The following is a 270774-nucleotide window of genomic DNA, read 5'->3' on the forward strand; positions in this document are numbered from 1 at the left end:
GCCTGGAACCCAGATTAAACAACTATACCAGATGCCACTTTGCTAAATGATGTTTTTCTCCTTACAGTGGGACAGCGCCCCTGGTTTCCCAACACAAAGGGGTAAACTAGGATGGGGCTTTGTCGTCCAGCCTCAGCAACATATTCTCTACTGGTACAAATCTCTGAACGGATACCTGGATACAGAAACTTCCTGTTCATTCCAGAAGGGCTTTGTACACACTAATTAAAAAAAAAAGAAAAAAAAAAAAAAGAAGGTTCAACTTTGACTCGGATCTATTTAGCTGCATACAATGTAAAAGGGTTAGAGGATGTCATCATGCCATATACTGTAATATACAAGATTTTTAAGGAATAGTTTGTTAGGGAGAAATGAGTGAATTTGCTTTGTCACAAGGAGTTATATGGATCACTAATACTACTTCTTATACCCGTGCAGTAAATATGCAACCAAAGAAAATAAGCATCTTTACAAAAAACCCTGAGCTATTCTTTGAAAAGCTACAAGACGACAGTACGTTTGGCTCCAACACGTGTTGTTCACCCGTCACAAAAACTGACTGATGGGTCATGGTGAAAAAGCACGGTGACATTAAATTAGTTCAAATGAGCCTGGGGTCTGGTTTGGCACGCTGAGCGCTGAGACGCACCTCCCTCCCCTTTGAAACTGGCCAATGCAGGAGCAGAGGGGGTTCACACCATCAGCACATTGGGGGATGGGATGGACACCCAAGCTGTCCCATTTCCAAGAACTGCAGTTGTTGGCTTGGGAAAGCAAAAAAAAAAAAACTGTCCTCATTCACATTTTTCCCTCCCCCTCCTCTCACTTGTGACGCAAGTAGGTATTAATCTGCAGCAAAGGAAGCACGCTCCAATTTGACTAAGTGTTAACACATTTTTAAAGTTATTTGGGCAAAATTGTATATTTTGATTTTCAGCAATAAAAACAAAGTAAAGGAACAAGTGTTGTACCAATTGTTAATTCAGTTTTGGCTTACTAATATTCAATAAAAAGAAAAGGATAATTTTACATATTCGCACGCACACAGACACACACATACACCTTTTCTCCAATCAATTAAATGAAACAGATGACTGGGCACTGAGAAGCAGCAGTTAGAAAATAGATGCCTGAGACAAGGCAGGTCGTGTCAAGTCCTTTCAGCTCTTCAAATCTTTAATTCCTCCTGGATCCACCCCTGCTCAGAAAAGTATGCTGTCAGGGTACTTTAAGATAATGGCATCAGAATTATATGCACAAAAGACAGTAACACAGCAAATCTTTTTAAATATGCTGTGAATTCAGAGAGGGCAGCTACACCCATGGCTCAGACCACCCAGGGGCCGGACAGGCTCCCCCGTTCATCATCGTCAGTCTCTGCCTCGTGTACTTTGTCTCCAGAGTGTCTCCAGAGCTTAAAACAGTATTCTTCAGCTCTTGAACACATCTGTAACACAGAAACTACTACACTTTGATTTTTACATGAGGGCTTTTGCAAGGAATGTCTCTGTTGTCCATCCAGGATGAAGGCTTTGAGAGTGGACTAGGCTGCCCTCCTCAGTACCGGCCTCTACCCCGTCCTCTTCCTCCACCTCCTCCTCTTCCTCTGCCGCCGCCCCAGCCTCTTCCACGGCCGCTGCTCAGGTGTCCCGCGGAGCGCCTCAGCTTCTTCCTCTCCTCGTGGTGCTCCCGCTCCGCCTGCTGCTGCTTCCTCTGCTGCTCCGACTGCAGAGGAGGACAGAATAAGTTTTACACTCAATGACGTTCTGCTGTAGACTGACGGCTTCCAGACAGAATCAGAGTAAGAGGCACATTCAGGTGGTTAAGCAATATCCACATTTCATATAGGGTTTTTAAAAGTCAACTTCCTCCTACACTTAAAAGCATAAATTATTTTTTAACAACTATTGTTTAAGGTTGTTGTGCTTAATTATAATTTAAGAATATCATTTCCTTTCGGAATATTTAATGTTCACTGCCATAAGATTTGTGAAGGTATTTATGCTTGTCTTTTACATTCCTCCAGCATACTGTAGTGAGAACTAATTCCATTACTGACATGACTCACATAGATGGAAATACATTTGATTATGTTATTGGTGGTATGTTATCCTGGCTTGTTGTCCTTTGTTGTATGAAATGCGTGATTAAAGCGCAACTATTCATTAAATCTACCACGGGTGTCCACGGTGAGCAGGAGCTGATGTTTGGAACTTGGATGAACTTTCTAAATATAATGTTCTCAAAGCTCCAAATAGAAACTGTCACCTCGGACAATTGCGGCCCCAGATGGTTTACAGCAGATAGTGTTGTGTTTTTTTTAAATAATAAAGTGCTGGAGAGGATCTACAGAGGACGGCGCATTACGTGAGTAGTTTACCTTTTTGAGAGTGAACGTTAGCTGTTTGCTTCCCACTGCCGTGTCGGCCACATTGCTAGTTCCAGAATTTTCCTCCAACTTCAGACGGTCCTCCAGAGAAGCCCTGGAAAAACACACGCATGTTTGTAAGATGCCACATACCACACGTGCATACATTATCACAGTCAGAAAGCATTGGCACAGAGATAAACAGTGTTTGTCATTATTTTTGGCCCTGTAATGTGTTGTTATACATATATAAACTTTCTTTAAGTTTTTAAATGCATTCATTTAGAAAAAGGCCTACACCACAAAGCTTCTCAACAGCTGCAAACTCTAAAGTAAACTGAATAATAATCTGAGTTTAATGGTGTGCCACACAATAAACCAGCACTTGTGTAAGAGTTCCATTTAAAACATTTCCAAAGACATACTTCTGTAGTTTCTGCTTGCGGGCCATGTCATTAAAACTTCTGAACTCCTCCCCGGCTTTGATTTGATAAAACTGGGGCTGACTTGACTTCTTGCTCTCGGCCATCTTAGCGGTTTTGTCTCCTCCGTTCTGTTCCCTCTCCAGCAGGACAGTGTTGCGGTCGGCTTCCTTCCTATCCTGCCGCCGGCGGTCTCGTCCCTCCTGCCACAGCATCTTCCGCTGCTCCCTCACCTCCTCCACCCAACTCTTGTCGTCGTCTGAGCTCTCCTCCTCGGAGCTGGCTCGCCCCTCGGGCTCCTCCTCCTCTTCGGCCGTCTGCACACAGACATTGCAAAGTTTAGAAAAATGTATTGCCGTGATATTGTTTCTGGCCTCTGGGCACAGGCCTGACCGTTCTTCCTAAATCGTGACTAGAAAACACAGTATGACTAAACTTAGCACAGTCCCAGAGGCCTGTGAACAAGTCAGAAACAGATGACCGTGTCTGGAAGGATTATGGAGCACCGCAAGCTGATATATACTCTACAAAAAGTGGATGTGGAAAGCCACGATTTAGTTGCTATTATGCCACTTGCCTCTGGCTAAAACAAATTAAAACTCCTCATAAGAAAAGCTTCCTTTGTTACATGGAAACAGTTTAAAAAAGCAGTAGTTCATCTCTAGTGTTCTTGACTTATGCTTCTCATTTCTAAAAGCCTTGAGCCTTGAGAACTTAGCTGAAAAGGTCTCAGCATTACCTGCTCAGAAGCTGCAGTCTGCTGCGCCAGGAGACGCAGCTTCTTCTTCCTCTTCAGTCCGACCTTGGAGACGATGGGGTTGAGCAGGCGGAACTCTTCGCTGTGCTCGTCTACCTGGTACTCTGGGTTTTCAAACATCACCTTGAAGCGGTCATCGCCCAGGAGACTAGGAAGAGCCTGCCGTTTTCAGAAGTTGAGATGGGGGAAACGGTTCGGGTTGATGCATAGGTAGAGTGTACACATTCTGATGATAAAGTGCTTTTTTCCGCCTGTTTTTAATAGATGCTGTGGTGGGAAAAGCATCAAGCCCAACAGGTACAGAAAGAAACATTTAAAACTTTTACTTTCAAATTGTTTTGATTAAAGTGTCAAAACACAAAGTTTATGGTGGATACGTTTTTAAGACATGTTGCTACGATGAAGACTGTAATCAATGTTTTCCTACCTTGCCCTTCTTTTTCCTAGAAGCCAGCTCTGCTTCGTCATCACCCTCCTCCATCAGCTTGAGAGCCAGGTCTTTGTTCACCTTTGGCAGCTTCTGTCTCGGGCACAGCCAGTCGAATATTGATTAAACACACACCCACAGAGTAACCAGAAACAGGATTACACTGGCTCCATTTGTTAAGAAACAGACAAGTTTGTACTGGCATCAACAAAAGTCAACCAGTTGCTAGAGGTCATTTGTTTATCGCACTTTTGAAATGAGTGTAACAGAATTCGAAGACGGCGGCACTCACCTTAACCTGCACTCTCTGGGTCCTGGACTCCTCGATCTTCTGGCGAATCTTATCCTTGCGATACTCCTCATACGCAAAAGGATTTGCCATGCTTTTGACCTGCAGCCAAACCAAAGAGCAAAACTGAAAAAAATCTAAACATTCCTCTTGCACGACAGCAACATCAACCCCCCTTTCCAGTAGGTTTTGTCTGTCAAACCACAATCAGCCTAAATTCAACAACACAGCGAAAATATTCAAGAGGTGTAAATTAAACGTAGATGCAGCTCCACGATACCTTGTGATAAAGCCGTATGTCCATGAAATAGCCGTGCATGTAGGCTCTCAGTAGAGATGACCCCACCAGGTGAGACAAACCTGACACAAAAAAGCAAAGCAAACAAATTTATCAATAAAAGTAATACCTCAAGTCAGAAATTGATGTGGGAAAAAAAAGTCTGAAATTCTAAGCAGAAATATATATTTTTTTAATCAGTGGGGTTCCATGGGGGCAATTATTGGTTCGGAGGTCTGCAGGTACATCACACAGGTCCAGACTGAACTTTTGAAATATTTTCTACAGACATTCATGGTCCCAAGAGGATAAATCATACAGGCTTTTCTCATTCCAGAGCTGAAATATATTTTCTGGTGTTGAACCCTCTTTGTAAACATTTGGGTTGGAATCTACTGATTGTGGTTGTAAACTTCCTTAAGAGTGTTCTTGACCTACCCAGCTCAAGTGATTATATTTACCAAGAATTCTGCGATCGTTCACTTTAGCTGTCTGATGTGTTTCTGAGCTTGTTAGTGCTTTTTGTCTTTTTAAGAACGGACCAAATTGTTGTACTCTAAAGTCTCTGCAATCCTTCCGTATTTTGTTTTTTCAGCCTAACATTGACATCCTTCACTTGCACCTCTTTGAGACACATATTAATCGTGCTCACGGCCAGTTACCGAATGCAAATTCAACACTTGGAGTCAACTCCAGAACCGTTATCTGCTTTGTTTATCACGAGGGTACGGGCCACGCCTGGCCATGAAACTGCTCGTCCAGTTCAATGTGAGGCTTCGAAAATGGAGGGACTCTACATAAAAATGACTGGAATTTGGAGCTGCAACAGTTAATCGATTAGTTATCAACTACTAAATGAATCGCCAACTACTTTGATAGTCGATTAAGTAGTTTTAGTAGTTTAAGTAGTTTTTATGAAAAAACTGGTCAAAATTGTCTGATTTCAGCTACTTAAATGTGAATATTTTCTGGTTTCTTTGCTCCTCTATGACAGCAAAATAAACATCTTTGGTGTGTGGACAAAAACAAAACATCATCTTGTGGTTTAGGAAAAATGATCAACATGTTCCAACACTTTATGACATTTCATGGACCAAACAACAATCTGTCAAAGAATTTCCTTGAATTAAGGCAGAAAGTCTTAACTTCAAATATGTTTCAAATCCCCTGTGGTGGTGTAGTGAGGCAGAATTATGGAAGTTGTGTCAAAGTCCAAATACAGGGAACCAGTCATTGCTGGTTCCCTGTAAGTCGAACCAGCAATGACTATTAACCATACCATGTCAGACTAACCCGCATATTGTCTGCAGATGAAAACAGGAGGGAAAAAGGAGTTCCAAGTAGTGCTGAGAAAAACTGCCGATCACTCTGACAACATCGTCCTGCTGTTTCTGTGATTTTTGCAACACCTGCTAGCATGTAAGTGCATGAAGGGGAATGGGGCACAGAGAATACGGAGTGCGTTACTCTTCCCAGGAACTTTCACCAGACAGCCCGGGCTGACTCTGGGTTACATAACAGGGCCGCACTACGCAGCTCCTGTAAATCAACACCGCTGTTCCCTGCATGCCCCCTCCTCTCCATTTATTCCACATTAGCCAACCACCTCACTGCTTCTTGTCATTTGATCTCTTCACTGCTGAGCTTGCATTCCAATGTTCATTCAACCCTTCAAGTGTTCACTCCCCGACCCTTCTCTCTCCCTCCCCAAAGGCTACTGTTCTTACCGAGAGCCTCTCAATCATTCCCTAGGGTCCATGTGTGTCCCGAGACACATGGAGGAAACATTTGAGATCTGTTCACTCAGGCCACATCGGGAGTGGGTTCTGGGACACACGTGGCCACATTCCCTAGGCTGGGTGAACGTTAATGTTTCCTGGGCCACATTGAAGGAACCGCCTACTCAGCCGACGTCGCTCACCACGATTACATAATGAACACATACCGATGTTTCCAACTGATTTATTTAATATCAAAACTCCCCAACACACATCAATTTTTCTTTTAAGCACTATTTCAAATGAGTAAAATCTTATTCAAACACAGCTGTGTTAAGCACATTGATCCAGTCAGCCCATCCTTATCCTGCTCTCGCACGCAGGCGCACACGCGGACTCTTTACTACCTTTATTCAAGAGCGTGGTCTTTCATTTTCATTCTGAGGGCAGTATTTCTTCACTGCCATAAAAAAATGGATGGCCACAGATTTATTTTGCAGATAAGACTGAAGTTCCCAAGTTGCTTAAACTATTGGTTCACTTTCTTCTTCCGTACAGTCTTATCTTAGAAATCTTAGTTATATATGATCAGTCCATGATCATCAACCATCACATCAAAATATTAAGCCCTATTTGTTTTTTTTCGAGTAAAAACATACTGCCAAACTCAGGCTGTTGCACCAGAAGCAGAGCTATAGATTTTTTGATTTTTTGTGCCTTTGTTTCATCCCTTTTACACTACTACCATTCCCTCTTCACCTGCCTCTATTATTCGTCTCAGGACTTTCCACACCAGCGCACTGCTGTTAGACAGTTATCCAGGTCCCTTAGCCCAGTGTTTCTCAACTATTTTTTGTGCCACGGCACAGTATCACGGTGCGTAATAGGCTTTTATAAGGAAAAATATTGTAGCTTTGGAAGTGGAAATTTATGCTGATTCTATGTCTGTGACAGACGTAATGGTGTGTGCTGATCAGACACGAGTCCCAGACAGGAACGAAGTTTACTGATTTAATGAACAATGACAAGCTGAACACGCTGAAATGATTATGCAACATAGTTGTTTACGTGGCTATCTACAATGAAAGAAAAATAAACCCATCGTCAATCACTGCTCCGTGAACGGCTATTCTCTGGGTTAGGTCGGGAGGGATTTTCATTGAGGGTCTGTATATTTATTCTTTAAATATTTGTCCATTTTTGTTAGCATTGTCACTTGTTGTAATGGTCAATAGGTCAACCTGCATCTCCAATTCTATTGTTTGATATCAAAAAGGTAATTTTAATTACTCTATTAATCACACTACCTTCACCCACAGGCATTAAGGAGTAATTCATTAGACGTTGACTACATACCAGCAATAGCGCGGCCATCGAAGCTCAACGAGAGCTGCATGAAATCGATTCTTTGGCGCAATTTGATATTTATTTTTCTGGAATAATTAAGTGGAATTGGATAACTTCCCATGCCATTACCCTCTGTGCATTTAAAAAACAGACTAAATCCATTAACTTGCATGTACTGACTGTAAAGGGAAAACTGATGCAGACGAATTGTCTGTTTTGCACATGCAGTGAGGCTTGTGATGAGAAATTGAGGCAGTGAGGTCTCACCCAGATTTTCCAGGTCCTTCCGGGTAACAAACTTGTAGTCATCGTACACTGTGCTCTCTGGGCTCTCCTCCAGCTCCTCTGTCAGGTTGTCAAGGAAGGAGCACCACCGAGGCGCAGGGCCCAGAGCCTAAACATGAACACAAACACACATAGTTTCTGAGTATGTAGGAGAGTCATGTCCTGTGCTGTTCAAGGTTATCTTTTGATTCCAGGTAGAAACAATTGAGCTGCTCCTTTTTCAATGGAACTGTGCCGACACGTAAACCAACACTGGTGACAACAGCAAACGCATCAGCAAAAGTACTATGATCGCTTCTTTGGATGAGCATATTCACAGTATGCACCTGAACAGTTTCATTCGACTCTCCTACACTGTCACCGTTTACTGTGTTTTTCTCACATCATTCAAACTTTCTCACTTTAGAAACACTGTCATGTTAAGTTACCATGCCAGGAATTTCTGTAAAATCCCTGTCACCGTCTCATTTGGAGCAAAAACCATTACTACAACTACATTTTGAGGATTAATCATTAAATCCATAAAATGTTTGTCACGGCCTTTAAACCCATTCTCTGTTGTCAGATAGGAAAAAAATATTTGTTCAACACAACTCAGTGTCACTTTGGGCTTTTAATCTTTGCTTTCTCTGTGTGAATTACTGGATAATTCTTTATATTTATTACTTATAATTAATTCAAAATAAAAAATAAATGTAGGTCTATTTTTGAACTGGTTTCAACCCATAGACAAATGCAAGCTGTGACAAGCAGCAGTCTGAACCACTATGAAGCTTAAAGTGTGCATACACATTTGTTCTTTTCTTGAGCTATAATGTCTCAAAGTCTGATTTCAGTTTGAACCTTTTTCTATAAAATGCTGTGGTAATAGTTGCTGTGTGTTGAACTGATGATCAGTATTCATACTGATATACATCATAGTATATCAACTGCCCTTTAGACGCCTCCGATTTGGCATTTTGCCCAGCGCCATCTTGGTTTTTAGGATCCAGAAGTTACCATATTTGGAGGAGCAGGGGGTATGGCCTGACTGAGACAGTACTAGCTGTCAATCATGCTGTATCTATGTCCCAATAAATACTGTGATTTAATGTAAATTTTAGTCAAAATGAGACCATCATTTACAAAATGAACATCATGCTGTATTGAAGAAGAAAAATGGAAAATGTTTACAGATGTTATAAGGTCATTTTATCATAGCCTTCTATAGAAACTGATTTTTTTTTTGCAATCGTGTGAGTCGCCCTCTGCTGGTGATTCCAGAGAAATCACATTGGCTTCACTTTGTGGACCTGGAATCTATGGTGTTGACATGAAAATGTAAGCACTGTTAATGAAAATGTGTGTTTGAAAATACTTTGAGTTAGAGAATGTTTTCGCAAAGAGGACAGTTTTGTGCTGAACTTTAAACCACAGGGTTTCATATCAGTTTCTGAGAAATAAAGCCCTTGTGTAGCGCCGAGGTGAGAACATCCTGCCCTGGGAGCTGCTTTTTGTGTTTATAGATGATATATGATCTCAGGAAACAAACTGGGCGTGCATTCGCACTTGTTAAAGGAACCTGCCATTTCTGTTTACGCAATGTTCCGGTGTCAAAAACCTGCTCTCGGCCGTCTGCTCCAGACGTAGCACAGATTGTGACTCTGACAGCTCAGAGGTATCAGCTATTAGCTCAGCTCAGCTTATTGATGAAGTTTACACAATGACATGGTGCTGCCGGAGGCTTGGCTGGTGGACTTTGGCCTCAGTGTGTGACACCATGTGACGTCATCATTTATGTGGACCGAACGGATTCCACATTACCGGCAGAAATGCTGAGTTCCAAGTCAGAGAGAAAATTGCTAATGACAACAGGGTTTACTCATAGTGCAGCATTTAGCCCACGCGTCATCACCTGAGTCGCAGAGGCTTGTTAACACAGCTGTTCTCTAACAAGTTTTTGTCTCAGATATGTTCCCCTGAGCCAAAAACCTGATGAACTCGCAGCAAAAGAATATAAATGTGCGTGTACTTACTGGGATGTAAAATGTGTTCATCTTGGGATCTTCATTAGCAGTGAAGAGCATACCTGTCAATGACACAAAGGATGCAGGCAAAACAATGTGGACAGAAAAAAGGGGCAGATATTAATAGAGCTCATCAGTGGTGTAAACACTGACTTTAGTTCCAGTCACGATATTTGAAGGCCATGTTACTTGCACTGGTATATGAATCAGTGAAAGCTGCTAGTTGATATTTTTGAGTTTTGATCGCCTGAGGCAGAATTATTTTTCTTAAAAAGAATGTAAGGCAATACACAAAACAGGATGTGAGCCATGTCATGTCGGGAAGTGTCTTTAATTTGTTACTCTATAAAAGATTTAAGGATGAAACCTCATTAAAAAAACACACATTTAAACAAAACATGTATTTCATTGGTGACTTCGATGTGAATGTCACCTTCAGTGTTTTGTATCTTGTGTAAACTGACTGGAATGAAAACACAGAATAGGTCAAAGTGCAATGAGTGAACGCCAGTGTGAGGTGGCGACACCTGGAGGTGGAAAGGAGCTGCAGGAAAGCTAGAGATTATGTCAAGGATGCACCTTTGGGTTCTAAATGTGACAAGTTTTGAGCATTTTGTGGCTTTATTAAAACATCAATAAATGATTTTCAGTTAGCTTTAACTTTAGCAATGCATACAAGCTTTTAAACTTCTAACTGAAAAAACAACAACTGTACCCTCCACCTAATTTTTGTCTATTTTATTTTTAAATACACTTACAGTAGCTGCAGTTATTGTTGCTTTAAGCTTTTAGTACTGTTATTTATGTATTTATTTAATTGAATTGTCATTTCAAAGTCGCTTTTCTATGTAACTCTTCTCTGCCGCTGAGAGACTGGTGCTTCTCTACATCAGGACCAAGGTACTTTATCGGAGCTTGTGATCATGCTGGAGGAGTTATTCTCACCTGAATGAGGGTAGATGCACACATCATTAATGTTGGTCTGGGGCTGTATGGAGGAGAACACCTTGCCCTGTGGTGAACAGACAGAATACATGAGAGATGAACTGTATCAGAGATACAATTTGAAGATGTGAAGCTAGCAGTCTGCAGACTGAAGGCTTTCCTTTTAGCATGTTTGTAACAATTCATGGTGCGGTGGTTTTGTAAAACAAATGGCGGTGGAAGGGAGCATAATGTGCATATTTTTACTTTCATTTGTATATATTTAAAGTTATTGTAACGTTTTTCACTTATTGCTCTTATATTTTCAGTTCCTGTTTTTATCTTTGTCCTTGTACTCACAATACTTTTTTTTTATTGCCCTTATTTTTTTGACTTACTGTTTGTTATTAACCAAAACACCAAAGCAAATTCCTTGTATGCAACAAACACAATCCTGACTCTAGTGTTAGGATGCGTGAAACTGCTTCTATATGAATTTGAAAACAACACTTCGCTCATTGTCATTCTCGTGCAGCGCGGGTCAGGTCCCTCAGGTCTTACGTTGTCTTTGTTCCAGATTTTTATAATCTTGGCGTCAGAGGACACAACCAGGTCCAGCTGATCTTGGAAGCTGAGCGACTTGATTGGCAGGTTGTAGAAATGGTCCTTAACCAGCAGTGGCCGACTGGAGCGCAGGTCATACAGCAGCACCTTCAAAACACAGCAGTTGGTGGACAACACCACTGGAGTTTAGACATCTATTTAATTTTGTAGGAGAGAAAAGCGTTCCACCTACCACTAAATCAATACTGAACGACTAAGGATGTGTTCAAGACTGCTATATAGCTCCCAACTGCAACTGTTCCTTAAACATTAAACGGACAGTGACGACCTCACAGGCTCCTGGCTGCACCTTTTTAGTTACATCAGCCAATTCATTGTGAGTAGGGTGTTCGGTCACTGATATTTTGTTCGACCAAAAATACCCAGAAAAGCATTTTCGGTATTCCGCCAAATAAGTGCAAAGATCATTTTTAACGAAGAATATTTTTAATTACGCGATCAAAACACAACAATTTTAATTTAGTTGCATCCCTAATTGTGAGTTGACCAATCACAGGAAGAGGGGGTGGGATTTCAAGCTGAGAGTTTACAACCACAACAACAACAAACAGAGAGCAAGAAGATTTTGTAGCCATAGACCAGTGATACAGAGTTTCTATCTGCAGTTTGACAGTTAAAGAGCCTGATGCAAACAAGACTGATGTCAGCCACCATGCAAATATTGTGTGACACACTTTGTGTTTCACTCACCTGTCCTGTGCTGGTGCCCACTGCCATGGTGAGGGAGCCATTAAACTTAAGCGCACTGACTGAAGGCAAAGCTTGGACTCTGTTCCAAAAAAAACACACATTCAGAACATCCACAGAATAATTAAAGGCAGAGTGAGACACAACAGTAAAAAAAAAAGGTAATGACAGACGCACAGTTGCTCTGCTGTGACAGGGTAATAAACTAACTGGGATCAGAGAAGAGGTGGATATATCTACACTGTACCCTAATGTTGCACAGTCTGCACTTTGTTTTTCTGTGCAGCATAGATGCAGGCAGAGGGAAATGGGGGCCATGTGGCTTCATTTGCAACGTCAGGCTGAGATCGTTTGAAATCATGTGACGTCTCAGTTTGACAGCTTGGCACTTACTCTGTTCCCTCAGTGAGGCTGCTCAGGGCACAGTCCAGCATGCCCACTCTGTTCCGCACGCGAGGGTCCCAGCATTCAACCTTTCCCTGGGGACCGAACAGAAGAACTCTCAGTCAGTCAGTCAGTTAAATACAGGGAGGTTAGTAGGTAGGTTATTAGCAAGGTGACAACTCAAAGCTTTACCAAAACTACCTGGGACTGAATTTAAGACTGGTTAAAAGCTGCAGTGGGTAACTTCCCATATTGGCAGCTAAAGAGAGTGAGAGGTAACGGGTTGGAAAAACTTGAACTTTAATGTTGAGAAATCAAGTAACGCACTAATTTTATTCAGCCCAGCTGATGTGTGATGCTTTATACCAAACAATATCAAAGAGGCGGAGCAGAAGGAGGCGGATTAACAATCAGTGAATCCAAAAACAAAAAATTGCTAATGTACAAGACTGTGAAATTCCTGTTTTACCTCAAATTCATTTAACACAAGGAGGCCTGATACTGAACAGTGAAAAAATAAAAATGTCATCCTTATCGGAGAAGTTTATTTTGAATAAAAAAACATAGATATGTACCTTTTGAAGGCTCAGTATATTCTTAAGTGCAATTAGCAATAAGCCAAACACAGTCACTGCTGTCTACTAATAACTGGAGCCTCATTTCCCACACAGTCTGCAATGGCGCTTACCTCAGAGGTTCCTGTGGCAAACAGATGATGGACGGGGTTGATGTCACACACATTGTTCTCCCTGGTTAGGATTCAAGAAAAAAAGGCACAATGAACATCAGCTGGGAGCAATGAAAGCAAAGAGCTTATCAGTAAATAATTTCAATAGTTTCACTGAGCAGAATTAAGAGTGGACCAGTCTGCTATCATTAAAATCATTAAAGTACTATCGCACATGTTGACAGTCATGGCAACCCTTGGGAATACCTACACGGCATCAGTCTGGAGTGAGTTGAGAAAACGCCCTTGTTCCAGATTCAGCCTGAAAACCTCTGAACTGAAAAAAAAAATGAAATAAATAAAAATCACAGTGACACCCATGTTTAAAGGACATGCACAGGAATAAATCTTAAAATCATGCCAGAATGGCTTCTCACCTTGTCCCCACAAAGAAGAGGTCACATGAGGGGTAGTGGTACGAAAAGTCCCGTCCAAACTTTGGAATACGTGTCTTGTAGTAGTGTCCGTGCTGGGAGTGGAACTCAACGTAGCGGTCACAGTGCAGGAACACCAACTGCACAGACACAAAGAAAGACAGCGTTGTCAAAAGTGCTAAATAACAGCAAGCATTTCAGGGAGTTCGGTGTATTAGTGAATTAAAGCTAATGTCAGCTGTTATATTAATGATGACAGAACTCAAAATATATATATTTTTTAAATACTCCATAAAGAGAACAAACTTATTTTCAATATATATGTGGGTTAAACTAGTAGACATGTGCTGTGGTATATTATTATTAAATTATTACTATTTAACCAAACAGTGACCACTTTCTCTGTGAGAGTGAATATGATTGGTGCTGAGTAATTGTACATATTAATATCCTCTTTACGAGGTACAACTGTAGATCCTGTTAAGAAATGAATTCTATGCTTAAGATGCCTATGATGTTGACTTTATATCATGTGTTTTAGCATTGAGGTCATCATTAGTGATGGTGTGTTGTTGGACTACATTATATTCAGAGGTGATCCCTAATATACAAGTATGTAAAAGGGAATGAAAAAAAATTAGATATACATCCAAATGTATTATAGTCTAGTACAACACTACTTTTACCTACAACCTTGAATATATATTTATATTACTGAATTTGCAGATTTTCGAACATGTGACAAAAAGCTGCATATTAAGTTCTTTGAAGACATGACAAGGCTGTTGATTCCATAAGGTTGGCCACTGAGCATATATAAAGTGAATTCATATGTTGCTCACAAACAGGTGTGTCTGTCTTTAGACTAATGTTATTTCTAAGGATCCCCTGGAAAACTTGGATGGTTCTGATGGTCTCATCATGTTACGGGTAGGTCGACTCAAACGTCATTGGCAGTTTCTGAGAACCTCACAGTTCCTCTGTGTTGGCACAACAATACTATTTATTAACGAACCAAACACACACACACACACACACACACACACACACACACACACACACACACACACACACACACACACACACACACACACACACACACACACACACATAGATCACATATAAAAGCCAATGAGTCCCACAGCACTGGTTAAGTTTGGGGCAACAGGCCCTCAATGTCTTACCTTAGAGTAGTCATCAGACAGGATGTCAAAGGCCACAACTTTTGGGGAGAGAAAGAAAAAGAGACTCTTCAACATTAGTCATCAGTGACATGGAGGCCGAGGAACTAGTGGGTGTCTCTACTGACTTACCATCTGAATCCAGACAGCGCTCAAACTTCAGGGACAGCTGATAGGTGTCATAACAGCGAATCCTGGGCTTGTAAGTGCCTGTCATTGTTTGATAAAAAAGTAAAAAGTTTAAGATGTGGAATAACCACCGGAACATTATTGGAGGCCTGTTCTGACAGCGACAGACAGCCCCACCAATATCCACAGCTCATCTTACCCGCTGCCAGGATGAACTGCCCATCTCTCGACACTTTGATGGAGTGGCACACTGTGGGCATCTCAAAGTCCTGGATGAGCTCAATCCTACGCTGGATGTCTGGAAAAAAAAGAGATTACGAACACACAAATATCAGTCAAAAATAATGACAAACATACATGGTACAAAATGAATTGGGATATCATGTTGAACTCACCAGCATCTTTCTTTTGTAGCTGTCTTTTCTTCCGATCTGACAGCCACTGCATTAAAGAAAATTCAATATTAGTCCCACAACGGAGAAACTTGACGTTTTATTAGCAACAAATGAGAGCTATCAGTACATTTATGTAATACATAAGTAAACGTGCAATATAAGCATACGGAATTATAAAAACAGGACAAATATAAACATAGCAAATAAAGACAGCGATAAATTATACATGTACAATGCAAAGACCACAACTCTGGTGCATGTGAAGAGTACAGGTGATCGGAATTTATAGTTTATAGGTTAGGTTAATAAATAAACATAAAATAATGCTTACATGACTTATAGGCGTGTGCTTACTTTTAGTCTGGGTCAATCAAATCTTACTGAGCATTTACTGAGATGAGTGCTGCATGTGAGGGATGAAGGCAGAACCGAGGAGTCTGAAATTATGTTTACTGTATAAATGTGTTCCTTTCTTTACATTGACGGTGACATTAATGAGGTGCGTTATCCAATATTTTTTTTTTCCTCAATACACATTGATAGGACTGCTCTTGTCGCGTTAGCCGGCTTGTTGGTGGTGTGAGCTTGCTAGCTAGCTTCGAGCTAAGCAGTAACTTCATGTAACTTAGCGTCAGGGGCGAGTCATGTTTTCTTACCTCCGGGAGAGACTTTCCGTGGCTCAAATTGTAAATCTTCACATCGTTCACACTTGACATCTGCATTGTGGCGAGTGAGCGGGACTCTGGTCACACATAACACTGTTACTACAACACAGCGGTGGACTGCACTGAATCCACGTTGTTGCCTCGGTGCAACAACAGGAAGTGAGGGTGAGTTTTCCCGAAATAGGTCCGAGTGGAAACCACGCTAAGTGAAAACAGCCCCCCCTTACTCTTCTTCTTCTTCTGGCTTTCCGGCAGACTAGATGCCTTGCGGCACATTGCTGCCTCTCACAGGTCAGTTTAGGTACTATTTCCAGGTATCATCATTATCAGAGGGGTTATCCTGTGGCAGAGATAAAACCCATGACCGCTTCCACTATCTCCATTTGATGCTCAGGGGGGTTTAGTAGGTCCCTCAAAGTCACATTCTGTATTCCAATGCATCACAATGCAGTATATAACTGTTCTCTTTGATATTTATATTGCTAACAATCCAAAAGTACATGTTGAACAGTTTTGTTGCTGTTTGCAGGTTCCACAAAGTCCATCCTCATGCTTGCCCATATGTGCTAGATCCCAAGCAAGTCCACAATGTCAGAGTCTCAGCCTTGTCATTATTACGGAGTGTCTTCTTTCTTTGCCCAGGTAGCACTGTTCTGCCTGTACCCTGTCCTGAATTGAAAAAAATGACGACCCCTCTTTTCATTTTCCCACTGCCTTTGCCACACTGCTGTTAGATTGTCCCTTATGACAGACCGGCACTCAAATATGCCAACACATACTGTTAGATCAATATCTCTTCCAGTGTCATTTTAGCTGCCTTGTCTGCTATCTCATTCCCATCCCCCCGACATGGGCAGGCACCCAAAGAAAACCCACCAATCCACCAGCCTGTTCGATTTTATAGAACAGAACCATCAGTTCCATAACAAGGTCTGGCCGGGCTCCCCGATTACTTCCTTTCAGAGTTTTTAGAACTGAGGCCGAATCTGAACATATGACCGCCCTCCTTGGCCGGATGTTTTTTGTTTTATGCTCTCATGATGTTTTATGTTATGTTTTATGTTTATGTTTTTATGTATGAGTAACCTTAACTGTATTAATTTATAACTAGCAAGAGCTAATTTCTGTTGCTGTTTTCCACTTCAAACTAAATATTAAATTATTGCCATGGAACAAGTTGTTGTGATTAACACTAAGACATTTATCGTGACCACACCTCCATACAAACTACAAAATAATTTAGGATAAATGGATTGAAACGACCCAGAGTGATGCAGGCAAATTACTTCAAACATGTTTCCTAACTTTACAAAGTTGCAGTACGAAAGGTATCTAAAGTGTTCACGCGTATACTGTCAATGCACACGTGTTCAAAACTACTGAAACTTAGAGCGGGAAGTAAAATTATATTCCATCATTTTCGGTGACCTGTACTTGCTCGAATCACTTGAAGTGCTATAACAGCTTGTTGTGGTCCCTGGAGACAGTGGAGTGTCAGTCAGTCAGCCTCAGGTGGAGCTGCTGCTCACACTCTTACAGAGGGATTAACAGAGGATGATCATGAGGATGACCTGACGGTAAGAATACCTTAGTAAGTGGTTTATATTCCTTTTTGACGTTCTCTATTATTTAAAATTTGATTATAATCCCTTTTAGTGAGAAACTAAACAAAGAATGGGATATAAACCGTTATAAAATCATGCATGTAATCTTTTACTAAGTTTATTATGAAAGACTATGTGCTTTTGATGTTACAGTATGTTTGTTTGCTCTGGGTCACAGTCCATTTGGTGCCAAAGGCCCGTTCTTGAGGGGAGCATTTTTGACCCAAGGCCTCTATGTGAAACGTCGCGAGTCATGACCGACTTGTGGTTGATTTCTATCCCACTGGACAAGAAGAGTTTAACCAGCGTAGAGCAACTCAAGCACACCATTGCCAAAACCAGCCGGGCCTCCTGCTGCAAGTTCTCCATTCCAGATCTCAAGGTGAGGCTGTTTTGTCATCTGCTCCGGTGAGCAGCCTGATGGAGCCGAATGAATTACACAGAGTAAATAAACACACTATGAAAACAGCATTGTCAAAAACAAAGAGCGGTGAAGAATTGTACGTGTGAATGTCAGTTCTGTGTTTATACCAGTACAGTAGAGTGTCGTTGAGGAGGATGAGGGTGTTTGGTGTCCTTCTCAGGTGAAGGACTAAAGGCTCAGGTTGCTCTCTACAGTTTGAGGCAAAAATTCCATCTGACCCATTTCACTCGGCGCGATCAGTGTTCACCTTGGTTGCCGGGACTCAATTCGAAACAGTAGCCTTTCCAATTCAAACATGAAAACCCCTTATGATGAATGTGATTTGTGGACACCCCCGGACTGAATCTTTACGAGTGATCGTACACGCAGAGCGGTTGTTTGTGTTGTGAGTGATTTGAGCCCTCACTGATGTCAGATGGATGAAGCACCAGTGGCACTAACTGTAACGTCTATGGCATGACCTCAGGTGGGAATACTGGACAGCCTGCTCAGTATCTCAGACGATCTCTCCAAACTCGACACGCTGACTGAGAGGTAAAAAAAAAAAAAAAAAAAGCTGCAGGAAGGAAGAACCAAACTGAACATGTGGCCGCATGCTCCGTTGGTGCACATGGATCCTGTTGGTCTCAGTAGTCATTGCACATTTGTAGCTTAATGTGCACCTTTGTCCTTAATTGATAGCAGTAACTCTAAGCTTGTGTGCCGTCTACGCCGTGATTAATTGATGGTCAGGGGCAGCTGACGGTTAGTTTTCCCTCCTGATTTTTAAATTCACTGTTGGTGTATCTGAGCTGACACAGTGCAAGTAGGGAGGCTTATTTACGACATCAAAACATTGGCCTGGCAAGATCAAACCAGGCAGCTTCATTTTAAAGTTTAGTCCAAATATCTTGAGTTAAGTTTGATTCATTGTTTTCTGTGTGTGTCTTCAGTTATGAGGACTTCACACGGATGAATAAAAGCCCTGCTCCACATTCTTGCTTCATTGCGTAGATTTCCAGGAATGAAGGCACTTTAAATTGTTGAGATTCTATAAATAACATATACATATTCTGTAAAAGTGGATTTTTTTTTTCTTGTTTGCCTACTCAGTGTGATCAAAAAAACATGTCAGTGTATGAGGGGTGTGATGGAGCATTCTACCGACAAATTGATGGAAAACGCTCTGGCAAATGGAGGTGAGTCTCTCCCTCTCTCGGAGGGTGTTAATTACCTTGTATGCAAACTCATCAAGTGAGTGCACAGGAACCCCAGGCTGCATGCATATTGCAAATGAAACTAAGAGCTACCTAACATTATACTCTCTGTAACATTCACACAAACATCCACAGAGACAGACGGACAAAAAAACAGCCGTCCGACACGAACCATTGTCTTTTTCATTGTTTCTCATCACTTTCCTCCATCAGACCATGGCGTGAATCAGAGAGCCGTCCTGTCACCACTGGAAAGTTACCTCACGTCACTGAGGGGTATTTTATCCGCTCTTTGAGCTGGCGTGCAACTATGTGTGACTCTTTATACAAAGAGTGTGTTTTTACAGTGCTTTCGCCCTCTCGCTTCCTGTGTAACTATTCCTATTCCACTGTGTGGTGGAGTGTTTTTATACAAATGTGCAATTTTTTGGTTTCTAGTTAGGTCTCGACTTATGACTGTGTGTTTGTTTCTCAGTGGACTTGATGAGCTATGTGACACAGTTTCAGTGGGACAAAGCCAAGTATCCCACAGCTCTGCCTCTCCCTTGCCTGGCAGATATCATCAACAAGGTACAGGCTAATGAACATGAGGATTTAATAATGATGTGTAGATATCGTTATTAGAGTCAGAACCCCCTGAATGGGGTTCTTTAGCAAATAGCTATTGAACTTTTACAAAGTTGCGAGACACAGAAGAAATATCGGAAGCCATAGTGAAATGGAAATGACAGCGGCTTTAGCTTCAGTAATGTGACATTTGCTTTAGTTACTAGAGGGATTTGAATGAAGTCCTTCAAATGTGATTGAACCTCTGAAAAGTGGGTATAAAGGTACCACCTGATCCTGAGCTGTTGAGAGAAACAAGTCGAGACACTTGCGGGACTGTTTACATCCGCCCGCACCTCCTCACCTCCTACCTGCGTGTGTGCCAGGAAGTGTCCCAGGTGGAGACGGAATTGAAATGTCGAGCTGCGGCGTATAACAGTGTGAAAACAAGCTTGCAAACCCTTGAGCACAAACTAAGGTGAGTAACATCGGTTTAAGAGGAAGAAAAAAAAACACCCCATCATATTCAAATTTCCCTGAACTGGAATGTCTGTCTGTCTTTCCAGTGGGAATTTGCAAACGCGCAGTCTAAATGACATTGTGAGAAAAGAAGACCTGGTGGTCTCAGAGTACCTCACCACTCTACTTGTAGTGGTTACCAGGTCAGTGATAGCACATGGGTCTTTGTATCTATTAAGTTCTTGATGTGTAAAATGTGTTCCGTGTCTCTGGTCACAGAGGGAGCTTCCTGCAGTGGGAGAGGACCTATGAATCCCTTTCAGAGTTTGTGGTTCCACGGTCGAGCAGGTGAGCCGTCTTTGTAAACCGCGGGCCGTGAGACGAGCCACTCCACTTGATGGAGGCGCAGGCGCACTGGCTAAGCTCCGAGTACCTGTTCTCAGCCTCTAAAGGGCTCAGGCTAAGTAACCACAGGTGTTCCATTACCAGCAGAAAAGTAAGAGTCGGAGTGGCGGGTCTTGTTACTTACGCCCGTGCTTTTCCCACTGCGACATGTCAAAATGTCTTTCCATTAGGAGTAAATGACCTAAATTATGCAATTCCGTCATAACTGCGCTCATCTCCCCCCTGACTAAAAGACAGCCCAGGGTAAGTGAGAGCACCAGGACCTTTAAGGTTCAGTGTGTAAGATTTGATGGCATCTAGTGGTGAAGTTGCATATTGCAACCAACCTCATCACATTTTTTTGCTGCGTGAAGGAACACAAGGCGTAGCATAATGGTAGACAAAAGAGCCTAATACGAAATGAAAGGTGTTTTTTACATCGCCACACATTATGTATCACCATATTGCACAGCCCTGGTCCAGGTTATACCCAGCCTCTCTGCCAGTGTCAGCTGGGACTACTACATCCCTCAAAGTATATGCAATTTAGCTGATGGATGGATTGATGGATTGAAGGAGCACAAGAGAATAAATGCATTGCATGTCAGTGTTATCCAGCAGAGAACCGCCTAGCCCACAGGAAACTATACTGAGAAAGGCCATTGTGTCAGTGATGATAAACCCCGCCCATGGCTCTGCCCCTGGGTCGTGATGGACAGTTGATTGTCGTTCAGTTTGGTAATGATGATGTGTCTCCATCTTTAAAAAAAGGACAAAAGATGCCTCGCACCTACTCATGAAAACTATATACCTAAAGAAAACAAAGCTTTACGTTTGATATAAACAGGCCTCCGTGGCCCTCTGCTGGGCAACTTGGAAATGCAAAAAAAGCCTCTCCTCTGTTTCCTGTGTTGCAATTTGAGCAATGAGAGCAAACGTAAGGAAATGAAAGTGTCATTAGTTTTTCAGATATTTGGTCATAAACCACAGTATTGTACAAATATTGGCGATATAGAGTAAAAAAAAATCAGCAGACTAGAATCCATCCTGAGGGGGACAGTCAACATTTACAGTAAGTTCATCAATATCACACAGCTTTCATTTTTCGTTCACCTTATCTTTTCCTCTTCCAGTTTGTCTTGCTGTTTGCATGTCGCCATGTGTTGTTTGTGAGTGCAATTGTCTGTCATTTTTTGGGGGGTGTGACACATCAGGAAGCTGCATGAGGACGGAGAGGGCGGAGTCTTCTCGGTTACACTCTTCAAAAGAGCCGTGTGTGAATTCAAAGCCAAAGCCCAGGAGAGCAAGTAAGCAGGATGGATTTGCCAGAAATTCCATCTTCAAGTCAAAGACGTGTTGCCTGTGTCAGTTACCATAGCGCAGCCTCTGATCCACACAGGTTCACTGTGCGTGAGTACAGCTTTGATCTGGAGGAGAAGACGCAGCAGGAGAGGCAGCGGCTTGGTGTTCACAAGAAGGAACAATATGTGCGTCACACATCATGTATTCTCTCTACAGAGTTTTTTTGTGTGTGTGTTGGTGTGTGTTGCATTGTATTATAAATGTGTACGCCTCCTCCATAGGGAATCTTTGTGCGTTGGCTGAAGGTCAATTTCAACGAGGTGTTTGTCGCCTGGATTCACGTGAAAGCTCTGAGGGTGTTCGTGGAATCAGTCCTCAGGTCAGTGCTGCGTATCATTCGTGCTGCTCGCTCATTAACTCTCAACGTGAAGTTGAAAATGGCAGGTGGTTCATGTGTGAGTGGACTCAAGATGATATCCCCTGCCAGGTACGGGCTGCCTGTGAACTATCAGGCTCTCCTGCTGCAGACCGACAGGAAGTGCTCAAAGAAACACAGAGAAGAACTGGCCTCGCTCTTCACGCACCTGGACCCAACCGCCACTGCCAGCAAGACAGACGTAAGAGGCCAAACTCCCATTCACTGCTTCGAATGTTGCTCATAACCGTGCCAATGTTACATTCATGGTTTATCTACAGCACGGAAAGCTAGAATTACTGCGGCGGAACGATTCCAGCAAATGGTCACGCTGCAACAAATATGGTCACAACCTCCCCTTCTGTTCCTATGGTTATGGTTGTGTAAATGATGGTCAGAAAAATGTTTTTGGGGAACATTACGATGCAATAGTGAATTTGACCTTTGACTGTTTGGATACAAAATGTCAGCACTACACCATTTCATCCTATTAGACTTTTGTGCAAATATTTTCAGAATTGGCATAAGAATTCTTGAGTTGTTGTGGCTAAAAAGAGAGACATTCCACTAGCCACAGGTGTCGCCCTATCTAAAAAGGCATGAAGACAGAATAAAAGAAGTCGTTGAGCGTGGCTGTGACTTGACTCGGGGATCAGTATGTGGGTCCACTTTGTAGCTTTCCAGTGGCTTTCAATCACGTATCGCAATCCATAACAATCTGTGTACAATAACCAATGATGACAAAATGGAAGATGTACTTTTAGAGATGTTTACGCCAATCTATTAGAAATCAAAAAGAATATTTAATTTACAAAAGTAGTCAGACCCTGAGATCAGTACTTCCTTTGGCAGCAGCAGTTACAGCTCTCTGAAAGCCTTGTGCAAGTAGATTTGTACACTTTATCCAACTCTTCCTGGCACATTCTCTAAAAACTCCTGGACTTCGTTGGAGCCACTCACAGACAGCCAGTCTGTGACCCCGCCATCCCAGTCTCAGGTAAAATGCACTCTGGAGAAAGTTTTCTTCGAGGACCTCTCTGTATTTGTCTGCATTCAGCCTGTTGAAAGCTTTGCTGTCAAGATTGGATGCTCGGGCAACACACAAGTGAAATCCAATTTATTCAGAAACTGTTTTATGGTGAATCATTTATGGGGAATTTGACAATGCTTTGCCATTTTTCATAAAACCCAAAGACAGTCCGGGCGAGTAAAGTGTTCATCCAGATTTCATGTTAATGTCGGCGTGGAGAGGAGCACTGTCGGCCATCTGCTATCCGGCCCACTTGAATTGACATCTGTCACACGCAAATTTATCCATGTTTTTGCCAGAATGCGCGGAGGAAAATGAATTTGTGTGGGCTGCTATACTACACACACACACACACACACACACACACACACTGAAGGCAAATAAGGACGCAAGAGCGCATAACATACAAAACAGAACTGCATGTGAAATGAACAGAATTTGCATTGTGCACGGACGCTCCAGCACAACACAACAGTGGGTTTTAATTGGTCGAAGATGTGTGTAATGTTGCAGGTTTTTTGTTTTCTCCCTCTGCCGAGCAGGTAAGCTGTGACATCCCAGGACTCTGTCAGCAGGAGTACTTCTCCTACATCTGCTTCGACATCAACACCAATGTGCTGGAGACCAGCTAGCGGTCAGCAAAGAGAGGACCCACACAGTGACCAAGCAATGAGGGCCCTGCGTTGTAGCTCGATATCAACACCGACATGCTGGGGATCAGCAGGCTTGCAACGAGGGGCCCTGTGGCTCATGCAGCACTTGTTCCAGACCAGTCACCCAGAGCTAAGAGCGTGAAGGCCCTCAGCACTAAAATACAATGAATCGAGCAAAGATTATAACTTCAAATGTCTTTTTAATATTTCTCTTGAGACAGGAGGAATTGGCTGCGTCAGACGACGGTGTAAATAAATCACGTCAGGTTAACAGTGGATGGATTTGGGTTCTCTTCACCACAGTGTTGTCTACACACACAGAGTAAACTTTGTGCTGCTTGTGGAATTATGGAACCATATACATGTAATACCTTAAAAACGTAGTCCAGTGTTTTCTGTATGTACTGTAAATGTTTCTGTCAGCGCACAGCTTCAAGAATTGCATGTGAATGCTGGAAATTTTGAAGCCATCACAGTCATTACGTGGGATTTCTTTATGCACGGTTGCACATTAATCAACAAAACAGTATAGAGCTGCAACTGTTTGTATTTGTTTAGTAATCGACCCAAGAAAATGAATCGCAGACAGATTAATCGATTATGACAATAATCGTTAAATGCAGCCCTAAAACAGCACACTCCGTCTCCTCCATGTTTACTACTATTATACAGGAGAAGCCTATCACATCTCTGTAGGCCTATACCACACTTCTCTCAAAACAGATTTTTCTTTGTGATGGTATCAATCGTGGAAGAAGAATCTTTTACTTCGATAAAGATAACAACACTGCAAACACAATCTCATAATCCTGAAGATTTTCTTTAAATCCAGTTTTAAAAAAAAAGATATCTTTGGCCAGGAGGTCAACAGCCGCATTTACACATTCAGTGCATACCTTATTTCATTGTTTAGGTCCACACACTTGCTGTTACCAATAGTCTTATCTGCAATATAATACTTATCAGTCATCATGCTGAATAATGCCCGAATAAGTCATATTGTTATGGTCAGCAGCCTGTCAAGGTTTCAGAGTGCCCCTTAAAAAAAGTGTTTGGAAACATTGTTCGCCCCGACTGCAGAGTAGTCAGTATGCTTCCTGTTCACACAGGCACGCCCAGTGTACGTGGATGGTCACGGGATTAAGGGGGGATTCGGAGAGTCCTTCCTCTCGCCTTTTCTTAACCACTTTTCCTCAACCTCAATGGAAATCGTCATGAAAGGTCAAGGAAAGGTGTAAAGGAAGGATTCATAGGACTTAGGAAGAGCCAAGAGCACCGCTAAGAGAATGCGACCCGACTTCCACTGTGCTACGTTATCAAGCGACGTTATCGTTGTGCGTCTGCTGTGGTGAAACTACACATTTCAGAAGATGGAGCACAAGAGGCGCATCTTATAGGCTACTCCGCCACGTGCGTTCTTAGCGGGTGGATTCATGCTAAACACGGACAACACGGTGAAAATTATTCATTCATTACCGAGGTTGGAATTGAAATAAAAACAGGAATATAGGCTACGAACCTGAAAGGAAAAGTTTGTCACATTGGGAATGTTTGCTCTGCTCTATTTAATCATTTAAGTTAAGTATTTAACTTCCTTCCGCAATGAATTGTAGGGCGACCATTTCTCCTTTCCTTTCGCATAGGAAGGTCCAGTGTAACTTCGTGAGAAATTCGAACAGCTCTTATCACGGCTGCCGATGAAATACTTCCGGGTCCTCTCACTATAGGTACCTTCCCAAACAAAATTGACAATTTGACGCCAGCCTAAGACTGATGTGGCGCTAAAACAGAATCGGACCTCTGTAGCCCGCCCCTTGTGTTTGCCAGAGCGTGGCAGCTCACAGCTACATTAGCAGCTCATACCGTGCTACTATAGGCGTCTTTCACAGCTGACATTTTGACAAGTCATAGTGAGAGAAGCACAAACATTTAAGATGGCAGAAAAAACTGATAATGTTGGCTCTGTTCAGTTCAATTGTCCGAGTGAGACACGTCTATGAACACAAAAAATGACCAAGGCCCTGAAAGTGAAGCAGCTTAATGGGATTCAGCCATCATCCATTACACACATGTCAAAATGTATGTAATGAAAAAAACCTATGCAACTCAAACTGAGCCGTCGGCAGTGGAGTTGCATTGTGGGCAATTGCACTTAGCTGCCAGGTTTTGACAAGGAAGAAAAAAACAACTATTTTTGGGTACGCTGCATTAATGTTCCCTTTTACTGGAGTGCGATGCTAAACTCAGTGCAGCACCTAGGCTTAACTAGTTTAGTCCAGCTGTTCCCGAACCCCAAATTTCCCCAAAGTACCAACTATGTTTTTCTCTTAAATGTGGAGGAGAATAAAATAGGCACAATGCAAGTATCTCAAAATTACACTTGATCCTCTTGTGGTGAAAGATCACTATCTCTGTTTCTCAACATGTCACTGCTGTTACAGATTATTTAAGTTTGATCTTAGAGGGTTTTATTTACATATTAGTAAACCCTGCAAATTCCTGTAAGTAGTGTATGCCCCCCCCTACACACACACGTACACACATACATATACACACACCCACCCACACACACAGACAGAGAGAGAGAGAGAGAGAGAGAGAGAGGGAGTGTTCAGAAAAACTGGCTGCTCAAGCTGTGGCACTCAATCCATTGAACAGTCAAGAGAAACCATTTTACGCGCCGAAATAATGGATTCTGGTTGGTAGCCCACGCTTTAGTTTTACACCAAAGGACTGATATTGATGCAGGAAAACACTTATCAAAATGTGGACGGTTCCGAAGCCAAAATACAGGCGGGGTTACTGCGCCGAGGGGGAGATTGCTGTAAACATCGGCGGGGTCCGAGTGGTGCTGTTCGGGGACGTTTTGAACCGCTACCCGGAGAGCAGACTGGCGGAGTTGCTGAACTGCTCCACTCGGGATTACGAAGAGGTCTCGTCGCTGTGTGATGACTTTGATCCGCGCAGAAAAGAGTTCTACTTTGACCGAGATCCTGATGCCTTCAAGTGCATCATCGACGTTTACTACTTTGACGAAATCCACATCAAGAACGGCATTTGCCCCATCTGTTTCATCAAGGAGATGGAATTCTGGAAAATAGACCAAAGCGTTCTAGATGAGTGTTGCAAAAGTTACCTGAGTGAGAAGGAGGACGAGCTGAAAGAGATTTCGAACAAGGTGCAAGTCATTATGGAGGATCTGGACGTTGACCAGTGCATTACGCGCGCCCAGCGGTGCCAGACGTTCCTGTGGCAGCTGATGGAGAAGCCGGGCTCCTCCTTGGCGGCGCGCATCATCGCCATCGCATCCTTCCTCTTCGTCCTGGTCTCGGCGGTGGTGATGTGCGTGGGAACCATCCCGGAGCTCCAGGTGACAGACTCCGAGGGGAAACTCGTGGAGCACCCTACCATGGAGGGGATCGAGACCGCGTGCATGTTATGGTTCACGGCGGAGTACCTGCTGCGCCTCGCCTCCTCTCCTAACAGGCTGCACTTTGCGCTCTCCATCATGAACGTCATCGACTTCTTGGCCATCATGCCGTTCTACGTGGTGGTGTCCCTCACCTACCTCGGCACAGCATCCATGATGGAGCTGGCTAACGTCCAGCAGGCTGTCCAGGCGCTCCGCATCATGCGTATCGCGCGCATTTTCAAGCTGGCGCGCCACTCCTCCGGACTGCAGACTCTGACCTATGCGCTGAAGCGCAGCCTCAAAGAGCTGGGGCTGCTCCTCATGTACATGAGCGTGGGGATCTTCGTGTTCTCGGCGCTGGCCTACACCATGGAGCAAAGCCACCCAGAGACCCTGTTCAGGAGCATCCCGCAGTCCTTTTGGTGGGCCATTATCACCATGACCACCGTGGGCTATGGAGACATCTACCCCAAAACCACACTCGGCAAGTGCAATGCAGCCGTGAGCTTTCTGTGCGGGGTGATAGCCATTGCCTTGCCCATCCACCCCATCATCAATAACTTTGTGATCTTCTACAACAAGCAGAAGGTGCTGGAGACCGCTGCGAAGCATGAAGTGGAGCTGATGGAACTAAAGTCAGGCAGGGACTCGCGCAAGAAAAGTCGGAATTCGGAGGAGACTGTGGACGCACCAACAGTTGGGACAAGTTCAGACTTTCTGTAACTTGTTATTGTCAAGTTATTGTTATTGACTTGTTAAGTTCATAGCCAATATAAATGAAATGACAAAACAAAAAAATTTTAAAAAATCAGTTGTCCATTGTTGAATTCACAAAATTTGAAACATCTTAAAAGTAAAAGTTCAGTTGTAAATTTGTTGCGACTTCATACAAGACTGGGGCCTGCAGACACCTTGGGAGAGCTCCATTCAGTGACACCTGTATATAATAAAACTGCTGTCTTTACTCTGCTCTTGCTTTCACTGGTAACATGTGATGTGGTGCTTCTGACCGTGTTCCATGTCTAACTCTCGCCTAACTGTGAAGGCTGTTGTCATTTTGGATTCGAAACTTTTGCATGAAAAAAAGAAACTGTACATGTGCACAGAGTCGTTACGTCAGTATCTATGGGAGTAAAGGTACAAATCAAAATGTATTTCCAGTATAAGTTCAGTTTCAGGTGTATGAGAAGTTCCACAATTTTTCAGAGCTCCTCCAAAGTTTGTTCAGTACAAAATATATCTCTGCTGCAGTTCACTCAGATCTCAAAAGTCTCATATTAGTTCCAGGGAGCGAAAGCTGTGGATTGTGTCCCTCATCACTTACATCAGAGGCCCGTTATGAAAGGATCATATCATATGTCGGCACAAGAGGAGTGATTACAGCAAGCAAAACCCATTTCTGTGTTCATATTGCCACCTGACTCCTGACTGCAAACTTTGGAAAAAAAAATAACTGCGCTGTGCTTACATTTTCTAAAAATTTGGGGGGAAATTGGAAAATGAGATAATCTAAGATTATGACTAAAGGTGAGCCATACAATGCAGCACTCAGAAAACATGTGTAACTAATAGATTCATCTCTTCAACCAGATTAGATGAATGATGTGTGTGAGGACAGATGCTGAAAAGGCCATATCCTCATGTTAAATCCCCTCCTCCAGTGATGTGAACAAATATTTGGTATTTATGGTTATCAATTTGAAGCGTTCTATCAGATGTATGGCTAAGAACCAAAACCAAATGTGTGTGCATGTGTGTACTTCTGTCTTTGTGAGCTTGAGTTACAGAGCGCACAGAGTGAGGACATTTACTTCACTCTCTGACACAACGTCAAACAGCTGTCTGTCAGTTAAGACTTGGTTTCAAGGTCGAAGTTACAAATAAATGTACGTTAGGGTTGTTGTGTACGAGTGTCCTTACAAAGACAGATGTTTGTGTTTGTGTAATGTTGGGTTTTGGTTCCTGGAGACCCTGGTCCATTGTTAACATTTTTTTTATTATCAAATTGTTTGAGTTTGTTCTTATTTTTAATGACTATTAAAACATGTTTCAAAAGTCTGTCACAGAAAATGATGCATTCCTTCTGTTTCTGTCTCAGAGGCTCCATCTGTTAAACGTGGGTAAATAAAGGGAATTTTCATTATGCTCCATATGGATCGGTGATTGCAAACATGCATAGCTCATATAACTCTTTCATTATTTAGGCTTTAGCAATGGTCATTTCTACATTCTGTAATCTCAATCAAAAGTCCACATTGTTGCCCAGTTCGGGTTTGACAAGGAAAAAAAGAAAACATGTATTCAAAGAAAGATATGTGGTTGGATTTACATTTATTATTTTGCACATGCCATAGTCACGTCTTTGGTTTAGTCCAAATGACGAGCAAAGCCCATTTCAAGATAATTCAAGGGTTAAACAAAAGTTCTGTCTTTTTATATTCATATGAATACTATAGACCTTTCTCAAAATTAGTTTTAAAATTCTCAATTTGAGAATTTGATCAGTTAAAGCTCAATACACGAGAGGCTGTGTGCCTTTTGTTAATGTGGCATTGATTTGCAGAGAGGTTCATAGTAAAACTGTAGCTATTTGAAAAAAGTAATTCAGTGGGGTTTTTTTTTGTCCCTCTGCCCATTTTTATTTGACATAAATGTCCCAGGAAAAAAAGAAAAATGTTTGATCAGAATGAAAAACTAGATTTAATTTGATCAAGAACCTTGTATTGTAGGCAAGGCATGTACACGCTTGGGTCTGTGTTGTGCATGTGTGAGGCTGCACATTTCTAAGTATGTCTGTACCTTCATCTGCATGTTGCCTTATGAGTTTCTGTTTTACTGTATGTGTCAGCATGTGACACGATCCAAGGCGGTGGTGTGTGAGAAGCGTTTGCCCCCCTGCGGAAGAACTCTTCAAAGTGAGGCTACTCATACACCCACACACACTCAACACTCAAAAACACTTGCTCCCCACCCCTCTCTGTCCCCCCACCTCCGCCCCACCTGCAGTTTCTCTCTGCCTCCTTCTCACTCCGTCGTCCTGCCTCCACCTCCTCACTCTCCGTCTCAGATGATGATCTGTCAGCAAGATATGCAAAGCGCTTGTCGCTGTCATATTTTCAGGGTGTGTCGCGATGCAAAGCTTCACACATAAAAATTCAAATGGGAAAACTGTGTATCGCAACCTAAATGTTTCAAAAAGGAAACGGTGGATGATTGTTCATTGACAATCAAGCATGTGAGGATGAGGGTGAATTGACAGAGATTAGCTGACATGGACGTCAACCAAATATAGCACTTCATATGTTATTTATCAGCAGCCATCACAGATGACTCAGTCTCCCTCTTGTGGCACAGAAACACAAAGTTTGAAAAAATATGTTGCTGACCACAAGCTGTGATGCCCTTCAAAGGTGAAACAGACAAACCGACCCCGGCTCAACGTGTGCAGCCGCTGTACGAACGCGTTGATGCTCTAAAGCACAATTCACGTGTGTGTCTGTGGCTCTCCTGCAATGTCTGATCAATGACAACCTGTAAACCAATGCATCAAAGACGTAAAGAGCCTCCTTGTCAATACATGGCTCCCCCCGTGTGCTTTGATGCTTCTCAGGGTTCTCCCAGAGTTCACATCAGCGTCGGGAAGAGGATTTGACTGTAAACAGCTTTTGATTGAAGGAAGATTTAATGCTAATGATTAGTCATTTTTAATTAGTTCCCGAAGGTAATAGTGAAACAGTGGCGTAGGCGTGTGAATAGGTCGGTTAGGTTTTAGGTTAAAGTATCACACACTTTTTGTTGACTTTTTGCAGATATACATTTTTTCACTGATGCCGCAGCACTGCAGCAAACATAGTGAAACTCCTGAAGTAAAAAATACTGGGTTTGAGATGAGCTGAGATATAAAAAAAACCAACCATAGCAGTTCCAACTTATTTTTTTTCTTATTTTACAAGGTGTTCTTTTATCTTGTTTTATACAAACTCAGTCTGACTGTTGGGTTTGTACAAACCCGGAGACACAGGCCTTGACTCGATTTGTTCATGATCGATAAATCTATTAAACATCAGAAAACAGTTGAATCCCTTGTTTTGTTCAACCAACCAAAATTAATTAAATTTACTATAATGTTATGACAGTTAAAAAAAGGAAAATTCTAACATTTGAGAGGCTGTAACCATTAAATGTTTGGTGTTTCTGTTTGAAAAATGTACGTGGTAATAGATGATTAGAATGGATGCTGAGTGACTAATGGATTAATTGACTTTCTATTAAACCTCTGTGCTCTTGACCGACGAGGCATTCCGCTGCATGATGGCTCAGACCACAGAACGAAAGATCAAAAATAATGAAGCACAAAAACCACACATGCTGAATCTAAAACAACAACAAGGATCAAATGGAAAAATACCATGCATATGAAATAAATCCAGTTCAGACTGGCTGTAAAATTATATCCAGTATAAAAAATGCATATCATAATATACCAACCAGCCACTCACATGGGATTGAATTATTTCACTTTCCTTTTACTAAATTAGCTGTACAGAAGATACTGTAGAAATTGACTAATTAACTACAGTGAGTAAAAAGAGTAAAAGTTATCCATAACAACGATATACAGTAATAATGTAACGGTATAACCGGGGCCCAGAACGACTTCTGCTATTAGCGGCCTTTGGCTCATTTGACCTTGAAAGGTCAGCCAGGCCAGGCTAGATGGCAAACTGAGTAAACTTACTGCATAGTTTTCCATCTCTGGGGAAAATAAAACTATATTATTATGTGATTTGAACATCTTACCATCTGCATTTTGAGTTAGCAGATGAAACTGTGTGGTAATCGACAATGGTAACAGTCTGATGTCTGTAGCAAAAAGCCGTTCAGGGGGCAAAAAGCCCTGAGTAAAACATCTGTCAGTCAAACAATTTGGAGTCATTATGGCAACACATACCCCACTGCTTTTTATTCTGTCTCAGAAAAATGCAGCTCTTTCCCTCACCAGCAGTGGTCTGCTGTTGTCATGGCTCCAGTCTTTAAATAACAGTCTCTCTCATTATTCTGCCTCAACAAGGCCCCTCGCTTTTAGACTGGACTCCCACATTGAATGCACTCTGCAGTTCATTGTGATATATTTAATAGAGCAACGCAGTTTTTTCCCCCTTTTAATCCAGTGCACGTCAGAAGAATGAATCATTGCATTCAAATTGCCATGTGTGATTTTCCTTTCTGATTCGATGCAGTGCTTGCACGGTTAATGGGTGACCTCAGAATCTGGCATGGTGGGCGGTGGTGAGTGATTCCTCCCCTGATTTGCATCTAATGATATTCAATACATTTCATTAACCTCTTTCAGACTTGGAAAACATCATTTTACTGGCTTCATCAATCTGTTAAAATGCTGCTCCTCTTAGATTTATTAGGGCTTTGTTGGATATAGTCTGTGCAGATGACATGAATGAAAGATTAAAGTACAGGAGCTGTGGGTCTGTGTTGTGGTTGGACTCTTTTGCTTTGGTCACACTGTGAAGCTGAAATCATTTTTCAGAAAAACCTGCTCTTGGCAGTAAGGAGTTACTTTGTAACACATTACATTAATGTGATTACTTTTTCAGTAAATAGTAGTGTAAGTGTAAGAATTGATGAGTAATTGTTTACAGTTTTCAAGTAACTTGCCAAACGCTGGTGGGAACTGATCTTCCATTAGAAGAATTGCCGCAACAATCTGAAGACATTCAGTTTAGACCTGAGCTTTGATGGTGTGACAGAAATCTGGCTAAATCCAACATAAGATAAGATGAAATAAGATAATCCTGTATATGTCCCACAACTGGGAAATTTGGATAATATAGCAGCAAAGTGGACAGAAGAATATAAAAACACAAGCAACCAATACATACAAAATATAAAAAATACTATACTATATATAATACTTTATACAGAGTAGTAACAATAATTGCACATGGATAGTAAGTTTGGCAGATATTAATTGCGCTCATTTGAAATTAAATGAATATTGCACTTTTAAGTGTCCAGTGTTTTATTACAGTGGTTGAATGTGTGTGTGTGTGCGCGTGTGAGTATGTGTGTGTGTGTCTCTGAACATGAAGTCATGTGTTGTTGCCATCAGGGCAGTCGTGAGTACTGTTGCCTCATAGCAAGAAGGTCCCGAGTTCAAAGCTGAGGGCCTTTCTGAGTCGACTTCGTCCCACAGTCTAAAGACATGCATGTCCACTTGAGACAGTCGTCTTGAAAGTTTTCAAGACAAAGTGACGATTTCTCGAATTAAAGATAGTAAGGTTCCAGTTTGATTGCATTTTCTTCACAGTAAAAAAACTTTCAAAGCTGTTTTTTTTTTTTTCTTTTGAAACCTATGTAGTTTACATCCATGTTTGCTCAACTTAAGCCTCCTTGTTCCATGAGTTTTGCTGGAGCATTGATGGTTTTCTTGCCACATGACCACAACTTGTTGATCAGTGAAATTGGGAAGAAACCTTTGAAGGGATTATCCAGATCTATAAAATCTAGTTGGTAGAATTTTGAGGAAATGGCTGTTGATGTGATTCTTTTTTTTAACATGGTGTATGGGTTAAAGGTGTATTTGCTATTGCTAATTTTTTTTACTCCTGGTTTAGTTGTGTCGGTCAAAGTTAAGGTCCCTTATGTATCTGATGCCAAAAACAGCTTTCATGTTAGATGTGATTCAAAGCATCAGATGGGGACTCACTAATCAAGGATTATTCGAAGAGTGACATTAATACATTTCTGGCAGCGTCTTTCAGGCAAACACAGACAGTCCAAGAGAGTTATTTTTATGATTTTCATTTGGATTTTTGCCGCTCGCAATGGAGAAAGCACAATTTCACAGAAATGTCTTATTTCTTTAGCGGTAAGGCGAAGCTTGTGATCTACTGGTTGATCTATGTTCCGACCCTTACCTATGGTCATGAGCTCTGAGTAGTGACGGAAAGAACAAGATCCTGAATACAAGCGGCCTAAATGAGCTTCCCTCACAGAGTTGCCGGACTCAGCCTTAAAGATAAGGTAAGGATCTTGGACATTCGGAGGGAAGCTCATTTCGGCCGCTTATATGCGTTGAAAGGGGTCGGTTGAGGTGGTTCAGCATCTGGTCAGGATGTCTCCTGGGCGCCTTCCTGCGGAGGTTTACCAGGCACGTCCAACTGGGAGGAGACCTGGCGGTCGACACAGAACCTCGCTGGAGGGACTACATATCCCATCTGGCCTGGGAACGCCTCAGGATCCCCCAGGCTGAGCTGGAAATCGTGGCTGGGGACAGGGATGTCTGGAACACCCTGCTCAGCCGGCTGCCTCCGCGACCCCATCCTGGATAAGTGGAAGAAGATGGATGACACTGACACTGTTGCGGTGGAGGTCTTCTCCTTACATCCAAGCAAATCCCACGGCACCGTTTTGTTCAGTGTGACCCCTCTCCGCTTCGTCAGTTAAAAAAACCCCCAAAAACCCAAAAACTTCACTTCCGTGTTGTCAAGAAATGCTTCAGATTTGGACTCAATCTGACTGAAAAGTGGTGGACAGAAACACTTCACGAACAGAGTGAAAAACACCTCTGTCTCCTCACTTCCGAATCAACAGTCCCTCTGACTGCTAAATTATTGATCTTGAGAAATAATCTGTGAAAGCAGCCCGATGGTTTCCTTTCAGACATCTGTTGTGTCAGTCTGGCCGTCTTCTGCAGAGGGAGCACTCAGCCTTGCCTGCCCGATGATTGCTTTGTACTCCTCCCGGGCCCCCACCTGCTCGCAGCTGGTCACTCCATCTAGTTTTTAGGGCAGCTCGCCTCTTTCGGAGACTGTGTTTTCAAATGGCAATGCTTTGTGTCTCACTGTTTTAGTTCCGCAAAGCACTTTTTGGTCAATAATGCATAGTCCCCCTGCAAAGGCCACTACTGGCAGGGGGTGAAGAGGTTGGTCTGTGCATGTTGGAGTGTCGCAAACATGTAGGTACTGACCTTTGTGTACGTCCTAATTTAGCATTTCGTTTTCAGACGTGAACTCCATAAAATGGCTGGAAAATTGGGTCGGGACATTTTCTGACGAGTTTTGCCGTTCACATGTAAAGAACACAGCAAGAGATTGTCAGCTCACAGCAGCAGGAACATTTTCGGAACATTCGGCTGAGGGGTGACGCCTGGGTAGATTGCTCGCCCCATGTAAATGTCGTGGAGATTTGCCAGCGGCTCACTCAGTTTGCGTTCTCACATACAGCCCTTCCGTAAAAGTTCAGGAAAAGAGCCCACTCTGACTAGACCTCAATGATATTTGATTGATTGGCGGATCAATGTCTGTGACATGTGTGTGTTTTGGACCTTTTTGCATTAACAGATCACATCAAATTAAATTAAGTTTACATGTGGTCTTATAACTTATGCAATGTAGAGAGATTATACTTTTTTATCAAACAAAACAACTAGAATGTACGACTGAGGATAATGTGTTCAGAACTCTGCTGTTTAGGGCTGTGCGCCTTTGTAAATATCATTGAAGACAAGAGGGAAACTCAATCATATGGTTGAGCTAGCTTCTTATTCAAATTCATTTCTTCCAAATTCTTTTTAAAATGTCACCGGCTGCAGAGCTGCTGCGAGCAAGCAAAAGTAATTCCTTGAAGGAAGGATGGGAATAGGATATTCCACGGCATGCTTTAGGCCATATTTACATAACTGCATTTCCAGCACTCTGAACGCCCGGGGGCAAACAACTCAAAGTAATCCTTTTTTGGTTCTTTATTTGAAAGCAGGTTTTTATGACTGAGATACATTAGCTATATGTTCACAGTTAACACATTCTGAATCCGACATTGTAATGTAGCTTATAATAGAAGGACGGAGAGAGTGCACTGCTTTTCCAATACCAGCCGTGTGTTTGTATGTGTCTGCGCACACACACACACACACACACATCGCAATCTAATTTCTGATTCAAATTAATTATGCTTACATATATATATATTTAGTAAATCCTTATTATATTTTCATTATTTGATAATTTTTTTATGATTTTTAAAAAATGGTATTAAATTAATCAAATTCTACCCTAATGTGCCTTCTACCTCAGAGCCCGGGCCTGCAGTTGTTCCGGTTTGTTCCTCCCAGAGCCGTCTAATGAGAGTCGCGACAACTCCATACACACCAATGGACCTTTTTTTTTTCCCAGCAATGGCGGATCATGGAGCCTCTCAATAGTTTAAATAATCAGATTGTATATTATCAGCACATCTGCATCAAATCAACATGCGCATTAAAGCATTTTAGAAAATATCGTGTTTCTGTCACTCTGAATAATGGATTCTAATTGTGCGCCAAGAACTTCCGGAACTATCTGAATTCTACATGAGTCACTTGACAGCTCTGGTCCCTCCTAAGTCTGTCTCCGTGGCCTGTATACAACATACTCGGTTACAGGGCCTTCTGTTAATGAAAGCAGCTCAGTTCAATGGCCTAAGTTTAGACCGTGCAACCGGTGCCGCATATATATATATATATATATATATATATATATATATATATATATAATGCAGATGTGTCTAAGTTTGCCTCCACTCTGGAGTTGACATTTATGCCACTGCTGCCAACACTGTGGTCTCTCATTCACTGTTGCCTCTCTGTGCGCAGGTATGAGATTTTTGCATGATATGTGACTTGGTCAGTGACTGTGTGAATACTGAAAGGACTCTCACCACCTCTGTTTGTATGCTTTTTCTTTTAACATTTAAAATTCAAATAAAGATCTGTCTCTCATTCACTGCTGCTTCTCTGTGTGCAGGCCACGGTCCGCACACTGCTGTCTTAAGAAAAAGTTGGGCTCCACGAAGGCTGATGGTATTGTCCTCAGCATGGTCTAAAAAATGACCGCCAAGTGGTTATTTCCCTTCTCATTCCCCCACAAGAAGACTGCCCCAAGATCAGAGACTTTCCCTCCATTTTATTAGCGACTGTTCAAAATTTTAATAGTATTATAATTAATAAAACAAAGCTTTTAAACATATTTTGTCGCATTGTCTGTTGCCCTTACTGAGACTGCCTCATAACCAAAGTCAAACTCTGAATATTGCTGCTCCTGTGCTCAGTTGTTTGTCTGCTGTCCATCCGCTAAAAAGCAGAGCATGATTCTTGTTCCTTTTCATTTGTGACTACAGCACAGATATCACAGTCATCACTTACTGAGACCCCAAAAGTTCTCAGCAAGAAATTAAGTTCAGCAGCAGAAAGAACTTGTAATTTATCATTAGTCTCTTCTGCTTTTCACCCGTGAAACACTTTTGATGACGATGCAGAGGTTAGCACAAAAAATTAACATAATCATAACTAAGGATAACTCAGATTTCACAGTAACGGTGACACTTGAAAATTCAATACGTGTCAGCAGTTTTAAGCCTTGATCAGCCAACATTAAAACCAATTAACAGTTAATGTAATAGCAGATTGCTGCATATCTACTGATTAAGAGAAATGCAGTCCCAGCAACATTTATTGCATCTCCTGAGATACTTGAACAGAACATGCCTTTTAAACCATAATTCTATTTTATACATTTTATATTTATGACTTTAATGCGATAGCCGACGGTGGAGTGACAGCAGGGGAAAACAGTGGGGTGGATGTGTCAGGATGATACAGTCATTCCATATGTATATACCATAAAACAAATGCATCTACCACAATTGCAATGCCTTAAATATGCTATAACCACATGCATAAAGATTATGTGATTCATGGTGAAACACACCAACATGTCCAGTATCGTAAGGTTAATCCTGACTAATATACCTCTGAATCTCAGCAGTTCTGACTCTCCCCGCTCTTTTGCTTCTTTAAAGGAGCTATTATTAACTCCAGCAGAAGTGAAGCACTCTCTGGTTCTCAGAGACTAATGAAAAAGGTAGTCAGCAAATGAATAATTCAGACATGTCATCTTCATTCATAGCTGAACTTGGACAAATGCCCTCTCCACCCCACAGTTTCTTCTCCATTTAGTTGAGATCTAGTCAGGATTTTGATTGTGGTGGTGAAATTGTCATTACATGACTGTGTGGCTCTACTGAAACAGAGTGCTCGTTGGTGAATTATGAACATTTGATTTTGTTTTGAACAGAAACAGAAATCTATGGTCAATATGAGAAGTGGAATTTCAAATTGCCAATCTTCGGCAGTGCAAGTTGCTGTTGAAGGAAACATCATTTGACATTTTCCAGCCACTATCATTCATTATAGATGAGCTTATTTATAAGGAATTTCAGCTGTTTCTAACCAGCAAGGGAAATTCATTTGAATGCTGCAGTTCATCAAAAGTTAATTTGAGGTTGTCCGAAAGTTTATAGAAGAGGCATCAGTTCCGAGAGGGTTTTACCTCTTCGACCTGTTGCAGTAAGTCTGCATGCATCCTCACAGAAGGCACCGATACAACAGCAACTCAAGTTATTTTCCAATAAATATGTTGATAAGACAAACAACCTGAGTAGATCTGTGTCTTTACAGCATTTTTTTAGCTATGGCCTTTCAGTCTCCACATCAAACATAACATTATAACTGTTGCTACCAATACAGCAGGTTGTCAAAGTCAAGGTTAAGAAGGGAAAGGGGGGAAGAGTCTTTATTTTAACAATGGTTACATACACATATTAAAACATATTACCTGTTTTAATGTTGCAGCCAATCACCAAAGTGTCCAGACTTTTAAAGTGTGCTGAAAGCTAAAGGAAAATATATGCCTCGACAAGGAGGACAATCCAAAAGTGTACTGACTGCGGCGTTTCATTGGCATAGTCACATTAACCTCTCCACTGCCTGGGAAACGGCAGACTGTGATTACATAGGGTCAATGGATATAATCAATGTGCATTTGCAGCACTGCATCATTAGTAAAATCCTTTGTCCCAAACCACCGAGGTTCCCCTTATCATCTGATGTTCAAAGTTATTTTGAGGCCGTCCTTTTCTCGTTCCGGTACATCTGACTCTGACCCAGCATTCTCTGAGCGGTCTCTCGTGGCTAACATTCACTCTGGCAGAGACTTGATAACAGCTTGAGGATTACTTATGCTGTCTCTCAGCTAAAGCATGAAGTCAACAGAGGACAGTGGCTTGTCCCCCAAGCAACACTGGGTGTCAGAGAACCAGCTCTGGAGGGTATTGATTATGGTTGGTGTACATCCCCGGTGGATTCTGTCTATCTGAGCTATAGAAATCCAGTCAGAGGTCATGAAGCTATTCATCCCAAGGAGAGATTCATCTTGCCACTGGACAATGCTCAGTATGAAGATCAGCAGCATCAGCTGCAGAGACGGACTCTCTGTTGAAAGAATGGCAAGAATCATCTGGTTACTTAGTTTTTTTTTTAATCTTTCCTGAGACATTACCGAGATGCATAAACATGAAAGTCACCTTCTATCTGCAGCAGTGCATCTCTAAACAGGCATATCATGTAACTGCACACAATGGTTTCACTCGTAATATCAAGTGACCTTGGCATGTGCAGATCATGAAGGTTGCTCTTTTGAACTTTGCCAAACTCTTGTCCTCCGTACATGGGTAAGACAAGCAGGTGGAATGTGGGTCTCTTCAAAATGAGAATACATAACCTACCTGGTGTTGCTGGCAAACGATAAACATCCACTGTTACTGCCCCCAGTTCTATAGAAAACATCACACCCAGTAATTTAGGACATCGCCAATAGTCAGCCACAATGATGTAATTTCAATAACATGTTCTATCCATCGAACATCCATTATGATGATCTCAGTTACTGCCGTCAAAGCATCTTTCTTCCCATTTCAAGTCTTTTTTTCTGTACTTAAGACAGAGAGACAGATCATAAAAAAGAGAAATAAGGAAACAGTGTCCCCCTGCAGATTTCAGACAACACAATCCTTGTTGTTTTTTCAGATTCCAGAGATTTGCATAACAATTAAGCCAAGCTGTATTTTGCACAACTAAATCATTTATAACTCTACTTCCTATAATCTTACAAACAATAATTTTCTCATAAAAATGAATGTTTCGGTAAGTTAATTGGCCACGTGTCTGATGTCTCTCCTGCCATATGCAAGCACTTGAACCGAAGTAAAATTTGAGCTTCATTTAGAGTCTGAAAGCAAATGTCTGTGCTGCTCTAATCCCCAATTGGATTAAATTGGTTCAACCTCACTGACTGAGTGAAAGAGCTTGTCTTTTTAACTGCAAGAAACAAAAGCATTATCTTCAATATTGTTATATGCTGTTTGCTCCGTTATATAACTCATTCACCACAGCTTATGTGATTTGTACATTGAAACTACAAAGCTGTGGGGTTACAGTCAGCAGGGGGGCAGGAGGATGCCCAACTTCCACCTCCGCCAATCAGGTCGCTGGAAATATGGTCAGAACCTTCCCTTCTGTTCCAGAGTTGTGGTGTTAAATCATGGATTTTGCAGAACATTATGATGTTCATGTATCTGTGAAGATGACCTTTGACATTATTTCATTATTTCATTTCATTAGTCATTTGTGTGAAATTGTGTCATTATCAATGCTTGAGTTTATATATATGGGAAAGTGAAGCCAACGTGGAAGTGCCTAAAACCTGTATACTCTCAAATGACCAGCAGAGGACGACTCCACTGGTTGCAAAAAGAAGTCAGTTTCTAAAGAAGTGTATGAGGAAATGACTCTTCTTCTGACTTGATTTATAACATCAGGGAAACATTTTCCTGAGGAGTTTTAGGTCTTAATCTCTAGCTTCAAGTCTTCTTCAATACAGCATGATGTTCATTTAGTAAATGATGGTCCCATTTAGAGTGAGATAGACGACAAAGTGCTGTATGCATCGGAGCGTGGATACAGCTTGATTGACAGCTGCAGTGGACGAACTGTCAGTCAGGTCCGCCCACTGCTCCTCCATGTATTGTAACTCCTGGTTTCAAAATACCAAGAGGGCGCTGAAGACATAATGCCTCAGTCCACGGCTGTCCTAGGCACAGGTATAAAAAACCTCGAGTCTCCATGCATCCCCAATGGCGTGACAAATGCTGGTGACTAATGACTCAGTAGCCTCATAGACCTGCACCACCTGCTTACTGAGAGAGGCTCATTGATGCCAACACCACAATTAGTTCCTACTTGAGGGTAGAAAGGATTTTAACTGGCACCCAGTCAAAAACAACCCCATCTGTAGGAGATTAATGTCATGGATAATTTTACCGTGCAATACTGCCAAAGAACAAATCCATGTTTTATCTGTAACAAGAAAAAAAGACTCAATTATATTAGCTTTTTAGCTTTAGTTGATGGTAATTTTCCTCAGCTAGAAGGAGAGTGGAATCTCTCCTGTCTTCCTTTCTAACGTTTTCACGTCTATATGATAACTCGAATGACATAAATAACAGAAGACATGTGTAAATGACACAGGGTACATTTCAAGATCAAATGAAAGTCAAAGTTTGTGAATGATGATGAGATTAACGTGTTTAGTCTCTTCCATTACGCGGCGCTCAGAAAAACAACTCCAGGGATTATCTGTCACAGTGTGATGTGGTTTCAATTTCTCATATAATCATGTAGTAACATACACTCTGTTTAAATTGTGTTTCTGGTATGTGGGAAAGACTGTTTACGAGAGGTAATTATTGGCTGAGCCTTGGGTAGAACTGCAGATGAGGGAAGTGTGGTTTAGAAGGGGTAAATGAACAGCTGGTTTACTAAGGGTAGTAAGACATTTGGGCCAGGAAGAAGGATTCAGATAGATGATAAGGCCAACATTTTTGTTGACCTGTCCGCCTTCGCCTGGCTATCTAAGATGTCTTTTCTGTATGATCTGGGTCAGACCTCCGAACCATTCCATGGTGAAGACAAACTTGTTATGTTTGAATGAATATTTGTTCATTTCTCGAGGCAATTAAGATTTCCACCACATGTGACACTAGGTGTTCATCGTGTGCTAATTCACGTCCGACCTATTTCGATAATAAACCTCTTCCCACACAGAAAACGATGCTGGATGAGCGTGGGAAGTGAGCCCACTGTATCGTTTGAGGAATCTCTATCACAATCGGCGCTGACTTTAAATACCTCTGTTTAATTGCTGTGTCATGACAGGATAACTACCACTGTCGCTCCAACCGTTCAGCGGGAACTAACACGCCTGCGGACTGCAGCGAACACTCTTCTCCTGTTGGCAGGGCTGTGCGGGGGAAATTTCGGGTGCTGGCTGGCAGCAAAATAATGGCAGAGGAAAGTGAACTTCAGAGTACAGGTGGCGTTTCAAGATTAGTGGGTATTCACAGCAAAAGAGGGAGAAATGCATTACCTCAAAGCTCTTCAGCCCCAGCATTGATTGACGCTTCTCCATTTATGCTAATGTTGATCCTATAGTTAGTCTAGTGTGTGTGTGTGTGTGTGTGTGTGTGTGTGTGTTTGTGAAAGGAAGCAGGTAGCTTGTTTGCTGGCCAAAGATACACTTAAACACAGATGTACCAGTGATGATTGTACAACAGCCTCAAACATTCAACTGAAGTCTTCCACGTTATTTTGCCTGCAATAAACACACTTCTGCGGTTGTCATGGGACTCTGCAGAAACACTATGCCCACATCATAGATGCGGCGTGTGAAACCTGCATTTTAAATGTGACTGCCGAGGCAGGGTGACACTCACAGCAACATGGGCTGTCGTGAGCACTGCTCTCGCACGGTTGACAACTCCTTAGAAATACAGAGACAAGAAGACGTTAGTTAACGCAGGCAGGGTTTCATGGAGAAGATATGATAAAACGTGCAGAATAAATAGATAAATAAATAAGCGAAAGCAAGGAAAATTTAAAGTGAATTTCACAGGATTCTTGGCTGAGGCTGCCCGTGGAGCTGGACGCGTCTCAGCTGCTAGAGGAGAGTGATAAAAGGAAATAGAAACTTGCATTAGCCATCATTGATAAGAGAGGGCTTTGTGAATTTGCTGTGCAGTGCAGGATGGAAACAAAACCTGTTCGACAACTATGGAGTCGATAACCTTAATGATCAATGCCGTTCGCACCTACACAAAGGAAATAAACTGTTACACAACTATGCTTTTTTTCCCTTTATTAAAAAGCCACAGTGAGGATTTAAAAAAAGGCAAGTTTACTCACCTTGAGACAAAAAGGCAATGATTTCCTCTGCTCATGAAAGAACATATTTTAGCTTTCTAATATATGTAGCCGGAGGGCTTTGGTAATGTGCAATGAAGATTCTAGGGGAATCTATCTATCCCTTTGGAGTTTTTCCTCAATTTATTCTGACAGTGACAAATTTAAAAAGTTGAGTCTCCATGTAAACAGGAGAACTAAAGGATCGATGAAGGGAAAAAAATATTTATGAATGCACTGTATTTGTGGGACAGTTTTTTTTATGTGGCAGATTATCCTGTCATGCTACACCTTTGTTTACCCCTTAAGTCGTGAAAGCTGATCTTTTTTTCTTCTTCTTCTGTGCAGAAATTATTATCTTGTGCACATATGATAAAAAAACTTGTTCACACTAGCCTTTCAGGACTCTAGGGCTCTGTAGTTTTCAGGCACACAATTCTCTTTTTAAAGTTTAAGGACATCGGTGTTAAACACGTAGTTTTCTTCACAGTGGTTCAGATGTAAATTAGGTTGGTTCATAAAAAGTAGCTGCAGCTGCCCTGCCCTCAGTTGGGCTACTGCAACAATATTTATGACAGATAAACAGCTTTTGTGTTGAATACCCTTCATCAGGAAACAGGCCCTCTGCAGATCCAATACTCTTGTCTCCTATTTATAGCTTTGGGAGTAAAGTATTAATTATGGACTGTGTTTAGGTAGATAGGAGCATAGAATTGTGAAAAATGAAATGACTGCAGTAGCGTTTCTCCCAAATCTATTTTGTCATATTGACATTTTGTAACCAGTATGCTCACCTTGACACCCCACCTCTACTTAATGTTGATCCTACACAGCAACAGTCTGTCATTTAATGTTATTTTATGCATGATCTAAGTCGCTTATGCAGAGAGTTCTTCCGAATTATGACTCCAATGGCAAAAGCTCCCCTTTTCACTTTATTTAAACTAAAAAAAATTTAATATTAAAATTTAAAAAAAAAGATTATACTGCCATCTAGTGGATACATCACATATATCAAATATGTCCCTTGGAGCATCTCGACTGTGGTCAGTGTTGTAACGAGTATAGCAATGTACAGAGGTAGGCCTACCTGCTATAAAACCAATAGCTGAAGAAGTTTTTTATCTGTTATATTTTTGTTTGTTTTAACTGGTTTTAATTTAAAAACTAAAATATTACACTGGGAGATGTCATATTTGCTTAAACAAATGCCTGATCAGAAATACAAGATGACTAAAGATTATTTTGACAATATGTGTGAACACCTCCTTACTGCTTTGTGGCATGCGCTGACAGGACTCGGTCTTTAATACAAAAGTAAATGTGATTCCAAATCTGAATTTATATGTATATTTATTTTATCATTCCTTTATAAATTCCCCCCTCATATAGCTGCACATTGTATACTTAGGATACAGTGTGATGACATTTAATTGAAAATGTTTGATAGAGAAAGGCCTGAAGACAATACAACCTATATTGCAGGTTACCTATACAATATTATTATAATATTATATAATATGCTAAACTATAGTATTTAGGAAGATGCCTGTGAAAAGCATCACTGGTAAGGGTCTCAGGAAGGTTAGGGGAAGATGAAGAGACAGTGTTTCTTGCTATCTCACTTTGTATTTGTGATGGATCTCTTCAGTACAATAAAATAGCTTCCTTACTCTGCTTCACAAACACGTCTTTCATTTTTTGTGCCAGCCACAGCGTTTCAAAAACATTCGAATCAAACATGTAAATATACGTTTGCCCTAGTGGATTCTGACTCGGGGAGACGGAAACCGTGGATGTCTAAAGCAGAGGTATTTATTATAAGAGCTCAATATATATCAAGGAGATTTCTGGTTCGTTTACACAGATCAACAAGGTGGTCAGTGTATGGCGCCCCAAGACAATCTGCATGTTCCCGGTCTCGGTAGTGTATTTAGTTCAGGGTAAATTCGTCATCTCCCCGCGACTACGACACCTCGAGAGAGACTTCAGCTGCTCAATGATTGTTTGCGGCTTGCCACAGACAGGTTGACCTTGCTTGGTGCCTGAGAAGACTCGTCTTAACAGTTTCTCAGGGGAGGATAGACAAAATTCCACGAGACAAATGAGGTAATTTCAAACCATGCCATCACATTTAGCTGGGGTGTTCATTATTGAACTTCGGAAAAATGCGAACCACAATAATTTATACCCACAGGTGCAATTAAAAACTTTTAGGGGGATTTCATCAGTTTTTTTTTAATAATCCTCTCTCAGTGAATGTAGCTGCCTCCGGTGTGAAGCCATGACCCCATGTAACTTCTGTCACATAATAACAGGTACTTGTATTCAGGGTGATTCGGTGGGTCAGTTGGTCAAGAGATGATGACGTAAGTGCCAACCCTATGGTGCCTCAGACCTTATGGTGAACTGATGGTAGACTGAAATGGAAAGGTCTTGCGATGGGTCATATTTCCCACCGGCTATTGCTCCAAACGTGTTAATGAAATACTTTACTTTCACTGGTGATGTGGTCCTCTTCCGAATCGTCAAAAGTCAACGGCTTTACCTCTACCGTTGCTTCCATTGTTCTTCGATAATGGAGAGCACATTCCTAATGTTTTTCAAAGGAAAACAATAAAGCCACACTACACATCGCCCGCTGACATGTGGAGGAGTGCAGCCGTGCCAGTGGTGATCGGTCACACTATTATTATTATGGAATTGATAACAAGTAAGCACAACAGAAATGCACCAAAGGGAGGGTCACACATTAATAGTGTCACAGTCTCTTAGTTTCAACGTTATTAACTTACAAAAAATGTTTTTTAAAAGAATGTGGCTACTCTACTTCAGACTACACTACCCAGCATGCATTGTCGCGGTTGACTGACGTAACCACGCCCCCGACGCCCGCCCGCCCGCCTGTCAGCGCGCAATCCAGCAGCGCACGGGCTAACTTGTAGTCGTAGTCGTACCCGCCTCAGAGCAGCCTCCGCGCCCCACAGCGCCGCGGAGCAGCTCCCCGGGGACAGAAGTGCGCCATGACGTCCCGCGGCGGCGCGTTCCGCCGCTTGTTCGACCGACGCGACAGCCTCGTCAGTTCTCTCGGAAAACTCCGCGCGCACAGTGTCGGCGGCGGCGTCCGGCGGCCGGACCGCGGAGCGGAGCGCGAGGAGGCGACGCCGGCTGCCCCCGACGTCGCCCCGTCTCGGCCAAACAGGAAGAGTCAGGTAACACCCGAGTCCTGCGACTTGAACTTGTCCCCCCCTTTTTTTTGTTTTGCCAGGGTCTGATGACACGCTTGGTACTGGGAGTCAGCAGCTGCGGGCTTCCAGCCGGTTTACGGCGCAGGGGTGAAAGTACATCATTGCGACATCGGTGCAAGGGGCACCACAGCAAAGCGATTTCCCCTTTCTTTGACCTCGAATACATACAGGGAATTCATTCAGAGGAGACACTATCCACTGCATGACTCACTTTAACCTCAACGTTATTAACTTACATTATTGTGGATAATCGTATGATCTTCGACAATGTGTCTTATTATCTCGTACTGTGTCCTTTATTGCCTGTATGAATGTGGTCTCGGGACGTTGCTGTGTAAGGCTGCCTTTCCAGGTGGTGGTGTGGGGGGGGGCTGTCTTCCTTGTATTGTTGTATGGCGATGATTAACTTGACTCACCGCAGAGTCACATGCCAGCTCCCTTGTGCATACCAGCAGCCCCTCTGGTGACAGTCAAAGGTCTGGGGCCATTCACAAAAGCATGTGCAGCTCATCCAGTGTGATCCCGACGCGTGTTGAGTTTTGTTCCAAGTGTAACAGAATCATCCCTGTTGTGTTCATCTCCAGGGGCGGACGAGCGAGGACACCCTCCCCTTCTCGGCGTTCTTGACCGACAACTTTGGCCGGAGGCACAGCTACCTACGCGTCTCCCTGACAGAGAAATGCAACCTGCGCTGTGAGTACATGTCCCGGCTGTGACACATTAAAGTCGCCATTGGCTGGAGGTCAGGGTCTGCGGGAGAAAAGATATAGGATCCACGGGTGCTTCAGCAGCTGGATACTTGTTGACAAGGCTGTAGGAAGTGAACTTTTGTCATCGGATTCCAAACGTCACGACGCTCAGTTAGACAGAAAGAGTTAAAATGATCTTTGGGAATTGGCTCAGATCAATTTTAAAGCCATAGGTATGAATAGGCGGGTGAATTATTGTTTCAACTTTACAGTTTCCCTCTGAAATGAGAAAAAAAGTTAAAATTCAACCCAAAAAATCTGTTGAGTAGCTTCATGTAGCCACTGGTGCTGGGTCAGACAAACCAGTTCATCAGTAGTGACAGTATAAGAAACATACTGATGCAGCCTCATATCATGTGAAGTGGAAGCAGAGATGAGCTGATTTTATTTAGAACCCAAACCTTTAACATGTTGGATAAAGTTAAGTAACTATGCTATTCATAATCATGGTGCGTCAGGTGTTGTGCAGACACGGGGCAACACCACCAACCTGTATCAGTGCTTCACACAGCGCCACAGCCACGTCCACCGCCGTGGTTGTTGGCCGTACACCGCGGCAATCAATGACAGTAGTGACGAACACAGAACCACACGAGAGTTGTTTGAGACTGTTACTCCGTATGAAAATGTCTCACGTGGCACTGTGGCACCACGACTATTCCCTTGTTAAAGAGACAGGCTGCTTACAGAGAGAGAGAGCTCTCTCCCCTTCTCCTCTTCAAAACATATCGCCCTCTGTCAGTGTGTGTGTGTGTGTGTGTGTGTGTGTGTGTGTGTGTGTGTGTGTGTGTGTGTGTGTGTGTGTGTGTGTGTGTGTGTGTGTGTGTGTGTGTGTGTGTGTGTGTGTGTGTGTGTGTGTGTGTGTGTGTGTGTGTGTGTGTGTGCGCTAATTATAATCGCAAATCGAATGGGAATCGCAATATCTGTTAAAAAAATTGCGATTCGATATTTTCCACAAATCGTTCAGCCCTAATCAAAATTATGATTTTGTTCTATTACTTGTTCTCAAATAGCAATGCAAATGGCTATTACAAAAAAAACACTGAAAAACAAATTTACAGTTTTCCTCTTTTCAACCAGCAAATCATGGTGATGCACTGCTGCAGGCTTTCACCTCAAAGAATTATACTCCCATCAGAACCTGACCCACTGAAAAACACAGACGAGTGACTAATTAATGGAAAACCCTGAAAAATGAGTGTGGAAACAGGATTATGTCAATGCCCCCCCTTCCCTTCACAGGGAATGAGAGGTCACTAAATTGCATGAAAATTGATAATTTGCCATAGCCTCAGCAGTCACCAGATTTTGATTAACCCAGTTGAAAACCCTTGGGGGATTTTAGTCTGATGTGTTAGTCAGTTCTCTCAAACAGTCATCCAAACAACAAATGAGGGGAATATTTTTTTTTTAAGAATGCTATTTCATCCATCAGGTGGAACTTTGATTCTTTTAAAATCAATGCCAAGACAAATTGAAGCTTCTGGTAGCTCACAGTGGCCCAATTCCTTACTTAAAAACGTACTGTCAATGTTTCCTTGAATCTTTAACCCGTCTATACTTGTGTGTGTGCACTCTCTAGATTGCAGCATAAAGGCTTCTGTTGGGTGGCAAATCACATCTCTGGTAAATGTTTAGCATTTTACTCCTCTTCCCATTTTCAGGTCAGTACTGTATGCCAGAGGAGGGAGTGAAGCTCACACCAAGGGGCCAGCTGCTGTCCACCTCGGAGCTACTGACCCTGGCTCGCCTCTTCGTCCAGGAGGGCGTGGACAAAATTCGACTGACTGGGGGAGAGCCCCTCATCAGACCTGACGTGGTGGATATCATTGGTAAAAAAAAATATAAATAAAAAACATATTAAAATAAGTTGATGGGGGCTGGTTAATTTAGTTTAGGGTTAAGGTGGGATTCCCTTTGTTATTCTAGTTTTCTGCTAGCCTGGGGCCTGTACTATGAAGCAAGTTGAACATATCCAGGATATGTTTGTATTAACCAAACATGACCATCCTGGATAACCTCTGCCACGAAGCTGGATATCAACTGTCTCAGTCAACCATGGCTTATCCTGTCTGCTTACAAGCGTGTTCATGTGGAAGAGGCGGAGTCGGTAATTACGTGTGACATCGTCAGAACCATCAATAAAGTTTTTAATATCATACGAAAAAGAAACGCTGATACATGCGGGTCGATTTGGTTAAGCGAAAGTAAAAGTGTCATTCCACAAAGTGAATGAAATAATAAGATAATTAAACAACTACAATAAAAAAAGACTTACACCTGGAAAAAGATCTGACCCGAAATCCTTGACGTTAAGCACATCAAGCCTTTTCCATCTTCTATTGGGGAAAATGCTTAATGTAAGATACGTCCGTAATCAGACTGTTTCTGCTGCGGAAGCGGAGCAGAGAAGATGTTAATGTGTGATGTCATCAATCCATCCGAACTGTTCATTCATGATCATGAGGAATATTGATCAGTGTGTGGATCATTGTTCTAATAAAAGAGATAGTATTTAGTTTTAGTTACTATTTATCGCCACAGTCTCCTTGTGTTGTTCCGAGCCGCAGTGATAGAAAAAGTAACTAAAATTAATCTGTCGGGAATCATCTTTATTGAATTCAAATTAAGCTCTAATATTAATGTGTCTATGTATTTATTTAGTGTGATAATCTTTACCTCTGTTTATTAGAAGTTCAAAGTGGACACATGAAAAGTCTGGAACAGCAACATGATTCTACTCATTCATAAATATCTGCTGCGCTTTATTATTTGTCACGTTACTGTAAACTCTGTTGGCCCTGACATAATCCTGTAGAAGGATGACAATTGTTTCCAGTGATCCGATTGGTTAGTAGTTGGGCTGTTGACAGGTTTTCGATCTCGTATCTGGAAATTTGAAAGTATCGGGTACTTTTAGTCAAATGCTCGTTCGTTAGCAGCAGCCATCTTGGTTGTTTACAAAAGTAGCTTCTCTCCTCTTCACGGTATAAACCCGGCCCATTATCAGATAATCGGTTGTGATTGGACCGACAAGATTTCTCCAGGTGGGAGATCACCTCCCAATGGAGGGGATCCTGTATTCTGGCAAAGTAAATGAAATGAGCTCCCAGAGTTCATCTGGGTCCCAGGCTAGTTTGCTGCCAGTCTTTCTTAGTTCACCATCACTTATGTATATACATGTGTACAGTATGTCCACTACTCCTTAAGATTGCTGTTTCCTGTTTTTTTGTTGTTGTTTTAAAAAAATGTATTATTCATAAAGCAAGGACATGAAAAGCAGTTTTTCCAGCTGTTTCAAACTTTCTCTTTATACAGTATTGGATGTATTGAATGTAAGTCTTTCAGCATTTGGTATCCAAGTCTTTCAAGATGCAATATACTTATTATTATCCAAAACAGCGATTCAGTGATTCATGTGCTAGTCCTCTTCACCACATTATAGCTTTCGAAGTGACACGAGGAGAGCAGAAGAATGGAGGAGGAGAGACAGTTATCCACGCATGCCTTCGTGTTAAGACCTGTTTGACTCGGGGGGGGGGAATAATTATTTACACCTCCGTTGACCGTTATGTGACTAGTCCAATGACCTATCATCACACCCTTTTACTGTTACAGACTGATTTCTAGAACAAGTGATGCAGCCTTGGCCAGAACAATGCCGTGTGACCAGGGGCTCATGACTGCCAATAGCCCAATAAAGATCAGCAACTATTAACATCATGTGTCTGGCCAACGCTGTGACCTCACATGACCCCCACATTTAAATTAACCCGAGTGGCTAATTTGAATTAAGTGGAAATGGAATCTTTACTTTTTAATCTAGTGCAGTTTTTGTTGTTGTTTTCTGACACTAAGGAAACAGGGACAGTTTTAAAATCCTTCATGACATTTTTTAAATGTTCAGGTTTGGTTTCTCAAGTTTTTTGGCAGATCAACTAACATACATATAATATTGGTGAAAACCTAACCCTATGTAAAGACCATCTTCATGTTAAGTCATGAACAACCAATCTCTGTATGAGCTAGCTTGTATGGTTCAATCATTTAAATTTAGTAATGCATAAATCTCCACTTATGACTGGTGCAACCATGCTTCACCAGTTTGCTCTCCCTGTTTCTCCCGATCTCTCTCTCCTTCCTCCATGTTTCCCTCTACAGCAGAACTGAAGAAGCTGGAGGGCCTGAAAACAGTAGCAGTAACAACCAATGGCATGAACTTGGCCAGGCTGCTGCCCAAGCTGAAGGATGCTGGCCTTGACCTCATCAACATCAGCCTGGATTCACTGGTCCCTGCCAAATTTGAGTTCATTGTCAGGCGGAAAGGTAGGGGAAACCGTCTGATCCATGGCAAAAGCTGAAAGACATAAAGGAGATTGTGTGAAGTTTAGAGAGATTAATAAAATGATACTAGTGTCAGATAAAGTACAGACAATCTGTGTCATTTACCTCCAGGAAATAGTGTGATATTGTGATATCTTTCCCCTAGCACCCGATTTAAACATTCCCTAACAAATGCACAGCCACAATAAGGCTAATTGATAAAAGCTAGTTACATCCGTTCCTCACGAGAAGGTGACGCAAGTATTGGTGCAGGCTCTTGTTATCTCAGGCATTGACTGCTGCAACTCCTAGTTGGTATGCCGACATGTGCCATCCGATCTCTGCAGCTCGGCAACTCTGAGGTTTCTTCAACCTACCAAAATTCTCCCACACTACACCGCTCCTCCGCACCCTGCACTGGCTTCCACTGGTGGCGCGGATCAGATTTCAAGAAACTGGTACTCGCCTACCGTGCTGCGAATGGCTCAGGCCCCTCCTACATCCAGAACATGGTCAAAATTTACACCCCAAACAGTCCACTCTGCGCTACTGCCCAGTCCCTCACTGCGAGGGGCGGGCATCCACCCCTCAACTAAATCCCGTCTGTTTTCTGTCTTGGTTCCTCATTGGTGGAATGAACTCCCAATTGGCATCAGGACAGCAGAATCCCTTCAGTGCTTCTGTTGCTGACTAAAAAATATTTTTCAGACTGCACCTTATTCTCTAAATAAAAACAAAAGTAAGCTGAAGCACTTGAATCTGTTTTTGCCTATTTGATACAATTTGATGTACTTGCATGATTCTGGGACTTTTTGGGTAATATCGTCACGGTTGAATACACTCAAAAGGCGCCAGCTAAATGAATGTAATGTAATGTAATTACTCGCTTTTAAATACTGCTCTGCTGATTTAGAAATTCCACTCAATAACCAAAAAGTGAGCCACCATTTGGAAATGTTTTTATTTTTTAATAATACTCTTTAAGAACCGTACTAAATGATTTGACATGCATCAAACAAACTTGGTGTAGGGGTGATGATCATGCTGCTGTCAGCTGCTTTCCAGGACTGGCTCAGCCAGTCTTTAAAGTCTGTGCAAGACTCTGTTTTGAATAGAACTGATAACAGTACTAGAGGTTGATATATTGAGTTTTAATCTGGCCGTTACTTTGCAGTTATAGCCACGTGCCCCGAAGGAGTTCTGCAAACTGACATGCATATTCAGATGTATATTCAGATGTATATTCGTAGAAGGCTTTAGCTCTTGCAGAGTAGAAAAATGTACAGTCACCAGTTTGTTGTTGTCAATTGGGTTTGAACCAAGAACCTTGTTGCTGTGATGCAAACAGTGTTTACCAGTGCACCGTCATGCTGCCCTGACTATAATACATATATAAACTAATCACACACCATGTCCACCTTACATTTAAATTGCTAGCTCCAAATGTGAAGATACCAACGTATGCCAATGTGTTTGATGCAGCTTGTTGGTGTCTTGTCTGAGCTACTGTATTTTCTGTCTTTTTTCCCCCAGGTTTCCACAAGGTCATGGAGGGCATTGACAAGGCCATTGAAATGGGCTTCAACCCTGTCAAGGTAACTCATTAACTGAAAATCTTTGCTTTTGACTAGAACTGTTTCCCTCCCCCACAGTATCCACTAAGGTAGCTAAAAGTAGCCAGTTGCAGTCTTGATCTGAATTATAGTGAAGACATTTTTAAATGTTGTATCTGCCTTTTTTCCAGGGTGAGGAAAACATTGGCTGTTACATCCTCTTTATTGTGAACTGCTGTGGCAGCACAGTGTGGTCAGAAAACTGCTGACTATAATATTTAATTTATGTCTTTATACACCCAAAACGTTAGAGATCCACTGGGCTACTTCCTGATTTTTCTGTATGTTTCACAACCGTACTGTGCATGGAAAAAAATGTTAAGAGAAATAAACTTACAAACAAACTTAACATGCTCATGCGGCTATGGTATCAACCTTTGAAAAACCCATATTCAGTGTAAAGCAGTGTTGAAAGCATTCAGCTAGCAGCTTCATTTTTAGCTTTCGCCTGTTGAAATGACAAACTCCTCTGACGTTACATTAAATCAGCTATCTGTCACTAATACACGTTCCCTCAGTACGATGATGACTGGCCTAAATAATATGGCCGCTGTCAGTTCTTGTCAACGTGGTTTGTGAGGGAAGAATATCTGCTCTGTAACACCGCGAGTGAACCGATTGTCTCTTGTTGTCCAACTAATCCAACAGAGTGATACATCCTCTTTCGTGTTGTCATCGTGTCACTTCTGTCAGGGGTGACATTCTCCCAGTTAATCCTTTATTCATATCATATCAATGATTTGATTTCAGTGTATACACTTAATATGTAACTCTGATCTTCATAAAATATATTTGGCATAAGTATCAGATGAAACATTGGTGTGGGCAGATACCAGATGCTAAAATATGTCATCTCACTACTGTGTACATTGGAGATGGCGACATAGCTTTAGTAGTATGTGGCTTATTGTTGTGAGCCGCCCTCTGCAGGTCAACTGTGTGGTCATGCGAGGCCTGAACGAGGACGAGTTGCTGGACTTTGTGGCGCTGACAGAAAAGAAGCCTCTGGAGGTGCGTTTCATCGAATACATGCCCTTCGATGGTGAGTGCTCACTTCCCACTGCTTTATTACACAGGGCCATATGTAAAGAGTGAGATGTTATTACTGGGCCATACATGATATAACATATACACTGTTTAGACATTCAAATGGATTTAAATATGGAAATATGCTCATATGCTCAATGAGAATACATTTTTTTAAAGAAAAATTCTGCTAATAATGCCCATTGCTGCTGCAACTGATTAAGAATTTAAAAAATGAATTTGAATATGTGAAATACAGTTTTCTCAGTGTTCACATTGTTCAAAGTTATATAAAATAAAACACACAGCTGATAAAGCACAGTTCGAAAATTTACTGCAGAGTGGGGTGATGTGTAACATTCATTAGGACATTGCCAATAATTGTGCAGTTATGTAAGTAATGTTCAGTTATGTTAGCGTGTCTCTTTGCTTCGGGGGTCTTTGACTGTGGACAGGTGCTCTTAATCACGCAGCATGATATCGCTCCAGCATCTGTCAATAAGATGGAACAGATGATTCACATTTTAGTCCCGTCACAGACCTGATTTCTCAACAGTTTTTGAGCAGTTGTGCTTCGCAAGCAGTGTTTGGTGTAGATCAGTCTTAACAGTCTCAGAGCACACAACATACATTCATTTAGCAGACACTTTTGTCAAAAATGACTTACAATAATTGCAAAAGTTATCAAAGTGCATAAACATTCATGAAATAGGCAAAGAAAGCTTCAAGTGCTATTAGTCAAAAATTAATAGAAAAATTAAGTGGTTTTTTTATCTGTGTGTGCAGTATATTTAGAATAGTGTATTCTGGGAGTATGGTGCAGTCTGAACAGGTGAGTTTTCAGTCTGCGACGAAAGCATTGGAGGGATTCCGCTGTCCTGACATCAATAGGGAGCTCGTTCCAACATTGAGGGGCCAGGATGGAAAACGGGCGGGATTTAGAAGAGCGGTGGCTGCCTGCCTTTCGCAGTGTGGCGGTGTGGTGTGGGAGAATTTGGGTAGGTTGAAGACCAACCGAGCCGCTGCGTTCTGGATGAGCTGCAGAGGTCGGATGGCACATGCCGGCAGACCAGCTACGAGTGAGTTGCAGTAGTCCAGGCGTGAGATGACAAGAGCCTGCACCAGCACCTGCGTCGCCTTCTCTGTGAGAAACGGACGTATCCTCCTGATGTTGTGGAGGATGAATCTGCAGGAGCGGGTCGTCACTGCGATGTTGGCAGTGAAGGACAGCTGGTCATCCAGTGTCACACCCAAGTTCCTTGCGGTTTGAGTGGGGGTCACCACCGAGTTCTCTATGGTGATGGAGAGGTCGTTTTTGGGGGAGGCTTTCCCTGGGAGGAAGAGCATCTCGATCTTGTCCAGGTTGAGCTTCAGGTGGTGTGTCGACATCCACTGAGAAATGTCGGCCAGTCATACAGTGATTCGTGCTGCCACCTGCGTTTCCAATTGTGGAAAGGACCACATGAGTTGGGTGTCATCTGCGTAGCTATGATAAGAAAAGCCATGCGAGTGAATGACAGAGCCTAGTGACCTGGTGTACAAAGAGAAGAGGATGGGACCCAGAACCGAGCTCTGCGGGACCCCAGTAGTGAGTGTGCGGGGTTCTGACATCGATCCTCTCCATGTTACCCTGTAAGTGCGGTCCTTCAGGTAGGTTGCAAACAGGAAGAGTGCCATGCCTGAGACTCCCAGTTGTTGGAGGGTGGAGAGGAGGTTGGTTCACAGTGTCAAAAGCTGCTGAGAGGTCGAGCAGGGTGACAACAGAGGAGAGGGAGCCTGCCCTAGCTGTGTGGAGTTCCTCTGTGACAGCTAGGAGGGCAGTCTCTGTTGCGTGTCCTGCCTTGAATCCTGACTGGTGGGGGTCAAGAAGGTTGCTCTGGTGGAGATATGTAGAAAGTTGAAACAAGACAGCACGTTCCAGAGTTTTGGAAAGAAATGGAAGAAGAGACAGGTCTGTAGTTTCTCACGTCAGAAGGGTTGAGTGTAGGTTTCTTTAAGAGAGGGTTCACTCTTGCTGCTTTGAGAGTGCTTGGGAAGTGATCTGTTGACAGAGAGGCATTGATGAGATGGGTGAGGAAGGGAAGGAGATCAGGAGCGATAGACTGAAGAAGGTGGGAGGGAATAGGGTCAAGGGGGGCATGTGGTGGGGCGGTGGGAAGTGAGCAAGGATAGAACCTCACTGGGAGGTAGTGGTGAAAAAGCAACTAGAGAAGGAGATGAGGAGGGTGAAGGAGAGGCAGTGTCAGTAAGGGAGTCGGGAAATGAGGAGCGAATGGTGTCTATCTTTTCTGCAAAGTAGTTTACAAAGTCACTTGGGCAAAGGGGGGAGGGAGGTGGGGGAGCGGGAATGTCGAGGAGGGAAGAGAAGATGGAAAAAAGTTTTTGGGGGTTGGAGAAGGAGGACTGAATATTAGATTCAAAGAAATATTTTTTAGCAGCTGAAAAGGAAGTAGAGAAGGAGGAAAGAAGAGATTTGTAGGCAAGAAGATCCTCGGGGCATTTGGATTTTTCCCATTGTCACTAAGCTGCTCGCAGGGAGGTTCTGTGAGACCGTACTGACTCAGATAACCATGGAGCTGGAGGGGTGAGGCGAGCCCGCCGAGAGTTTAATGTACAGAGGGAGTCCAGGGAAGAGGACAAGGTGGAGAGAAGAGTGTCTGCGGCAGTCAGGGGAAAGGAGTGAGAAGGAGTCGGCTGAGGGGAGAGCAGATAGGACAGATGAGGCGAGAGAGGATGGAGACAGGGAACGAAGGTTGCTGCGGACAGGTACAGTATGAGTGAAGGAGGGAGGGTTAGGAGTTAGAGAGAGGGGAAGAGAGTAAGTTATGAAGAAATTGGTCAGAGACATGGAGGGGAGTTACAGAGAGCTCAGTGGTAGAGCAGTTTCGGGTGAGGATGAGATCGAGTTGGTTCCCAGCTTTGTGAGTGGGGGGGGGGGGGAGTGAAAGTGCAAAGGAGGAAAGAAAGATTAACAGCTGAGATGTTAAATTCTCACTCGGGATGTTGAAGTCACCAAGAAGTACCCGGGGGGGGGGGGGGCCATCTTCTGGGATGTTAGACAGGGGTGGAGGTGTTGTCGGGAGATATCCAGGTCTTGGTGAGAGCAAGAAAGTCTAGGGACAGAGAGAATGCGTAACCAGAAATGAACTCGGCCTTGCGGGTAGCAGACTGGCAGTTCCACAGGCCCCCTGTGACAAGGTGCTGGGTCTGTGTAGGCCGGGAGGGGTAGATGAGATTGACAAGATTTCTGTGCTGTAGTGGGTGGGTTTGTGGCATAAAGTGTTGACGAGAAGAGTAGTGAACAGGAATGGAAAATAAACACATGATACTTGGAAGGGAAGAAGAGTAAAAATTCAAAAGATACTCGCTCCCACTCGGCCCCTCCACCAAAGACTCCTGTCTTTGTCTGATTCGTCTTCATATGATGAGTCTTCGACTGCTGATGAAGCTGCCGCTTCAAACAAAAGGTTTCAACACAAGTGTTGATTGCCAAAGTGGCTACAGGGGTGCTGGCCCCGCCCCCACAATCAGTGAAGTACTCCAATCACCTGGTGAAGTACCACAGCAATCGAAACTACCTCTGCTGAGGGTAGATATCTAAAATGTTTTTAAGCCATTTTAAACTTTACTTAGAGCATGGAAATGCCAGTTTTTTGAGACTAAATAAGCCCAGTCACAGAAGAGCACAACAGCTGAGAGTCAGCGAAGACAACTGAATAAAAAACAAGACTATTTAGATAACTACAAAATGACTGAATCAGGGACTCAGGGTAACTGATACTGATTACAGTAGAACAGTTTAGAATGAGTTAGTAAAAGACAGTGTATTAAAACAGGCTTTTAAGATAGGTTAATTTAGCTCAAAGATACTGATCACACAAGAACTTAGCTTAGAGATGGTCTACAAGAACACTGAAAACCAGAAACAACAGATAGAGCACAGTTAAGCAGACAATGGCAATATCATAAAAGTAAATATACTCAGTTAATCCAGCAGGCTATGAGTAGAATCCCAGAAGTCTAAATAACAATATTCTCTCACACTCTTCATGCAATAATCTGTGAGTTTTCTGGGCTGCCTCTCCAGTGTTGTATTAATGGCGTATCTCCTGTCAGGAATGGAGCAGTGTGTGCGTGCGCGTGCATGTGTGCAATGTATGCGTGAGTGCGCGCATTCTGATGTTCTGCTGATGCAGAAGTCAGTTTGTAGCTGGGAGCTGTTGGAAGATGCTGCAGCTTGTGTTATGCTTCACCCTGCAGGCAACAAGTGGAACTTTAAGAAGATGGTGAGTTACCAGGAGATGCTGGATCGCATCAGGCAGCAGTGGCCAGAGCTGGAAATGCTTCAATCTGGACACACAGACACGGCCAAGGTCAGTGTTTCCAGCTGCACTGCACTTTTTTTGGGAACACCTTTATATTACTGGATAGAGCCTCCCTTTGCTCTCAAAAAAAGCCTCAGTTCTTGGCATGGATTCCACAAGCTGTTGGAAACATAACAAACATTCCTGCAAATGCATCAGCTGCACATTCACGCTGCCAATATCCCATTCAAGCACATTCCATAGGTATTTTACTGCAGCGCTGGGAAATATCTGGCCTCTGGGCCTCATACGAGACATGATGTGGAATATTGTACTTTCCAACAGAAAAGGACAAAATATTATTATTCTTTTTTTGTGCCTAGTTTGCTAGGATGCACATGCAGTGATGAAAAAGGCCAAGGCCTCCGCTCATCTGAAAACTTTTATTTTACAGAATGAACGATGCAAAAAAGCCATTTAACCATTGTTACATTTTATGAAAAAATAGGTTTATTTGTTGTTTATATTTTGTTTTATTTGTGTTTTTCTTTTTTATTTATAGGTATTTATGCTTTCACTTTTGTATTTCAAGTTTATGGTAAAATATCAAGCTTCAATTACATGTCTTTGTTAAAAGGGGTTGCTAACGACATCTTAGGCAATTTTATTGAGAGAAAAAGTAAGTCATTTCAGACTTGCAGTTTTCAAAATATACTGGTTTCTTAGCAACAGACACGAGGATCATTGTTTTCTGCCCCTCTTTGTCTCGGAACAGACATTCAAAGTGCAGGGCTTCAAAGGTCAGGTTGGCTTCATCACCTCCATGTCCGACCACTTCTGTGGCTCCTGCAACCGCTTGCGCATCACTGCCGATGGCAACCTCAAGGTAAAGCTACAGTGCAAAGGGAATGTCAGCAGTCTGTTAATGAAGTCTGTTTTTCTCACCATCCATAATTCTATTTTTATTCTACCACTTACTGTGGCTGCACTCCTGCGTTTGTCCTCTCAGGTGTGTTTGTTCGGCAACTCTGAGGTGTCTCTCAGAGACATCTTGCGCTCCGGAGCATCCGACAAAGAGCTACTGCAAATAATCGGATCAGCTGTGGGCAGGAAGAAGAAACAACACGCAGGTAGATTTGTGTAGTTAATTCACACGCAGCACAACATTTAGTGGGCTACAATCACAGATTAATGAGGACCGTTTTCGTCTCTTCTTTTTTCAGGCATGATCAGTATCTCCCAGATGAAGAACAGGCCTATGATCCTCATTGGTGGGTGACGCTGCTGTACGTACAAATCCCCAACATTCACGCAGTTCATGTCATGTTATGATCATCATGAGCAGCCTGTTCATAGTTAATTATGCAGCCTAAAGGTGTATTTACATTTACAAGTGATAAAAGTTACAAACTAGTTTTTCTGAACTGTGAATAATGCTTGTTTATCTTAGTATGAAGGTCTTCTGTTTTAACAGTGTCCTCGACTGATGATCTCCTTCCAACAGCATCATTGACAGACATTCTGCCAGAATCACAGGACAGCCGGAACGCCTCCACCATCGTTTCCCAGCTCACAAACGACACGTCCCTCTGTCCAACAGCAGCTCCTCATGTGGCCCTCTCAGGCAGCAGGAGGGTCCTGAATGGAGATTGCTTTTTGTGTCTTCCAGATCACGATGCTTCAACACCAGCAGCCCACGCCTGCTGCTCTAGAACCTCAAAGAGCGGGGGAACACGTGTCATGTCTCACATCAGCAAAGACAAACCTAATGCGACAGGCGACCTCCACAGTGTAGCAACACTTGGTGCTGGTCTCCCTTTCACCAACTGTCACACCAAGACTTCAACTTTTACTACACGCACAAATGTTATGAGCAACATTTCTGAAGACCGTATCAGGCATGCACAACCCAGGGGTCCATTAAAGAGCCTCTCACTCAGAACCTCAGGACCTTTTTTTTGCACACTATCGAATCCCAAAGTAATTCTTAAATACCACAGTGTTAGACTGTGCCACGGTCAGAACTCCAGCAAAGACCCCAGCGTCAAACTCAGACCATCTGTGAGCGATCAGGCCATGTCCGGCACAGATGTGTCCAGCGCGCATCCGGATGAAACCACAGAAGCCCGACTGATGCATACAGACACCAAGGGCCAAGCCACCATGGTGGACGTTGGGGGGAAAGTTCCCACGCGGCGAACAGCCACAGCCCGCGCCACCGTCATCTTGGGCCCCACCGCTTTCCAGCTGCTTCGGGTCAACCAGCTGGCGAAGGGCGACGCCTTAGCCGTGGCGCAGCTGGCTGGCATCATGGCTTCCAAGCAGACCTCAGCCCTCATCCCGCTCTGCCACCCTCTCCCCTTAGATCATACGTCTGTCACCTTCGACCTGGAAGAGCGGCAGAATGCCGCGGTCGTCACCGCAACGTGCAGCACGACCAGCAGGACGGGAGTCGAGATGGAGGCCTTGACGGCTGTTTCCGTGGCGGCACTGACCGTCTACGACATGTGCAAGGCTGTGAGCCATGACATCATCATCACAGACGTGAAACTGGTCAGTAAGACGGGCGGGAAGAGGGACTTCCATCGTTACCCTCGACCACTCACCCACCAGGAAAACTGAGAGTTGCGGACATTGAACCCTTGTCCCAACTTTCACAAGCAGTGTCATTTTGTTCTTTAAAATAGAATGAAGGCCATCAGATTAATATGAAAAGATGCTGTAATCTTTCTTTTTTTTTAACTGCCTGAAACTTAGCCAGTGACGTTTTGATTTCTTGATCACTCACTTAACTCACAAAGTGAATAATGCTCTCTAAACAGTATTCATTTCCACACATAATTTAAGTGTGTGATAAATAATGGAATGGGAAAGTGGTGGAGGGTTTACAATAGATGTAGGGCAGCAGTTTTTATTTTTGCCTCTAGGTGGCACTCAAGTATTTCTTCAGAAGGTTGTCAGTGAAGATCAACCTGAGGACGACCTCAACATGACCTTTGAAGATGTTTCAATCCAACATGGACATGGAGCAACAACAGAGTAATGGGAGCAGAGAAGTGTGTGTGTATGTGGCTTTTCTCAGGTCTGCTTTCAAATATCGCATATTCACACGTCTTCCTCTATTAACCTGCTGCGCAGCACAAATGTTTTTTGCAATTGAATTGTAATCATCTGTATGAAATGAAACGCTATGTTCTGAATTTTTGTCTGTGAAATCTTTCTCAAGTCTACAGAGGTACATTTTAGTTTTCCTTTTCATTCTACGTCTGTAGTTATTGTTTTAATGACTAACAACAAAAATTACCCTGCACAAGGAAGAATGTGAATCGTGTCTGCTGAGTTGACGTTGGTGTACATTATATATGTATAAAAATTTGTTATATAAGAAAAAATCCTTGTATGATTGACCTGCTTGGTGAACGGATGCAGCATGTGTCATATTTATTTGTCACATTACTGTAGACCGTTCAAACATGTCCTCTTTGCAGACCTCAATATTGCCTTTTTTTGTATAGCAAGTACTTGCTATGTTTTGCATCCAGCTGACTTCATTGCTCTCCTTACTTTTTTTTGAAAAAAATTAATAAATGCAAACTGAGTAATTGAAGGCTTGTTTAACATTTATTTACCCCCTTATGACTTAAAATATTACACTGATTGTTCTGTGATCTCTTACCTTTGTACACTGCATCTTAAAGGTGATTCCACAAGGTGGTTTCACTCAGTTCCTAGATACAGTATTTTACATGGTGTGTTTTAAACACAAAGGACTTCCATGATGTGAATTAAGCTCATCTACCTTTTATCACAGTTTGAAGTCATTGCTTTTGTTTCCAAAGGCATTTTTATTCTCAGTGTGAAATAAGAATCATGTGAGAATTTATTGTGGCCAGAAGGCACAGTGATGCTCAGGATGAGCAGAGCAGGGAGACTCTGTGTTTAAACCGAGCGACACATCATGACTCCTCGTGATACAGGAAGGACCAGGGCATGCTGCTTCATCCCCCACAACTGTTCTTTAGTATCTGCTCTTTATGAACAAGATCTGGGCATCCCTAAAGGGACTGCTTCATTCACAGTGGCAGACTCACAAGAGACAGGTTGTAAAAGAGAAATCATTGCAGCGGAGTATCCTGACCGTGAGCAGGACGAATGCAGCTATTGGTTTGGGCAGAGCCGGCCCACAGACCCCCTCACATCATTACCTGAACTCTTTCTTTTGCTTCTTCTGGGTTATGCATTCTGTATCAGGTCAGTTTTCCTCCTGGAAAGTGATCTGAAGCACTACCTGGTTTATTTGCAGTGTTGACGGTGGGCGTGTTACTTCCGTCCCTCGCTTTCCTATGGGAATAACCTGGAGGTGAACCCCTCTGACTCCCAGCAGCCACTGGGACTGATGACGGAGCAGAGCTTGTCCCTGGAGCAGAGCTTGTCCCTGGAGCGGAGGTCCGGCAGGGTGAAGGAGATACTGAAGGAGCTGTGCCAGACGACTGTCCTAAATGAAACATAATCTATTCCTTATCTAATGTAAGGTCATTTTACATTGGCATATATAATAAATCCAAACAATAACTAATATGCCCAGGTCTGCGGTGAGCAAAATCTGACTATTTGCAACAAAGCAGTCTGATTGTGTTATATATATTCTGTCAGTTGTGGTTATTTAGATTAAGCAATGAGGTGTTTGGCCTGTGAAAGGTCTGGAATTAATATTACCAATAAGGATAATTATTGGTATTTTTTAGGATAAATGACTTAACCCAATACGCTATGATCAAAATTGTGGCAGAAGCATTTGTGTTGATGAACTAACCATTTAATCGACTACTAGTCTCAGCACCATTTTAGTTCACAGAGCACAGAATGCAGCTTTAGGAAGTGAGATGCACACGTGTACTAAAGAGTGTGAGCATGTAGAAATACTTCTCTCTTCGTGTGTGCACACATGCAGTGTCACAGTATCACCAAACCTCCTTCATCTCAACCAGTGACAGAGAAGAAAAGAATCACGTGTAAGGGACAAAACTTTATTGTAACCCTACAAAAGACACAGGGTGAGAAAAAAAAAAGGAAATACAAAACAAAAATAAATTTATAGAAATGAAAAAAAGTCTCAAAACTATCCATCATACACGGACCACAGTTTAATTATTCATATTTTTAATGTAACATTTTGTTGTAATGCGGTGTGTACATACAAAATATAGCAAACTAAATAAGGCAAATAAATAGAGGTACAATATACAGGACAATGGAACATTCCTCAACGTTTCAATAGTTTTTTTTTTCAATTGTATCTCAAACATCGCGAATGGTGTACAAAATGCATTTTTTTCCAACTGTACATCTTTCTGTGGAGGATACTTTTTTTTCCAACCATAAAAAATACTGACTCCTCACAATTATACAACCTCTGAAACCAGGTGCAACTTTTTTTTCCTCAGGCAGTACAGATTGTGTAGCAGGCGTGTTCCATGTCGCGGGCAATCTTCTATTAAGAGTCCACACATCACGAGCACACGTTCTCAGACATGCAGGACGATGCCAAGTGTCTGATTTGAGAGAAATGTGATGGTGACAGAGCCCAAGGTTGCCCCTCCCTCATTTTTATTTTCTTTTTCTACAAAGTAGGTGACAGGCAGGCGAGGAGTTTTAAAACTCAATACACTCTCCTCCCACGTAGAAGTGTCACCTCTTTGTGCACAATTCCATCTCCGCCATCCGACAGACTCCGGACGTGTCTCCTGCGGCCCAGCCGGGGTCCCCTAACTCACTTGCCCTTTTTCCCGTCTGTCCTCTTCACACCATGTTTTTTCCTTGCCTTCTTTTACCCCCCCGCCCCTTTTGTTGCACCCTTCATCATTTCGGAGGCGTCTCGGCCGTCAACCTGGCGCTGCAAATGGAAATGTCCCATAATAAAAGTGCATTGAACAAGCTACTAATTTCATTCCTTGGTTTCCATCTTTACGCTACCTCCAACCCCCCCCCCCTTTAAAAAAAAAAAAAATCAGCCAGTCAATGGCCAAATAAACTTCCAAACATGTAACAACACAAAACATGTAATAATACTGACAATGTTGCAACACCCCCCAGTAAATAATCTGCGCTACACTACGGGTTAAAGCTCTGGATTAGGAGTTTAAAGGGGTCTGCCAAAGTCGGATATACTAACTCGGATTAACTCACAAAAAGGAGCAGGGGTTGGAAAATACAACAGTTCAGATATACATGAGATGCTGGTTAAAGAATAAGCGCTCATATGACATATTTCCCCCTCAGGACCTTAGGGGCTTTTTCTGATTTTGTTTAAAAGTGTCCGAGAGTTCCATCTTTTTGGTTTACCGGTTAATCTCATAAGTGTGGGACATGGGAACTCCAAGATCCTCTCTGCAATATCTCAGGTCATCTTTACACGCCCACATCAGCGTCGCTCTGCTTCCGTTTTGGCTAAAAATGTGAAAGAATGAACTCCTGTTCTTAAAGCTAAGTGCAGCGGGGTTTGCTCTGGACAGGTAATGGGTGAACGCTCTCTGGTGACGTGCCAGAAGAACACCAGATGGGGTTAGGGTTATTTGGGAGACATGTGAGTAAATGTTTCCTAGTGCTAGAGGTCAAAGTGTCACACTCTGTGTCGGGAAAACCACAAGAGGGCACCAGTTAGTCAGAGTCCAACCTAAACCTCGAGACCATGGAAACACTGTGTGTTTTTGACAAAGCGACTAGCACTAAAACAGAATGTGTGAAAACAGGGTCAGAGGCACTTAGAGGTGAAAATTACATTGTGTTTCAGGAAACAGGAAAGCTGGCAGAACCAATGGACAAGGACCAACTGGGATAGTCATTACTAAAGATACATTTAAGTACATACTGTAAGGAAGTGAGTGTGACATATTGTGTCTCAGTTCATTCAGACATACGGGAAATAAAAAATTAAATCAAACTCCCAACCAAATTCCTTCTTGTGCTTTGTCACATCTCTGAAATATGGATCATGTGATTTTGAGATGGAGGTGGGTGGGTTTGACTCTTTTTTTTTTACTGTCATTCTGCAAAGCTTATGAGGAAAGACTAAACTGGCTGATGTTCAAGTCCAAGCCTTTCTTAATTAATCTAAATGCAAACACATGAAAATGTAATGTTTCCCTCCTCTCTTGATAGATTATTAGTACGCAGGCATGGATGGGCCAACAGAGGAGATCGATACCAGTCCTCCTCCTGCACTTATGGACACCTCATGTAAAAGCCCTATTAACATGCACGTGGATGGAACAACTTTAACTGATCATCTGGGAAGAAAAATGATCATATTCACGATATTTTTATTTGAACTCAATGTGTAGTTTGCTCTCGGTGCATATGTGGTGTGTGTTTCCAGTTTAAAAACTGATCCTCCCTGTCACTTGATGTCCCATAATGGAGTCCGAGCCTATCAGCCTCCTTGACTTCCTAAGCACCGTGGAGCAGGAAGACGCCTGACCCACAGACGTTCCAGGTTCAGACGCTTCCAGCCCTCCTCTGTGTCCCGACAGCTGCTCTATATCCATCTCCGCGAAGATTTAAAATGTTTAACAGCACACCTCCCAGCCTTCTTCGTGCCTACTGTAAGTAAACCTATTTGAATACGCAAAAGGAAGAGGACACAAGTTGGTAGTAGCATGTCAGGCTTTTCATTGATCATGGAGACGGTTTCTAACCAGACGTAAACAAACATGAGAGAAGCGGGGAAGGAAAAAAAAACAGGTAGTTTCCCTATTTTGTTCTCTGAGGCCGACGACTTCCAGTTAGTGTCCCGTTAGTGTCTACAGACTTTAAGTGCTTTCGTTTTTGCCTGACGTTGCAGTTAAAGACGGGGTGGCGTGATATTATGACGCCCGACCGAAATACTAACACAGTTACTGTGTGATGAGCCACGGTGACCGAGCACTCGAGGGTGCCCTGATGGATCTGTCCGGGACACCACATGATTTAGCACACAGTGCACACACATTCAGATGTGAATCAGACCGCTGAGCGGGGAGACAGCGTGGTCCTCATGCCGTTCCTTCCTTGTCTTCGTTATAGATAAAAGTAGTTTGGGTACAGAGGGGACGCGGTGGGTCGGCGTGTGGAAACCTCAGAGTGTCAAAGTTTGTGAATAAAGCTACAGTGCAAACGAGACATACAGGTGTGAAAAGGACAAGCAATTATCTTTTCTTCTTTTTCTTTTTTTTTTTTTACATAAAGCGCAAAATGTATAGAAATTCACTTCAACAGCAATGTGAACTTGCAACACCGACAAACAATGCATTGTGTGTACAAAACCCCCAAAATGCCATGAAAAACATAAAAAAACCTCTACATCTTTGCAATTAGCTTCTGCTGCATCTAAATATAAATATATATATCAAGGTCTAATTGCAGTATGTTTTTGTATTAATACATTTACATTTGTTTCCTCTCTGCTTTGGCACTGCGTTAGGGCCAGAACAATGTCGAGGTCACTGAAGAGCGCGGGTGAGACTTGACCCCTTGTGGCACAGTCATCGTTTTTTTTTTCTTCGTTTTTTTTTTTTTTTTTTTGTGTTCGGGTGGATCACGCCGAGAAGAGTCGTCTCCTCTGAATTCGCAGGCCGGGACGCATGTACATCCGGCCTGGGAATGCCGTGTGCTGGAGGAGCCCACTGGGATGGATCCTCCCACCGTGTCTCCGTCCTCCACTCTTTCAGAAGCCTACAAAGCACTCGGGCATTTGGCGAGCTCCCGTGTCCGTCTTTGTAGGGTGGGAAGTCCGTGAAAATATCCATTCTGTGACTAAGAACTCGCTTTTCTGGGAAATACTTGAGCAAACCATGACTGTGGAGGTTATGGCTTAGCCCGCCCCCCTTTTCCCACAATTTTTTCTCTCTTTATCTCTGCCTGGAGTAGCCTCATAGTCCCTTTTGCCCCAACCTTTCCCTTGGTCTTGCATCTATGTACAGTGTGACTGGCTGATCCCCATGTCATGTGTGTTTAAGAGCCGGGAAGCAAAAAAGATGGGGCTGCTCTAGCTCCAAAAGACTTGCTGAGGAACACTGACGGGTTTGGAAAGAAAAAAAGAAAAAACTGTGAGAAACGGAGTGAAAGACACAGTGTTAAAAGGAGACGGCCATAAGACATGGGAAAATGTGTCACAGTGGTCTGTCCGTCCATTCCATCGACCTCCGTCCAGCTCAGGAGATCACACAACGTCCAGGGCTAACGGGTTGGGAAGAGCTTAACGAGACCAATCAGACGAGAGTGTTGCGTCCTTCAAAATGGCGCGGCCGTCCGCGCGCGTCGAGCCCAGCCATTGTTTGAATCCTCCCCAGTGTCACTGGCCACTGTCCCAGGACCCTGGACTAAAGGTGCTAACAGATCTACACCACGGCAGAATTTAGGTGTCTAGTGTTTGTGTCCCCCTTCCTTTACCCGGCCCCCTAGTAGTTGACCTTGGAGACGGCCCGTTCGCGGCCGCCACCCTCCACCAGCTGGTTCACTGAGCGCTTGCGGTTACGCTTGAACTTGTTCAGGTCCTTGTCGAAGACCTCGCCGGAACGCAGCGCTGAGACCAGGTCGTCAAACTCGCCGCCGACCTCGTCCGAGGTTCCGGTCTTCTTGGACCGCCGCTCCCGCTCCCTCTGCTCTTTGAGCTGGAAAGGGTTTAACGCGTGTCAGGTTCACACTTACAGAGCAGAGGGTATGAATGAAAGTTTTGCAAATACCCTTACAGACAATAATGAGTTCTTGCTGCGACAACGTGATAAGACAAAGTAAAAAAAAAAAAGTCTCAGGCTTGGCCTGTGTATGCGCGTCTCACCATGGCCTCCATGCGTGCCCTCCGCTCCTCCTCGTCCTTGCGCCGCTGCATGTTCTCCAGGTCCTGCCGCGCTTCGCAGAACGACTGCAAGAAGGTGTCGAAGATCCCGAAGAACTCGTCCGGCTGCATCCTTCCTTCGTCCTCCCCAAAGTGCTTCAGAGATTTGGAAAACTACGCAGGCGAAAAAACCCCAACAACATGTATGTCATTTTTTTTATATTTTGATAGGAAGTGACCAAAGAAGCTGGACTGTACACGCCTGTCGTTACAGGCATCTAAACGTTCACTGGATGTGTTTGACTCGGTGCATCACCAGATCTGTCTGTGTGAGTAGCCCACGTGAGGCTGCACATGCATGATGACTGCATGACTCGACCGGCGTATGTCCACCCTGTTCTCCTCAAGCTGTGCAGCGCTCTATGCCAGGACGATGCCCGCAGCCAAAACCTCTCCTACACGGCCACATGCCAAGCTTTGTACTGCAGTACACACAGACAGGCCCGAGCAATATCCTCAAACATAATGTGATAAATAAAGCACAATATCTTCGCCACATAAAGGTCAGAGTTAGTTCTGCCTAAGAGCTGTAGAGACTTGCTGGACATACAGGCAGTTCTGTAAAGAGTACAGGTCCTTTTCCCTTTTTTTTTTTTTTTTAAAGTGCAGGGCTATTATGATAATTATACTAGTTTGGGGAAATAAATATGTCAGAGCAGTCGTTCATGTTGACATAACTTGACTAAATACAATATCTATATCAGAGGCAGCACCTCTTTCAGTCGTGTCTTTACCACAGCTCGTATTTTCTTAATTGACAAATGAAAACACCGTCACGAAAGTAAACAAATACCACAGTGTACAAATACTCAGTGATAATAACAGTAGTAGTAATAATGAAAAGTTTGTTAAAAGCGCATACTTATTAGTATTCAATTTGTCCACTGGGGTGCAACATTTGAGAAAAAACCCCTGAGACAGTATCACCAATGAAGCCGATATGCTGGTGGCAAACAGAGGTATGTCTTTGACCGAGAACACGATCAGAATGAGCCTGTTCATTGGTTTACTGCTTGCGCGCATGCGTGTTGTCACGTCTCCTGGAATTCCAAAGATGGCGGGCAACGATGTAACATCCCACACATTTTCTTTGATTTTAAACTTTTAAAGCATCTTAATGCTGCGTTTAATTTGGTTAGGGTTGTGGTTAGGGTTCGTTGTACACTAATATAAAACTTTTTGACCCTGTCAAAGGAAACATTATATAAAAATTCACTAGATCGATCTCTCCTCTTTCGCTTTTCAGCCACATTATAACGTCTGCAACTGTCAGAGGAAAGCAGAAGGTGCCGATAATGCGAAGGAAATATTGCTACGAAAACCAACCACAACAGCTGAATAAGCTGATGTTGTGGAGGAAAAGTACAAATTGCTCCCGAAATGTAGTGGAGTAGAAGAGTAAAATTGTATAAAATGGAAATATTAAAGAATTGTTAGTCAAATTTCTCCTTTTTTTAGTGAGTACGCGTAACATAAAGACACACAGGAACTCTCAGGAGCTGGCATATTACCGCGTCGCCCTTTTAAAAAAAAATCGGTGTCAGTCTCACAACAAGTTAGAGAGCAGCAGTGTCTGTCTCGGCTCTATTCTCATCCTCCCTGGGAGCAAAGTGACGGAAAACATCATATCAATCCAGCTTATATGAGGAGAGTAAAGTGTATGTGGTCCGCGTGTTGTGATATGAAGGAGTCAGGGCTCGCTCTTCGCAGAGGATTGAAAACCATCCTGTCATTATGGGCTGGTCACCACGCCACGGCAACCCCCGCCATCATCCCTCTCTCTCTCTCTCCCTCTCCTGTAATTATGTGTCTGGTCATATCTGTTTCCTCCCGTTACCCCTCGGGTCTGTGCTAAATGAGTACACACACACACACACACACACACACACACACACACACACACACACACACACACACACACACACACACACACACACACACACACACACACACACACACACACACACACACACACACACACACACACAGTTAAATATTTCTTCTTTTTTCTTCTTGTTACATATCATAATGCAGAGGTATAGTGTCTGCTCCGAGTGTGAAACCTTGTGTTCTAAATGCACTCAAAGGAAACCTAACTAACTAAACTGCATCTAACCAACAATATGAAGCACTTTTTTTTTCATCCAGCACAAAGAAGAGACGGGGAGAAGACGGGGACGTCCTCAGACAATCAATGTGTGTGGGTTTTTTTTCATTTGAAGTGATCTCTCATCATCCATGGTCAATAATTCAGTACAGACCTGAGGAAATGGGCCAAGTTGGTCTATCAGTGGTCCCACCCACACCCTGGGTCAGTGAAAGTGAGCAAGTGGGAAAAAACTTCCGGAAGTTGCTGCTGAGCAACAATTAGAAACATGAATGAAATATTGCACATTTGGAGACAAAGGTGCAGTGGAGTCAGCTACTGCACGGCTATGCTCAGATGCTGCTGTTTTTAAACGGATCAAAGTGTTTTGGCTTTGGTCCTCTCACTGCACACCACACGGAAACTCTGTTTGTTGCTTGAAGATTGAAAACCAGACACTCGATTGATGTGAACTTTTCATTTTACTGGCATTTCTGCACAGTTTAGCCCTGTTACAAAAAATTTGACAACTACCCACAAACAACGGATTGCCCGAAGCAAACCACAGCAATGTGGATATCTCCCCTCACCGATAGAGCTACAGCTACGCTGTAGGGATGTGTGTGTGTGTGTGTGTGTGTGTGTGTGTGTGTGTGTGAATGAGTGATTGTGTATAAAGCAGCTTGATTGGTCATAACAATAGAAACGCTCAATATGAATGAAGTCTAATTGCTTTTAATCTAGTCCAAATTAGCAAATGTTAGCAAGTGAAAGTATCATGGAGAATTATTACATGAACAACATGTTCAAATTAACAATGCTTTCCAAAAAAAAAAAAGTATCAGTCGGTCTTTTGGTTTATTTTTCTAGCTCTTCATAATGTTACACTGTATTTTTGTCAAGATTACATCACTGCTGTGGAATCAGCCACGCTCAAATCAATGCAATAACATAACTTGTACCATAGTTAAACGCTGTGGTGGCAAGCAATGTGTCATCTCTACAGGTCGATACTCATATTGCACTTAAAATATAATATACACTTAAAATAATTTATATAATATTTTAATTATAATGTCTGCCTGTGAGGTGGTAAAACACAAACGACACCTCGGTGTGCTTTGAAGAACCGTCTGCAGCGATGTGACATGTGCAGACACTGGAGGTATGAAAGTGCACTGGTGCTATTTTTGTTATGTTCCAACCCATCTGCTGAGGGTGTTTTATACAGAAATGAATGACTGGATCTAGATTTATTTTTGATCACTGGTGCTCATAATTCTCTCTTTCATCTTTGCATTTCTCTTTGAACAGCACATGTGGGAAAATGAAGCTCTCCCTGCTCTGTGCTCTGTTTGGAACTCAGCTGTGTTGCTCTTGGATGAAGAAGGAAAAAAAAAAAAAAAGGCTCATTGTCTGCGAACGCGTTGATGTGAGGATAGTGCGGATGTGTTGCTGAGTATAAATCAAACCAATCTCCCTGGATTACAGGGAGTAAAAATCCCCCCTCGCCCTCGGAAAACCTCCGTCCCAATAACCCACATGACCGTGGACAACTTTAATCCTTTGTAATGTATGTAGTAGTGTCTGGTGAGGGCCTATGTGTGTCTTTCTCACGCACGCACGCACGCACAGAGACTTGTTGCCATGGAGCTTCATGTGCCTCAGTGGACTGCGGGCTCTGTTCAGTCATCCTCCTCCCTCCTCTCCCTCCTGAAGACCCGAGCGCCGAGAGCACACCCACACTTCCATATTTGTATTCCACTGGAAACCTAACAGAGCGTCAAAGAGCCTCGACAAGCACCGAGTTAATGCGTCAGACTCCCCATTTACCAACCGCACTCACGCCACACACTCATGCGTTCACACACACACACACACACACACACACACACACACACACACACACACACACACACACACACACACACACACACACACACACACACACACACACACACACACACACACACACACACACACACACACACACACACACACACACACAGTTGTGTTAAAGAGAAGCGTGTGTTCGGAGTCTGGGCCGGCGAACACAGGTTCTTTTGTTTTACAGCAGTAACCGGTTCTCTGCTCCTCCAACTATTTTTTCCCGTGACGTCCCGGCTGACCTGTTTTCCCTCCAATTTTTTACCGACCTCCTCCTTGAACAAATAATTAAGCAGAGGGGAGGGGAGGGGAGGCACGGAACCCAATGGGCCTTCCTCCTGTCTTTCTTTCTCTCTCTAAAAAATCTCTTGATCCTTTTGGAGAACTGTAGCAGTTTGGGCGTGTGGCGTCATTATGTCAATGCCGCATAATAAAACAGCGATCACTGTGATAATTAAACTATTGAGCGAAGATCCAAAAGCTTCCACTGTGTCAGCATCGGGATGCCAAATGTGCTACCGAGCTCCGGAGGCCTGCAAATGGAACAACACGTTCAACATAAATCTTCTCAACACTGTCTCTCTTTGGGATTCCCACAGTCCCACGGATGTCTTCAGCGTACATACTTCCTACCATACATCAGTACGAGAGCCAGCAGCAGAGAGTGCAGATTTAAAACACACTGCCTTTTAAAAGAGACAAACACAAAGCGAATACGTGGGAGTGGGGGGGGGGGGGGGGGGTCAAGGGTCATCTTTCAGTACAGTGTATCCCCAGCACTGCTGAACTCATCACACTGGACCAAGAGGGAAAAACCGAGGTTTCACAGCTTTTCCCTCCTGTACTTTGTCACTGCTCTCTGTCATTCTGACACGACGGCTTGGCAGGGAGGATGTACCGCATTGCAGCCACCCACATGGACACACGATCGGCTCTCACGGCCACATTCGAGGGGTTACGTCGGTAACTACCTTGTCCCTGGCTTCACTCAGCTGGTCCTCTAGTTCGGAGAAGCTGAAGCCCGCCACGGTGATGAAGTCACCGATCACAGCCACGAACTTATCCCCACGTTCCCTCGTCCTGCTCTGCTGGTAGTGCAGCTCCTGGTGTTGGGAAAGCAGACAAGCAAGAAAAAAAACACGTTAGCTTTTGTGGTCCACATATTCATATTTTTTCAATATTCGCTTCAGTTTCTTTGAAGTGCAATAGCCGTTTTTTCTGTCTGTGGGCGGCAATGCCAATGTGACCAAATTGGCGTTCGATGTGGCCACAGTGCGCGGAACGCTACTGGCATTTAAAACACCTCACCCTGCCGTCCATCCCTGCCCAGCTCAAAAAACATAATTACAGACGAGGGAAGAACCAGAGGGAGTGATCATGACACAACTGCACAACAGCTCACTCACCGCCTCCAGAGCCTTAAGTCCGCTTCTGATATTGTGCACCTCTTTTTCCAACTCAGCCAAACTACGGGAAAGAGAAAAGAGAAATATTTGGAGACAATCTTTTATACCCATCATTACATTTGAATGGACATATTCATGTCCAGATTTACATTGAATGAATTTCACAAAAATTTGAAGACTTACAACTCTGAAACAACCTCATTTGTAATCAAGTATTTTTTTGAATTCACCTAAAATCTTTCGGCAAAAATGCAAAAAGTTGAAATCACAAGAACCTGAGAGTTTTAATAAAGATGTGCATATGTACAGTACAGTATGGGGGAAAGTTTATTTCCCCCTCAACCCAACCGTGAATTGCTGTGCACTCACTTGACTTTGGCAGCCTCTGGCACGCTGCCGAGGTCGCCCTGGATGTGCAGCGTGTCCGGGTAGTTCTTTTCAAAGATCATGATCAGGTAGTGCAGCATGGTGATGTTCCTGTTCAATCACGAGCGAAGGCGTCAGCGCGGCACCGAGACAACTTTACCAAAACAGTAATTCTATAGGTAACATCACTTTAGGAAGACCTGCTCAGCAAACAATCATTTTTAAACACTTTGTTTACGGACACTGTGAATTCCACTTCACTTTTTCAAATGCATGAACATTAGACACACTGAGCAATTGGAGTATCTGGTTTGACGTTTGACTGAGTTATGACACTGAGAATATATCAACGAGTTGCTTGGGGTTAGAAAGTGCTCATTCCCCCCCCGTGACCCACCTGTCTATGCTGGACTTGGTGTCGGCGATCTTGTTGAGGCTGGAGACCTTGAAGCCGTAGGCATTGCCTCTCTGGCCCTTGTTCATGAAGTTGCCGAAGGCCAGCACCACTTCCAGGATCTGAGTCAGCCGCTTGCTGCGAACCACCTCCCTGGACGCGTTCAGGATGGCTGGAGAGAAACGGAGAGAGGGAAGCAGATGGAAAGATCATACGAGTTGGTGAGGGATATGTAGGCACTTTGTGGAGTGCGTCACTTGAACTTTCATCTTGCGTAACAAACGGGCTCTTTTCCATTAGCTGCCGCGGTCTCGGCCCCCACGGACACACATGCAACTAATCTCTCAACAGTCTGTGGCCCAGAGTTTCTCATCCTGTCCTTCATTTTAAAACATCCCAATAATGATTGATCAATATTCCCCCACATCGACGGGGCAGCTCGGTGGGGAAACCCATCAAGCTCCTTTAACCATCCATAAAACAGCAGGGGGAGGGCAATATTCCAAACACAATCCCATGCTGCCCCCCTCCCCTCCCGAGAACTCACTTGTCTGGCAGAGTGCAGGTGCTTCCCGCTCTCCACGGAGGAAACCTCAGTGTGAATGTGAAAATCATTAACAGAATCCATATTGTTATTGTTGCAGTCCTTTCTGCTGTAATAAAACATGGGAACTATTCCTCTGGCTCTGCCGACAGTATTCTGCTGGCAGACAGACCTGACTGCTCGCTGCACTGTCTTCTGAAAACGCGTTTTTTGAACATGCCGGGTGGTCCAGAGAAACGTACCCTCGTCCAGAAAATATGACAAAGTAAGATGGATAATAAAAAGAAACGCGAACTCTACTGTATTATGGGCATTGATGAACAGTGTGGTCTGGGAACACTTAAATATTCTGGAATCAATACTCAGACTCACTGGATTACGCGGGCACACTGCTGCCACAAAAAAAGAAAAGAAAGAAAAAAGACGTGTTGTGCTCATCGGTGCCCAGAAAGGCATAAAGCCCACCAGAGACATGACTTTCAAGTAGCTGTGGCTCAAACAGACAATATGACAGCTCAGGGCACGCAAGTGCATGCACACATGGCTCACTGGAAGCATTTTCCCCCCGGACTTTGAAGTGAGCTACAGTGTTTACGAGGGAGGCTCTCCCCTCTCAACGTGGGCCAGCTTTCCAAAACAAGCCTCCCTGGTAACCTGGAAGCTGGCTCGCAGGGGAAAAACTGCAGAGCGCCAATATACTGTTGGCCAAACACACACACACACACACACACACACACACACACACACACACACACACACACACACACACACACACACACACACACACACACACACACACACACACACACACACACACACACACACACACACACACACACACACACACACACACACACACACACACAGACAGACAGACAGACAGACAGACAGACAGACAGAAGGGACTTCACCAGGCATTGTGAAAAGCACTGGTCAAAGTGTTCAAAGGTGATGATGTTTTTAGTGTTTGCAAAATTCTTTTGTATTGTTTGTTTGTGATCTTGGCTCTAGAGAGTTCTGTTTTAGGACGGTTCTGATGTGACAATCCAAGCTAATGTTAATTAACATTTCTGCCTTTTTAAGGAAAAACTGTTACTGTACAGTTTTTAGTTTATTTTATTACTGTCAACAAATTCCACAAACAGACTAAAAACCAACAAGTCTGTTTCTCCATGCTGTTCTGACATCTCCACCCTGTCTGCAGCACACAGCCCCAGGCCCATTACTTCCTACTGATGTGTCATCTTTCAGAATTGGTCACGAATGCACAGCTTCATCTTAGGAAAGGGCGAAAATAGGGAATTTTTGTTGCGGACCCTGCATGTGGAGTCAAATTAAACAACGGTGTGCGCGTTCATGGTAATGAAGCAACATGTCATCCAGTGCAACAGTGTGGCTCACTGATGTGTATTCAGCAGTTCTTGGACAACAACGGAACCCCATGGCGCAGGGGAGTTTGATATATCAAGCTTTGGCTGACAATGCTTGTTATTATGATAAAAAAGAAATTCTTAAAATTGTGGACACTAAGAGACAAAAGATAATGTAAATCAACATGTATAATATAGATATCAAAAAGCCCTTCCTCTAAATATGTAATCACTAGACATTTTACTTCTGGCTCCTCGACCTTTTAGTGGCATCCAAGGTGTCTGTCCTTACCTTCAACTTTCGGCTTGGTTTCACCGAGACGCTCCGCAAACTTCTTCTTAAAGAACAGCGCCTGCAGTCTCTGCTGGTAGTGGTCAATTCTGATGGAGAGAAGAAAGGAACCGTAAAGTGGGGGGAGAGTGATATTTGTCTCCAGGGGAGTGTAGGTTCAAAGCTTGAAGTCACCCAATCGTGCCAAACTCCCTCACAGGCCATTTAACATCCAATAAGCTCCCATCAAGCTGGAGAGTTGACAAATTGGCATGTTGAACTTGTCCAAAAGTTCACCAATGGGAATTTCAAAGGAAGGACCAAATAAATAATTAAAACCCAAATATATTCCTCAGACCAAAGGGGATGTGGTCAAAAGGAAAGAAAAGGGACAGGGTAATATTTCAGATGAGCAAATGAAAAGCTTTATTGTCTTGAACAAACTATGGACTACAGAAAAAAATGAATGTCTTTGCTCTCTGATTTGACTGGAGTCCTCAAAGGGCATCCATGATTCTCTCGGGCTTTTTTACAAATATTTTAGGATCTATTTGTCCTTGACTGCTCGATGTCTTGATTTGACAAGACAATTTCCAAACCCGACATATGATAAATATCCTCATCATCATCATCATCATCATCACAAGAGTCAGCGTCTGCATCTTGTGATGATGATGATGATGAGGATATTTATCATTTGTATCACCATTTTTCTCTTCCACACACATCCACATTGCAGATCAGCAGATCAGTGCAGTTTCACAGATCATCACGCAGCAATGGAGTCCCGTGTACCTGCTCATTTCAAAGAGGAAGCGATCGGCCCGGGCCATGCGCTCCAGCTCGTGTTTGTGCTCCTCCAACAGGTCGATGTCACTTTTCTCTGGGATAAACTTCAGCAGCTGCAAAGACGCCAAAAAGACACGTTTAATCCAAACGCTCACGTTATGCACGTGTCTGTGGACACAATATAAATGTCTATAAACAAACTCTTTTCCCCAAGACATTCTGAATTAGTTTTTAATGAATATCAAAAGCTCTCTAAATATTATAATGTTACACAAAAATTAATTAATAGGATCTGAGCCTTCTGAAAAATGCCTCTGCTTCCTTGTCAGGATAACTTGCACCAAAAATATAACTTTCAGGGTTCCTACACATTTTCCTTTTCAAAAATTCCATACTTTTACCAGAATCCAATTTCCTTCTTCTCTGTAGATTTTTCAGACCATATTTGACATCCGATTACAAATAGCTAGATGTTTATGAAGCAAATATTATACAAATGAATCATTTTAAAATCCAACAGTTAACATATTCCATTCTGACTGTGTATGCTATTATGTTGCACTTCGTACACAGAAAGTCACGGTTTCTCCAGAAAGTTGATTGTGACGTGCATGTGCAGATGTCCAAATACGACGTTACCTGTTCAAGGACTAATGCTCATATTAAAAGATTGATATTTAAACTTAGTAATTTGGGGTAAGTGTGTATATTATCATAGACAGGTGAAACAACAGTACTAGCTATCACCAGGTTAATCTAAATAACGGCTGTCATAGTCATAATTATGTGAACTACGGCTCTGTAGATACAGTAGTGGCAGGTACAGAGAGTATGTTGCTATGGCGACGTTTATCACTGACCGTGGGAAAATGATTCACTAGACTAGAGAGATTGAGAACGGAACGTTAGTTATTCTCAAATCTTTATGATTCATGTCTGTTTAAACTTCAGTCTGGAAACACAAATACTTTTCCATACTCTCTTTTCTTTCTTCCAGACATATCCAGACCTGAAAATCACTAAAATCAAATTCCATACTGCGTAGGAACCCTGAACTGTGATCGGGCCAAGTGCTGATGAAGTAGATTCTACAGTCTTTTTTGAACAGTAACAATTCTAGTTTCTTATGGTTTCTGTCCTACATCGATCAAATCCATTTTCACCTCCCCGACCAGTCAGAACAGACCTGATGTGCCCTGCTGCTACATTGCTACTTTACAAGTGCGCATGATCGTTCATCAAACACTGAACCGTACTGTACCTGCTCCAGCATATCTTTGGCCAGCTCTTCTCTCTCATCCATCTCCAGGATTGCCCTCTTAATCTCTTCATTGCTCATTTTTAACCTGCAAAGAACACCGAGAAGTTTGTTGAAAGTTCTTTTAGATTACGATCATTCAATAAATTAAATGAATGACCACATGACAACAAATTCAAAATGTAGTAAAAGGTGAGCGGGCTGATTCTGGTAGTCTAGAACAGCAGTCTGGTCCATTTTAAACCCCAGGAGCACAGGCCGGCTGTTATCAATGCATCCGATCAGTGTTTAGTGCGCTGGGCCGTGATCAATAACAACATTGTTAGTCTGTGCATCAAAGCCTTATTGACCCAACCGCTGACCCCATTAGGGTTCAGTTTGTACCCTCGGGTCATTTCCTATTGATTGGAAAGTGAGTTCAGGGACCACGCTCGAGTTTTGCCGGACACAGAGAGGGTCTCAGGAAGCCTGTTCATTGATCTGTAAGGAGGGGAGCTTCGGGTCATCAGCAGCTGGGAGAGGCACAAAAGGGTTTTTTGTCGAGTGGGTCTTAAATGATGACAATTGATTCCAGTTCAGACGTAGTGGGACTCTAAGTGCCCTCGGACGGGGGTCAATTTGATGTGTCTTAACTGATTTCATGTGGCTTCATGTGTAAAAATGTACTCCTGCTAAAATCGACTGAAAACCTTGTTGTAATCTGAACTCTACATCATGAGATGCATCATCTCCTGGGCAATGTTTTCTGTCTTTCATAAGAAAGAGACTTCCTTTAAAAAAAAAAAAACTGGATGGTAATTTAATTACACTGACAGATGTCCTCGTGCGTCTCTTAAACACACATTTCCTGTAACCAGACGCACGGAGCACCTGCCCCGGGCGGCTCCACATCGAGTTACAACGCAACCTCCTGACGCAGACACTGCGCTGCCACTCGTTCCCCAACAGCCTGTGCTCAGGAGTTACACTCTAACGAACAGGAACACATCCGGCCGTCTGACTGTGGACACGATGCAGCACAATCAATCCCCCGGACTCACTTTGAAAGCAGGATGACACAATTCTGTGCACGTCTGCCGTCGATGACCGACAGCTCTTTGACCTTCCGCGTGCTGACGTATATGTCATCCATTGAGCCCGTCTCTTTCTGCAGAAAGATAAGTGAAGAAACAAAAAAAAACAGAAACACGTCAACTTTGCAACATTGTTCCACTTATTTGCTCATGTAAAATGCAACGCCAGCACGGCGAGACCTCTCCTCCTCACATCTGTTTGACATCTTTGCCTCATTGAGGGCTGACATGACCTCCTTCTACGCGTCTAACATTGTGTTGATTTGAAGCAGCTTAAAAAAAGAACAACTCAAAAAGAACCCGGGCCAGTAGTTAGGGTTTGATCACTGCCTCACAGTCAATATAATGTGCAGACTAAAAGGTGGCAATCCAGCCAAATACTTCGGTTGGCCTGAGGTCAATTTCCCTGACCTGTTTTTTTGCACTGAATGTGACCGTCAAGTGTTGTGCATCAATTCTCAGAGGCCACAATGCACGTCCCATTACAAATTATAAACCCCTGGACTTGGTTTATAGCGAACACATTTTAGTGAGAAAAAAAAAAAAGCCGGTGCTAACAGAAGATCTAAAGCAGGTCTCTGGAGAGGAGTTTTTCTTTTTAGGTGAGTCACCACTGCGAACACAATGCAGGCAGGCCTATAAACATCTCAGGAAACACTGTTCACAACTGGGCTCAGCTCAGCTCAGTCGGATATTTCCGTAAGCTGCACACAGATGTAGTAAATCACGAATCCACAAGGGGAAAGAATACATGTCTGAGAAAAAACATGGCTGGAGTTGCACATGAAAACATTCTATTTATGGTGCAAGCTGGGCTGCCGCTCGCCAGAAAATGTCAGTTTTGAGGTTGCCGGCGATGACGGATGTAAAAACAGATGCGGCTTGTAAAGAAAGTGTCGTTTTTTTCCAATGCCCGCGATGACCCACAGTGCTTAGCGGCAGACTGAGGCTGGCACTGGGTCCAGGGGGACAACTCCCAGTCGCTGCGCTCGCCAAAGCTTGACTCAGTGTTACCGAAGACCGGCCCTTTCATCTCCCCTGAGTTCTTAAGCGATCGACGCGTGGTCAGGTGTTTGAGCTGTTCCTATTTTTTCTCTCTCCCGTGCAACGGCGACGTCATTTCGAGCACGCGCGTTCAACCTCGGGCCTTCTCCAGCTCAGTTCACGATGATTAATTATGACAATCAAGGCAATGAAGGACGATGGCGGTAATGGCGGTAATTGACACGATAACTAAGATGGAAATGGAGATGGTAAAGAAAAATAAGGCAATGATGATGATGAAGCTTAATGCTCCATTTACATTTGGGTTGTCTGAACCTCCAACGAGGGAAACGGTCCAAGTCCTGCAAGTCTGTCAACCAGCTTCCTGCACCTCCGTTCACTTGCTGTATACTCTACACTGTTAGTTTATACGGTGGTGCAAATAATTGTCTTGAAACCTACAACAATTGATTTTTATGATGGTACAATACAAACACAGAGCAACATTAGTTTTCATGTTTTTAGCTATCTGACGAATGTAAACCCATGAGGGATGTTCTCTTTTCTCTAACACCAGCTTGTCACTGACTTCGTCGGCTGTTTGAAGCGGAGCAGGTTGTGCGGAGAAAACAGCTGCCTGCTGCTGGAAGCGGTGAGACCGAGCTAGAGCAGTAAAGTTGCTGCAAGATGCTGAGAGGCTCAGCAGCGCCGAGGGGATCTGCTGATGGATTTCAAAAAAAGATAACCGGGGCCGCTGGCTGACATCGCGGAGTCAAAGAGGACAGAGCGACCAAGGTGTAGAAAACCACAAGAAAAGAGAGAAAAAAAAGTGTCGGAGGACCTTTAACTCACCTGTTTGAAGGATTGGTTAGTGAGCAGGTCCTGCCCAGGCAGTCGGAGAGAGCGCAGAGGGACACACAACAACAAAAAATTGAAAACACATGCAAAGATTAGCACTTCAAGCAGAAAAAAAAAAAGTGGTGGCTGGAGCGAAGAACAATAACTACGCACACTACAAGCTGAAGCTGGGAAGCCCTCTGTGAGAAAAAACAATGAATTGTCCACTGTCCAAGTCATCAGGAGCTCATGAAATCCACACGGAAAGTCTGAAATATGGCTGTGTTGTATAGGTGAAAAAGCTTTTAGCCCTAAAGACGTCGTGATTGTTATCATTTATTCTTCTGATTGCATCTACATCTGTCTTGACGTGCGAAAACAAGAGCATGAAGAATGAGCATGGTAACCTATTCTACAGAGGGAAAATGTCAACAAACCCCCCCCCCCCCCCCCCCCCCCCTTTTTTTCTTCTTTTTGAAAGCAACCGTGCCATGGATAAACACTGCAATATTGTCTGGTTGAATTGAAACTTGCTCTTTGCCAAATGGACCCGAGATGTCAAAGCCCGGGAGATCTCGAGTTTTTTTATGTGGCTATATCCATAGAGATTTGCATTTAACCGTTGGCCTGTGCCAATGAAAACCTGCTCCGTATAAATAAATACCCGCAATCAATCACTGTCAGCAACAGCCCTCAAATGACCCATTACTCTTAAATAAAGAATAGCTGTGCTTTTTTGCTGTCAGGGGGGTTTTAGGCATGGCAGTACATGCTTTATGCAGGAATTCAACAGTTATAATGCTTTTACAGAGATCATGTATTGCTCTTCTTCTTGGTTTCAAATTGTGATCAATAGAAATTAATTGGGGCGCAGTAAGATTCCACTTAACCTCACTTGAGGTAGTAAAACATATCAATTTGTGCAGTCGCACCCAATATCATCATATGACGAGTGGAGTGTAATTAGTTTGTGGCGCAGAGAGACATAATTGCTATGCGCTCCATGGTGTTGCCCCGAAGGCGCGCACGCCGCAATTATCCTATTAATACACACTCGCTTCTGGAAACAGTTTCCTGTATCGCCACTGCTCATGACTTCTAGTGGTGATGACTGCCTTCCTCTGTGTTGCCCCGATTCATGAGCCCCGTGATGACCCGGTCAGTTCACCCGTTCTCACACTAATGCTCTGCGGATACAAGGGCAAAGCTCGAGCTCTGTGGCATCTCAACAGCGAGGCATTCAGCAGTGAACAGCTGCTCGTATTAGCCTGGAGCTGGACCCTTGGCACTCTCGAGAGACATCTTACAACATCACACACACACAAAGCACTCACACACACTCACGCGCTCATAAAAAAAAAATCAAGGCAAAATTCAAACATGAAATTCAGCCTTTAGAGTAATTCGAACAAAATGCAAGACAGTGGATGACCCTTTAAGTTTTCGCTCGCCAAATCAAATATACACAAACTGAAGTCATGAAATCATATTCCAGAAAAGTGTTTTCCACCCGCTGACAAATCCAAACCTGCTGTCTCTGGTAGGCTGAAAACATCTTCTCTATGTCCTTGAGGTCAAGAATCTTGAAAGCTCTCAGGTCATCAATGTCATTCCAGATGGTGCCATTGATCACGTTCTGGAGAGGGGGAGGAGAAACACGAGGGGTTAACACTCAAACACTGAGAGACATTGAAGATGTTACTTCCAAGTTTCCTGCTGTTTCCATATTCATTCAAATCAGGGACGAACAGATGCTTTGACTTTGTTTTACAATTACACCATCTGAAATTACATAATATATCTATAAGTTGCTGAATAACCCTGTTTATACTATCATAAGATCAGTAGAGTCCTAATGCTCTGATGTAAAACATGTATAAATATGCAACATGTATGATGAAATGTACAGGTATGTGTGTAAATATATGTACATGCACAATCATACTAACTTTTTCCATCCTTTATCCTTTTCAATCCTTTATTTTTTCAATAACTTTTTATTTAAGCTATTTTTAGTCATTATTATAATATATTTTGTCAACACAATATTTTCTTATGCCCCATAAAATACATATATTGTATGATTAACATTATGCAAGCAAACGCATAATGCTGGCACTGCTACAATAAAGTATATATAAAAATAAAACTCAAAGAACCCCTAATGTTAAGTTATTTACTTTTTTTTGTAAAATAAAACGGTCTTACATTTTGGACAATTGTGGCTTTTATGTAGTTATGTATTGGCAATAGGAACTGTTTTTTTCTTCAGTTAAGTGAAGTGAGGTCTTTCAAAAAATATTTTCATACAGCACCAAAAGTGGTAATGCAGATGTTCCCAGTGTTCGCTCACCTCTCCCAGTTTGGACCAGTTGAAGGACTTCAGCGGATGCGAAGGCTGAGGGATGGACTTAGAGTGCTGGGTGGTCGCCGAGTTGAAGGAAGAGGGAATGGGAGGGGGCGGGGCTCCAAACATGGGAGGGGCTCCTGGCGGAGGAGGCGGGGCGCCGGGAGGCGGCGGGGGCGGTGGAGGTGGCGGGCAGCTGAACGGTAGCGGAGGTGGCGGCGGAGGGAAGCCACCAATCACAGGCAGCGGAGGGGGAGGCACGGGACCGCCAGGAGGGGGAGGAGGAGGGAAAGACACGCTGCCACCCTAATGCAGGGGAAATGGATAGTAAAAGAGTTATGTTTTAAATCACATTACATGACATTAATTTGTGGAGGCTTTAGTCCAGTGCCACTTACAATGAGTGCATTTAGAAATAAAGCAAAATGTCATGAAAAATAAATACCCCTCCTAAATAGTGTGTGTGTGCTTTGTCACACATGCAAACATACAAATAATAATATTAATAATGTAATGCCTAAAACAAGCATATACCACAAATTACTAGGTGTTTAGTAAGAACACAGATTTATAAAGCCCTTTGGCTATAGTTGAAAAGTGAAAAATTAAATCCAATATCAGTAGTTATTAATAAGTTAAACAAAGAATATTTAAACATACATCAATGTACTAAAACAGCAGTTTATAACTGGCTCGTTCAGTGTTTTGTGTGCCATATCTTAAAGGCAGCAGAAAAAGCAGCACTTCTCACAGCTATGTCATTGATGCGCGACGATAGATCCAGGACTTGCTCCCTGGCTGAGCGCAGCTCCACGCCCTCACGCTGTAGCTTGTCCTTCATCTTGTTCAAAGTCTTCATCATCTCATCCTTCTCGTGGGTCTTGGTTTCGCACTCCCGTTCCTTCCTCTCTAGTTTAGCTAGCAGCTCTACGTGATCTAAGAGGACAACACGGGACAGAAATGTACGGTACACAAAGGGAGGCAGGCAGTTTTGGGCAAAAAATGTATTTAAGAATAAACATATTCTCCCATAACCTGCAGAGAGCAGTGGGCCAAACGAGTATTACCTTTCCTGAACTTCTCTGCCTGGTCTCGCCACTGTTTCACCTCATTCTCATTGACCAACCTGTGGTGCAGGCAGACAGAAATAATAAGCAACACAGCAACAGACATAAACGGAGCTCAGCTTTGCAAAAAAATGCTTGCAGAAAAGGCGTTAACTGCAGTCCAACCAGGTCAAGCCTCAACATTTTTGAGAAAATCCAATCACTGGATCGGAAAATGAATTGATCACTGACACTGATTCTTGACATCCTTTATAAGAGAGAGAGTCAGATTCATAACCAGCATAGACCGGGTTGTTGCAGATTGCTTTTTTTGTAGGCTGCAAAATATAACATTAGTTCTCAATTAAAACCTTTGTGGCTGAAATCAATTCAGAGTTATGAAAATCCGGCACTTAGTTCTTGGAGACTTGAAGTTAAACGGGGTTACGCTGTAAGTTGCGATATAACTGAAATATAGTAGTGAGAAATGAAGTCTTGATAAAGAAGCAATCAGAAGGATAGGAGAAAAAACATGAAGAGTAAAAAAGGAATAAAAGAGACGTGAAAACAAAAGATGGTTGAATGGGATTTTTGGAGAAATTAATTTTGATAGAATAAAGATCGTGAAGTGAAAACCTTGAGCATCGGTCGTAGCCATAGCTAGAGTAGAGAGAATAGACATGTTTCATTCAGTGTCACAAAGTACAGAGTATGAAGAAACAATAAAAGAAGGGAAGGACAGGAGAGGAGGAACTACTGAGAAGGAATAGTACTGAGGTAAGCCTGCCAATGAGGATAAAGTTACACGAGAAAATCCACAAGGCCGTTTAAAGGCAAATTGGTCATTAATCAGTTTTAGGTCTTGAGTGCTTGCCTTAGTGAGCAGGTCTGTCTGAACTTTGATTACAAAGTCAGAGCTGCTTTAATTAAAGAGAGCGATGGATCCGGCACATTGAAGAAAAAAAAAGACACAAAGACTTTATTGTTGACCAAGTCAAATAACTGCCGTTACATTGCTGTGGAAAAACAGCATTTCTTCAAGACTGTTAATTTTGGGTCAGGCACACGTGTGAATGGTCAAGATCATCGCCATGGTAACCGCACATGATGAATGACTAGTCTCCCAGTTGTTTTAACAGTTGTTTTAACACCCCCCACAACCCTCTCATTCACCTCCATTCCCTCTGCCTCTGAGCCGCGGCGGCACGAGACTGTACGTTTTCACCCCGTTAACCGTCAGGGCCTCCGGCACAGAGCCAAGGCAATGAGGAAATCTCAGTCTATGCACTATTTTTCCAGGCATAACTTACTCAAGAACACTTTATGGAAACAGAAATTCTTTGGCAGCAATGTAAAGCGAGGGTGTATGTTTTGACCACTGTGATGAATCTGTGATGGACACTAATGGACGTCCGTGCATAGACACGGCGTCCAGGTTCACTTTCTCCGCGCTGTGGAAAGAATTACGCCCAAGTGTGCTGATTGCACAAACAATGGAGGCTGAATTAGTGAACAAAGTAGGAGCCGGCAGGGGCCAAGTTTTACCACGCTACATATTTTATGGATATTTCACCACCGAGACTAAACACAGTCATCATTGATCTGGTGCAGAAACAACAAAAAATGAGCAGAGAAAAACGACTGTGAAAGAGAAGAATGACAACATGTCAAAAAAAGAGAAACTGAGGTCCACTTGATGGAGAAACACATTAAATGTTTTGTATGGACAAAGCCCTGATTGCCATCTTTTAACACTCTCCAGGCTACACTCAGCACAAACCCGGTCCTTGGCTCCTGAACACAAGTGCAGATACGTTTTCTGAATTCCGTGCAAGCCAGACAACAAGGGCCCCAAATCTCTATGAGTGACAATGTCAAGTTTGCCGACGATGACGTAAGCAAAACATCAACCTGGAAGTCAATTTTCTTTTCCCCTGTTGCTTCCTACATGAAGCCGAGTGACTGCTTCGGCGCACCTGAACATGGCTGACCGGGCTGGCCTGTCCACTCGATGGGATTAGAGCAATTTCCTTTTGATCTCCAGCTTCCGCTTTCTTGCCGCTTCACACTCGGAGCTTGGCATCCTCCCACTCTGCCCACAACTTCACCTCAACCTTCTTTTGCAACTGAATTCTTCACTGCCACAACGAGCACAATAGATCAAAATATAAAAATTTAGATCTATTGTGTGAAACAAGTCTTATTATACACGATTACTTGTTTACACTCAATGTTTCCTACACCAATCCTCTGATGCATGACTCATTTTATTCCACCGCCTCTTTGCCCTCTGGCGACGCCTCAATCCCTCTGACATAAAAGTGCATAATGCTGATATCAGACTCGTCTTTGATCTTGGTTAGAAGTGATGCTGATTGGACGCATTAACCACAAGATTTTTCCAGAAATGAGAGTGTGTTTACAGCTTCAGAGGATTAGGGGAGACTTTTAAAAAGGCATGGAGGGAGAAATACAGTGCGCTTACAGTAACTTTCTCTGACACAGATATGATCTACTGTGCGACATTTGACCTGGATCACACCTTACAGCACAGTAATGTCTCAATATAGTCAATAAACATGCAATAATGATTCAGATAAAGCTAAACACACATAGATAAATACATTTGTGTAAATGCGTCAGAAAAGGAAATACACTGTGTGACCCCTTCGAAGTCAATGAACAACCAAGTTATGAGGTTAAGTTGTTCACTGCTGTCTACTGCACATGTGCTTTGCTTTGAGTAGAGTTAGATTCCACTCACAGGCGAATGATGTTCTTGACACTGAAGTTGTCCAGAGGGGAGATGTCGGGGTCCTCGCCCTTGTCGTCCTGTAGGACTATCTGCTGGAGGATCCTGTCTAAGAGCTGCCAATGCTGCAGGCTGCCGCCACCACGCTTATCTGGATGTGAGAAACAGTAAGGTAATCCCAATATAGTGGTTATCAGTTCATTATCAATTATTGGTCTGTTGCTTTTTCCTCCAAACCTCAGAAACACGAAAACCTGTATGCAGCTACTCACAGGGCATCTGCAGGCAGTGTTGGAGGATGGAGATGAGGTGGGGGTAGGAATCTGTGTGGCTCAGCTTCTTCTTGACCAGCTCAAACATGGCACCGGCACTCTTGGTATCTACATGGGTCTGTTGAGGACGAGAGAACCACTCTTGAATGGATTTTAAGTCTGACATTTACGCTGCTTGACAAATTGAGCCACACAGGGAACACAGTGCAGTCTCTGACATCATAATATCACAACACAACAGAGTGCTGTCCAAGGGTAATGGTAGATTACTCACCATGTCAAATCTTTTGGCCAGCTCTGAGTCATCCTCATTCCGCACCATCTCAAAGAAATCCAAATGCCTGGATCGAAGAGAAGTAACAGTTGGAAATTGAAGAATTTACTAAGACTTGATTTAACCCTTTTGTTGTGTTTGGAGTCCGAGAGAACTGAAGCATACCTGCCCTTAACTTTATTTCATCATCTTAATACTAGCTTTTCTTATTTTCTTATTACTTATGCCGGGAGTCCGAGAAACTCCAGTTTAAACATGATCAAACACAATGGGATTGCGAGAACTACCCTCCACAAAGCTCAAAGGAGTCTACTTGGATGTATGTCATTGGAGTTCTACATCGGTTTGTTCATTTGAGATCTAACTGGGAGTTTGACCTCTCAAAAATAAGACATCACAACAACAGAAAATATGCATTTCTTTATTTATGAAAGAGTTTTGTCAAGCAAAAGTAAAAAATATCTATATATATCTTTATATAGATATATACATATATATACATCTATATATATGTATATATTAGTCCAGGCAAAGCCCAGAAAACGTATAGAACATGAATTATTTCCCAAATTGGTGCAATAACAATGATTACTTATCTTGTCACCTTCATCAAAAGTGAAAGTCCCCTTTTTTTGAGGCGAAGGTACAAAATACTGGTTGTTAGTAATATTATTACTATTATTATCCATAAATCAATCCATTAGCTACACTGTCTTTCCTTTGGGGGTTGTGGGACCTGGAGCCAATCTAAAGAGGTGGAGAACACCCTGGACATGTTGTCAGTCCGTCAGTCCGGACGTGACAGACAAAAAATAAAATCAAAAATAAATTGGTAAGGGCAAAACGAATGTATTGATTGACTGCTGAGCTCATTAGGTGTAATTCTCACCTGTCCAGAGTGGCGTTTTCATGTTCTCGGAGCTTGTCGATGACTGGCTGGATACCCAACATCAGGAACTCGTACCTTAGGTGGAGGCGAAACTCCAGGTTGTCCTGGAGAGAGTTAACAACAGGACAGGATGATACGATTGCTATGGAACTACACACTTTCAGCAACAAAACTACCGAGAAAATGTGTTAAAGATACACCATTTCACAGAAAAACTAGCCACATGAGAGAGCTTCCCGCTCTGAAAAAAAATACAGTGTGTGGGAGAAATACAAGTCAAGGGAGGACCAACGATGGCACTGGAAAACACCGTACATGATTAAAATCAGTGTTTTTACAATCACACAAAAACCCCTTGAGATAAGGATCTAGTTGAACATTTTGGGACATAGACTCAGCCTCTCTCTGGTGGAGACAAATGGATATCACCTTCATGTCTCCAAAAAGGTTGAACTTTTGAGTTTAAAGACAACTAAATACTAGACACTATACATTCTTTATATATATATATATATATATATATATATATATATATATATATATATATATATATATATATATACTTATATAGTTTTGAAGTTCTTATGTTTTCATTTGTATTTCTTATATATATATATATTTTTTGGGGGGGGTTCATATTTTTTAAGGTGTGTTAAGTGTGACTGTTTGAGGTCAATAAAGGACCTATCTAGATTTATGTATCTATCTAAACGCTAGCCGGTTACTTTTTCAAATTTTGACATGTGACAGGAATGGATTCTTTTGGGGTTTTTTTTTCATTTAAACTAAAGCAAGTATGTTTGCTTGGTTGTAACCTGCATACACACACACACAGGCTGAACAAAAAAACAATCACCATGACTTAATGTCCTGCTAAATTCAACACTGTTGACAGTGTGTGTCTAAAAAAGGCACTTGGGTGTTCACACAGACCTCCCCAGCTCCAGCGTTCAGCACAGCATTGATGAAGGACATGATGGCTGTCTTCAAGTTGACCTCGTCTCTGTAGCGGCCTGTACTCCTGTCCAGCTCATTCAGCAGTGTCTACATGGGAAGGATTGATGGGACAGTTAGTCAGTCTGATAGATTCTGTGTCCGCACTAAAAAGGAACATGTCACGAAGACATTTTGATCTATGAAAACAGATTGGCGATAACACAACATTGCAGAGAACAAGGCAGGATCACTGCTCTCACTTCTCACACTCTCTCTCTTACACTGACCCCCAACATACTTCAGCAGCTTAATCATAACTCAAACCAAAATTAAAAGGCCTCTTAAGTTCTGAATCACTCAGCTCCCGTGGTGCTTAGCCCGAGGTGGCATGATTTACCACAACCCCCCCCCCCCCCCGGGGACGTGTTAGATGTGGCTTGTTGACTCAGTCCTGCTAGTCACTGAAGTATTACACGTTCCCTGACCTCCATAACTCTGGATGTCCTCACCTGCCTTTAATATAGCCTTTCTGTTGACTTAACCTGAGGCCAACGGTCTGAGGTGCTACATCACGAGTCTACAACTAATCAAAATGACCACAGCTTGATTTATTCTCAAATATTTTGTCTTCCCTTTCCCTTAGTCCTCGTCTCCCCCATGTCTCTGGCAAAGGCCAATATTAGAGGTCTTAGTCATGACACACAAGTCAAAGAACATTACAGCTGCCTTCACACTTTTTCATAAAGATCACTATTGCTCCTCTCACCTGGAAGCGAGTCCTTTCAGCAGCATATTTCTGGTAGTGTGCCATGGCCTGCAGCACCTTCTTGTGTCCATCGGGCACCAGGCACACCGCCCCGAGGATCTCCAGCACCGCCACTTTTGTCTTGACGTTCTCCGTCCGCAGGCTCTGCGAGATGGTGTTGATGCTCTGCGGGTGGGCCAGGACGTGTGCCCGGCCCTGTGAGTTGTTCATCAGGGCCTTGATGCAGCCAATGACCGAGGTGTGGACGCGGCTCTCTGACGTCTCGTAGTCCATGCTGCGCAGGAAGTTGAGCAGGCACGTGAGGCCATCCAGCTCAATGAAGCGCGTGACAAACCTGATGGAGGCAAGGAGGAAAAAAAAAGAGCACAGATTTACAAAAGCTTCATGGTTGAAGGGTAGAGTGTGAAAGTCGCAATTAAAGGGATTGAATTGCTGCACTGATTGACGAGTGTATATATACAGTCGATGCCGGTCACAATATCAAAGAGTCCACTCAAACTTTTTCCCGATCAACAGTCCAAAACCAAAGAACAATATTACAACAATATAATCATAATATTTGATAAAGGCAGTAAGGTTTTAAGGAATCTGTAAATGTTTGGTTGAATAAATAACTCAACAATTAGTCGTCAGAATTCTTTGTCAATATTCTGTCGATTGAGCATTTGATCAAAGTGATTTATTATAACAATTCCAACAAGTGGGAGACTCACAAGAGACACAACACTGAATCCTACATACTGTACTGTAAACCCCAACCATCTCTTAAACCCTCACTGGCTTCTCAGTTTCCACATTTGTCAAACTCCTAATCCACAACTAACCATTACTAATGACATGTATTTTTTCTCAGCTCTATATAGATATACATGCAACTTTAAGAGATCACCCTTGAAGGTTTTCCAGGTTCCTGCTGACAACCCTCATTAGCTGAGCTAATCAGAAAGCAGCGGGTCATGAGCCTCTCTGGCAGGGAAGCAGATCTGCTGAATGACAGCAAGGGCATGTAAACATTGAGGGATGTCACATCTACTGAGCACACTGTGGGCTGTGTTGTAAATTACCTTCCCACTCACTAAGATTCCGGATGGGCCTCATAAATGATTTCAAACAAATGAGGGCTTGTAGGAAAAAGAGAAAGAGGCAGACGGAGAGGAGAGAGGAGACAAGGACAAACAGAGGAGGAGAAAAGAGAGATGGAGACATAAAGTGAAAGTGGCAGTGAGGAAAGAGGAAGGCAGTCTGAGAGTCGAGATTTATTGCTACTCATGCTTACAAATACATTGCTTTAATGTCAGATGTTGCGCGCGCGCGCGCGCGCACACACACACACACACACACACACACACACACACACACACACACACACACACACACACACACACACACACACACACACACACACACACACACACACACACACACACACACACACACACACACACACACACACACACACACACACACACACACACACACACACACACACACACACACACTTTACCTGCCAGTAAATCTCTCAAAGCTAATCCACTCATTCACAGTGGCGCATGGATGAGATTAAGAAGATCGTACTACATGCATGCATGCATACAGACAACTTGATAGTGCCCTGAAATCATGGAGAACACACACAATCTCCCAGCAGACAGCGTGCTTCTTGTTTTAGCACAGACACTAAAGTCTGGGCCTCCACTCGACACCGAGGTGCCGAGAAATAAATACAATACATTAGATCTGACTTATTTATTCAGATGTAAAACAGACATTGGAACTAGAGCGAGGTGGGAACTCTTCCAACTGTGAGAGATACTCGTCTCGTAACAGTGACAAGTCTTTGGCTGCGAGACGAGTCCGGCGATGGTCGTATGCCTGTCCGTGAATTACGGGGCCACCGCAGAGGGCGAAAAGGCTTCTGGGTGGAAGAGAAATAATGCTGAGGATCCTGGTGATTAACGTATGGAAAGCAGAGGGTTAGAGATGTTGTTGTTGGAGCCTGAATTCAAAAGGGTGGTCGGGATTCAAGGCTTCAGTCGCTGGCTTCTTCGCTCTGCTGGTTTGCCGAGAGCTCGCTAGAAAAACACGCGCGCGTGCAGGAACGCACCCTATGCACTATAACCCGAAGGATGTGCATGTGTATGTGCATACACAGGGGAAGTGGAAGGATGGATGTAGGCACGCATGCACGCACAGGAGTTTACGCACACACATACATGCATGGCTCCTGAATGATATTCAACAGTGACTAATCCTCTGCACTGTCAACTAAACCCAGGCAGCTGACATCCAACTACTCTCCCTCCTCCTCCCCCGTCTATCATTTTCTCTCCAGTGAGCATTAGAATCAATGGATCTCATCTCCACTGACTTCTTAGTCTCGTCTTGTCTTCTCCTCTCCGCTGACATTCACGCTCAGCCAAGTGGCGTGCAGGCCTCCTCTTTTCCTTTTCTAATTTTTTGGATTCGTTTTTGGAACGACCGCTGCATTCTTGAAAACCCGCTGGGGTTGTGTTCAAGACAGCGAGTGCTCAACAACTGCTGCATACGATATGAGCTTAGGCAGAGCTGAACAATACAGAGGCTGAGCCAACCCCCCCCCACACACACACACACACGCACACGCACACGCACTAAGTTCTTCAGACAGACAAAAGAGAGAAGTGAGGAATAAAACTTGGAATGAGACAAGACTAAACAAATGTGAGCAAAAAAATGACTGCAATGTGTGTTGAGCCGCGGCCAAAGATGGTCATAGGTAATGTTAGGTTAGCTGCAGACTGAAATCTCAATCGAATCCAGTGATATTTCTTCTTTTTTTTTTTTTTTTTACCTGTTGCATGTGATTCACCTTTAAAGAAACCATTAATCTCCGTTGATATGAAGCGCGTAAAACCCTTCAACCAGAGGCACACAACATTCAAAATGAGCCGGACAGTGTTGAAAACTGATCCAGACGCTCAACTAAATTCAGAAATTCATTCCGACCAAAGGGGGTAGTTTGAGGTTTGAGCAACACAGACAAAACATTCTGCCTTTTTGAACTGTGGGTGACCCCTGCGTGGCAGACATGTCGGTCAAGAGTTCAGTCTGGCCACAAAGCCTAACCGCACGCATACACACGCAGGCACGCACGCACAGTCCCCCCCCGACACACACACACACACACACACACACACACACTCAACATCTCCTTTAAACACTAACTCACCTTACCCAAGGCACAGGGACACACATGCATTCACACACTTCTTGTTCTATTATGAAGGGCCAGAATGTGGACAAGAGCCCAGGAAATTCTTCAGAGGTGCCGGTTAAAACTAGTTGACCGAGTCATACAATATTACCACGGCTCTCACTCAAATAAATGTTACTTGATGCGAAGCCCAGCGTATAACTGCGGTAGAAATAAGGGCTGAACAAAGGGTATCAAGCATGAAACTGACACACACAGGCGCCTTTGTGGAGGTGACAATAAAACCCCTGGAAACATTGCACATTTGTGAGGTGTAGTTCAGTATAGCATGGAAAAGGGGGGATTCATGGACTGGGTTTATTAATAAATCCACAAGGAGCAGTGTATATACTGTATGTATGTGTACTACAAAGTCTCAAGTGTACCATGTGTCCATAATTGCTCCTGTGACTTGTTAATAATTCCAACACACACACAAAGAGACATCAGTCAAACGCCTAAAGATTCCTTCATCGATTTAGCATTGCACTCTTACACTGTGGGACGCATGACGGACAGTTAAAAAAAAACAAAGGGATCAAAATTGATGCAGCCGAACCAGAAATGTCTTTTTTGTTTTTAATGAAAATCGTGTTTCTACAATACCCACAATGCAACTCAAATGTACAGCTGGCAGTTCAGTTGCGGATGCGGGTGTGTTATGCGTGAGTGGCTAGACTTCAGAGGTCTGGTAAGCTCCCATTGTCCTACCTCCTTCAAGTGACATCACTTGAGTCTCTTAACCAGACTTCATACAGCCATTACACAGCCTTTTAGCATTTGCAGTGGTACTCCCCAACACCTGTAAACAGACTTCTGCGGAGTTTACATATCATGTACTTAAGATGAGAAATCAGTTGGGCTGACACACAACCAAACCAGACAAACATTTTTACCTCCATGTAACTTTGTGCTGTGTGTATGTGGCTCTAAGCAGGATCACAGAGGATGTGGCCCCATGTAATAACATGAAAAGCCAAATGTATTGGGATTTAACTTTTTCTGCACTATCCATCTGCACATTGCAATTCCAACACAAACTTCCCTCAATGTCTGGATCATTCTCTCCCGTGCCCGTGTCTACCCACCCGGTCCTCTTTTCACTTCATTTCTCCCCAAACTGCAAAGTATCAAAGGGTGAGAAATCTGCTCCCCGAGAAGTGAAAACATGGTTCCATCCAAGACTCTATAAGGTGTGTTACTCAATTATCCCACCAATGTATCTAGTAATATTTAAAAAACAGATATAAAGTTCTCCCTCTTTTAAGCGGAAACCTTTGAAAGATCCGGCGGCAAAATGTTTTGAGGGATAATATTTGCATGTGGTGGTAGCGAATCGTCCAAAAGGTTATTGACACGGGTGCAAGGGTCTGCAGTCGACTCAAGTCAATATTCTTGCTGGAAGAGATTTGCAGAAATAATGTCCATGAGAGCTGTCCTGGGAAGAATTGCAATGCTCTGCTTACGTGAGCTTAGGACTGCAGTGCATTCTGGGCCAGCACAGCCTCTGTGACCTCCACGAAAGACCTAATTCCCAGTCCTCCTGATGTTATTTCATCATGGAAGTGATTGAGGGGCGTGATGCCCACACAGCATGCTCATCGACAATGACACAGTGCAGACGTGCAAATGACTCAGCAGTTCAACAGTGCTAATGTAAGTACACTAAACGGTGGAATTCCTACAAGAGAATGTACATATTTCAATATCTGGAAGCTAAACTGAAATGTACACCAGACCGTGTAGATTTGCTGGCGGGGGCAGTTTGTCTTTGCATATTGGACCTCACATGGCCCATTGGAGTTGAGACTCATAAGTCTTCTGCGAGTAAACACACATTCTCCATGTGAGGGTTCAAGCTCCATTTGACAGCTGGTAAACAAAGTAATAACTGCTGGCAGAAAGAATGAGATAAGCTGTAAATTCAAGTGGATGAATAATTGAGCCAATTTTCAAAATGGCTCCTTTTTTTATGGCTGTTTGTCCCAGAAGACATCTGGGCCATTAATTTAGGTTAACAGTTTTAACTATTAAAAACAAATTGCTGGTGAATAGCAAAGCACAGTCTTGCTCACAGCGAGAACGAAATCTGCCTGCTGCAGCCGCTCAGTGTCAGAGGTAATATTTGATTCAATCCAGTTGCTCTGAAATAGTGTTGCCATTTAATTTGTGCTGTAGTTGTCATCCTGCCCCACTGCAGCTCACAGTTCCTACATTAGCTGCAATGCTTTAGACATTTTGAAAGACAATAGGACTGACACACCGTTCAGACACAAACACAACAATGCTTAGGTGGGTGGTTTGTGTCACACCCAGGTAACACCCAGATGAATGCTGGGATTAAAACGAGATAATCAATGTTATCCACCTCACCTATTCGTGGTTTCAAAGTTGTGGCTGATAACTGCATAAAGCTAACACAGAATTTCCATGGGAGAAATCAGCAACTCAAAGGAAAAGTCGCAGTAGATCAGTCGATCTATGGTACTTTGTTTTTTCTATGCAAGATTGAAGCAGCACTGGCGATGTGATAAAAAAGAATTTAATTTGACATGTGTATGTAGTGTGTGTTCATTTCAGATACACAGTTACATGCAAGAGACCCCATGAACAAAAATGTGTCACCTTGTCTTTACAATGGCTTATAATCAGCATGTAAGTGAAAGTGACATCAGTGGGTGGCTTGTTGACAATGTGCTGCTTTTGTGCTCTCCGCCTGGCACCCCACACGGCCACGATGTGTTCCCGTCCTGCGGCCCAGCCGAGCGGCTCTGAGGGCACAAGGGCACCTCTTCACAGCCAGACCCAGCTGCCCTTGTGAAATGCCAGAGGGAAGGAGGGTGGGAGGCCATCTCAGGCAGTCATCCAGAGGCATGAATCAAGGCTCAATACGGGCCGACACCGCCATGTCTCACAAAATGCCGCCATAAAGACAAGATGCGTACACACAAAGGGCCACAGAAGTGTTCCTTTGTGTGTGACACATAAAGTGGCTGCTTAGCTGAGGTGATCAGATGTCCGGGCGACAGCTCACAGCCATCTTTTTCGCCCATTTGTCACAAAGCTGGACATGAACACACTGCACAGGCTTTCCCTGAACACCCATATTGTGTGGGACACACCTGCTACCCACATCATTGCTACAGTACTTAAAAGCATCTGTGTGATAATGAGTGATAACTCACTCTGTGAACAGAGAGGATGCAAGTGCATCACTAAATGGTATAATAGACTGAGTCCTTACAGCCTCCTTTGATGAAGAAACTTAAATACAATTGAATATAATAGAAATGAATGAGTGAGGGAGAAAGAGAGATACGGTTCAAACTGCACATAAGCATTTACAGCTCCGCCTCTTAATGTAACAACTGATTTCAGAATATTTTTGGTTTGTTTGTTTAAATATTATAGGAATGTCTTGAAAATTCCTCAAACTAAAGAGGTAATGTGTCCTCTTGAGGTTAATTATAATATATAAACACTGTGGACAGTATTCCACCAATTGGCTTATATGGGCATTATCTATAATTGTCTTGGTTTAGTTTTTAATATCACCTTTTTTGTGACGGATGCTGTTGTGATGTAGATTTGTGCATGTTGTTACAATTTCTAAAATATTAAATATAGCTACAGCCAATTAATGTGAACCTAAACTGTTGTAACTTTTTTAGTAATGAGTTGGACCTTTATAAATAATGCGTACATTCATAAAGTACTACAACATTAATAAGAGTCTATGGCTACCTTCTACAATATGAAATATGTTCGAAGATCTTCTTTTTGTACAATTTCACAAAAAAAAAAGCTATATTGTGAAGGGCCAGAAGCAGCAACCTTTCTAATGACTTCCATGTATCTAACCCCTCGAAGCAGCTTTTTAACCAACCTTGCTCCCAGTTACAGTGGTTTGAATACCCTACGGATCCAAACACAAATGGATACATCTAAAAAACATCTAAAACACACACAACCCAGACATGACAAGTTTTTTGTCACTCTGCACATTAGGTCTGTCGCTTGATGGCTTCTCTTGAGAAAACTCAACACCCCCAATTTGGTCCAGACCTCTGAATTACAAAACTGGCACAGGCATGATTGACAGCTCCAAAGGAGCTGCTGATGGAGAGAGGGAGGCAGTATATATTAGTGGCCAGTCCAATGTCGTTGAATGTTTCTTTGTGGTGGTGAGTGAAGCTCAACAGCTGCTGATGACCATGTCAGAGGAAGAGAAACTTGGAGTCTATTTCTAAAAATATATTTAATTGCTGTTATTTCAGTTGGAAGTAAGTAGGCCCCTTTGCCTTGACAACAGACAGTGAATCTTTTGTGTAGCATGTTACATTATTAACTGGATTTAATATGTGTGGCATTACCTCAACAAGTAAAAATAGTAGGAATGCATGACTGCTAAGGATCACACCGTGCGGATCTCTGCACATTGTGCAGGAGAGGAAAGGTTTCGGAGTGTAGGTTAACAGGGAGAGTCACTCACCTCATCGGCTGAGTCCGAAGTGCTGTCTTCAGATCTTCTACCACCTTGTTCCTCATTTCCATTTCCTCCTCATCGAAGGCAAACAAGGTCTGCATCTGCACAAATAAAAACGGATTAATACTTCTGAATTCTGACTTCCATAGGCATCACTAGTAGCACTACTTATTGTCACGCGTTCTGTATTTTTCACTATTAGTCAAAAGCTTTTCATTGTTCCTGCCAAGTCAACTGAGTCAATCTTAATCATAATTTGGGCAGCAATACGACAGCAGCAGTGCATATAACCCTTTTATACAGTAGGTACATGTGCTTGTAACAATTACTCCAAGCAGCACATACAATCAGAGCCTCATTAGTAGTCTAATGTTTTCAGGTACCACAAATCAAACGGATCATATGTAATTTTCACCTACAGTTGAGTTTTTCCTTTAATGAACTGTTTGAAGCCTTACAACATGCCAAAACTAGTCTTGCAGACAATTAGCTCTAATGAGGCTTTCAACAAATAGGTAATTAATAAAAAACACACTTGGACCAGCTGTAGTGTAAATGCATTTCTACATCCTTCAGAGGCTCCCCGCAACAACATTAAAGAGCTACTGTGCTCCCACTAGTCAGGGCCACAGGGCTTCTGTTTAGCCTCTCCAGGCTTTTTTTCCATGGCAGTTCACTGCCAAGTGCTAAGGTTCAAACTATGAGTGGTTCAGCAGTGGAGAAGGCTGGTCACAGTGGCTCCCAAATAATTTGCGTGCGCTACCCCGTTTTCCAGCCTTTAAACCCTTCAAAAAAAATTGGGTGATAATAATTTCAACATGAACAGTCTGTTTTGGACAAACAGCGGCCACATGGCCAACTGAACACCATGTTTGACTACCTAACAACAGCTCAGGGTCTGTCCGGTGAGCGAGATGTGTTTAATCTAGAAACAGCACCGCCAAAACATCCATCGTGTCGACTTAGCCTCAAGTCCAGATGGTTCAGGGACCCCCGTGCCAAGAAGTAAAAGCTCTGGCTCCAGTTTCTCTCAACGAATATGTTCATAGTCAATGGGAAGTTGGACACAACAAGTGCTGGGGAGAGTGAATGATTTGGTCGTGCTGCGAGCCAGTTCACCATGTCAATGAGTCGGGCCAAAAGGCTCCTTCCTACATCTGTTATTTGTAAGCTCAGTCTAACCTGTGGCCAGCATGCACATACGGATATTATTATAGCCAGTTGGTAAACCAGCAGAAGGCACTTTCCTCAATCCTTATTATGGGATGTGCCCCCTAGAGCCAGAGCTGTGCCTTCAAACTAGTCGTCAATGCGTCGTTAACTGAGTGAGTGATGAGTGCAGCTCATCAAAACCTTAATTTGAACCACGTGCGTCACTAATGTGTCCAGGAAAAAAGAAAAAAAAAGAGGATTTGTTCAAAATAAGTAAAGGCAAACAACACTGTTTTCACTCTAGCAGTCGCAAAACCCTAATGAACTTATTAGCTAATAACCTGTAGTTTCGATGTGCCTCTATGTGTAATCCAATGTTGTAATAACAAGTGAATTTAACAGTCTTGTTGGAACACATTCAATTGTAAAATGGTCATGCCATTTGTGTAATTGACCGCAATCTTTGAACATGTGATAGCTTTTGTCCAGCTCTACAGGAACACTAGTATTTTCGAAATTGGCAAGTGGAGGACAAGTTACGGTACAACTCAGTTTGTTTGCTATCATGTCTCGCTAATTTCAAGATAGAAAAGCTTTGTTACTTTTTGTTTTACTAAAGGACCGATAAATTAATAAAAATTGAATAAAAAACGAGTTGTTATAATCCTGAACACCAAATGTAAAGGCAGAATGGACATAGTTTGAGTTTTTTTTTGAGTTTTTTTTATAAAACCTGTGTAGATACATAACAGTAAGGCAGGTTTATCTTCACTAAACAACACACTGTTCAAAGGCCCCACATTTGTTTTTCCAATTTCCAGTGTTGCTTGAAATCCTTTTTTGAAAAATCCAACAGCTAATTTCTGTGCATTTCTTGGTAAATAACAGGCCTTTCATTGTATCTCCCCTTCTGTCCACCTACAGAAAAACCTATCCAGGTTGGAGTTCTGAAGCTCAGCACACAAGCTTGGACTCAGCAGGGCAACAGAATCTCTTATCAGAGACACAACGATGTTTGAGTTGTCACTCTGTGGCCAAGCAACCTCAGGGCTCTGACATGGTTTTATGAATGAACATCAAGCTGCTGGTTGTTCTGTAATCTCTATGGGCGGCAAAGTGAAAATGAGCTCATCCCGTGACCCAGCTACTGGGGAAGGCAATGTCCTTGGCCAGCTCGCCTGTGAGCCAAGCTATGATGTCATGGACAAGCAGAGCACCTCCAAATGTCAAAATGCTCCCTTGTCAAGATTCTGTCTCGAGCACTGTGGTACAGCAAAAGAAAAAGACTGTTAGTCGGGGTGAAATAATGGCTCAGGAAGGGGAGGAAATTGGTTGGAGTTATGGTGTATAAGGGGAACTCTGCTAAAGTGGGGCTTGAACAAGAGACCACTTGTGCAAAAAAAGGGAATGGAAACTGCAAAAAAATATCTTTCTCAACAAGTAATTTCATCTATTGTATGGTCATAAAATCTGAATCGTCTTTGTGCAAGAAAAAAAACTTCCAAGTATGTAATTTCAGTTGCTTCCAATGTGAATCAATTGGCTTTACTATTTTTCTTCAAACGAGAATCCGCCACCCACCCTAAAATATGAATGCAATTATTCATACTGACACTTTCTAGACCAGTGGAAGAAAGTGGAAATATCTTCTACCGGCACAATTTTACACTCCTTTTAAGAACATGTCAACAAATTCTATATACTATACAGTAGACTATAAACAAGTGATTTGCAGAGTGCAGAAAGACCTGTTTTACAGTAGTATGGTAAAAAAAAAGAAAAAGAAAGGCTGAAACATAACTCTGACAGCGTGTCTGACATCTAATAGCACAGAGGCACCGCTACAGCCCGGGCGGAATTAAAATTCTTGGCAACTCAAAAATCCGCGCTTGCTCTTTACTTCACTTAAAATACAGTGTATGTCTATGTGAGTCTGGGTGTGTGTGTGTGTGTGTGTGTGTGTGTTTGTGTGTGTGTGTGTGTGTGCGCGCGCGCCCTGTCTGGCTTCAGGAAAACGACAGAGAAATTGTATTTCCAGAGCTCAGGTGCCGGTGCTCCGTTCAGAGGTAGCTCAGTAGTTCCTGAGTGCAGCCCGTAAACAAAAAACAGCTGTCAAAAATTCTGTTTGTTGCCAGCATAGCAAACAAAATGGCAATAAACAGATATTATATGTCATCACATTTTGGCCCCATGTTAAAGGTGGCCCGTGTACGTTATTGTTAAAAAGTTCATCTGATCCATCGCCTGAAAAGACTAGTGCATATATTAAGTGGTAAGAAGAAGAAAAATAGCAACAAAAATAATAGCAAAAAAAACAACCACCAATCAATCTACTGAAACTCTTAAAAAATGTATTACTGATTCAAGAGGGCTCCTGACCGGCAAGACTGTCTCCAACAAAAAGTTGTTAGTCTCTAAATTTCGCGCTTACATGTCATCCTTTAGGAGCCACTCTAAAAAATGTCATGTTTTACGATTTCTAAACATTTGGGGGCCAACTCGTCGTCAACAGAAGAACTCAGGGGTCAGAGGCCACTGGCACAAACCAGTCAGAGGCCAAATGTACGACCTAATAACAGAATTTGGATTACAGCAGTAATCGTAAAAAACAAGTCTTGCAATGGTATCGCGTTGTTTATTTTGGCAGCCACATAGGCTAGGAATAATGAACATGGCCATGCTGGCTTTGCTCCACGCCTTTGACAGTCATTCCCACTAACTTAACTGCTGAGTGTCTAAATAGCCTGTTTGTCATCACGGTGTGTGTGAATGCTGGGGTCACAGCAAAGGAATGTGGCCGTGCACAACAAGCAGTCAGCAGGGAGATGATAAAAAAGCAAGCCCAGAGAGAAATCTGAGAAAGAATGGCTGAGTGAACAGTGACCTCTCAGGAGTGAAGATAAGTTAAATACACTTACTATAAATAGAAGGGGACACATATTCACACAGTTGGACTTACAGCAGCCATGGAGTTGATGCGGTCAATGTAGTAGTCGGGCCAGCTGGTGGCCAGCTTGTTGGGGTCCTCTTGCTCCTGTGCATGGACACAAAGACAGACCAAATCAAACACGGTAGCATTATTAATTCCCTGAGTTGCATGTATGCACACACAGTACGGTGGACCTGTCCACACTCATCAACATCTCTAGATATGTGACGAGACAATGTCCCAATTCTGCCAGGTAAACTTTAATTGGCAAATTGTGTTCCGAACTGGGAGAAGCAGTCGTCCGTGAGCACAACACCACACCTACAGTATCTGAATGCCTGAATACATTTGACATGGACGGCCTTTCGGAGGTGTGGAACGAGTGTCTTGCCCAGAAGATGATTATGAAGCTACCCTGACCTTTTTCCGTACCACCTAATTGGGATTTTAAGCCATGACAAGATATCCAAAATGTTTCTCGTAACCCTGTCACATTTTAACTACAATTTCTTGTGCAAAAGGCAAAATGGGCCAAGTTCCTGACTTCTGACATGTGTTTTGTTCAGGTGGCCAAGCCTTTCCATTTTGAACCGTCTGTTTTTCATATTCATTATATCCAATGCGCTCGTCAACTTAGATGAATACTGCAGCCTCTATGGGTTAGTGTGGCTGTTCTGCACAGGAGATACTTTGTTTTCATACCTTTTCACTTTCCTATAGCTTCATCCCTCTGCTTTCTGTCTTAGCTCCACAGCTCAATATTCACACGACGACCAAATGGATTAGCCAGTGCAGCCAGTAATACCTGGATCACGACATCTCAGACTGTTCACCTTTCTTAGCTTTTATTGTTATTATTAAAATATAGAAGAAAGACTGCCTTGAGGAACAAAGCGCACTCCACAATCCTTTTCAAATAGCTCTGTCTGAGATCAGTTGGTCCTGAACAATCCGAGGAAGCGTGACGCCACGAGCAACCAAGGCACAAGGGAATACAGAGACCATGTCCCTCGTTCACATCTGGTCTTGTTTAGCTTAGAGCGCTGGTGGAGCGTTCTTGTTGCTCTTGTTACTTAGTGCATGTCAGCCAGAGTTTGAAAGTCACAGTATGTCAAATTCATGCAAATCTGGTTTTGTAAGGTAGAAGAGAAATGTATTGCCAATGCTTTAAGTGTATTTCAAATCTCAACATGCAGTGAGTCAAACATGTCACTTCTAATCCAGAAATTAGGAGTATTTTTTAAAACCTTTTCTTCTATAAATTTTGGGGAACGCAGGGCCCCGGCTGACTTCAGGGTCCAGAAGACTTTGTTTTCTTCTTGGTATGTCATTTATTGAGTGTGAAAGCCACATCACAGACACTCGAGACATTCGAGATGCTCAGATCCTCTTCCTACATGAAGCTAGTAAAACCGACGTAAAGCTGTAAAAGTAGATGGCTTGACTGAGCTGGATCCGTCCACTGAAGTGACTTTATATAAAGCCATAATAAAAAAGAAACAAGCATTCACTGGCAGCGCATCTGATTAGAATAATAAGTGTATTATAAAAGTTATACTTATGCGGTTCCATTGACAGATTTTTCTTGGGTATGTCATTAAATTACAGTGCACTGCAGCCATCAGGGGGAAATTAAGCTCTTCAAGGAGCTAGAGCTCATCAATTCCTCTTCAATATTTCATGCCACCCAATCCCATTCTTTTCTAAAACGTCTTTTCTAAAACACAGCCAAAAGCGAATGACCTTTTCTGTTGATTAAACCCAATAAACTCTGTGATTGTGCCCAGACACAAAATCCTTGTATTATCGGCAGTAACCAAATGAACGTCACATTCAAAAGTGCACTGTGGAAACAGCACTATTCACTCAAGAAGCTTCACTAATTGTTGGGTTGGTCAATGTGGATTTCAGTCCTCCTAATGACCATTGTTTCTGATCTGCAGCACCCTGTGCCAGAATTTGAGCTCAAGCTATATGGCTAAACTGAAACAAAAACAATAGAACTCACTGTACTACTCAGCCTTTGTTTTCCACCTTGCTGCTGAGACACACAGGACACAATGCCAGACAGATCCTGACGCTGAGATTAACAATTTAACTGCCTCTCTCTGGCCCTTCAGCCAAATTACAGCCGCCCTCAAAAAACATGTCAAGTCCAATGCAACATTTACACTGGCAGTTTTTCACGAGTCGAAAGTAAAGTACTGTAATTATCTTCTCGTTTAGGGGCAAATGAAAAACAACATGAGGTTTGTTTTTGGGGTCCGACTGCAGTCACATCAGTCTGCACACTTCCTGAATATTTGCCCTTCAAATGGAATTTCCAGGAGCTGAAGTGATGCCGAGTTTGTTCTCGTGCGCCGTTTGCTTGATCAAACCTTTCTGGGAGTTAATCACATTTGATGACTGGTATTAAAAATCTCCTGATAAGAAGCCAGACTCCACAGAGTGGAGCCTGTATTGGATGAAAAGTGTAATACAGCAGACTTTGAATGTGGATGGAGAGTTTGTGCTGTACGAGCAGCACACGCATTTGAACGAAAGGGCCGAGAGCTCCACCGCTTTTTTCTGGGTGAAAACATTCCCGTCGCGTGCTCCACTGCGACAGTTTAGGGTCAAGCCCATCATTCTATTACAGCAATTACACACTTACACTACCCTGTAAATTCCTCATGCCTGGTGACATTAAATATGATTTACACGAGGACAGGAATCCTCAACAGTGTATCAGCTATATTTCTTTAAGGTGCTTCTCTCGTTACAAGCATCTGTTGAGGCATATATCGTTTCTGTTCAGGCCCAAATACCTGACTAAATCCAGAGTTCAAGAATATTTCCCCGTGTCTTTGGCAGAGAGTCACATTTGCAAGGGCACCTGTTCGAATAGCAGATGAAATTACATATTTCGGCGCCCCCGCTGTCATGTAACAAGCCGTCTCAAAGATTTCCGACTTCCTCAAATGTTTTCACTGACAACAATAAGAGAGCTCACGGACTTAAAGAATCCTATACACGTACCGAGTACATTTCAAGTCACGGTTTCAGGAGCAACCGGGGGTAGAAAGCCTAAATCATCCATCCATTTGCAGATACACTTAACATTTTCGAAAAGGCCATGGGAGGGTTTTACTTATTTTCCTATAAAACTTTCTCTCAATTACACATTTAAACATAAGTAAGAGTATAAGAGAAAAGTTCTCCATGTCCCTTCTAACATCAACATATGCTTTTTCATGACCCCGATAGCGCACACTTACAGCCATATTAGCATGTTCTGCACGTCAGCACATTTCACTTTCACGTTTTCCAGTCTCTCTAGACTTTGGCAGCCGACTTGGCCCCAGCCCTCCTCCAAGTGCAGTTCAACTCTTCTGCGTCTCAGACAGGCCCATAATCTATACATTGGCTATCAGCGAAATGTTTCCACAGGGTTTCCAGTTTCTCTGGCAATTGGGGTTTCTCATCGGGCTTCAAACACTCGGTTCCCATGTGCTCAGAGAGGCCCGGGGGGACCCTGGCTGCGATGTGGGGACTTTCATGAGCCGTCCAAAATCATGACAGCAAAGGCAGGCAGCACAATGCGGAATGATTCAAAGACTACTTCATGAACAAAGGAGAAGACTGCAAAAGCCTGTATTTAAAGGGAAAAAAGGCCATTTCGAAGAATTTGTCTTTGGCAAGAAATGAAAAAGGTCTGCTGAAAAAGACCTGAATGTGCTGTAGTCACTTCTTCAATAGAACATAGAGGTTAATTTGCAGATCGACAAGGAAGATTTCTCTGGGCTTCTTCTTATTCCAAACTGTAGAATTGAAATTGATAATCAATTAACTGATTAGTCTATTGACATAAACATAATCTGGAACTATTCTGATAAGTTATTAAATGTTAATTTTGCCTTGGACTCTTTGGTTGTATAAGATTTTGGAAGACATCAAACTGGATTAGGTAAAGTTGTGATTTTATATTTATCAGTTAGCTTCATGCAAGGCGTACTTGGCGGGTGTTCTGGGTATCTCGGAGAACTTAGAGTACTGGAGATAACTAAATATTCTAACACAGAGACTCAGATTTATACAAGATGAAACCTAGACGATCTCTTAGACAAGATGTACTCAAATCAAATCTTCACGCAGAAATGAGCTCATCTGACTCTAAGGTGAAACACTTGAACACGTATAATTTGTCCAGAAACAATGAGTATAAATGCTGCGAAATATTCCATGTACACATTTATAATTCTTCACATTGTAGCTGTTGTGTACAGTTGAGAAAGAAGCACATGGGCAACTACAGCAGGATTTTGCAGCAAGCCATTGGGGTGCATTAGCTGTCATTTAAGTCAGTATTTTCGCCATATTCTGCGCTCCAGCTGTCACCACAATATTCCCGTCTGTGCAACAAGGGGGATTGTCCAACATTCCAAAAAGCCAATCCCTCTGCAGGGAATATTTATCTATGGAAGCCGGGATATAAAGTCTCACCTAGCGAGGCAGGAAATGGACAGGATATTGAATTCTGGAAGATTATGTAATGCTTGCCATCTCTTACAGGTAGCTAACATTACACAAGTTTGAGCACACGCTCAGGCAGAAATCTTTGCCTGGGGTCACATCAGTTTAGGTGATGGGGATAAAGCGCGTGGCTAATAATTGAAGAAATATGCTTTTGCCACTTAGGGAGGGGGAGATGTGTGGGTGCACATATACCATCAGCCAGCTCGTGTTAAGCGACGACATTCCACTTGCAGCTTATGACGTTAACGTGTGGTCAGATGATTTGGGGGAGCAAACTGTACACAGACAGTAAAATCCTTAAAATCCTCATTGCAAACATTAGATAACGGATCTGCGCTTTTTTTATCAATGTTTTGACACTGATAAAGGACCATATTTTGTGATCATGGGCTAAAAACACTCTCACACTGTGTGTGTGTGTCTGTGTGTGTGTGTCTGTGTGTGTGTGTGTGTGTGTGTGTGTGTGTGTGTGTGTGTGAGTGTGTGTGTGTGGTCAGTGGAGTGCTACAAATGTGAGTCACGAGACCCTGTTCGGCTCCCGGCACTGAGCGATTATCAGGTTATTAGATGTTACATCGTGTTCTCTACCTGGGGGTTGCTGGAGAAGGGTCACGCTCACAAAAACAAGTAGACACACACACACACACAAAACCACCATCACTCACAGCAGGGAGGTGAGAACACAGATTTACTCATGCCTATCTCTATTTAACTTGTACACTGCACATGTACTGAATACAACCTTCACTACATTCTCACGCTTACTAAGAATAAAGTCCACTAAAGTCACACACACACACACACACACACACACTCACACACACACACTCACACTCACACTCACACTCAGACACACAGCCAACACAGCTGGCTGTGGCTGACTGGGTGGGTGGCTGAGATCAGAGGTGCAGATACGATTGGTTTATGTACTGTATAGTCAGAAGGCCTCCACAAGATGTTCTCGTTAGTCAAGGTACACAGAGACCATACTCATGCTAATTCCCCTACATTACAGCTGACTGATATGGACAACACACCATGAGAAGACCAGTTTCTAATAAACAAACTATATTTAGTTACAGTTATGCGCTATAGTTGAAGCAGATGTTTGATGTTAGTTATTCATATGTTCTGTTCTAAATCAAGCTTAAATCACTGACTGATTAAATAAACAATTGTGGGATTTGATCATTAGCATAATCAATACCCCAAAAATTGCCATGCGAGGCTGCCTATTCCACTTTGTCAGAACTAAATAAAAAAACTCATGTTAAAAATAATATCACACTGCAGACTGTCAAGTCGCTACGTTCAAAAATCAGCAAACAAAGATGACACATTTAGCAGAGTCAGATTCATATTAGACAAACAGCAAGAAAATGTGAACAGCACATTTGTCAATGATGTGTAATTGGAGCAGACCTGTGCTGAGATTAATTCAAAGAGGCAATGGTTTTGGCAACATGACGTTAGATGCTAAAGAAATCCATCTTTTCAAAGTAAAGCTGTCAATAAAACAGCAGTGAGATATTACACTAGAGTAGAGGGTATTACAGCCGACACTGTCGGGTGTTATAACAGAGGATTAAACTGGACGGCGGCCTGTGGAAAAGGCCCTGAGGCAGCTGTGTGAGAGACAGAATTTTCCAATGACTACTGAAATATAGAAGGTGCTGGGGGAAAATAAAGAGATAATCTGTCTGTAAATTGGCAAGCAATGCTGGTGATGATGATGATCTGCTGAACATAATGTTAATTTTGCATTATGTTTGTTACGGTAATTCATTTTGGTATAAGGCACTATTCAAGCAAGTGGGACGAAGGGTAGTCTATCTATAATCTAGAAAATTCCAGCCCCATTGAATCAAATTTTGTCATAGTCTATTGAGATTATGAATGTATTATTAAATCGGCAGTTAGCGGCCCCGCAGGACTTGAATCAGCCTGTCGTATCTTGTCGTTTCGGCTTGATAGACACATTTAATGTGCGATTCTGTCCGACCTGTCGTCAACCTTGTTTCAAGCAGCAGCGGGAAGGCTTTTTCAGCAACCAAGCTCCGATAAAAACACTGTGCCCTACTTGTCCAGAAAAGAACAGCAGAGCGACAAAATTAGCAAGGAGCTTGAGATTAAAGTCGACAACTTGCAAACTAAAGACCCAGAAATCTTTCTCAGAACTTCGAAGAGATACAAAATAGAGCAGACTATGTTATATTTATCAGGTGGCCCTAAACTCAACTCTGGGTTTTGTGTCCGTCAGCTTGTTTTGGAGATATTTTGCCCCTTAATAGTTTAAAACATGATTCTGCTTTCACAGTTTCTAAGCTTATATCAAAAAGCTCAGAAGCCATTTCGGGTATTACAGTTCTAGAGAGAAGTGTGTTTGAAAAGCCAAATTGTGAATGGGGGCATTTTAAGGTCCACTACATTACACTTTTGTCCAAAGTGACTTACAACAAGTGCACTCAACCATGAAGATATTACCCAAAAGGTGCAAGAATCATACAAGTACATCAAATTTGATTAAATATAGGCAAAATTACTTTAATAAAGTCAACAAGTTATCCAAAAAAAAGGTCAAACAGCTCAAAAAGTGTTCAGTCCTTCACTTTGGGTCAAAAATCACTGGACAGCGGCTAAAGTGACTTGGCAATGGTTTAGTGGTTTGAGGTAAACGCGTTGGCCAGTTTGTTTTGCAGGTGAACAAAAAGTTAGTTTGTCCCTTTGTCGTGCCTTCAGTGGCACCCTCCAAGTGTTATCTAACCATAACAGCAGTCGCTCGGCTGGAGGAAACAAGGGAACCAGTGTTTGTCGCCGACAGGAACGGCCGAGGGAAATTCGGCTGTCCTCTGCTCTCCATTCAAATCACTGTCATGCTGTAATTCTCAGGAACACGAGCGAGTACTGTGTGTGTGTGTGTCTGTCTGTCTGAGTAACCAGTGCACACTTTCATTAAGTATATGGTTGCTCATGTCTGTGTGGGTATTTGCATTTGCGGGCAGTAGTCATGCCATCCTATCTGCACATTCACACACAGACATGCAGATTATTATTGGATATTGCAGTAGTATTGCAGTTGTTTTTTTCCTCAGCCTCTATTATATTTATCCATGAATGAGGGGTTTGTTTAGTTTTTCCTCAGGCTTTCCTCTGTGCACTATTACCCCTGTTTTGCTCTCCATTTCCTGGCCTAGGAACATTCTTTTTTTTTCTTCACCTCAGTCTTAGAGGAAATGATTTTTGACTAAGAGTTGGGGGAGGAACAACAAATATATCCTACCCCTGAACCCAGCTTAGGTGCACACTACACCCATTTCGGTTCCCCATATGCCCAGGCTGTTGCCAAAATTTTGTTTCCGCTACCTTCGACTACAGCACAAAGAGTCCTCATTATAATGTCTGTGGTTGGTTTAGTGAGATATTCAATAAGTGACATTGGAGTATGGCTGAACTCGGGTCTTTTATGTGGGTTCACATGTGCAAATGCACGTTCTGCCAACAATTCAATTCCCTTTGACACTAAGCATTGTATTCACGGGGCATAGCACATTGCAAGCCCAATGGTTATCATAGTGTATTAAAAGAAAGACTATATCTCCCTCCTGTATTATTTTTGACCCGTATTAAATTTCAATGTAAACTGCTGTGGTGCTCCAGCTTCCATCCTCGCCTTGACATCCATCTAAACACACCACAACTCCACAGCTCTTCTTTTTCCTAGTAACTCAATACTGGCTTGAATGCAAGTACAACCTATTACACATGCAGGTGTGTGCACACACGCGCACGCGCAAGAAACTGTGTGGGCTAACTCCTTTGTCAGAGCATATCCCATCAGCTAATCTGAGCCCGCATGCCTTGGATAGTGGAAGGTGGGTTAGGGTTAGATACTCGTCCCACTTCCAAAACAAAACCCTCAGCCAATAAACAAATTATCAAAGAGACACAAGGGAGGGTTTATGACTATTTGTTAAATTTGCTATGCAGCGGGAGGGGGAGAGAGAGAGGGGGGGGCGCAATTCCCCTTCTTCTCCAAGCACAATATCATTTCCTGGTGGATATTTGACCACAAAGACCAGAGACCAGAGTTGTTGTGGAGCGACACGCCAAAGGGCACAAAGAGCAAGAGAGACGTTTTGGCGAGGGGAGAGGGGTGAAAGAGAGGGCTAACCAGAATGTTCTAGTCCTCCCATGGTATGTTGACAATCCTTAAGCAGCGCAAGGAAATTGCATTCTCCAATGTGGGGAGGGAGATCTTGTAATTGGGGGCTTGGAAACAAGAAACAGGAGTATATTTGTGCGCTCCGTGTTGTTTGCGTGTATCTATTGTATTAAAGACTTGCAAAATGGGTTCTGGTGGGAGGCTGCCCTTCAATAACATTCACCGCCGACAGTTTAGCTCAGAACTTGTGGGTTCAGGCAGCCAATCAACAGAGGGCCAGCCAGAGATTGGGGCTGACGCGCGGTAAATTACAGCCGAGGCCGACTCACCTTCTTCTTGCTGCAGTAGATTTGCCATTTCTTCTCATCGGCCAGAGCGAACATGGCCTCCCTGTTCTTATCCGTCAGGTCCAGTTCATCCTGCAACGACAGGGGAGGTTGTTTTATCCACACAGCATAAATCATCATTTTTAAACCATTCATTCAATTTGATGGGAAAAAAACAAAAATAGCCAAGCACCATGAAGTAATGATTATGAGAGAAAATAATATAATCAAACCATTAAAAGGGCACATGATCCATGTTGTGTTTTCTTAACACCACAGCAATACAGAGAAGAAATGACTACAGGTGACTGGGGGATTGAAGTTTACACAGTGCCATTAGATTGTCCAACCTTCCCGCTGCCTAACTAAGAACTGGTCGCCACAGACGACAGAGGAGTGTTTTGATATTCACCCTGCTGCTCCTCTCAATTCTTCAGCTTGGTACAAGGAGCCTCCAGCACCTTTTCAAATGCATATGAACCCAGGAAACAAGTCTCTGTGTGCCAGAGAGTAAAAGTAAAGTCTTGGAAAAGAGAGGTGCATTGGTAGAAAAAGAGGAAGGTGTTGAATAAAAGCAGAGAATATAAGCTATGGGGTTCTGGAAATGGATATGCACACACAAAAAAAAAATAGAGGAGGGGGTGCGATGCTATAGCACCCGGGCTTTGTTTACACACTCACACTAATCTCATCATAATGGTTTTGCTACCATTACGTCAGCCAGAAGTGCTGGGGCCCCCGGGGGCCCCCCAGAGTGAAGATGGCTACCGGTGCCAGAGCTGGGGCCCCTTGAAGCCAGCCAGTAGATTCACAGGATTTGTTTTCAGGCATTCAGCTGGACAGGGTGGGCTGAGGTGGCCCACATTCCAAGTATCTGACACTAAACTATGAAGAATGACATCATCTCTCACTCAGTCCTTTCAATGGGACAATAAGCAGCAGCTTTACAGTGGTTTGGGGGGGGGGATGGGGAAAGGTCCCAAGGGTGTGAACTTCAAGGGAGCTAATGCAGACAGAAACCACAATAAAGCTCTGGACTCTTTGATTAAACAGCTGTTCATCTCAAGAGCATTTTTTTCCCCGATTATTTGTGACTCTTGCTGAGAGCTGATTATCCGGGATTTATTTACATTATCTGCTACAATAAATGCATGCTGCTGTTGTATGTGACATGTACGGTACTGACTGTCGAGCAGGAAACCAGCCGTCACGTGCCACCCGAACGTCGCCCCTCTGACTCTCTGCACTTCCATCTTTCGCTTGGACCTCAATCTCCACATCCATGAGCTTGGGAAACGGAGGCCCAGAAGCTGGCTCGTCTCTGGCCTGTCGCCTGCTCGCTGGGTCAAAGCCCTCCCGTATAAGCTGCCGCTGTTTGGAGGAGCTGATACTGAGAGCTGGTGGGGGATATCAGTGAGATAGAGCCCCTTTGGATCTGAACCAGATGGGAGCTGAGCCCAGAAGCTGATCTCTTTGCATCATGTATTTTCCCCCCCAACTACTCCTCAAGCCTCTCAATTTGAGGTCTTATATGGTGGGGGAGTTATGCGAGAAGGCAATATACATCAGCAATGAAATGAGGATTTGGGACGTCTTTCTTCTTCCTTTTCTTAAGAATTCCAGTTTAGAAATGGATAAATGATGACACTGTAAGCTGTATGAATAGGATAATGTCACAATCAAGTACAAGAGCAAGAAAGGGAAAACAGGAAAGGAGTGGCAGGGTGGACTGCAGGCTAATGCATGTTGAGATTTTAAAATGAGAGCTGCATGTTTCATTGAGTTATGTTGAGGTGGAAGAGGCACCAGTTTGCCTTCGAATCAGAGAGAAAGGGGAAAAAGAGAGAAAAGTCGAGGACGAGGACATCGGGTGGGTGGAGGAATTTTCCCTCTCATGCCAGCCAGAGCACTTTTCACTTTCCAGTTATGCAACATCCCAGCATTTTCTTCCACCTTCAGTTCTCTCGCCCCCACGACATCAAAATGTGCTCCAATACCACATCCGCATCACATGGCCTGTCCTCATGACCGTAGTAACACCCCAAAAAACAGCAGCTCCCTCTCTCGGTTTTCCAAAACAAAACAAAACCACTTTGCTGTGTTAAACCTTCGTCTTGATGTGTACCCGTCCTCCTCCACCCGCACGCTCCAGCTGGGAATTCACATAAACCAAAGCTAATATTGTTACACCTGCTGCCCCAGAAGGGAAACTCACCTACAGTAAGGCCCCTGAACCCGTCCTTTCATATTTCGCCCGTTCCTGCCTATCGAGTATTGTAACAAATTTAAAAAGGTTGTTGCGGATGTGCGTCTGTGTGACTATTACTAAAAAATATATGATGGACTGAATTACCCGTCAGGGATTATGGTGATTAAGATATCTCAGCACATTTGCAAAGATCATCATGGCTGATATAAATGCATATATACTTGCATGACATAACAGGATGACACAACATGTCTGTAGGGGATTTTAAATATTCATCTACACCATATGGAAAGACTGTATAGGAAGGGTTGAGTGTTGAGTAGCAATGAAACATTGGAGTGAAGTGGAGAGAAATGATGGAAAACCTAAAATACATGTTACTGCTTTTTACTACTGTTTAGACAACACATCTCCTCCAGGAGCTGATTAAGTGCATGGTGAGACCCCACCTGAACGACCATACAGCTGGTTTGTCTTTACACTCGCATGCAACCCATAGGAACGGTCTAGTGACAGCCTACCAGACCTCCATCACCATGGTAACAATAAAAAACTCACGGTTTGGTTACGTTTAGGCACAAAAACAAGACAAATCAAGGTTTGGGTTGAAATAGATGGTGAGGTTAGAGGACCATTGTTGTCCTGATTACAAGGCAAGGCTAGGCAAGTTTATTTGTATAGCACAGAAACAGATCAAATTCAAATATAAGAATTAAAAATTAAAAAGAGAAAATAAAAACATCTTAAAGTAGAATAAGACAGGTGCTAAAAGTTACAGTGCAGTACAAGAAATGCACAGACAGTATTTAATGAAAGGCAGCGGCAATAAAAAAGTCTTCAGACTCGATATATGTATGACATATGTGGAGCATAAAAACTGAATGCTGCCTCTCCATGTTTAGTTCTGACTCTGGGGACAGAGAGCAGACCAGTCCCAGACGATCTGGGACGTCTGGATGGCTTGTAGCAGAGCAGAAGATCAGAAATTTAGTTTGGCCCCTAAACCATTCACTGCTTTGTAAACCAACAGTAGTATTTTGAAGTCAATTCTATGATCAACAGGAAGCCAGTGTAAAGATCTGATGAAGACAAGAATAACATGCAGCTAAGATTGTAGATCAGAATTGATCATCATGGAACACTGCGACTCGCGTGTTGAAGTTGTGGTTTTTCAGTTTGACACATTTATCCACCTCGGCCCCACCTCAACGCAGACTTTGTTGCTCTTCATACAACGTCACCTGACCTGACACACCTATGGGTCGTAAAAAAATGTTTGCACCTACAATCCTAAGGGGGAAATTATTTCAAAGAGGACAGTAAGGATTTCGAGAAGGCGTGTGAGGCCATTCACTGAACGCAGAGAACGAGAATGTTGTGGGAACGTGGGAGACGTGTGTGGTCCGTGAATCACACACGCTGCATCTATGAAGAGGCATTTCCACACAGGATATGAATGTCTTCAACTCATGTGAAGTATTACAGTACCGTCTGAGAGGGTCAGTCTGGCGTAGCACTGACACGAACACGCAGACATACACTGAACATATACAAATATCCTGCAGCAGTCTCTGGTGGAGACGGGAAGGCGGAGGAAAGACAGGCAAGATGGCAGGAAGTCATATGAGGCCTCCAGGGGACCCACAGGAAGCTGTAGCTGCCATTATTGACCCAAACGACATTCAGTGAGTTTCTCTCTCTGTGAGTGTGTGTGTGTGTGTGTGTCAGCGTACTACACCAGGCCTAGTTCTGAAGTTTTTCCCATTTGGGAAAGAAGAACCACAATCGAAACAGGACCAAGACCAACTTCTTATTCTGAGGATATGGTGAGAATGGATTTAGCCGCTTTACATCATCTTAGAAACACACACACACACACACACACACACACACGCACACGGTGGCTGGTCTCACACCACTGTGCTGTGTTCAGATGAGTCACAGTATCCTCTCTTTGATTAGTCAGTCAGCAGCCGTTGCTAACCTACTGCCTCTCCCTTGGTCCAAATAAGGTTTGACTAGACACAAGGTAAATTTCACTAAGGACAGTAAGGACAGTGAGAGCTGATCCAGTGGGCCAAGGGAAGGAGGGAGGTGGTAAAAGAAAGAGGGTGCATCCCAGGGTGAACACTGAGGAAACTCGCTCCCAATGGCGCAGAGGTTTGAGAACATTTCCATTCCCTCCTGTTACGCAACACATTGATTTGCGTCCGGCCGGAGAGTCACACTGGAGGGAACATTAGTACAGGATTTATGTTTAGAAGAGTCCAGTTTTCCGGGAAACACAAGTTTGATGTTTCAAATGAGAAAGGATCATTTTACCATCGCTGCTTTGAGAACATCATTTACATGCTACTAAAAACAGTGACTGAGAGGTACACGAAGTGGAGGCTATGCAAGGTTGTGATGCACAGATGCAGTGCCTGACACTGGACAGCTGGACCATTGACCATGGAGTGGTAGGATTAAAACTGTCCCAAATAATGAGACAGAGAATGAACGAACGAGGCTCCCACACAGATAGAAAAAAGAGGGCAGCGAGAACACACATTAATCTGATGTCTGCCAGTACAGTGCTTGCCAGATGTTGGCCCACTGGATCAGATTCAGTTGTGCCAAGTTGGCTAAATATGCTTTTCTTTATAGCCTCTCTCCTCTTAACTTGCTGCAGATAGGTAGAAGACCAGGACTTCCCTGTTAGTAAAAAGAGAAACACTGGGGAGAGGATTAATTTGCTACATGTGCTGTATGCAAACAAATGATGCCATACAGATGCTGAGTCAGGCTTGGCACTTTTCCTTCTTCCCAACTACAAACTAAACTGAGCAACTGCACCTAAATTCTATGTATTACGCAGCACACCCTCCACTCAGTTCCTCGAAATATGTTGCTTTTTGTCTTCTTATGCGTTTACATTTCTCTGTTAAAAAGATACAGTGGTTAAGTGGTAAGACCCTTGTGTCAAATGTGACAACACATTCATGTATGCAGCAATATGCAAATCTTTCCATGGTCAAAGCAATGTGTTCATTGCTATCAGTTAAAAAATGCCTAACTTCCTCGTCTAGTTGTCCCAGAAAGACCACACACTTTGGTTTCTGAAAACAAACAAAAAATTATATTTGGATTTAACTGCCACCACTGACAAATGTGCCCAAGTGCCTGAGCGGAATCCATTTTCAATTGCATATTTACCGTATGAGAGCAACTCCACATTAGATGATGAAATGTTATAAGCACAGAATTTTGCTTTGAGTAACAAAATAAAGCTGTCAATGTTCTTGAAGCGCCGCCAAACTTCACACATGGCCTCTATAGATATATAAATACACATCAACTGTGCGTGCAAGCCTTGAAACGCTGGTGGAAAGACACTGCTGCACCCAGATCCAAAAACACAGAACCCAGAACTGCAGCGCGTTTTACTATCAGGGAATTTCTGCAGCCAGATGCAAATGTGTAGTTTAATTGATACAATCAATTAGCTCTTCTGATGTGTTGTTTGTTCATTGAGGCCAAACCTGTGGCGATTGCTACCAGGTTCGTTTTCATGGGTTCGCAGAGTTCACTACGAGCCACAGGAGGCTTTCAAATGGTTTATGACACGCTTGGAACCATGTTTATTCTTCAGACTTCATTTTAGGATGAGCATTTGGCAGTGTTTATTCACTAAATATTTGTTTTGTAAGTTACACACCAAGAACAAAAATCCATTTCTTTTGCATTGCTACATTGATGATTCAGTTGCAAAATTAAGTTTTGGTTGCCTAAAGGCTATACATTTGAGAAATCTGCCAATAAGTTGACAGCAGGTGTGGAAACACACCAAAAGTTGCAGTCTTGTCTTTGGGAGGAGTCAAGGCCAAATGATATGCATATAATGGTACCAAGTTTATCGAGTAATATGCCTGTTTTTTTAAACTCCACTTGTATCATCCGAAGTAGGTGATCCAACAAACAAGAGAAAGGGATGGACACATCTGATCACATGTTCTATTTAATATTCCAAGCAACGGCAGAGAGCATGGGAGACAAGTTACAGCTAAGGATTTTCTGGCTAAGACATTTTTCATGTTATATTCCTGAGACAAGGCGGCTCCAAGTCTGTCCCTCCGCAAATAGTGTAAGCTGAGTGTGCACTGTGGAGTCTCTAGACACAGTGGAAGACCCAATTATGGACGCGAGGACACGTGGAGGTGGTTTACTCCTCCGTCTGGCCCAGATCTGTCGCTGCCGCAACAGAGGCTCCATTCAGTCTCATTCTCCTCCACAGGAAAGGCTTTCATAACAATAATCCCATCTCCCGTTTCCATGGAAACGCACTATGTTATGTTATTTCCTATTTTTCTTGATTTCCTCCCCTGTGGCTCAGGTCCTTGCCTCCCTGCATCGACTCTGCTTGCTTTACAAGCAGTGTGTCCAGACCAAGTGACTGCGCAGGGTCTGGTTGTACAGATACTTGGATGGCTGGTCAAATGTGTCAGCATGTCGGCTGCAGGATCAATAAAACAGATGTGGAGGACCAATGGCTTGGCCAGATGACCACCGTTAGGTAGAGGCAGTTAGGTAGAAGCAGTCCAATCATAGCAGACATGAATCAAACTGTCATGGGATGAGTAATCATCTCACTGGAACATTTTTTTTTTCCTTTTCAGACTCTCTAGCATGAGATTTTAAATAGAGCTTAAAGATTTTAGGGAGCAATAAAAGTCAGATATTTATTTATATTGTGTGTGTGTGTGGGGGGGGGGGGGGTGTAGGTTGGTAGGATGTTTGTCCATTTGCAGGGAAGATCTGAGGTATTTACCATTACGCCAAGCACCTTTTTCTGCTTTCTGCGTTCAATTAAAAAATAGACAAATTTCTGCCAATAAAATCAGCCAACCGATAGATCGGTCTGGCTCTAATTTGAACCTCTACTTATTCTATTCAATGCTGAGATTCTGCAGTGGAGCAAACATAAGATGAACCAGAGCCCAACACAAACATTACTCCAAAGACAAAATATCTGAGCTTGTGAACGACACCGTCAGATGTAGCCGTCCAAAAACTGTCTTCAGAATAATCTATTCACAACATGTGGAAGGGCCCTGATCCAATGGGGAAAGTGCCAAATCCTCTTTCTCTCCAGGGTTCGAAAAAAGCTGCAAGTCAAGAGTTTCTGAAGTGAAGGGCGAATCCGTCTGCTCTGCCTCTTCCTCAGCTCGTGCATCTGTGTAAGCTCCATCGCATGCTCAGATATTTACCTCAAAATAAGCTTTTGGTCATTCAGTCCTCTCAACCGTGAGCACTGCCGTAATTTGTCTAAGCGCTCCCATATGAAAAGCATGTTTCTGTTTATTCCACCAATAGACGCTTTCTGAAAGTTTCTCAGAGTCCAAACCTGATTCTTGTCAGCTTGTCTCAAGGCACATGAAGCATTAAGTGTGTCAAATAGCAACCTGCTGGTCCTTCAGAGCTAAGCTATAGTTAATAAACAGCTGAAAGGGAATAATGTCATTCCAGTCTAGGAATACTGATTGAGGCAATCAGTGTTTGATTGCTACAATCCTACCTTTTAATTTTCTCTAATCAAGCCAATAAATATACTGCAACTACTTAAGTCTAATGGTGTGTGTATTACCAGTTAATAAAAACAGCAAATTTAGGGTCAAATCAGGTCAATTAGCTGGAAAAAAGGGGAAATGCTCATTGGGAAAACATCTGCCTTGATAAGAGTGAATAGTTTCCTATCACAAATGGAATTTAACTTAATCTCCTGAATTGATTTTGACAGTTGGACGAGTGATATATCCTGCAGTCAGTGAAGTTTAGCGTTCCCCAAGACTAAAACTCAACAGCACCAAAGGCTGTTGAGAGACACACGCTCAAGAGGGAGACGGAGAGAAGCAGGGAATCTGAGGTTGTGGGAGAACGACAGAAACACTGAGATGGAGACAAACAGACCAAGAGGCAGGCGCTGAGCAAAGAGACGGAAACAGCGAAGCCCTGTTCTCACAGCAAAGACAGAAGCAGCTTGCATGGCAGCTGAAACCCACAGAAGACTTCTCCATTCTGACAGCTGTGCCCTGATCTCTCTCCACACCATGGATACATGCCAACACAGCCGAGCCAGTTTGGCTCTGGTACAGACCAACAACCTTTGCTAACAAGTGTGATCTGTGCACGAGATGGGAACTCTAGGAAAAGGGTGGGCTGCGTGTGGTGAGAAAGATGAGCTCCTGAATTTGTTTAATGGAGTGTTAGTGGTGGAGTTGGGGGGTGGCCTCACCCAACCATCAAGACGCCTTCTGCACAATCCAATCCCTTCCAATTCCTGTCGCAAATCCTCTTTGGTCAGGACAATGAGCAACACGCAAAGGAAAAGAGTTGGGCTGTTCGACATTAGAATAAAAGAAAATGCCACTTCAATATAATATACCAAAGCACTGTTTAGAGCCAACTTCAAATAGTTTTCACAATCAAATTAGTCACGAATATTAGCTTGGTGACTAACAGGCTCATAAAAATTTTAGTGAGTAGTTGATGTTGATTTTTATTTGTGTTCAACACCTCGTTAAACGCTGCTCAAGGTCCTTCCTAATAGAAATCACTAAGTATTGTGTTAACAGGCAGTTGATGCATTGTTGATCTAGTACTGTGTTTCTGCTCCACCACGGAAACAACTGACAGGTTTTTGAGTCCAAAGCTTAAACTAAATAAGACGCCCGCACGACAAATTCCTTAATGTTTTTTTGTTAACACGTCCAAGTCCATACGTAGCTTGCTCTGACTTGTCTTTAGATTGCATCATGTTTACTCACCACCAGTTCGGAGAAACGCGCATGCAGCTCCTCGGCGGGCGGCATGGGGGCGCTGAACTCCAGCAGCTGCAGGGGCACACTGTCCTTCAGGTTGATCTCGGGGGGCTCACTGCTGCCAAAGCAGCACAGGAAGCCCAGGCCCGCCCGCGTCCTCTTCCTGGGCGGCATGATGGCTGTGGTGACACAGGTGGCAGTGGTGGCGCTGGACCAGGAAGGTAAAGGAAGGGGCCAAGGGCAGGGAGGGGGAGTGGAGAGGAGGATGAGGCTGCTATCTAGGGGGCATGATCTGGAACAGAGGAGAAAACAGAAAAGGTTACACAGAGACAATGCAAAGCTGGCCTATGTTTGGTTTCCAGAGCATGACACTTCCATGAACAGTACATTTAATTTCTCCATCACAATGTAGCACAGCGGAGACTCAGCCCGTCTACACACTCAGTGTCCGGTTGAAGATTTCTTGGACAGACTTATTTGTAGTGTACAGGAAGCAAAGCAATTTATTTTTGCAGCTGCGCCATTTCGCTTGGAAGAAATACAGGAACATACATGAGCAGCAACAGCCCAAAAAAAAGCGCTGCCTTAAGAACGTAAGAGAAAAAAACTCAGTACTGGAAAGACAGTGATTACGGAGCAGTACCTGGAAAGACGGCTGCAAAAATGTTTTGCGGGCCTACCAATACGGATGTTGCAAATATCAACAAGAAAGAAGTAGAAAGTGCAAAGCTGTTAACAACTATTCATTTCAGATTCCTTATCCCCTTCACTGTGCCAGGGACGAGACCTCCTTCCTGTGAGACAAGAGAGCACAGAGGCAGCAGGCGCTACCATCATATCCTTGTCTTGACATCGGGCGCTCTTGTGCCTCAACAAAGAAACCTCTTGTCAGCGAGGTACAATGGTGCCTGTGCAGTGTGTGTTGTTTGCGCAGACGTGCTCTGTGCGCTGCCCCAGCAGTGTCCTCGCTCCTTCAATGGGGTAGAAACCGTGTAAATGTGTTTGCGTATGGACAGTAATGAATGACACCCACTGCAGCAGGAGCCGAGGACTGAATGGGCCAAGACACCCTGGAGGATTTCCTCAGGGCTACGAAAAGGATATGGGTGGCCTTCACTGTGTGAACAATACACTCTTTCCACTATATTATGTCCTATCAGGCATACACACATTTACAGAATGTGAGCATACACCCACAATGACTGGCACAGTTGCCAGAGCCCTTCTTTATGCAACAGTTTACCGCATTTGTGAATGAATGGACTTTGAACCCGTTATGCGAATACCATGGATGTGCACGTCCAGCAGAAATATTTCACCAAGAAATCAATTTGGGAGCCATTTGCATGAAAAATACGTGTTATGTGTTTGCAACAAGAACACCAAAGCAAGACAACACTCAAAGACACAAAATGTTACGGCCTGTTCTGATATTTCGACACAAACAAGCGTTAAGTAATGCCTTGAGATTTGCAGCCGTCAGTTTAATATGACTGTGGAAGTTTATGACTTCACTTTCCACATGAAGCCACAATCTACTTCATCTCGACTGAGCACAGCTCTCCGCCATCACCCTGTCACACATTTGTTCAGCGTAGGAGTTCTCACTACGCCATCTAAAAATAGCCGGATGCTAAATTCTTTATGAATGCACTGGGGCCTCAACAGGAGCTTGAAGGGGGAAAAAAATGAAAAGAGAAAAAAAAAAAACACTTTTCTATTCCGCCCTTTCGTCTTTTGCTCATTTGCCTTTTCCGCTTCCTTGAATCTGCCATCCTTCTTACGGCAGAAGACGCAGATCGGTGCACATCTCCACACCAACTGGAGGCCATGTTAAATGACTTTTTCTTTGGTGTTTTTGAATCATGGAAATTCTTGTGCAACCATCCAGTGAAGTATTATATCTTGAATTATTCTCTATAATTACCTTCAAATATGGGAACAGTTTCATAAGCATTGCATCACTGTGCTGAATGTCAATTATAGCCTGTGTGGCATCTTGTATGTGTGTGCCTGTGTGTGCAGTGGTTATTTGATACTGCAGCAGTGGGTGTCTTAATAGCCGAGGTGGCAATCCCTGAATACCCCCCACAAAAACCCCCACATCGTGGCGGGATGAACCAGGGGCAAAAAAAGAGCCGTGCGCCCTTAATTCTTTGCTGTGCCTAGTCTGTCTCCAACTGGCGGCCTCAGACCTCATGTTAGTTTTGGATGGACAGAGGAATGCGTTTTAGTTCAGAATGAGGACTGTAAATCTAGTCCACCATCTCTTGCATGAGAAGTTTATTTAGAAAACCAGTATGTACATATGTTAGCCTCGTAATTTCAGCACAGAACTAGCACAGTCTCAAACCAGTCTTCTCGAGTTGTATTATACGCTATTCATGCACTCCATATGAATAACAGATGATACAGGTTTTACTTCACATAGTTTGGCGACAGCAGAGTTATTCTGCTTTTGTTAACAACATTAGCTTTTGCATTTTCTGACAGCTGGCTTTTTCACCTCAGTTGGCATTTTAACACAATTCCCAAACTTACAACTATTAACAAGGGCATGTTGCATTTGTATGATTTGTGATTGATAATGTGCATGACATTAACCGAACAGAGTACATGCCAGAACGCAGATTTGAGAAGTTGCATTTTCCGATACATTATGTTGTGTTAAGATAGGTTGGCAGTTTGTATTTCAGATCCTCCACACCAGTAAGTGGATGAGGTGGTGCACTGGCCTTCAGCAGGCTTGAGGATGTTCAGCAAATATTTTGTGTTTCAGTAAATGGCTCATTAAAGGGGCTGCATAACTGGCAGGTTGAGATAAATAACGACCCCTTTGAACTGCGAATGGGGGGGGAGTATAGCACTTTAAAACAATGAGATGACCATATAAATAAAACTTACTTCAGGGAGGTAAATTATGGAGATTTTGTTCCCATACATTTGCACTTTTGAAAACGCCGTTAACAGTGACAGTGTTTCATCATTTTTATTGCTATAAGATAAAGTATGAGCCGGTGCCAAATCTTTACGGTTGTGACTTTGCGGTGGACAGCTGGTGGAGCCTAATGGAACAGAGGCCGCTCTGCAGGGGTTTTAAAGCTATTCAGCAGAAAATGCAACCTAAACCTGTCCAGTGTCTGTGTCTTTATTCTATCTTCACTCTCCGACTGAGGCCCACGTGCGGCCAGTCCTCACTCAACACCAGCTCTGCTGGCCTGCTTCCAGTCAATGCCCATGGAAAGTAGGCCAAAGAATTGTAGTGATTGTAGTATGAACACACAACAGGGAAATATGAGGTGCATATTTACTATGTGCAATATGTTACCTTTATCACTGTCTGTATGTTGAAGTCACTACGCAAACACAACCCCAACTGGCTCTGTCCCCTGACATATGTGCCCCTCTTATCTCCCCCTCTCCCTGACTCACTGTCATCTCCCATTATTCCTCTCTTCTCTTCTCCATCAACCCCCCCCCTGACAGTAACATCTGTAATTTGCCTTGCCACTTAAGCCTTCCCCCCATTCGTCACTCCCCATTTTCTAATTCTTTTCCTTCTCCCCTCTCTACGCTCATGGTTTCCCTGGTCAAGAAATTGCACTGCTTCTCTGAAGTACATTTTGTGAAAGGGATAAATAAAAAAAGCTAAACTAAGCTGTAAAATAAACACAAATATAATGGTTGGAGTCATGTCTTAGCTGACAGGAGCATGGCCTGGTGCAATGAAGTCTAGTCATCACTGCGGGTCCCAGGTGAAGTGCAATGATACAAGTAAAGAGAACAAATGCAAAACCTGTGCTCAAAAGCTATATCTGGTCACTACTAGGGGTCGACCGATGTGGCTTTTTTGGGGTCAATACCGATAATTACTAATCTAAGAGGCCGATGACCGATGTTTGTCTGGACTAAAAAAGTGTCAAAAGGCGTCAAAATTAAGAATAATACCAACTCTTGATAAAAAAAGGTTGTTTTTTTCTCTTCAACATGACATTAACCAAAGAAGTGCAAGGAGCTATCAGCAGCATTATTATGAAGTTGAAGAAACAAACAAACATGGACAGGACATTGCTAAAGTTTAGAGAGTAGCAGCTGCATCAGAGCCAAAGTAGCACATTTTATAATGAATTATTATCTTATCGGCAAATAGGCTTTAAAAAATGGCCGATACCGATAACCATAAAAATGGTGAATAGCTGCATCCAATAATCAGCCAGGCAGATAATCGGTCAACGCCTAGTCACTACAGTGGCACAGAGCTGAAATTCCTATACAGAAGAAGTGGTCAGATGAGCAAGTAATTGTTGTTTGTCAATAAATGTCTCCCACATGCATATACCTCCCCCTACAGTACAATCACGAGTTATGTTTTTACATCTTCATTAATGTACAAAATTAAGGTGCAATGTGAAAATTAGGCCACTTGAAAAGGTGGTTGCATCTTTTTTTTCACACATCCAACACTCCTGATTTGGTAAGCTGAACAGTCCCAGACACACAGACTTTCTTGTTTCCCTTGCTTTTCACTGGATATGTATATGATTGTGTTATTGTCCAAAAGTAAAAGGGGCTATCACTGAAAGAGTGAAAGTCAGCAGGCCTCTAACTCTTATTAAAACTATCCCTGTGTGTCAAAATGAGGGGATGCATGAAGAGGCGGGAAGACATTTGTCACCGCTTATCGTGACAGACACACATTTCAGCAAAGAAGCACATTTCGATTATTCCCCGCTTACATGCAGGCCACATGTTTGCGCCATTCGAAATTCAGACACACCCACACTCGGGGTGTAAGCACATGCACACATGCAGTGTTTTCCTACTTGCACACCGAGAGCTCTGGAGCAGAGAGGGGAGCCTGCAGGCTGCTCTGTGTTTGAAGGGTGTGGAGAGCAGCCGAGCACAGAGAGAGAGACAGAGAGATGAGACGGAGGCAAGGGAGGGAGGCAAGGGATAAAAGGAGATACTGCTGCCACTTCTCATTCAGCCCACTACCTCATCGCCTCATCCCCAGCGCCGGGAAGTAGGTCAGTGGTGGAGTGTTGGAGGAGGAGGAGGTGGAGGGGGCGGCAGTGAGGAGGGAAAGGCTGCTGCTGTTGATGTGTGTGTGCGTGTGTGTGTGGGCAAGAGACAGCTAAATAGAAAAGAGGAAGAGCATAGCAATATACAGACCAGTCTCTCAAAATGCTCTCCCCATCATCTGCCGCACAACACAATGCTTTGAGTACCAAATACAGAATCGGATAGAAATTGAGCTCCTGAACACACGCACACACACACACTCACACACACACACACACACACACACACACACACACACACACACACACACACACACACACACACACACACACACACACACACACACACACACACACACACACACACACACACACACACACACACACACACACACACACACCTGCATCATTCATCAACTGTATCTCTTTTGCTTTTTTTTATCCTGCACAATCCCCTTCTTCTTTCTCCTCAAACTACAGATTCTGCATCAACAGGCATCTTGCTAAACTTTTTCTGCTCTATCCTGCCTGTCATCCCCTCCTCCCCCCCTTACTTCCACCTTTCACACTTCTTGCCATCGTCTTTGTAATACATGGCTGGTTGAATGGATCCAAGCTCCTTTGCCCAAATAATGCCAGCTGTCTACAGAGACGGAAAGAAAGGGAGTCGAGAAAAACAAGGATTAACAATAGAAACGGAAGAAACAAATAAGAAGAACAGGCAAAAGAGGCACCGGATAAAAGATTAGAGGCAATCCTTCGGGACACATTCTTGTGTGTTTCTGTGTCGCACAAATGGGGACTATTCATGGTGCTGGGTCATAGGGCACAGACAGGCTTATATAAGCACCCGGCACCAGAGATCAGGGAGCAGTGCAACACTGGCACAGGAAGGGACTAGATGCCAGAGTGCACACTTGGCGATTGGCATTGTTTTGGCCAACTCTTGGCATGCAGCTTGTGAGAGTGGAACAAGTAAGTCAACTCCATTGTCAGATGTCAACGAAATACTGAACAACAATAATCCTTTTAGATTTTGGTCCTTGAGTTGATTTGACAAAACACCTATGTATACGGTGGAACCGCAAGGGCATTTTATATATTATATAATTCCACCTAAAGCGCCAATTGAAATGGCGTTTAATTTCAAACATGGCTTTAGCAGATTCTCTGTCAGAAAGAAGCTGCTTATAGCGTGTTTCTTCAAACAAACTTGATTCACCTTGCTAAAATAAAGAAGACAGCAATCCAACATGGAAACACAGAGCCGGTGATCAAACGTTGCTTTGTTGGTCCGTAAATAAAACTTTGATTTTTTGATACAGTAATTTCACCAAATAGCTGTAGTTTAGGGCCACAAGTAGGATTAAAAATTGGATATGAAAGAAACTTGGAAACTCAATTAAATATTCACACCTTGGAAAACCCCATTATTTATTTTGTTTCTTGTAGATTTACTTTCCTCGAATTTACACAGGCATCAAGTAGATGAAAAATAACGTAAATTAAAAGTGAAATCCTAACTGTCTTTTGGACCAAAACTCTCCTCCACTGGCAAACATGAGTGCTGGTACAGAATTTCTGGGAATTGGAGCTCAAAGATTTGATAAGTCTTCTGGAGATGCCAACTTTAGGAATGGACTCACTGTAAAAAAGAGGTCTTAATTGTGTTGTTTTGGCACACCTCCCCATATTTGTGGGTAGCCATGGTTGTGTACTGGTATGTAAAGATCGCATGTCTCCTTTGACTTGGAGGTGAACTACCCACACTCATTAATTTGACATGAAGTTGCTATTCAAACCCTGCCATTGGACACACTGGAGCCGTGCCACCATTTGGATATTGTTGCCCCAGACATGCCCTCTCCAACATGCCCTACCCTCCCTTTACACTGTCTGCCTGTCTGTCTGTCCAATGACTAATGGACCCACCCTTCAATCCTTTCCCTCCCTCCGCAGCAACTGGCTCCAGGCCAGATCACCTGGGACACTGAAAACCCATTCTCTCATGGATCCCATTGGATACTTGGCACACCCACAGTCATACGTCTTCCTTAGGGAGGCCGTGTACACATCATACATCTTACACTGTTAGGGTCAAAGGCCACACTGTGGTGCTAATCAGTTACATTAGTGAAAAACACACAGACACATACACGGTCATACAAACAAACACAAACAAACACACACACACACACACAAATGTTTGTTTTTCTCACACTAATTAAAGTGATTTTATTTGTGCATTACTTCCCTCAGTTACTGGAGGTTTGGCACCAAGGGGAGTCAGTTAACAAGATGTATGTAAAGATATTACAATATGTGATTGTTCTGAAACAACTGACATAATAGACTAGTGACACCCACGATCAAATTATCATAAAGATGATCAATGCACTGTGTAATAGAAACACACCGACCTGCATTCCTAAGATGTGACATCACCCATCTATTCCAGTGCAGGTCTCCGTGGTTAGCTGTGAGTTACAGCCTAAACTGACAAATGACCGGAGCCGACAGCGGAGGAGCGGCCATCATTTCACGCTACATTTGCATGCGATGCATTCCTGCGCTCGTTCTCAAAGCACACATTCTGCTCGGGATTTCATGAGAAATCGCCTGCCTCCCAACGCGGCCAAGTGGCTTTCTTGTGCAGACCTGGACAATGGGGCCGGAGGATTTGGTTTGGACAATTCTGCTGGCAGGCTGGGACAGTCCTTTCCCCCCCGAGACCATGTGCATCTGATCTTCAAGGGGGACAGTTATTTTTAGCAATGACAGCATGGTCACTCCAAGATATTCATGGTCTCTTGGATTGGCTAACAATTTCAATGAGCAGGAAAAAGTTAGGCTCCTTTCAATGTTTGCCATGTTATGGGTAATAAAGACAGTTGCCCAATTCACAGGAGCATGCTTTCAGTTAGTGTTGCAAGGATATAGTCAGGAGCAAGACTCACACGGGAGACAGCAGTTCGTTTCCTGTTTGAAACAAATAGTCCTTATTGTTTCTTTGACTGCTTCATAACCTTACTGTGTGTGTATAACTGTAACCATGACGACAAAGTTCCTCTAACCATTATTTTAATGTCTGCGAGGATTCTCAGTCATCCTGTTCAAGATATAGTGAAGGCAACTGTACATGGTTGTAGATATTTGAAGATGTTTCATCTCTCATCCATGAAACTTCTGAATTTTGTCATTTTGTAAACCCAAAGCCCAAATGTTTTTCTAAGCCTGACTGCTCCATAACCCAAACTGGGTGTTTACTATTGTAACCAAAACGACAATGGTCTGCCACCAGTTAACTTGTGTGCTGCATAGGGGGCACTATTTTAGCAGACACTGCTATGGGCAGTATCGAAGGGTGGGAAAAACAATCTATATATATTTATCCAGGTTTGGTGACTTGCTGAGTCAGTGGTTAAACATGCACCAGGAAACATCATGGTGAAATTATACTTAAAAACAAGAGAATGAACTTCATGCACATAGAGTTTCAAAAGCGCAGCACGTTTCTAGTCGTTGAATGTAACAAACTTTTTTTAAAAAGCAACAGGACAAGGTTTAGGACATGTGGTATGGTTGGTTCTATCAAGCTGTCACATACAGTATAGATCCAGCAATGTGCATAACATAAGGAAGAAATGAGCAAGTCAAAGTACCACCATTTAAATTGACCACAAGGACAATTATTATTAATTACTTTAATAGCTCATAGTTAATACTGTTGCTTAAATATTTCCAGACTGTCTCCAAGGCAAATGCAATCACATTTGGACAAAGAGGCATTTTTCATTTTCTTTTGTTTACAAACAGCTCTCTTCAGACTGATTACATGACGTTGCCCTAGGTTTTGCATTGTAGTTACTGATCTTGCACATGAAGAATAAAGATAATAAAAAACGGTTTAGAAAAAGGTTGTTGAAAACTTTTAATATCTATCTGCAGTCTGCTGTTATTCCATCACTGGGGACTCAGTTGGTATTCATTGGTAATTCTAGACAATCTGGTCAAACTATCCAACATGTCCAAAGTGTGGACCAATCACATTTTTGTTTAAATAACATTCAGCAGCCAGATCCCTATACCAACTATAAATGGCAGTCTCTCAATATCACACCAAAAAAACCTTTAAACTGTCAACTCTTTCACTGCCAACCTTTGAGAGTTCTCAGAAATCGTATAGGCTTATGGCTTCATTCAAAACAAACATATAAGCCCTATTGGTTTTAATGGGGTCAGGAGACACAGAAACGCACCTCACCCATAAAGGGGAAATGCCTTGACTAAACCACTGGAAAAAGAGGAGGGGGGAGGGGGTGTTTCCAATCCTCCGGGGATGTCATTAATAGCCATTTCATTTAGTTTGATTCATTACAAAAAGCCACTTCCTGATGTGAGGAACATTCATAATGGCACAGACCATATGAAGTACCAGGGGGTTGTTACAACTGTGCTTTTAGACTGAGTTTCTTTGCTTTGATCAAACACATGCAGCAGCTCCATACAGCAGTGAAAGCCCCTCCCCAAGTACCCATCCATGCACAGCTGTAGTTTGAAGCAAATTATTATAAACATGTTAAACCCCTTCATACAAGCCACGAACCACAGACACGAGTTGCATGAAAAAAGGTTGAAACAAGAACCCGTGCAGAAGCAGACGACTCGGGTGAAGGGATTATAGCACAAGTTTGCAGAGAAACATTTTGGAGGCCTGACAGGGTGAAAAGCTCTGTTTGTGAGGCACTCTCCAAATGTTTTGTTTTTCTTTTTAAGTGAATTTCTGCTCCACTTCACTTTGTTTTTTCTCCCAAGGCTTCAGCATGAGCCCTAGTACTCAGTAGGTCATCCACATGTTGCACGAGGAAAAGTCCAACAGTTGCTGCATGGGACCTCAACAGTGAAGATGCTAATGTTGGCTCAGGGTGGAGGCTGTATGAATTAGAGAGACTAACATCAGAAGCATAGACCCACTGCTGACCCACTTTTCCACAGGCCAACAGGCGCATCTCCGCGAGTCACATCCCCGCTCATCAAATAGACCGGATCCCTGGGATAACTATGCTATTAATACTGGGAATGAGAAGAAAGTCGGCCATGCCACATTCCACCGGCCCCAAAATTCCCACATATTAACAGGGCTCGGAATGAAATCCAATACTTGGCATCCCTTTCCCCTCGAACGCCAAAGCGCTGCCCCGCCGTGTCAAATCTTTTTCTTATTTCACGTGAGAGGGTCTCGCCAGAGTCGCAAGCTCCCAGACTGACTGAAGACGTGTTATTATATGTGTGGAGAGAAAAAAACTTTTGGCACAAGTACAACCTCAGAGTTGGTCACAATGACTCTCAAGAGGGAAGGGATGCTGGACTTCCCGGAGACTCCACCTTTCTTCAAACACCTGCGGAACCTGTCTTTTGGAGTGGATGAACCGTTTCCGTTAGTTCAGTGCACTAAATATAACTTGATAAGATCTACTGGGTGGTGAAAGGGGCAACTGGTGCACTTTCAAATGACACAGAAACCCGGAATCACCGCCGTTCACCACACCACTGAGCTTGCATGCCCGCTTATGCTAACAACAACACTCACTGGTTAACTCAGCAGTTCGGCAGCAGACCTGTTTTTCAACTCGTTGTTTGGCTTCTCATGCTCCGCATCAAGGTCTGAATATGTCTATCAATGTCAGCAAGCGAACTGGGGCGCTCCATATTGTGCATTGTTAAGCTATTAATCTTGCCTGGGTGAGAGGTCAACAGCTGCAGCATAGAGGACAGAGGGCTTCTGGGTAATGTCTGGAATGCTTCTCTGGGACAGTTATAGCAACTTGGATAGGGAGAGCCCTGTGACGTCAGCAGATTATTATTTTTTTTAATAGCCTGCAGTAATACTGTACTGAACAGAGGCACTGTAAAAAAATTTTTTTTTTTTACAAAAGAACAGATATGCTTACACATCATAAGCACAGAATGTGTGTCACTGGCACAACTACAATAGTGCCATTTGACACAGGCTCAGAGTGGGGACTTCCAGTAGAAGAGCGAGAGCAACAGCAGCCTCCCTCCTACAGTCTCCCTGAGTTTTGTCCCTCAGACACTGTAACTACTCTACTGCAAATACTACATGATGATAATCCCATCAAAAAGATCAGAGAGTTGAATTTAAGCAGTTTAAACAGACCTCCCCCACCCTTCTGTGCTCTATTCTAATGTGGAGGCGTTTGAGCTGCCTGTCAGCAGCAGGGCTGAAGCGATAAAAGGCCGACCGTCGCTCACTAACTCTGCCCTGCACTCCCTCTAATCCTGGGAGAGCAGTTCATGCATCCGTAATGGTCGATAAAATATGAAAAGCCCTGAGAGCGCTGACGACAGCAGAGGGTGTGCATGTACGCTGTGTGTGAGTCCACAACGTTCGTTAATGCCCTCGCAGCGCACTGAATCTTTTAGCAATGTCACTCTGCTTGACCCCTGGTCGCACGTGAATGTTTGAGGATTTCCAGCAGACTTTTATGTGGCGGAAATGGATACTATCTTGTTCACAATTTCAAAGAAAGCCATCAAAGAAAACACAGCCCTATAACTGCAGAAACATTTTCACAAATACTGAACCCTTTTGGAACCTTTTCCATCCATGAACCATCAGACTCTCCAAGGCAAACCCTAAGGAGGCAACCATAACCAATTTCACAGGTGGACATTTGGAGGGGTGTTGCTTGAACTCTTACCACTGTGCAGGCAAATGATTTACACTTCAGATGACAGTCTCTCAACCAGGCAATGCAATGCTTCCACACAGGAAAAGAGGGCTTCATGATCTCTGCAAATGAGGAAGCTTAGAAGATAAGAACAGGGTGTTTATGTTGGTGTGAGCTGCCACTGAGTATTGGCTTCCCTTGATGAAAAATGTGGAAGGTCTATTTAAAAAAAGGAAAAAAATAGAAAAAGAAAAAGTGATACCAACATCCCGAGCCAAAGCAGGCTGCATTTAGGGGTAAGTGTTACTCTGCTTCCCCAGATCCATATAGGGTTGAGTTGTTGCTGGGAGGAGATGTACAGCATATATGGAATGTCTGGCTGCCAAGCCACTACTCACACCAGAGGGCCCAGTGTGTGATTGATGAACATGTGTGATCAGCCCATGACGGGGAAACAAAATACGCCTGTGCCCATTAAATATGACGCTGTCCCATCATCATTCATTTCTTGAAATGCCACACATTTCGTCAATGTTTAGTCCTCAACATTACAATTTTTTTTTGTATTTTGTGTAAACCAAATGTGGATGCCGTTCTCCTCCAACTAACTCCTCCAGTGCTCTCTGTTGCCAAACCCTGATCCATCCTTGAAAATCATGGATGGATCAGGAAATCACAATGTTTTCCAAAGAAAACGATACTCCAAACAACCTCAGGAAAACTGAATCCAAGACTACCACCAATATGCAAAAAAAAAGAAAAGAAAAAAAGAAGCCCTGCTCATATAATGCACCAACACACCCGGAGGTAAAGCACGCCGTGCTGTCAAAGCCACGGGAGAAACAACCCAAATATAAAGACTGCACATAGTTCACAAACCCAGTCTTTGCTGCAGTTTATGACCTATAAAGCAACTGTTGTAAAAAAAATTTTTAAAAATTGTACAGTAAAGTACTGCCCTTCACACCAATTACAACAGCACAAACGTGTGAAAACTTTATCATCTTAGTGGGATTAGTATTCCTTGTTGCCCACCAGCTCCTTTCTACCGAGCCCACTGAGTAGTGTTTATGTTATTGGCTGCAGCAGTCTATGTTTTCCTGGCTGGATTGAGCAGGAGGACGCGGCGCATGGACAAACCGGGTTGTGGACTTGCAAATAAACATCTGTAGCCCATCGAGTGGGCCAATCTCCTGATGGGTGAACAGCTTTCTGCGGCGTATCGCTATCAAGATCACATATCTCCTACTTACCCGCTTCAGACAGGCTGCCCCGAGAGATGGATTGTCCCTGTGTAACGTCACTCGCGATGGAAAAATAGCAAACCAAAAAGACTCAATAAAGCGAGGTTAGAAGAAGATTTTAAAGCACTCCTCCGTCCTCCAGATTTAAAGCTCTCATTTGGCCATTCGAAATATGTGTTTCATGGATGGATTCCATGACACACAGGTCTGACGATGTTTTCCCGGCTGAAGCTGCTGCGTTTTTGGTCCGCTTCCCCTCTCTGAGGTTCTGAGCTGCGCTCTGGATTTCAGCTGACTGTGCTGGGAGCTGAGCTGTTGACACTGTCCCCGCTCTCTCTCTCTCTCTCTCTCTCTCGCTCTCTCTCGCTCTCTCTCGCTCTCTCTCGCTCACCCCCTCCCTCTCCTGCTCTCACTCCCTCTCCCGTGTTCTCTCTTTAGATCACTCGCCTCCCCCCCTGCCTCTTCTGGACTCCAGCTCCAGCGTTTGACCGCATCCATGTGGATGCCAACGAGAAGGTGACAGATTTTTCATTGAATATACATGTGTGCGTGTACAGCATATCTATGTGTGTCGGCCTGCTGCGTTAGTCCACCGAAGAGGGCGAGGTGAAAGGAAATGACCCTCAGCAGCCTGTGCCTCCCGCCCCTGTCTGCAATCCCAACTCTACCCAATGCATTCCCCGACTGGGCAGACACAAAAAAAAATGGCTGTGGATAGGGGGATATCAGACACAACGCCCAAAGGAAACCCCTTTTCCTGTCGTGCCTTTTCATCGCCAACACGCATAAAAGCCCACACGCCTATACAAGCTCGCGCACACACACACACACACACACACACACACACACACACACACACACACACACACACACACACACACACACACACACACACACACACACACACACACACACACACACACACACACACACACACACACACACACACACACACACACACACACACACACACCAAATATTGGATACTACATTAGGACTTCTGTGACACACAGGAAAAAGGAAGTCCAATCAGTTTTCATTGAGACAGGATTCTTAATTCAAGTTTAGCTGGCCTTATCAACTTCTGTGTGTGTGTGTGTGTGTGTGTGTGTGTGTGTGTGTGTGTGTGTGTGTGTGTGTGTGTGTGTGTGTGTGTGTGTGTGTGTGTGTGTGTGTTTGTGTGTGTGTGTGTGTGTGGGGATCTGTAGAGTTCAAGGTTGTAACAGTGATATAATGAATGGTCCGCAAGTGCAAACATTAGCATTAGAAATATCAAGACTCCCACTGCACTGGGGAGACACCACCTCTGACCCAACACGGCTCCAAACAGAGAATCAGCAAAGTGGGAGGAAAAAAAGACCTCTGGAAGAAATTTGAGTGCGATGTGTCTAAGCACCGCAGTGTCCAAAGTTATTGATCAAATAAACTCTACTTGAATTGATTCACCCTTATCTATATCTATTTCCCTCAAGTCAGCATGTATGGAAGCATGTCAGTGACCAAGACTGACGACCCCATGACTCAAAAGTGACTGATCATCGGAAATTCTCTGACATTTCTTCTTTTTTTAATTTTTTTTTACCGTCACTGCCCAACACTTTGAAGCCAAGGGTCAAATGTGAATTGATTTCATTCCGATCGATCTTATCCGTCTCGAGACTGCTTGTCTGCTCCACAGGTTGACTGAGGTGACAGCTTGTCTGGTGGTGATTTCTGATCAATGCTAGACTATTGATTATCGCCTTGCTTGATTCATGTGCAAATGCTGTAAATAAGGAGCTGCTCACCAGCTTTTGGCATCGGATTGAAACCTGAGGGATAATGTCACGGTATCACAATACAGAATTTCCTGTCCTTTAGTTTACAGGGTTGCCCTTACCATTATCGGGGGTTCTCTTATATTTCATGACCTAACAATTACGCATTCATTCATTTATACAGATATTGTTTTTGGATGGGGAGAGTTTCCCCTTGACAGTTGCATTATGTTTAAAGCCTCATTTTGTTGGTCAATGTTTTCCTGCAGGAGTTTCTGAGGGCAGCTGTGAAAATGTCCTGATTCCACAGAGGAAATTAATAAATGAAGAGCAAGAACAAGTTCTTAGCGCCGACCGACGTCTCCACTGCAAAAATCACAGCGCTAATCTGTCAAGACAGCCAAGAATGACGTCTGTCACAGACGATGAGCCCAAACATACTGAAGTGTGAAAAATGTTGACTGAAGGAGAAATTAATAAGGAATGAGAGTGAGAGATTGGTCGACCAACTACAGTAACTCACTCAGCTGACTAGTGGCCACTAGGACAGTGAGCTGCCGAAAAGATGTCCAACTGCACAAAGATTTTGGAAAGCAGAGGAACGTTGTTACATTGTGAAATGATCAAGTTCAATTCTTCCACTTCGAGTCTTTTTATTAAAAGAAATGTGAAGGATAACATCGGGACATAGCGCTCGATTTCTCAATGAGCTTATTTCTTTGCCTTCCCACTAGACAATTTGTGAAAGGGAAAAATATGTAATAAATATGTAATGATGATGGTCCAAAATGATGCGATGATGCATATCATCGACAATGCCCGAATGCTCCGACCAAACCGAGGCTCCAGGTTAACTTTTCCTCTGGTAGAACTGGAGCTACCCGGTTGCACCAGCACACGATTTGTTCGCAACCATTTTAAGATAGGTGCTGTAAAACCGAAAAAAATATATATTTGTATTTAAGTTCGCCACTAAGATTAAAATGCAAAAATTATCATCATTATTATTATTACACTGTGCGGGGGAAGTTGTCGGCATAGGTTGGATTCCCACGATCTGGGATTGGAGGAGTAGTTCCTTCTTCCTTGTCTTATATGCAGTGTTGAACCCGATGACATTACATTCTCCTCTGTTGAGCGATTACTCTTATCTGAGGTACTAAAAAGAGGAGGAGTTTGCAGCCTAACGTTTACCTCATAGTGCAACCACAGGCACTGCGTTAGCCAATGTGGTCGAAAGCAGTCGGTTACTTTTTCCTTCTTAGTAGTCAGCGGTGATCACTTGTTTGCTTACGCTCTCCACCAGCCTCCCACGCTCCAATCACTCTCTAACTCGATTGTTCGCACGCATCCTCAGTCCTCAGTCCATTTCAACCACAGTGGCCAACTCAGTACCCAAGCCGGAGGGTCACCAAAACAGCCTAATTATCATCATGTACCCGCACAAATGCGACCATGTGAACATTTTTACTTGCACACTCTCAAAAACTGGCTGTGTGCACTACTTTATGGGGCTTTAAGTCCATAAAAATACCACATTCATTAAAAAAAAGAAAAATCTGTGTCACACAGCCTGGAAAGGAGGATGCAAACCACCATCCATTCTTGGTGAAACTGGCATTTAAACTCTTACACAAACAAACTGAGGCTATTGATATGCAACAGAATGGAGAATGGGGGAGCCATAATACCATTTGTCATCCTTCTCTGGGGACAGAAGACGGATGACACAGAGTCGCTGGTGGTAATGCAAGGGTGCATTCCTGAGCGAGCCCTGGGGACGCATGCATTAGCCTGGCTCTTGGACGGGACCACCTTATCTCTTTACCGCCTCCTTCGCTCTCCTTCTGTGCAGCATCACATTAGGGTTTGCATCACTTCTCCTCTTGCTGTCCTTCTCAAGGGTAATATCTTCATCCCTAAAAACAAGGGACGAATCCCTGAGGAATAAGCCATGCTCATGCCCCAGTGTAGCAAAGTGCTCTTCAGCTTCCCTGTATCTTCCATCACAGCCTGGTAATTACGGCCAGCTGACGCAAATTGAGTGGGCTAAGGATGCTTGCGATAAACATCATGCATCCTTAAAAAAATTATAATAATAGGCCCATCTGTTCTCCTTTTTTCAGAGGGTATGTTTGTTTTCACTTGTCCTCGACAACATGCTGTTTTGCAGAAAGAAACCAAGTACACATTTGAAACTCCACATTATCACTCTGTATGCCAAGGAGATGACCGCAGATCGTGGCCTTCACGGACTTGTTTCAGTGAACTTGCACTGCCCCCGGGTAATTCCTGTAAAACATAAGAGCGAGGCTGGTATTTACCCACAGTGAATCACGCTGGATTGGAAAATGTTATGTCCGATGATGCAGCTGCAGAGCACGTTAAGCGAGGCTGACACTTGATGTAGAGTGCTTTCCCTTTTTTAGCCGATCTGGGCAAGGTGAAATGACACGAAGCTCCAGGATACCTCCAAGTCACTTGTCAGTCAGCCAGGCGAAGCTTGCTAAGCTGCTCTCCAAACCTTCCTTTATCCAACGAGGAAGCGGATTAAAGAGTTCATTGATAATTCCAGGCAGCAATCTTTCATAAACCCCCCCCAAAAAAAAATCACCTCCACAGAAACAAGTGCAGGAACAACCGTAACTAACAAGTGCTGAATTTAGTCAAAAGGAGCAGCAAAAAGGAACTTGGCACTTGTCGTGGAGTTGGACAAAAGGTGAATGGAATACTGTACCAGAAGAAGTGGGTCACCACTGGTGGTGGTCTCCTTCAGGCTCATAAACCACACTCTTCTCCTGCAGACCAACTTGACAACAGAGGACGAACCTGGAGGAGGGGCCGTAAAGACTCGCCGAAAACTGCAGATATTGGCACCTGAAGCACTCTTTCCAGTGTTGTGACTGAAGAGGAGAGGCCAGTCCTCCTCCGAAGTGCCAGCTGCCGGAGCCAACATAGCAAACAGTCATGTTTTACGACATGTTGTTCCATACTGTACTATTTAGGGTTTCTTTTGGAATGGGCAGCTACCGTTTAAGTTTGTTTTGTTTAAGCGAGGAATTCCTTGCAACAGCACTTTGCACACAACCATTTCTTTCACACCCGCACAGAGATAAATTGCCACTGAGAAAAACACACGCCATTGTACAAAGCCTGAACTCTTCACGGCATAAACACGGGGGCACATTTTTATACATGGTCTAATTGCATGTTAGCCATAAATCACGATAGAGGGGAACACTCTACTATGCATTTTTCGGGTGCATGCAGCAGAAAAACCGAATGACAGTAAAGCCATAAACCATGAATCTAGTTTTTGTCGTTCTTGTCTTGTTATTTACACACTTTCTTTACAATTTTTTACTTTAAGGATGCAGTATTAACTATCACTACTACTCTTCTTCTCTTTTACAAATATGTGTCAATCAATTTTAAGGGTAAACACGTGTTTTAACTGGATTACTAGTCATTTATGCTAAGTGCTGAGTGCTTTTGGGTTGCAAAAGTACTGGGCATCTGAATGGCGCTTTTGTCCTCGAGGCAGACTGGGCAGGGTCAGAGGTCACCCGACCGCCTGCTCCCACAGTACCTCTGCTGTCTGCCTGGATATGTGCCAGCTAAATGCTGTCATGTTGGGACAATGGTGCAGCTTTCTGCTGACTGACTCATGACAGCTTCACCATGTTGACCAATGATGTAATAGCCATGGTCTTTTGGGGTAGGGTGGCTGTCTCCATTACACTTTGAATAATGTCAGAATAACTTGAAATGCAGTTATGCACAGCTTTGCCGCCGAGAGCAGACACCTTCAGATTTTAGAAATGTGAAGAAAAAAAATATTTCAAAGTACCAAAAAAAGGGCCCAGATGAAAACCCCTGCTGTCATTATAACACATCAATCCCCCAAGTCTTTTTTGGGGAATAGTGGTAAAAAAAAAGAAGGGCCTTGCTCCTTTCCGAAAAACACTCATTCAAAATCAAGTCCTATATATTCCAGTTGTTATTATACTGACGACATGGGGTCTTCTTTCCACAGATTGCACCTTCAGCTGTCCGTCCGACAGAACAATTTATCACCACTTCCCGCCATTCAAAAGAAAAAGCTACTCAAAAACCACCTGGACTGTCTTTTCAGAGGCCAAACACAGACTGACCCTGAGACCGAGTTCTCCAGCTGAGCTTTCTCCAGGCGTAAGAATGCACCTTCTTAAAATCCATTCACAACTATGTAAATCAAACTTTTACGTCCCTAGAAAGCATTGCACACGTCCATGTATGGTAAAGGATGTCTGGGAAAAGCAATTGAAAGGTTAAGTCCAATTCTAAACAGTGCAGTTGCAGTACCCCCTTACTCATATTGTCACGCCGCACAGACATGGTCATGGCTGTCTTAGTGTCTCCATGAAAACATCTGGGAGTCATCTGTTGTGCTAAAGGAGGCCCCCTGTGAACAGGTGTGTGTCTGCATCCATGGCCTTTTGGCCTTTACCTTAACCCTTGACCTTTTGCTATGGTTGGGGAACTCTTTGAACCCAGTGGCACGGTCAGATACAGACAGTGCTGTCTGAACAGCCAAGGTCATGTTACCTGAGAGTGAGGGTGGCGGTGATCGGGGCGTATTTGCAGTAATTGTGGGCTAGAGCTTGAAACCAAACATGCGCCGCAGATTTGAAATCTGATAGGCCGAGGCCAAGGAGCTATGAGGATTAGCCGTTGTCACAATCTGCAGAAATAAAGCAAAGTAAACTGAACACAGTTGTAATTATGCATTTGTATAATGCTGTGACAGCAAAGGCAAGTAAACCTTTGAAGCCACTGTGACAAGTAAAACTGTTCTGTCCTTGCTCAAAAGATTTTATCGCGAACCAGAGGAAGTGGACTGCCTAAAAATAGCCCACCAATTTTGCTCTCAAACCCTTTAGTCTGGCTTGACCATAATGGGTCCAACCACCCCTGCTAAAGCCACACTTTACTCTGAGTCTCACTGCTGAAAATATACCCCAAACTGACTTTTTTTTTTTCCTTTTTCTTTTCCCTAATCCCTCTATTTCTCTTTCTTGGTAGATGTAATGCTTGGAATGATGACCTAGCTGGGTTTTGCACTGTACTGCACCGAAACCGTCTCATGAGCTCTCCAGAGATGAGAGAATAATAACAAACACTTCCTGTTTATCTCAACAGTGGGTCGGAACAGTCTGTCCCTAGCCGCTGTTCATTCCAACTCAAAATCCTGTGGTCGTCACGTCTTAGTGTTGTAAGAAGCACGAACCGCTTCTAATGGTGAATGGCGAAAACAGCTAATTTAACATCCAAGTAACAGTCGACCTTTGACCCAACAGCATCACTCAAGCACACGTGCCTCGTGTCCCATGTAACCACACTGGGAGTTTGTTTGTCTGTCCAGCTGCCTCTTATTCGGTGGGAAGAGTCAGACATGCAATTACCCTGATTTACTATCCTCCTAAGTTAAGTAGCCCTTTGCCACATCCTGTTCCCCAGCAGAGAGGGGGGGCTCCCTAAAAGTAATCCTGTGGTGGACTGCCACATGGATTATGCTGCCATCCGCTGGGTGAACACTTTCCCTCAGTGTCTGGAGAGGGACATAGTGACACAAAGGTTCCCCAAGACGCAGCGCTTCAGGGCCCCGTCAGGATTGATCCAGTGCTTTGGCTGATAAGCAACACTGTCTGCAGGAAGCTGTGAGCACATATGTACACAAACTAAGTGAGGGGAGATTACACCAGAGCCAAACTGATAGGAGCCCGATCTTAATTTGTCGCTACATTCTTTCCCATCTGATCACATCTCTCACAAAGAGATGTCACAGCTGCAGAAGAATCTGCCCTTCACATCTGCTACTGTGGTGCACTGTTTAACAGTGTATACTGTATGTAGATAGAGCATTCGAAGAAAACTAACAGGATACTTCTAGTTTAGTTCAACTTGGATATTGTAGAAGTTTTGGTAATTTTTACCGTTCGGTAAGAACAACTTAAAGGGGCAGTTAGTGATTTTCTACCAAAACAAACACTATTTTGTAAAAAGTGAATATTTCCTCACGGTCCGCTAGTTGTCAGTTCTGTGTGCGTGCCGGGAAAAAAAAGGTTTTCCGGCGCAGTCCTGGCTCTGTAAATTGAAAACAGAAAAAGATTTTGCAGACTGCACCTCACAACACTATCTGCAGTTTCACTCCCAGACTCCCTGAGATGTGCTCACTGATAATGCTACGACTCTGGCGTTTTGGCCCGGTGGTTAGTGGGTAGGTCTCACATACGCAAGGCTGTGGGTTCGCAGCCCGGTCAGTGCAGTACAATCATCAACTACAAGAATGAGAGAGACAAGCTTTCTCCAAAATGGCTTACTGTCCCTTTAAGATATTTCTGTACAAATTCGGAAGGGGAATGAACTATCAACCTTAACATCGGCAACCAGACAGTTTTTAAACAAACCTGCAGGTTATGGGAAAATGCATTTGTCTGTCCAAAAAACCCTTATTTTTTTTACCTCCAAATAAATAATGATATATGTTGCCAAGTATAATGTTAATATGATCATATAATAAATGGCCAACCTATGAAAATAAACCTAAGTTGTAATAAACTTTTATTAACGTTTAATTTCAACATGCTGTGAGACTTTAATGGTCTGTTTATGTGTGAGAGAGTGAATGACTGGTGTGACATGTGTGGGAGCACACACGTATCTTCTCACCAGTGTGTGCGTGAGAGTGACAGTGTGAATACATATAGCACCACGCTGTGTGGAGGGGTGTCGGGGGGCAGCGGCGGTGGAGAGTGGCTCTGCTGAGGGCTCGGCCATTGTGCGCAGATTACCCACAAGAGGGGTAAAAAAGACGGTGTTGATTAAAGCCATCTGAGCCCGGGGCAGGCTCCTGGAGCGGCAGGCACGCGTGCCTCTGAAATCCATCTGGCCTCTCGATGACGCACACCGACAGGCCCGTCCTGCAAACTTCATTCATAATTTTTACGCTGATAGACATGTACACAGACACGCACCTAAAAAGCTTGTGAAACAAAGCTCGCAAACACGTCTCTCCTCGTAAGAATGGAGGCTCGGGTAAACGGTGATGCTCATTATCTGAAAACTTATTATATCATTTTGAAAACTTTAAACAAATGAATCTGGCACTGAACTTCCTGGATCGTATGTAAAAGTTTGACTCACCGGTACCTTGAACAACACAACCCCGCCAACACAGCAGTCTGCGCTGATTTAGCACAGCGGCGTTTTCATTCTGAAGAATGAGTTTTAAAACTGAATCTTTCTCTGTCCGGACGAGTGTTTTAACTCTGTATCAGTATTGACCCCCGTCCATCCCAACCTGAAAACGTGCATCACGTGACTATTCACATCCACTGAGCATGTGCTATCCGGTGTTAACAGGAAGCAGACTGACTACTCTGCAGTTGGTCCCTAAGTTAAAAAAAACATACTATGAATGAGAAACCACAATGGTGAAAAGAAGGTCCAGTCGTGAATGCTGCGAACCAATCAGGAAGCGAATGCGAGCCACTGTGTCCTCCTTTCCAAATGTCTCCGTTTTGTCTCGTCCATGCTACAACGCAGCCACAGAGTTTTCAAACAAAAACAGGGTGTAAACATGTGATATGCTTTTTCAACTGTATAAGTATCATCGACGATGATCATCATAGTTCACATCCACTGTCCCGTTTGTGTTTGGGTTTAGGCAACAAAAACTTGATATTGTACTGCAAGATTAGATATTTTTGGCAAAATAAATACGCCGCCTGTGAACATTTAACTGATGCATTGGGTATGAACATATTTGCGACTTTCCAAATACATAAATACGTGCTGTTGCGAATTACTTCGACATGTAAATTAAAGGAGACTGGGTTGCCTCCCAACACTTTTGACTCAGATGTGGTCAGACCGCAGTTTGTGCAAACTACCTCTTACATACCCCAGCATTAAAGGCCCCGTAAGGAGTACAAACATGTTTTCAGTTTTAGCTGTGCATTAATCCACTCTTTGGAACTGTAAAACACACACACACACACACACACACACACACACACACACACACACACACACACACACACACACACACACACACACACACACACACACACACACACACACACACACACACACACACACACACACACACACACACACACACACACACACACACACACACACAGACACACATTTGTAATGGCTGCCACTTAGGGGTACTCAAAGTACGACCTCTGCTGAACTCAAAGCACTGTATCCTCCAGGACATTCTAACCGCAATCATGTGTAGCATCCAGCATCGTCAAAGCCAAAACTATAGACATCATGTCCACACGAAAAACTGTGTCTATTTAAATGTTGTGCAGATGTTTCCTTACCCATGCTTCAAAAACTTGCACGGCGTTGCAGAAATATGAGTGCAGGTTATAGGCGACAAAACGCTGTCACACTATGAGCAGCTGTCCAGTTTGTAAATCCTTAACAGGATGAAAACCTGCACGCAAAAAAAACCCAACCTTGACCCCTGTTGTACAAATCTGGGTTAATCACATCTGCTCTGGCAGCACACAATCATTGTTCCGATTACATGCTATTTAAGTCAAATGGTCATGTTGGGCCTCGAAATTGTTGTCCCATTGCACGCTGCAACAAAAATGTGGGTCAGCAATTTTTTTTTCCTCGGCAGCTTTTCCTCTCCCTGCATCTTAGTTTTCTTCGTAGAACAATGCCACTGACATGTTTTTTTGGTTTTTTTTTTACCTCTAGTGACTGTAGAACTGTGCCGAAAACTGGCATTATTATGATCACAATGGGCACTGTGGTGCACACAGACACTTAACACGCCTGCCCTCCAAGATGTACCGTGTGATATGAAGTAGAACTCGCTGACCTCTCTTCACTTCAATATTTTGGTAATCACCGCTCAAAGCAGCCATTTCAATAGATGCGACCATTGATCGAGGCCAGGCTGGAAGAGGGCAGGGAGCACATCGATGCCGGAACAGGAAAAAGAGGGTCAACAACAACTGCATGCTCTTCCACTGTCAACAGCCCCATTTTGTGAGTGGCACTGTTCCTTGGAGGAGCCAAACCCGGCTTACTCAGCTTTGGCCTAGTGTTCTGGTTTCACCAGAGACAACTGTGAAAAAAGGAAGCCAAGCCAAGCTGGAGAGCTGTCAGCGACTGTTCAACCAAACTCGAATACCAAAGCTAAAAATACACTACAGTAAAAGCTGACAATCGATACACCATTACTTTTGAAGTTTTGAAGCAAAAGTGAAATCAAATGAGAAAAGGAGCCGAAGATAAGTCTGGGAAATGTACTGCACACAACTGACCACTGGCCAAAAGCACGAGGCAGATTTATGGCCAGCATCTGTTTTAAGACTTTGTCAACTGCGTTCTAAGTGAGATTGCGTTGTACGTGTGTTTTCAAATGTATGCGAGGCACAAATGAATCACAGCAGGGTTTCTTTCCTTCCTCTATTCTGTTTCATGGGTCAGGCCAGCGGGCCTCTGATCTGCAGAGCCCTTTCCTCTTCCTCAGGCTCCTGGTTGGAATGTCAGGAAGGCAAGGTAACGAGGGCAAGTCTGTCTTATGACGATGTGAGATTTCTACAGATGATGAATGGAAAACTCGATTGTTGAGAAAATTCCCTGATATTCATTCAATATTGATGTTTCGGCAGCATTACTGCTCCGTATTTCAGCCTCAGTTCTCCCTTGATTCCTTTCATTTTCGATCCAGTACTTGTGTGGCTTGCTCAGACCTCAATGAATTTTTGTTTATCTCTGGCTGAAAAGGTGGAAAATGGACCGGATAGAAGAATGAGGCTTCAATTTGCCTGTGTGGCTCCTGCACCCTAGGAATGCAGGAGCACCATCCAAAGGGTGAAAGATAAAGAATGCACTAGATTTCCTGCTTCGCGCGCAGCGCTCCCCAAACATCACCTAGTTTATGTACTGCGGCCGGTCGCCAAGGCAACCTGGCAGCAAATCAGGGCTCTGCACAAGAGTGGTGGTGATCCAAAAAAGGGAAAGATTGAGCGAGAGAGAAAGAAAGAGAGACAGAAGGAGCGGAGGCAGTTTCAGAAGCAGGGCTGGAGCAATTTCAGTAAAAGTGACCTTTCTTAATAAGCTAATTAATTCATACAAGATACTGTGAAATATTTAAAATATCGTCACACTTTCATCTTTGAATTTGGAGCTGCATCATGCTTTCACTGCATTGCAGACTTCTCTCAATCGCGGCGATAACTTATTGGTGCTTAGGTCCATGCTTTGCTTTTTAATTGACTTAACAGGAGCACCCATATGCCTACTGTACTTACTTTTTTGAAAAATCTCATTTAATTCTCATTGCCTAATTGGATTTAAGTCATTATTCCAGCAATATTTCGTCAAGGCCTTTAAGTTGATGCAAACAGCTCAACTTCTGTCACTCCCTCCTGCCCCCTGGTATCCCACAATCACTATAAATCACATCCATACCCCTTCCATATTAAAGCGAATAAATATAGGAGTTAATTTTAGGTATGTTGTTTGTGAGTGCAGCAGGGTGGGGGTGGCTGACGGGTGGACAGGGAAGTGTGCATCGCTTGATATAGCAGCAAGTTTGTCTGCACCAAGGGTCCAGTCTGTCTGCCTAATACCTCTAATCCACCCCCCACTGCTAGCATCTATCCCAGTAAATGTGGTCAAGTGCATGGTTTACAATCTGGGAGTATCACTGCCACTGAGTTGCACCCCCCCCCCCCGATGATCACAATATCTTTCAGTCTCACACAACATGGCACAGCTAATTCCCCTGGCTGCTGGACAATGTGACAGTAGGGGGTGAAGAAAGGGGGCTGAACTGTGATGATGGAGGAAGACTGGCCATCAAGAAGCCATTATGGCTCAGTGCCTGGAGAAATATTACGGCCTTTGATTCCGCATGAAAACGGGCAGTGCAGCCAAGCTGAAGAGAGCGAGACTGCCAATTCCTGCCTTCAGCGTGTGCCTGGGAGAGGGCCCCCCTCTCCATCACCCAATCGGTGGCATGGTGGACCCATCAACACACGTGCATTGGAGATATTTTGCAGAGATTCTGATTCTATCGCTTCTTTGGAATTGTCTTTTTAAATTCACAACAATCACAGAAACCACTGCAAACAGCACATCAGTGGAGAGGAGCATAACACGACAAAACTGTACCAGCGAAGAACATCAAGCATGGCTATTAATACACTCCTAATGACTTATTAGTCAGTGGCACGATTGGAAAGAACTTGCATCATGGGCCATCTGGAAGAGTCAGTGATTATATGGTACTTAAAATTAAAGGACGCTGAGCCCTGCTTGATTTTTCCAACCGATGCAATATCACAATTGCACAAACAAGTTTGCCGTAGCCCATGAATATATAAAAACCCCTTATAAACACAATGCAGGCATTTGCAGACACTACCCTAAAATAACCTGCTCTCAGTGGTTGCTAGGGAATAGTTGGGTCATCTAAGTTTTCCCAGTTGGCTCCTGTGACTTGTTTACCCCCACTCTTCCTGAATGCTGATGGCAGATAGTCTGCTGGTTTATACAAGATGAAGGAGAGGAAAAACAGCAGTGCTCAGAAAGGCTACTGTAGGATGTGAAGGAGGAAAAGGAGGAGGATGTGGTGTTTTAGTAACCAAGGGAACGGCACTTAGGGAGTCACCTGATGTCCACATGTGATATATACCACGAGGGAGTGATGGAGCATATGTCAGAGGAGGACTGTTTCAACAGGCGACCTCTCCAAAGCGTGAATCTACATGAGTGCCTGTGTTTTACATCAGTATTGATCAGGGAGGAGTGCGACTTTTTGAGGATCATGGCACACACAGCAAAGAGCAGGTCAAGAGGATCAGCTGGGGTTACTGTTAAAGTTGAATGTAAGAATAACAGAAGTAGAGAGGGGAAGAAGGAGGGGGGCTGGTAGTGCTCACAGATGATGGAGAGCACCCACAGATGTTAATCTGGAAAAAAGGACACAGTTTATAACGCAGCACAAATAAACGCCTTGCCTTTCAACAGTCCATTTGAAGTTCACTGCCAGTGCAAACCTGAGCGAGATCAATCTGCCTCTCCGGATGGATAAAAGCAAAAGGCCCCATTTCAACAAGCCTCTCCAGGGACAGACCCCTATTCATACAGCCTCTGAATGCTTAAGTTGTTGCCAACCACGCAGTCTGTCACTTGGTCAAAAGAAGTTTTTGAAAAGAAGTGGCCTAGGATGAGGGATCTATGGCTCGGGTCCACTGTTCAGACGGTGTTTGTCTGTTTAGTTACTTAACGGCAAAAAAGGCAAAACCATTTGTCATCATTCCTGGATCCTTAACTGTAATCACTCATCCACCTTTGAACTCAAACGAAATGAGATGGCAGTTAGGTCAAATGATGCATTAGAGCCTGCAGAGGACAGTAAAAGTGCCCGTCACAGCTTTCTACTCCACTCGAACGTCATTAAGTCATGACATGATTGCAAAGAAATGCAAGAGTAATCTACCCACATAATCTAAAAGTCATGGCAAGAATTATGATGGTGTTTAGCTTACACAATGTTTTACTGTTTAGTAACAGCCTTCGGTATTAAATAAAGCAAGATCACTAGGGAGGTTTTGTCTCAATCCTTTTGAGACGTTTGACCCATTTTTTGCTCCTCGGGTCAAACAATTTATTGCCGAATGTTTCCCAAATCCTGCGAGTGAGGACAGAATAAGAATTTGATCTATCACGGGGGGGAACTAGATGAATGATAAGCATCTAGTGTATGGGGACTATACAAAGAATTCAGACTCCTTTACTTTTTGCACAGTGCAATTATTTTAATTGTAAACAGATAAAATTAACATTTTTGCCTTTGTTTATACACTTAATAATCATGATGACATGTAAAAATGTATTTTTGGAAATGTTGGCAAACACCAAAAATCCGAGTATTCAGACCCTTAAATCAAAACTTTGTAGAAGCTCCTTTGGCAGCAGATACAGCCGAGAGTACTGTTGGGTAAAAACTCTTTGCACAACTGGATTCAGGCAGTTGATCCAATTCTTCCTGGCATATCCTACTAATGCCATGCAATAGGTTGGGCAGAATTTGTGAGCTGCCATCCAGTGTCGTCTTGGGTCTCAGGTGACATGCACACTGGAGCAGGTTTTATTCAAGGACCTCACTTTATTCTGGTGCTTCCCTCAATTCCAATCAGTCCCCATGTCCCTGCCAATGAGAAGCTAATTCATAGTGTTCTGCCCAGAAGAGTTCAGTTTTTGTCAGCCCAGAAAAAAACCCTTCTCCTCGTGATCTCAGATTCCTTTAAATGCCATTTGGCAAACTCCAAGCAGCCTGTCATGTCCCCTTAACTCAAAGTGGCTTCCATCTAGCCAATCTACCATAAAGGCCTGATTGACGCCGTGCTGCCAAGATGGTCGCCCTTTTGGCAAGTTTTCCCATTTCTGCAGAGAACTGCTGAAACAGACCTGGTTGTTCCAAACGTCTTCCATTTCACATTTACTGAGGCCACTGTGCTCCTGAGAACACCCAAAGCTTTGGAAATGGTTTTATACCCCTTACCCTCATCTTTGCCTCGCAATTTTTTTTAATCGCAGGTCTGTGCCTTTCTAACACATTGATCCAAATTTCTCTGATGGATAATTAAATCTCTGATTTGCTGTGGCAATCCAAGATATGATCATATGCATCCATCTTTGCTTTAAAGTTTCTAAAAACATGTTTTCAGGTTTAAATTATGGATTTGTATTTTTTTTTTGTTAAATGTACAGCACAATAATGTGTGCAAAAAACCTCAAGGAGTCAAACAACTCGTCACAGCACTTGTCACACCACTAAAGTGAATTACAGTGGCTTAAATCAAATTGACGGTAGAGGTGGGAGGCTAATTTATCTGACAGCCCGTCTTATCAGAATTACAGTACAGACAGTACAGTCACCAGCAAAGTGGTATCACACACTGTACTGTTGTTGACTGTATCGTGGGAATGACACAAAACCTGTACACCAGGGAAATTCCTCGGAACGAATGTGGAACTAAAACAGTCCTATTAATCCGAATGTGGAAATGATAACAAATCAATGCAATGGCAACTAAACTGGAATCCACACCCTAATGTACAAAGCCACAAGCTTAGTATAATGACGTCATTTCCTCAGCCACATGCCATACACTCTACTTGAGCCTGAACAGGCATCATTGACAAAACAACAAGCGTTTAACATTACCTATCTCAGGTTCAATATCCAGCTTTGGAGCCAGGACATATTCAGCTGGGGCAGCCGAAGTCAATCTGCTCTCAAAACTCTGTCACATCAAGATCCACGTCTCAGTCTCACCCTGTTGGAAGTGACTTACAGGTGGGGGCTGCTTTTTGCCCGGCTTCTTCATCAGTATACTGTCACTACCACTAGAGGTTTGCTGGCAGAAGAGAGGGACAGCGGTGCAGTGGTGGGGCTCAGCCTCTGTGAGCCTGCAGGACCCCAAGGGAAAAGCCAGTCCAGAGAGCGGACTCTCACGGACTGTTGAGAAACTTTCCCACAATCAAACACACAAACAGAGCCGCACAGGGCAGCGAAAAGGACCCTTGTCCACCACGGAGACAGAAGGAGGGAGGGGAGAGGAGGAAGATCTGATAGTTACAATAACACAGCCAAAGAAGTAAATGCTATGCCATATCTCTTGTGAAGAGGCCCCTTGTTGTGAATGCACTCCATTGACAAACACTGCTCTGTAAAGTAATTTAAGCAAGGGCTCCACATTCTTCCATGTTTAAACTGCAAGTAACCTAGAGTACATTTTTTAGGAACCCAGGACTCTGTTGTAGGCCTCCACCAAATCATTCGGGCAGACCAACATAATTCACTGGTAAATTACCTCATTAAGGTAATCTGTTCTCAGCACAATCCACCACTACAAATACCATCTGCCAAGCATTAAACAGGGTGTCAGGCCTCAGAGGACATCTGGACTGTTGGTCTTGAGGAGGATTATTTCCCTTATTTACAGAGGATCTGATCATGGCAAATCAAAAACGCAAGGTGAAAACTTCAGAGCCGACCATCCGAGCCAAGTCATGTGTCATCATTTTCGCAACGGGGGACCAATTCTACTCAGTTTGCATGCAAAGAACATTTTCAGGTTAAAGAGGGTGTGGGTGAACTTTGTCAACACAAAGCGACAGGACACCAGTCATATTGAAAGCCATCAGCAAGTCAACCCAACATGTCAAGATAATTAAATCTAAAGCACATAATGACAAGCTCTTTGTAAACAAAATCTACTTCTTCGAGGGCCAGTCAGGTAGTTGGAAAAGGTCACAGGTCAAAGTTCACCTTTCACCACAGTTAACAATATGTGAAGTCCATTCCCAACGAAAACGTAGGTCTCATGCAGACCTGCATCTATTACAGTCACACAGCTTCTTCTCACAATTCCTTATTGCAGCTTTGACGATTTAGAGCGGAGAAAAAACTAAAAACGTCATACGCCCAGGATCCTCAAATCATTGAGGATACACCGGGTTGATCCAACAGCAGAACCCCACAGAGGGAGCTGATGGCTTTGTGTTTGGATTCTGCAGTGTCTGCAGTCAACTGTTCAATCACATAGTTCACTGTCTTTTACCCGAGCCAAACTCACAGTCTGTGTGATTGATGTCCCTCTACTGGAAATCTAAAGGTTACATCTTGAGAAAATGTGGCATGCAAACCTCCTTTCGAGTGGGTCGGCGAAATTCTTCAAACTTCCTTTTATTGAAGTAACCCCCCGAGCTGGATATCATAGCCATTATAAATAAGGAGCTGGAATGCAGAAAGGGAAAAAAATAAACATCCAAGTTGCTCCTTTATCTACACCCAGCTGTGCAGTTCAGAGGCCAATCCTTGGAGATGATGTCACGCTGGCATTGTTTTGCTGTTTAAATAGTTTTCCTAAAATTTCTGTGGACACTAATTCATTCGAAGAAAGTCAGGTAAACTTAGCCCAAAATTTAGCCCTTAAATAAAGGTCTTGTAACCTACACTGAAACAAAGCAGCAAATGAATTGAATACCAACAGTTCCATTGTGAGAGTCAGGGAATGTATCGTTAACTCAACTGACCCAATGTGAACACAAGCATCACTAGGAAATGTAGGACCTGCACGGATGTGTCAGGGTGGTAGTTTGAGGTTCAAAAAGTCACAGTGGTCATTCATGTTCACTGGCATGGTGTAAACAGGCCACAAGGGCCAACCAGAACATCCAAGAAATTGTGAGAGAGTTTCAATGGTACTTAAATGAGTAGACCTCAAGGTTTGTTTATGGTTTGAGGACTGGCTTGGAGCTAGGACCGATGGAGGAACATCTCCAGGTTCAGCTTTTCAACAGCAGGCCAGAAGCAAAGTGAATCTGACTGAGATGCGGAGGTGAGCGGAAACCTGCACTCGAGAGAATACAGGGGACTGACGCACTGGAGATGTGATAAACGATTCCACATGCGCTCTACATCCCAAGTGAAAGAGCTGCTTTGTGCTCAGCGAGGTATGACGCTCACAAGTCCAGAGTCCCCCTCCCCACATCCCACTTTTCCCTACAATCTATTAACAAAACCTACCTGGGCTTTTCACAGTAGCTCGGGGTAATACTGGCCAAGTGTAGGGGGCAGGAGTAAGGGGTTTGGATGCCCTGAGTCCCAACCCTTCATCCTGCAGCATATTTTGACGGGAGCTAATTGCCTGTGACGACATGGAGAAGCGGGACCGAAACAACCATTGCATTGAGTTCGAAGTCTGGGGGTTGGAGCAGGGAAGAGGGTAAAGGGGACAAGATTGGGAACAAGCAGGGATAGGTAGGGGGAGCGAGCTGTCAGGAGGTATAGACTTATTAGGGATACTCTCAACTGCCATTACCGGCAGCCCCCGTGCAACAATCACTCCCAGTGATGGGGAAATAATTCCTCAAAAAATGAAAGAGGTAATCTTATGTGATCATCTCCTCCCGGTGTGTTTTGCCCTGATATGACCGAAGCGCCAATTGACCAGCCGTCATCAAAACACCACCTCCACTGTGGCCACAGCCTCCCCTCCACGGAATCAGAACAATGCATGGTGAGAGTGAGCCTTAAATTACCTCTTAAATGATACCAGTGATGGGAACACGCAAGTCTCACCAGGTAGTCAAGGCACTAAGCTGCTGTTTCCAACAACACCACAATGGCATGAGTTCACAAAGGCCGGCAAACAATGATATATTGTACAGAACTGAGTGAGTAGAACTTTAGGTGTCTATTATATGATAGCGTATCTGAGGTATAAGACTGCATGTTCTTTTTTTGTTTTGTTTTTACATTTGGTGCGAGTGTGTGTGTGTGGTGAGAGGAAATTCGACAATCGGGACAGATTGAAGAGGAGGAAAAAGAAGGAGGGGTGGTGGAGGAATGCAGAGTGTCTTGCACTGTACAATCACCAGACTAACTGAGTTCAGCAGAGACCGACTGATATATCAGTTGTCCAATAATATAAGGCGACATGAGCCTTCCACAGATATATCGGTATCGCCATTTATTTTTGACAAAATGGACACTAATTTACAGAATTAAAAAAATGTAGAGAAGATGTTCTACGTAAAAGAAAATGTTATTATTCAAGTAATTAGATATCATAGATTTAGGGGGGGTTTGCGTAAAGTTTATGGTTAAACTGTAAAATATCAAATTAGATTTGTTGTCACAATGGTTTGATTCAAAGGCCAAGTAACTATTCACATTTTACTCACACACTATACACTTCTAATTGGTTCCAAAGCAGGTGACCTACAACCCCTAGACACACATGGTGCACCAAAGCTGCTGCTACTGCTGCTGCTCTGCTAACATTTTGCTACACATTCTAGCCACAGTCTAAGACACCAGTGCGATGTGAACAGACCTTGGAGGTATTCGGATTACTGGGATGAGGTGCCAACACATGTACTTTAAGATTATATCACTAACTACGTCACAGCTGGGTAAAGCCCATGCTGATCTGATGCAAATGGTATTCGAGCATACCCGGGCATTCCTGCCACGCTGCCCGTTCCTCTCCGACTCGGGTTCCGTACGGCAGAGAACAACCTCACTTCTGTATGGAAGAAACAGACCAGAACCTTTTGCAACCACCCATCATCAAGTCCTCCACACTCATCCCCTGCAGCCTGGACTTTTTCTACAAAAGCTGACCTCAGGCCATCGCTTTGGTGTAAAAAAAATAAAATAAAAACAGAAGAAGAATCTCTCATCTTCTATGTTTTTATTTGTTGACAAAATATAATTAATGTTAAGGAAATAGTTTAACTAAACCTCATATAAGTTTTCCCAAATCTGTATTTTTTCTAGCCTCCCCATAAAATCAATCATTATCATACTCTCCAGGAAACTAACAGACATCAGGGGCAAAGTTAGGATGTTTTTGCATTTATCTTCTTTATCGTCCAAAATTTAAAACATCTCCATTCTTTGTCTAATCTACCAAAAGTAATACACACTATCAGGTTCATGATCGGAGTTCTTTTGCAGTGACTTCGAGCAGACACTGGATGTGCCTCTAACTAGCCTCGCAGTTTTTAGGGTGCCTCTGCGCACATGTGCAGTTTATAGATTCAGAGTATGACAGCAAGCAGTAAACATACTGTTCATGTTCCATTTTAAACCCTTCTTTTCCCAGATTTGGCACAGCCAATGCACGCTGTGTGGGTGCGATGCAGGGCATAAAAATATGGTTGCCTCCTGCTGCAAAAACAAATCTGTACACCACACCAGTTTCACTTTTTCGACGTGTACTCATAAATGAAAGTGCTAGTAAAGTGTAGGGGTGACCACTTGTGACTGTGGACTGGTATGAGACGAGGAGGAGGAGGCGGGAAGACTTTCATCAGATGCAACACTGTGTCTGGTATAGGATTATACCCTCACACAGCTAATGACTCCCAGACGCCTTCGCTCTGTGCCAGAAACTCTGCACAGATACAGTAAGCCAGCACGCTGCCTGCCGATCCGCCGCACCAAGGGAATAGTGGGCCGCAACGGAGACTGGCAGGAGGCGGTATGTGCATGTGCCGTGGCCACTCTGCGTGTTCATGGTGGGTGAAGAGAACAAAGAAGAAGGGAGAAGGAACAGAAGAGCCTGCAGCTGGCAAACTAATCAAGTATTATTAGGCGAGACTTGGACGAAGCCTTTGACTTGGAATGTCGTTAGGGTGAATTGTAAGGCTGCAAGTGCCACACATGGTGGTGTCAATTTTTCTAGATGATGTGATGACTGAATTGGCTTCAGATATAAATAAAAAATAGAGACTGCACAAAAGACGCATGACAGCAACATGCCCTCCCTGCACATGCCTCCGGCCCGCCTGAGCCTCCTGCCTAGTACTGCCCGCCACATCACATCTTTACCTTATGGCCCCAGCAGGCAGGAGCCACCAAGCCAAACATCTGGGCTTGGTAGAAGTTAGTAAACATCTGCCTCAGTGGCTGGTCAGGAACACTGGCCCCCGTCTTTTCCCTGCTGGCAACCCCTCTTGGAGCGTCGACTGGGCGCACGTCAAAATCGTGTATGGCCGCTCCGATACCTGGTCACACACGCAGCGTCCCAACGCTGAGCAAGGCTTCCAGTCATTCTTCCGCCCCACAGGCACACAACCGAGCGTCCTATACCTTCCGCCCAGTCAGCAGGGCCACGGCCAGAAGCAGAACACCTCTGCCCAGTGGCCTTGTTACTCTTGGATACCAGACTTATTTTTCTTGCCCCCCCTCTGAAAACACACAGGTAGCTGGACAAGGATTATGCACTATAATCAAAACAGGGGGCCTTAAAATACTCCAGCCAAATTGCTGGAGCAGCTGCTCTGGTCAGACTTGAGAGTAAACAGACAAATATACCACATTTTATATTTATGATTTTACATGCATGAAAGAGTCAGAGTCTGTGAAAAAGCTTACAACGCATTAAAAGCTCAGCGGACTGCGGCTCTGCTTAGAGATATACAGCCGACCATAGTGGAAGGCTTTTCAATAAATCCATCCAACACTGACATCCATTAACACATGAGCTTCAGTGGGCAGCATGTAGAGTATGTGCAATACACATTGTTAACAGTTCCCCCAGCAGCCTTACATGGTCAAATCCTGCAAGCCACTTACTCCCAATGGATTAGCATGATTAAAATGTCATTTCTATTCCATTCCGTTCCTTTCACCCGCAATCATCCCTTTTATTTTTTTCTTATTTCTCTGAACCGCGGCCAACAGGTTCAGGATAGCTGTGGCTCTACTTGATGCTCCAAAGCAGCACAGTCTTAATCCAGTAGGAGGAATGTAGCAGATGCTAAGTACTCCTTAGGCAAAGCTGTGTGGGTGAGGAGGAGGGGATGATTTTGTGCTTAGCATGGCGCTGCGCTTGTAAAGCCTCAACAACTGGCCAAGAGGACCCAATACCGCATCCCTGCCAGATGTTGGGTTGAATAGCTCTTGATGCCTTCCCAGCAGCCTGGGTTTTTAAGAGCTATGGATGCCCTCAAGTGTGCACGCATTTACCTCATTTCTCCTGATTAAAAATGCAGAATATTGTGTTTTATGTGGAACAAAACAATTTGAGGAACTGACTTGAGACCTCTGCCTTCAACAGGCAGCGGCGTCCAGATTCTATTCTGATATTTGGACAGCCGAGCTGGGATGGGTGGGGATTTTTTTTTTTTTTTTTGACAGGCTGATGTCTGGATAGAGAGCACAAGCTGAATAGATGCCCCAGCTATATTTAGCTCAAGAGAGTAGGAATATCTGCTCACTGCACAAATTATTAATCCAGAGTTTATTCTGATGTTGAGCTTGAACGGTCATGTACGAGAATTATTTTTCATTTTTTATTGTTATTTAAGAAAAAGGTAATTATCCATTTTAATTCTGATTTAAGATAAATCATCCACCCCCCCCCCCAAAAAAAAACTATCTGGATTTACGAAAAAGAATAAAGACTGAATAAAAACTCAAACTCAATATGGATTTAAAAAGTATTATAGTTGATTTGACTAATAAAACTTGATTACAAGACTACACAGCTTTTTCCTTTCTCATTTTTTGCAGTGTGCGTTAAGCAGCGGAGGTGACGCAGCGCCCTCTTTGGAGGGCCACAGCAGTATTAATGTCTCTCCGAGGTCAAATACATTGCGCACCATGTGAAAGAAGAACGCAGTCCATCATTATTATGAAACATAATACCTGCTGATACCTAACAAAAAAAAAAAAAAACCCCGATGTAATTGCTGTCATCAAACGTCAAATCACCAAAGGTAACAGATGGAGGCACACTGACATGCGCAAAGACGCGTATCAATCACCCAACGTGCATCTAATGGCGGTCAATGACACGTTACATCTGATGGGACACGGGCAATTTTGAGTCACTGATCATTTCCTCCTTTGATATTAATGCATCAGCGGACTGTCAGGACTCAGCTCAGGTGCTGGCTCTTAAAAAAACGTGGGGGGGGACTCGCTTACATATCTTGTTCTAAAAGGGAAAAATGGTGCAACACAGTTGCCACCGGACCAGCGGTCCTCACGCCCTGATCACTGTATCCACACTTCGTCGTCAAAGTGGCCATCCAGCCGGTGGCCTCTCCGGGAGACCCCGGTGAGCGAGCATCACACGGCGCGCGGAGACCAAGTCGCCTGCACTGCACTCACCTCCCGGCTTCGTCGCGGAGAAACACGCTGAGCGCACGATGGTTGGAGGTAAATCCCTTGCCGCTGTCAACCCGGGGATTGTGCGCAAAAGAAAAAACAAGTCGCTCAGCGGATAAACGGAGAGCCGACGGCGGCCCGTGCTGTCTGAGCGAGGCTGTTCATCCAGCTGAGCGCTGGTGGGGAGCGAAGGAGCTGACAAGTCGGTCGAAACAGCAGCGCCACGCCTCCCTTCTTAAAGCCACCGCACTCTGCGTGCGCGCGCGCGCGCGCGTTTGCGCGCAAGCCCCCAATTTCATTCCATGATGGTGAGTTGTCTTGCTCATGTTTTCAGGAACTCTGCAGCCAATAACGTTCAACTGCAGTCGAAGGCTCCATATATTTTTGTGCAATGCATTTCTGATTAGTAATATCATGTCACAGTAGATAACCATTATTATTATTATTATTATTATTATAATGACCACAAATCCTACTACAGCCATGGGGGGGGGGGGGGATGCACTGCAGGTTTTTTTGTTTGCCTCCAAACGTGAAGTAAAGGCTTCGCGGGCCCAGCTGCTAAGCATTTAATCCTCTGAAATATGAAGAAACAGTATGACTGGCTGTGTTTTGATCTCCCCGCTGCCCGTAATCCTTCATTAATTGCAAATTCTGGGCATCCACTTTGACCTGGGCTCAAACATGGACATCAGTGGTGATCACACGCGTTTGAGACTGAAACAAGCCCTGCCGTGATGTTTTTGGGCAGAGTGTGCGAGATAATTCCTCAGCAAGAAATTGGATTCCTGAAGGTCAGTAAACAGGACTGAGTTGAGTTGCAGTGTTGGAGTGAATTTGGTGGCCCGAACTGATCCCGTCCAAAACCTTAGTTTGTACCCCGTAGGTCCAGAATCCTTCCCAAAGTCGAGACTGATAGAGCCAAATCATTTCGAACATGTTAAAGTCAGGAGACCAGAGAATGTTTAGAGCCTGGCAGGTCACCAAGGCATAAACGGAGCAATGTTTTCTGTCAACAGAAGAAGAAGAAGATGATGACTTCATAATTTACTTTAGCAACAGGCAACAACAGCTTCAATTGGCAACAGAAACCATTGTACAGAATAGGTTAAAAGCAGACACACAGAGTTCCCTTTGCAAATACAGGTTTTCATGACATGTTCAGTTGTTGTATTGAGCTGCATTGTGGGAAATGTAGGATCCAACAGTTTTAGAGCTTGTTTCATACTAGGGACTTAATGTCAGAGACTTTCCTCCTGGGGATAAAGGAGGAAGTTATGTGATGTATATCATACACGCACGCGCACAGGTAGAATATGGAGTGACAAAGTCCTTATTATAATTTCCTATGTGACACCAACAGTCAACATGGTTCATTTCATCCATGCATCAATCTGCAATATTCAGCGGGAAAATTCCTCAATTATATAAAAAATCTTAAACAGAGATTGGTGCCTTTCTTACAGTGACACCACTTCAGGATAGGGAATCTGGAGATCATGACAACTAAACACATTTTCAATGTTTCAGCTCCATGACTACACAGCTTCAAACCCAACAAGATTCATTAGCACTTGTGGCTTCTATTATATTGTAACTTGAACTACAATATTTTCCCAAACCCATACCAAGTACAGTAGTTGTTCACTCTTCTGGTTTGTTTTCAAGGGTCGGGTCAGTGTGTCAGATTAGAGGACTTGTTGAAAAGTCGGCTAACCTCAGCTTCTCTCGCACCCTCCTGCTCTTTAACAAATGGCCTTAATAAATAGATAATAAATACATTTTTTAAAAAAGGGGACAGAGAACAATATTTGTCATGTCATGAAAATATTACTTGAAAAAGGTTCATTTTAAATGTTAATACAACAGCCTGCAGCAACATTGCATTTATGTGGTGACAAAAGAAACATGGGAACATACAGTAGCTGCTATACCTGCAAGGTTTGACATTTTTGTGTGTGCGTGCGTGCGTGCGTGCGTGCGTGTGTGTGTGCATGCGGTTCATGGGTAGATGTCTGGAGTCATGGCGGCTCGGCCTGTCAAAGCCGGGATGATGTTATCCAGTGGAAGCCATGTGATTCAGCCCATGGGAGAAAACCAAGAAGGAGGCCTCGATTAATCTTTTCAACTTGGCAAAAGTGAAGGGAGGTGAAATCTATAAAAGAGAAGATTGAATATCATAGGGGAGTTGGATTGTTGTCGGATAATGATTCTCAGTCAGTAACTTTAACCTGGGTGTTTTAGTATGACCACCAAAACTCAGTGATCTTAAGTGATCTGGTGACACACACACACACACACACACACACACACACACACACAGTAGTTGAAATAATAATTTATTTGTCTTTTATTTATATTATTTATTTCTGACATGAAAGTGAACAGACTCAATCCTCAAATCATAAACTACCTTTAAGCTTTAAAGGCACATTATGAATAATAAAATCAAAGTTATCAAAGAAATTGAACTCAATATGGTGCCAGGAGCAAGTACACTTTTTTTTTTAACCATTCTGTTGTTCTGAGGGATAAATACTATGACACACACTCTGCTGTAATATCATATGTATAAATATATGTATATCTAACCCATGTCATAGTGAACAGTGTCTTCAATGACACTACCTCCTTTTCCAGTGGAAAATGGTGGTAGTTCAATGAGAGGGGGATATCTGTCCAAGGCTCCGATAAATTTGTTCTTGTTCCTCAGAGAGTTATTGTAATTTTTTGGGGTAATTTTGTAAGACATAAGGACTGCTGGATTTTAAGATCTTGTAAAGGAAATACTGAGACTGCTGGCATGTCCAGGCAGACGAATCAAGCACACCTACAACAATTTAAATAATTTGAAACCATATAGCCTTTATATCCCCGCTCGGGTCCGATCCAGAAAGCCAAGATTAACAGATCTGGTTACAGGAGGACTCTTGGAGCGTCTAGCAGACAGGAGCCAGGTTGTTTGTAGACAGTCTTGATTTGACAGGGCTGCAGATGTGAAAAGGTCCAGTCAACACCTCAGGATCTCAGGGGTGTCTGCGAGAGGAGAAGGGGCGCTAACTGAATTCACACATGTCCATTTAGTATTTAAAGTAAAGTTCTCAATATAGCTGCAGTACCTTTTAAAAGTGAGACCACTTTTGGTTGAACATATTCGGCTCAGATTCTCAGACGTCATGCGCTATAGGGTGAAGTTCTCAAGTTTCGTGTCGAAGGACTAGTTAGAAATGTAAACTGAATAAAACATGATACTAAATCAGTGTTCAGCGAAAAACCAGCAGCCTTAGTTACCAACAAATGGGGGGTAATTTTAGCTTCACAAAGCTCTATTGGGGGGGAAAAAAACACTGTTGCACTTAATCTGGATCAAAAAAGAGTATTTCCATTCAGACTATATGGTTTGCAGCTGCATGATATGGCGGTGTGTCAAGATACGGGATCGCTTGTCAAATCTCCCTGAATGGGAATGCCTCGTGCCCTTGACCAGGGGGCACTTACCTCAAAATTGCCGGAGTAACAAGCCAGCTGAATAAATGACTGAAACGTTCAATGCAAATGGTGGAAATGACTCCTGTAATAGCGTCCATTCAGCTGTGTGAGTGATGATGGAAAACACCAGGGAGCTGCAGCGAGCGGAGTCAGCTCATGCAAATGGCGAGTTTGTATCTGAAGCGCAATATTCTCGGCCACGTTATTCACAGCTGTTGTTTGATAAAGGAGTCTGCTCAGGATTTAACGAAAAGAGTAAGAGCATATGGGTTTGCTTTTTTAATTCCTACCCTCTCTTCACTTGGAACACACTTCCTGCTTAAGCTTAAAAAGGCATAAATAAATTAACTTTATGATCATTATAACTTGAATTATTATATGCAGACTGAAGGATGAAATGTGTTAAAAAGTCATGTGTGTGTGCCAACAAATATAAAAGCCAGTCGCAACCTTAATTTGCTATAAAAACTTTTCAGGGTATGTGTCATTTCTGAATACTTATCAGACCGGATCAGCTTGTTCTGTTTTGAATGACTAAAGGCAATCCATGTCACGCCAGAGGAAAATGTTTTTAGCTGCTGACAACTTAAACTCCCATAAAACATCAAAGTATCATGGCAAGGGCCATGGTCAAGATTTACAACAAACTGATGTCACAAGTTTCCCGCCCACCCCGCCTCCAAAAACCAGACCACTCTTAAAATATATATATATATATATATATATATATATATATATATACTCTATTATTTAGTTTGACTAGAAGCCGTCAGATTTAAACATACTAAGTCCAAGAGCAGCTTAGAAAATAGGTACTTTATGAGTTTTTAATGATCCATCCATCGTTCCGCTTTATCCTTTTCAGGGCCAGGGGACTTGAGCCATCCAACAAGGGTACACCCTGGACCGGTCACCAGCCCATCACAGGGCCAGCATACAGAGACAAATGACCGTTCACTATCACATTCGCACATATGGTCAATTTAGAGTCTCCAATTAACCTAAACCCAATGTACAAGTCTTTGTACCGTGGGAGGAAGCCGGAGTACCCAAAGAAACATAAGGATACGATCTAAGAACCTTCTTGCTGTGATGCGACCGCGCTAACCACAACACCACCGTGGCGCTCGAGTTTTTAATCGGAGAACGTCAAATCAACCTCTGTTATTAAAACCCCAAAATAAACAAACAAACAAAAACAAGGAGGCAAGGACATAACCTACTGTAGGGGATTATTTAATCTCGGATATTGGAGCTGTCTGGTATATGGGTGTTTGTGTGTGACAGTTGTTGCGGTCCCCTCCCACATTCAGTAGCCGTCACAGGTACTCTGTAAGTCCATGTGAAACACTGTCACCTATCAGTGTTTTTTAAAAGCACAGTGTTGGGTGGGGAAAGTAAAATTGAAACACCTGACCCTCTGCTATATTGACATTTAACCCCGACTGTGTAGCCGCTCAGTGGTTAACAGCTCAGACTGGGGTTGTACTGGGTAGCTTCTACTGTAGGAGCGGAAGTGAAACTTCCTTGTATGAACAAAAAAGTCAATATATGTTATGTACAGACTAAACATAAGCTTTACACATGGACACTATACATGTACTGTAGATACATATTTACTGAATTATTATATTTCAGTGTTCATGTTATTGTGATACCTTGAACGTTCCCAGGAGAGTTTTTGACAAAGTTGTTGTGCAATATTCTGAAGGAGCACAAGTGAGTCACAAAAACACAAAATATGATTTTTGTTTGTACACACGAAAACTCCACCTTTACATGTTTGGTTTGTTATCAAAAATCCAACATTGCTCACATTTGAATTCAAAATTCCTGTTATCTTTATGTCCAGGTGAAATGTATGGTTAGGCAGTAGTTCTGATAATGGCAGCATACAGTATCCCTTCTGTTGTTAAATGGATTTGGTGAATGATCTACAGATTAGTCCTAAATCACTAATAGGGTAAACTTTTAAGTTTATCCTGCAGTTGTGTTTGCTAGAATGAATACATACAAACTAAACATAAACTGATATGAAATTAAAGATATTTCCATTGTAGGGGTTTCAACACAGAAAAGTCAGAGGCGAACAACCTCAAACGGTGAAGAGCTGAAAAACCACTGTGATCCTAATTTACACAAAGTTTCCTGTTCCTCCTCACCTGACATGCTCACAACAGTTGACCTGGTTGTGCTGTCTAACACAAACACAAACACCCTCCATTGTCCACTAAACTGCACGCTCTGCTTATTTTTGTCTGCTCTCCACTGACACTGACAAACACACACACACACACACACACACACACACACACACACACACACACACACACACACACACACACACACATACTGTAGTGTCTGTAGCATTCTCACCCACTCCACTGTCTCTCACTCTCTGTAGCCTCTTTCTGATGGAGACTGAAAGACAGAAGGAGAAAGTGCAGCTCAATTACCCCATCCAAAATTAAAAATTCTATCAATTAGTATCCACACTGAAAGGATTCAAAGTCATTTGGACTCGTTTTTCCTCGCTCTCTGGCCCCTCCTCTCCATCTCTGCCCTATATGCATTCTGACGGCTAAGGTACAAAATCGGAGAATCAATGATGTCTCTTTTTGCCTTGCGTGGTGATACTTTCCCTTTCATTTCCTGGCTGTCATCAAAGTCTCTTTACATTTGACTTGATCTATTATCTCTTTTGCTAATGGCCGGATAGATTGTGTGTGTGCGGATGTGTGTGCGTGTGTGTGTGTGTTTGAGAGAGAGAGAGAGAGAGTGTGTGTGTGTGTGTGTGTGTGTGTGTGTGTGTTTGAGAGAGAGAGAGAGACTGCGTGTTTGTGCTTGCGTGTGGGAGCAGAGGACAGCAATGGCAGACATATTGACACAACAATTAGCCTTAAGAAGGAATGGAATAGTTGCCTCTGGACAACTGAAAAAAATAAAATAAAGCAGCATCCCGGACACACGCACACGCACACGCAAACGCACACGCACACACACACAGAGACACACATGCTAATCTCTGCAGCATGGCCTACTTGATAGTGACAGATTCCTATCAATCAATACACAAACCCATTGTTGCCATGGAAATATCCTTAATGAACTGCCAATGATCCTATTTGTGCCACAGATGCTAAATGAAACACTGAGACATGATGTCTGCCAGAGTCACAAAGCATTGTGTAACCAAGTGGTCAATAATGCATAGCAGTATATATATATATATATATATATATATATATATATATATATATATATATATATATATATATATATATATATATTTGCAAACACATTATCTGCATGGTAAAGCATTCATGACCACGATGTGGCTTTTTCGCCGCATGCATCCAATCTGACTTTCCAGCACTTTTTCAAAATCGGAGCTCGGATTTCCCTTGTCTGGTGTGACACATCATAGGGTTGGCCAGCGGTAACAGTGACATAACAGCTTATTGTGTGAGGAATGGCATGCAACAGCACTAACCCTATGCACAGCCCTGAATAGGACTTCAAAGGCAGTCGAGTTCAGCACTGCAAGGCATTTCATTGTAACTCTTCCACACTGCGGAGGAGAGGAATTTGGATGCTAGAATCCTCCATGGCAGCAGGAATCCGGTGGACCTGCAGGGTCTCTCATGTCAAATTCCCACTCAGCTCATAACAGTTGGCCAGAGAGCATTCCCGCAATTCTTACATAACACTGTATGTGTGCTGAACCATCACCTGCACTTGGGCTTTTTGTCGGGAAGTGAAAAGTTGGATAGAAAGTTTCTGGCGGAGGCCGGTCACCACTTGGGGAAAAAAAGGTGCAGAAAATGGATTTACTGTAGAAGTTCTGCCAACATTTCCATTGCATCGCAGTTTTCTAAGCGAACACATTTGTCATTCCAGCTCAAAATATTCCTCTCGTGCTCTTTCAACCCTGTCTCTCATTTCATAGCCATTTGTTCTCTCTCCATTCCTGTACTCCCTATCCTTCTTCTCCTGCTACTTACACAAGTTTATGAGGAAATTCCACTCCTCGATAACTTCCGTCTTTGTTATACATACACTCTCCCTGTTTCTTTCCTGTCCTCTTCATGCTGTTGCCTTTCCTATCTGCTTGACAGTGGAGAAGTGAATCTGTGAGCTCTCTCAAACCTAAGTTTGTTCTCTTTATATACCATGCAGTTGGAGCAGCTCTGCATTCAGGGCTCCGGGCCTCGGATGGAGGGGCTAATCCACCTTCTTTCCCCATCGCCAAGTACCGCCAGGCCAGCAGGACCGCCCAGCCCTGTCCCTACCCACTGCCCAAACTCCTGACCACAGGCAGCTGGGCTGGAGTGATGGAGTGGATGGAATGAATGGGCATGAGGCAGGAGGCAGAGTCACAGGACAAGCATGCACTGTTTGAAATGCATGAAGAGCTTTAGGTAAAACATTGAGATGTGTGTTCATTCATTGAATTACAGCTTTTTCCACAAGCACAAGTTGAGAAACAGCCTTTCCAAAAGATATTTCTAGAAATATGTACACAAATGTCCGACGAGTTGAGGAAAGAGCAACTAATGAGTGTTACAGAAGTTATTTACACAGATGGCTCAAGATGAATTCCAAGGGTCTAACATAAGAGACAAGCGAAATCTTTTGGGCTGCAATCAATGAAAACTCTTGACATTATGTTGGTTATGCAAAGAGGGCCTAAAAATATGCATCAGAATTTCCTGGCAAAACGATATATTATACACGCCAGTAATAGTTTTAGAATTACTTCGATGACTATTTATCACGCCCTATCAGGCAGCACGCCATCAATATGAGTCCTGTGATTACATCATATTCATGCGGCATGGCTAATTTCAGACACTGGTGAATTTTAATTATGTTGAGGCATATTTGAATCCAACAAAATATTTCTTCAAGCATTTCTCTTTGCATCCAAGTTGCATTACTTTTTTCTTTGAATAACCAAAAGATGACAAACAATTGCTCAGCAGGGGTATTTTCATGATATGGGATGTTCTCAAAAATGAAATATGCCTCTCTCTATCTCTCTCTGCATCTCTCTCCACTCTGTATTTTAGTTTACATACAGATTGCCTTACGTGTACATGTAATTCTGCATGCAGAGAAACTGAACTCAAAACATTGCTAAACAAATCATTCAAAGGCACATACTTCTCTTTTTCATGTTTCCTCATGCGCACAGAGAAACAAAAATGCTGCAGGAACAAACAAAAAAAGGCTAAATGTTAGTCTCATCCCTAAATACATCCCAACAATATTGCTGTTCCTTGAGTCTTAGAGATTCATATACAGTATCTCAGGAATGCAGACTGAAGTCTGATCTGCCTAGGCCTAGCAAGCATAACAGAGGGCAGAAGCCTCAGAGAATAACACATAACCAAAGTCCTAAAGAATTCCCTTGGACACAGCTACTGACCAGAAAACTATGGAAGACAGGAGACCTGCTGAAACCCCAGACTGAAATAGCATGGACGCCACTGCTGGTGGATGCCTGAGACAGACGCTCAGGACTTTGGTTCGTGCTACTTCTGGACCTGAAACTAAAAATAAAATGAAATAAATAATAAAAATATCACCTGACACTGCCGTTTCCCTAGTTGTATACGTTGTAAATTGTTTTGGTTTGGTGGCCCACTAATTTACTGCTTTGGTTCACACCCGCCGCTCTCGTTACCTTAGGAGTAGATGGAGAACAAAACAGAGCTGAAAGGAGAGTGAAACAGTGGAATTAAATACGTCCAATGGCCAGACACCCAAACACAAATAAATGTTTATATTGCTCAGGCCCTGGATATTACTCTGTTGCTATCATCCCTTCTTCAACTCAACTGCTCACCCACTTTGCAAACGCATTGTTCAAGGCTCAACCTTCTCCCAGGCTGACTGTACAGTATGCAGATGTTACAGGGGCCATACGATAGTGAGAACTCTGAAGGTGGGATCGCATGTGCATCTTTTTTAATGGCACCTTTCTGTTTGATAGTTTTTGCAGCAAACAAAGTCACCGTGTTCCCAGTGTATGTAAACATGTGTAATGCTAATTTCATGCATGTGATGACATTCAGTCCCTTACAGTATAAGCAAAGCACCATAGCAGCAGCAGCTTGTCTCTAATCGTCCCTTTGGTTGAAGGAGCATCTTGGCTTTTCCCCGCAAAGCCTCTGTGGCCACCCTCGGACAGAACTGGGACAACACACACACATACACAAATGCACAAAGTCACAGAGCAACATCTCATCCTATGGAATCTGTCTACCCTCAAACACTAAGCCACTGAGAGGCAGCTACTTAACTGAGGCATCATCTTCCCCCGGGCCTGTAATAACGGCCCGGCCAAATTTGAACCACTCTGTTTGAAATGGATGCCAAGATGCCTTCGTACGGGAATGATTAGCCAGGAGCCGTGGAGGGTACAGTGTTTACAGCTCGGTGTACTGGGGGTGTGCAATCACAAGTAATGCTCACATTTCCAGTACATACCCAAGCATTCATGTAAATGATGGCACACCTTGTTGAAGAAATGCACAAATACTCCCACAAACTGCTTGTGTCAAATGTTGGAACTGTGAGAAAGCAAATAGCAATCACTGTTCATGTATCACCCACTTCTATGCGTCCATGTAATAGGGCTGGATTTCATAACAAAGGTTATGACATTTGTTACAACTCTACCTTTCCCTCTAAACAAGAGAAAATATTCTTATATCATGTTTTTAATGAGCTGCAGTTCAACGCTACACAAGGCTTTTCAAGGTGAGACGTTATATGTTATTCAATGGTGACTGGGCAATATGATGGCAGCACATATGACACCTATTTCAAGATGATCTGAACAACATCTGATATCTCTCAAAGTCCTCTTTTCTGTTTGTGCCATTTTTAGATTGTCTTCACCACATGACACACTTTGGCACAATGCACCACACGTTTGATCCTGTAGTAATAAGACATGCATTGAAGTGGGTACCAGTCCATCTTGCAAACATCCAAACAAAATCACAACCACAAGCCAAAAAGTCTGTGAGGAGAGTAGCACTGCATCGTTTGAAACTGAGCACACCTTTTTGATTGACTGCCAGACCAGTGCTAAGAGCAAAAGGTATCAAATGTTGGCAAAGATGACTGAAAAAACAGGTTTTTGTTTTTCATTGCCGCTGGAGCACAATTTGTATTTGCCTCTTTGACTCTACAAGTTTTGAAATGTGCTTGGTTTCAGCAAGTTTATCTGTCATTAAAATTATTGACAGGAGCCTGAGAAACTACTTCTAAAGGCTCAACTTTGGCAAAAGAAGGAATTTATTTAAGTTTGCATGCATGAAAATCTTTGAAAAAAGAGAGGAGGGGAAAAAGGGTTTGTCACTTATTTGTTCAGAGAAAAAATGTCTTGCATCCAGATCTCAAATCCATTTCCATTTGTCAGAGTCATGCAGTAGAGTTGGTTGCTTTCTTTGGGGTGAAACCACAGTTATGTCAGTTAAAGCTAAAGACAACACATGGTCCAAAACAGTACATAAAAAAAAAGAGTTGACAGCTCCCAAACAAGCCCAGTCCAGCCCCTGGTTGGTGTTTACTCAATACACTTCTCTGTCAAGGAAACCGATTTAACTACACTGTATAATTGTTTTGTAGAAAGTGGACGTGGCTGCTTCCCTCTTGGCATTCATGAACACTTTTCGAAAAGGCTGCCTTTTGTGTGCAAAAGCTCAGACTTAATATCATGTTATATATTCTGCATATTTTGGAAAGATTTCTGATGATAGTGGTTGTAGTGGCCTTCATGGGAAAAATTGTCCTCTTATTTTCCCATGAAAAGATAGAGGGGGGACACAAAAGATACAAATATAGCAAACAGGAATTAAATTACTGTTTGTTATGTGTCATATACCATGAAAAACACTACTTATAGTCAGTCAGATAGTCAATCAGATAATGTCACAAGCTATTGAAAGAAGGAAATACAGGACATGTGATATCGTCAACAAAGGGTTAATTTACAAAAACCTGTAAAAATATGTGAAATATTCCATTCATCATACAATCACCAGCTCATGTGTCCTCACATAAAATGAATGCATAGATGCTATGGAGTTTAACTAGAGTATCAGCTGTTCAGAAATTGGCCCAAATTAATTAATGCGCAAAATCAAATACAAAAAAGACAAAGGTCATGGTTTGGTGAATTACTTCAATAACCTATGAAATAAAACTGAATGGTGGCAGAGAGGGATGTTGTTTTCTTTGCTGCCATTGCTCTTGGCTACAAAGTGCAGCCAGTTGCAGCTTGATAAGTCAGCAAAGGGAACCTGAACAAACAGCTTTTACTGCTCTACCTCTGTTCTCTGGGCTAATTTAGCAAAATGATCTACAGTATATTTGTCGCAACATGCATCTGGTAGTGACTGGTGTTCAAACTGGTGTACTAATCTGGAATGCCAAAACCGAACTGTATTCTGTTGAGACAGGTTATAAAGTTTTAGTTAGATCATATGTGAGTATGTGACTACGAGCTCTCCAATATGGCGGCCAATGAGCATGTTACACCACCTGAAAGAAACATGAAAATGTTGCCTCTTTGAAGTTGTCTGAATGCTGAAGGGTTCTAATAACGCAGCTTTTGTTCAGCCATGCATGTGTGTGAGTACTTGTCTGACGGCTGCTTTAACAGAATGATTGGTAGCGGTAGTGTGCAACGCCAACATGTCAGCGGCAGTCGTCTGAAAAGATTTGTTCCCTTCTTAGGGAGCCCCCATCACACGACACAAAAAATCCCAGCCATACAGTGTAACATGAAGGAATGCATGGTTGCATGTTACAGCATTTGGACCCCATTTGAAAATACATGGCTTCCAAACCCTCACACTATCCTTTCATAAATGCTCATGAGTTGTCCTAATATGTTTTGCATGGGATTTTTTAAAGTTGTGAAATTGTTTGCTGTGAAAAGAAGTTGTAAATCAGGAATATTTAGATTTTGTTTTTGCTTTTGGACGAGGATTTTTTGTCAATAATCACACAGGTTTATCGTGATAGTTTTGCTTGTCTAGTTTTAATCTTACATTTTGATGATGATAAGATAAGTGCTCTTTTCTCAGCTTTTTTCATTCAAGGCGGCCACACTCCTGTTTAATACCACTCAATCTTAAATCTAAACCAATCCACACTCTTAAGGCAGCATGCATAATCATACTCACAACTCTACACAAGTAACTAGTATTTGTGGCATCAGAATGAACTGAGCAAACATGAAACATTCTCCTGAAGGCCACCATGAAACCAACCAGCCTTCCGGGTCTTGCTGTCTGTGCTGCGGGGGGTATAGGCCTCCCTGGTAGGCTATATTTGGGGGACATCCAAGGTTCAGGTGGAATTCCAAAAACAGCGTGACACTCATACACTGAAATTGGAGACAGGGTCAAAGCCACTAACCCCCACCAACTCACCCCAACCCTCCCAAACACAACACATATGGTTCTGTGTAAATCAGCTGATAAGTGAATATATGTTCCTTATGTGTTTCAATGAGATGCGCATGATGTCTGGGGATCCCTTGTGTAAACCGCTGCACTTTTACATAACCTCTTCCAGGGTTCTTTGTAAGCCTCATGCAGTGCATGTGACGTGAAGTGTTATAAATCAAACTGCGACCACAACAACAAAAAGGTTTGAATATAAGCTGCAGATCAACACGTGCAATATGATGTGTTTATTTACCGTGTGTGTGTGTGTGTGAGAGAGAGAGAGAGAGAGAGAGAGAGAGAGAGAGAACTTGTGCCTGATTGCAGAATGGAATGTGCCTTGAAGTCTCATCACTGAATATATATTTGCCTCCCCTCTTAACCCCACATCATACACAAAACATACACCACCCCCCCCCCCCCCCCCCCCCCCCAAAAAAATGCAGGTCTGGTCTCTCTCATTTTTCATTTTAACACACTCTGGTTTCTCTGATCTATCATTTTCAAAACACAGGATTTTGACTTGTTGTGGATCAAAGATGTTGGTTAAAATCTATGATTAGCAGCTACTTTTGGTCACATTGTGTTTATATTTAAAGCTCTTCATGCAAATAGTCCACAGTGCCTAGAGAGAAAGCGGTTATATGATTACCACATGCCATTTTATTTTTTTTCCTCTCCAAATATTGCCTGCCAGATCTGGTAGGTTGCACCTATTTGCATTATGAGTAACTGCCAGTGGCCTAATGTGTAAGGAGTGCCCACTGTCCTGAATACACTTCTGTCAATATATGAGTCACTGAACCCTCTGTGACCTCTTCTCTCGAATATACAAAACACCTGCTTAGACGAGAACAATAAAAAACATCAAAACAATCTTTGTTTATTTTCATCTTTTTTGTGTTAAATGTTATTCACATGCTCCCCGCTTCACACAGCATCCTCGCCCTGGCTCTGACTCTGACTCAAACCATCAGGCATTTGGAGAAAGAAGAATGAAGAGAGGAAGAATAGGCGAGGAGGTTATTTGACACCGGGGAATCATCTTCACCCTCATAGAGGATCTTTGTCAATGGAGGAGACCGCCGTCACCTAGCAACCGGCTACAACAAACTGTGACGGGCTCAGCGCCGACATTAATGCTAGTGTTAGCTAGGGGGCTAACTGGGTATCTAAGTCGGGACAACCAACCTTGACTGAACAGTCACCTTAGTTCAGCGGAAAATGGTGAAACAGACGATACAGATATTCGGTCGCATCAAACCCACTAAGAAAACTACAGCGGTAAGTGGGCTACTTCAACTGAACTAAAGACTTTGAACACAACTCAGATAAGGCTATAATAACACACATGCTAGTAGGATTTCTAGCAAGTGTTGGCGTTATACGAAGGAGGCCTGAACCTGATATTCCCATCACGGTTGAACCCAGTTTGTGGTCGACTTTTCTCACGAAGTAACCACACACACACACACACACGCACACACACACACACACACACACAGACACACACACACACACACACCTGTCGGGACATAGTGCTGCTAAAGTTACGACTACACTACATCTACTGCATCATCTCACCTCCGCCTGTCTTACCTAATGTAAAAACCTGGATGGAATGCAGTTGTTTTTAAGTATTATATTTAATGATCAATACTTTGTTTCTTTCATTGACATGTAAAATATCCACTGTGAAAAGTTCTGTATTGTCACCATGCAGCAAGCAACCAAAAATTCACCAACTCAGTCAGATTCGCCATACTCTTTTATCTCTAAGTTTATGTTTTTTTGTTGTTGTTGTTTCCCCCCCCCCCACCTTTGTGCTTGTATGTGCTTCAATATGTTTACACGTAACTTCTTCAATGCACAAAAATATCTTTGTACCCCCTCCCCCCAGCAATTTTATCTCTAGCTGACTGGGATATTAAAAATGTTATATTGGAATCATTTGATGAGAAGTGCTTCTCACTGACAACCAGTGCAGGACCATTTGTTCAATTATTACAGAGTGCACTCTGTACATTTGTTTCATAGTCATTAAGGTTGAACTATACTGAGCCAGTATCAGATTATTCATTCTTGGGATCGCAGTGAAAAACAGTGGCAAACTTGGGCAACACTAGTGGTTATTTTTCCAATGAAATACATACGTAAGGGATTTCTTTATTGGGCACACATGTCCAAAAAAAAGAGGAAATTTCCTTCAGGTACAACTCTGTCAAAGCACTTTCTTCAAACTAAAACCCTATTTATTGTCTGAGCACAGCAGCTTTAGGAAGGAATAATCAAATTACTTTGAGGATTTCTGTTCAGAATACAGCAAAATGCAACGAGCTACCGCCTTGGGGCTATTCGATGTGGGCTTTCTTTTTACTTTTTGATGTCCATGTGAAGAAAACAGTGCAGTGTTGGTCAGGAATCAATACTGCGGGCAGGGTGACAATAAAAAATGATCCAATCATTTAGGTCTTACTGTGTCTTTAATTTGGGGAAACCCTAGGGCTTGTAATTGCAATTGGAAGTGGGGTGTTAACGCTGGCCCACCCAACCTTATTTTAAATGTCCTTCACTTCTATATGGCAATCAATATAGGTTTAATGCTCTACAGTTGCTGTTGTCTACCATAAAGCATGACTGTGGCTTTTGCTTTGGTCAGCAGAGTCGGATTTTGCAGAGTTCGCCTACACTGTACAGTACACTGATCATTTTGTCTGTTCTTTTTTTATTTCGACAGGATTTATGTTTCATAAACTTAATTTTCTTCATTTTGGGGCTTGCAATACACATACCAGAGGTGACCAAAGTCATATTTTAGACCAAACATGAATTGTCTAGTTTAAATTGGGCTGCGTCTGTGGTACCACATACTATAACAACATTCAGATCATATATCATGAAGCAGGCTATTCTTGGAAACAGAACCGTGTATAAATGCCTGTGTTGCCACTCTCAAATATCCCCCAAATATTCTCTCATGTTAAATTAGTAATTTACGTTGTCCTGTTGTTTTATTAAACCATAGCCTTCAGGCTTTCTTCCACTGTGGCCCTGACTCTGCTGTTGTCTCTGGCTCCCTCAGGTGTACTCTGTGGACAATGAAGAGCAGACAGGTGCCTCTCTGGAGTTTGTGGTGCCCAGGGATCTTGCTGATGGCTTCGTTAACAACAAGAGGGAGTGCTACAAGTTCAGGTAGTGACTAAGAGCACTTTCCATTCGGTTCATTTCCCAAATGTGCCAAATCATTTGTTCTGAATAAATTCAACTGTTGTGGTCTCTTAAAATATTTTTTTATGTCGACATAATGACTGTACTTGGCTGCCAGGATCGACACTGTAGTAGAGTAGTATTTGAAGTGAACACTGTTATGTCTGCTGTTCATAACATCTGTTTTGTCTTATGAAAGAAACTAATAATAAATATAACTACATGCTTATACACATCAAGTGTCCTAATAATATCGGTAGGAGTTATGACCAGCTCTTGATTTCACTTATGGTTAAAGCTAAAATCTGTAAGGCTAACGTAACTGTAAAAAATTTTAAAAAAACATTTTTTTAATAAATAAAGACAACACACACTGAGGAAGGTATGTTGCCCACCAGTATTTTAAAGTTGCGTGAAACCTTTTCCCATGAATAATGAATCCAGGACTTCTGTCAGTGCAGAGCCAGAACATCTGTTTGACGCTGGTGGTGAACGCTGCAGCCTTATATACCCTCCTGGCAGGGCCCATGCCACGCTCCCAAGCCCTAAATTCACAGTTAGGGAGTCGGACTGCAGTGGACTCTGAGAGCCTTCGAAAACCACAGTGACTTATAATAGCTTGTGGAGGTTCCCTTGTGCCCTTATAGAAATAAAATTTCCACATTTAACAATCTTCCCTGGGCGGATTTCACTCGCATCCCTCTCATCTTTTGCTGTGGGATAAAAACATGGTCGGTAGAGACTGCTTTAGAAAACAGAATGACTAAACTCACTCAACCTCATTGCTGCTGTTTGTGCTTATTCAGTACAGCCGTGCATAACTGTTATGAGCCTGGGATGTTTGAGATAAACCAGTAATATACAATTTTACTATATGTTATGATAGTAAATTCAGTTAGAAATGAATGTTCTTACCTGCTGTGTTGTCTTTGTTCTTATCACTTTGGTCCAGGTTCCAAAAAGTGTTTGATCGTGCAGTCAAACAAGAAGAGATATTTCAAAACATTGCCAAACCAGTTGCTGACAGGTAAAATCTTATTGTACTTTTCAAAATGATAAACTTAAATAAATGTTTATTTTAATGCCGGGTCATTTAAAAAGTTGATATAATTTCTTTAAAACGCTTTGTCAGCCCTTACAACTACAACCCATTAACCCACTGTCAAATGAGGAATGATCACTGACCCCCTGGGCCCTGCAGTGCTCGTCTCTCGTGTTGTGGTCAGGCCACACAGGCCTTAGCCAGCCCTGTTGACAGGAAGTCAGTAAAGCTCAGCTTTCTTTAAGATGGAAATGGAGGGTGTCTGTGATTTTTGGCATGTTTTACACACTCAGACCACTAAGTGGACTGAGTTGGCAGGCAAGTTGGCACACTGTGCCATTGTGAATGTGAGAACATTTTCAAGCCACAACACAGAGCAATGCTAGTTATTGTAGCCGCTCAACTGATTTTGTTCGATTTGTCATGCACACGGGTCCGTTATATGAACCTGCTGAAATATCAATTAAGATCAATAGTACAATTAATTTGTTGATACCACTACATTTAATGAAAATTCGTGGTCCAGGGTCTGTATTATATTAAGAATCTTAAATATGTTTTGAATTTTAATATGCCCAATATATCTGACCAATTTGATTTGTAAATACAGGTGCATAAGCATGTTTTGTGACTTATTATCAATATGACTAGACCACAGTCAATTTTAGCAAATATAGCGTCTTGTGAATTGGAGCCGCTAATATTTAACTGATGACATAGACATAGGACATAAAGGCTTTATTGTCATTGCACTACTGTCTGAGAATATCACAACGAAATTACGTTGTACTCCCTGATGATTAAATTCAATTACAAAAAAAAACAACAACAACAACAAAATAGCACTTAAAATATGAGTAACAATACAAGTTTAAATAAGGGCAAGTTAAAAAAGAGCAAGAAGTGGACATATCCGGTATGAGGTATTATGTTGCATGTTGGTGAATGAGTGTATGCTTAATGAACATATTTATTTATGAAGCAATAGATAATTGCACTTTACGGTTAAAACAATGGTTAATTATAGGGATTGAATGAAGCAGATCCCTGGGTTGATATTTTCACTTAGCAATAGTTTGACTCCCAAAAGTATAACGGAAATAAGATGATGACCAGATGTCGTTATAATATACAACTTGACCTCTAAAGTACATGAAAAGACCATGCAAAACACATTCCAACCAAGGTAAACTCCTACTGCGTCTGACAGATCTTCATCCCCTGCTCAAACATCGTCTAAATCAGGACTGACATGTAAAAGAGAAAAAAAACCAACATGGGAGAATTTACTGGGAAGTTAATTTGATCAGATGTTCGTTGTGTCATGTAAGCCAGGTCCCTCCTCTCCTTCTCCTTGTCAAATGCTGTCCTCATGGCTCAGGTTAACCCAACCATCTCCTCAGCATTTCCCCTCCAGGCTTCTTAGTCACATAATGGTCTATTTGTGGAAACCCACAAGTGCTTTGCATTATCAGTGCTGTTAGGAGACATATCAACAAAATAGTGAGACGTCTGGAGCGGCTGACTAAGGACTTGGATATATTTGACCTGACTCACATGGGTTCACTGGCTTAGGTATTAGGTTGCTCTCCCCAGACAACCTTTAAACAGTTGCCCTCTTTGTTTTGGCAGATGGTAAACATCAGGTTAAAAAGCCAGACTTTGTCTTACCATCTTAATTTGAACTCTGTGTCCTTTGGTCTTTGATATGGCCATAATGTCTGCAGCCTTGAGGACACTGTTGGTCCCATGAAGACATGACCAATCTGTCATCCCAGTCAGACTTTTCTTACTCAAATGTCAGTTCCTTCCTCCTCTACATTTTAAATTTAAATACATTTTATTTGTACAGCACCAAAACCCTAACAAACATTATCCGAAGGGACTTTACAGATTAAGGTCTAAGATGTTACAATATTAGAGAGAGAAACCCAACAGTTCCCACAATGAGCGAGCACCTTAGCGACAGTGGAAAAACCTTATGTCCTGTTACAGAAATCACAAACAGAATCAAATGTGGACTGACAGACTGTTTTTCTTCAACCCACTGTAGTCGGGAAACATTTATTCAGGTTCAGTCAAGAGTCTGAATTGCAGCACTCTCACTGTCACCGCACTAAGACTCAGTTTCATGGACACAGGCGCCTATCCCCTCAACTAGCAATAACTGTCAGGTTGTTGTTTTGGTTGGTACTTTGGCCAAAAGCTCTAACTCGTTTACTTACACACTAGTCTCTGTCTCTGCTGTGGTGTAACCGAAACCAGTCATTTCTACCCCAACACAGTAGTTCAAAAACAAACCAGCATTAATGGCTCCAGCAGAGGAAGAGCCAATGTAATGATGTTGGGCTGGCAATGCAACCCCTCTATCTTCATTGTAATCCCATTTCACAAGGCTGTGAGACCTGCTGCCCGAGTTCAAAGAAGAATTGCCTCGGTTTTATCCTTAACCATGTTACCTTAAAAGATTGGACACAAAGAACAGAAAGAACAATGATCCACTGGACGATGAGTTGCCAATCTCCAGGAAAAGTGAAGTGTAAACAGGAACAAGCGTTGGGAGACGCCCAGGCCTCAGTGGCAGGGACCCAGCCCGCATCATTAGCACAGACATTAAACTAAACACTGAGCCTCTGTCTTTTTCTCCCTGCTGCCAATCAGTGCCATGACTCATGCTGCATTAACTGGACACCCAATGGCCAATGAACTGACCACCACTCTCATGAGTGGACACAGTGTTTTATATAAACTGACAAGCAGTTTTTTCCTCCTACCCGTTTCATTCAGGGTGTGGAACTGTGCGGCACATAGGAGGGAAAACCACACACTGCTCAAACACTGGGTTGGCAGTTCCATTAGAATAAGTCAGAGGCTTAAGTTCATTTATAATTCATTTTGAAATATACAGTGTGAAGATATCCTTTTTTCCTTGCAATTGGCAAGTCAGAGAGCTCAGAGTTTTATCCTCACCTTGTATCCAAGGCTCGTGTGTCAGAGGCCCCTCTTTGACAGCACTGTGGACATTTTGGCTATGCAAGACTTTTACTTTTTCTTCCTGGTTTATTTCCAAGACGACACAACAGATGTTTTTCAATGGCAATTTTCTTCCCTCTTATGTGTACAATCATTTTGGATGTTGACTTCATTTAAACGGAACGAGATACCATTGGTTTCCATTGACTTGTGAACGTGGGGAAAGGCAGCTCAGTGCCAAACCAAAATCTACCGAGCCCTGGCTAGTCGAGTGGGTTTGGGCCCTTTCCTTCACTCCGAGACATTTCTTCCTCACTGGCAGGTCGTCTGTCGCCAGGGCAGTTCTCCACAATCTGCCATCTTTTCCTGTGGATTTGAAATGTCAGATTCAATTCACTCAGATTTTCAGTGTCTGCGTTAGGCATACACTTGACACTGCTATGCGCTGGGGCAAATTGAATAATGGTGATGTCATAGGGGGCCCATGATGCAAACAAGCAACAATTTATAGTTTTATTTACAGACAGACGGATACTTCTTTTGAAAGGCATAACACATTTCATGTCATTGAGGCTGCGTTTTAGCCTCAGCTTCACTTTGAACTCTTGACAGTCAATGATCTACTGTATGGGCCCATTATTGTCAACTGGTTGCATATTTAGAGTCTGAGATGATAAACCCTGTATCATGTTTACTGTCATATGTTCTCATATTTGTATTGTTTTGTCTTTCATGACCCAAGTGCTGTTTCAGAGACATCTACTGAAAATGTGCTTGTTCTGACATCTAAGGTCAACTGGTCAATGAGAAAATTACATTATATAAATGTATTGAAAACATTTAATGACTCTGCTTATCTACTTCTTTTAAAATATGAAAAATAACAAATATACAGTTTCTTTTGTTTATGTGCTTGGTATTCCTAAGAACATTATTTTCTTTGTGTTCATGAACCTGTCACCTATAACTTTAAGATTATTTGCCTCAACTAAAGGAAAAGATCAAGTGCTAAGGGTCTCTCTCTCTCTCTTTCTCTGTGTTTTTGTGTGTGCTTGTGTGTGTGTGTGTGTGTGTTGTAGTGTATTAGCTGGCTATAATGGCACCATATTTGCGTATGGCCAAACGGGCAGTGGGAAAACCTTTACCATCACAGGAGGGGCCGAGCGCTACAGCGACCGTGGCATTATTCCACGCACACTTTCCTACCTGTACGAATGCTTCAGCCAGGTCAGCACAACATGATTTTTTTCTTTTTTCCCCCGATTAATTTATTGTATCAGTTTTAACTTGTAAATTATGACTTCACACATTAATGTGAATCAAATTGTTAATAATTGTCTAACTGGATCTTTCTACCAATTGTTTATTTTCCTGTTCCCTGTAGCATGTAATTTTAAATGTGTGATATGGCAAGTGTAAGTTATATGTGCATGTTTTTGCTGCACAGGACAGCAGTATGGTTTATACCATACACATCTCCTACCTGGAGATCTACAACGAGATGGGATACGACCTTCTGGATTCCAGAAATGAAGCCTCTCGACTGGAAGACCTACCGTCAGTGTTCTCTTCTATTTGCTTTTTTTTTTTTTTGCCACAGACGCTTCAGGAATGCAGTTACTGTAAAGTCAGAGTCATACAGTGTAGTGTATATTTCACTTTTGATAATTGCATGCACGAATGCATGTGTTATTTTAAAAATTTATAAGACCAATCACCACTGGGTCCATTATTCTCCCAAACCCTTGTGGGTTTAGTTGAGCCTCTTTCCTCCGCAGCCATTTGTCAGCCTGAAATGTGGAGACTCTAGTATTTACCACCTCACTATGAACTGCCGTCTGATATAATGAGACTGTGGGACAGCAAAGGATGTGGTCGACCTGGTGGCAGACTCGCCACTGGAGTGGAGGGCAAGATGGTCATGTGGAGAAATAATTTTTTTTTAATTTTTCATAGCCAGTCGCTGCTCTGGGGGAAATTCTATTTTATACCCATCTTCCTTTTTTGTAATTTCTTGTTGTCTTTGTGACTTTATCGTCCTCGATGTTATCAATTAGTACATTTTTTAAACTGTTAAACTAAATACTTTTTCACGTCGAGGTCGTTGTTCGACTCCCAGGAAGGACATCTTCTCAGTACACCATTTTGGTGTTTGGTGTTTCTTGTACCAGTTCCATTTAAGTTTTTTTCTCTCGTCTTACAGTGAATCCAGCTCAAGGTTAAGATGCCCACAAATCACAGTCTACTGCAAATAGACAGTGCCTGTCGTTTACCATACTGTAGCCACACTTGCTGATTCAAAGAGAAGCTGTGGCACTGACAGTTCTTTATCTCTGCCTGTTGGGCTGTTACTCTCTTTCACTGCCTACAGTATTCATTCTATTTTTTTTCTGATATTGTTGCACTCATTATCTTTTGTCAGTTTACTTCTTGTCTCCGTGCATTATTTCCATCATACGTTCAGCATTCCATCCTCTAAATGTCCCAAAGTCTGTAAATTATCTTGTAAATTAATTTAAGATCTAGATCATTTTTTATATTTGTGTCAAAACACGATTCGATCCAATTTATAGTAGATGGGCTGGTTAGGGAAATAACCCTTCAAGTACACAGTATTTAATCACATTGAGGTAAATACTGCTTTTTCAAGCAACTTCAATTACCTACACATGTTGACATAATTATCTACATGTGTTCCCCAGTCATCCAACCCTTTCTGACATCTCAATCCAGTAGCCACACTGTCACAGCGCTGGTGACGTGATGGAAATGATGTGGTAAGATCACAGGAGTCTTTTCAAAGCCATTTGCTCGAGCGCGCTGTGTTTCAGAGAGCCTGGTGCGGCTAAAAGCCAATCACCTGTTTGTTTTTAAAAGCAAGCCCTGTCTGTTATCAAGTAAGGAACCCCCGGACAGATAAAGCATGTGTCAACGTGGGTCACAGCCTACACTGACATGCAGATGTGGTTTGTTTAGATTTAGAGCTGAGCGAGGCCAAGGCAATTTGAGGAGAATAGATGACATAACTGACATAATTAATAGTAATAGATTTGTAATTGCCTCAGTGTTGGATAATGATTTGTCATTTTTTTATTTATATTGGAAAGTGAATTTATAATGCTGGAATTTCCTCTCATAAAGTTTTTTTTTTTCCAGAAGAGTAGCGATCATGGAGGATTCAGACCAGAATATCCATCTCAGGAATCTGTCACTGCAGCAGTCAGCAAATGAGGAAGAGGCTCTGAATCTGCTTTTCCTGGGAGACACCAATCGTATGATTGCTGAAGTAAGAAAAAAAGGGTAACACGGGCTTACAAAGGGATTCTACCCTACACAGCAGGAATGCATAATATGACTTCCACTTTTCCAAGTCATACCATCAACGCAGTGTTTTCAGTATGGATTGTAAACGGTAACCACTCCCAGGGTAAGTGGCATAAAGGGTATTTTTTTGGCCATAAATGCAATATACATTCCAGAAGCTACCTTAAGACCCTTCTAAAATATTATTTTGGTCCCCTATGGTCCTTCTTACCATGTTTTTCCTAGTAAAACCAAGCTTTCTCTCTGTAATTTCTGTTTATGTTGGGTTTTTTTCTATGCTCAGACATACAGACTCCCCATGCTGATGAGACATGTGGTGGGCCAGCTCTTGCTTTGCAACCGGAGGTTTGGAGCAAAGGGCCTGATCTCACCTTGTTTACTCTTGTTGCTAGTTTGTATGTAAATAGCAGACAGTAAATATAAGCTGGATGATCAGGTTCCAATCAGAGATTCCCTTTATAATTTTTGTATTAAGTTTTTGTTTGTGGCTGGCATTCTTCCATTAAACAAAACCAATGCAAAATAAATGGTTGTAGGATCTAAGATGTGATTTCTCTGGAACTTGGAAATGGTGTCAATTTTGAATTTATATCGTATCGGATCTTATTGGCTAATATCACTCGTCGTGTATGAGAAAAAGGGCCTGACATACAATTCACATATTCCATTCCCTAAATAACATTGCATTTGTTTTGCTTTACCTTGAGGATACTCTCTTACCCCAGTGTCCACTGCTGTAAAGTCTGAGGCAATATTTTAGTGGAAACAGATTTTTGGATGTTACATTCGTGTATTTAACAAGCAGTCCAGGCATTGCACAGTTCAGCAGGGAGCCCCCAGCGTAGTCCACCCACAAAGAGACTGTTGTGAACTCCTCTCGGCCACTTTTTCACAGGAAGATTTCTCTTGAGCCTGAAGCAAACAAAGAACCACAATGCATAATTTAGAACTGCCGGATATCCAAGAAGTCCTTGCTCCTCATAGTCCTCTGATAAAGTGAATTCTAGTGCTTTCTTTGTTCTCCTGCTCCCAGCCATGTGGAGAAAAGATGACACATCCATTCACACCACACTCAGCAGACCATGAGCTCACTCACTTTGAGACATTGACTATCCCCTCTACACTTTTATTGTACAGGAAATAAAATGCACCTTCTCAACTCCTCACCCCTCCTTCAGCCTCCATGGGAAACGATTCCTCTCATCTGGTTTTATCTCTGTTTCTTCTCTTCAAATGTGGGGGATGCACAGCCTGGACCTCTGCCCCACTTTCTACATGCCCAATGCCTCCTGAACTAATGGCAGGCGATCCAAATGAAATGTCGCCTCTTTTGAATCGGCAATCTCTATTTGTTTGGTTTAGCTTGAAGCACCAGATTGCCCCTTCATGCTGTATCACTTCATCGCTGTGTGTGGTCAGCATTTGGTCAGTGTAGAACACATGAGAGTAAAGGGTGTGACTCCAGTGAGGTTGCTTTGATCTGCTGTTTTTTCCACAACTAAGGCATATTTTAATGCCCCTTTGTTTCCTCTGTGGACCCGCACACATTTTGTGACCTTTTAGATATGCATACGTTAGTGTTCTTGTCTGTTTATGCTCATAGTTATTCTAGGACTAAAAATCTTTATATCATACTATATGTGGTGAAAATCAAACAAGAGCAAGAATGCTGAGCAATCTCACACCTTCCACCTTCAAAAAAGAGTCCTGAATTTTATTACCTGTTGTACATCACCAAGACCTATCTTTGATGAAAAAAATAATTTCATGCAAATCTCTCAATACACTTTTTGAGTAATCCTGCAAACACAGAAAGAGATGAACCGAATCAATCACATAACCATGCACGTAGTTATTATGGTTCACATTAAACATACATCCCCATTACTTACCTAAACTGTCGGTGTAATAAGTCTTGACAAATACCAAAGTACAATGACACACAAAAGCCAATCCATCTAGTCAGTCTTTATCTATATGCCGTTGACTGTGTATTTGACTATCCATCTGTTACTGGATTGCATTTCCAACAGTCACTTACATGTCACTTTGTTTTCTTGGTGCATGTGTTAACATCGTAGTTCCAACAAGCAATATAACGTTATTAGTTTAACTGACCGCATATATTGTACCTTACACTGCTGCTGTATACTACAGTTCAATTGTGAAAGTGTGTTCACATTAACAGATTAGTACAAAAAGGGATCTTTTAAATGTTAAAACACAGATAAATGTTGAAGATATCAAAATAGTCGCAATGCTTGTCGAAATGCTTGTCTGTGCAAATTAGACAGTTTATCATCACATTGGCACGTGATTAAATACATTCTAATAGTCTGAAGACGTCTGCTGCGTGACTGGAAAACTACTCATCAAGATTTTTACCATAACTTGTTTGGTGTTTGTCTGTGTTAATAGGACGGTTTCTGAAATGTGGGATTTTGTTTCCCTAACGTTGCAGTCCTGTTAGGTGTGTGATCTCTTGCCATCTGAGGGCTGCTTCATATTACTTTAAGTAGTAGCCTGTGGAGAACACATGGATGTGTGCAGACGAGAATTTGGATCAAGGAAAAGAGATGACAGCTCTGGGTTAAGATAGTGAAAGTTCTGTCATGAGCTGTCATGACCCTAACAGGTAGGTGTTGGCACATGTATGCCAACAACAAGTCGGGGTCAGAGCACCTTTGTAGAATGACTGACCAGGAATGTCTATGATGGTGTTTTCAAGCAGAGAGGAAAAGTGAGTCACAACCAGATCATACTGTAGATCAGTTACAAATCCACAGAAGGAAAACAATCTCAGCACCGACCAGAAGCTAATCCGAATAATGATGGACTGTATCATCGGCATACTCGTTATTTACAACCACTGTTGTGTGTTACAGCTATGGCACAAACAAAAGAAAACAAAAAGAAGTCTATGATCAGCACTTTGTCCAGTGAGCGTCCACCTCCTGTTTATTCTCTGTGAGGGCCCGATGAGTAAACCATCCATCCTCCTCTAGTTAATAATGTTTGTTTGTGCAGAGTGACTCATACTCTAATTCTGTCTCTTCCTGGTCTCAACCTGACTTCTGCTGTTCCAGTGAGCATCTGAAAATCCGCTTTTGTGAAGCCATGTGTTTACTGCTCATTGTGCAACTTTGATCTTCAAACCAGCTGGAGCGTAAGAAAAAGATAAAAAGAATACATGTTTTTTGTTGTTTTGAATATGGGAATACCACACAGGATAACATTACCTCGGTCTTATTTCATGTGTACCAATTTGAGGGGATTTCAGAATCCTCTCACACAAAGCTAATTGCATCCCAAAAATATTGCAGTGTTTTCCAAATGTTCCCTCACTCCTCTGTTTCTTTCTCTCATCTCCAGACTCCCATGAACCAGGCGTCAACGCGTTCCCACTGTGTTTTCACCGTGCACGTGTGCAGGCGTGAGCCGGGCTCGGCCACGGTGCGGCGCTCCAAGCTCCACCTGGTGGACCTGGCTGGATCGGACAGAGTTAGCAAGACTGGCCTCAATGGGCAGCTGCTCACCGAGGCCAAGTACATCAACCTCTCCCTGCACTACTTGGAGCAGGTAACTACTGTACTTCTCGTTTGGAATAATACATTATATGAAGAATTCCACATGGGAAATATATTTGATGTGTTGGTGTGTTTGAATGTTGACACTGCTTTTAATGCATAGCCAGCTGATGCAGGCCTCCTTGTATCTTCAGCCTCCTTTGTGTTAATCATAGTTCAGTTCAAGTTAGATTTTTACGCTAGACTCTGTGGTACAAGCAAACATTTCATTCACTACCTCCATGTTTTGTCTTCATTTACATGTCAGCCCATGTAATTGCTCTCTTCCTCAGGTGATCATTGCTTTGTCTGAGAAGAATCGGTCCCACATTCCCTACAGAAACTCTGTGTTAACGTCTGTGCTTCGGGACAGCCTTGGGGGCAACTGCATGACCACCATGATCGCCACTATGGCAGTTGACAAGAGGAACCTTGATGTAAGGATGGGTACCCTAATGCTTTGTTATGACTCAATATTCTTTTAGAATAACAAAAAAGTGAGGAGAAATGGTTTTCGGAGTGAAATAATGTTAAAGGTCTAATGGTCTCTGTCAGTAATTAAAATGATCTCAAATAAATGTTCTTGTTATTTAAACAAAGCAAACATTTCATAAAAATATAAAATACTGTATTGAAGTGTTATACCCTATATTTTTCTTCACAGAGAAAAGCTGCACACTGTAAAACAGAAAGAGAAAGAGCAGAAAAGAGTCATAGTTTTTCCTCAGATAAAAAAAAGACTTTTAAAAACAGTTTCTCCTTCTCTCCCCTTTCTCGTCTCCCGTTTCTTCAGGAGTCCATCTCTACATGTCGCTTTGCTCAGCGCGTGGCTCTCATTAAGAACGAGGCGATATTAAATGAAGAACTGGATCCTGCCCTGGTGAGACAGCCAGACATGGCTACACATACCACGGCTCAGCCACACAATCACACCACAGAAGCATGACTTAATATTTCATTAGGGCCAGACCCTCCTCATAGCTTCCAGACCTTAAATTGATCGACGAATGAATAGCAGTGACAATCCAGCCTCTAAATGTCTAAAAGTGTAACCCACCATGTTCTCAAGTGTCCTCCTTAGGTTTCCAATACCTAATTTGTTTTTCCATCGTCAGATGATCTGAGAGGAGCAGTTTTCCACCTTCAATATGTGGACGTCTGTCCGTCTTGAGCTACTTAGATTGCTCACAAGTCTCATTTGCGTTCTCTGTCTTGTTTACGTGCTTCTTATTCTGCTATGGTATATTTTATTCCAATAACCCAATAACACATTCATGCAAGGACGCACAAACGGCATGCACGCAACCTCGTAGAGCCACTCTTGTATGCTGTCGATTTGAGGGCATAGCGCAACATTTTTAAAATGAGAGAGGGCAGTTAGTTTACTTCCAGTAATTCTATTTAGAATTAACTAAGGAGAAATCACATTGTCTGAGCAGTTAACAATGGCTTCCCTCCATCACTTCCTCAGAATTCTTGTCACACCCTCTGGAGTTTTGTTTTTTTCCCATTTAAAGACCATGCTCTTCAATAAAGATAGGAAAGCAACTCTATAACCTTCCTCCTTATACCAGAAAGCAGACCTGGCAGTTGTTCTAACTGCCCCTTGGGGGATATACAGTTGTAAGTTATCACAGCTATATCCGCTTCCTCCCCTCACACCCAGATCTGCCTCAGGATCGACTGCTGTATTACTGCTACTAAGACTTGGCTGGCCACTTGCAAAACCTACAGAGGTATTTTTAAGAGAGTCTGCGGCCGGCCCAGTAATTGTGACAGTGTCTGGCAGCTCCCAATCGGGTCCGGCACAGTTACAGCTTCAGGAATAAACTTCTTGTCTCTGTTTCTGGCTTTTTAGTGTGTTCCTCGTGTTGTTCATTGCTCCCGTCTTTCTGCCTCTGCCTCTATATCTCTCCCTGGTTTACTGAAAAATAAGCAAAGCCAGCAGTGCGGTTGGCAGATTAGAATGATGTCATTTTTTGTGGCATAGGGTGACACTTATAGACTCCCCACTTTTGGCCGTCCCCATCTAAAGGCACAGCATCTATTGGACACGCTGGCTGTGGTAAATTATTTGAAATCTGGATTTTTGCTTTTGACAATCTTACAGTCAGTGTTTGCTGCATCATTCAGACCACACACCGCCTCAATGGTCCTATACTGTAGCCTACAGGCTACAGAATACTATTCCCGAAAGCCTGACCAGCAGGAAACCATTCCAGAAAAGATAAAACATTTCATAAGACTCTTGTGGACAGAGAGAGAATGAGTTGTTAAAAGTTACCTGTGATCATAATGAAGTCCATCACAGTGACAACATCATATAAGTTTCTCTCTCATGGCTCCTTGAAGAGCACTAAGGTCAATCTTAATCTTCCCGTTAAACCAGGCTGATGTTGGTCTGCTGGTCAGTGGGTTGTCAACTCTTACTGTATCTACCGTGAATTTCCCCAAAATTTCAACTTGAGGATTTTGTGCAGGAGTTCTCAGTTTGATTTGAGTTGAAGAGCCATCAAACTTTCTGTAATCCTTAAGATGTCATACATCTATTGCACTTCTGTCTCTCCTGGGAGAGGGACCCCTCCCTTTAAAAATATATTAGAGTTTTTCATCACTTTGAGTTGAGGGTTAAGGGCAGAGGATGTCGCACCATGCACAGATTCTTAAGACCTTTAAGGCAAATTGCAATTTATGAATATAGACTAATTAACTATATTTTTATTGAGCTTTTCTAGTCATTTAGACCACTTAAAGCCCTTTACTGGACTGACTTACTGTGCTTTTTCTGTCACATTCATACACTGCCGTCAGAGGCAATTTAGGGTTAAGTGTCTTGCCCAAGGACACAATGGCATGCGGACCAGGAGAAGCTGGGATCGAACCATCAACCTTCGTGTTAGAGTACGAACGACTTTCTCAAAGTTAATTACACAACAGGTTTATAGTAAACACAAACATACATGCAGTGTTGCTTTTGCATCTCCATAACCATCTGCATGTTTCATTGATTTACTGTTTCTACATACAATATGCTGACATCATCAGTCACATGTCCAGACTCCTGAGTCAGTTTTTATTCAGAGTGTTGGGAGTCTGTTTTGCGGTGCGGTGGTACCGGTCTGGGCCTGGCACTCCAAAATAGACAGCACCACTCTGCTGACCAACATTGAGTGGTCAGCTTTGGAGGCTGCAGCTGGCAGAGCTGCATCAGACCATGAGTTAAAAAAAAAATAGATACAGGGAGCGGCTCTGGTGAGGGATGGTCAACTATGATATTCAATCCTAAAAAATATGATATGATGTGGATTAGTGTTGAAATTTTGTTAAGTTAAGAGGCACCTACCCAAAACCGCACGGTAAGTCTGTTTCTTCTCAAGAGCATCTTGAGTTGACAATGTCTGACTGTGTGACTGGTTTTGTCTTTCCATTTGTCTGCTAGAAGTGGCGGTGCTTTTCCAAGTGAGATCACTCGGTCTGACCATTCACTTTGATTTGGTTTCACTGGCCTTTGGCTCACTGGCAACTTTGTGTCAGAAGTGTCACTGTGTGTCTCTAGCATACAGTCGCCATTTTTCTGTTGTGTTTGCTCTTTCACATTGAGACAGGTCCAGTCTTTTGGTCTGCTTTTGTATTTTTCGCAGTGTGGTCAAATCCAGTGGTGATAGTTAAGTGGGATTTATGCTGAAGAAAGAAGTGGGTCGTGTGAGGGAAAGAACAATCGGCACTTGTGTTTTTGGTTTAGTGTGTTGCTTTGTGGTGTGATTTGTGCAGATTTTTTTATTACAACTGGTCTGGCGTCCTTTCAGTAACTACTCCAACCATTGATTCTTGGTGTTGGCCTGTTTATCCCTGATGGCCTGATTTGGCAAATGCCCAGTAAACGTTTCTACAACAACCTGCAGAGAAATCAAACTATAACTTTTAATTAGGCTAATCAGTCAGGATGGGGTTATAGTTGACCGCTTTCATATTAATCATTACAAATCAAGTTTTACTTATGGCACACTGCTAGTAACTGTCCAGAGTTCACATCTAACCTTTTGCTACAGGTGTAAACTCAGAGTTTAAGGATTAAATCCCATTTAAAAGGGCTAAGAATTAAATATGAAATGCAGTGTTGGTGATGTGGAAAACTGAGTGCTTGTCTTGTGTTAAACACAATGCAGTTATCATCAGCGTGTGATACATTAGTTCACTTAATCTCCGTTTGATTTCTGTACAAACAGTAATAACCTGGCACCCCCTCTTTTTGGTTCAGTCAAATAAATACAGTTGATAAATTACAAAATCTAAATTGTATACATCTTATTGTCTGTGGAGCATAAAAACTCACAGCAAAACCAATACTCCAATATCAAATGACATTCATTCTGTCATGTAATATCACTATTTTTTAAATATCAAGTTTATTTTTGTCATATATTCTATTCAATCAAAATGGCTGCCTCAGGCCTACCTGTGCTGACATGGTACAGAACGCAGGGGCGCACATTATTCAGTGGAACGGTGCTTTATGCTGTTTATATCATGATCATGATTTTTTACATTAATGGACATTCTTGCTGTTACTCTTGTTACTTGCTGCAAAGCTGACTGTCGAAGTACAGAAAAGGCAGCGTCTGGGTTTGTTGGCTTTTTTTGCTTTTTATATATATATAGTAACCAGACCCGCACAGCGGTTACTAAGAGCACCCAGCCTGTTGGCTCAGTGTGCGAGGCTTTAACCAAACACGTGCGGACAGAGAGCAGCAAAAGGTTTTATATGTTCCTTCTTTTTTTTGCCACTGAAGCTGTTTAATGCTATTTTATGTTTTGCTTCCTGCATTTTCTCGCTGGAGCATCCAGTTGTCTGGAATCATTTAACTCAGTCTTCAAAAAGCATCAGCAAGATAAGCCGCAGAATCATTTTTACGGGGTTGTCTCATCAGTTGGCAGGAGTGCAATAGTGTCTGTCTGCACGTGCCTTGTGTGTCAGTGTCTGTCTATGTTTGGTACTGCAGGTTCAAATGTGTGTTTAATTTATGTGCATGTGCACAATGAGTATACCTCACCCTGCTTTTTGTGTGTATTTCAGCTAATAGCGCGTCTGAAAAGGGAGATCGAATCTCTGAAGGAAGAGCTGGCAATGGTGACGGGAGAGCAGAGAGACGACCAGCTAACTGTTGAGGAGATCCACACGTATGTCACCTCTTGGTCTTTGATTCCTCCTCTTCCAGTGCTCAGTCAGTCTCTGAGCGTTACCTGGACATCATGGCCTAGGGTGCTATCTCCAGATACTAAAATCTTTCTTACAAGTCCTGGATTAAATCAGTATGTTCTTGGAACTCACAACAGGCCTTTTGCCACAGGATCACCGGGTGTATAGTAGGTATGTTTGGATGTGACCTCAGTGAGTCATGTCAGGTCAGTGCACACGTGTAAAGTGTCAGCCCTTTCCAAGATGTGTGCATTGTACCACAGAGCAGTCCAGTTTGCAATGTAATGCTCAGAGCTCAGAGATTCATATTGAGCAAATATATTTCATGATTTATGTTGCATTTGGCTTTTGCTCAAAGTGCCTCCATAACTTGTGCTTCAGCTATGCACTGATGCTGAGCTGAAGCCTCATTCACTGAGGCTTAACCAGATCTAATGGGGTTTCCCAGGGCACCGCTTCAGCCAGGACTGCTTCGTTTCCGCTCTTATGCTCAAATGGCAGAGGGACCCTGTCACGCAGGGCCAGAGTTCAGGACAGAGGTTCCACTGAGGTCTTGGCACGTCCAGTCCTGATGCATTCACCACACCTTGGCCCCCCTTTTTTATTATATCCTCTCGACCCGGGTGATTATCATCGATTTCCCCCTGTTTGTGGTCAAACTCATGGAGGGAACCTTTAATGATGTCTATTGTGACCACATTCACTGGACATGCGGATTTTTTTGTTGCTGTTTCCTCTACAGTTTATGTCTTGACTCATCCCAAGTGAGTGATTGCACATATCCTGGCTTATTTATTGTCTCATTTCCAAGCACACATACAGTACATCCTAAGGCATTAAGATTTTTTGTCTAGTTTTAGATATTAGCTTGATAGGTGTGCTATGTAACATATCACCTCACCTTGGCAACATTTTGGAATCTGTAAAAGTCTGGCATTTGGAAGACGAAAATACAAAACATTGTACATGGCTATGAAGGGCATTCTCCAGAATCAAACTTGTTTCATGAGCTTGAAACGAGACCACTACGTTTGTTTAAAGTCCTTTGTCATGTAAACCTTGCGTGTTTTTTCGCTGAACACGTTACAGCGGAAAATAAGAAACCGCACGTTGCCGTGCCTACACTGAATCCGTCTGGATGGCTGCCTCCTGGTCTTTTCCAGTGGCTGGTTCCAGATTGTGAAGAACCAATGTTTGGACTATCATCTAGTGATAGTTTATCAACACGCTGGCCCAGTGGAGCTGGAACACACATTTATGTAAATAGTTTTCTTTGACCAGACCCACATTTTAAACATCAGAACTACTCTACGAATATAGATCTTAACTGTGTGAGTGCCTGTTGAGCCTGTATTAAGTGAGATGGAGAAGGGTCGTAACGAGGAATGTGCCACTGGTTTAAGCTTTGGCAGGTTGTCACGCAGTCTCTTTGTCTGTGTGTTTAGGTTGAAAGAGCTAGTAAAAGCCTTTCTGGATGACCCCGATCCAGACGAGACACTGTTGCTGGGACCAGACATGAGGAAAATCCAGTTCTGCTTCTCCCTGCTGAAGGTAACTTTCACACTAATGTCCTTTATGGACAGTATTTGTATGGGTCTACTGTATCTATATGTTTCTATTCTCTGTACCTCTTAATATCTGTTCTCCCTTCTCCTTTCCACCACATGCTCCACTTTGCTAGTGTCATAGCAAAAATCCACTGCAAGTTGCTATGCTGGCTTATTAAAAAGATACAGCTCTGTTAGTTAGTAAGTTGAGTTGGGTTTTCTCTCTAACAAACAGTGCATGACAAAAATTTGATCAGTGAGGTGTCAGAGCTGATCACTTCCCGTCCCCCTCCATCCATCAGCTCAGCAGTGACCAGCTGACCAGTCACTTCTTCTAAATAGCTCCCCCTACTGTCCTTTCCTGAGAGATGCTTCAATTTTAAATGACCTAATGTTCATTTTCCTTTTTAATGAAGATTAAATCCAACTATAGATGTGTGTTTTTTGTCCAGACAAAGTCTCAGAGATATTGCATTGTGTCACTCTGTCGCCTTGCTTGGAAGTGAAAATGTTTTAAGATCAAATGGTGCCCAGTTTTATCCAGTGATGATGATTTTCCCGTGACCTGACCCGAAGTCTAGACACTTGTTGTTTTGCAGTTATGTGCCATCTAATTAGATGCAAGGTGTGATATTGACAGCAATTGTTAATCTGTGTATTCAAACCAGATATTTGCACGTCAGATATTTGCATGCTTTAAAAAAAGCTAAACCTTGGTTGGAGTAAACAGAACCCCCCAGTTAGTCCAACATTAACAAAAAAGCTGATATACTCTCAGTCATGAATTTATTTATTAGTGGATAGACGTTCCATCTTTGTTGTGCACACAGGGTTTAGACAAAAAGTAAACACTAGATCAATTTCTTTTATATTTGAATCCTTGGTTATGAAAGACGTTGTTAATTTCTAATATTTGACACCTGATACTAAGATTCAAACAATGTTCTCAGTGATGTGTAGCTTAATTTGTTGGTAACGAACAAATTATCAAATTCTACTGATAAATCAGTCTTTTTATACCTGTGCTGTCTGGACACAAGTGATGAGGATTTCCAAGGAAAAGACCAGTTCATAAAAAGTTTTGTTCTTGGACAAAGTCAGATTGGTGATAGATTTTATCCAGCATTTCTCAAACAGCAGCTGATGACCCACCGCTGCTGAATGAGCGTCGGGAAAACACAGCAGTGCTCATACTGCTCCTCGGCTCTGGTTCGGTTAGAGTTGGAAGAGCCACCAGAAGCAGTTCCAGATCCCACTCCAATGTCTGTTTATCTCTCAGTTGAGTTTGTTATGATCTCCTGTTCAGTTTACATTCCTCTGAGCATCACCCCAGTCACACTCCAGTGATTCTGTAGGAATTTGGATCTGGTTTAAATTTGATTTCCTTCTTTTTTGTTCTCAATTAGCTCCTCCATACTCAGCTCTCTGCTTGTCCCTTTTCTCAGGTGGATGTTGAAATACCAGAGTGCATACCTGCAGTGTGATCTCAGTCATTTAGTATCATATGCACAGTATGATGTCAAACTGCTGTGCTGACATGAAACTGAAAATCTGTATTCGACCCTGGAGACTGTCAGGCCAAACTCAAGTGTCTTCTTCAGTGTGATCTTCTGGGACCATTCTCACTTCTCTTCTGTAACATTCCCCTCTGCTGTATCTACTCCATGTGGAAAAAACTTCAACGCTGTAACATGTTTCCCACCTGTCTTTAAAGGTGGAAATTCACTGAGTTATATTGCAGACGGAGAAAAGAGGGGGATTTATTTAATGTTAGAGGAACATCAAAGATTTTCGAGGAGCAGTACTTTTTAGGGTGGTACCACAATGTATTCTCCAGCTTCCTAACATTCTTGACATAAGACTTATCAAAGACTCTCATTTAAATATAATTTGACTGAAAGGCATTTAAAGTAAATAATATAAACAACCAGATTTTATTCTATAGGAATATTAAAATCTAAATCTAAATGTTTACAGTAATGAATGATCTTCCTTTTATGTGTTTTGTGCAGATAATGATTGTGGACAAGCAAGGTGGAGGAAGGGAGCGCGGTGATGGTAAAGAGTCACCAGCAGCAACAGTGAGTGAAGAGGTAATTCAAGACGACTACCACAGTGCCAAACAAGTGACCACATTAAAGGAAATGCTGAGTCAACGTGATAATGAAATCAGTATCCTTTGACATGATGCAGCCAACTTTGCTTAGCTCTGATGACATGATACATCTGAGTTTTGGGGTGTTTATTCTGCTGATCCTATTTCATGAGATAAGTTGCATGGAAATCTCTTCATGTCTGCATCATAGACTGTTTATTAAAATGGTCCTGAAAATTAAGCCAATGTGCAAGTGCGTAAAGCCTGTATTCTCTGGATGACCAGCAGAGGGCGACTCCATTGGTTGCTAAGAGAAATCTGTTTCTATAGAAGTTTATGAGAAAATTATTCTAATTCTAACTTGATTTATAACATCAGTAAATATTATACTGAGGAGTTTATGGTCTCGATCTCTAGTTTCAAGTCTTCTTCAATACATCATGATCTTCCTTTTAAAAATGATGGCCCCATTTAGAGTTAAATAGATGATAAAGCACTGTATGCATTGGAGCGTGGATACAGTGTGTTTGACAGTTAGTTCCATACAATTGGTGCGTGGTTGCAGGTGTAGGTAGACGTGCAGTGGATGAGCTCTCATAAGACCCTCCACCCGTTAACTATGTCTGGTCGCAAAAAAAACAAGATGGCGCTGGTCAAAATGCTGAACTCGAGCCTTCAAAACAGCAGTTCACAAACCAATTGGTGACGTCACGGTGGGTTGCCTCATGGTCTGCATATTTTGAATATATTGATAAAATAAGTAATATAGTTTTAGTTGATTCACCTTGTTCAAAACCAAATGTGGGAAGGGAAGGGACCTCCACCTTAAGCACATGTTTGTCTTTATATTTCATGTTTGTCTGTTGATTAGCTGTCTTCTGATTTTTATTATATTTCTAAATTGTTTTTTTTGTAAACTGAATGTATGTTTAAAGGTAAAGTTTGACAGAAGCAGCGGACTACACCATGTTTCATAGGGGAAACACTCCCCAGGCAAACGGTGTAGTTAGCAGGGACAAGGAATGCACTGTGTGGAAGTGGAATTCCAAATTAGCAGGAAGAATTTTTGTCAGCATCCAGACCTCGCAATTTAATCACACTTACTTTTGTGCAGAAAGGTATTCCTTCTCAAGGGCCTGTGTTATTGCATGGTTGGATTACAGCAATATACTATTAATCATAATTGCAGTATTTGCATTTTAATATTCTATTTCTAATGGCTTTATGGGCTCAGCCCCTCTTGCTATGGCTTGTCATTAGATCCTAGCATATTATTCAGAAAATTGAGATGTCTGCTTGATTATTTGGCCACCAAAACCTCAGCTCTCCAAAATAAATTGAATATTATCCTCCGCTTTGTAGATTTTTCCTCTCAAAATGTCATACACTGTTTTTGACATGATGTAAATATAATCGCGAAAAATTGCTATAGTGCGTGTCTAAAAGCACATTTTTCAGCTTGTAACGAAAACACTGCAGTGACCACATTGCTTTCATATTATTTCACTGTGAAGCTTGTATATAAGGTTGCAGTAGCCTAAACTGGTGGTGGTGGTGGTCTGTCTATAGCATGTAACACTATAGTCTGGGTTCACCTACCCCTCAGGGGTGACATCATTTCCACTTAGAGCCTGAACAACTATCTACATTCAGATCATTTCTGACTGCAGTTTGTATCTGTTGGCTAAATCACCAGGCTTTCCATGTCTGTGTAACTGCCCAACCCCCTCTACTCTCTTCTGCTAAAACCCTTACTGGGAGGCTTTGGTTTCTGATCCGCAGGCCGACTGTTGCCAGACTGACGCCGAGTCCTCACTGGGTTAATTATGGGAGAGTCCCCTGTAAAACAAAAGGTTGTATCTCTACCCAATGTCCCTGTGTGTTCCCATGTACGGTTGACTCTTCATAGGAGTGGGGCAGCTGGCAACGCTTAGGCGACTCTGCTGGAGTGATGGAACATCCACTACTGACATGATGATAGAGCAACAAGGAGAACTAACAAGCACTGCTAACTTTAAGGATGCACATGCATTTGAAATGCTAGTTGAAAATGATTAGCCTAAATTTCACATCCTAATACATTTAATTTTGATTACATTGGACAAAGACTTAGCGATGCATTCATAACATGAAGAGGGTCGACAGTAATACGCCGTTCATTAAATTACTTTAACAACTGAAGTACAACACAAATGTAAATATTGTCTAATGGCAGTGACCCAAGGATGTTAAGTGGAAAACTCAATTTGCACCGCAGAAAAATATGAATGGTGGTATTCACAACTTGCACAATTTTAATTCCTCTTGGCTTAAATCTGCTAACAATTTGGCTAATACGAAGTCACAATTGCAACAGTTGATTGGGTGCAGATGTTTACTCATAGTGTGTGTACTGCCGTGGCCATTGTTCAGAATGATTTCTAACGTCGAGAAATTGTTGCTCAAAAATCTGCTCAATTAAGATAATGCCACAAAATATATAACTCAAAGACACCAGTATCTCCTCTACAGAAAAAAAGAAAACAGGAATTAAACTTACAGGAAAAAATGTTAAGTATGTTAAATCACTTTTGGAAATTGCAATCTATCCTGACATCTCATCGTGTAATGTCTTTAACCTCTCGAACTTGGCAATTTGAAAGATGCATTTTTATCTCTGAGTCTGATGAAACAGAAAATCAACGATCTTAACATATAATCAGCATCACTGGACCTATTATAGTGTTCATGAATATTCAAATTTGTCATCCAATGCCACAATCAAAGCCATGGTGGGAGGTTTTGTCACATCCTGAGTCAGCTGTGTCCCTCATCCAGATTGGATTTTGTGAAACCTGTATTAAAGCAATGAGCTGAATTTCAAGTTGACAAACATAAATGCAGACAATAATTTAGGTCTGCTGCCAGCGGCAATCAGTGTTCACATATATGCAAATGAAGGATGGTCGAATGAAACTGCCTAAATCTGTCTTTTTGCCGACTGAAATTGTTTTTTATGATGAAAGCCAAATAGTCCTCATTAGATGAGACGAAGTAGAGCCTTTTTGATTAAAAATAATTTGATCGTATTTATTTTTCTACTGAGCTTTAAACTGAGCTTTGGTATCTTTAAAACAACTGACTTAAGTGTTTTCCTACATGTTGTCCAAGTAACTGCCTCAGATCTCTGATGTGTATTTCATCAAAAACAAGTGTGGTCTTTTTTTTTCCTTGGCAACAATATAGAGCTCTCAGATTCAGTTCATTTGTTGACGCATGCTGACGTCTATCCTGGTAAAATATTAGGTGTTCTGTAATCACCTCTGTAAAGCCCACTGCTGATGCTGGCCAGAGATCACTGATTATTGTTCTTGTGGCCTTGTCTGGGTCGGTTAAATGTGTTCATGTTGATAAGATTGTTCTAATGAGGTGCCAGAGATGAGGAAAACAAGATATTACACGTATGTCTGATTGCTGTTTTCAGATGCAATGTTGTCATCAGGAGGTGGTTGGGATGGAGAATAGAAAGTGCACACCAGAGAGGGACTCGCATTGAGAGCTCCTTCCTGGGTTTGGGCAACAAATACCCCTTTTTGGGAAAGATTGAGGTAAAAGTAAACACGTTGAGTTGAATCACTTTATAGATAAAACAAGCACTCTAAATGTCATGCACAGACTGGTTCTACATCAGATCATCAAAGAACAGTGGCAGTAGTTTTACATTTTTATCAAGTGTTCCTCTGTCCAAGTCAACCCTCATAATATATAATATCTCTATTAACCCATGACACCCCAGCATACAAACTTGTGGTGCAGCGACATGGAAATCTTAATCTCTTCATATGACAGTGGCACTAAAGGTCACAGGGTCATCAGAAACATTAGGATTCTAGCTCTGGAGGGCAGGCATACACTCCAGACTTCATGTAAATCCAGCCAGTGAATGACAATATATTCTTCTTAAGGGGAAACGTTGACCTGCTTGTGACCTAGACAAAACTTCAGCAGGTTCCCCAACATTTTCTGAGGATCATGAATATCCAGACCACTATAAATTACAAATTGGTTTCTAAGGGCAGAAGGGAATGCTGCCCTTAGAAACCAACGTGTAATTTTCTGACCTGAAAGCCCTACTGGCAAGACAACATCATTTGTCAGGAGGTTCCTAAGTCATTACAAATCACTGTTGCAAAATTGAAACCATTTCATGAGCTTTCATCTCTGGGTAGGGTTTGTTAGATTCAGGCACAAAAAGGACCGTTATTGTATCAAGGAAATATCATTCAGTTTACATTACTTATGTGGAAGACGCTTTTATCCACTTATGCAAATTACAATCAAGGCTAGCATAAGTGAACTATAGTGCGAAACTGATGGCTGGTAGAGGGCTCCATCACTTAATCATAAACATGAGGATTTCTTCATTGGACAGGCTTGTGGCTTTCGATATTTATTGTTCTTAGCCAAAATGTTGGAGAAGCAAATGGTAAGACGAGAGACGGGTAAGAGAAGTGATCAGTGGATCGGACATCCTTAATCATTAGGGATAGGGGCAAAGACATAGTAATGAATAGACTTAAAGGGGCAGTAAGCGATTTTGGAGAGAGCTTTTCTCTCTCTTTTTTGTTGTTGATGTGATTTTACTCCGAATTTGGCCTGTTTGATTTATATACATGAGCCTCTCTTCTGATTGGCCGACTGCTTTCTCAGTGACGCACGGCCAGGCCAACCACCTCCTCAAACCCTCAGAAGTGTCTGTTTGTCTGTACTGTGCTGTTGGGGTAAAAGTAAGGGGTTTGTCCTGGAGCAAGGCAGCCTCTGCCCTGGAGAAACTATCTTCCTGCTCCTCCACTACGCATAATCTGCTGAGGGACTGGATGCTGGACAAAGCTGACGTGACATGGAGCTGCTGCTGGGGTATAGACGCCGGCTGTTCTGGACGGTGAAGGAGTGGGGGGCCGAGCCGCTCTTTCACCGTCCAACTGTGACTTGTGAAACTGTGGCTCTGTGTCCCCCTCTCGGCCCCGGCAGAGAGGGAGACACGCCACCAAAGTCACAGTTCCGGTCCACCAACTCCTTCGGCGGCATGTCTCCCACCGTCCAGAACAGCCGGCGTCTCTGCCCCAGCAGCAGCTCCATGTCACGGGCCACAGCCAACATCAGTTACCGATGACTTTTGCAGAGGTAAAATAAAAAAAATTCTGAGTTAGTTCTGGTCCCTTGTATTAATATTCTTAGGAAGCCATCGTTTTTTCGTGTTTTCCTTTGCTCATGTTGTTGATAGCTCAGCAACGGAATGACCGGGTGGGCCGTGCGGGGAACGGAAGAAGGCGGTGACTGTGTACCTGTGACATCACATTCCTATGGAAGTCCTGATGCCTCGTAAAAAAAAGCAGCTGCTGAATGCAAGCTGTGTGGATTTGTATGTGGATTTACCGCTTTGACACTTTCACGGTACTTACAAAGCCACTAGACCTTTTTTATTGTGAAAAATACCAGGAAATTTCAATTTTGACAATATGGGACCTTTAAGTCCTAGTTAGATATTGGTTCAGATTCGTTTTATTAGAAGACACCAAGCAGCTGCCGTCTAGAGGATTTGCTATTCGTAGCTTCACTCCAGTAGTTTTTTTTTTAATTTTGTTTTTTTTAAGACCCCCATACTGCCTAAACTCTCCTCTAGTACTGTAATTGTAATCTTACATTTTAAGAGGAAGACATCGAGCCATTTGTGGCACCACCTGTACCTTTGCCAGCTGTGGTCAGATATTTTCTGTATGTGCTGTGACGTCTGCTTTATTAGACAGTTTCACAGAGGATTGACAAGGGAGATAAGAGGGAGAGATTGAACGTACATTTGGACAACAACATTTTGAGTGCGTGGCGTTTGACCCAGCCTACACATTTAACATACAACCCCCTGAGCACATTTTCATCATGTCTATGGCTGTGTTCTATATAAGGATATCATATGCCAGAAATAATGGAAAAACCTGGTGAACAAGAGTCTGAGCTAATGACTGGTATGAAACAATGACATAAGACCTGGCTTCTATAGGTCATTTGAAAGTGTGTTGGTTTTAGATTTTGGCAGTTGTTAAGAAGACTGCATTGCTGGTCTCTTTGGAAATTGTAATAGGACACATGATTCCTTCATATTATTGTTTCCACTGACATTCCTTTTGTACTGGCTGACAGGAATATAAATTAACTTCTCAAACTCCTTCAAAACTATACGCCCATTCATCATCCAAAATAATTACATTCTGACTTCTTTTTCTTTAAGTCTCTCACATCATCTGCTGACCACCACAGTTACACTTTGGCCACAACTCGATGCCTTACTGGTCTGCGAAACTCATGATAAACTGATGCTTGATAGGCAGACAAATGTGTATAACCTAAATTATGGGTTATGATTAGACCATCAAACACACTTGCATTTATAATGGAAAAACAGGAGGCTGGAGCTGAATTAATATTTTACTGTTTTATTCATATAAGTTATGTATATGTGGATCAAAACTGAAGGCTTTTTTCACAAGCTTGCTTCTTATAGGCATAACTTTAGCTAAGCTTTTGCCCCTTGATCTGCAAACCTTTGACAAACTTCAGTTAATTGCTTTTTGGTTAATACCATTGGTAATTTCCTTGTGAATTGTCTTTTTCATGTTTTTCTCTATATAATGTTTCCATACAATTCTAGTTCATACAGTTACAATTTCCCCCCTGTTAGTAGTTCTAATTGCAAAAAATTGTCTCTGCTAGCACTGTCTTATCTTTTCTCATCATGTGGTAAAAGTCCACAAGTGGTGTACTGAGGAATAGCATCCAGGCAATTTGATAATCATATTTGAAAGTGCTGAACGAAAATTGGGCTGTGTAATTTGCATTATTACTGAACACAAAAATGAAAAGCACTGGAGGGGCTACGCATACCCTGCACGCACGTTGTTCATAGGCTATTCGTCCTGGCACAGTTTCATAATGATATGATGTTTTTTTTACTCAACATAAACAATTTCTGTCTTAGCGTTTTGTGCCGTTGCTTGATTGAGAATAATTAGAGCTGTGTGCAGCGCTCTTTTCTCCACTGTTGCTCTCTCTCACACGTTCACTTGTCTGTCACACTCAGACACAGAATGACCATCGGCAGCACAGAGACATATCCCGTCAGTCTCCCATTAAAACTTCCATAAAGTTGTTCCCACACTCTACAGCCCCTCACATCCCCAAATAATCTGGAGAAACCCTCCAAGCGATGGTAAAGGGACGTCTATATAGTCTCATTGACCACTCAAATCGCTTTACAAGACAAATCACTTTCACCCATTCATACAGCAATGCTATTTTACATTCTTACACTGCCAGAAGAGCCCTCAGAGGCATGCAGACTAGGGGAAGCTGGGATCGAACCGCCGACCTTCGGGTTGGTGGACGATCGACTCTACCTGCTGAGCCACAGTCGCCGTAAAGTAATATAAGTAGCATTCACACCAATTTTGGTGACAATCTATCCGTGTGTTGTTGAGTTGCACACACAGACAAGGGTGAAAATGATACTGGCTTTGACAGCACGCAGGGTAAATGTGTGAGGCCAGCTGAAAGCAGTTAGGACTTGGTGGCAGTTGATCAAACAGTATATTACTTTGGAGCTGGAAGCAAAGTATATGTGGAGCAGAGGAAACGATTACAGTAAATTGGCCTAATGTATAGAGACTTTGCATATGGAGTGAAACGTGTCATGGCAATAAAAGTGTAAAAAGGATCTAAGCTGCATTTCTTGTCAGCCTCCTCTTGTTGCTGCTCAGTTACTCTCTGTCAGACACAGCCAGACATACAGACACATCTACACTTGGACTCGAGTAGACAAACACGTACAGCCTCGTCAGTGGGAGAAGATTTTGTGGAATCTTGGCCTGGTCTCTCCTGGCCTGACTTGCTCCTCCTCTTTCCACTGATCCATCCCAGACCATGTCATCTCCCCGAGCCTTAATGGTCAAACACTGAGAACGTCTCAGCACCAAGCCATTAATAAAGGCCCTCAATGAAGCCCGTTGCTTGAAGAAAATCAATGCGCGAGCCACTGTACTTTCTTGCCTTCTTATAGTACATTGTCACATTGTGCTACCTTTACCATACTACGAAAAGTCTATTCAGGTATTCTTGTTCACACTGTTATTTATCCGAACATCAAATGACTACAGTGATTCTTTGAAATGCATGTGCATCTGAGTGAAACATCATTTTTTCCATCAAGAAATTTTGCTCAAAGTAAAGACAGGTAGAGCCCTTAACTATGCCTACAGGTATCCTAGTTAAGATGTTAAAGACGGAGAAGAAAAGAGTCCAGGATGCTGCTGCTCAGCTGGCTAACGTCACCAGTGGCCAGAGCCTGGCCTCCCAGAATGCCCCGAGGTCGTCCACCATGCCCGTGTTGAGGGAAGGCAGCACAGACACCATCTCAGCCAGCCACGGAGGACGAGCAATGCAGTTCATGAAAAGAGGTACTTAAAGGAGTCTTTTGGAGAACTTTGTGTCTTTTGAATTGTAATTGTTTAAACTAACTCCTTGAAAGCTCCAGATGTGGTGTAAATCTCTAAGCAATACAAAATGGTATCACAACGGAACTGTGGCATAGTTTGGATTTGTGTTGCTGCCATTTAGCATGTTCTCTGAGTTTCTGTGGGTTTCCTTCCACCACAAAACACTTTAGGTATAAGGTATTACATGGAATTTGTCCATGGCACTGTAGTGTGGCTGCTCACTGCAACTTAATGGTGGGAAAAGGTCAAAAGCATTGCATGGGGACTAATAAAGTACTACCACTTATAATAAATAAAAAATATTAACAGATGTTGACTCTGTTAAACGTGACAGTCAGTCATTCTGGGCTGGCAGTGTTTGTGATAAATTAGGTGCTAGGAGCACGGTGAGTGATCTGTCTTGATTGGAATGTGGGCAGTGTCTTGTGGTCCTGCTGATTTTCAGTGGGCCTGTTGAGGTTGCCTGCGGGGTTATGACAAATCCTTGATTTCTGGATTTTACTGCATGGTCTGACATCCCAGAGCTCTCCGGCTTATGTCTACACAGTGTCATTGTTGGGATTGCATGTGTTTAGGAGTTTCTCTTGGCGGTCATTCAAATGGCCCAGCATAGTCATGTCAGCAAAGCAACATTGGACAGTAAAGCATATTAAACCTGTAATTTGTTGCTGATGAAAAGCTGATGAGTTTAAAACCTATAATACTTAGTGGAACATGAAGCAGGGACCAGGGCCCAAGAATGCTGCAATGTAAACATAAAGGACAGCAGTCAGACATCAATGGGATAACAAACTGCATTTAAGAAAATGTTAGTTCCATATAGTGGTTGCATCTGCAGGTCAAACGACAATGTTACAATACCTTATTTGTTTATATTCTTTTACTCTAATAAAATTTTATATATATATATACCATATAGGTTAACATGCTGAAGGATTTTTAATATTCTTTCTTTTTGGCAAATATACACATGAAAACGTGGAAATTTTAAAAAATATGTTCTAACTAATCAAAGGCAGATTACTGTTACATGTGGTCACATGTTACATGTGGTGAAGTGTCTTCACAGAGTTGCAGTTGGCAAAGTTATCTTCTTGTAGTTTTGGCATGGCAGAGTTCTTCTAAACGTTTGGATAATAAAGTCACGAAAAGGAAGAGTCAGAGGTAGTAGAGTAAGTATCAGTGACTTGACACTGAAACTTGTCTTGGATGGTCAGTCTGGAGATGAACTTGGTTCAAATGTAACAGGAATGCGGTGGTTGCTAAAAGTCAAGCCAATCAGGCTTTTGAGATATCTCCTTCAGCCAGCAGCAGTGTTTATTTGGCTTTGTCCTGTTTAATTTTGGTTAAGTGGAGCATTAAGTGTGATGATAAACCTGAGCCCTTATAACGAGCTTGGTCATTGCCAACGGGCACAGTAGTATGAGCCAGCTCCTCATCAGACTGAGGCTGCACTCCTGTCTGTGCTAACCACAGCTCCCTCGTCCTCCTCCAAATTTTTGTGTAATGGTGCCCAGTGTGGTAATAAGGCCAGCGGAGGGGTAATTGCAAACAGGGTCTCTGAAAGAAGATTCTGTTAAAAAACAAACACGTGTTTGAACCCGGTCCAGTCAGAATTAGTAAGTGGATCAGTCATTCATCGAGGGGACAATGAGGAGCGCCGTGATGGATGGCTATAAAGCTGTGGTTTATAAAATGACTGATAAATGATGCACCATATGTATTAGTCTCTCAGAATGCTATGTGATTTAATATGATGACCCAGATGAAGAATCATCTGGTTTCTCTAATATCATGGATTCAATTTCCACTTGGTTGACCTGCGGCTGTGCGACTTTACAACCACATTCACCCAACGCTCAGACGGTGGTAATGAAAATTTGATAAAGCTATCTCTGTGTTTTTATTTATTGTTGCTCTACACAGATATTGTGTAAAGGAAAGATACCAGTTGAAAACATGAATTGATATGCGCATCAACACAACACTGCAGTACAATGAGCATCTCATATCCAGATACATTAATGCCTACATAATTTATGCTGTTTGAGTTTGTCCGTTTTCCTACATGCACTCGACATATATTAAGACTTAAAGACTATGAAATATTACGTGTACATAATTCAGCTGCTTAATTGTTAAATGATAGTTCACATATCTTTTCTGTTAAACTCACAAACGCATGTCATTGTGAAGAATCATCTAGGCTCTGACCCCAATACTTAATAGATATTGCACAACAATATTTTCGGCAAGAATACCCCAAAAAGTCAGCAACTCAATGACATTATGATGGATATTCCCATATTGAGTGATTTTTTGTAAGAGTTTACAAATTTAAAAAAAAACTTGTGACTTGGTGGAAAAGGGAAAGAAGTCGACATAATGATCCACAGAAAATGTTTAAATAGCTCTCAAGCAGTTACTTACATGAGTGAGCATGCTCATTTGTGGTTAGCATTCATTACCACACTTTAATTTATGAACTGCATTATGTGGCTTCTAGTGAAGAGTTGCAGTGCGTATGATTCTATTATATCCTGTTATAAATCTCAGGACTGCACTTGGAGTTTCGGGAATCGGGAAACTTAGCCATTAGTGTTTCTGGGAATCTACATCTAACGGGAGATGTGAGCAGTGCAGAAGTACTTCCACAGCATCCAGTCCATTTGGTCCACACTGAATCTGAGTCCATTTGACCATCTGTGTCCTCAACACCAAATTGTCTTCACCAGGCTGACTCCAGAACATTACAAGCCAGAATAGTTTTCAAGGTTGTGCCCACCCCAATTGGTAAATTCATTGGTCTTTATTTTAAAAATCAAAGCTCTTGGTCTAAAGTGAAGCAAGTGTCCAAATCCAATTTTACTAATGAAACAGCAGAAAAAAAGTTTGCTACGCAAGGTGCATGGTTCAGAAGGGTTATACTTAGTCCCATCAATTATTCATTGGTCTGTTTTGGGCTTAATTTGCAATTAACCAATCAGTAAGCCATCACCCATTTTATTTCTAGACCATGTGGTGGATTGACATCATAAAGGTGTATTTGCCAGATTGTAATAGAGAACACTTCTCTGCAGAGGAAACATTTCAATTTGCTTTCTTGATATCGGCCCTAAAAATAAAAATCAAATACTGCGCCACTGACTGCAGAAAAGCTTTTCCTCTCTATAACTGGAAAAGGCTGATACTGTAATTTGTCTTTTTTTTCTACAGTAGCCCCTGTTTAAGACTAAAAACACTTCTCTTTACTGTAATGCTTGAAATGGTACCAGATTACACCGGTTTTACACATAGTGACTCATTGACCCCCCGAGTGAATGAATCACTCAAGAGCGCTCACATTTGCAGTGGTTGCTATAATTGTTCTACTTTGTCTCTTCTCCTTTCCCACACACACACACACACACAAGCGTGTTTGTGTTGGGGCTGAGTGTGGAGAAGATGAGAGTGCTACTCAGGAAAATCCCTCAAATATGACATTGACCATCACTAAGGAATTATGACTGGACTGCAGCGTGCTGCTGGGTCGTAAGTTCCAGAGAAAAATGTAAGATAATCAGCTTCACTAATTTCAGCATTGCTTTGGAGTCATGAACCGAGGTGGTGTGAAAAGATGACATCAGTCAATGTTGGTGCTGTATGTTATTGTCCAGTTTGTTGTGGAAAACTTTTTCTCCCCTCAAAAACTCCCAGATCCCGCAGTCCCTCGTGAGCGGTTACACGTCAGCTCTGGAATGTTCCTCCACTTTTCTCATACCTCATGAGAAATTTCTGCCTCTCTCTGCCCTGTTTGCGTCCAACTTCCAAATCCATCGGCTTTCACCCGGCAGGGAAACCTTGGTGTCCTTTGGGAGCCAACGGCTTTTAGAGAACATATTTGAGTCGTTCCAGAGATCGGAGAGAGGTCAGAGGAGACACGTCTTGTACTTCAGTGTTTCTGACTTTAGCCGTGTGAAATCCTGGAGCACACCTGGTTTTAGGGAAACAAGCGCCAGTCGACACTGTGGTGTCAATCGTTTTTGCAAGAGGACCATTATATTCAATTACACTTTAAATATCTCATAAATACACTGAATGTGCAAAACATTAGGAGCACCAAACTGACACAGTTGTTATGTGTTCTACTCAGTGTTATATGTCATATGTTTCCTATCTGGAGTGATGATTTTTTTTATGACCCACTCGGAGACTCATGAACAGACTATATGTGCATTAAGTCGTTGTTCTTTACTCTGTCCTAATTCAAAACAAATACACTACATGTATCCTTTCCTTATGTTCAATAGTTCACTGAGTGTTTATATATGTTTTAATGTAGGTTTAATCTGAGTGTCCTGCTGCTGCAGCCAACAAGCCTCTATGGTAACGTGAGAGTAAGATTAACTATAAATGTAATGATGATGAGCTTTCCATGGTAACCTTTCATGTTTACTGAATGGCGCACACAGTAGTTGACCCTTTCTGCATAGTGCATACTTATAGCTTTCCAAATGATAAGTAAAATTTGGCCATGAGGGAACTTTCTCTATCTTTCTGATGACCACTCTCTGTTGAAACAGTCTGCGCACATTACAAGATTTGGATTTCCTCATAGCACTGGATTTCTTCTATGTACGGTAAATTGCAACCAGACTTCTCTGAGTCTGAGATGCCTCTGTGATGCCATGTGTCTTCTTTCTTTACATGACTCTTTTTATGGTGTAAAAAGATGCCTAATGAATAGACAAAGTGTTCCTGTTGTAAGTCAGGCAAAAGGAGACTCAAGACTTACGGGGAGAGTTAAATCTTAACGTAAATCCTGCTTGTATGTAATGAGATGCTGATGATTCTACCAGGCCCTCCACGCAAATTCTGCGAGCTTAACAGAAGCCAGAGACAATAGACGTGTCAGAAAAGTCGAGTACTACTGTCCCCTGCAGGAGGCCACAGTAGGAACATGTAATGGACCCAGAAATATTGCTCTTATTCAATGAACAATTTCTGGCAACGGTTGGTGCTGGACATTCTTCTTCTTCTGATAAATTGATGGAACAGTATGGTCATACATCACTTTGCTGGTATTCGATTCCCAAAATATGTTGAAACAGCAACAATATTCACAGCATATTCCTCTCCTATGAAACCTCTGTGGTTTGTCAGCATGGAAAAGAAGAATTAGGAAAACTGGCTTACGGTCGATGTGATCTCATTACCCCACAAATTATTCTAGTACAACATAATATGATGTCATATCATTCTTAGGTATTTCTGGAATGTTTCTCTTTACATGAGCCGAATAGAGTGTCTTTCCCTCAAGAAACCCTCAAACTGATTTGTTGAGGTTGGCTCTTGCAACATACGCCCTTGAGATGTCTGCTGGTTTCAATCAGGACTTTCCAAAAATAAAGAAAAAAATCCAACTAAATAATCTCACATGAGACACTGTCCTGTGCATGTCTTTGGTTAGAACATCTTCGTCGCTTATGTCCACTCATCTTCACAAGGGTGTTATTCATTGGAAATCGCTGTGAAGTTTACTGGAAGTCTTGCAAAACAATGCCGGTTTGTGTTCTGTTACAAGATTAGGTAATACGCAATCCAGTGGAGTCTTGCTTCCAGGGAAATCTGGTAGTTTGGTAAAACAAAAAACTTGTTGCCTCAGTTATCTCCAGAATTGCGTATTTTACTGGGCATTGATTTTGTCATGTTGAGAGAGAGAGATCTGATAGAGCGACAGATGTATCTGTGGATGCTTTTTACCCCAGGAACTCAGTGAATATGCAAACGTCGAAGAGTCTATGTATCACCACAAAGCCACTCTTCAAGCATTTTCTCCAAGTATATAAAAAGTGACAAAATGAAAACCTAAACCGAATAATACATATGCATGGTGCTTTAACTGCTATCATGATTCAGTGTCTATGTACAATTTTGGTCTCTGTTGGGAGTAAATAGACCTGCTGATACATCTCAGAGCAAATGCAATTGCATGCAGATTGGGAAACGCATTTTGTTGATTATGGAAGTGAAAAGAAGTGAAGTCGTGTCATTAATAAATGCCATTTATGGTGAACAGGCAAAGAAAAACACACAGAAACTTTGATATGACACAGGAGTGGTGGTGCTGCACCATTCCACTGTCTTACCTACTGTACCTGCAAGCTCATCACAAAAGCCAATGTCTGAAGTCTGTAAAGCAGCATCTGGATAAACCAGAGAGTTGTGTTGGAACAAATGAAGTTAAGATTGAGCTTCTTGGCCTCAATCCCCGAAGCTGTGTTTGTTGTGTTCTACGAAAGGACAATGATCTAAAGCAGACCTCAAAAGACATCATGAACTATTTCAAGAAACACCAGCTGAAGCTTTTGGAACGTCCCTCACAGTCCAGTGAAAATCTGTGAGTGGATCCTAAACATGCTGTGTGCGCAGGGCAGCCCACTCATGTCTCAGGAGGTGATCTTCAGGGAGAATTGCTGAAAACAATGGAAGAATACTCTTAACTACAAGGGTGTCCAAACATTTGTACTTCCCACATTTTACTTTGTTTTTTTAAATTTATGAGCTCAAAAGTTCATCAAAATGAAATCAATTTTAAAAATATATTGAATTTGCCAATATATTTGCATATAACTGTATTTTGACAAGTAATAAGAGGACAAGCACAGTTAATTAATAGTTATCAGCAACATTAATAACAACTACCTTCCATTGACTGTAGTGAGCTAAGTTCAAGGACCCTGGAACTGTGCTTGCTGGTTGTTGTACATGTAAGTCATGTTAATAGTGGAACCTATGTTTGCAGCGTCATTGCACTTTAAAATAAGATTTTTTGAAGCCACCTCTCCACAGCAGCGGCGTACAGTGTTGCCTCATCAAGTTGACCTAATATCTTCCTTTTTGCCACTATTCTTCTTACACTGTGTAATTCTTCAGCAAATGTTGTCATTTTCTATGAACTCAGATGTTCACAGGTAAAATAACAACACAGCCCATAACTGCTAACCTGTGTTTTTTTGTTTATTTCTTTGAACCAGATGTATAGTGCTTTCATAAAGATGCTATATAAATTATATTACTAGCCTATTAAAAAGAATCAACAGGATGTTCTAACCAAAATGATTTAGTTAACCTTACATGGGGCAAGTTGCCAAAGTAAGGTGGGGGTGGGGGGCTTCCAGTGTGTAATGCCGACATGTTCAGAGTTGCTGTTTATATTTTTGTTTATGTTCTCTCTCAACCTTGAATGGCAGCCTAATGGTCGTTTAGTTTTGCAATTAGTAATAGGTGGGAGGTCACCTAAATCAGTGGGGCACTAGCCCGCATCTGGCTGCCAGATTGACGTTGAGTACCTGAGGATGTGGGAACAGCTCAGGTCTCACTGTTCAGACCTGCATGCTTGGATCTGGCACAATGTCCCATAGACAGGTTATTTATTTCAGTGGTTTGACAAGCATGCTGTCTTGTTAGGATGGTAGAATTGGTTTTAGCAGATTTCACCATAGACCCGGTGAAGTGAACAGTAGCTTCTGATTATTAGAATTATTAGAATATACAACATATGCCTAAGTAATGTATTTTTTTTTATTTTTTTATTTCTCTCAGGTCCACAGCTGTCGATGGGAAAGCAAGAGGCCTTTGAGACCTTCATAAGAGACCATGAGGACTATCTGACCATTGAAGACAACAAGAGCCTACTCAAACAGAGGTGGTTGACCAGTTGGACAATTTCTTATTACTTCATGTCCTTATATTGTGCAAAATTCACACAGTCTTGTTCTGCAATACAAGCCTTTTTTGCACTATGTAAGGCTGTGTGTGTGTGTGTGTGTGTGTGTGTGTGTGTGTGTGTGTGTGTGTGTGTGTGTGTGTGTGTGTGTGTGTGATAGTTGTCTTTCACACGCACTCACACACGCACTCACACTTGTCTTTTGCTATCACATCCCCCGTTGTCCCTCTGAAAATCAGCATTTCATCTAATGTATTATTGTACTATCATTTCTTTATCATTCTGATGACTGACCAAGATTAAAATAATTTAATTTTTTTGCTGCCATTCAAATCAATTCAATTCAATAAATTCAACGGCACATACTTTGCCACACAAGATAAAAACAAGACAAAAACAACAACAGGAAAAAAAGAAGAAAAAAAGAACTGTACAAATTAAAATTCAAAACAAACAACTGTACAAATTACAAACGACTGTAAAAAGATGCCAGCATCATTGCCCATTAAAGTGGGAGTTAGCGATTTTAAACCAATACACGTTTTGTAAAAAATAGCTTTCCCTTTAACACCTTCAGTTTTTTTGAACAGGTCAGCTGAGGCCAGAAGACTTGGAGAGCAAATGAATGGCGCCAGAAACGGAATCAGTAAGTTGTCATCCAGAAAACACATTACGAGCAGGAGCTGTTAACACATGATATTCTACATATCGCCGTCATTGTCATCACCACAATCATTGCAGTGGAAAACAAAGACTGCGGCACAAGCCTGATGCTGAATGCTGATAACTTTTCTGAACGTTTTTTTTCGGGTCCCAAAAGACACCAGCCTACGTACCTGCCTGGAGAAACGTTAATGGATGTTCAGTTTCCCCGGAGTGTAGAAATGTTGTTCAGCACATTCCTGAACTTTTCCAGGACAGGGAGGCGCTCTGATTTCCACCCACCTAGTCTTCCAACCTGTACTTTTTACTAGCCTGTCTCAGGCTGTTTTATAGCAACTCTATAAGCACACCGCTGTGTTCTTCTGGGTAATGTCCTTGACAGGTAGCCTTACTATGCCAAACTGAGGCCTGGCAAAAGCCTGAGCTTCAGACAACGCTGGATGATTCCAAAGTTTACATTTCCGGTCCAGTGGTTAGTCCATCAGTTTGTTATATGCTTAGTTTATTATTGAGATTTAAAGGATCATTTAGAATGTCCCATCAATGTTAGAAACGAGTCTGCCAGGATTTGGAGTCGCTGTAAATATTACTTTAATCAAAAATGTGTCATAATCAGTTTCTGCCATAGACGAGACAAACCAGTGTCAGTAAGTTTGAATGATTTCACTGCACTTAAGTTGAGTTTTCCAGGAAAGTCAAAGTTAGAAATGTCTAACTATCTATCTATCTGGTTTGCATTTACTATTGCAAGCCATATTTATGAATTTCCCTGGACTATGTGTGTTTGTGGCTCATTACACATTCCATTGAAATGAATAGGTTTACCTCACACCAATGTCTGGCATCGAAGCTGCCTCAGATCACTCTTGGTGGTTTTAGTAGCATTTGCCTGTTACCCTCATACATACCATCATTTCTTCTCAGGATTAACTCTGTGATGTGCTGACACAGCCATATATCGTACATGTGACACGTCACATAAATATCTTTTGTGACAGCATGTAGAATATTAACTCTGCAAATGTGTTCTGCAGACATCGCCACCCTGTGGGCATAGCCTAGCTAGATAATGACTAATTTATCAAAGCCTTCTGATGAGATTTAGGAACCAAATTCCTCAGTTTATTCAAATTTGGAAAATTCCCCAAAATACGTCTTGATGCTGTCAAATATTATTACATTGTTAGGTGCATGGATGTGCATTCTTCTGAGATGAGAGACAGTGTTTTTAGTGGAAGGTGGTTGCGTCTTCTGGCTGGAGAGCAGTACCATAATATTTAGTCCAGTATGTTTCCTTGCCATCTTGGAAGCCCTGCTTGGAAATTTTACACTACGTGTGTCTCATGGTTATTGTAGAACATGGAAACAGTTAACATAATATAGACAAAAGCGTTGTGCTGCTTTTTCTGATGGATGTACGCAGCATGAGGGTCACTAGTAGGAGAGAAAGGGAGAGACCATAGAGACATCAGTGTATAAACATTTCCCTGGTTTACAGTCTTGTTCTTGGCCACAGCAAATGGCTTTGGAATCCAATCCCACTGGAGGAGCATATGTTCCGAGCCCTTAGGTCCAAAAAGTGCGAGCATATATATTTATTCAGAAGGATCAGCGATGCACATCTTCTAGAGCATGAAAGGTGTAGGGCAGCTGGAAATGAGCAGCAATCCCTGATTTCTCTGCCAGATGTGAGGCGATTTATGCGGCGCAGTTCGAGACGGAGCATCTGGTATCTGCTTTGGGACCACTTTCATCTACTCACCTTCACGGAATCGACCCAAAGAACCAGGGATTGTGAGATAGATGGCGAGGAAACTCCACTGGAACCTAAATTGTGTTTCATTGCCAAGAAAACATCTCCAAAACACTTGAGGAGGAATATCGCAGGAGGAATGTAACTTGATTTCGCCACTGGTTGTGGACTTTGTAACCAACAGCCACTAGATTTAACATGACTGTTGCAATGATTTACCTTTAGTGCTAATCATATCAGCTGTTAATCACAGAGGTTTATGTAATGTCCTCGGTTTAGGTTAAAGGCCCAGACAATGATATCTTTGAACACATCTGTCCAATAAAAACACACAACGCTGAGTCCAGCTCTCCGTTTCGTATCAACAACCTTTTATTAGTTTCCCTTCTCAGATTTTGGATATGCACCTCTCGTGGTTGCTGTTTCTTACTTATTGTCAATGCTTTTATTTTTGTCCAGGATTTTCATATTAGCTTGCGCCCTTAATGACGCATTCATTCTTCATGTACACTTGAACCGACACTCACTCATAAACTGAGAAGCAGGATGGCACGTATGATGCTTGGATCTTGAGCTCGCTGTGGTATTTGTGCGGCATATCACATTGAACCTCCAGGCCACAAAAATGACCAAATATTTATTGAGGCTTGTAGCTTGAAACTGAAACTTGAAACCTGAAAGACGGCGGTGTGTCTCCTGGCGATGTGGGGGCGGGGGGAACCCTGCACGGTTTGGAAGGGGTTGTGGTGTTGAGCCCGCAGTCTTGTCCTTGATAACAAAAGTGTAATTAAGTATTGAAGAAAGCACACCATTATTACTTGACACGCATGCAAATGTCAGTGAAGGACAGTTGTGCTTGAAATCCATTTTGGTGCTTCACCAGGCTAGTGGCACCTTCAGTCATCACTGTAATTGTTACAGTACCATGTGAGCATAAAGTACATCCGTTTATTGAAGCATGACCCTGAAAAATGTCATAATGTCATAGACATAATGTGGAGCTGCTCGGCCGTCAGGTTTCTCACCACGTCAGCTTGGTAAACTCGTGGTATACATATTTCATAAACGCTTTTGAACAAAGGCGACTCTACATCAGTTGGAGACTATACATCGTTTGTGAGACCTGTTTCTGTTGGAGGAGACTTGGCTTGTCCACCTGACCACAATGTAAAGCCACAGGGCGTCACAGTTCATTTACATTTCCAGTTTATTCCCGACCAACTGACTTTGTGTGAAAACACATGGCTTTGCGAGGGGCTTCCAAACCCTGGTCCACATCTCATCGAATTAGGAAAAAACACCGCCATCATCGGCCCAATGCGTCGCCGAGTGTCATTTCTGATGTTTCAGATCATCCATTCAGGTCTCCTCTGTCGTCTGTAACCTCAAATAATAGCCTACTTTCGAGAAAAATATTTGCAGAGAGTTCATAAAGATGAGCTGGCCTGTGTGTTGCATGGGCGAAGTGCTTTAAAGCATTCAGCAGTGATAGGCCGAGAGTCGATATTAAGCTCAACCTGATGTCTGTAATAATAATATTGTTTCTTTACTAATCCATGGAACTCTATTAGAATCTCGACTTTACTTAAAGTTGTTTCGGCAGGACAGATGTTTATCCTAATGGTTTCAGTGTCTTCATCCTCTCTAACAAAGCAAAAGCTTTAGTTCCACTGTTTTATGGAAACGTATGGGGTGTCATTTAAACGGTCTATTCAAACGTGTTTTTCGCAGAATGATACTTCATCTGGTTTTCTCATTTTTGGACCTTGGCTTTTAGATCGGCGACAGGATCACATGACAGAAATAGATACAGCAACGTGTTCATGTATATAAGACCTGGGGGATTGTAACAGGAACCCACCACAGAAAATGCTGTCATTTAATGTCTCTTTTATCATGTAGTCTGCCTCATAATCATCCTGGTCAGTCACTCGACTCAATGTCTGACTCTTGAGCAATTTTTTGTGATCTCTGCGTAATGACCTCCTTGTGTTGTCTCATATTCAATGTATCCAGAATGTCCCTATTGGTTTGATAACCTGGTGTAGAGAGAAATGGCCTCAGACATGTCTTTTACGATATGTTTTAGCCCCGAAGCAGAAATTCAATAGCTTCATTTTGGAAATTAACTACATCTTACAGACAGAATAACAAACTCAAATTTCTCACATATATGTTAACCTTTGTACCACTGTATATGTAGCTAAAAGGTTATAGACAAGGTTTGAGATAATTTAAGAACAGTGTCAACATCTTAAGGTTTTTTTTACACTGAAAAATTTTCAATCTGGATTTAATTTGGTCACAATCTAAGGGATTTGTATCAAGATTGGGTTTTTTTGTAAAGATAATTACTACAATTACTACTTCTAAATTTAAATAACTGTATCATTAATCAATCTAAAATAAACAAATGTGTCTTTACTTCGTGTGCAAAATAAAATAAGAGGAACACATTTTTTGTTTTGTTTTCCCTCTCTCTGTGTCAGATGAGTTGAAGAAGCAGCTAGAGATGCGGAGGAGGCAGAGGGCAGCTCGCGGTAAGATCCAGCTGACGATGGATATTCACACAGTGAAAGAGCAGCATGATGTCCAGCTCCATCTACACACAACAGCTAAAGCAATTCGGTCATAATATCTCCACATATTGCACTCTTGCCTTTTTGTAAAGCTTAGAATAAACTGAGAATCCACATTTATACTCTAATCACTACACTCCGACGATTGGCTCCACATCATCCTTTTAACTGAAATGATGAACAAAGATGTCACTAAGCGGAAACTCTTTATCATCTTTTAGACATTGAACTACTTTCAGAACGAGGCCTGGTAAACATTGTGAACACACTGTGGGTGCTCTCGTGTGTCTGGCTGAGCTGTGCCCACTTCAAAGCCTCTGCAGCCGGCCTCAGTGACTGAAAGATCAGTGACCAAAGACGGGGCGGCACAACCCTGAGACTCCTTCATTTACTCTTCCCTGACTGTTTTGATCAGTGACATAAATGCTTTGATGAGTAAATCTGGTTGTAAAGCAAACAAACATCTCCCTCTATTTCAGACTCCAAAAAGGCTTTTCTTGTTATGTTGAGTCCGGCACCAGAGAGCATGTCACAGCAGCCTGGCTCTATTATCCAGGGCCAATATTCAAAACACTGTCTTTGAAGGAAATGTTCTCACATGTGCACAACACAGGCTTACCAGCTTTTCGACTCCTGTCTCCAGAAAAACGCAAAACAGGATTTTTATCTATGGCATGTCCGCACACACTTGCCATACTTTCTGTCCAATTCCACTGCAGGTGTGATGGGAAATTGCACAGGGGCTGAGGAGGAGGTGGACACGGTGGAAGAAAACCTGTGCAAACAGATTGAGCAAGAAAAAAAGGTGTAAGTGTAGTAAAAGTGCATTTTAATGTATTACCATATGTTTTCATGGTTTCTCATGGTCGCAGTAATAAGATGAATTTGTTGCTGCTCATGTCCCTCGTCAGTTACAAAAGCACCGTTGGCCGTCTCAAAGCCCTGAGGACAGAGATTGAGCACCTGCAGCTCTTGCTGGAGAGGGCAAAGGTCAAGTTCCAGAAGGACTTTCATAAGTGGTGGAGCCAGGAGGCTTCCAGTGACCAGGTGACTGACTCTACCTTCCTCCGTGTGTTCATCTGTGTGACAACACCACATAAAGCTGAAATGACTTTAACGGCCATGCTGGCATGTCAAAGATATGTTTCTGACATTAGACAGGAAGATTTGTCTCTTCATTTTATGACTTAATTTATGTGTGTTTTCTAAATATTGGCCTACACGGACACTTTAGTGTGTGAGGACCCTTTTTCCTTTCAAGAACCATTTCATTTTTTATGATCTTTATCCTTTATGGGCCACTCACCAGCATATTCCTATGTCATAGCAGGCTTTTGCCAACAGTGTTCGCACACAATTTTACTTTGATTGGTGCTCCGCAGTGGCAACAAGGCACTCCTTCGCAAATGACCCTCCTAAATGAGGTTTCATCTTCTTAGCTCTCAGCTTGTTCACCACAAAACTTGCAGCCTGTCATGATGCTGGTCAGCAATGACCCAGCTATATGTGACCTGACTGACATACAGCTGGAAGGGGCCATACTGAAGGACCTGTTGGTCTACGCCTTTATGTTTTTGCAATGAATTGTTGTTTTTGTATTCATGAATTGTCACACGGGTTTGGATCAAATTGTCAAGTTGGACATGTTGTTGAGGTTTTGCAGCGACACAGTGGGGGATAATAATTGAGTCAGAGTTTATTTCAGTCCTAAAGAAATACTTGGAGGACTTGTACAAGATGGTGAAAGACGCTGATTGCAAAATGTTGGAGGTAGAAATAAGTCGAAAATTCTTAAAATTATGAATAACATTGACTGAAAGAGAACTAGGACGCTGGATTCCTACCTCGCACATTTAGCCTGGACTTGATGACTGTTGTGCACATTTCGGAAATCAACCGCAAAGAAGATGTTTAGCGGCAACATCTGAACAGCAGACACCGCTGGCTTCTTCTCTTCTGTTTTGATCTTATGAATGGAGAACAAAATCTCACACACATCTGAGCACAGCCTGGGAATTTATAACCGAATGACAAAGAGGAAGTCGGACAGACAGGTCTTACATGTGCAGTTTAGGTCTTCCAAGCAGGATGCTGGGCCGTTTTCCTTGCCAGTACATACGCAACAGGTTCAAGTATTTATTGTTCTGTTTTTGGCAAACCGACATGTGTGATGGATTCAATTTGGAGTGAGAGGGAAGATGGAGCAGGAGGACACAAACTACTTGAGGTTCTATGTTCCTTCTAGCTCTAAGTTGCATTTGGCTACATGGTCTTATTGCTGTCATGAAAGTGGAATGGTGAATGAAAAATGTTATTCATTTATTTATGTGTTTTTTCGACATTCATGACTAGGAATCTGAGTCAGGGGCCACAGCCAGAAGTCATCTCACAGGGTCACCAGGAGGAACCTTACAGCCATCTTCACCCGGCACTCCAGGATTTGGGTGAGCCACTCTCTCTGTGATTGACATGAGGGCTGCAGCAGATGTAAATGTGCACCTATAAAAACAGTGGCCTTACTTTTAGAGGAGTAGGCGAAGATTAATGTATAAAGAATTCATTTTGAGCCTCTGCTGAGCAGAGCCAACTGGTTACATACAGAAACCAGCCAAGTTACAGCAAGCAACCCGTTCGCCTCAATGACTCATTTCTACTTAATTCATTAATGTTATTTTTACCCTTTCGCCCTCTTTGCTTGCAACACCCTGCAGCTTGGCTCAGTGCCTGTTTCCATGGAACTTGCTTTACCAACCCTGGTGATGTTATTTCAGACTGTAACTCTCCATTTAGCAGCAACACAGGTTCTTTTCAACATCTCACGTCTGCTACACAAGCTGGCTGTGGGGACATAGATAGCCAGATTGTGTGTAAACCTCGGTCATCTGCGATAATCTGGTACTATCTGCAGGCCTGGAGGAGTACAGTTTTTTCTATCGCCTGCTGTCAACATTCATGTTAACTATAACATGTTTTTGTGGGTGGTTGAGGGATGTGAAAGTGAGATTGTGCTGACAGTGGATTTTTGTCATGCAGGATGTTGTTCAGTGTCAGACAGCTCCTTGAATCTGGACTCACATTGTCATCATGTTAACTTCATATATATCAGAAATTTATGTTATGTACTGCCTGGAAGTACGGAAAATGTGTTTAAATAATAAATAATTCTAGGCCATATGTATACAGGTTTCCCATCATAAACTGTGATGTCAAAGTCTTAAATTTACCTGCAGAAACCCTGAGCATAACTACTTTGTATAGTTGCTCTCCCTTGTGATTAAGATCAGCACATATACAATATATGTAAAGTTCTCCCACAATACACCGCTCCTCAGCACGCTGCACTGGATTTCCGGTGGTGGCACGAATCCGATTCAAGGTCCTGGACAATGGCCTGTGCGAATGGCTCAGGCCCTTCCTACATCTAAACCTTCCACGCCAGCCCGACCACTCCGCTCTGCTACTGCCAAACGTCTTGCTCCCCCCCTTACTACCAGCGGCAGGCAGCCACCACTTATCTGAATCCTGTCTGTTTTCTGTCCTGGTTCCTCAATTTTGGAGACTGCAAATTTTATTGAAGACTGCAAACTCAACTGTTCAGACTGCACCTTACTCCTTGAATCATTAAAACAGGGGGAAAAAGTCATTCTCTAAAATGGAGCACTTTTTGGGTAATATCTTTATGATTGAATGCACTTATTGTAAGTCACTTTGGAAAAATGCATCAGCTATATTAATGCAATGTAATGTAACGCTGTGCGGCACCTTCAAATCTAGATACAGATTTGTGGGATTGTGATATAATTGTCCACCGATTGCTTTCTTACCTGATTCAGTGCTCCTGGTCTGAGCAGTAGCTTGAGAGACTACCCAGCAGGCCGAGATCAAAACCCAAATGGTTTCACCTCTTCTGTTCCGGAACTCAGGTCGGTCCATCTTCAGTCTACTTTTTCTTCCCTAAGGGTTCTACTGGATTCTACCGTTAATTACACTGTCTTATTCGTCATCAAATGGTTTGTGGATTTCAGGAGCTGCAGCCTTAAAAGCGTACCTCATGTAACAGCTGTCCCAGCGCGGCATGACACGTCCCTGGACAGGAGAGGGGCCGACAACGCTCCTCCATCTGAGTGGAGGTACACGTGGGGCGGGCTTATTGGAAATAAATTAATGGCTGAGAAAAAGCTCTGGATGTAGGTTTGTTTTTTTGCGACATGGCAGCTAAATTCCGGAAAAACTATTCTCCATCCTACATTCAGCACATTGAACAGTTCAACGTGCTGAGGAGAATCTGTTCAAAGTGCCCATGTAATATCTAGTTGTGAGCTGTCATTTCTTATTCTCACAATAATATTAACCAGTACTTTAACTACAGTGTGTGTAAATCACTGTCTGTCATTTTTTAAGTGTGTGCCCAAACCCAAACAATACAGAAGCATATCTATGTGTTTGCACTACTTGTTAAATCTATACGTACGGTGTGGACCTAAAGATTTTACAGCCATGCTGTGTTTTCTCTCCACTTATGAATGTGGCCATAAATTTTTATTTCTTGGTGAAGTAACGTCTCCAAACTCTATTAGAAAATCGAAGGCGCAGGGTCTCACTCGAGTGCTGCTGCTGAAACCAACCTTTTTTACAAGTGTAGTAAAACGTCAAGTGCACTACATACATGCTTTTGTTCGTCCCCGTCAAGCAGGAGCAGCACACAGATACTATTGTTTCATAAAGAGGCCCTGTGATTCCATACAAGGGGACTGGTCACTTGTTATGGTTTTTAACTCTCGGTACAGGAACAGTTCAAACATTTTACAGCAGTGGTGTTCCAAATTGTTCGATACACACACACACACACACACACACACACACACACACACACAAGACACAGCAAAGGGTTGATCGATTTTGAATGTACAGTTACAGCATTGTAAAGTCCTTACTAGTGTTAATGTAATATTATCTTACAATAGACCTATTCATAATTTCAGGGCCCTTTCTACCACCAAGCTCACATCGTCCTCTATCCCCCTGACTGGAGACCAGCGGACGGACGCCGACATCCTGGCCTTTGTCAGAGCGAGGCAAAACCTGCTCAACAGAACAGGTAGCTCTCACACACAGAGCAAGAAAGAATACACGATCTTTCACACAGTCTGCATTCTTAATTCAACTCCGCCCTCTAGTGGTGGCATGCCTTGCGCCAGGTCACCTCATGACAGTTTATTTTACCACGTATGTCTTGTTTCTTAATTTTGAGCCTCTGAGAGTTGAATTTGATTTGATAAGACTTGATAAGATGCCAATAATGAGCTGAACATGTCATAGATACTTACATTTACACTTAAGTGTTTTTCACATCAAGAGGACTCACAAAACGCTCACCTCCTTAGCAGCACCTATTTATCTGCCTGTGCAACTGCTCATCTTTGCTCTTACATGGTTCTCTCACACACACGCACAAACACACACACACACACTCACACTCTCTCTCTACACTGACCTTTACATAACTGCTCACTTTGGCACAGGCGTAAAGTGGACTTGTCGTTTTAGTGGTTTGCCACTAGATTTCCAGAGCCGCTGAGGTTTTTTGAAGAGAAAGAAATGAGCAGAGGCACCGGTCAGAAAAACTACCAAGCTGAGGAACACATTTGCAGACTGAAATTATTTATTTATTTATTTTTTTCTTTCCCGACTCATTTCATGCCCCTTTACCTTCGGCACTACTGAGCTGGATAACTACTGTTTAGACAGAAACTACCCTCTCCTTGGTTGTTTGGTAACCCCTGTGTGGTGCTATTCCTCCTATCAAAACAGCTTTTAAGTCACCGGTGCATGCTGGGATGTGTGGTGAACCTGGCAGACAGAAACACAACACAGGTTCAAAGAGGATTCTGTTATTGCAGTTAATTTCAAGGTTTTACACTCTGGAGACAAAGAAAAAAACATTCTACTGATATATTTTTTCTTTATTTGTCCCCTTTTTTTCAATACTGGATGATCAATCAGTCTTTTGTTTTTATTTAATTCAGGCCACCTTCAGCAGTGACACGAAGTTTTGAGGAAGAATGCAAGGCCTGAACTTTTCATCAACTTGCTGCTTGTGCAACCACCACATCTGTCAGGTGATAAAATGATCCTGACAATGTGTACTGTATTTCCTGGAGTATTGATGGAACGGTGAAGACCTCCATCGTGTCTCATGCTCTCGCACACACACATACACACACACACACACACACATGTTGACCTCTGTAAGATGTTGCCATTGGTGTAATGGGCAGCAGTATAAATCACAGGCTGCGTCGGCCATTTGAGCTGAACAAATGTTGTCTCAAGATATCAGAGGAAGGAGCAGAGAAGAGGAAACCATCTGGCTCCAGTATGTGTTTAAAGGTGTCATGAATCATAATGTTTTTTAAAATGGGCACAGTTTCCACATGAAGAAGAATATTTTGTGTGCTAACAAATTTTTATAAATTTTGTAAATATTGTAAAAGTGGTATTTTGATATCTGTACAGAAGTTTACTTGTCATTGTATTGATTTGAATGTAAAATTTGAAAGAAAATATTCAATTAAACATAAAGCTGCAAGACTGAACCAAAACCGAACCAAAGAGTTTTGTGAGAGGCCACAACGTGTTTAACTGTAGCACTTGTAGTACTTACGTGCATTCATAGTGTCAGGTGATTGGTCCCTCAGTCCCGCCTGTCTGTCCAATCGTTGCTCTAGAGGAAGCTGTTGCCAAGTGACTTAAAATCTGTGAGTGACAGGAGGCATGTAAGAATCCACATTCTAAAGGCTGAGATGAGGCGTCAACAGTGTCTCAGACATTTCCTTAAAATGTGCAAGTATTTTAATTGAGCAAGCAAAATCTGTTATTGTACGCCCGCTTCACTGATGGATTAACAGGACCTTCAAATATCCACCCACGGTCATTAGTATCCAGGGACAGAGGGAGGTGGAGCCTATCCCAGCATGCACTGGGCAGCTGACAGTGAAACACCTGAGGGTTTTCCTTTTGACACAATATATGAGAATTGGGTTACACAATCATATCTTTGCATATAGTATTGATTATTGAGCACTGAACTAGATAATCATCTATGGATGCTCACAGTCTATATTGGTGATATTTAATTTGATATATCAGTCTTGATAATATGACTCAAACTAAGTTGCATGAAGTTGATTAGTAGCATTCGACTTCCTCACCTTCTGGAAGACTGGCAGGTGTTAATAAACAGTTTGTACTACATGAACCAACACTTCACTTCATGGATAATCATCCCCTTCCATCAGAACATAGACGGGTTTCATCCCAGTGCTCCTGACGGATACTGTCAACATCAGGTGCTAATCAAAATCTAGAGATCTTCAGATTCCGATACCAATATCAGAAATGCCTCCCATACTTAGATACTGAAAAATGCCGGATTGGACATCTGAGTATGTGCAAATCTATGTACCTATTCAATACCACATCTTTAAAACTGTGAAAAAAGACCATCCTGTCGTTTTTTTGCGGGCTGGCCTAACCCTACAGCCTGGCTCTGAACACTCTGATGTCACAGTTGGACTCTTTTGGGGTAACCCCCAGGCATTTTAGACAGAGGGTGAAAAGAAGAGCTGCAGTAATGGGCAGTATCAGGACACCGATGCTTTTTTCTGAACATTAGAGCATGTAAACCTTTTCAGGTAGTAACCCAAATTAAAAATATCAACCTGTATATGGGCATCACCTTTGAATGTTCCCACGTTTCCCTTGTCATTAAATGAAGAGATTCACAGATGTATAAGACAACACACATCTCCTGGCAGGCTATAATAAACTCCTCTTAAGTCACCACTCAATCTTTGTTTTTGTCCTTTTTTCTGGAAACAAAAACAAGTGAAACACAACATAATGCAAATCAAAGATTTAATTAAATCAAATCCCCGGGATGGGAAAATTGGCAATCGAACCATCTCTATCCATATCTTCCCACCCAGCCGCCCTGCCGCCCAGCGCCGCACACCCACCCAAAAAGACACGACTTGTGAACGCTGGAGCAACCTGTTTGCATGGCTTTGAATTGATTTGTTTGACACATGAAGAGCAGCTGCACAATTTGCATCCATAGGCAGAGTTGCCTTGGAGAAGGAGCCTTCTTGGACAAGTCCTGATATTACGTCTCAGTGACTTTAGTTCATCGACCTAAACAGCTGCGACGCAGAACTCCACACTGTGTCAACCCTGGTTGCTTTACCCAGAGAGACGGTTAAAGTGTTTGCTTCAATGCAGGGAGAACACTTAAGTCAGTATACAATGTGTTTATGAAAATATAATTTTTCCCCCCGCTCTCTGTTTTAGTTTATTCTCTGGTCTCAGCCAAAGAGCTCTGAGACGCCCTGTCCACCTGCTCAGCATTCCTCAGCCGACATACACAGTTAGTGACTGACTGTGAGTTACGCGGATAAGGATTCGGATTCGTCCCTCGGGAGTTGGTAGAACAGAACTTTTGCCAGTTGGCCAGGAACAAAACTCCATATGAACGATAATATTACTGCGTGACTGCCGAATGTTCAGATTTGCAACGGTTTCCATCCATCTTCTATCTATATCATTCATGCCTTCACCACCACAAGTAATTCAGTAATTGCAGCTTTAAATTTCAAAAGTCAACTTTTTGTCTCATCATTCTTGACAATACATATTACATAATCACAATATATAGCAAGATGTGTAACCCTCACACAGTCCCTCTGTCTGGATTTTCTACTGTGTTTATAATGATAGCTGTAGTTTTATGCATCGAAATGAAATGTTTTGGGTTTTCTTCAGACAGTTTTGAACAACGCCATTTTCGTAAGCGGTGAAACCACAGAAGTCCATTAGGTACTTTCTTCTCTTTCAACTCTCTGGTTTATGGCCCACAATCAAGTAGTGCTCTCCACAGTGTCCTCTGCTTCCTCTCCACCTGACCATAAATATGCCTGGCTCCTGACCATGGTGGAAAACCGGTCGGATGATGCTTCCAGCAGACGTCCCTTTAGTCAGAGAAGAGTAAAAACGCTTTTAAACTGATGATCATTATTCAATTATTCAATCATTATTTTATTTGACGGCAGTTTCTGCGAAGAACGTGAGGAACCTATTATCATTTGTGGTTGAACGATATTTTCCTCAGGTTTCCAGTTCGGGGAATACAATTAGCCCCGTCCACGCACAACCCTGTTGAAAGATTCGGCATCAGCGCTCCACAATTGTGGGTGTCCGGTAAACCCGCAGCAGCCAGGTCAAATATTAACTTTTGTCCTGCTGACAAGGTGCTGCCACCACTTCCTTGTTAGTGCAAACAGTTGAAAGTGTGAGTGTGTGTCCAGATGTCGCACTAATGGCGGAGAGGAGTTTGTATTCGTTACCCAAGCAACCCATAAATCAATGCTCGGCATCCATGGTAGTCTGACCAATCAGAGGAGAGGTGTTTACCTGCCTAGTTAGCGCCTGTTACCCCAACATAGAGTTTCACCAAACATCGACCTTCCCGCATGCTGCTGTGATTCAAAGCTGCCTTCAAGGACACCATCATAGCTGCGTCTTTGTTTACTTTGATTTTCTGTTCCCTTGTTTGGAAAAGAATGCCACGGTCTGCGGTGATGGACCTTTCCTTCGAGGAGTCTCTGAAGCCATTTTGTTTGTTTTGAGTGTGAACATCACCGTCCGGTTCCTGTGTGGTGCTGACGAGAGGGGTGGCGGGGGTTGTGAAGGTTGATGGCGAGGTTCCAGTTGGCCCGCTTTAAAGTGAGCTGGACAGCGCTCTTGACCCTGGCCCACTTCACATACCTGCTGGTCGGGGCCACAATCTTCCAGATACTGGAGCGAGAGGCCGAGAGCAACAACCGCGACCACTTCCAACTGGAGAAGCTCCATTTCTTGGCTAATTATACCTGCCTGGATGGACTGGCCCTGGAGAAGTTTGTTCAGGTTTTCCCATCCGTTTCTTCACAGTTCGTTTGGCAAATGCATGTCTGAAGATAACAGATTATAATGTAGGGAAAATCCAGGTTTGGTTATATTTGACCACGTGTCAATGGCTAAAATACATGGTGAGTCTTCAACAATATGGTTGGTGATGGTTTGAAAAAGGCTTTTCACTGAGTAAACACGTACGAATTGGGTCCCATCGAGCGCTGACAAAATTGAGAGATCAATTTCATTATTAGCGTAGGTGCATAGCAATAAAGGGTATGAGAGTAATCGGATCGAATGAATCAATACATTTGACATGAAGTATCAAAGTAAAAGGTAATTCAAAGCTGCTGAGTTTGGCCTTATATTATTTTGTGTGCGTGTGTGTGTGTGTGTGTGTGTGTGCGTGCGCAGGTGATTTTGGACGCTTGGGAAAAGGGAGTGAATCCCTCTGGCAACTCAACAAACCCCAGTAACTGGGATTTCAGCAGCTCCTTCTTTTTTGCAGGCACAGTAGTAACAACTATAGGTGAGCATGTTTACACATTTAGTCAAACATATTTCTGTTCATCCATTGAACCGTCCATGTTCGATGGTGGTCTGGGCTGCACTGCTTGAGGACCCATCATCATCATGATCTGCTCCACAGGCTATGGCAACCTCTCCCCCAGCACCGTGTCTGGTCAGGTGTTCTGCGTGTTTTACGCACTCTGCGGCATCCCGTTGAATCTCGCCTTCCTCAAGCAGCTCGGGAAGTGTCTCACCATCCGCCTGGGTCGACTCAAGAAGGGCATGGTCTCAGTTGTTCCACACAAGGTATCGATGGGTGTCTACTGGCATCGCAGCATCAAACACAGCAAAAAATTTTTATCACATTTGCTGTGTGAGAAATGGAGGGAAAATTCCCCCAAATTACTTAAAATATTTAATATTTTTATCATAACTACTTCCCTACTCGCTCGCTCTCTGTAGACCAACCTGCTAATTCACTGACATCTTACTTTCTTTCCCACATTAATTAAATTTATTTTGCTTATACTGTATAGTCAATGACAGAAACATATTTCATTAATTTATGTTGTATTTTCTTCTGTGCTGGTGATGTCCTTATTTCATGTGTTGTTTTGTCTCACTTGTAAAGAGCTATTGTCCACCTGCTACTAAAAACCGGTTAGATTTTCATGTCTGGGTTATGCCTATGAATCTGACCCTATCCTGGGTATGTTTTTTCCAGCAAACAGTTGAGGCTCTGGCGCTGAGTTTATTCTTCATCAGTGGCAGCCTGCTGTTTCTGGTCATCCCGCCTCTGCTGTTCAGTTACGTGGAAGGCTGGACGTTTGGCGAGGGCTTCTATTTCGCCTTCATTACCCTCAGCACCATCGGTTTTGGGGATTATGTGGTGGGTGAGTAGCGAGAGCAAACAAGCACTAATGTAACGGAAGGACCCCAGCACGTCTGTCTGGTTTATTTAGCTTTGATACAATAAACATTTTTGCAATTTTACAGATCCGATGTCCTGCGAACCGTGTGATTCATGTGTTTTCACGGCTTGGATGTCTTTTCTTCTAGGGACTGACCCGGGCAAAGAGTACATCTCTCTGTATCGCAGCCTTGCAGGCATCTGGATCATTTTTGCCCTCGCTTGGCTTGCTCTTATCCTCAACATGGGATCCAGGGTCATGCAGCATGTGGTTGTCCTGACTCACCCCGGCTTTAAGCAACAGGAGGAGGAAGAGGACGTGTCGTCCTGTAAACTGGAGGACACGTCAAAGATCTGAAAAACGGACTGCAATATTCACTAGGTAGAACTTTTTTTTGTTTGTTATTTTTCTGCACATATTATGATACAGAAAGAAAGAAAGAAAAACAGATGTAGCATCATTTTATATATTTGCAATAACTGCTGTTTTTTTGTACGTGTACATATTTATTCCTTCTTTAATGCTTTGCTTTGCAATTATATTTTAGTTTCGAGAAATAAACATTACAAGTTTTTGTTTGACAGTTCTACCTCGGTTAAGTGTCACTACAGCACAAGGTTTGAATTTATCTCTGAAAAGGCGACTAGGGGACATTTCATGACAATGTGAGCAGTAAGACATATTAATCAAAAGACTTAACTTCATTACTCACATGAACTCTAGGCTCTGAAGAGAAATATCCAGTTCGAGGCACAGATTTTAAGATTTCTTTTTTTTAAAAGTTTTTAAAGATGTCATTCTGCAAAGGATAATCTTTTATTTGGTTTTAATGTGAAAAACTGTTTTCATTAGCCATTGACAATAAAAAAATTCATAGCAATGGTATATATTTCTATATGTCATGATACATATATAATAGTGGATACATAATGGGAAAGTGACTGAAATGGAAACAAAAGTAATACTCGGGACTCATTTAATGGCAGATGTAATCTTTTTTGCACCCCCTGACGAAATCAAAAAAAAAAAAAACAATAAAACAAGTGGAATAACATTAACTAATATATGACTCTAATGGATTTTTCTCTTATCATCATAGCCACTGATAGTTTGAACAGCTGTGTGTGCGCTCACCTCTATCATTATCCCGTCACCAAACCTGATGGGAATATTACTTGGGAGGGTATCTCCCGATGAGTGATCGGCTGGGGGGGCAGAGCAGGGCTGGTGTGAAGCCGAGGTCTGCCCGTGAACACACATGGCAAACAAAGATTTTATCTACCAAGTTTATACCAAATCCTCCCTGCCGAGGAAGGTTGAAAAGTTTTAACAGGGCCACTGAGGCAGATGGGATTTCCACCAGTTCCAATTTGTTTGTGGCAGTTGGAGAGAGAGAGCAACAAAGAGCAGGTCAAAGAGCGCTGCACACAGCTCTATAATGAAGCAACGCCACAAAAAACAAAGTCAGAGATCTTTCATGAGGTGTAAAACATTTTCGTATCGTTATGACACTGCGGCGGGTTTGTAGTGTACATACATATACAACGCGCGCTCAGGGTACGCATCACTCCTCTTGCTTTTCGTTGCACTACAGTTGACAAGGACTCTACTCTAATCCGACTTCAGAGACCTCTGAACTTACATTTAGCATAATTTTTTAAGACACATACACTTTAAATATATTTTTTTATTTTCAAGTCGGCATTAGGGAAGAAAAGTTAAGGATTTTTAATTTGTATTCGTCCAGAAACTTACACTTTGACAAATGCTAATCAAGTGTAACAGTCCCAGTAAGAAAATCAGTTATTGTTTCCTCCCCATGGTTCAAGGAAGAATATGTAAAATTATTGCAGAACTATTCTTTGTAAGGTTTTTTGTTATTGTTGGCATGTTTGTGTTTTTCATGTATATATAACATATTATATTTTATCCAACTGTTTCTTTTGTGTCTTGAGTGTCCCCATGGGACACAGCAGGTGTGCACCCATATGATTTGAGTGTGCGTTCCTGCGTGCGTGTGAGCATTTGTGTGTGTGTGTGTGTGTGTGTGTTTGTGTGTTTACTTGAGTCCACATCTGCTTTTTGTGTGCTGATGGAAAACTCCAGTGAATTGAGCAGGGAGTGTTATCTAAGACAAACTCATTAATCAAGATGGTGATGACCTGAGGGCAGGACCGATCCCTGAAAGGCAGCTTGGACCCCACGAGGATGTATCTTTATTTGTTTGTTCACTAAAACCGATTGTATAGTGTCTCTAACCACGTACAAATAACTGCTGCTGGTCTTGAGTAAAGGCTCCTGTCATGACCTCAAAGACAATGGTTGACTTTGGGCAGACACTCCGGAAAATTGACCTCACCCATAGTCCCCACCGACTGCCGAACCTCTGCCGGCGTCTCTTCCACATCTGATTTTTCGACGAGATTTGCATGACAGGCCACTGCAGTGACTAAAACGGTAGCGCAGGTGGAGTTTCATTTGCCTGCAATGCACAGAAAGACGAGGGGCCCGAGCAGGTAAACACTCACTCCTCCTCGAGACGCCGGTATCCTGAGTTTCACCGGGGTGGCCATGACGAGAGTCAGGGAAATGCTCAGTTTGGCCCGGGTGCCCTCTATCCTCGTACTCGGCGTGGTTTACGTGACCTACGTGCTGATCGGCGGCGTGATTTTCTGGAAGTTGGAGGGCGATCTCGGTCAGAAGGACATCGGCCGTTTACTCACGAGCAAAAAGAACCTGCTCACGACGTACACCTGTCTGAACCAAGACGGCCTGGAGGCGGTGGCTCAGGTGAGGCGCAGAAACGCGGCACACACAAGAGAAGTCCACATTTCTTTCTCAGCTTTTTTCCCCCCAAGCGTAATACAGTAACACAGTTACAGATGTCAGCACATTACGCTTTTCCTTTGCAAGGTACATTCTAACACGCAGCATTTCACTGTAACAGTTCATTATTCCTCCGGGTGTCTGTAGGGTTTCAGGGATCTTAACCACTAGACCGTCTCATTTGAAATGTTTATGAATAAATTATTCAAAGCAACAGACATAGACACAGAGTCTGTCATGGTATGGATGTATTATCCTTCGTTGGTTAATTCAACAGGCTAGTGAATCCCATTCAAGAGATTGCTCTCCACTTATTGTGCCAAAATAGAATGATAAAACAATAAAATGTGTAATAACTCAGTAAACAGAGAGCACGGATTGAAAGCTTGGCTGGTGTTCAACTGGCAAAGAGCCCTCTTCTTCCATGCAAATACAATCTTGCCCTATTGACATTCTACTTTGCCTATGCATCTTGTCCTCACTTGATTTACACAGCAGCAAAGTTGTGCAGTCTTATCCTTGGATACTGTCGAGTGCTTTTTAATTTTTTTTAAACCTTGAAATAAATTCCACATGAAATCACGTTGTGCTATTTGTCAAATCTGCCAAGCAGTGTGTGCATGAGAATGAAAGAAACATCGCCGATTTGCCAAACAAGCCATAGAGATGTTGTGATGATATGAGTGCATGAAATCTAAATTTATTTTATTTCCTGCCTTTTGAAGGGTGTCAAACAAGACAACACTAAATACAGCTGTGCGAATTTGACAGATGTCTGATCAAAAATGATGAATTTAAATTACGAGGCTACACAGATGAGCTCTGTCATGCTAACAGATATGTATTGACCTGGGATGTCTCCAAAGAAGCGTAGAAATATGGGACCGTCCCAAACAGGAGTTACATAACGGAGAGACACACCCGAGGCCGTGGAAAACAGACGTGTTAGTTTTGTGTTTGAGCACAGGTTTTGCCCAGTTTTCCCAATTTCACGTTGTTTTTCAGGTTGTTCAAGATGTATCAAAGGTGGGCCTGAGTTTGAAAGGCAACCACACCACGGACGGCTTCTGGAAATTCACCAGCTCCGCTGTGTTTGCTGCAACCGTGGTCACAACTATAGGTGAGTCGTCGACAGATTTCTCTACGTGCTCCCTCAATGAATTCCAAATCAAACACACGTGGTTGTACGATATCAACCAACCAGCGAAACATACGCCCGGTTTTGATCTTGTGATAAAATAACTTAGACAGGCTTTTTGTACTGTTTAAATTCAACCACATCAAAAATAATCTACCATATTAAAATATTAGTCTCCAAAATCACATTAGAAATTGGATTCCTGGGGCACAGGGTAGCACTTGGTTAAGATGTACAGAGGCTTGTATCGTCCCACAGCCGCTGCAGGTTCGGTTATGACCCGACCTTCCCCTGCACTCTCTCTCTGACTTTCACGCAATACAGCTGCTCTGTCAATAAGGTAAACTAAATAAAATAAAAAGCATAAATATAAAAAAGGAGCAAGAAATTGTATTCCTGGGCCGCAGGATAGCACTTGATTAAGATGGAGCCCCATGTACACAGGCTTGTATCGTCCCACAGCAGCTGCAGGTTCGGTTGTGACCCGACACTTGGCTGAGCGTCTTCTCCGCTCTCTCTCCATCTCTCTCCCTGCTTCACACAATAGCTGTCCTGAAAATGAAGCAAGAAATTGTACTCCTGTCAGTACAACATTGCCTCTCACTGTCAAAATGATCGAAAAGACGTGCGACAAGATGCAAATTACTCACATGTCTCGCGAAAAATATTCATAGATGATTAAAGAATGCATGAAATATAGACTGGTGTACAAAAGAAATATGAATCAATATTCAGATAAATTTTTGTAGCATCACTCACTCTCATTTCTTGTCATCTCTGTAATGCTGCTATCTTGGTAAATAAAGGTAATACACAACACAAGAGCTGTTTTACACTTTTCACATGTCTCTTATAGATTTCTTGGCAGTAGGTCATCAGACAGATCACCGTTCAGGGGCCCTGATCTCAAAATGATGTTCTCTGCTCCAGACTCCTCCCGTCGGTGCACTGTTCTCCCCCTGTTTCCATATGCTAACAGCCTACAGTTTTGCAGGTTATGGGAACATGAGTCCCAGCTCTACGGCTGGACAGATCTTCTGTGTGTTCTTCGCACTATTTGGTATCCCGCTCAACATGGTGGTGCTCAACAGGGTGGGCAAGTACATGCTTGTCATGGAGAGGAACATCTCTGACTTCCTCGAGGGGAAGACTGGGCGAAGGGTGAGGAGATTTATTTAATTAGGTAGTCTAATATCTTAGTATTATGGAGGCCCAGAGAGGTGAGTGATTTATTAGTTCATCTGTCAAAAAATCAGGTTAAAAAAAATAGTTAGCCCTGAGTTGTTTGTCGTTTTATTACTCATTTCGGCCACTAGAGGATGAAGTGCACCACCACCTCCGTCCACAAACCGTCACAGGTTTTAGGAAGCCAGATGAGATAGTCCATACTTTTAACAACATGTTTGGCTTCCTGACAGAACATCTCTCTACACAAATATAAAATCAGAATACAGATAAACAGAAAAGGATATGTTAACCAAGTCAAAAAATAAAACAGAAGCTTGTTGCAGAAAGCCCTCACTAATCAAGATTCATTTCTGCCCAAAAGAAGGACATGACAGTAATGTTAAATAATTTACCTTGTATTTCCGGTGCATGGACAAATGAAAAATGGAGGTGCAGTTCAGCCTCTTGTGGCCAAAATGGATATTGCAACAACAACAACAACAACAACAGCAGCAGCAGCAGCAGCAACCATCTCTCTTAACTCAAGGGAATTTCCTTGACCAGAAAATATTTTTGAAAATGATTTTTGGAAAAAAATAAAAATCACTTGCCTGTCGGGGGCTTCCATCAGTATGATTAAGATCCCTCTAGAAATGATTGTGTCTCGCATGGTTGTGAAGAAACCATGACTGACATCGCTGCTCCCTTCACATCTCACTGCAGAAGTGTACCCGCTTCTTCGTCCACCTGGTGTCGTACTTGTCTGGAGCAGTGCTCTTCTTCATCGGGCCCATGATTGTGTTCCAACTGCGCGAGGGCTGGACCTACTCCCAGGCTATGTACTACTGCTTCATCACCCTCAGCACCATCGGCTTTGGAGACTTTGTTGCAGGTAGTAGCACAGCAGTTGCTAATGAGTGAAACACAGATCGGATTCAATTGAATGAGTCTCTCTTTTACAGACAGTAATCCAGACAAAGAGTACCCGGACTGGTACAGCGTCCTCATGGCCTCATGGATCTTCTTCGGCCTGGCCTGGCTGGCCCTGCTCATCAATCACTCCATCGACATCCTGGAGCGGCTCAACACCCACTTCAAGCAGCGCTGCGGTGGGCAAAGGCAGGAGGGAGAGACTGGCGGCACGGAGCGGGACAACCCTGACACACAGGCGGACGAGGAGGAGATCAAGACGCCTCCGATTGCACAGTAATCGCCCAAACGAGGGGAACCTTTCAGCGCGAGTTCACCCCGACATATTGACTCATTTTTGTTGAGACAGGTTTTTTTGGTTTTGACGGCTCGCAACATCCACGCTGCTGTTTCGTCACGTAGCACTTTGTTTCCCAAGTGATTCTTGTTTATCTACCTGGTTAAAGAAAAGAAACAACTTTAGAGATTAGTCTAAGGAAGGAAGCCCCCTGTATCTGTCTATGGATCAGTGGTCAGTGGAAAACTGCGGTCAGTCTGTCTGTTGCTCTTTGGCCTCCTGGTGTGTTGCTCCCCCACACAGACCATAAATCCACCTGGCAACATAGCTGTGATTTGCAGTTTACGTGCAAATCATAGCTTTGCAGTGCATTAGGAACGAGATGTCTTCAATCAAAATCACAGTCAATAAAAGATTGCATGTAAATAATCTGATCTGTTTTTTCTTTAATTTATTTAAAACAGTACTTCCAAATAGACATTTCGAAACTTTTGATATTTGAGTAACTTTGACTCAAGGTAAAAGGGCTGAAATGCCTCACATTTATTTTATTTCATTCATTTTAAAGCTGCTATTAATTTATCAGCAAAAATGGAACGTCATTTTTTTTTTTCATTAGATTATAATCACCTGAAACTAAGAATTGTGTTTTCGTTAACTTAGAAAGAGACCGCTTTCTATGGGGAACAGGTCCTGTTGGGCCCTCTTCCACTGAGTCCTACATGTTGCACCACTATGTTTCTTCAGTAGCCGAAAATGGACAAAACAAACACTGGCCAGAGAGAGGGCCTTTCACATTTTTATGCTTGTACGGGGAGGGTGATGCGAAGGGTTTTGAGTTGGTTGATACATGCAACTGCACTGCTAGGTGTCACTACACACTGGTCCTTTAGGTGCTGTTAAACACTAGTTGCTAACCACACTTTCAACCATAGACTGTGTATAGAAATGGATGTAGTCACCAGGTCCGGAGAGTGAAGTCAATGCGGAATCGCCTGAAACCTGTATTTTCTCGAATAACCAGCAGAGGGCGACTCCATTAATTGCAAAGAGAAGTCTATGAGAAAATGATTCTCACTTCTCACTTTATAACTGCATTAAACATTTTCCTGATGAGTTTGTGGTCTCGATTGATATTTTCAAGTCTTCTTCAATTCAGCATGTTGTTCATTTTGTAAACGATGGTCTCATTTAGAGTAAAATAGACGATAAAGCACTGTATGCATTGGAGCGCGGATACAGCGCAATTGACAGCTGGTATTGTCCAATAGTTGCATGGTTGCTGGTGTAGGTGGAAGTACAGTGGACCAACTCTCCGTCAGGCCCCATCCCCTGCTCCTCCAAATATGGTTACTTCTGGTTTAAAAAAGATGGCGCTGGCCAAAAAACTGAACTCCAGACTTCAAAACGACAGTTCACAAACCAATGGGTGATGTCACGGTGAGTGGCCACTTGGTTGTTCACAACACTTTCAACATAACATCAAAATGCTACTACAACAAACAAAATCTGTGAATGAAATAAACTTTTACTTTGAGTGAACTGCAAATAAACAGACGGTTTAATATTTACCAGTTTACTTGTTGATTTTTATCTTATATTATATGTAGAGTTAAAAAAATGTATACACTAATATTTTTTAATTTTGTGTCCCTTTTTTAAACTTTATTTCTGTCCTTGTCTTTCAGTTCAGCTTAGTTTGACGTCATGTCTGCTGAATTTAGGTTATCGTCCACTAGATGGTGCAACTGCGCAACAACAGGACAAAATACTCATTCAAACCAAATGCAGAGCAGCAGATACACTGTAGTGCACAATGTTGTAATCATAGAAACACACCCTCACATCCTTACAGCAAAACGCACTTCCTCTGCAATGAATCCGTTTCTGTTTCATGTCATTTGTCGTACTTCTTATATCATTGAGCACAAATGTGTTCAGTGGTTCTTCCGTTGTGTATGTTTCGGCTGTTAACTTTTTTTGACAGTGGCCCCCTTGCGAGAAAATGCTCGCTGCAGGACATAGTAGCCCTCAAACATCTCTTGAGGATCATATATCACACAGTAAGTCAGACAGCGGCGAGGAGGAGTGAATGACAAAGGCAGACGGCGAGCGGCGGCGACAGGAGAATGGAAAATGAGAAAGTGCTGGAGAGATGGATGGCGACGCAAGAGAAATGAAGGCAGTGAGAAAAAATTAGAGGGGGGTAATATTTGAGGGAAAGTGCAAAATTCCAGACAGCAGAGTAAGGCAGCAGTAAAAGGGTTTTTTTTCCCCCCACTCCATAGATAATTGCAAACGTGTGCAAACTATACCATAGTTTTCGGGGGGAAGTGAGGTTCAATTTTTGGTCAGAAGTGACAGAATGGACACTTGATTTGTAATTATTACTTTAAATAAGAATATAAATGATAAGGAAGCAGCTGCTGGCTGCGTCTGTCAAGCAAGGAGGCTTGGAGAATGAGAGCGAGAGACAGAGAGAGACGTGGTTTATTTTCATAACAGTGGTCGGTTATACTTTTGTTGCTGATGAAGAGACGAAGATAGACCATTTTACTAATCCACCCACCCATGCGGAATAAGTAACCTACATCTTTGCATTCCTCATTGCTACAGTTTATACAGTACATTATTGAACTGCGTTACTTTCTGTTTTGTTTTGCAAAGGGACTAGAGGTCACTTGTGCATGCCTCAAAGAGAGGGCTGACTGTGACTCTTGTTGCACAGAGACGACTTGGAGCTGCGAGCATGTGGGCCCATGTCAGCACATCTGATCCATGACTTCTCATTTCCTGACACCCCCTCCCATAAAAATCAAAAAAAATCACAAATCTTGTTTTCAGGGGGGGGGGGGGCTTGTGTCATTATTTAGAGGAGCCGAGTTCCCCCTGGCTCCCGTGTAGTCCGCACCCTGGATAATAGGAAGGATGAAGGGGAAATAGAGTGAGAGTGACAGGAGTTTGACCGTTGTACAACAAATACCTGTTTGGTCACGGTTCAATGAGGGCTCAGCATGTGTGAGAAGACCGGTGCCTCTCATTTGCTTCTGTCTAATCATCTCGTGGTTTAAGCTCGAAGCTGGCATGTGTCCTCAGTGGGACAAGATCCTCGGCTACAGACAGTTGGAGTTACAGTTACATATCAAACTGCAGGACATTTATATGTTTGTTGCCATGCAACAAACCCATTCTGATGTTACCATTGGAAGTCCGAGAGAACTTGTGCTCACACTCCAGATCGCATAACTAACTAAATCTTTCGGGGAATGGACACGTTCAGAGACCATGACAATGCAGAAAATGTGTGATGGCCATATTTAACTTTAGAATGAGTAGGAGTTATGTTGTAAGGGTTGAAGGGTTCAGCACATAAGCAGCCCCTCAGGGTTAGATGCAGTCTCATTTCATAATGTAGCCAATTAAGTTGCATAACCGCAAAAGTTTATTTATATTGTATGTTTATATATATATATGTATGTGTGTGTGTGTGTGTGTGTGTGTGTGTGTGTGTGTGTGTGTGTGTGTGTGTGTGTGTGTGTGTGTGTGTGTAGAATAGAGCACTTGAATCTGTTTTTTACCTGTTTGATAAATGTTTATGTACTCTCTTTTGGGTAATATCTTCATGGTTAAATGCACTTATTGTAAGTCACTTTGGACAAAAGCGTCTGCTAAATGAAGTGTGTGTGTTGTTGCCAAGCTGTTCTGTGTTTGTGTCGCCAGTCCGTGTGAGCGCTGATGTTAGTGCACATGCACGTAGTGCGTGTGAGTCCCTCCCTCCCGTATGTTTACAAGTGACATGACACCAGCATTGGTGTAAAGATGACACCAAATATTTTGTAGCTGGATTCTGTATTAATAACTGTTCAACATACACCATCCTGACTTCTCACTTGCACGTGAATTGTGTACTAATCCGCAGATGAAATTAGACCCTTTATTTCCTCCTGTTACACATACATACTTTATGTTAAATACTGTACCTTTTAAACACCTAGTTTTATATTAAATGCCATTCCTTTAATTTTCTTCTTCAAGTGTTCAACGTTGATGGTGATCAACATGTTGTTTTAAGCTTGCAGTACAATGTTGGTTTACATATTCTGCACACTCTAAACTCTATGTAAAATATTTGAAACATCTAGTTGTGTCTGTGAGTGTCCAAGGCATAGTAGACATATAGTTGTCAGCTCATTGAAGTGTGTAATCTATGTAATGCTTATGTACACACACACACACACACACACACACCCACACTGCAGTAGCCTATAATCATTATGTGCATGTCTGATCTTACAGATAGTGTTGAGGAACGTTTTTAAAGAACACAGGCCAAATAATAAAAAGAACCAATAAATTAATAAATGAATAGATAATATTTTAGCATTTCTTTTCAGCACCACATCTTTGTTTAAACGGCAAACACACTTGACAGCTAAAGCTTTGTTCAGACTTCACATGTGATTTAGCACTTTGAGATTGCTTTTAGCAATGAAAAGTGCTCTATAAATAAAATGTATTATTATTAGTATTATAATTGAATGTTAAACAAATATACCATATGCTTTAGTGTTAGTGACTTAAGTCGATGTCTTTATATACATAACCTCAGTTGCTCTCCATGGAGTGCAAATGAGGTATAATCCTCACTGGTGACATGAAGGCCCCTTGTTGCTATAAACTAAAACCACATGGGATTAACACTAAACCTGCATACGGCCATTTTTGTTCATGGTATACCAACATCAGTTTCTCTAAGATGCACTAAAACAAAGTGCTGCTCAGATTCTCAGTTTAAAATGGAAAAATAAAATTGCAGCCTTGACCTCTCTGTTTATAAACTGTTGATGGGGCACATGTATGAAGATTCCAAAAAGTGCTGTACAAGTCAATACATTTTAGGAAGTCATATTTCAAAACCACTGCATTTTAACTGCTGGTCGTGCTTGTGAGGGAGCAGCAGAGACCATGAGTGACACCATTCTCAAAGTGCTGTGGTTGCCTGCAGTCAGAAGTGAAGTATTCAGTTTGACCCATATTAACTCCATATTATCAGCAGGCAGTTTCATCACAACATTTCTGTTGGTATTAATCATTGACAAGACAAACGTCTGCCCTCATCTTACTGGTAAAAGAGAAACTGAGTTCGGCCGAGATAACTGTGGAAGTTAAAGATAAACTGGGACTGCAATGGCGAATATTACCTCCATAAAATGGCTAATGCTTCAGTGATAAGCCTATGTTGCGAGTGATAAAAACAATATTGACAGAGCTCAGGGAAATGTGATTGAGGTGATTAAGGGATGTCCAGATGTAGTGTTGTCCAAAAATGTTGAGGGTAAAAATCATCAATAAGCACATTCTTAGCAGCTATAACAAAACGTGGGGGTGTCCTTTATGCCACTTGTCTTTGCTCTCTTTTATTCAAGGTTTCCAGCAATTTTTGGGGATTTTCACTTTTTGGCTCCGGTTTTAGTCAACTGATATGTTTGCCTTATGTGTGTCCCTTTCCCTCCCACTCATTGGACCTGAACTCGCTGTTCTCGGCCAATGGGAGGACAGCACGAAACATCCTGCCTCCAAACTCCCCTGTGCATTATTTTCTCCTCCTCACCCAGCTCACAGTTTGACCCAGACCTTCGTGTTTGCCTTTTCCCATATGAAGCAACGGCGATTCACACAAGTCCCAACAATTACTGTAATCAGGCGAGTGCGCAGATAGGCTTGCGCTGAGTTGGCAACAGTAAGCAAGTGCTACCACAAACTAGTACACAAAGATACAGTGGGAGCGGATAGCATGAGAGCAGATAAGCAGATGATCAAGCAGAAGAACAGATGCTTTTTTTATCAGCCAAGGGTGTAACAAACTCTGAATTCCAATGTTTCATTAACTTGGATCATTGCATTACCTTCGCACGTCAGCGAACTTCACCACCTGCTGTGTTTTTGTTTTTCACACGGATATATCCCAAACATCCCACCGTGAACATAAGGGAATAGGATATTTGTCGCCATAGAGGATCAGGCAGCAAGGTCAAACGCAAACTGTTTTGACTAATAACAGAGCAGAGCAGACACTAATCCCAGGCCTTGGTGACCTGCCCAAAATGCCGAACAATTTCACCTTCCCCTAAGTACTCATTAACGACACGCGCGTGCCGAAACGTGCCAACATGTATACAGCCATGCAAGCATATACGTACCCGTCCACATAGCTGTTTTGGCCTGCAGATGCTGTGATTAATACAGAATTAACTGTTGACTTTCACACTCAATGTGATGTTAACAAACTGTGTTCGTCTTAACACATTGTAAATTGTGATCCATCACCATATTCTTTTCATGAAATCGTCTAACTATCTATGCAAGGCATTAAATGTACACTGCTCAAAAAAAAATCAAGGGAACACTTAATGGTCACAGTATAACACCAAGTCAGTTAAACTTCAGTAAAAACAATCTGTCCATTTAGGAAGCACCGGTGATTGTGAATCAATTTCAATGCTGGTGCAATTGAAGAGGAGAGAGCCAAAAGCAAGACAACCCCCAAAGAGAGAATGGTTTGTGGTGGATACACACAATTGCTCTCTCCTTCCTGACCAATTCTTCTCTAGGTTTGTGTTCTGCTAGTGTCCTTTTCACTACCGGTAGCATGAGGCAGAACCTGCAGCCCAATCGGGTCTCAAAGGTAGTACAGTGTCCCTTTCCCTCCCACTCATTGGACCCGAGCTCCCTGTTCGGGTCCAATGGGAGGACAACATGCAACATCCTTCCTCCAAACTCCTGTGTGCATTAGTACAGGAAGTCCAGCTCTTCCTCCATTGACTGGCCCTCTCTCGTTCTCCTGACCTAAATCCAAATGAGCACCAATGGGATGTTGGGTATTGGTCCATCCGACACTGATGCCGTGATCCATGTTTGGGAGAGGATCACCCCAGGACACCATCCGCCAACTCATCAGCAGCATGCCCAGATGCTGTTGTGAGTGCATACAGTCACGTGGGGGCAATACACATTTCTGAGTCACATTATGAGTTGCAGCGATAAAATTCACACAAGTTGGATCAGTCTGTGATTTTAATTTTTGACTTGGATTTTCCGTGTGATTTTGAATCCAGCACTCAATGGGGTTAATGATTTTGGTTTCCATTGACCTTTGTTAAGTAACATTGTTCTCATCATATTATACAATGTACATCAATAAAGTGCATCAATAAAGTGCAATTTAAGTGTTCCCTTAATTTTTTCAATGTGCATAAATGTTCTTCCAATGTTAACAACGTTACTGCAGTTGAGGTATTTAGGCACAGCGGAGCAAAACGTTACAAGGTTAGCATTGTACAGCACCTGTTCACACTGCTAACATCCTGATGTTTTGCACAGGATGTTTACAAAGAGAACCCTCTATAGGTTAGCATATATCACCATGACAACATTTGCTTATTGTCACAGAACAGGAAGTACAGCTGAGGCTCATGGGAAGGTCAGTATTTTAGCAGGTATTTGGTCTTAAACCCAAGAATTGGATTAAAGCCGAAAAATCCATTAGCTGAGTTGATCGACGTGAAATTTAAGTCAAAATGCAAAACATTCTTTAGTTCCAGCTTGTCAGTTATACAGATTTTTCTGCCTTTTGCTGTTTTTTTTTTATCATCTTCGTGTTTTTATCTATCTAGAATTACTGCCTCACAGCTGTAAGCTTCCACCAACCAGTAAAGTTGCAGTTTATATCCATTTCTGTCCAAAGTCATATAATATATGCAGTGAGGGCTTTGACAGAATTTGAATTTGAAGGTATTAGGTATATTTTGTCATAATAAACATGAATTCTTGAGTTATGGTCAAAACTCTGTGACCTTGACCTTTGACCACCAAATTTGAATCAGTCCATCCCCGAGCCTAAGTGAGTGTTTCTTCAAGATGTAATGAAATTCCCTCTGGGCATTTCGGATAAATCACATTTACGAAACCTGAAGTCACAATGACTTGCATTTGACCACTAAAATCGAATCAGTTCATCCTTGAGTCCATGTGAACATTTGTATTCAATTTGAAGAAATTCCCTTGCGTCGATGCAGAGAAATCACGCTCACAAGAGTAGGCCAGGCGAATGGACAGACCACCCAAAAACAGGAACACCTCCGCACTGGTGTCAGCTGTAGATGGAAGCATTATGAAAATGATATTTAACTGCAGTGCTTTTACTCAATTCAATTCATTTTTATTCGTATAGTGCCAAATCACAACAAACATTGTCTCAAGACATTTTACTGGACAAATTGAAAATTTCAACTGATCATGGTGCTAGATGAAAAGTCAGGGGCTCTCCAAATTTGTTATGGTTCATCCTGAGGAAGACATGAATGTGTATAGGAAATTTCATGGCAATCCGTTTAAATATTTCTCTCAAAACCACATATCAACCTCATGGTGACACAAGAGAGGAAGTCCAGGGAATGGGAAATGTCGCCAGGTAACATTTTTCTGGGAACCATGAACTGCAGTACAGAAATTTATATCAATCCATCTTATAAGAGATATTTTTGCCAGGATCAAAGAGATAGAGGAACCAAAGGACAAATGACAATAAACAAATGTCCCTAAGACAGGAGACAGTTTCTACAGTCTATGCACTACACCACCATGTCATTGCTGGAAAGAAAAGAAATCAATTTTATTCCGGGTATTATTGCAGCAGACACTATGTAGAACAATGCCCTATCACCTCCAATGGAACAGGGTAGGAACATGTTTTTGTATGATACAGGAGGCGAACATTTGTAGAATACAGAACATAAAAGTTGACCTCGACTTGACCTACTGGGAAACAACCATAAATTTCAACATTTTTCTGGGTTAATTGAGCTGAAACAGTGGTCTGTTTGCTCACTCGCTGATAACCCAGACAACTACAATGGTTCAGTGTCACTCAATGGGCCTTGCAGTGCCGACACAAAATATGACTTTTGTCTGAGCCTGTGTTTAGTATGTCTATGTAAATTTGTCTTTGTCTAAGTGATGTGTTTGACTTACTGTAGAGTGAACTATAGATTACAGTTTAGTGATAGCATGAATACCTTGATAGCACCGTAATATCATCAGTTTATACTGTAAATGCAACAATCAATCAAGAGTTAATATCAACTTTCGGGCAATGTGTGTGTGTGTGTGTGTGTGTGTGTGTGTTTATATATATATATATATATATAATTTCTCTTCTTTTTACAGCAGAGGTATCATTGCATGTAGCTTAGATGTGCTCATTGCCTTCAGGGTCCGGTTTCCTGTTGAAGATAAAGATTGATGTATTAAATGACCTGGAGCAAGATGAGTTCATTTCTTGAGAAGAGGGTGTTGACTAACCTCTCTTCCAAAAACTAAATTCTCACACTTTTGTCCTTCAATCCTACGTCATATCACTGAGCCCATACTCCTATGATTGATTACAATAAACCTGGGTGCAAAACACTTCCACCAGGTTTCTTTCTGAAAATGCCATTGAGAGGCTAAAAGCCAGATGACGAAATCCTGACCTGACATGAGTAACCTCACCGTTTTGTGAGCTCATGCAACAGGCGTCTTGCACTGTGCACCATAAAGTCACTTCACAGCAACTGACAAATCCCAACATAGTTGTCACAGTGTGTTTAACAGAAAAGGAACGCTAAGGTCTCATCCCCATCCCGATTTCCAGAAACAATGAAAAACCCGAACAATTGATGGAAAAGGTTTTATCAGTAAAGATTTACCATTATAACGCTTGCAAAAGGTTTCTTGGGACTGCTAATAAATGTCAAAGGAACTAAATCTACCAGAGAGCAGCTTATTGTGTGCAGAAGACAAGTGTTTCTGTGTCCAGATCAGTTACAATACTGTTACTGTAAGATCAAAAGACTAAAATCACAGATAATTTCCCCCCTTGTCCTCACTGATGTCATGTGACATACTGTACTTCTTTCATTCACTAAATATGTCCTTACGAAACCAATCTGCCCATCAAAAGATGAAGTGTGTGATCAAACTACTCAATATAAAGATATGCTATATGCTTAAAGAGTGTGTTCCTCGGGCAAATGGCACACATGTGTATGCCTGTTACAGAGTAAAGGACAAAGATCTGTAAAGATTTGTGCGCTGAAACACAATAACTGTTCTTAAGCCTGTAAACTTGTGACTGTCGTCATATGACACTGATAAAAATGCGTGTGCTTGTTTATAACTTATGGTTATGGTCACTGTTGAATGAAAGCTTTGTGTTGTTTTTTCATGACCTATGAGACGCAGTTGTTAATGCATGGAAAATGTATTTTTCCTCCTTTTACAATGAGGATCATTATTGAAGTATTTCATCCTTCCCTGAAAATAAATCCTAATCGGAGTGATTTTGTAAAGTCATCATGTTGTTAAAGGGTATGAATGTTGGAGCACAGTTATACTGTTAAGGTTTCAGATAATGGCAAGGAATGTGTGGTGATTATACAAGCTTTGTTGCAGGACCTCTCATATGCTGAGAACACTATTGTTTCGGGAACATAAGATGTGGTGCAGTCGCTGATGTGCCACCAGTTAATAACTAGCCCTTGCTCATCCCGCAGCATTTCCTCACTTGCTTATACTGTCTCCTGCAGCTCAGACAAGCCTGTACATGAAAAGAGAGAATCAGCATGAACAACCTGCGGATTCACGGCCTTCTCGGAGGGAATGTTTGAAAGGAATCCATTAACCCAGTTTAAGGATAACTAGCGAAAAGGAACCAGACGTCCTCTCATGGGAGACCAAGTGATAGAGCATTTGCATTGTTGATAGTGCTTCATACACTGAGCTTTTGTGTTCTGTTGTGTAATCACAACACTTCTCCTGTGACCGAGTACAACATAAGAACACAATGGTTTGATTTAGGAGCCATGGGACCGGTTTGTGCTTTGCCTTTAAATGGACCTCATCCTTGTCGGGAGACAAGTCTTTAAACTTGTACAGTGAATAGGTCATTCCGGAATATTATTTGGAGAAAAAAAAGGCAACTAGTTGGGAGGTTGTTAGTGTTGGTGACTCTCTTGTGACGCCGTGTATACAGGTCAATAGATGCCACAACTGATGCTTTGTATTTTCAGTCCCATGCCTCTGTTAGAAAGCAGAAGACACCTCTGGTCAAAGTCATATCATTTAAACATCTATTTCTAGACTGTCTGCACTCAGATTTTTTTTATATCTCAAGAATCACTTGGTACGTCTGAAGTCAGTTCTTATTTGCTTCATAGTGCACTACATTTACCCTTCTACGATTTTCAAGCGTGTTTTGACACAATTACCAAAGGTTCATGTCCTTGTGTAGATCAGTTTTGGTTTAATATGAAACCAAATGTGAAACCAAAACTGATCCAGTTTTGGTTTCACATTGCAATTTAGGGAATGCACTAAAGGATTTTGTATGAAATACGTACTTCCTGTTGTCATCACCTGTGTGGGATGCGTCTATACTTGACATTGATTGGTTTGAATTTGGGCGTGTGTTTGATGTCAGCATGTTGTAGGGTAAAAGTCTTTACGTTTGAATGGAGAAAATTAATTAACCAGTTAATTTTGTCAATTCTGTTGCCACTGTAATTTCATTATGGTATTACTACCTACATCACCAACTTCAGGCGCAGTACTCTAGTTTCAATGTGCCAAATGTCATTCAAACATTATATCGTTGGAGGCGAAGACTACAAGCAATCATGGCAAAATTCAAATTTAGAGAATCGCCATAAGGAATATTTTGTCTCGTCCTCCCCCAATGCGTTAACACGCCTATTTTTGCTTCTTTTTCAATCCATATTTTTCAATGCTGTCTCAACCTTCTGCAATGGCTCTGAAGGTGCAAATGAACCATACCTCTCCTTTTGGTTGGTCCGGACTGTGGTCCAGACTGTGGTCCTAGGAACCTTTCACACTTGTTATTTTGGTTCCAACTGAAAAGTCAGAAGGTCCGCACCAAACAAAGAAGGTGTGAAAATGCACCAAGAGTACAAATACTCTGAACAGTCTGAACATCACGCACTATATGTCGCCCCCCTTCAAAAATTCCTGTTAGGCACAAGAACCCTAATGCACGTACATTGCTTTTTTCTATAACCCATCATTGCGCTATATGTCATATTTAATTGGTGTGGAGATTACACTTGTACAACACTACACAAATTCCCAATTTATTTCTCCCTAAAGAATAAACTATGAATGTCTATTATATTAGGGAGCGTGAATAAGTGAGCACAGATATTATAAGACACAACAGTGGTCTTATCAAGTGATTTCAAACTTTAATGAATGCTTTTTTTATTGTCTACATTTCCCTTCAATCAGTTAAGTATTTGCCTGCTATCATTGTTCCTCGAAGTCAAGGGAAACTTTAGTGATGCAATTCCACTAATAATGAACGATCCAAATGGATGCAAGAGTTTCAAAACAACATGTTGGGTCAGGCTCTAAAAACACTACAGGCACTAGACTTCCCACAATGCAACTGTATAGTGTGTCTTGGTTAGACCTTCAGCACCTGGAAAATGGTGATGTCTGTCAATCTCCACTCCCCCCAGATCGTTATGCAGGTTGTTCATTGAAGATTTGCAGATAGTGAACCAAACTGAGCCACAAAAGACATCATTCAGACATTGTTAATCCCTTTGACCAGTGTCCCTTTGAGATCTGCTTAACAGCATGGTAGACTGGGAGACCATGAATATCCATAGGCCTCAACCCCCTGTCCCCTCTCTTGCACAGCCACCTACTTTCATTCTAACTATGCCTTTGTTTCCAGTGTGACACTAGAAAACAGGTCTACAAAAAAACAAAAACACTTTTACAGGATTCAGGATTTGTAATGGTGTACCAACAGGTTCTGTGGTTTTTGAACTCCACAGTGCAATAACTCACAGAAACCGAACATTAACAGTAAAATCAGTGCAGCAACTTCCCCAGAGGCTGTCTGTAATTTGCGATTGAGTCAATACTCGCTAAATTCGCCTATTTAGCTGGTAACACAGGTTTTCAACAGTGATTGTTTGCTCTATAGTGGAATATTCAGGGTTTAAATATGACGAAGAGAAGAATAGTTTAATTGTGAAGCTATTTGAAAACTTTAGTTTCTGGTTTATTCTCGTTAGATCCCACTACCTGATAAAAGATTAAACCCAATGTGCAGTATGTAAAAGAAACAGTTAACATTAATCATTAATTTGTTGAATTTCCTATTGAACCATAGAAATACTAGATATTCGTGAGTGCTCAAATAAACCAAGGTCATCAAAGCATGATAGGGTTCTTTTTATTCTCAACAGAGAGCATGAATCACAATCTAAATCTCTCTTTCCATCGGAAACACTTTTATGATTCACGTTCAAAGAAACACTTGCCAACCAAAAGCAAATTAGTTCACTGATTGTGCAGGTTTCCTCCCTCCCCCCTCACCCCATCCCTCCCGAGACGCTCAGAGAAAAAAACCCCACAACAGCAACATGAAACAATGGGACAAGGAAACAGTCAAATCACAGTACACAAAAATAACCCCTTACAAAGGGATGGCACACAACTTGACATAACAAACAGGAAGAGCGTACTGTAAACACTTGGACAGTTCAGTGATTGGCAAAGACCTCAATGGCAATTTTCATTTTGTGTACAATGTATCATTAAAAGCAGAGGATCCTTGTTTATTAATATTTGCTACAGCATCTAATATCTATAATCATGATAATAATGATGATGACCTCTGACCTTTCTACAGCTACCTGTGTAGAGCATACCTGCCAACACTCCCATTTTTCCCGGGTTTCTCACGATTTTTTAGCCCTATCTCCCGGACCCCTCCCGATTTGTTATATCTCCAGGGAAACTCCCGTAATTTGCATGGCCCAAACTCCTTTATAAATAAACGGACCAATATGTTTGTCTAATGTTGACCAGTTGCCAGATCTTGTATGAAACGCATCCTATTCACACAATCCACACTTCATTTCAACAGTGTTGGGTGCAACAATTTACATGGATCTTACCTAGTCATATCGACAACCTCCATGCTTTTTGTAAGGTGTGTCTTTCCCACCTGGAGAACAAGGACACTTATGTAAGGCTGCTCTTCCTGGACTTCAGTTCGGCCTTTAACGCTATCATCCCACAAACCCTGGTGAACAAACTGGCAATACTCGGTCTGAGCCCATCTGTGTGCAACTGGGTCCCCGGACTTTTTAACCAACAGGCCACAGACTGTCAGAATCCACAACATCTCATCCTTCCCTGTCATCCTCAACACCGGCTCCCCCCAGGGGTGTGTCCTAAGCCCCCTGCTGTACACCCTGCTGACTAATGAGTGCTCAGCCAACTGCCCGGGCAGCCACATCATTAAGTTTGCAGATAATACAGCAGTTGTTGGACTAATCTCCCACAATGACAAATCATTGTACAGGCAGGAGGTGGAACATCTGGAGGTTTGGTGCAGCAGAAACAACCTCTGCATCAATGCGGGAAAAACAAAAGAGATGATTGTGGACTTCAGGAGGGGCAACAACACCTTGCCTCCACTTTGCATTGGAGAGCAGCTGTCGAAGTGGTCTCCAGCTTCAAGTAACTGGGAGTGCACATCACAGATACCCTCACCTGGAGCAACAACACAGCCAACATCATCAAGAAGGCTCACCAAAATCCGTGGGCTACAATGTGTGGGAAACAAAACTAAAACTACTGAAAAATGTTTTAGTGTTGTGTTCGATTGGGTGTGTCTTCGCCTGGCAAAAACTCAACACCTCATGATTGGAAATGGAATGTCAAAGCTGTTTCTGGGAATGGATATTTTCTGCTATGTGTGTGGTGAGTGCACATCACAGATAACCTCACCTGGAGCAACAACACAGCCAACATCATCAAGAAGGCTCACCAAAATCCGTGGGCTACAATGTGTGGGAAACAAAACTAAAACTACTGAAAAATGTTTTAGTGTTGTGTTCGATTGGGTGTGTCTTCGCCTGGCAAAAACTCAACACCTCATGATTGGAAATGGAATGTCAAAGCTGTTTCTGGGAATGGATATTTTCTGCTATGTGTGTGGTGAGTGCACATCACAGATAACCTCACCTGGAGCAACAACACAGCCAACATCATCAAGAAGGCTCACCAAAATCCGTGGGCTACAATGTGTGGGAAAACAAAACTAAAACTACTGAAAAATGTTTTAGTGTTGTGTCCGATTGGGTGTGTCTTCGCCTGGCAAAAACTCAACACCTCATGATTGGAAATGGAATGTCAAAGCTGTTTCTGGGAATGGATATTTTCTGCTATGTGTGTGGTGAGTGCACATCACAGATAACCTTAGCTGGAGCAACAACACAGCCAACATCATCAAGAAGGCTCACCAGCGCCTCTACTTCCTGAGGAAGCTGAAGCGGGCTGGACTTTGCACCCCAGCCCAAAAATCCTTCTACAGATGTGCGGTGGAGAGCGTCCTCACCTCCTGCATCACAGTGTGGTACGGCAACTGTTCTGCTGCACACAGGAAGGCTCTGCAGCGGGTGGTGAAGTCTGCCCAGAAGATCATGGACAGTAGCCTACCCACCCTGTCAGACATTTATGCCACCAGGTGCAGGAGGAAGGCTTCCTGCATCATGAAGGACTCCACCCACCCTGCTAACGGACTGTTTGCCCCCCCTCCCCTCAGGAAGAAGGCTGCGCAGCATCAAGGCCAGGACAACCAGACTGAAAAACAGCTTCTTCCCAGAGGCTGAGATTCTCTAACCCTTCTCAGGGTTAATGCTGCTGTGTTGTTCTGGTCTGTGCAATAACTGCTGCTGCCCTTATATGCTGCTAGTAAACAACGATCATGGGCATGGGCTACTTATTTTATTTATTTATGGTGCATATTCCCCTCTCACACTACCTCTCTTACACTTATTTATAACCTCCCTTTACTGTCTATTTATTGTGTATGTTCTTCAGTCTTTGAGTTTCTGTGTTCTATTGTGTTCTTTTTGTCTTTTTTTTATCTGATTTTGCTGGGTGCGTCCATCAACATTCATATATTATCTAACCAGATCACATGAACAACAAGACTCACTTATGATAGGATTTAACAGCCTGAACATCTCTGAGGCCCCATTGTTTATGTGGAAATTAACTTTATAGACCGACGAGTAACTGCTATACTATTTGTCAGTGAGCATATATATGTACATCCAGCATATTTCATTGCAGACCCCAAAAGAGGTTTGACCACTTTTTGCTTTAGATCAGCCTTTAAGCTCTCCTACAACAACAGCAGCAGCAGCAGCAGCACCAGTGCATCTTGTCTAGTTTGTGTGTGTGACGGTTAAGGAATATGAAACTAATTGAAATTAAACCAGTATAACAGCTGCTTCCTGCTAAAAGAAAGTGAAAGATAGATGCTTCTGAGCGACTGTGATAACTGTGCAATATACTGTACTGAAAATGACTGAGGCATTTTTCTTGATAATTCAAAGGGATTGTATAAGAACTGCAACATTTGTGGTTATCAATCCTTTTTTGTTTGTAAATGCAGTACATAAGTGAATAGTGTGTTATCTGATGCGGCTCCTCCGGTTGTCTTATCTGGCCTGCCTGAAACTCCGGACGTCCCCTTGTATCCCACAGGGCCTTTCACCAGACCACCATGATGGCCTTCACCAGCTCTACAGTGCAGTGTATGGTATCTCTGACAAATGGATCAACATTTAGAAAAGATTCACCTCTATGGATTCATGGAAAAGCAATATCAACATCAAAATCCGTGGGCTGCTTTGTTTCACTTGTATAAAAATGTGTGGGAAAGCAAAACTAAAACTCCTGAAAAATGTTTTAGTGTTGTGTCCGATTGGGTGTGTCTTCGCCTGGTAAAAACTCAACACCTCATGATTGGAAATGGAATGTCAAAGCTGTTTCTGAGAATGGATATTTCCTGCTATGTGTTTTCCAGTGTGAATACGGTTGTGATTTCATCCAATGCACAAGGTCAACTTTTGCATTGGGTGTTGATACTAGAACGGCAGAAATGAGCGTTATGTAAAAACTTTCGTACAATATGCCTGGGCCTCAAAGCATTGTCTCACTCGTCATCTCTGATCTCTGTCCCTACCACAAAGATGCCAGCAAATCAAGCCATCTTTTTTATGCTTCATTGTAATCAAATAGTAAAGACCATGTCATCTGTTAAAAATTAAAGGAATAGTTGACAACTATCGGAAATACCCATATTTGGTTTTTGGGCAAACAGTGAGATGATAAGAAGGATAGTGCAGCTATGTTGCTTGAGCCAGCAGCTTGCTTTGCAAGCTTGCCTTGCGAGATTACTCAGCACTGAAGCAAACAAAATCCACCTATGCCACTAAAGCTTGCCAATTAACGCCTTATATCTCTTTCGTTTAATACAATCTCTGCTGGTTGCCAGGCAGCTAGACATAAAGGAGTCTACCATATAAACCCCTGTAAAACAGTAAAATATCATCCTCAAACTTTTGTAGGACTGTTCACACAAGTTTATTATATGCAGATTATTGCAGCTAAGGTTGAAATGAACTTTATGAAATATAGTTAATAGGCTGACACGCACAGCAAGGACATGGATTTTAAAATGTACACGTTATTAATTATTTGGTGAAATCCACAGAACAGAGTGGATCTGAATGACTGAGGATAAAGGCATCTTCTTTGTGCTTATGAAGTGAGTTTTAAAGGAAACTTCCCATCCAAGTCTTTGTGATGAACCTGTGCGTCATACTAAATTGTGATAAATGATATTATTCATCTTTGCTTGACGAGATGTTCAGAGGCCAATGGAACAACAGCAGAGCCTGTGCTGCCTGAGAGGAAGATCTTAATCACACAAAATCTGTTTGGAGTCTGACCTAAATATTTTAATGAAGGGAGATGTTGTGTATAAACTGTGCCGGCATGTTGAAATAGGCTTCCCCTGCCAAACGTAATCTATGACACGACGAGAGTGCTCTTTTTTTGGCCATCTCATAAAACGTAAGATACTCTTTCTTCATAATGACTTAACATATTTTGCTCCACTGGTTTGTTCAAAGAACAGGTTAATACTTGCACTAGTACAACTTCCATAGAGCTCTTAGTACAGTCAGTGTCAGCACCTGGGAACATAATCATAATCATAATAATCATAATCATCCTGGCTTTTATACAGGTTCACATCTATTTTGATCATTAGCAGTGCAGTGGTTAGCCTTTGATGTAATGCCATTGTGTTAAGGTAACAGCGTTTTCATGATGTTGGCCATTAGTTACGACAGAAAGTATCATTAAACATTAAAATGATTGTCCCTGCTTCACTTCACTGATGGCAACAAAGCACTGCAGAAGTATATGCGAGTGCAATCGTCTAAAACGAAGCGCATGCGTATGGTACTCAACTTGTACTTGCTTGAGCACAAATCAGAGTGCGCACACTCACACATGCACACACTGAGGGGGAAAAAAGTCCTGGGGCAAGTAGCACACCAGTGATCATGATGCAATATCTTATTGCCTTGCATACCAAGAATTCTCACATATCACTAACTGTCAGCCCCATAGGTACATTATGGTCTTGTGATTACAAGTGGCCAAAGCAACCTGTTTTATAGTGCCCATACTTTCTAATGTAAACTAATGCAAATGACATGCGTTGTCCCATTCCGTGATGCTGCTAAACTGTGCCACAGTGTCTCTGTCTAAGGATCTGTGGCTCTACTTAAACACCAATCAATACATTTGTTCCTTTGTTTGAGCTTTGCTCCTCTCAGAATTGACAAAGAAAACAAAACGCATCACTGTATGCAAACATTTGAGCAGTTGCCGTTTGGGCATTGAAACAGATTAGCTTTAGGTGCATGTCCTCCAGCAGCTAATCACCATCCTTCAACTGCACTTATTTACTTGCAAGATTGCCGCATATTGATGAACGTTATCTTGCAAAACACCATAAAAAGATATTAGGTCGAACAGCTTCAAAAGTGGCATGCATTTCTCCCATGATATATACGACATATAAAAGACTATTTTACTGACTGGTGGCACTCCTTGAAGTTACCTAATGAAATGTACAACCCTGAACATCTCAAAATCACATCATGTCTTTGCAGGTATGTATTGATTCATATGAACTCATGAAACCTATGTGATTTGCAGGGAGAAGCTCACATTGTTACACTGCCTGAGTCAATGTTTGCCCAATTTCAAGTCTTTCATTTGTTAGCATTAAAGGACATCAAGAAAAATTCAATTTGAAGTCAATCGGGCTGGAATTCTGAGATTCTTCCAGCATACAATGCAATCAACGGAGTTGGTGAAGTGCCATGAAAAATCCTGATATCACCACCAAACTGAATATGGAATTCAGTTGTGTTAATCTAGAATATAACAGCTATTCTAATACATCGACAGGTACACAACATTTCTAAATATGTAACTCTCACTGACAGATTGCATGCAATATATGTATATTGCACATACTTTTATGAATTCTTACTTGTAGTTTTCCTTACTTCCTTATCTTCTCCTTGTACTATAATTTGTTTTGTTATGTTTGTTATGCACCAAAACACCATAGAAAAATTACTTGGATGTGAAAACTTACTGGGCAATTAACATGATTCTGATTCAGATATACAGCCACTAAAATAAGAAATTATCTATAACAGTAACACTTTTTTAAGGTCACTTTAAATTCTTTACAGAGAGGAGGAAACCTATATATAATATTTTGCAATTTAGTTAGTGTATTGTTGTACAGTATGCTATTTTATGACCTGCATATATACATGCAGCATATATACATATATTTGTTTTGTTTTTTGCAATAATATGATATTGTAAAGTTGGGCAGGACTATATAAGCACTATGGCCTTTCCCTTCTTCTTCTCGAACGCATCCTTGTTTTGAGTGATTTATCTGTTTGTGTTTTGTCTTTGTTTTTTTTATCTGATTTTTGTTTTTGTTGATGGTTCGAGATGAATTATAATCAATCAATCAAAGTTATATAATTATTTTACATGTCCTTACTTCACTTGTCTTCAATGCACACATATTTCTTGGTTTTGGGATCAATAAAATGCACCCATCTATCGATCTATTCATTTTTTGATTCGTGCATATCCTTGAATTCATTCTATTGAGGCGAGCAGAGGGACTTTTTACGACTTTAAGAGCAAACGATATTAAAGCACTTTTGTTTTAGTTTCCAAATTCCAGAGAGAGCGGGGGGGGGGGGGGGGGGGGGGGGGGGGGGGGGGGGGGGGGGGTAAAAGTTGGGTCAACTTAGGTTGTGATTTTCGGAACACTTGTTGAATTGCTGTGTTAAGAGTGAACCACGGACTGCGTATGAGCGGAGCGAACGCACACCTGTGGCTGTTGAACAGAAACGCGAACAGAGGGGGTGGGGGCCCTCGCTTGCTCCGGGTTTCTTGTGTTTGGTCGGGTGGTGGGGGGCGGATCTTCCCTTCCCCCCCCCCCCCCCCCCCCCCCCCCCCCCCCCCCCCCCCCCCCCCCGCGCCCCGCCCCCCCGGGTCGCTCGGAGTCGGGTACTTGTCTCGCTGCGCACGTGGAGCGAGCAGCCACTATTCACGGCCGTAGCACTGCGCGCGCTCTGACCGCCCCCCCCCCCCCCGCCGAATCGCCTCCCACCGCCGCGCCGTTCACGTCTCGAGCCCGATGCTGTCCGCGGCGGCGCGTCCCCGCCGTCTTTCTTGTGAGCCGCCGCGCGGAGGGAGAAGCACTTTAGTGAGCCCAACAGACCTGCCGGGAATGAGCCCCGCGTAACTCCTCGGGTATTGTTGTCTCTCACCCCCTCCTCTTTTCCCCCTGGCTCTCTCCCTCTCTCTCTCTCTGAACCCCCTCCTGTCCCGCGCTCTCTCCCAAGTTGAGTCACTGCACAGAAGTATGGTAGATAAAGGCCCCCTGTTGACTTCTGCCATTATTTTTTACCTGTCCATTGGGGCAGCGATTTTTCAAGTCCTGGAGGAGCCCAATTGGAAGCAGGCTGCGAAGACGTATAGTGACCAGAGGGACAAAATACTTGAGGACTATCCTTGTCTGACGAAAGATGACTTGGACAAAATACTAGAGGTATGGAAAGTTCTTCAACTTCTTCTTCCTCCTCCAACAGCTGTTTTTTCAAAGTGAATCCGTGTGTTTTGGGCCCAACTCCTGAACGGAGCGACGCGCGAGGGGCCTAATGAGCCTCAGCTGCTGCGGTTCCTGGCTCCCGCCGAACAAACACCGAGCACGCGCCTCCGGGGCAGGACGCGGTGTCGGTGCGCGGTTCATCTTGGTAGGGTCAACGCACCGCCGCGGCGCGGCCCGCCGCAGACATCGCCCCCTCTCTTACCCCGCGGGTCCATTGGTTAATGGGGGGGGTCCTTGTTTGAAATTACCGCGGCGACCGTGTCCTCTCCGTGTAGAGTCGTCGGGCTGCGCTCCCGATAACCGGGCGCAGCCGCAAGGGACCTGGTGTTCCATTGCCAGTGTCTTATCCAAATTGCAATTCTTTAACCAGTAGTAAAAAAAAAATCTGGTGCCATTGACCTTTTTTTTTTTTACTGTCTGCACTGTTTGAACCCACAGTACAGAAACGCTCACTGTGGCTTCCACAGGTGTGTGTGTGTGTGTGTGTGTGTCCACTCCCACTTTATGACTTAAAAATATGTTTTTTTGAAAGTTGCTGTTCGGGTTTGAGGAGTAGATACAGTAGTGTGTGCAAGACTGGATTTGCAGTGGTACCTGCAACAACCTATCTCAGAGGAATCCTTATGTGCACCAGTAACACTGTTCCTTTCTCCAAAGACAAGGATATTGGGTGTGTATACACACAAATACACACACAGGAACAACACAAAGATTTCTGTATACACACAGGTTTTGTCGTCGCCCCCCCCCCCCCCCCCCCCCCCCCCCCCCCCATAGGTTGTATTGTGTTTTGGATTCGTGACTAGAGACATGTCTCAACCGGTCTCCCTTTTTGGGCCCACTTCAGTATTGGGGAGTCAACCCCCACCGCCTCTGCCCCTTTCCCCCACCTCCTGCTTCCTTCATCGGCAGGACTGAAAGTGATATGTCCCCGAACCTCCCCCCACTCATGGCACCTCTGTGACAGCCAAATACCTGCAACGGCCAAATCTGCTTCAGGACCATAAACATAGAGTGATCCGGGAACTATACCTTTGGCACTCGGGTCAAAATCTTAAAGAGGCCATTCTATTTCCTGCTCCTCTGCTCCCTCTTAGTGACAAAGACCACTTAATATCTTGTGTGTGTGTTGGGTGGGGTTCATGCATTGTCAGAAGATGATATGAAATCATGTTTGCCTCCTTAGCCCTCCTTACAAAGACAGTTGAGTTATCACGTTGCTATCGTTTTCTACACGTGCAGTCTCCCAGTATTTTTTCTGCTTGTCTGAAGTTTGGCGAGACACCTGTTCCAAAGGCTTTGGAGTCAGTATATTAAAACAGAGAAACGTGCCGCATGTTTCCATCGAGTTGGCTTTAACAGCCACATTCGTGTTAGCATCTGAAATTCTATTGGGTTTCCACTGTGGAAACTATGCGCGGCTTGTTAACAATTAAAATATATAAGCGGGGCCTAACAAGAGAAGGCGACACTGTTGTAAAAAAGTGAAGAGTTCTCTCTGTTTTATTAACAATGAGTTTACTATTAACTACGGGACCCTTGAAGTGGTCACACTTTAAAGATTGTATTTTATGGCCTGTCACTGTTGCCCCTTAGGAAGCGGTCATAAAAACTCAGTGGGGGCTGGGAGCAGAATGCATATCACCCTACCATACTACCCTAAACTATACTGAGAAGCATGTATGTTTATCTCAGTTGTTTTGTTTTTTTGAAACTGTTAAGGAGGTGTTGATTCAACTGTATGGTAATTTTGAAAGCTGGTACCTGTGCTGCTGTTGACCTGTGCTGCTTTAATATGAAGAGGTCTCCTCTGTTTTTTCGCATGACCTCAACGCCGTGTCAACTCAAGTGGGAGCCTTCAAAAAGATCATGTAATCATCCATTCAGTTGTGAGTCAAAGCCAAAAGCACTTATTAAAACATCTGCAAATCATACAAATGAGGAAAATTTAAATAAGGAATTGGCCCAATTTTTATCTGATATAGACATTCTCTGAGAATACGGGCTTTCTTCTCCTGAATATAGGTGATAAGAAAATATTCAAATCCAACTCTAAAGAAAACACTGCAGCCACGTGTCCCAGTTTTATGCTGAAGGAAACCTCCAGCAGCTTTTATAATATTAGAAAATAATGATTTTGATTAGTTTTTAGGTTTTTTTTCAAGTTACCTGTCACGAGTCAAACCGTAACCGGTGATGCATGCTTTCAATTAGCCTTTTGCCTCGGCGCCGCTTCTCTCCGCACGTGTGCCGCCTTTTGACTTTTCTGAGGGACATTGATTTGATTTCACTTGCGTGCATGAGACTACAAAAGCTGCTCCAGTGTTCCCCAACGCACATGACTTGGAAGATCACGTTTGTGTGGTCAAAGCAGATTTCACAAAGACTTCTTATCAATAACCCTGCTGTCACAGGCTTCAAGTGAACAAGGCCCCTGGTCAGAGGGGGAAGCACAAATAAATGAAGTGGCACAGTGTTTTGGGGGATAGTTAACTTTGTCATGTGCCGAGGTTACTGCGGTTCCGGTTTGAAATAGCAAAGTCTCTTTTCCTCTTTTGAAGAGTGTAGGAAAAGAATTTAGTTCTGGAAGGTAGCAGTGGATTTTACTATCACGAGTTGAGGTTTAAGGCAATTAATTCGCAAGACAGAAATGTCGTCATTGTGTTCAATTAGATTTTTCTCCAGGCCCAGATCACCGCGTGTACTTTTCCAATGTCACTACACTGCTCAGGGGGTTAACATAGTTTTTTGCCTATGAACTAGCAAGAATGCCTAACCAAATTTTGAGTTTGATTGACTGTTAATCAACTCAACTCGCCAAAGACTGCACATGGCGCGTTAATGGAGCAAGTCTGGCAAATTCATGCAGTATTAACAGTGTGATTTAATGTTAACAATCTGTTAACCAGATGTAACATAAGAATCTGTCTAGGGATTTTACAGCGCGGCCATTTACGTCTTTACCAAACGGTCATAATTTGTCTGCACTTTGTCTTAATTAACATCAGTTTCTTGTTAATCTCACACCTTCCTGGATTTTACATCTCTTGCGAAGCATATCTAATCTTTGATTGGTGCATACAGTGAAATATATTGTTTTCGTGGAGGCATTGTTTGCGACCCATCCACCTCCACGCCAGAAATCAATACAAATGACATGGAGGACCTCATTGTTTGGAAGTCGGTCAATCCTGCACACACGCAGCTTTTGCTTGTGTGCTGGAAGTGGAAAAACACAGAGGGTCTGGATTGGTATTCTAGACCGCCAGCTGTCCTGATAACAGTTGGGAGTTTGACACTGTTCTTTGGCTATCAGAATGTGGCAGCGCTAACCGCTAATCCTGCAGTTAAGCAATAGTTTCACTGCCTCAGAAGAAAAGGGAATCCTTCACTTGAGGAGTGAGGCACAAACTCTGATCATTGAATTTGTGTGACATTTTAAGGTTTGGCTGCACCATATTGTTGCTTTCAATATGAATGGAACTTCATGCATTTCATATCACATATATTCACATGTGCAAGCCACAGCTTTAAAAAAGTGGCTGAGAGTTGATTTCTGTAGCACTGTGACCATATTCCAAAGTGTGTATGCTCAACGGGTAAACTATCATTGCAAAGTTATTCATTTTGTGTCAGCAAATATCACACATCAAATGGAAAAAAATCCCAAAGGTCCTCAGAGGTCTTGCAGACATTTTTATGACTGTTTCTGTTTTACACTCTGTCATTTTCTCTCGCCAGTGCTGACATCATCAGATTTTTAGCAACCAGTGCGTTTTTTTAAGGAACTGCAAGCTTTATTTCATGTTGTGCTTTTACCAGCCCAGGTCCTAAAAGTGATACATCACAGTCTAATCTTTGTCATTTCATTATTAAAGTTTGCACCTATAATTTATAGTCTATGGTTTGATAGTCCTGACCATAAAATCTGAATGGCTACAACTAAATCTGATTTTAAGGATCACTTTTGATTATTGTGAAATGTACATTGCAACTCATGGACTCTGAAGTGACGCTTTTAGATGTCTTGTTGTGTTCCAATAATGGCAGAAAACTCAAAGATATTAAAATACCTATTATGATATTTAAAAAAGAAGTCATCAACTGTTGAATAATTGTTAGGCTTTAACTTTTGTCATAGCAAGGATATCTTACTTCCATATTTTCTGCTACTTCAGTAATGCACGTGTCAGTACTGAGTACGTGTCAGTATGACGTTCATCATCAGTTAGCTGAGAAAGTCTTTGTCTGTGGTTTCAAAGCTTTTCAGATATTTCCCCTCTCTGTTCCATTTGTCATGCACCAGTCATCCCTCTTGGCACAGTGCTGTTTTGCTAAAGAAATTATTTGCAGAGATTTATATCTGCTGAATTTATTACCATGGTTGGTGAATTATTTGTTGTTATTTCCATTTTTTTTATTTCATTTTTATCATCCAGAACTAACTTTGACATTGATTGGAGAAACAGTTTGAGAAGCATCTTATGTAGGTGCTTGTTTTCCCAAGGCTGTTGGAGACTGGGTTGCTCCTCTTTAACACTTTATTCCACCTATTCCATATTTTTTATAAATTGTCCAGCAAACATGTATCGACATGTAGCCGTGGGTTAACATCATAGTGTCCAGATATCAGATTTGTGAAGAAGCCAGTGTAACAACTTCCTCCTGAGCTTTTTTGGACTCACTTTGGCACTTTGTGGTCGCAAGGAAAACAAACTACTTCTCCTTCCTGGCTTGTGTCAGTAAAGTCAAGTCAGTTCAATTGTAGCAACATATATATATATTATATTTTATTATTCTTTTTTTTATCCACAAGTTAACATTTAACCTCTACAGTCTACCTTTGTTTTAAAGGTCATATTGCTTGTCTCTCTCCTATGTGTTAGCTTGCAATCTGTTCTAATTGCATTCCTATTAATCAGCATTTTGCATCTCTGAAACTTCAGCACATTATTGTCTGACAGACAGACTGATCATGTGCATGTAGCCCTCATTAGGCCTGAGTAAGGTGCAGAACACACAGTCCACAGACTTGACCCACAAATATAACATTTGTCACTTTTCCTGTTTTCCACATGGCAAACAAACGATGCAACAGTCATGACTGGGGGAGGACGTGGGAGGTGGTTTAAATTTCATATTGGCTGCAATGGAGGATCCAGCTGTTATTATTCACTTAAAAACTTGAGTGGAAATGCTGAATATTCGGGAAAGAGAGAAAAAAATCTCAATATTGCAAACATTTTTAAATGTGAGATTTGAAAAGCAAATAAAGGTAAATGTGACCTTGTGGAATTGAAACAGATTCTATAAATGTATGTGGACATACAGAATTCGCATTACTTAAATGTCACTAAAGCTTCTGCTCTGGAATAGACCAAAAATGGCGGCTGACATCAGGCATGTGTGGACCAATGAAGAGATTGTATTCTCTAAATGCATAGGAAAGGTGCTTCAATGCTTCCTTTCCTATCTCCTTTAGCATACGGTACACTGGACCTTCCTATGCAAAAGGAAAGGAGAAATAGACGCCCCACAATTCATTGCGGCAGCGATATTTAATGTGACATGCCATGCACGGACATAAACAATTAAATCTGAAGTAGAAGTTTGAATGTACATGAATTGTATGAATATGACTCTGAAGGGGAGGCATGTCATCATCTAAGTAACGCTGCCTATGGACTGCAGGAATATCAAGTTGCTCGTCATCAAAGGTTCAGAGGTTAAGGCCAAACAACAGAACAGAAGTTTGGTCGTAAAGTTCCCAGTGAATATCGAATGACGGTATTTTTTTTTCTTAATATCCATCCCTGTAGTTTACCTCATGCATACAGCAGTCATCACAGATGCTGTCACGAGGACTGGCAAATGTAAACGTGTACAGTTACCCCCCTCCACTGAGGTTTTTCCTCTTTAATTTCTGGTCATGGTTTGAACACAAACTTGGGCATCACGGCTGTCAGCTTGAAGCCCAGTGGAAAAACTGTTGTTTCAGCAGACAAAAGAATGGCCTCCCCTCGCGCTGGTAATTACACTGCAGAACTGTCACAGACCTGTTATTATTAAAGAGCGAAGCATCTTCTAGTACTTAAGGCGTTATGAGAATTTTGCCAACCCCTGCACTTTGCACCCCCCACCCCCCTTCCATCACATTTGGAGAAAGAATAACTTTGGTGTGGGAGCAATGGCACACATGGCCAAGTGTTTGCGAATACCCAAGAGGGACGTTTCAGTTTCTGTTGTGGCTGGTCAAGCACACATTTGGTCGGGAATGATATAGGCATTTTCTGTCTCCTCTGGATTGCAACACTAAAACTTCGTCGCAAGACTGAGCCAATGCATTTCATGCTCAAGGTGGTTGGAGACTAATTTTGCCTGTGGTTTAAGCACAACATGATACAGCTCTCCTGTATCAGCAACCACTGATTAACCTTTTTTTTTCTCCAAATTTCACTGTGTTTATGCAAAAGCTGTTTAGGGATGCAGCACTTGCCTTCCTGTTTCCATACCAAAGTAAGCAGTGTTTGGAACTACTGAGCCCCCAGGTTAAAGGCAACTCTCCAGGGTGCCTCGAGTGTGGTTTCAGCTCATCAGTGTTACTTGAGATATGATCGTCACATCGCAGGAAGGATATGGTGGAAGAAAAGGAGCTTGCGCATAACAAACTTCCCGTGTTAATTTTGCTAAGCCAGATTCGGCTTTTATAACTGCCAGTGTTTCCTCTAGTGTTTTTTTAAAACTCTGTCCAGGTTTCACTCGGATGTTAGCACGCACGCCAAGGGCTAGCTCCTCTCAAAACACAAGCACCTACAGCGCTACGTCGTTGTTTCTTGTCATGTCAAAATAAAAGCCCTCGCAAAGTCGTGTAATTGCGACTTCATGAAATTTCATAAAATTCTGTAGGAGCGGCGGCAATAATTTTGCAGCGGTGGTCCGCCGCTCCAAAATGAACGTGTCCATCTTGGTTTCTTTAAATTTATTTATTCCTCTTTTAAATTGATCTCCATTTTTCTAAGTTGAGATCTTTATTTCCTTGTCCTCAGGTGGTGTCCGATGCTGCGGGCCAGGGGGTCACTATTACTGGCAGTAAGACCTTCAACAACTGGAACTGGCCAAATGCTGTCATCTTTGCTGCCACGGTTATCACCACCATCGGTAAGTGCTCTTTGTGATTCAGGATTTTTCTTAATGTTCACATTAAAATGATTTAGCAATGTTGTTCTAGTCAACATAGGCATGCACTGGGCTATCGGGGAGACTTTCAACACAGTCTAAATTAATTTTCCCTTCTAAGGAGTCAGTTTTTTAAGCATGACAGTGTTGTTTTGCCTATACATGGCTCTAACAACCTAAACCATTTTTATTTTTAAAGGGTATGGCAACATGGCCCCCAAAACGTCAGCAGGCCGTGTATTTTGCATCTTCTACGGGCTCTTTGGTGTGCCTTTGTGTCTTACCTGGATCAGTGAGCTGGGCAAGTTCTTCGGTGGCAGAGCCAAGCACCTGGGCCAATATCTCACCAAGAAAGGATTTTCACTGGTAAGTTGAAGGACCTTTTTGTTTTCTTACATTTCTGGTAGAAAAAAAAAAGAAATCACCACTCTATGGTATAAAATCGTCACATGAACTAACTTGTTTCCTTTTTCTTTTTTCCAGAGAAAGGCTCAATTTACCTGCACAGCTATTTTTCTCCTCTGGGGCGTCCTGGTCCATTTAGTACTTCCACCGTTTGTATTCATGTCCCAGGAGGGCTGGACGTACATCGAAGGCTTGTACTTCTCATTTGTCACCTTGACCACAATTGGCTTTGGGGACTTGGTAGCTGGTAAGTTGAGAAATAAGCCAGAAAACCTGTAGTTTAAAGCAGCCCCCACCTTGATTCTTTGGATATATATCATTTGCAAGTAATTTTTTTAATCTGTTGTTTTAATCACATTTAAATTGCACACGGATGGCAAGGGAATTGATTGCAGGCCAGAGCTTTTTTCATTTAAATGACCCTTGACCATTTTCTTTATTCCATAGGTGTGGAACCGAATAAAGAATACCCAACTCTGTACCGTTACTTTGTGGAAGTGTGGATTTATCTGGGGTTGGCCTGGCTCTCTTTGTTCTTCAACTGGAAAGTGCGGATGGTTATTGAAGCTCACAAGGCACTGAAGAAACGCCGCAAGCTGCGCAAGCTGTCTCTCGACGAGCTCCGGCACTACAAAGAGTCGCACAAGGCTGCCCTTCGCTTGCCACCCTCTCCTAATGACGTCAACATCTTCAGCTTTCTGTCAAAGAAGCAGCAAGGCTACAACGATTTGATTAAGCAGATTGGCACGAAAAAAGATGACAGAATCATTGGCAACACTGGTAACTCCACTGATAAAGCCAAAGATGCTAATCGCTCCCGGAGTTGCAATGACGCTCCCTTGTTAAACACCATCCTCAGTTTTGACCGCTCGCCACGCCAAAAGAGACGCTACAGTTTCAGTGACCGCGTCACTGTTGCTTTTTCAAAGTCCAAGAACTACCTGCTGGGCTCAGACAATGGTCTTCTGCTAACAGAAGATCAAGTAGAGGGTGACCTAGAACTAGACCAGGACCAAATGTTTGAGAACCAACTTGACAAGGACGTGGACCTTGAGAAACGAGGAGTGGGTGACTGTGGACCAGGTGGTCGGAGGACTTGGGACTCTAAGGAGTACCATCCACTGACATTCCAAAATGCAAACATAACTTTTATTGATGAGGAAAACTTCCTCAGCAATAACTTGGAGGAGGAGGATGATGACGATTCCAAAGCAAAAATATCTATTACCACATGTGATGAAAACATTGAAACGAATTCCAAGGAGGAGCAGAGTTCTGAATCTGAAGGGTCCGTGTTCACTAGTGACGGTTCAGAACACAGCCACTCGTATGAGACACTAGTAGAGGAATATGCAAAGGAAGAAAATACAGAATCGTGAGGAATTACAAGTCTTAAACTCATAAGTCAATGCAACTCACCGGTCATCTGTTTTTGACTTGGTTGGCATTGAAGTATATATATTCTGACACTTCCAAGATCAAATTTCAAATCAATGTTTCCATGAAGATACACATCATTTTGCCCATTTGATTTTAAAAGTCTAGCTTCCTGTAAACTCTAGAACAAATGATGTTTAACATCATATCAGATATGGACTACAGAGCATGACATGTAACCCCACGTCTGCTCTATTTCAGTTTTTTTTATACGGTTTGAGAAATGATATGCCACACATTTTATTGTAATATCCAAAACAATAACTATTTACAATGAGTGCTTTTTTCAACTCATGGGTTGATAGGGAATTATGTGGGAATGTATTTGATTTTCCCAGAGTTTCTTCTATTCATATTCACCATATTGGTGTTTTAATAATATTTATTAAAATGAAGGACATTGAAGCTTTTTATTTTAAAAAACTACATGGGTTTATGTCTCCCATTGCACAATTCCACCAAATGAGGACAGTAAAAAGTCCACTCCATTGCAGATTGTCTGTTTAAAACCTGAGCCAAACATTTTTCCTTGAAGAAAATGTTATTTAAGAAAGGGTTTTGGGCCAATCCCTACTTTTTAACTTTGGTATTTCATTTTTTTATTTTGTGAAGTCCTTGATCATTTGTTTTGTGCGATTTCTGTTCTTTGTTTTTTGTTTGTACTGTATGCAACAGAATTTTGACTGCATTAGATATCATCAGAGATGGGTAGGCAACATCTGAGTCCTGGAACCAACTTGGAGCAAACTGCTCGAGACGCACTAAAGTCCGGACATTTTCCTGAGTTCCTCTGGAGGGGTTGGATTTGAGAACACAAATGTCCACAAATATTGTTTCGGCCATTGTCCTGAACTTTTGCTGCCAGCCCCCTGGTAAAATTTCAGGAGATTGTCCGAGCGAGCCAATGCGAGAATTCAGCGGTCATCTTGATGACTGTAAACCAAAACACTGCTTCCTGCAGTGAAATTAATTTCATATCCCGCCTCCTGCTTTTTTGCCCAATGTTCCTGCTGTGTTCGCCATATGTAAATGGAAATTGTCCGGACATTAACGGTCATATGTGAAAGCGGCCCTAACAAATCATTCATGTCATATGCAGAGAAATATTTATGGTATAATCTGCATTAACTGCCAGTTATTGTTTTTTTTCCCCTACTGTACGCCTCTGTTCCAAGCTGTTAGGACTCCTGTAACGTCAGCTTTGCATTGTGACGCCTGTCAGAATATTGGTTTTGTCAACACATATCATCCGCGTGTCATATGTCCAATCTGCAGCTTCTGGTTCCTTCTACCATGGCAGTGCATGATGTGAATGAAACAGTATTCTCACTCTGTCTCCCTTGCACCCTTTCATTTCATTGTTTGCCATGTAAATGTTGGCTGAAAGCCCATCAGTAGCCACAAACACAGCTCAGGACATGGCCTTGCTACTTGTTTGCCTTCGGGGGCTCACACTGGCATGAATGACTGAAGTACCGCTCATGACTGGCAGCCAAGGTTAACCTGTAACAGATCAATGGTCTCTTGACGTATGTTTTTGTCTTGAGGGGACATCGGCAGTCAATTATTGTATAGTATATACCTTTACCCTGTACTCTCTCTCAAAATATTATGTTCGTTGCTTTTCAGTCTAACCCACTGCCTTTTGCACAAATTTAAAAATTTTAACACAAAAAACCTTTTAACAGTATTAGTTGGAATGGCACACCTTGAATTTAAAACCAGTCTCCTCATTCATACCAGATTCAGTAGTGTTGGAAATTCTACTCCAACATTTCTCAATTTTTTTCGTGAATACTTGGGCTACACCATGCCAACTCCTAATTCAGCCTTACAGATGACTGCTGTTAAATGAAAATGTCTTAAATCCACTGCAAAGCAGAGGACATGCAGTAAAATAAAATATCTGTTGAATGTACTTTGCAGTGACTTTCTGGGAAGGTATAATCTTTCTCACTCTGTTTTTTTTTCTCTTTGTTTTCCTCTTGTGTATTTCATCATTGGTTACTGGTCACTGCTGTATTTCCATTTCCCCCTTCACATTTCCACTGGTTTTTCTGGACGCCTTAAGTGCTGCATTGTGATGCAGGCATGGTACTTGTCTGGACTGAAGCATGTCTCTTGATCTTAAACTAAAAACAGGTTTGGCTGGTTTAACTAATTGTCCAACTTTAGTTTTCTTGTGAAAGTTGCTCCATTGTGTTAAAAACTCCAATATAGTTTTGTTGTAAGGTGTTTTTTATGATTAAATTATTCATGTTTGTATATTAATTCCAAACAAAACTGTATATTTCATGTAAAATAAACATTTAATAAAATTTAGATTTTTTTGTGTTATCATTACATTATATTTGAACACATGAAGTTGAGGTCATTTGTCATACTAGTGAGCAGTTGTACAAAGTGCCTCTGGTTGACATCTTCCAAAAGTGATGAAGGAACACTGATTTTATCTCAGGTTGGATCATGAAAAAAACAAAACTGCATGTCAGCTAGGTTAACATGCTGATGTTAGCATTTTGACATTTGAAAGAAACACAGAAGGCAGGGAGGGTCTAAAAAGATGCTATGGAGTCATTTAATGGGATAAGTTATGGATCAATTTGGGATTCAAAGTCAGAATATTGGCCTATGCTGCATCTATTTTGGTCATCTGTGAATCCTGCAAGTTTATGGAAGTGCTTGTATTTGCCCAGAAGTGCAAGAAAAACTTATTGTTGTACTTTACTCGAGTTGAGTCACAAATTCAGAATTCAATTGTTCAAAAGTACCTGTTTTCCTGTAGAAGGCTAATTGTTATGAAACTACAGACCTGATTTAGTTTGCACAGTATTGTATTAACTTATCATAGTGACACCTGGCATTGGTCATTACATGCACGCGCGCGCACACCTCTCAAGGTCATGCTGTTAAGTGAACCATACAGTGACGGGAGCAGAAAGCTGACATGCAAACATGGCAATGGCAGTAACAACAACACTGGATAATCAGTAATATTCTGTTGGCTACACAAACTGGGTGAATTCCAGCAAACTGGCCACAGTAGATGTAGTCAGTCAGTTGACTGGATTGCAGGTAGATTTAAAATAAATGTGAAGCCAATGAAGTAAGGCTATTGACATCCACTGATCTGCAAAGAAGAGGCTAAACATAAACAGAGCAGAAGAATTCACTTCAGAGACCTGTCCATGTTATGTTCTTACAAGTGTTCAGGAGCAAATTAGATCGATCTAACACATACTGTCTATGGAGTTACTGCCTCTCAGTCTGGTTAAAAAATGACTAACGGTTTAAAAATCAACAATGGAAACATTTGACTTAACATTTCGACCGTCAATGTTTGACTGGAATTGGTGGCGTTACAGGACTTTCGCCCTTATAAATGTTCAGTGTTGAGGCCTTAACTGATGATGGTTACTGAACCAGACTAAAGACAGGGCTCACTGTGAAAATGTGCTGAGCCTGGTGGAAACCGGGACGTCTCCTGTTTCTGTGGGATTCCAGGCGCAACTTAAACCCACCCTCATTTGTGTCTTCAACTTCCTCACTGTCAAAGTCTGATCCTTTATGTAGAGCTGATCAAGCCATTGTTGTTTAATTCTACCAAATTAATCCTCTTTTATATTGTTTGGGGTATTTTTTGTATGGATGTCGCGATCATCGTAAGCCCTTAAAACAGTCTTCTTCAAACTGTGGCTCCCTTTTCTTGGTAATGTCCATATGTTCGACATACATCACTCATGACTGTTGGAAGTCGAAAGTTTCATGAAAAGTTTCAAGAAAGGTCATGGTCAATAGACATGTATACCTCAGGACAGCCATGCGCTCTATGTACATGTAAGGAAATCAACAAGTCTACAATGCCTACTGAGCCATGTCTCATGTGTAGTTTATGTCATGCCACAGAGTTATAGCCTATAAACTCTCAAACTTTCTCGCTTCTTTTGGATGTGTTTCTATAGACCTGGTTGCAACACTGATCCAGACTATGAGTGTGGTTTGATCAGATTCGATTGGCAAGAGGGCTGCATGCTGGTGTAGTGGTTAGCACTGGCGCCTCAATCCTGGACCTTTGTGTGTGGAGTTTGCATGTTCTCCCCATGTATGCGCGCAGATGGGGGGGTCACGTTAATTGAATCTAAATTGACCAAAGGTGTGAATAGTTGTTTGTCTCTGTATGTTGGCCTGAGATACGTCGGCGACCCGTCCAGGGTGAACCCCGCCTCTTGTCCAAAGTCAGCTGGGATTGGCTCAGCACCCCCACGGCCCTTGAAGGATAAAGCAATACAGATGATGGATTGATGGATGGATGATTGAAAAACCGCGGAAACAGAGGCGTTTACCTACCAACTGTAACCACCCTTTCCAACCTCCTTCAAAACAGAAGCAAGGGCTCAGACAAAAACCCCAATGCAGAATTCTTTCAATTGCAGGGCCTTTACAATTTCAAAAGCTGAGGACAGCAAAATACTTGGTGCCTTTGGGGGCTATTACGGTAACTTTACTCCTGTAGCTTTAAATTTTACTTTGCCTTTGGGCACATGGTGTTCCTTCTAAAGTTTTAATTTACCATGAAATGTGTCTGAAATAACAGCTTCACTGAATTTGCGACCACAGACAGCTGGTCAAATAAAAAAAAATGAAAGAGAAAAATCAGCCAACAGCTCCAGTACACTGTGAACTTTGAAGCAGCCATAAAGCAGCAATGCGAGGAACAGGGTGGGCAGGGTGGCATGTTGGACTCATCTCCTCATTACCATATGAATGTCCTTCATGTCATCAAAATAACTGTAATTCTAGAGATTCCTCAGGACAGTGAAAATGTGGTATTCGGCTAGTCTCTCTCTTTCTGCGTCCAAGGGGTGATTCTGGGCCAGTGTTATCTGTTGGTCAGCTCAAAAAGCTACAGTTTGTACTTGTTTCATTAGCTCATTTTGTATATGACCCCAGGTAAACAGCCCCTATACGTCACACATTTTACCAAAACTTCAGCTGTGATGATCGGTGTATAGTTTATTTATTTATTTGTGTGTGTGTGTGTGTGTGTGGGGGGGGGGGGGGGGGGGGGGGGGGGGGGGGGGGGGGGTGACCCAAGAGTAGATGAGGATAAGAGGTCAGGAGACCTTGCCTCCTCACAGATAATTTTCCCTGTTCTCAATTTGTTGACTTCCATCTTACTGATATGATCTGGAGACAAAACCAGGCTAAATGCTAAAAATGTTAGAGCTGAATTTGACAAACACATTAAGTGGTCACACAAAGTTATTGAACAGGGAATGACTTCTACTGCAGGGTTCACGGAACAGATTTTATTTGTCATAAAAAAGTTAACACAGTAAAGACTGTCTGACCTTTGGCTCTATTACCATCTGTAAGCTATTCATAAAGTCATATAAAACTTAAAAAACAAAAACAATAAAAAAGGACTGATGCAGACGCCAACAAGTGAAAATAAAGAAACATTTCTGTAAAATGCATACATAAGTAAAGTAAAGTATTTTCACGCAAGCTTTTTTCAAACAATGACAAAACTGGATTACGAGGACATTTCCTTTAGGCCTTGATTTAGTTTTATCATATGCAGTACTCCTCACGCTCTCTAACCTCTTCCTTACATTAGTTTAAAACAGGAATGCTTTTATTGCACTCCCGCTAACTTCAGGGTTTTTAGACTGCGTGGGTGTGTGTTGGAGCATTATTCATCTGGAGAGTCAGATTATGTAAGTGGTCCTGAAATCAGCAAGCAGCCGGCCTCCCTCTTTCACACTGCACTACTTCCTCCCAAGTGTCCCAGATGTAGAGCCTACCTGTGAAGAGATCCCAGCAAGGCAGTGTTCAAGTCTGGTTGGCAAATACAGTTAAACTTAAATATTTATTGCCACATGTGAATCCCAAGGGTATGCTGTGACGCTGCACATCTCTCAACTGTTTCCTTGTCTGGCTATCTAGGTGAAAATCTTAGTCCAAAACCTGTTGCACAAAACAATCCTCAAAGTGCCCAAGGTCTTGAAGCAGTGACTTACACACGGTGTGTATGAATAAATCACTCCCATCCCTCTCTTTGTGTATCAACAACACGTCCATCCTGGGACAGAATGATGCCAGCTCCTTGTCAACAAAGGAAGAGGGGGAACCAGATGGAGAGCTGTTTCTGCGGCCTGTGAAACAGCCGGCGTAACAACACCTCAAAAAGCAATGGGCCAGGATGGGGAAATGAGACGGGCCCAAGGACCTCTCCGACACCGAATTGTTTCCTGAGTTTCTGTGTCCGGCCTTCCGGACCGGAAACTTTTGGGTACCCCCCAAAGGTGAATTTGTGTGTATGTGTGTGTGTGTGTGTTAGACGTGAGAGTGGGCTGGGATTGTTAGTAAAGATGCAGGAAGTATACTGGCAAAATGGCAGTTGCTTTTTAAAGAGCGTGTAGGAAAGGATGGGGGTGGGGCACAATGCAGCTAACAGCTAGTCAAGTTGATAACAGGCATTTATAGTTTGTTCATAGAGGAAAGAAAGTAGTAACCCTGACAACCCAATACAATACTTTCTATGGGGTCAAGAGAGTCCGAGAATCACCAAACACTTTAAAAGAACTGTTGTTTTGGCCCTGGGAACATTTAGGCTTAAGTTTTTTTATTTAAAGGGGCAGTGAGCAATTTGGAGAAAGCTTTTTTCTGTCTTTGTTGTTGTTGTTGATATTTTACTGCCCTGGCCAGGCCGCGAACCCGCGACCGTATATGGGTGTCTTACGCACTAACCAGACACTGTTTTGGCCTAGTGATGTTGACGACGGGTGATGTTTCCAAACTGCACTCGCAGTGTTGTGTTTTTTTTGTGTTTATGATTTACAGAACCTGTGCTGCGCCAAAACCAAGATTTTTTCTTTGGCGCTCACACAAAATCAACAGCTAGTGGACAGTAAGGAAATATTTGCTGATTTTTCCAAAACGTGTATTGTTTTACAATCTCTTACTGCCCCCCCCCCTAATGTAATACAGGACCACAGTGAATCGCCTTCTGAATGTGGGGCAACAAGTGTCAAATAGGCTCTGGCCTGTTTATTGTAATGAGTTAGCCAGGAAGTTGCATCACATAATTTAAAGGAAAAATCGTCCCCAGAACATCTTCTGTTGCCAATATACTATATGTATAGTGGCATGTTTTTTTATTGCCAAACATGATTAAACATAGTGTTCAGATAGATCTGGCACTACAAGATCATATAAGAATCAATATTGTAAATTGTTGATGTTAGTCCCTAGAAAACAAAAGACCAAAACTCAAAGCAACAACAAGACTCAAGGCACAATGACCCAATTCTAAGGAAATGCCACAAACTGATTTATGGTAAAGTATCAAGCTTCCCAGTAGAGCAGATATGTAAGGTCATTATGTAATGCTCTTTACACGTCTGTGTGAGAAGCGCTGGCCTAGATAATGTATTTTGCCTGGAGAGTGAGTGAAATCAGTGAATTTTACAATCTACGATAACATATTGCATCCATGCAGAATATTATTGACCCATTTGCAGTATAAAAAGTTTTAAAATTGTATATGATTAAGATATAAGCACAAAAGATGATTACATTGTTTGTCCAAAAAACCTTACCAATATTTATATGAACGCAATTTGCATATATAACTTAGTTTGGAGTTTGACTTACCATCACAGATAAGTCGTATGTGTGCCAATACTACAAGGAAAAACAAAACACAATGTTCTGGAGTAAGAACTGTGAATGTGAGCAGTGGTGATTTAAAAAAAATACGGCTGCAGTCCACCTGAAAATGTTTCTCTATCGCCCTCTTGTGAAAACAACATACAATTACACCTTAGCAATACCGTTTTTATTTTGTATTTTATTTTAAAGGATTCAAATCTGTTATTTATAAGTTTGACTGATGTCCACATTATTCAAAATCTGCTTTTATTTTGAAAATCACCTTCTTTAACCCAAAAGCAAACAAGTGGTTGTTAAATGTAGTTAATATGTCCCCCTTGAGAGAGGGGACATATGGGGCCCGCCCCCTGACCTGCTCCTGGAGATCATGGGCAGTTTAGAATTGAGAACTTGAACTGTCATGTTGAATTTGTTTGGATATCGGGTCACTCAAGGATTGATGATGAGAATGAAATGTCTGATTAACTTGCCAAGCAATCTTTGTTCAAGCCAACTGTGGATCTAAAAGTCCAATTTGGATATGTTGAATGCTTTGAATGAAAAAAATTTTTTAGAGCTTCAGTGGCAAAAAAAGAATGTAAAGAAGAGCAAAAGGGACAGGCATTAC

At 42.4% G+C, this 270774-nt stretch overlaps 9 protein-coding genes and 1 long non-coding RNA gene across 27 annotated transcripts; 7 read left to right on the forward strand and 3 right to left on the reverse strand.

Moving 5' to 3' along the window:
* Positions 1-960: 960 nt before the first annotated feature.
* On the reverse strand, positions 961-16155 carry nol10 (nucleolar protein 10). Its single transcript, XM_035610175.2, has 21 exons — positions 15978-16155; positions 15322-15367; positions 15126-15224; positions 14930-15007; positions 14801-14838; positions 13620-13756; positions 13454-13519; positions 13204-13264; positions 12525-12610; positions 12135-12213; positions 11382-11531; positions 10842-10908; positions 9906-9958; positions 7873-7999; positions 4544-4623; positions 4267-4365; positions 3975-4067; positions 3530-3706; positions 2794-3107; positions 2381-2483; positions 961-1725 (listed from the first exon to the last, which is right to left on the reverse strand). Exons 1-21 carry the CDS (start codon positions 16041-16043, stop codon positions 1558-1560), a joined length of 2187 nt encoding a protein of 728 aa, XP_035466068.1. The 5' UTR covers positions 16044-16155; the 3' UTR covers positions 961-1557.
* Positions 16156-17479: 1324 nt separating this feature from the next.
* atp6v1c2 (ATPase H+ transporting V1 subunit C2) lies at positions 17480-24635 on the forward strand. 5 transcript variants are annotated; one of them, XM_035611273.2, is made up of 14 exons: positions 17482-17563; positions 17769-17972; positions 18481-18548; positions 19107-19192; positions 19424-19486; positions 19686-19780; positions 20143-20234; positions 20323-20418; positions 20495-20563; positions 21814-21906; positions 21999-22086; positions 22183-22280; positions 22389-22518; positions 23889-24635. In XM_035611273.2, exons 2-14 carry the CDS (start codon positions 17844-17846, stop codon positions 23976-23978), a joined length of 1197 nt encoding a protein of 398 aa, XP_035467166.1. In that variant the 5' UTR covers positions 17482-17563; positions 17769-17843; the 3' UTR covers positions 23979-24635. The 5 variants fall into 5 exon arrangements, with proteins under 5 accessions (XP_035467165.1, XP_035467166.1, XP_035467167.1 ...); XM_035611272.2 differs by lacking the exon at positions 18481-18548 and having other exon boundaries at positions 17480-17577; positions 20030-20234; XM_035611274.2 differs by lacking the exon at positions 19424-19486.
* Positions 24636-26520: 1885 nt separating this feature from the next.
* On the forward strand, positions 26521-29464 carry kcnf1b (potassium voltage-gated channel, subfamily F, member 1b). Its single transcript, XM_035611442.2, has one exon. It carries the CDS (start codon positions 26764-26766, stop codon positions 28132-28134), a length of 1371 nt encoding a protein of 456 aa, XP_035467335.1. The 5' UTR covers positions 26521-26763; the 3' UTR covers positions 28135-29464.
* A 16969-nt stretch (positions 29465-46433) lies between these two features.
* Positions 46434-62410, forward strand: mocs1 (molybdenum cofactor synthesis 1). 6 transcript variants are annotated; one of them, XM_035610302.2, is made up of 11 exons: positions 46434-46752; positions 47373-47481; positions 49202-49369; positions 51699-51863; positions 53394-53455; positions 54404-54515; positions 58760-58872; positions 59579-59689; positions 59813-59933; positions 60027-60089; positions 60473-60561. In XM_035610302.2, exons 1-10 carry the CDS (start codon positions 46564-46566, stop codon positions 60080-60082), a joined length of 1206 nt encoding a protein of 401 aa, XP_035466195.1. In that variant the 5' UTR covers positions 46434-46563; the 3' UTR covers positions 60083-60089; positions 60473-60561. The 6 variants fall into 6 exon arrangements, with proteins under 6 accessions (XP_035466195.1, XP_035466190.2, XP_035466191.2 ...); XM_035610297.2 differs by having other exon boundaries at positions 46435-46752; positions 60027-60074; positions 60278-62410; XM_035610298.2 differs by having other exon boundaries at positions 46435-46752; positions 60027-60074; positions 60308-62410.
* Positions 62411-63816: 1406 nt separating this feature from the next.
* daam2 (dishevelled associated activator of morphogenesis 2) lies at positions 63817-157594 on the reverse strand. 3 transcript variants are annotated; one of them, XM_035610311.2, is made up of 26 exons: positions 157471-157594; positions 121036-121321; positions 112027-112116; positions 103051-103125; positions 98946-99040; positions 91222-91555; positions 90453-90563; positions 89520-89623; positions 88631-88697; positions 88357-88474; positions 88097-88235; positions 85354-85412; positions 85038-85222; positions 84293-84592; positions 83468-83575; positions 81955-81984; positions 80086-80192; positions 79049-79133; positions 77794-77900; positions 77020-77108; positions 74817-74985; positions 74423-74530; positions 74054-74114; positions 73619-73750; positions 68618-68788; positions 63817-68450 (listed from the first exon to the last, which is right to left on the reverse strand). In XM_035610311.2, exons 2-26 carry the CDS (start codon positions 121201-121203, stop codon positions 68238-68240), a joined length of 3225 nt encoding a protein of 1074 aa, XP_035466204.1. In that variant the 5' UTR covers positions 121204-121321; positions 157471-157594; the 3' UTR covers positions 63817-68237. The 3 variants fall into 3 exon arrangements, with proteins under 3 accessions (XP_035466204.1, XP_035466203.1, XP_047193714.1); XM_035610310.2 differs by lacking the exon at positions 157471-157594 and adding an exon at positions 133996-134288; XM_047337758.1 differs by lacking the exons at positions 81955-81984; positions 157471-157594 and adding an exon at positions 133996-134288.
* A 13898-nt stretch (positions 157595-171492) lies between these two features.
* kif6 (kinesin family member 6) lies at positions 171493-221201 on the forward strand. Of its 4 annotated transcripts, none has more exons than XM_035610811.2 (24): positions 171493-171710; positions 173509-173618; positions 174586-174660; positions 178728-178875; positions 179096-179205; positions 180805-180934; positions 184345-184551; positions 184832-184975; positions 185332-185418; positions 189613-189716; positions 191181-191286; positions 193295-193454; positions 201666-201863; positions 209487-209589; positions 210201-210256; positions 214516-214566; positions 215325-215412; positions 215517-215652; positions 216958-217049; positions 218439-218528; positions 218631-218735; positions 219588-219703; positions 220417-220516; positions 220632-221201. In XM_035610811.2, exons 1-24 carry the CDS (start codon positions 171651-171653, stop codon positions 220678-220680), a joined length of 2625 nt encoding a protein of 874 aa, XP_035466704.1. In that variant the 5' UTR covers positions 171493-171650; the 3' UTR covers positions 220681-221201. The 4 variants fall into 4 exon arrangements, with proteins under 4 accessions (XP_035466704.1, XP_035466705.1, XP_035466706.1 ...); XM_035610813.2 differs by having other exon boundaries at positions 171494-171710; positions 220417-220479; XM_035610812.2 differs by having other exon boundaries at positions 220417-221201.
* LOC118286391 lies at positions 177633-182871 on the reverse strand. 2 transcript variants are annotated; one of them, XR_004785382.2, is made up of 3 exons: positions 182124-182871; positions 181693-181884; positions 177633-178014 (listed from the first exon to the last, which is right to left on the reverse strand). It is a non-coding gene; the product is annotated as an uncharacterized LOC118286391 (long non-coding RNA). The 2 variants fall into 2 exon arrangements; XR_004785381.2 differs by having other exon boundaries at positions 181674-181884.
* A 143-nt stretch (positions 221202-221344) lies between the features above and the next one.
* Positions 221345-227173, forward strand: LOC118286390 (potassium channel subfamily K member 16-like). 2 transcript variants are annotated; one of them, XM_047327177.1, is made up of 5 exons: positions 221345-224568; positions 224968-225082; positions 225203-225369; positions 225788-225952; positions 226123-227173. In XM_047327177.1, exons 1-5 carry the CDS (start codon positions 224356-224358, stop codon positions 226252-226254), a joined length of 792 nt encoding a protein of 263 aa, XP_047183133.1. In that variant the 5' UTR covers positions 221345-224355; the 3' UTR covers positions 226255-227173. The 2 variants fall into 2 exon arrangements, with proteins under 2 accessions (XP_047183133.1, XP_035466709.1); XM_035610816.2 differs by having other exon boundaries at positions 225788-225956; positions 226123-227163.
* A 1296-nt stretch (positions 227174-228469) lies between these two features.
* Positions 228470-233391, forward strand: kcnk17 (potassium channel, subfamily K, member 17). The gene is made up of 5 exons (XM_035610815.2): positions 228470-228764; positions 229806-229920; positions 230933-231099; positions 231829-231997; positions 232068-233391. Exons 1-5 carry the CDS (start codon positions 228546-228548, stop codon positions 232313-232315), a joined length of 918 nt encoding a protein of 305 aa, XP_035466708.1. The 5' UTR covers positions 228470-228545; the 3' UTR covers positions 232316-233391.
* A 19534-nt stretch (positions 233392-252925) lies between these two features.
* On the forward strand, positions 252926-264812 carry kcnk5a (potassium channel, subfamily K, member 5a). 2 transcript variants are annotated; one of them, XM_047337795.1, is made up of 6 exons: positions 252926-253114; positions 253288-253412; positions 260519-260630; positions 260848-261014; positions 261132-261300; positions 261501-264812. In XM_047337795.1, the coding sequence occupies exons 4-6, from the start codon at positions 260859-260861 to the stop codon at positions 262430-262432; spliced, it is 1257 nt and encodes a 418-aa protein (XP_047193751.1). In that variant the 5' UTR covers positions 252926-253114; positions 253288-253412; positions 260519-260630; positions 260848-260858; the 3' UTR covers positions 262433-264812. The 2 variants fall into 2 exon arrangements, with proteins under 2 accessions (XP_047193751.1, XP_035466383.1); XM_035610490.2 differs by having other exon boundaries at positions 252926-253412.
* Positions 264813-270774: the final 5962 nt, after the last annotated feature.

The sequence above is a fragment of the Scophthalmus maximus genome, chromosome 15, assembly GCF_022379125.1.
Source record: "Scophthalmus maximus strain ysfricsl-2021 chromosome 15, ASM2237912v1, whole genome shotgun sequence".
In the NCBI taxonomy this organism is placed as follows: Eukaryota; Metazoa; Chordata; class Actinopteri; order Pleuronectiformes; family Scophthalmidae; genus Scophthalmus; species Scophthalmus maximus.

Excerpts from the sequence above, each read along its gene's own strand:
- daam2 (XM_035610311.2), bottom strand. The coding sequence starts at position 121,203 with ATGCCGCCCAGGAAGAGGACGCGGGCGGGCCTGGGCTTCCTGTGCTGC. Across the intron at positions 80,193-81,954 it reads CTAACCAATCCTTCAAACAG|AAAGAGACGGGCTCAATGGA; the intron begins GTGAGTTAAAGG and ends ATCTTTCTGCAG. Across the intron at positions 77,109-77,793 it reads TTCCTCTTTGAAATGAGCAG|AATTGACCACTACCAGCAGA; the intron begins GTACACGGGACT and ends TCTCTCCATCAG.
- kcnf1b (XM_035611442.2), top strand. The coding sequence starts at position 26,764 with ATGTGGACGGTTCCGAAGCCAAAATACAGGCGGGGTTACTGCGCCGAG.
- LOC118286390 (XM_035610816.2), top strand. The coding sequence starts at position 224,356 with ATGGCGAGGTTCCAGTTGGCCCGCTTTAAAGTGAGCTGGACAGCGCTC. Across the intron at positions 225,370-225,787 it reads TCTCAGTTGTTCCACACAAG|CAAACAGTTGAGGCTCTGGC; the intron begins GTATCGATGGGT and ends TGTTTTTTCCAG. Across the intron at positions 225,957-226,122 it reads TTTTGGGGATTATGTGGTGG|GGACTGACCCGGGCAAAGAG; the intron begins GTGAGTAGCGAG and ends CTTTTCTTCTAG.
- kcnk17 (XM_035610815.2), top strand. The coding sequence starts at position 228,546 with ATGACGAGAGTCAGGGAAATGCTCAGTTTGGCCCGGGTGCCCTCTATC. Across the intron at positions 228,765-229,805 it reads GCCTGGAGGCGGTGGCTCAG|GTTGTTCAAGATGTATCAAA; the intron begins GTGAGGCGCAGA and ends GTTGTTTTTCAG. Across the intron at positions 229,921-230,932 it reads AACCGTGGTCACAACTATAG|GTTATGGGAACATGAGTCCC; the intron begins GTGAGTCGTCGA and ends ACAGTTTTGCAG.
- mocs1 (XM_035610297.2), top strand. The coding sequence starts at position 46,564 with ATGACGTCCCGCGGCGGCGCGTTCCGCCGCTTGTTCGACCGACGCGAC. Across the intron at positions 47,482-49,201 it reads AGAGAAATGCAACCTGCGCT|GTCAGTACTGTATGCCAGAG; the intron begins GTGAGTACATGT and ends TCCCATTTTCAG. Across the intron at positions 59,690-59,812 it reads CTGCCGATGGCAACCTCAAG|GTGTGTTTGTTCGGCAACTC; the intron begins GTAAAGCTACAG and ends TTGTCCTCTCAG.
- nol10 (XM_035610175.2), bottom strand. The coding sequence starts at position 16,043 with ATGCAGATGTCAAGTGTGAACGATGTGAAGATTTACAATTTGAGCCAC. Across the intron at positions 11,532-12,134 it reads TGGGCACCAGCACAGGACAG|GTGCTGCTGTATGACCTGCG; the intron begins GTGAGTGAAACA and ends TGTGTTTTGAAG. Across the intron at positions 3,108-3,529 it reads AGACTGCAGCTTCTGAGCAG|ACGGCCGAAGAGGAGGAGGA; the intron begins GTAATGCTGAGA and ends GTCTGTGTGCAG.
- kcnk5a (XM_035610490.2), top strand. The coding sequence starts at position 253,227 with ATGGTAGATAAAGGCCCCCTGTTGACTTCTGCCATTATTTTTTACCTG. Across the intron at positions 253,413-260,518 it reads ACTTGGACAAAATACTAGAG|GTGGTGTCCGATGCTGCGGG; the intron begins GTATGGAAAGTT and ends CCTTGTCCTCAG. Across the intron at positions 261,015-261,131 it reads CCAAGAAAGGATTTTCACTG|AGAAAGGCTCAATTTACCTG; the intron begins GTAAGTTGAAGG and ends TCTTTTTTCCAG.
- atp6v1c2 (XM_035611272.2), top strand. The coding sequence starts at position 17,844 with ATGACCGACTTGTGGTTGATTTCTATCCCACTGGACAAGAAGAGTTTA. Across the intron at positions 17,973-19,106 it reads TCTCCATTCCAGATCTCAAG|TGTGATCAAAAAAACATGTC; the intron begins GTGAGGCTGTTT and ends TTGCCTACTCAG. Across the intron at positions 20,235-20,322 it reads ACCCTTGAGCACAAACTAAG|TGGGAATTTGCAAACGCGCA; the intron begins GTGAGTAACATC and ends CTGTCTTTCCAG.
- kif6 (XM_035610811.2), top strand. The coding sequence starts at position 171,651 with ATGGTGAAACAGACGATACAGATATTCGGTCGCATCAAACCCACTAAG. Across the intron at positions 171,711-173,508 it reads CCACTAAGAAAACTACAGCG|GTGTACTCTGTGGACAATGA; the intron begins GTAAGTGGGCTA and ends TGGCTCCCTCAG. Across the intron at positions 178,876-179,095 it reads TGTACGAATGCTTCAGCCAG|GACAGCAGTATGGTTTATAC; the intron begins GTCAGCACAACA and ends TTTGCTGCACAG.